Here is a 288,358-nt window from a genome sequence, read left to right as displayed (position 1 = left end):
TTTTTTGGTCCTCCAATAATCGGTATCGGCGTTGAAAAATCATAAATGGTCGACCTCTAATTGGTGCAAGCATGGCTGGACAATGCACTCTTCTGGAGAAGAGTTTAGAGCAGGGGTGGTCAACAGGCAGTGATTTATTGTTTTGCCCTCCTAGTTTAGAAATGTTTTTTTGGCGTTTTGTGCAAAAAATGTTTTTAATTTAGGAAATCTGTATCCAAGTATTCCCACAAAAAAGATATGATTGTGTCTCAATGTTATTGTTTTTTAAATACAATCTATTTGGGGGCTTAGTTGTGGTCAATTCACAGTGTAAAAATGATTTTCTGACCCCCCCGAACCATCTCCGACTTAGAGCCAGCCATGGTATCATATACCCAGTGGGAAAAATGGAACAGTGAGACATGACGTTACTTTATGGTTGGGAACTATTTTTCTGGTTGAGAAAATGTCATGATTACATCCAACTGGTTTCTTGTGCAGTGTAGAGGTGTGTGACCCAATGCCTGATTTCTGTTGTCTCCTTCCCTCCCACAGGACGAGTACAAGGCTGAGAAAGCCCTCTCAGAGGAGGACCTAAAGAATGCCATCAGCATCCACCACGCCTTGTCCATCAAAGCCGTGGACTACGAGAAGAAGCCCAACGTGCTCAAGCTCAAGACAGCTGACTGGAGGGTCTTCCTCTTCCAGGCCCAGTAAGTTGGCTCCGGAGTGAAGTTTACTCTAGGGTGATCTAGGATCAGCGTTCCCTCCAATTCTAACCTGAACCATTAGTGGGAGAAATGCAAAACTGACCCCCAGTTCAGCGTCTAGGGGCAACTTCACCTTTTATCCTTAAATTGCACCACCGGCGACCGCCGCCTCTGCCATCAGGTGGCACAATTTACTGAAGCAAAACAACCCAACGTTATTTCCAGTAGAGCAAGAGAGACGAGGGAGAGAAGGACCACTTCTGGAAGCAAAATGTCATTTCACGCTTGGCTTCAAGCGCAGTGAAAATCCATTTGTCTCGGCCATTACTCTGTCCAAAGTCTATTGTTGTTGGTTTCCTTTGTTCCCTCATCATGGAATATTCCAGGTGCCTAATAGAGGTGCTTATCAATGAAGAAGATAGGACCTCCTCCTGGGAGGTGCTTCCATGATGCATAATTGAACAGTGGCACAGTTGGGTTGTATTTCTTTATAGTTCACCTTACTCTATCAACTTTGAACGATTCTTTTCCCCATCACAACCTAACACTTTCCTATTCCAGGGGAAATTGTTTGCGGCTTTAGCCTGAATTTGGTTGAATACCAAAGCTGTGTTTTATTCAAAATGTTCCCATATAAAGTCTCAAAAGCAAATGGCTGCTTTTGTAAGTTGTTTATTTGTTTTTGTTTCCCAACAGGAGCCCAGAGGAAATGGACTCTTGGATCAGAGTAGTCAACTCTGTGGCGGCCATGTTCTCTGCCCCCTCGTTCCCCGCCGCCATTGGCTCTCAGAAGAAATTCAGCCGTCCACTGCTACCGGCCACCACCACGAGGATGTCACAGGTACGGTAGAGCCTCCAGAACCACCACCTCTGGAATATCACCGTTACCTACAGTACCAGTCCAATGTTTGGACACACCTACTCATTCAATGTTTTTTCTTTATTTGTACTATTTTCTACATTGTAGAATAATAGGGAAGACATCAGAACTATGAAATAACACAAATGAAATCATGTAGTAACCCAAAAAGTCTTAGAATATTATTCAAAGGAGCCGCCCTTTGCCTTGATAACATCTTTGCACGATCTTGGCATTCTCTCAACCAGCTTCACCTGTAATGGTTTTCCAACAGTCTTGAAGGAGTTCCCACATATGCTGAGCACTTGTTGACTGCTTTTCCTTCACTCTGCGGTCCAACTCATCCCAAACCATCTCAATTGGGTTAAGGTCGGGTGATTGTGGAGGCCAGGTCATCTGTTGCAGCACTCCATCACTCTCCTTCTTGGTCAAATAGCCCTTACACAGCCTGGAGGTGTGTTGGGTCATTGTCTTGTTGAAAAACAAATGATAGTCCCACCAAGTCCAAACCAGATGGGATGGCGTATCGCTACAGAATGCTGTGGTAGCCATGCTGGTTGTGTGCCTTGAATTCTAAATAAATCACAGACAGTATCACCAGTAAAGCACCATCACACCACCTCCTCCATGCTTCACAGTGGGAACCACACAAGCGGAGATCCGTTCACCAACTCTGCGTCTTCAAGACACAGCGATTGGAACCAAAAATCTCACATTTGGACTCATCAGACCAAAGGACAGATTTCCACTGGTCTAATGTCCATTGCTCGTTGTTCTTGGCCCAAGCAAGTCTGTTCTTCTTATTGGTGTCCTTTAGTAGTGGTTTCTTTGCAGCAATTTGACCACGAAGGCCTGATTGGGGCGGCAGGTAGCCTAGTGGTTAGAGCGTTGGACTAGTGTTCCCATTTTGAACCATTTAATGTGTCTGAAGGTAGAGCTCTGCCTACCCGGCAGGCCCAGAGAGAAAATGAAGTGCACCTGTCTTACAGCTGGCAGCTCAGGTCGCCGTGTTTGCACAGTTTCTTCGAGCCATAGACTGTAAAAAAGAAGCCTGGAATGCACAGCAAAGTTGAAACTGTGACATTTAAAAACGTTTAAAACATAATTAGAGAGAATACAGCAAAGAGCTGCTGATTTTGTGTGAGTTCATGTTTAAGTTTTTCAGCTGTCACTTTTTATTGCTTATGAAAAGGGGTTGGAACATTCTCCCTACTGCCGCTCATGCTACAACCAGCAGTGCAGTTGCAATGAATGGGTATAGAAAAGTGTTCCGATAAGCTTGCGTTGGTGTCATTAGTGGCTTGTCTCTTTTTAATATCGTGGAATATTTTCCTTTCTCTGATCATAGGAGTTACAACATGAATGGGTGCATGAGGCAGAAATAATGAAATAGAAATAGAGGCAGAAATAATGCAGTGTGACTTGAGTTTCACCACTAGCTTTAAAGACTGGCCCCTTTTCTCAATGCAGGGAAGGAGAGATGGTGAGTCGGGTGAGATGTAGCCTCACCGCTGCTCTCTCCCTCCGCTCAGACTGTCAGATGCAGGCCATCGGTCCAATATGCAGTGATATTGTATTGGGCCTATAACTTACTGCACAAACCTCTTTGCTACAGAACTGTTTTTAATTGGTTCATGTTGCGTTGGCTTGCTTTATTTTGTTATTCTTAATCTGAGCAGTAGATCTCGGCTTGCATTTTGACTTAGAAAGTGATATTGACGCAGGAAAGGTTGGTGACCACTGTTCTAGACCAGCCTACCATTTAAATACATTGTTGGCCCAAAATATTTTTTTTGAGATGACAGTCTGGTGTTTTAAGAACCTGGTATTACATCTATTAAGTGCTATCTGGCTATCTACAGGAGGAACAACTGAAGTCTCACGAGGCGAAGCTGAAGCATGTCTCCACAGAGTTGGCAGAGCACAGATCCTACCCTCCTGACAGGAAGGTCAAAGCCAAGGAGATTGACGAGTACCGACTCAAAGAGCACTACCTGGAGTTTGAGGTAAGACATCACCATTCACCACAGATGTGCACTGGCAGAGGGTTGCTGCCAGTCAGAGTCCAACGCTCTGGTTCACGTGGTCTTTTCTTTTATGCCGCAGCACTCTTGTTTCGTTCTGCATCTAGCCCTTCCCAACACTGATCCGTGCGGACACAGAGACTTCACACCCACAGTTTCTGACATGCCTCCAGGCAGACCGCTGGGGAAGTCTGACAACCTTAATGGAGCTTTGCTTTTCTTATCCGCCAAGCTCAGGAGTGCGTCTCTCAGCCCTGCTCTGTATTCTGAACACGGGCGTGTCCTTAGGTCAAGATTCCAAGGATATCACCAAAAATGGGATAGAAACATTTGAGTAGTCTTAACTTTATTGATTTGCATTCGTTTTTTTTAAACACACAAGGTCACAAACTGCCAAGTAGCTGCTTGAACGGTCATTCTGGGCGTTTGTTTCCCGGATTTAAAGTAGAGTGGGTATGGTCGACGTACAGTATGCATCTATCACTGTTTAGGGGGTGGCTGTACTGTCATGGCGTTACAATATAGAGCTCAGACAAACGTCCATTAAAATGTCATTTCAATTTCATCCCTTGAACTCATTTATGCTGGTGAACACAAGAAAATCTATTTATTTACATGAGTCTTACACATTGATTATAGATAGAGAATATTTTTTTATTCTGAAAAAGCATTAGTTGATGAACAATCTACATGTTAGAGAATTTGACATGCTTCTCGTCAGTGTCAGCAATTATTCATCACAGCTTTCCTCTGGCCTTCCTCAATTTCCATGTCATAGGTTTCTAATGAACCCCACCAAAGCCCTGTATTAATTGAGCTGTGACTCTAGCACTGTTTTCCAATCAAACTGCCACAGGAGAAGACACAACCTCATCAATGACCTTCTTCAACGAGCAAATTGTTTTTTTGTGTGTTTTTTTTCCTCACAAAGAAACAGCGCTTTCTTGAAGTACCAGATAATCAGTTGGTCTTAATTTGCCTAAGTACATGAATTGTAATTAAATTGTGCGCTCCCTTTGTGCAAAACATCTTAGGAATAATGATATTCTCCTGGCTTTACCACTCTGCCTGTGGAGCTTTACCACTCCTCTATATAGTGCACTACCCTTTGGGCCCTGGTCAAAAGTAGTGCACTATAAACGGAATAGGGTGTCATTTGGGACACAGCCCCTGTTTACACAGGGATCAATGTGGTCAGATCTCTTGGAGTAAGGTTCAGACATACAGGTCAGGCCCCTCAGATCCTGAACCCTAACCCTCAGCTCCCTAACCCTCAGCTCCCTAACCCTCAGCTCCCTAACCCTCAGCTCCCTAACCCTCAGCTCCCTAACCCTCAGCTCCCTAACCCTCAGCTCCCTAACCCTCAGCTCCATAACCCTCAGAACTTTTTCTTAAATCTGTTAATGGTTGATTGCAGTCTTTTTACTGTGTCCAGCCCACAATCGCCAAAACAAAAGCTAGAGAGAGAGGGCATAGACAATTACGGGCATACCTCTGTGAATGACATTCTTCAAGCACAGCACTTACACAAGTCATTCACTAAACCCTAACCTTCAGCTAAATCTTGTAATGAATAATGTGGAAATTTAGCAAGTTTAGGAGACTAAACTGCTTGGAGGACCCAGGATTGTAAACTGTCATGTTCATAACATATTGATTAACAGTAGCTAGGCTGGGGAGAAGTCTGTTCATAATAAAGCGCTGCGTTGCATTCTTAACAGAACTATCTACAATGCAGGTCCTAGTTTTGTTGCACCTGGTTTACTGTTCAGCTGTGTGGTCAGGTGCCACAAAGAGGGACTTTGCAATTGGCTCAGAACAGGACAGCACGGCTGGCCCTTGGATTTACACAGACAGCTGATATTAGGAGTATGCATGTCAATCTCTCCTGGCTCAAAGTGAGGGAGGGATTGACTTCATCACTACTTGTGTTTGTGAGGTATTGACATGTTGAATTCACCGAGCTGTCTGTCTGAACTACTGGCACACAGCTCAGACCCTCATTTATACCCCAGACATGCCACCAGAGGTCTCTTCACAGTCCCCACGTTGACTATGGGAGCCAAACAGTACTACATAGACCCATGACTGTATGAAGATGGCGCCGGAGGGGATGGCTGCCGTCTTATCGGCTCTTACCAACCATACTATTTTTGTTATTTTTTTCCGTTATTCGTAACTTGTTTTGTACATAATGTTGCTGCTACCGTCTTGTGACCGAAAAGAGCTTCTGGACATCAGAACTGCAATTACTCGCCTCAGATTAGACAGTTTTTCTTCAAGGAGTCTGACAGGAGGGTGATACTAGACACCCGACCAGGCTCTCATCCCCGTCATTCGCTGAAGGAAACAGATATTTTGCGGGAAAAGATTAAGGTGGCTTACGAGGATCAGGCGACGAGTGGCTAATCTGCCTTTGCCTTCCATCCTGCTAGCTAACATTCTATCGCTGGAAAATAAATGGGACAAACTGAAAGCACGTATATCCTACCAACGGGACGTTAACTGTAATACAGTATGTTTCACTTAGTCATGGCTGAACGACGACATTAAGAACATAGAGCGGGCGGGTTATACACTATCGACAGGATAGAACAGCAACCTCTGGTAAGACACGGGGCGGGGGCCTATGCATTTATGTAAAGAGCTGGTGCATGATATCTAAGGCAAGTCTCGAGGTTTTTCTCACCTGACGTATAATATCTCATAAGCTGTAGACCACATCTGCCTAGAGTTCATCTGTATTTTTCATAGCTGTCTACATAACACCACAGACCGAGGCTGGAACTAAAACTGCACTCAATGAGCTGTATACCGCCATATGCAAACAGGAAAACGCTCATTGAGGCGGCGCTCCTAGTGGCCGGGGACTTTAATGTAGGGAAACTTAAATTAGTTTTTTTCTCATTTTTATCAGCATGTTAAATGTGCAGCCAGAGATAAAACAATTCTAGACCACCTTTACTCTACACACAGAGAAGCATACAAAGCTCTCCCTCCCTCTCCATTTTACAAATCTGACCATAACTCTATGCTCCTGATTCCTGCTTACAAGCAAAAATTAAAGCAGGAAGCACCAATAACACCAGCGACATTTTTTTTTAATGATAATACATTTAAAAAATGTGTCAGATGAAGCAGATACTAAACTACAGAATTGTTTTGCTAGTACAGACTGGAATATGTTCTGGGATTCTTCCAATGGCAATAAGGAGTACACGTCAGTCACTGGCTTTATCAATAAGTGCATCGAGGACGCATACCCCAACCAGAAGCCATGGATTACAGGCAATATTCGCACTGAGCTAAGGGTAGACCTGCCGCTTTCAAGGAGCGGTACTCTAACCCGGAAGCTTGTAAAAAATCCTGCTATGTCCTTTGACGAGCCATCAAACAGGCAAAGCAGCAATACAGGACTAAGATCGAATCGTACGACACCGGCTCCGACGCTCATCGGATGTGGCAGGGCTTGCAAACTATTACAGACTATAAAGGGAAGTACAGCCGAGAGCTGCACAGTGACATGAGCCTACCAGAAGAGCTAAATAACTTCTATGCTCGCTTCGAGGTAAGTAACACTGAAACATGCATGAGCACATCAGCTGTTCTGGATGACTGTGTGATCACGCTCTCCGCAGCCGATGTGAGTAAGACCTTTAACCTCACTAGGGTATGTGGGACGGTAGCGTCCCACCTCGTCAACAGCCAGTGAAACAGCAGGGCGCCAAATTTAAAACAGAAATCCCATAATTTAATTTAAATTCCTCAAACATACAAGTATTTTACACCATTTTAAAGATACACTTGTTGTAAATCCAGCCACAGTGTCCGATTTCAAAAAGGTTTTACGACGAAAGCACACCAAACGATTGTTAGATTAGAGCCAAGTCACAGAAAAACACAGCCATTTTTCCAGCCAAAGAGAGGAGTAACAAAAAGCAGAAATAGAGAAAATGAATCACTAACCTTTGATCTTCATCAGATGACACTCATAGGACTTCATGTTACACAATACATGTATGTTTTGTTCGGTGAAGTTCATATTTATATCCAAAAATCTGAGTTTAGGCGGGAAGCTACTGTCTCACTTGGCAAAAAGCCAGAGAAAATGCAGAGCGCCAAATTCAAATTAATTACTATAAAAATTATTATAAAAATCTAACTTTCATTAAATCACACATGAAAGATACCAAATTAAAGCTACACTGGTTGTGAATCCAGCCGACATGTCAGAATTCAAATAGGCTTTTCAGCGAAAGCAAACGATGCTATTGTCTGAGGATAGCACCATTGTAAACAAAGAGAGAAGCATATTTCAACCCTGCAGGCGCGACACAAAACGCAGAAATAAAAATATTGACGAGCTTCTGTTGGCACTCCAATATGTCCCATAAACATCACAAATGGTCCTTTTGTTCGATTAATTCCGTCGATATATATCCAAAATGTCCATTTATTTGGCGCGTTTGATCCAGAAAAACACCGGTTCCAAATTGTGAAACGTGACTACAAAATATCTCAAAAGTTACCTGTAAACTTTGCCAAAAAATGTCAAACTACTTTTGTAATACAACTTTAAAAAACAACTAACGTAAATAATCGATAAAACTGAAGACGGGATGATCTGTGTTCAATACAGGATTAAAACCAAATGTTGCTAGCTTTCTGGTCACACGCTTCTAACAAACAGGACACTTCGAGTGACCTTCCTTCAAGATGGCCGTATTTCTTCATTACACAAAGGAATAACCTCAACCAATTTGTAAAGACTGACATCCAGTGGAAGCGGTAGGAACTGCAAGAGGGTCCCTTAGAAATCTGGTTTCCCAATGAAAAATCTGAATGGTTTGTCCTCCGGGTTTTGCCTGCTAAATAAGTTCTGTTATACTCACAAACATGATTCGGAGTGTTTTCTATCCAAATCTACTAATAATATGTGTATCTTATCTTCTGGGGATGAGTAGCTGGCAGTTTAATTTGGGCATGCTTTTCATCCAAAATTCCGAATGCTGCACCCTACCCAAGAGAAGTTAAACAGGTCAACATTCACAAGGCCGCTGGGCCAGACGGATTACCAGGACGTTTTCAATCTCTCCCTGTCTGAGTCTGTAATACCAACATGTTTCAAACAGACCACCATAGTCCCTGTGCCCCAAAACACTAAGGTAACCTGCCTAAATGACTACCGACCCCTGGCACTCATGCCTAGTTTTAGTTTTGCTGGACCCCAGGAAGACTAGCTGCATCCATAATAAATACAAAATTCAAGCACTGCCTTTTGAGCTAGCTCTACCTCTGTGAAACACTACGTAATCAATGAGCTAGCTCTACCTCTGTGAAACACTACCATAATCAATGAGCTAGCTCTACCTCTGTGAAACACTACCGTAATCAATGAGCTAGCTCTACTTCTGTGAAACACTACCGTAATCAATGAGCTAGCTCTACCTCTGTGAAACACTACCGTAATCAATGAGCTAGCTCTACCTCTGTGAAACACTACCGTAATCAATGAGCTAGCTCTACCTCTGTGCCGAAGGAAACGTATTTTTCCACCTACAGTATCCAAAAAGTCTGCATGAGATGGCATTACTCACACTTTCTATTGTATGTCCTGTTGGAGTATGACTGTATGAACGGATCATTTGAGATGTTTGTTGGTTTTTTTTTACCTATGGGCCCTGGGCGATAAGATCAACGGCCCAACGCCTTGTTCTCCAGTTGAAGGATTGAAGACTGTGTTGTGGCAGGAGAGTCCTGTTCGACACACCGGCTACATTAACCTCCCAACTGCTCCTTCACTTCTGATCCGCACTATGTCAGGGCAGACCCCGCCCCAACCACAGGGAAACTAATGCGCTAATTGGTCAAGGAATGATCTGGATGCAAAGCCAAGGAGCTCTCTTTTTAGATCTACGGTAGATCTAGTTATATGTACTTTAGTTTTCTAATGTATTTCTTTTATATATTGGTATTCCATTAGTACAAGCTTGGCATGCAGGTGGGGGTGACGGTCAGCGACGCTATTGAATTAGTAATCAGCAGGGTTGAGGATTTAGTGCTGGGCCAGGAAGATCTGAGAACCAAGTCCACCTCTCTGCCACACGTCTTATCAATGCTTGTGCTATTCCAGTTTAGTTCATTATTACTCAATTTTAGCAGAGTTATTCTACCACAGGGAGTTATGATAGAGAACAATTAAACATTCATGACCAACTCATTATTTCTGTTGTCGATCTCCAATGAATCCTTCCCTGAATTAATAGAATGATCTTCAGTCAGAGAGAGAGAGAGAGAGAACAGAAACGTTCTCCCCTGGCCCCTCTCCAATGTAAGGCACTTAACATTTCAGAAATACTTTGAACTGTTTCATACTACAGAGGAACATGTCTCTGGGGTTGTTGCTATGTGTGTGTTAGTCTGTCTCCCTGGAATTGTTATGTGTCACATAGAACCTTTAAAAAATGATGAGAAAACGCTGCAGTCACTCAATTTGCAGATATCTGTTTCTCTGGTTAAACAAGGGAAACATCCTGAAATGTGGAGGCTTACAGCACTGGGACACAACCTTGACTGGATGCCCTTTCTTGTACACACCATTTGTTGTAATGAATTGCCTTATCGACCCGGGATTTCACCTCTTAATCCTGTGCTAAGTAGGGGTCCAAGCACTGCAAAATGGTTGCCATGAAACAATGAGCTTGAATAAGGGCGTTACCTTAACATAGATGCTGACATTTAACACCATAGTGCCCTCCAAACTCGTCACTAAGCTCGAGAACCTGCCCTGTGCAACTGGGTCCTGGACTTCCTGACGGGCTGCCACCAGGTGGTGATGGTAGGAAACATCTCCACCCCGCTGATCCTCAACACTGGGGCCCCACAAGGGTGCGTTCTCAGCACTCTCCTGTACTCCCTGTTCACCCATGACTGTGTGGCCATGCACGCCTCAAACTCAATCATCAAGTTTGCAGACGACACTACAGTGGTAGGCTTGATTACCAACAACGACGAGGCGGCCTACAGGGAGGAGGTGAGGGCCCTCGGAGTGTGGTGAAAAATAACCTCACACTCAACGTCAACAAAACAAAGGAGATGATCGTGGACTTCAGGAAACACACTAGAAGGAAAAGCCCCCTATCCACATCGACGGGACAGTAGTGGAGAAGATGAAAAGTTCCTCGGCGTACACATCACAGACAAACTGAAACGGTCAACCCACACAGACAGCGTGGTGAAGAAGGCGCAACAATACTCTTTACATAGTTGAATGTGCTGACAACAAAGTCACACACAAATGATCAATGTAAATCAAATTTATCAACCCATGGAGGTCTGGATTTGGAGTCACACTCAAAATTAAAGTGGAAAACCACACTACAGGCTGATCCAACTTTGATGTAATGTCCTTAAAACAAGTCAAAATTAGGCTCAGTAGTGTGTGTGGCCTCCACGTGCCTGTATGACCTCCCTACAATGCCTGGGCATGCTCCTGATGAGGTGGCGGATGGTCTCCTGAGGGATCTCCTTTCAGACCTGGACTAAAGCATCCGCCAACTCCTGGACAGTCTGTGGTGCAACGTGGCGTTGGTGGATGGAGCGAGACGTGATGTCCCAGATGTGCTCAATTGGATTCAGGTCTGGGGAACAGGCGGGCCAGTCCATAGCATCAATGCCTTCCTCTTGCAGAAACTGCTGACACACTCCAGCCACATGAGGTCTAGCATTGTCTTGCAATAGGAGGAACCCAGGGCCAACCGCACCAGCATATGGTCTCACAAGGGGTCTGAGGATCTCATCTCGGTACCTAATGGCAGTCAGGCTACCTCTGGCGAGCACATGGAGGGCTGTGCGGCCCCCCCAAAGAAATGCCACCTCACACCATGACTGAGCCACCGCCAAACCGGTCATGCTGGAGGATGTTGCAGGCAGCAGAACGTTCTCCACGGCGTCTCCAGACTCTGTCACGTCTGTCACATGTGCTCAGTGTGAACCTGCTTTCATCTGTGAAGAGCACAGGGCGCCAGTGGCGAATTTGCCAATCTTGGTGTTCTCTGGCAAATGCCAAACGTCCTGCACGGTGTTGGGCTGTAAGCACAACCCCCACCTGTGGACGTCGGGCCCTCATACCACCCTCATGGAGTCTGTTTCTGACCATTTGAGCAGACACATGCACATTTGTGGCCTGCTGGAGGTCATTTTGCAGGGCTCTGGCAGTGCTCCACCTGCTCCTCCTTGCACAAAGGCGGAGGTAGCGGTCCTGCTGCTGGGTTGTTGCCCTCCTACGGCCTCCTCCACGTCTCCTGATGTACTGGCCTGTCTCCTGGTAGCGCCTCCATGCTCTGGACACTACGCTGACAGACACAGCAAACCTTCTTGCCACAGCTCGCATTGATGTGCCATCCTGGATGAACTGCACTACCTGAGCCACTTGTGTGGGTTGTAGACTCCGTCTCGTGCTACCACTAGAGTGAAAGCACCACCAGCATTAAAAAGTGACCAAAACATCAGCCAGGAAGCATAGGAACTGAGAAGTGGTCTGTGGTCACCACCTGCAGAACCACTCCTTTATTGGGGGTGTCTTGCTAATTGCCTATAATTTCCACCTTTTGTCTATTCCATTTGCACAACAGCATGTGAAATGTATTGTCAATCAGTGTTGCTTCCTAAGTGGACAGTTTGATTTCACAGAAGTGTGATTGACTTGGAGTTACATTGTGTTGTTTAAGTGTTCCCTTTATTTTTTTGAGCAGTGTATATACTGTAACTCTATACCATCTACTGCATCTTGCCTATGCCGTTCGGCCATCGCTCATCCATATATATTTTTATGTACATATTCTTATTCATTCCTTTACACTTGTGTGTTTAAGGTAGTTGTGAAATTGTTAGATATTACTGCATGGTCGGAACTAGAAGCATACCGCTACACTCGCATTAACATCTGCTAACCATGTGTATGTGACCAATACAATTTGATTTGACATTGTTAGTGCTATAATCAGCACATGATTATTTAACTTGTTTGGTTGTCACTATATTTGGCCGACTTGTAGAGAGGCATAAGAGGAGCTCATTCAATGGATACTTGATCAGGCCAGAGGTGGCGATATCATTCATTGCTGTTTTTACCTATTTCTTTATTAGAATTTCCGGTGATAAACCAAAGTAGTTGATGTAGTTTGTTTCCGTCATTTCTTGTTCGCCAGTGTATGTGTTACATGTGTTTGTATTCTACACCGTAACACCCCACTCTGTGTCGTCTCTCCGCTGTAGGAGAACCGCTATGAGATGTACGTCAAGCTCCTGAGGGAGGGCGTGAAGGAGCTGCTCATTGGCAAAGATGGAGACGCGGGCCTCAAGAAGTCCCAGTCCAGCCCCTCTCTCAACCAGGAGGGCCAGCCGGCCGCGGCCAAAGTCAAACGCAACACCTCGGAGAGGAGACCCGAGACGCCGTCAAAGGTCACATAGGAAGCTACCCCCCCTCGCGAGCCTGTGAAAGAGCCATGAATACGCAACAAAAGTGTGTGAATATATTTTATGTAATTTATTTATCTGGCCACTGTTGTAACAAAAACAGTTGTGTAAAATGTAAATGATGAATTCTCGTCCTTAAATTGACTGGCGTAGCATTTTTGTATGGAAACATTGCATTATATGTTTGTGGTCCTTTTATTTTGATGTTGATGTTGTCATTCTTGTATTGAACGTAATATTTTTTTGTTGTGACGCATTTTGACTCTTTATTGCTTTATTCAATATCGCTGTATTGTTCCTTCCTCTCATAAAAACAATTGATTTGCCTTTCAGTCAAGAGAAAAATGATTTTTCTTGTCTCCAATTTAGTGGAATTATCAACGCTAGCTCTTGGATATATAAATAGTAGCTAGATGTAGAATAGTCTTACTCAGAAGTTTTTATTTTGATATGTAGTTTAAGTAAACATTGGACATATTGAACCAGTTAAGTTGAGAGTATTTTACAGAAATATGGCTTCCATTGAGAATAGGCAGGTGATTTTGACATCCAATTTCCTCCCTGCTTTTCCTCAGACCTTTGTAAGTTTCCTTTCTCCTGGGAATGTTTATTTTTCATACAGAAGACGCACCAAGGTGTAAATCCTGGAAAGGGATTAATTGTGGATTTTAAAAATGTGGTTAGGATCTTCAATCTCTTGCCTCTCATTTACAACAGGAAAAACAACCCACGATAAAACCCAGTAATATCCTTAGTTGTGTGGAAGGCTGCACTATCATGTTAGAAAACGCAGTTCAAAAGAGTTCCAATCCCTAATTTTGCACATTAACAATTTGGGATGTTTAAACATATTCCCCAGATTGGGTCAGTCGCAGCTGCATCCGTATCCTTTCAGACTGCAGTATTTCACTGATGTTGGACTTAAGATCAGAGTTTATGCAGCTGAGCCATTTTATTTTTTTATCCTTTATGGCAAAAAAATATACTTCTGCTTTTTGAGTAGTGTAAAGACCAATGCCCCTTGTCTTTTATAATGGTATGTGTTTTTTAGATTCTAAGTTGAAAACTATTGTTGTAAAGATGAAATTTAGTATTTATAGTGCACTTTATAAATGAGTTCTTTTTGGATATTATAGAGAGCTTTATAAAGGTTAGACTGCTATGTTTCTTTGACATCACAGGTTTTTCAGGCAGAACTCAACTATTTTTGTTTTCTTGAAGGTACTTGAGCGCGACAGTTCAGTAGGTTTCCGTCAGCTCGACTCGTAATGTTGTCTTAGTTTGTTTTAAGTGGTTTGGTAGTTTTGCTGTCCTAGGTAGATTTGTTGAATGACAAAGTTTCCTTTTAGGGAACTATTTATAGATCTGTACTTTGCAATTGCCTTTTTCCAATGCTGGTGATATTACATTTAAATATAATTTACACATTTTCAGAAGAGATATTACTGACATTTGAACGACATAAGCATTTAGTTAGACATTGGATTGTATGTCTACACTTCCACAATGGACTTTTGCATACCAACATATGTTTCGTCCTTACCAAAAGTTTGCGTTTTTTCATGTATTGAACATTTTGGAACTAATTTAGCTTTTTAACATGTTATGAAGAAACATTTGTAATGTTGCAAAGCCAATTTTGAAAATTTACTTGTTTTTGGAAGAAATGAGGCTTGTACCGAGTCTTTACAGTTAAAAAAATATATATTGTTTACTTTAAATGTTTTATTATTTACACTTTATTTTATTACCTTTTATTTTCTCTTAAATTCACTACGAAGACACCAAATAGAATGTCTTAGTAGAGCTCGATGGTAATAGCCAACTAAATATACCTATATCCCTAATGCATGTTATTAGAAAAACGTTCTACAGTAGTTTGTGCTAGTGTGCAAACCTTTTCCTTGGAAATTTTCTCCTCACTTAGTGGCACTATTTTACCTGTACGATTATTGTGAAAGTTAGTGAGTGTTTTGACATTGAAGCACTTAATATAGACAATACATGTGGTACATTTATCAAAGGTTTCAAGTTAATATCACGAGACCTTAACAGCTGATTCTGTTATATAAATGTGAGGATAGTATTTTTATTTATATACAGATGTCCATATGAAGAGGTCTACCCTTGAATTCATTTTGAATATAATATTAAATGTTTATTATTCTTTTGATATTTTATCTTAAGACGATGGCTGACCCCTTGAAGACATCTATAGTTAAAATTCCTCTGTAGTTTAAACGTAATCCCAGTATTTTCTTATGCAGATACAGTAATCCTTTCTTCAGACACATTAAATGTAGGATTTAACATGATGTTGTTGTTTATCAGTTGGTACACTTATTACATTTGCCCATTTCAGAGGATTTTAAGTAAATACAGGCTTTTGTTGTAATGACACGTTAGCGTAATCTGTGCTTCTGAGTAGAGTGATAACTAATCTACGTCTATAGATGAATCTATGAACTCATTTTAAACACAACCGTGTAATACTATTTTACCAGTGGAGTGGATTGTGTTCATGTGGAACGACTCAACCAAAGCACTGTTTCAATTGACATGTCAAATGTCACCTGATTTAATATTAGATGGTCTGGAGAAGGAGTAGCGAAGACGGCAGTAAATGCGTCAATATGTGACAATTTTCCAATGTAAGACTAGCAGTGAGCCTTATCAGGCATCTTGTTACCTTTCCCTTAACATTTACAGCATTTCTCCATATCACTTCAATGGAGGGCTTATTTTTAGCACTTACCTCTAATGCTTCTCTCAACCATATCTGGCATAGCCTCTGTACACTGGCGTATCACTTGTGTTAGAATAGACTCAATCCTGCGCCTCTGTCTGTAGATGTGAGAAGACAGATTGTGTGCCCCTATAGATTCCCATGCCTCTTGATTGTTCTATACCGTAAAAAACAATGCAACTAAGTCTCCTACGAGGCTCTTTGTCTCTACACGTACGTACGCATCAAATATCTCTGAAAGCTGTGATCCTGTACAATCCTTTGAATCTGTAAATGTTGTTAAATATAACTGTTGCCCAGTTTTATTTTTGTTTTTTTGTTTTTCAAAGGCCCAGGATTGCGTTGTTTGGTTGTTCAAGTGATCTCTTCTTTGGCCCAGAGCGTGTCTTACGCCCTTAGGTCAGGATTGGTAACACTATGTTGGTGGTAATACAACTGTAGGTGGTTTCAATTAATAAAATACTGTACTTAAATTGAACGTTGCATTTTCTTGTGATTTATTCCCCAGTCTTGTGCTGTGTTAGTAGAAAAGATCTGCTTCTCAGAGAAAATCATCCCAATGGACAAAAAAAAGGTTAACTCAGGTGGCAAAGTTTATAACCTATTTACTAGTGCAACGTAATAATTGGGGTGGCAGGTAGAGTGTTGGCCCAGTAACCGAATGTTACTGGATCGAATCCCCGAGCTGACAAGGTAAAAATCTGTCGTTCTGCCCCTGAGCAAGGTAGTTCGGGCAACTGTTCCCCGTGCGCCGATGGTGTGGATGTCGACCTGAGGCGGTGGGTTAAATGCGGAAGACATATTTCAGTTGAATGCATTGTACAACTTCCCCTTTTTAATAGAGCAATAATCATCAAGGCAATGCAGTCAATTAATGGGCTTTACTTTAATACACATTATTGCATTTATCAATTGACAGGTTATTCAGTTTGTATAGTATAGTCTTAATGCATCTCCTAACAGAAGAAAGAACCCACCCCCCCAAAATCCCCAAAATCTGATTTGGTCCAATCAGGCAGTCATGCAGAAATCAGCAAGGTAGTACTTGTTAAATGTCCTGATTTTCTATGGCACAACATGCACCTCAGTCAATGGGCAACTGAGACACATGTTTCTCTGTGGCAGTTGGAAACTGTTATTACACAAATTCATGTAAACCTCATAAGGAAAACATATCCCTGTCTGGTTCTTAGTTTTCTGCCTTCGAGCAGCATGCAATAACATCCTCTGTACCAGAGTAGGTTCAAGAAAAATAAAGATTTTATTAATGACAACTTAATCTAATCAAATATTTAAGTTTACCTTCTGACGTTTAAATTGCTTTCAAAACAGAACGGTGTAGAAAGCTGTGTCTTAATGTACACACTACCCAAGTATAGAAGTTGCCTTGAGTACATACTAATCTCAGTTTGGTCTGTTATTTGGGTGACTTCTTTCAACTTAATTCCAGCAGAAAATTGTGTTCTCTATGAAATCACATTAGAGAGAATTACAATATGATGGGCCAGAAAAGCCCGGTAGAAGAATAGACTAATGGGTAAGCAGAGATTGTAGAATGTTACCATCAGGAAGGTGAATACGGGGGCGTGGAGAAAGTGTTGCGATCTAGTGTTCCTGTGGGGGAGATTTTAGAGGCATATAAACTGTCATTACAGGAGGAGCTTCATGATGGGGACAAAGCATGTGGCAGGTCCAATGAGAGAGAGAGAGGAACTGTAAAGTAGCTTATCAATCAGAAAGTTAAAACTCAGAGAGCAAAGAGGGTGAGATCCAGGGATTGATACGTCTCCCTCCGTCTACGGCCGCCTCTTATTGATACGTCTCCCTCAGTCTCGCTTCTTATTGATACGTCTCCCTCAAGCTCGCCTCTTATTGATACGTCTCCCTCAGGCTCGCCTCTTATTGATACGTCTCCCTCAGGCTCGCCTCTTATTGATACGTCTCCCTCAGGCTCGCCTCTTATTGATACGTCTCCCTCAGGCTCGCCTCTTATTGATACGTCTCCCTCAGGCTCGCCTCTTATTGATACGTCTCCCTCAGGCTCGCCTCTTATTGATACGTCTCCCTCAGGCTCGCCTCTTATTGATACGTCTCCCTCAAGCTCGCCTCTTATTGATACGTCTCCCTCAGTCTCGCCTCTTATTGATACGTCTCCCTCAAGCTCGCCTCTTATTGATACGTCTCCCTCAGGCTCGCCTCTTATTGATACGTCTCCCTCAGTCTCGCCTCTTATTGATACGTCTCCCTCAGGCTCGCCTCTTATTGATACGTCTCCCTCAGTCTCGCCTCTTATTGATACGTCTCCCTCAGGCTCGCCTCTTATTGATACGTCTCCCTCAGGCTCGCCTCTTATTGATACGTCTCCCTCAGGCTCGCCTCTTATTGATACGTCTCCCTCAGGCTCGCCTCTTATTGATACGTCTCCCTCAAGCTCGCCTCTTATTGATACGTCTCCCTCAGTCTCGCCTCTTATTGATACGTCTCCCTCAAGCTCGCCTCTTATTGATACGTCTCCCTCAAGCTCGCCTCTTATTGATACGTCTCCCTCAGGCTCGCCTCTTATTGATACGTCTCCCTCAGTCTCGCCTCTTATTGATATGTCTCCCTCAGTCTCGCCTCTTATTGATACGTCTCCCTCAGTCTCGCCTCTTATTGATACGTCTCCCTCAGTCTCGCCTCTTATTGATACGTCTCCCTCAGTCTCGCCTCTTATTGATACGTCTCCCTCAGGCTCGCCTCTTATTGATACGTCTCCCTCAGGCTCGCCTCTTATTGATACGTCTCCCTCAGTTTGTCTAGACACATTACTTTATGGTGTCTGTTTAGAAACTAGATAGAGCAGCTGTTCCATTGCAAGGTATTTCTTCCTGAAAATCTCTCAGTCCATCTCTCAGAGCATCTCTCAGTCCATCTCTCAGAGCATCTCTCAGTCCATCTCTCAGAGCATCTCTCAGAGCATCTCTCAGTCCATCTCTCAGAGCATCTCTCAGAGCATCTCTCAGTCCATGTCTCAGTCCATGTCTCAGTCCATCTCTCAGTCCATCTCTCAGTCCATCTCTCAGTCCATCTCTCAGTCCATCTCTCAGAGCATCTCTCAGAGCATCTCTCAGAGCATCTCTCAGTCCATCTCTCAGAGCATCTCTCAGTCCATCTCTCAGAGCATCTCTCAGAGCATCTCTCAGTCCATCTCTCAGTCCATCTCTCAGTCCATCTCTCAGTCCATCTCTCAGTCCATGTCTCAGTCCATCGCTCAGTCCATCTCTCAGTCCATCTCTCAGTCCATCTCTCAGTCCATGTCTCAGAGCATCTCTCAGTCCATCTCTCAGAGCATCTCTCAAAGCATCTCTCAAAGCATCTCTCAGAGCATCTCTCAGAGCATCTCTCAGTCCATCTCTCAGTCCATCTCTCAGTCCATCTCTCAGTCCATCTCTCAGTCCATGTCTCAGAGCATCTCTCAGTCCATCTCTCAGTCCATCTCTCAGTCCATCTCTCAGAGCATCTCTCAGAGCATCTCTCAGTCCATCTCTCAGTCCATCTCTCAGTCCATCTCTCAGTCCATCTCTCAGAGCATCTCTCAGTCCATCTCTCAGTCCATCTCTCAGTCCATCTCTCAGTCCATGTCTCAGTCCATCTCTCAGTCCATCTCTCAGTCCGTCTCTCAGAGCAGATGCCATACAATTGAAAGGACAAAGGAGTGGAGGCTAATTCGTGGTCTGGTGGTATCCATGGTGCCTAATCAATGTGAACACTGAAAATAAATGACTGGGTAGGAGGGAGAGGCAGCCTGCTCCTCTCATTATCACAGTCAAACAATCCTTCAGCATAGAAGCCAGGCAACCAAGACATACTCGATGTGATGAAGACCAAGAATGAAGAAAGGAACAAGGAGGTGAAGGGCAGTAAAGGGTCTGGCTGACGTCATTCTCAACTTCAGCACCTCTGCATGAATATGTGTTTATGCCTACTGCTTTAATGTACGTATTGCCTAGATATACCATATGCCTCTCACCCACTGGAAGCCTTCATTACCATTTTAACAAGTATGTACCAAGTGCCAATCTTACCTCAAGCTGTGACCGAAGGCCCTGAAGAGCCATTTGAGATGTTTTGAACCCGTTATATATACGTCAATGTATCAATATATACTTTTACTCTGGTAGAGAAAGTACCCAATTGTGATACTTGAGTAAAAGTATAGATACCTTAATGGAAAGTTACTCAAGTAAAAGTGAAAGTCACCCAGTAAAATACTACTTGAGTAGAAGCCTAAAAGTAGTTGGTTCTAAATATACTATATAGTATCAAAGGAAAAGGTAATTGCTAAAATATACTTAAGTATCCATATTTTAAGTATAAATCACTTCAAAGTCCTTATATTAAGCAAACCAGAAGTAACCATTCTGTTTTTAAAATGTACGGATAGCCAGGGGCACATTCCAACATAATTTTAAAATGATCCTTTTGTGTTTAGTGAGTCTGCCAGATCAGAGGCAGTAGGGATGACCACATGTTCTCTTGATAAGTGTGTGAATTGGACCATTTTCCTGTCCTGCTAGCCATTCAAAATGTTACAAGTACTTTTGGGTGTTAGGGGAAATGTATGGAGTAAAAAGTAGATTATTTTCTTTAGGAATGTAGTGAAGTATGAGTTGTCAAAAAAATAAATGGTGAAGTACAGATGCCCCAAAAAACTACTTAAGTAGTACTTTAAAGTATTTTTTCTTAAGTGCTTTACACCACTTATTTTACTGTTAATCAATGTATGACAGCTCAGGTTTAGCTTTCAACTGCACCTACCAAACCGCTTCAAAAGTAATACTACAATACCCCACTAATGCATCTGAGATGCTAGGATCATCTATGAGATGTGGTCCTTGTAGCTCAGTTGGTGGAGCATAGCGCTTGCAATGCCAGGGGTTGTGGGTTTGATTCCCAACTGGTCCACCCATACGTAAAATGTATGCACGGATGACTTAAGTCGCTTCGGATAAAAGTGTCTGCTATAAGGTATATACTGTATGATTTATATTATATTATCACCACTCATATTTGTTCTGAAAGAGCTGGAAAGTCTGGACCCCTACAAATCAGCTGGGCTAGACAATCTGGACCCTCTCTTTCTAAAATTATCCAAAGCAATTGTTGCAATTGTTGCCTATTACTAGCCTGTTCAACCTCTCTTTCGTATCATCTGAGATCCCTAAAGATTGGATAGCTGCCGCAGTCATCCCCCTCTTCAAAGGGGGTGATACTCTAGACCCAAACTGTTACAGACCTATATCTATCCTACCCTGCCTTTCTAAAGCCAAGTTAACAAACAGATCACCGACCATTTTGAATCCCACCACACCTTCTCCGCTATGCAATCTGGTTTCCGAGCTGGTCATGGGTGCACCTCAGCCACGCTCAAGGTCCTAAACGATATCATAACCACCATCGATAAAAGACAATACTGTGCAGCCGTATTCATCGACCTGGCCAAGGCTTTCGACTGTCAATCACGGCATTCTTATCGGCAGACTCAGCAGCCTTGGTTTCTCAAATGACTGCCTCGCCTGGTTCACCAACTACTTATCAGATAGAGTTCAGTGTGTCAAATCAGAGGGCCTGTTGTCCGGACTTCTGGCAGTCTCTATGGGGGTGCCACAAGATTCAATTCTCGGCCGACTCTTTTCTCTGTATACATCAATGATGTCGCTCTTGCTGCCAGTGATTCTCTGATCTACCTCTATGCAGATGACACCTTTCTGTATACTTCTGGCCCTTCGTTGGACACTGTTAACTAACCTCCAGACGAGCTTCAATGCCATACAACTCTTCATACGTGGCCTCCAACTGCTCTTAAATCCAAGCAAAACTAAATGCATGCTCATCAACCGATCGCTGCCCGCACTCGCCCGCCCGTCTAGCATCACTACTCTGGACGGTTCTGACTTAGAATATGTGGACAACTACAAATACCTAGGTGTCTGGTTAGACTGTAAACTCTCCTTTCAGACTCACATCAAACATCTCCAATCCAAAATGAAATCTAGAATTGGCTTCCTATTTCGCAACAAAGCATCCTTCACTCATGCTGCCAAACATACCCTTGTAAAACTGACTATCCTACCAATCCTTGACTTTGGCGATGTCATTTACAAAATAGCCTCCAACACTCTACTCAGCAAATTGGATGTAGTCTATCACAGTGCCATCCGTTTTGTCACCAAAGCCCCATATACTACCAACCACTGCTACCTGTATGCTCTCGTTGGCTGGCCCTCACTTCATATTCGTAGCCAAACCCCTGGCTCCAGGTCATCTATAAGTCTTTGCTAGGTAAAGCCCCGCCTTATCTCAGCTCACTGGTTACCACAGCAGCACCCACCCGTAGCACGTGCTCCAGCAGGTATATTTCACTGGTCACCCCCAAAGCCAACTCCTCATTTGGCCGCCTTTCCTTCCAGTTCTCTGCTGCCAATAACTGGAACGATTGCAAAAATCACTGAAGCTGGAGTCTTATATCTCCCTCACTAACTTTAAGCATCAACTGTCAGAACAGCTTACCGATCATTGCACCTGCACATAGCCCATCTGTAAATAGCCCACCCAACTACCTCATCCCCATACTGTTATTTATTTTTTTGCTCCTTTGCACCTCAGTTTCTCTACTTGCACTTTCATCTTCTGCACATCTATCACTTCAGTGTTTAATTGCTTAATTGCAATTATTTCGCCACTATTGGCCTATTTATTGCCTTACCTCCCTAATCTTACTACATTTGCACACACTGTATATAGACTTTTCTATTGTGTTATTGACTGTACGTTTGTTTATCCCATGTGTAACTGTGTTGTTTGTGTCGCACTGCTTTGCTTTCTCATGGCCAGGTCGCAGTTGTAAATGAGAACTTGTTCTCAACTGGCCTACCTGGTTAAATAAAGGTGAAATAAAAACATTTAAATGATGCCCACTGCTTTGATGTACTAACTATATATCTTTCTCTCACCTGTGATTCTCCATCAAATCACCAACATTACCATTTCAACTAGTATGCGTATGCTGTATAAACCTTGGGAAGCTGTGACAAAAGACCTTGGAGCCCCCATCTCAGGATAGGTTGATGAAAGGTAAACAAGCGGTGTTGGTGAAAACCCTGGCAGTAGGAAGTGCAGTCATACATTAGGAACTGAAATAGTCAGGCCGGGTTGTGCACAAGGTCCAACTTCAAGTGGCTTACTTTTTCAAGTCAGAAAGAAAGTGAATGCAAGTGAAAATCAACAGCGAATCCATACATTTAAAACAGTGTGGTGTAAATTGGGTTGAAAAAAATGGTGTACTGACTTCAAGTTAATGAAAAAGTATATTCTGACTGTTGCCAAATAGTTAACCACCTCATGAAAGGTAATTTCCACCGTCTAATGTGTTGGTGCTAATCACAATCATTTGTCTGTGACATGTGGAGAAGCAACCAATTATTATGCTAACTGATTTGAAATGCAATGGACCATAAGCCACAGTAAATTAATCTTGTAGACGCCTTTGTACAGGAGCATTTTAAATCTTATGTGTACAATACATGACGTGTGTACCGTAATAGCAACTGAGTTTGGGTCTAAACTTGGCTTTTAAGGAATGGGGTAACACCTAACCATAACAATTACCACCAACATGTGGCATCTACTGAAACATCATCTTTGGAATAAACATACAGATGCTCTCTTTCATTCCAGTACTGAAACAATTGTAAATAATACATTTTCTTGGACAGAAAGGTGACACACTGAAGTAATTTTGACCTCTTCTCTCCTCCCCCCTCTGTTCTGTCACTGCCTTGGTAACACACAACCAGACAAAAGAGAGGAGAGATTTGAAGTGAGAAGAGTGGACACCCCTGACTGGTCCCAGTCACCAGGATCCCACTGTTAACCCTGGGTTTGATGGATTGTCTCTATTGTTGTGATTCCACCTGACAGGACATTCTCAGGGTGACAGCCTTGTTGGCCCTTTGATCTACACTGTTCTGAGGAGAGGAGAGGTCTGTCTGCTTCCAGCTTCAGGTAAGGTCTTTTTTGTTTATTTTATTTAACTAGGAAAGTCAGTCAAGATGAGGATCACTTGACTAACCGGTGACTCTGTATCGGTACCCCCTGTATATAGCATCGCTATTGTTATTTTAGTGCTGCTCTTTAATTATTTGTTGCTTTTATTTCAAACTTTGTGTGTTTTTTCTTAAAACTGCATTGTTTGTTAAGGGCTTGTAAGTAAGCATTTCACTGTTGTATTCGGCGCATGTGACAAATAAGATTTGATTTGTCAGTGAGACGTGTATTTCACTACCTTTTAGCCACGACATCAAAGAGCTCAAAGATATGTCAAACAGCTGTACAATATTATCGACCAGGCTTGTGTTCGGTAGGCTCGAAACAAGAAAACCCTATGATGGTACTATCACTCGGTTTACATAAAATAATCTGTTTTTTTTGGCTGGTTTTAACTATTGTCTTTTTAATCAGTGACGGTTTTCACTCATTTTTTTTCAATCAGTGTTATTATGGATCAATAAAGTGTAAGGCATGTGGCTGGTGAATCAGAATTAGTTGGGTAACATAGATAAATAAGATGTTTGATTTACATAATATGCTTATGTGAGATACTTGTCATTAGAATGAATCCTTTTGGACTATAGTGTTGGCAGTTGCACTTTTTTCTTAGCTGGGGCTCAGTCATTTGGGGCCCAGAGAGGGGAGAGGTCAGGCTTGTCTTTTACATGTCCCTGTTGCTATGCAGAATATCAGAAAGGGAAGAGGACAGGATGGAACATTGTCTTCATATGTGAATGTATCTGTTAAACCATGTGAAGGGATGGCGTGATTAAGGGGGAACCAATTACTTGGCTCCACAATGTCTGTGCGCAAGTCACTCCCCTCAGTGAGCTTGTCCAGGAGTGGGGCCAAGAGGGGGTTTATTTGAGATGGGTGTATCTAGAGTTGACAATTGAGTTATGCCTTGGATGAGGTAATGTTTTGGTACTATGAAGTACCAGGAACGAGATTAGAACCTCGTTTTAGAGACCAAACTGAGCGATAATTTATAGCGAATGCAATCTGGCTAAGGGATACTCCTTTCTCAAGTAAAAGGCCCTTTGTGAAGAGTTCCTAAGATCTGTGGTTCGTCATGTACGTTGAGAGGGGTGTATCTTGGCTATAAAAGATCTTGGTATTCTTCTGTAGGGACTCTCAGAATTCATTATAGACACTGACTTGATCTGAGAGTCAAAGGGCTATTGTAAAGCTCATATTATTAAAGATGAAGTTTAAGTATAACTCTGACTGGTGTGTAGTTTGTAACTCTCCTCATTTGATAATACAGGAAATTGCCACGACAGGCAGGAACCAAAAACCAACACGTCTGCATCCTTGAAGATCTTGGATCTGGGGGTCGAGGATCTACTCTCCACCTTCATTCGGGACAGTGGATTCCATAAATGTGTTTCGAGACCACACTCTCTGGATACTAATATAAGGATACTATTTATGTTTTTTTTTTTTTTAAATAACAATGAACAGTGCAGGCCCCTGTACTTGCAATAAAATAACTAAATGATGAACAACTGGCTTAATCACTGCAGTAAAGAACATGTTTCAAAGAACAGGGCTCAAGTTTCCCTACATTTTTAGATGAGAAAGTAATCAGACCTTTTAGTGTACCTTCTACTCTCTTGGCGTTTTCTACATTCCTCACTGGGACGATGGCGACATGGGCCATCAACTTCAAATGCTCCATTTTGTAGGATAGGAAGGTTTAGTTCTCTCTGTCTGCCATTGCCATAGATTATGTATTTTTGATGAAATTCAAATACCATTGACTTGTACTTGACCTCATTCAGAACTTTTTCTTATCTGACATAAAATTTGACTGATTTATAAAAGCAATATTACAACCCAGACACAGTAAATTAGCTATCATTCCTATCTAGACGTGTGGCCACCTACACACGTTGCCTCTAGCAACGAGATACAAGATGTCTCTCAAGTTGTCATTAGCGATGGCGATTTTGTTGTAAACATATTTTCTGTAATAATTCACTTTTTTCTAATATTTTTTTCATATTCAGATCCACTTTTATATTCAGATCCACTTTCATATTCAAAAGCCATTGAGTTTGCTTTGGAATTGTATGACTTAAATATACATAATTTCTCAGCCATATTCTTGAAAAGTACAGTTAATAAGTGTATTCAGATGGAGAATAGACTTTGACATTAGTATTCTAAATTGAAAAATAGAGTAAAAATGTGTCAATAAATATGTATTTACCTGGTCTATGATGGTATATTGTCTCTTTATTTAATGAATCCGGCTTATTTGATACCTCCTCTTCTTAGTTTTCATGCCATGTGTCAGTAACATGGGGCAGGACAGTGTCCCTCTAAACCTATATGTCCATACAAGCACGAAACATGTTGAAGATACAGTTCCACTTCCTCTGTAGAGGCCCCTGTAGAGACGAAAGGTATCGTATCTTTTCTTCCAGGAATAGGTTATAATCTTGGGAATGAAGGACACTTCAACTTGATTAGAAAATGAAAACTCAAAAAATTACTGTGTGACTTAGTGTCTGTCACATGGTACAGAGGTGCTTCTCTAGGACATGCCAATCAATCGGTCTCCAGCTCCAAGGAGAAGAGGAGGAAACGAGCTCTGCAGCGCACCAACCACATAATGCCAACTCACAGTCTTTATAATGGAGGACTTCTCTCTGCAGTTTTCCAGAGTGGAGTGAAGTTGTCCTACAGTTTAGCATTTTCCCCACTAATGGGTAAGGTTAGGATTGGGGGAGGGGTAACTGATCCTAGATACATTTACATTTAAGATCTGTACCAAGAGGAAATTTCACCCTGGAAGATAGTGTTTTTCCCGCAGCAGATAGTGTAAGCCTAACGCCTTGATCACACCAACAGTGGCGTTGCGCAAAATGGTAAGCAGCATCTGGGTATGTGTGCAACAAAAGTTCAACATTCACCTTCTGCTACCATTTGCTCCCGAGTGGCGCGGCGGTCTAAGGCACTGCATCTCAGTGCTAGAGGCGTCACTACAGGCACCCTGGTTCGAATCCAGGCTGTATCACAACCAGCCGTGATTGGGAGTTCCATAGGGCGGCGCACAATTGGCCCAGCGTTGTCCGGGTCTGGGCCGGTGTAGGCCGTCATTGTACATACGAATTTGTTCCTAACTGACTTGCCTAGTTAAATAAAAAAAATTATGCCAAGTCATCTACGCATACAGTTTGACGCAAACGCAGCGTTCTATTGAATGTACTTCTGATGTACCGAAATGCAACGACGCTGTCGTGTGATCGAGGCGTAAGGGAGACATCTTTACAGAGTATTACAATGAGCATCGCACTGCATTGTGAAAGGAGGCCCAATTGTGGTTTCTAGGTTTTGTGATGTTGTTTTGTTCTGTATTTTTGACAACTGGATTCATCAAAATGATGTCTGCAGGTGGTTATAGGGCCTCATGTTCTACTACACTACAATGTCATTCATGTTCAAGAACAACCCTTCCCTGAGGGCTAGGCTTATGTCCTCCTAGGTTTGTACTTGTTACAATCCACCTTTCACTCTTTAGGATTACTCACTGGTGATGTAACTTATATGTTCCAAATCTCAGTATTATATGTTGGGGATAATATAGGTGTAATGACCAGGGTTTATATATCTCAGTACTATATGATGGGATAATATAGGTGTAATGACCAGGGTTTATATATCTCAGTACTATATGATGGGATACTATAGGTGTAATGACCAGGGTTTATATATCAGTACTATGTGTTGGGATAATACAGGTGTAGAGACCAGGGTTTATATATCTCAGTACTATATGTTGTGGATAATACAGGTGTAGAGACCAGGGTTTATATATCAGTACTATATGTTGGGGATAATATAGGTGTAATGACCAGGGTTTATATATCAGTACTATATGTTGTGGATAATACAGGTGTAGAGACCAGGGTTTATATATCAGTACTATATGATGGGATAATACAGGTGTAGAGACCAGGGTCTACATATCTCAGTACTATATGATGGGATAATATAGGTGTAGAGACCAGGGTTTATATATGAGTACTATATGTTGTGGATAATACAGGTGTAGAGACCAGGGTTTATATATCAGTACTATATGTTGTGTATAATACAGGTGTAGAGACCAGGGTTTATATATATCAGTACTATATGATGGGATAATACAGGTGTAGAGACCAGGGTTTATATATCAGTACTATATGTTGTGGATAATATAGGTGTAGAGACCAGGGTTTATATATCAGTACTATATGTTGTGGATAATATAGGTGTAGAGACCAGGGTTTATATATCTCAGTACTATATGATGTGGATAATACAGGTGTAGAGACCAGGGTTTATATATCAGTATTATATGTTGTGGATAATATAGGTGTAGAGACCAGGGTTTATATATCAGTACTATATGTTGTGGATAATATAGGTGTAGAGACCAGGGTCTACATATCTCAGTACTATATGATGGGATAATATAGGTGTAGAGACCAGGGTTTATATATGAGTACTATATGTTGTGGATAATATAGGTGTAGAGACCAGGGTTTATATATCAGTACTATATGTTGTGGATAATATAGGTGTAGAGACCAGGGTTTATATATCAGTACTATATGTTGTGGATAATATAGGTGTAGAGACCAGGGTTTATATATCAGTACTATATGTTGTGGATAATATAGGTGTAGAGACCAGGGTTTATATATCAGTACTATATGTTGTGGATAATATAGGTGTAGAGACCAGGGTTTATATATCAGTACTATATGTTGTGGATAATATAGGTGTAGAGACCAGGGTCTATATATCAGTACTATATGTTGTGGATAATACAGGTGTAGAGACCAGGGTTTATATATCAGTACTATATGTTGTGGATAATATAGGTGTAGAGACCAGGGTTTATATATCAGTACTATATGATGGGATAATACAGGTGTAGAGACCAGGGTTTATATATCAGTACTATATGTTGTGGATAATATAGGTGTAGAGACCAGGGTTTATATATCAGTACTATATGTTGTGGATAATATAGGTGTAGAGACCAGGGTTTATATATCAGTACTATATGTTGTGGATAATACAGGTGTAGAGACCAGGGTTTATATATGAGTACTATATGTTGTGGATAATATAGGTGTAGAGACCAGGGTTTATATATCAGTACTATATGTTGTGGATAATATAGGTGTAGAGACCAGGGTTTATATATCAGTACTATATGTTGTGGATAATATAGGTGTAGAGACCAGGGTTTATATATCAGTACTATATGTTGTGGATAATACAGGTGTAGAGACCAGGGTTTATATATCAGTACTATATGTTGTGGATAATACAGGTGTAGAGACCAGGGTTTATATATCAGTACTATATGTTGTGGATAATATAGGTGTAGAGACCAGGGTTTATATATCAGTACTATATGTTGTGGATAATACAGGTGTAGAGACCAGGGTTTATATATCAGTACTATATGTTGTGGATAATTTGGTGTAGAGACCAGGGTTTATATATCAGTACTATATGTTGTGGATAATACAGGTGTAGAGACCAGGGTTTATATATGAGTACTATATGTTGTGGATAATATAGGTGTAGAGACCAGGGTTTATATATCAGTACTATATGTTGTGGATAATATAGGTGTAGAGACCAGGGTTTATATATCAGTACTATATGTTGTGGATAATATAGGTGTAGAGACCAGGGTTTATATATCAGTACTATATGTTGTGGATAATACAGGTGTAGAGACCAGGGTTTATATATCAGTACTATATGATGGGATAATACAGGTGTAGAGACCAGGGTTTATATATCAGTACTATATGTTGTGGATAATACAGGTGTAGAGACCAGGGTTTATATATCAGTACTATATGTTGTGGATAATATAGGTGTAGAGACCAGGGTTTATATATCAGTACTATATGTTGTGGATAATATAGGTGTAGAGACCAGGGTTTATATATCAGTACTATATGTTGTGGATAATATAGGTGTAGAGACCAGGGTTTATATATCAGTACTATATGTTGTGGATAATATAGGTGTAGAGACCAGGGTTTATATATCAGTACTATATGTTGTGGATAATATAGGTGTAGAGACCAGGGTTTATATATCAGTACTATATGTTGTGGATAATACAGGTGTAGAGACCAGGGTTTATATATCAGTACTATATGATGGGATAATATAGGTGTAGAGACCAGGGTTTATATATCAGTACTATATGTTGTGGATAATACAGGTGTAGAGACCAGGGTTTATATATCAGTACTATATGTTGTGGATAATATAGGTGTAGAGACCAGGGTTTATATATCAGTACTATATGTTGTGGATAATATAGGTGTAGAGACCAGGGTTTATATATCAGTACTATATGTTGTGGATAATATAGGTGTAGAGACCAGGGTTTATATATCAGTACTATATGTTGTGGATAATATAGGTGTAGAGACCAGGGTTTATATATCAGTCCTATATGATGGGATAATACAGGTGTAGAGACCAGGGTTTATATATCAGTACTATATGTTGTGGATAATATAGGTGTAGAGACCAGGGTTTATATATCAGTACTATATGTTGTGGATAATATAGGTGTAGAGACCAGGGTTTATATATCAGTACTATATGTTGTGGATAATACAGGTGTAGAGACCAGGGTTTATATATCAGTACTATATGATGGGATAATACAGGTGTAGAGACCAGAGTTTATATATCAGTACTATATGTTGTGGATAATATAGGTGTAGAGACCAGGGTTTATATATCAGTACTATATGTTGTGGATAATATAGGTGTAGAGACCAGGGTTTATATATCAGTACTATATGTTGTGGATAATACAGGTGTAGAGACCAGGGTTTATACCACATTGAAAAAGGTATGTCATGCGATGCATTTGCTATGAATATTTTTTTGTGGCCGCATTCCAAGAGTTGTTTTCGGTCTACACATTCAATATCAATGCAAATAGAGTTTTGGTTTTGGCTGTGCTGAATGCTGTTTAAATGGATGAGAAATGACTACCAGAAATGCAAGAGGCTCAAGGACAAATGTATTAATTTGTCTACCTGCAGAGGTTGTTTTAAAGCTACAGGAGTCTGAAGTTAGGCAGTCATATGGTCACAGAAGAACGTTTATCAATTTCTTTCATTATTGGTGTTTAGTTTTAATGCCCCTATTTCACACACGGTACATAATGAATTCCAGTTAATGACATTCAGAAGAAGTAAGAGAGAGAAAGTCTCTAGATCTCAGCTTTGGTCCTGAGGTGTGAATGCAGCAGTTTGTCATTTTGCTTGACATTTCCTCTGCTAACATATGCATTGAATCATATTCTTTTTATTCACCTCGGTAAATAAATGATTGCTCATTGAAAGCCCAGAAAAATAGATGTACTCAGGGGCCAATCAATGTATTTTGCAGTTGCTATGGAGGTATACAGGTATGACTCATTGTTTTCCCTTGTGAAGAGCTCGCCATGGAGTGGGAGGGAGACACACACGCATACGGGTGTGCACGGACACACACACACACACACACACACACACACACACACACACACACACACACACACACACACACACACACACACACACACACACACACACACACACACACACACACACACACACACACACACACACACACACACACACACACACACACACTCTGCTTCATGTTTTATGTCAGCAATCAGGTTGAAAATATCTATAAAATGATGGCAGGATATATTCATCTTTCTATTAATTAATATTTCCAAGTGTATATGCAACAGATACTTTCATCTTCCCTGTGCTTGGTGTTAACTGATGCTCTGGAATCTTAAGTTCAAATAGTTCTCATCTTTATGCTGTGTAGCAGATTTGTAATTATCCTCCTCCATGGAATAACCTACCAATGTCAACATTAGATAGTACTGTAATATACTCTATTGTATAATACACAGTAGCTGAAGGGCCGTTTTCTCCTGTCAGTAAGAACGTTTGAAACCATTTGTCAGGGTAGGAGTTGTTATTGAGTCAGCGACTTCAGCTGTTTCAAGACCTTTTTGTTAAATAGAAAGTACTGAACATGTGTGAGTACATTTTTAACTAAGTTCTCAGGTTAAAGTTGCAATAGACCAATTTAAATCAGTAGATGTTGTATGTGTAAGAGTTTAATGTTGCACTGTTAAACATAACATTCAAAAATGAAAAGCCCATGAGAGAGAACTCATGGTTACCAAAACTATTGAGCTGTAATATGAAAATACCTCAACTGGAATATTCAGCTCACCTCACCGCTCTCCTTCTGTCTTGCTTCAGCAGGTTGATTCAGCATCAGCAAAATCTGATGAAAGCTTCAAAGTTGCAAAGAAAATGGGGGGGGGGCATGAATACATTATGTTGAATGACTCCTATGCTGTGTAATGACATGAATGATTGATTGAGATATATTGAAGTAAGTCACGTTAAGACAGATAAAACAAGATATGCTCTCACCGCTGGATGGTGTGTAGATTATATAAGGCAAAATAATGCAATTGATTTAGGCTAAACATTTTCTGATCAACAACGGATGAGCTAACTAATAAATAAGATAGCACCTCCACTTATTTGCCCAGCCAGAGATCAATTAACCAAATAGACATGTCACGTGTGCTCCCTCTCCGGCCTCTAGGTCACCAGGCTGCTTGTTATGGCGCACACCTGTCACCATCGTTACACGCACCTGCGCATCATCACTCACCTGCACTCCATCACGTCCTTGATTACCTGCCCTATATATGTCACTCCTGTTGGGTACTTCCCCAGGTGTCATTGTTTCTGTCTCCTGTCTGTGCGGTGTTCATGTGTCTTGTTCTGTGTTATGTTTCATTTATTTATTAAAACACTCACCCTGAACTTGCTTCCCGACTCTCAGCGCACGTCGTTACAAGACAGACGGACATTCAGTGAAACAAATTCACATTGATTGATTATCAGACAAGTCACAAGCTTTAGGTCGGTAGAAGAACAGGCTACTATGCAAGTGAAAAGCAAAAGCCACTTGTTAAGCTATACCAGTGGCAATTTTTGCATGTAAATCTTGGTGGTGCCAGCAAAGCCACAACACAACACTAAACAATACATTAATTGCACTATAACGGTGACAAACGGTTGCCCCACGAACTGTTAGGACCTACATAAAGCTGTCCCAACAACTTACCACTGCTACACCTGGCTATCAGTGGAGCCTTGTCTGGATGCAAAACAGTTCATTCGGCCTCATTTACTGCCTTTTTAAAAAAACATAGCTGATATGGCTGACCTGCTTAAACAAAATGTGGTTTTTACTGACAATTGAGATGTATACACTATGGCATAAGCGAACGATGAGCGGATAAGAGGCAATCCATATTCAACTTTTTCTGGCCCATGGCATGTGAATGTTTATCCTTTTAAGCTTGGAAAAGAGACCCTTAAACCCAGACTGGGACTACACATCCCCTCCACTGAATAGCAGGCTAGTGATTACTTTGCAACACTTTCAGTTAGCCACTGATTCCTTCAAAACTACTCATTGTTGAATTTGTGATTTCCAACTTGTTGTGTAATGTTTATGTCCAATGGCCAATGTGCACCGATACATTTTATCTATCATTTCTCTTCATATGATTGAAAAGGATTTGCCAGTAGATTGACGACCTGTTTCATGATGATGACTGCTTGTCTAGCATGCTAGCTAAGATTTTGAATGTATGATGTTGACATTATCAGTACAATCAAAGCTACGGTAGATATAGCGTGATTTGACGTCATTTTGTCTGTGACTAAATATCTTGAGCCTTCTTGGATGGACACGTCCAATGTAACTCTATGGCAGCACCCAAGGGGCTTGAATTTTCGAGCTCTCCCTATAGAATTTGGGGTGATGTAGTGTCCCCATGAGTGACAGAATGCTGAGCCAATCACTGCGCAACTAGAAAGCATTACCAACCCCTACACTCCGTATTTTCCACTGGCTGCCCCACCCCCACAGAAAGCACTGAGCTAGGCTGAAACACATGCATTTTGGGCTGCCATACCGAGAAAGAAAAAACGAGACCAAGTTTGTATGCAGATTTATTAACTCAAAGATTTTTGGGGGGGGAACATTTTTGCTAACTAGTATGTGACAAGTATTAATGCCAAAATAACATGCAAAACATGCAATTCATTTTTATTTTTTATTTTTTGCTAAACACGCGGGGCAGAGCCCTGAGTGACAGAATGCTAGCAAAATGTTTATGATCATTAATATATGACCAAACTAGAATAAAGATCATGAGCTCTCACTTCCACTTAGCCTACAATTAGCCTACGTGCTTCTACACCTGCATTGCTTGCTGTTTGGGGTTTTAGGCTGGGTTTCTGTACAGCACTTTGATATATCAGCTGATGTAAGAAGGGCTATATAAATACATTTGATTTGATTTGGAAAATGTTAGCTGACTAAACATCCATGCGGAGATTCAGTGATAAAAAATCTGACATTTGTTGATTTATCAAGAGAAACCCCACACTTGATTGATAAAAACTGTGCTATAATTAGCATCTAGTTGACCACACATGGTTATTAAGGATCGTACCCTTTTCTTACATTTTTTCCTAAAATGAAAAATATTGTATCCAAATCTAACTGCCTGTAGCTCAGGACCTGAAGCAAGGATATGCATATTTTTGATACCATTTGAAAGGAAATGCTTGGAAGTTTGTGGAAATGTGAAATTAATGTAAGAGAATATAACACATTAGATCTGATAAAAGATCATTTAAAAAAAGGGGTTTCTTTGAAATGCAAGAGAAAGGCCATAGTATAATATTGCAGTTAGGGCGCAATTTAGATTTAGTTTCAGATTGATCCAGTGAAGCATTGCAATACTGCACAACATTTTTTATCAAGTTTGCCCAAATGTGCCGAATTGGTCAATTGATACAAGTACATAAATATAGAGAACAAAAATGAAATGGTCAAATCTTATTTTATTTGTCACATGCGCCGAATACAACAGTGAAAATAGACCTTACAGTGAAATGCATACTTACAAGCGCTTAACCAACAATGCAGTTTTAAAACTAAACCTAAAAAAATTGTAAGAGATAAGAATAACAAATAATTCAAGAGCAACAGTAAATAACAATAGCGGGGCTATATACAGGGGGTAGCGGTACAAAGTCAATGTGTCAATGTGTGGGGGCACCAGTGTCGAGGTAATTGAGGTAATTAGGTACATGTAGGTAGTGTTATTAAAGTGGCCATGCATAGATAATAACAGGGAGTAGCAGCAGTGTAGGGGGGGGGGGGGAAATGCAAATAGTCTGGGTAGCCATTTGATTAGATGTTCAGTAGTCTTATGGTTTGGGGGTAGAAGCTGTTTAGAAGCCTCTTGGACCTAGACTTGGAGCACCGGTACCGCTTGCCGTGCGGTAGCAAGGAGAACCGTCTATGACTAGGGTGGCTGGAGTCTTTGACAATTTGTAGGGCCTTCTTCTGACACCGCCTGGTATAGAGGTCCTAGATGGAAGGAAGTTAGGCCCCGGTGATGTACTGGGCCGTATGCACTACCCTCTGTAGTTCCTTGTGGTTGGAGGCCGAGCAGATGCCATACCAGGCAGTAATGCAATCATTCAGGATGCTCTCGATGGTGCAGCTGTAAAACATTTTGAGGATCTGATGACCCATGCCAAATTTTTTCAGTCTCCTGCGTGGGAATAGGTTGTGTCGTGTCCTCTTCACGACTGTCTTTGTGTGCCTGGACCATGTTAGTTTGTTGGTGATGTGGACGCCAAGGAACTTGAAGCTCTTCACCTGCTCCACTACAGCACCATCGATGAGAATGGGGGTGTGCTTGGTCCTCCTTTTCTTGTAGTCCACAATCATCTCCTTTGTCTTGATCACGTTGAGGGAGAGGTTGTTGTCCTTGCACCACACTGTCAGGTCTCTGACCTCCTCCCTATAGGCTGTCTCATTGTTGTCGGTGATCAGTTGTGTCATCAGCAAACGTAATGATGGTGTTGGAGTCATGCTTGGCCGTGCAGTCACGAGTGAACAGGGAGTACAGGAGGGGAATGAGCACGCACCCCTGAGGGGCCCCCGTGTTGAGGATCAGCATGGCGGATGTGTTGCTACCTACCCTTACCACCTGGGGGCGGCCTGTCAGGAAGTCCAGGATCCAGTTGCAGAGGGAGGTGTTTAGTCCCAGGGTCCTTAGCTTAGCGATGAGCTTTTAGGGCACTATGGTGTTGAACGCTGAGCTGTAGTCAAGGAATAGCATTCTCACATAGGTGTTCCTTTTGTCCAGGTGGGAAAGGTTAGCGTGGAGTGCAATAGAGATGGCATAATCTGTGGATCTGTTGGTGCGGTATGCAAAAGGGTTTCTGGGATAACGGTGTTGATGTGAGCCATGACCAGCCTTTCAAAGCATGTAATGGCTACAAACGTGAGTGCTATGGGTCGGTAGTCATATAGGCAGGTTACCTTAGTGTTTTGGGGCGCAGGGACTACTTGAAACATGTTGGTATGCTTGAAACATGTTGGTATTACAAACTCAGACAGGGAGAGGTTGAACATGTCAGTGAAGACAGTTGCCTGTTGTTCAGTGCATGCTCGGAGTACACGTCCTGGTAATCCGTCTGGCCCAGCGGCCTTGTGAATGTTGCCCTGTTTAAAGGTCTTACTTACATCGGCTGCGGCTGATCACACAGTCCTCCAGAACAGCTGATGCTCTCATGCATACTTCAGTGTTATCTGCCTCGAAGCGAGCATAGAAGTTATTTAGCTTGTCTGGTAGGCTCGTGTCACTGGGCAGTTCTCGGCTTTGCTTGTCTGGGGTTCCATAGCCGCAGGGAGAACAGTTGAAACTGTAGCAGCAGCATGACCAGATGGACTGGGGGCAGCAAGGAGTCATCAGGCCAGGTAGTCAGTCCTGAGGCATGGTCCTGGGGCTCAGTCCTCCGAGTGAAGAGAGAGAGAAAGACAGAGAGAAAGAGAGAGCGAAAGAGAGAAAAAGAGAAAGAGAACTAGAGGGAGCATACTTAAATTCACACAGGACACCGGATGAGACAGGAGAAATAATCCAGATATAACAGACTGACCCTAGACCCCTGACACATACACTTTTGCAGCATAAATACTGGAGGCTGAGACAGGAGGGGTTGGGAGACACTGTGGCCTTGTCTGACGATACCTCCGGACAGGGCCAAACAGACAGGATATTACCCCACCCACTTTGCCAAAGCACAGCCCCCACACCACACACTTTCTAGTAGGCTTAGATTGAAGATCTGTCAAATAGGAGTAGCAATATCGTCTTCTATTATCCTCAGTAATTGTCAGACCCCAGTGGATTGTCATTGTTGATAGACAACAATAATTTTTTCACCTCTTCCACACTGACTTTACGGAATTCAAAAGTACAATTATTTTCTTTCATAATTTGGTCCGATATACTTGGATGTGTAGTGTCAGCGTTTGTTGCTGGCATCCCTTAGTTTGCTTATCTTGAAAAAAGTAATTAAAGTAGTTGGCAATATCAGTGGGCTTTGTGATGAATGAGCTTCTGATTCAATGAATGACGGAGGCGAGTTGGCTTTTTTCCCCAAAATGTAATTGAAGGTGCCCCAAAGCTTTTTACTATTATTCTTTATATCATTTATCTTTGTTTCATAGTATAGTTTATTTTTATTTAGTTTAGTCGCATGATTTCTAAATTTGCAGTACGTTTGCCAATCAGTTTACCTCATCACTCTCAACCATACAATTTTTAAATTCCTGTCACGTTCCTGACCTATTTATGTTAGTTGTTATGTGTGTTAGTTGGTCAGGACGTGAGGTTGGGTGGGCATTCTATGTTTTCTGTTTCTGTGTTGGTTTTGGGTTACCTGGTATGGCTCTTAATTAGAGGCAGGTGTTTGGCGTTCCTCTAATTAAGAGTCATATTTAGGTAGGCGTTGTCACAGTGTTCGTGGTGGGTGATTGTCTCCTGTGTCAGTATGTATGTTCGTACCACACTGGACTGTAGCGTTTGTTTGTTTCGTTTCGTTTCGATGTCGTCTGTTTCCTGTACGTAAGTTTATGTTTAGTTATGTAAGTTTATGTTCAGGTTTCGTCAACGTCGTTTTCTTGTTTTGTAGTTTGAAAGTGTTTTGTTTCGTTTCGTGTGGCCATCGTGTTTATAATAAAGATGGCTTATTTCCCACAAGCTGCGTTTTGGTCTGAAGATCCTTCTCTCCTCACCTCATCCGAGGAAGAGGAGAGCACCAGCCGTTACAGAATCACCCACCACGCTAAGACCAAGCGGCAAGGGAAAAATAAACGGAGTAAGGGACAGGAGAAAAACAAGGATTTCTGGACATGGGAACAGATAATGAATGGAGAAGGTCCCTGGGCTAAGGCAGGAGAAAATCGCCGTTCTCAGGAAGAGAGGGAGACAGCTAAAGCCCAGGAGCGGTGGTTTAAGGAGGCAGCAAGGAGACGTGGCTGGAAGCCCGAAAAGCCATGGGAGCAGCTGGAGGCACTGGGGAGTGCAGAGGCTACCGGAGAGAGGAACCGGAGCTATGAGGGAACGCGTCTGGCACGGAAGCCCGAAAAGCCCGTAAGTAATTCCCAAAAATTTCTTGGGGGGGGGCTAGGAGGTAGTGGGCCAAGGGCAGGTAGGAGACCTGCGCCCACTTCCCAGGCTTACCGTGGAGAGCGGGAGTACGGGCAGGCGCCGTGTTACGCAGTAGAGCGCACGGTGTCTCCTGTACGAGTGCATAGCCCAGTGCGGGTTATTCCACCTCCCCGCACTGGTAGGGCTAGATTGAGTATTGAGCCAGGTGTCATGAGGCCGGCTCAACGCGTCTGGTCTCCAGTGCGTCTCCTCGGGCCGGCATACATGGCACCGGCCTTACGCATGGTTTCCCCGGTTCGCCTACATAGGCCGGTGCGGGTTATTCCACCTCCCCGCACTGGTCGGGCGACCGGGAGCATTCAACCAGGTAAGGTTGGGCGGGTTCAATGCTCAAGAGTGCCAGTACGCCTCCACGGTCCGGTATTTCCGGCACCACCTCCCCGCCCCAGCCTAGTACCTACAGTGTCTACACTACGCACTAGGCTACCAGTGCGTATCCTGAGCCCTGTTCCTCCTCCACGCACTCTCCCTGTAGTGCGTGTATCTAGCCCGGTGCCTCCAGTTCCGGCCCCACGCACTAAGCTACCAGTGCGTCTCCAGAGCCCTGTACAAACTGTATCTTCTCCCCCTACTAATCCTGATGTGCTTGTCCTCAGTCCGTCTCCCCAGCGCCATCTGAGCCCAGTGCCGGTACCTCGCATCAGGGATAGAGTAGGCTTTGAGAGTACAGTGTGCCCTGTCCCTGCTCCCCGCACTAGTAGGAAGGTGCTTATCCTTAGCCCGGTGCCTCCAGTTCCGGCACCACGCACCAGGTCTACAGTGCACCGTATCCGGCCAGAGCCATCCGTCTCCCCAGCGCCATCTGAGCCATCCGTCTCCCCAGCGCCATCTGAGCCATCCGTCTCCCCAGCGCCATCTGAGCCATCCGTCTCCCCAGCGCCATCTGAGCCATCCGTCTCCCCAGCGCCGTCTGAGCCATCCGTCTGCCATGAGCCTGCAAAGCCGCCCGTCTGCCATGAGCCTGCAAAGCCGCCCGTCTGCCATGAGCCTACAGAGCCGTCAGCCAGACAGGAGCCGCTAGAGCCGTCAGCCAGACAGGAGCCGCTAGAGCCGTCAGCCAGACAGGATCTGCCAGAGCCGCCAACCAGACAGGATCTGCCAGAGCCGCCAACCAGACAGGATCTGCCAGAGCCGCCAACCAGACAGGATATGCCAGAGCCGCCAGCGAGCCATGAGCAGCCAGAGCCGTCAGAGCGCCATGAGCAGCCAGAGCCGTCAGAGCGCCATGAGCAGCCAGAGCCGTCAGAGCGCCATGAGCGTCGAGAGCCGTCAGCCTGCCATGAGCGTCGAGAGCCGTCAGCCTGCCATGAGCGTCGAGAGCCGTCAGCCTGCCATGAGCGTCGAGAGCCGTCAGCCTGCCATGAGCGTCGAGAGCCGTCAGCCTGCCATGAGCGTCGAGAGCCGTCAGCCTGCCATGAGCGTCGAGAGCCGTCAGCCTGCCATGAGCGTCGAGAGCCGTCAGCCTGCCATGAGCGTCGAGAGCCGTCAGCCAGCCATGAGCGTCGAGATTCGTCAGTCAGCCATGAGCTGCCCTTCAGCCTAAAAAGGCTAGATACCCAGAACTGCCCATCAGTCCAGAGCTGTCTCTCTGTCCGGAGCTGCCTTTCAGTCCGGAGTTGCCCCTCTATCCTGATCTCCCTCTCTATCTTCATCTACCTCTATATTCTTATCTATCCCTCTGTCTTGATTTATCTCTCTGTCCCGGTGCGTTCCTTATTAGTGATGTTATTAGGAGGATTTTGTGGGAGTAAAAAGAGGGTGGACATACTTGGAGGGAGGAAGCTAGGATGGATTATGGTGGGGTGGGAACCGCGCCCGGAGCCTGAGCCACCACCGTGGTTAGATGCCCACCCAGACCCTCCCCTAGTCCTTGTGCTGGTGCGTCCGGAGTTCGCACCTTGTGGGGGGGGTACTGTCACGTTCCTGACCTATTTATGTTAGTTGTTATGTGTGTTAGTTGGTCAGGACGTGAGGTTGGGTGGGCATTCTATGTTTTCTGTTTCTGTGTTGGTTTTGGGTTACCTGGTATGGCTCTTAATTAGAGGCAGGTGTTTGGCGTTCCTCTAATTAAGAGTCATATTTAGGTAGGCGTTGTCACAGTGTTCGTGGTGGGTGATTGTCTCCTGTGTCAGTATGTATGTTCGTACCACACTGGACTGTAGCGTTTGTTTGTTTCGTTTCGTTTCGATGTCGTCTGTTTCCTGTACGTAAGTTTATGTTTAGTTATGTAAGTTTATGTTCAGGTTTCGTCAACGTCGTTTTCTTGTTTTGTAGTTTGAAAGTGTTTTGTTTCGTTTCGTGTGGCCATCGTGTTTATAATAAAGATGGCTTATTTCCCACAAGCTGCGTTTTGGTCTGAAGATCCTTCTCTCCTCACCTCATCCGAGGAAGAGGAGAGCACCAGCCGTTACAATTCCTCATCAATCCAAGGGGATTTAACAGTTTTTACAGTCATTTTCTTAATGGGTGCGTGCTTATTAGTAACTGGAATAAGTAGTTTCATAAATGTGTCAAGTGCAGCTTCTGGTTGCTGCTCATTACACACCACAGACCAGCAAATATTCTTTACATCATCAACATATGAATCAGTACAAAACGTATTGTATGACCTCTTATACACTATATTAGGCCCAGCCTTTGGAACTTTGGTTTTCCTAGATATGGCTATTATATTGTGATCACTACATCCTATGAATTTGGATACTGCTTTAAAGCAAATTTCTGCAGCATTAGTAAAGATGTGATTAGTACATGTTGATTAATTAATTCCTGTGCTGTTTGTAAATACCCTGGTAGGTTGACTGACAACCTGAATCAGGTTGCAGGCACTGGTTACAGTTTGAAGTTTTTTCTTGAGTGGGCAGCTTGATGATAGCCGGACGATATTTAATTCACTAAGAAAATATACTTCTCTGTTGATATCACATACATTATCAAGCGTTTCACATATATTATCCAGATACTGACTGTTAGCACTTGGTGGTCTATAGCAGCCAATAATGGCCTTTTGGTGAGGCAGATGAACCTGTAGCCATATTACTTCAGTATTTGACATTAGATCGTCTCTAAGCTTTACAGGAATGTGGTTCTGAATATGGACCGCAACACCACCCCCGTTGGCATTTCTGTCTTTTCGGTAGATGTTTTAACCATGTACAGCCTGGTTCCTCTCTAGGTGTCTTCCTAGGTTCTGGCCTTTCTAGGGAGTTTTTCCTAGCCACCGTGCTTCTACACCTGCATTGCTTGTTGTTTGGGGTTTTAGGCTGGGTTTCTGTACAGCACTTTGTGACATCGGCTGATGTTAAAAGGGCTTTATAAATACATGTGATTGATTGATAGTAGCTAAAAATGGTGAGAAGTCTGTTCATAATAAAGCCACATAATAACCACAAGGCAGGTCCTACAGGCCCTAGTTTTGTCGCACCTTAACTACTGTTCAGCCGTGTGGTCAGGTGCCACCGAAAAAGGACTTAGGAAAATTGCAATTGGCTCAGAACAGGGCAGCACGGCTGGCCCTTGGATGTACACAGAGAACTAATGTTAATAATATGCATGTCAATCTCTCCTGGCTCAAAGTGGAGGAGAGATTAACTTCATCACTACTTGTGTTTGTGAGAGGTATTGACATGTTGAATGCACCCAGCTGTCTGTCTAAACTACTGGCGCACAGCTCGCACACCCATGTATACCCCACAAAACATTAAACAAGAAGTCTCTTCACAGTCCCCAAGTCCAGAACAGACTATGGGAGGCACACAGTACTGCATAGAGCCATGACTACATGGAACTCTATTCCACATCAACTAACTGATGCAAGTAGTAAAATTTGATTTAAAAAACAGATAAAAAACATCTTATGGAACAGCGGGGACTGTGAAGCAACACAAACATAGGCACAGACATATGCATACACACACACACGATAACATACGCAGTATACACACACAAACACATGGATTTAGTACTGTAGATATGTGGTTGTGGTGGAATAGGGGCCTCAGGGCACACAGTGTGTTGTGAAATCTGTGAATGTATTGTAATGTTTTAAAATTGTATAAACTGCCTTAATTTGCTGGACCCCAGGAAGAGTAGCTGCTGCCTTGGCAATGGAGATCCATAATACATACAAATACAAATATGACTTTCAGTAGTTCTATAAGCAACAATTTTATACATTGCCTTCAATTGCATTGGCCTACTTTATTCCAATATTTGGTGAGTTTTCCTATCTCCTCGCTTTTCTGAGACAAGGGCTGTCTCCTCGTCTCCTCACATTTCACTAACGTCCGCCTCTGCTGCATTTTTCTCAGCATCTATTTAAATCAATGATTTTTCTAGAAATCTGGCTTTTTTTCAGGTTTGAGCTTACATTTCAGTGATGTTGGACCGGGCCTGGGCTTGGGCTTCATTTCACCGAGCATGGGTAAGACCAGGCTCGAATTTTCAAGCCCGATGAGAACTCTAACACACACAAACACATCCAGCACTCTAAGCAGGTCTTAAGAGGGGACCAGCCAATAAAGATCATATTTATTAATATTATTAATCATATCCAATAAATATCAAAGAGTAATAGTCTGTCTCCTCTTATCAGTTTCCTGCCTCGTTGTCTTCTATGTTGATGACCTTAACTAGTGAATTTCCTGCCTCGTCTTCTATGTTGATGACCTTTATTAGTGAATTTCCTGCCTCGTCTTCTATGTTGATGACCTTTATTAGTGAATTTCCTGCCTCGCTGTCTTATGTGTTGATGACCTTTACTAGTGAATTTCTTGCCTCGTTGTCTTCTGTGTTGATGACCTTTACTCGTGAATTTTTCTGCCTCGTTGTCTTCTGTGTTGCTGACCTTTACTAGTGAAGGACATTTCAAGTCTTTTCTCTCAGCCTTTTCATGCTTATCGGATTCATTCATCGAAAAGAACCGGCTCCGAGCAGCACTTCATTCCGTTCACAAATGCTACTGTCAGCCAACAGCAAGACATGTTCACAACTTAAAATGCAATATGCCAAAAGTTCCCTTTTACAAGTTTTACTAAAGTTATCGGAGTGAGCTCTGTGTCACGCCCTGACCATAGTTTGCTTTGTATGTTTCTATGTTTTGTTTGGTCAGGGTGTGATCCGAGTGGGCATTCTATGTTGTATGTCTAGTTTGTCTATTTCTATGTGTTTGTCCTGATATGGTTCTCAATCAGAGGCAGGTGTTAGTCGTTGTATCTGATTGGGAACCATATTTAGGTAGCCTGTTTTGTATTGTGGGTTGTGTGTGATTGTAGGCCCATTCAAATGTACTTTATTCTCATAGCAGCGTCAGGCCTCCATAACTCTTAACTATGCTTTTAAAAATTGGCAGGATAGGTGAGCTGTCTCACACTTTTGCCTCGAGCTCGTAACCATTTGTCCTCAGTCTAACTTATCAGGGTGATGCAGTTTATTTCCCTCTGAAAAGACTGAAGGTTTTCAAAAATGCGCCCAACTCTGTCCTTCAACCTGGTCTCAGAGCATTTTGTATTATTCTGTATGTGAATCCGAGAACACTCCATTTAGTATGAGATGTTACATTTGTATGATATGTATTAATTTGGGCATATCCATCACCCATTTTGTATGATATGTTACAAATTACAATTCGTATTATATGTTACGAATTTCCAAAATGTACAATATGCTGCACATTTTCTAAATCACTATATGTTACAGATTTGCTAAATGTCTGACATGTTACGAATTCTAGCTAGGTGACTAATGTTAGCTAGCTGGCTAACGTTAGCTAGGCTAGGGATTAGGGTTAAGATTAAGTTTAGGAGTTAGGTTAAACAATTAAGGTTAGGGTTAGGGGAATGGTTAGCTAACATGCTAAGTAGTTGCAAAGTAGCTAAAAAGTAGTAAGTACTTGAAAAGTTAATAAGTAGCTAAAATGCTAAAGTTGTCCGTGTTGAGATTTGAACTCGCGTCATATGTTCGCGTCATATGCCTACCCCTCCACCCCGATCAACCACCCTACTTTCATTTTTGCCTGAAGTAACCATCTGTCTTATGTAACCATACCAAACATAACGTATCACACTCATTTGTCCAAGATTTACTTTTACTATGTTACGTCTAGTCTATGAGACCAGGCTGTTTCAAGTCGAATAAGAAAAAATGTATGAGATAGCATATTTTATTCAATTCAACTACAGCAGCAATACCAAAATGGTCATATTCAGAATACAAGAGTGAAGTGAAAGATAACTATCTTATTGCTGGATGATTGTCATGTAATATAATTTACACGTGGTAGACTATATACTGTACTAATCTATATAATAATGGCTTGTTTGCTCTGACTGTAAATCCAGGGTCATGGCTTTCTTACGTATATAGATCCAGATATAAAGTTATTTGTATGGATGGTCTCATCCCCATTGTCTGGTACTGTGCAGTTCTAAAAAAAATAGTTGGAGAGCTCAGTAAGGACACTGGGCAGATATTTAAAAAAAGATGTGCAGTGGCCAGTAAAGACACTGGACAGATATTTTTTTTAAAAGAGGTGGAGAGGTCAATTAGGACACTGGGCAGGCCTTTATGGTAGAGCCCGCTTAGAGTTTGGCACCTAAAGACTCTCAAACCAAGAACAAGATTCTCTGGTCTGATGAAACCAAGGTTGAAATCTTTGGCCTGAATGCCAAGCATCACATCTGGAGGAAACCAGGCACCATCCCTACGGTGAAGTATGGTGGCGGCAGCATCATGCTGTGGGGATGTTATTCAGCGGCAGGGACTGGGAGACTAGTCAGGATCGAGGGAAAGATGAACGGAGCAAAGTCTAGAGAGATCCTTGATTAAAACCTACTCTAGAGCACTCAGGACTTCAGACTGGGGCGAAGGTTCACCTTCCAACAGGACAACGACCCGAAGCACACAGCCAAGACAACGCAGGAGTGGCTAGGGGACAAGTCTCTGAATGTCCTTGAGTGGCCCAGCCAGAAACTGGACTTGAACCCCATTGAACATCTCTGGAGAGACCCGAAAATAGCAGTGCAGCGATGCTCCCCATCTAACCTGACAGAGCTTGAGAGTGGGAGAAACGAATGGGAGAAACTCCCCAAAAACAGGTGTGCCAAGCTTGTAGTGTCATACCCAAGAAGACTAGGCTGTAATCGCTGCAAAAGGTGCTTCAACAAAGTACTGAGTAAAGGGTCTGAATACTTATGTAAATGTAATTTCAGATTTTTACATATATATATATCTATATACATACAGTGGGGAGAAGAAGTATTTAATACACTGCCAATTTTGCAGCTTTTCCTACTTACAAAGCATGTAGAGGTCTGTAATTTTTATCATAGGTACACTTCAACTGTGAAAGACGGAATCTAAAAAATTTGGACAAAATTCTGACATGAGTGAATGTACATTTTGTGCATCTTTTCAGATCAGATAGTTTCTGCATTTCAGATGAATAAATGCACAAAAGTATGTGGACACCCCTTCAAATGAGTTAATTCAGCTTTTTCACCCACACCAGTTGTTGACAGCACACAGCCATGCAATCTCCATAAACAAATATTGGCAGTAGAATGTCCTTACTAAAGAGCTCAGTGACTTTCAACGTGGCACTGTCATAGGATGCCACCTTTCCAACAAGTCAGTTTGTCAAATTTCTGGCCTGCTAGAGTTGCCCCGGTCAGCTGTAAGTGCAGTTATTTTGAAGTGGAAACATCTAGGAGCAACAACGGCTCAGCCGTGAAGTGGTAGGTCACACAAGCTCACAGAACGGGACCGCAGATTGCTGAAGCGCATAGCATGCAACAATTGTCTGTCCTTGGTTGCAACACTCACTACCGAGTTCCAAACTGCCTCTGGAAGCAACGTCAGTGCAAGAACTGTTCATCAGGAGCTTCATGAAATTGTCTTCCATGGTACAGCAGCTGCACACAAGCCTAAGATCACCATGCACGACGCCAAGCGTTGTCTGGAGTGGTGTAAAACTTGCCGGAGTGATGAATCATGCTTCACCATCTGGTAGTTCGACAAACGAATCTGGGTTTGGCGGATGCCAAGAGAACGCTACCTGCCCTAATAAATAGTGCCAACTGTAAAGTTTGGTGGAGGAGGAATATTGGTCTGGGGCTGTTTTTCATGTTTGGGCTAGGCCCCTTAGATCCAATGAAGGGAAATCTTAACGCTACAGCATACAATGACATTCTCGACGATTCTGTGCTTCCAACTTTGTGGCAACAGTTTGGGGAAGGCCCTTTCCTGTTTCAGCATGACAATGCACCCGTGCATAAAGCAAGGTCCATACAGAAATGGTTTGTTGAGATCAATGTGGAAGAACTTGACTGGCCAGAGCCCTGACCTCAACCCCATTGAACACCTTAGGGATGAATTTGATCTCCGACTGCGAGCCAGGCCTAATCGCCCAACATCAGTGCCTGACCTCACTAATGCTCCTGTGGCTGAATGGAAGCAAGTCCACACAGCAATGTTTCAACATCCAATGGAAAGCCTTCCCAGATAAGTGGAGGCTGTTATAGCAGCTAAAGGGGGGACCAACTCCATATTAATGCCCATGATTATGGAATGAGATTATCCACGAACAGGTGTCCACATACTTTTGGTCATGTAGTTTAAATTAACAGGTGAAGAGGTCAGCTAGGACACTGGACAGATATAAATTAACAGGTGAAGAGGTCAGTTAGGACACTGGGCAGATGTAAATAAAGAGGTGAAGGGGTCAATTAGGACACTGGACAGATATAAATAAAGAGGTGAATAGGTCATTTAGGACACTGGACAGATATAAATAAAGAAGTGAAGAGGTCATTTAGGACACTGGACAGATATAAATCAACAGGTGAAGAGGTCATTTAGGACACTGGGCAGATGTAAATAAAGAGGTGAAGAGGTCAGTTAGGATACTGGGAAGATGTAAATATTTAGGTGAAAAGTTCAGTTAGGACACAGAAAAGAAGGATGTCAATTACCCCTCCCATTCTGTTACTGTTAAGTGGAAGACATTACATCATACATATTTCAGAGTTCAATCAGATTTCATGCCATGAGTAAAATTAGAGTGTAAATCCCTGTAGACTAATTTGAGATAACTATTTGCTGAAAATTGTTGATTGTGTAAAATGGTTTGTGCTGTACCCAGCATTTGTTTTGTTGATTCACTTTATTTACATCTGTGGTCTCACGCCTCTCATTTTCTTATAGTCTCTTCTTAAAGGCAAACATTTGACAGAATACACATGAACAAATACCTGTACTGTATAAAGAAAGACTAGATCTCTGGACAATATTTTTCTCATCATCCGTTTCAGGTGGACCTGTTTTGTATTATCAAGGTTTTATTAAAAAAATAATTTGGGATTTAGAGTTCAATAGAGGAAAGAAGAGAAAGGGCTCTATTCAATCCGCAAAGCTGAAGATCCGCTTTATCGTGCCATTGACAATTAAAGGCAATGTTCCCGTGGTCGTGGAGACTGTGTTCAAGGTCAACGATGCATATGTTGGCTCAATCGGAAATGACTTGTTATGTTAACGCTATTAAAACGTTAAAATGTTAACGCTCCTCTTCAACGATACTTTGGCTCTAAGAGGGAGAACTCTGGAACAGACAAAGAATACTATTTCACATGTACAAAAGGCCTACATGAAGTGAAAAAAAATGTGAAAGAGAAGGTGAAGGTCTTGTAAAGAACAAACCCACACATGGACTGATTCAATCTAAAGTGGACACTAGGTAGGTCTCCGAATAGATTGGTGTAGCAGATGGGATCTGTGAAAATCACTCATCGGCATGAAGTGTCGCCCCTTGCTCCATTCAAGAAGGCCATTTCCATAGTGAGATGGGTTGGGACGCTTCAGGAGGTCCTGATTTCGAGTCGTGGATGAGCTGAATCAGGGGGAAGCGGTACTCGCTAAGCAAGCATTGTGGCATCCTTAAACATTTTTATTTATTTATTTTTTATTTTACCGTTATTTTACCAGGTAAGTTGACTGAGAACACGTTCTCATTTGCAGCAACGACCTGGGGAATAGTTACAGGGGAGAGGAGGGGGATGAATGAGCCAATTGTAAACTTGTAAACTGGGGATTATTAGGTGACCATGATGGTTTGAGGGCCAGGTTGGGAATTTAGCCAGGACACCGGGGTTAACACCCCTACTCTTACGATAAGTGCCATGGGATCTTTAATGACCTCAGAGAGTCAGGACACCCGTTTAACGTCCCATCCGAAAGACGGCACCCTACATGGGCACAGGAGCAAATGTTTAGGCTGAGAAACAACAGCTTGCACCCGGAAAGTAGTGCAATACAACTACTGTAATACAACTGAACGTAATTTTTCAGGATTTTTACCAACATTTCATAGTAGGCCCTATCATACATCCATCCGAGTCATGTATTTGTCCCCACCCGCAAAAAGCATAGATCAATCAATCATGTAAAATTACTTATAATTATAAGCCTCATTTAATGTATTTGTACTATTTCATGCAATTTTATCTTCATGTATGTTTGTTGATGCGTTCATTTAGCTTATCGCACAAGCCTATCAGACTCCTAGGATGTCTCTGATTGACGGAAGGGTACAATAACCAATGAGATTTGGGACCTCCCCTGACGTTTCTGAAGCTGCCGAGGGAGCTCTATGAACCTGAGCCGCGGTGCACCGGTATATGGCCCGTGATGTGAACGGCGAAAATCGGTGAGGGAGGAGCGCCCATCTCAACTGGAACAGTAATCTGCACCGTTCGGTTAGGTTGTCAACAAGGCAGCATGGTACATCTTTCAGAAACATACAATATATATTTTCTGTGAAATATATGGTAGAATGTTCAAACTAGTTTTCATTGGGAAGGCAGATAAAGCGTTTTTTTTAAAGCAATCATTTTTTAATGTGAAAACACAGATTCCTACTCATTACTCAACATGCTTAATCTAGCCTAGGCTACATCACTTTTGTTTTGAGACGATTTCTCGAGTGGACTTTGAACTGGGCACCTGGCTCACACCCAGGAGGCAGCCCGGTTCCAAAACGAATGCTATCACTTTTCAACCGTTGATAACCCAGGCCAGATAATCGAATCCCCTCATTGCCAACACAAATATGGAAAATGGCCGCGCGCATCTCCGCTACTTCAAAACAAGCTATTCGCTATTAATACAATTAAACAATTAGAAATAATTTTTAGAAACGCCACTGAACAGGGAACATTTGAATATGAGTTTTAGCAAGTAGTTTTTCCCTCCGTGCTGCTCACAATAGTCGAAAGATGGCAAGACTTTCAATAGTTTCTTTGAGGAAACTTTTTGTTTTCTTCCTCTGCCTATCAGCTGTACTTTTCCTTCTGATTACTCTGCAGGTATTTATCGTTACAGTGACATGAACGAAAAGTATCGAGGTCGAACAGAAACACTGTCAGTTGTACACGACAGTAGTGACCTTTTCTCGCCAATGGTTTCCACCGTTGTGAAATGTATCCGCTCTAGGAGTGCTTACATTGTGTCTTCAAGAACGTGGCACTATATATAATAACAAACGCTTTGCACGCACGCATTTGCATATAGAGAGTTGTGTTGATTCCTATCTTTTGTTTGCAGGTAGAAAATGCTGAAACGCAATAGATTCCATCCCCAATCTCTGTTCCTAGGTCTGCCTGGTCTATCTGACTAATACTGGGATGAAAACTAGAATCTCTTTCACCTCTGGTATTTCCTTATCTTTTCCCACCTGGTTAACCATCTCAATCCCATATCAGTAACTGGTATATTCCAGAATGCATGGAATTAGATGTCTGTTGGTATTTTAAACTCATTAATTTAGCTATACATGCATTATTGCATGTATTATCATACTTTTGTGGGGTTTTACTGTCAGACTGCATGCGTGTGTTTATGCTGAGGTGCATGTTATTGCATGCATTGCACATCTTCATGAAAATGACCATAACCTGAATCGTTCAAAATCCATATACTTCCCAAACAGTGTAGTGTCAAAAAGATGGTCTACATTTCCCAAAAGATACTATATAGATTTTCTGTCTTTGCATAGGTGGTGGTGGAGCTTGGTCAGTTTGAAAGGACAGTACACATCCTCCCTCCAAGGGACCTACATGAGTCAGGTTGGAGACACCGTTTACATGGCAGCGGACTGTTGGCCGGTGAGAGAACCTCCCCTGGAGGTCCAGAGGGCCAGTACCCTTACATTGTATGGTGGTCCCCACTAACAGGAGAGATTGGCCGACTAGGAGAGTGTGGGACAAACAAGTGCTTCTTCACCATCAACAGGACCCTCTACTCTCACCCATCTACACAGGCCTTCCTTTTCTATGGTGAGACTTTTTACTTTTTATTAATTTGTTGAAACTATAGGAACATCTGAAAATTACAAAATGTACAATGTATGGGTCTGTATAGTTCCTGAAGTTAAGTGTACATCATTATTTTAACTTGGTATGGTGTTTGATATAGATTAATTGTTTGTTTTCCTGATACTTAGCCTAGTTGACAAGAGGCTTGAAGGAGGACAAGATGTAGTACATTTTTACAGTCAAGTGAAAACTGATTAGGCCATCTTTGTTGTGGTGTAATCATCTACATGGATGGTTTGTTATAACATTAGCATCCTCTGATTTGATTTGAGTAAACATAATCAAATGTACACTAGAGGGAGCCATTGTTGTGTAGGTCCAAGCTGAAGAGAAGGCCCTGGTATTGCAGCTGTAAGTAACTCTATTGGTTCAACTGTTTCCAAGTACATAGTTGACCCTAGAACACCTTATTGTGAAACAGTCATTGATGATAGATAATATTTGCATATCCTGTAGGCCTGCCTAATGTGTATAGCTTTAAAAACTCTTGATGGAATTGCAATACAGTTTAATGTATGTTCAGAATCACATTTGGTTCTTACCTCATACCTTGGTTCTAACCATGATTTTCTCAGAGTGAACTATACAGTTATATGTATCCATTTGAATTGTGTACATCCATATGCTTATTATTGCAGTAAATATTAACCTTCTCATTGAGGATTTCCTATAGACAGTACCAGTCAAAAGTTTGAACACACCTACTCATTCAAGGGTTTTACTTTTTTGTACTATTTTCTACAGTGGTGAATAATAGTGAAGACATCAAAGCTATGAAATAACACATATAGAATCATGTAGTAACCAAAAAAGTGTTAAACAAATCAAAATATATTTTATATTTGAGATTCTTCAAAGTAGCCACCCTTTGACTTGATGACACCTTTGCACACTCTTAGCATTCTCTCAACCAGCTTCACGACGAATGCTTTTCCAACAGTCTTGAGAGACTTGTTGGCTGCTTTTCCTTCACTCTGCGGTCCAACTCATCCCAAACCATCTCAATTGGGTTTGAGGTCGGGTGATTGTGGAGGCCAGGTCGTCTGATGCTGTACTCATCACTCTCCTTCTTGGCCAAATAACCTTTACACAGCCTGGAGGTGTGGTTTGGGTCATTGTCTTGTTGAAAAACAAATTATTGTGCGCAAACCAGATGGGATCGAGTTCGCTACATAATTCTGTGGTAGCCATGCTGGTTAAGTGTGCCTTGAATTCTAAATAAATCACAGACAGTGTCACCAGCAAGGCACCCCCACACCATCACACCACCTCCTCCATGCTTCATGGTGGGAACCACACATGCAGAAATAATCTGTTCATCTACTCTGCGTCTCACAAAGACATGGCGGTTGGAACCAAAAATCTCCAATTTGGACTCATCAGAGCAAAGGACAGATTTCCACAGGTATAATGTCCATTGCTTGTCTTTCTTGGCCCAAGCAAGTATCTTCTTATTGTTGTCCTTTAGTAGTGGTTTCTTTGCAGCAAATCGACCATGGCCAGTCTCCTATAAACAGTTCATGTTGAGATGTGTCTGTTACTTATTTGGGTTGCAATTTCTGAGGTGCAGTTAACTCCAATGAATTTATGAAATAAAATGTTATTTGTCACATGATTCGAATACAACAGGTGTAGACCTTACTGTGAAATGCTTACTTATAAGCCCTTAACCAACAATGCAGTTCAAGAAATAGACTTAATAAAATATTTACAAAATAAACTAAAGTAAAACAAATCTCATCAATCAAAAAGTAACACAATACATTTACATAACAATAACGAGGCTCTATACAGGCGGTACCGGTACTGAGTCAATATGCAGGGTTACAAGTTGGTCGAGGTCATTTGTAATGTGACTATGCATAGATAATAAACAGCGAGTAGCGACAGTGTAAAAACAAAGGGGGGTCAATGTAAATAGTCTGGTGGCCATTTGATGAATTGTTCAGCAGTCTTATGGCTTGGGGGTAGAAGCTGTTAAGGAGCCTTTTGGTCCAAGACTTGGCACTCTGGTACCGCTTGCCATGCGGTAGCAGAGAGAACAGTCTATGACTTGGGTGACTGGAGTTTTGGACAATTTTTTGGGCCTTCCTCTGACACCGCCTAGTATATAGGTCCTGGATGTCAGGAAGCTTGGCCTCAGTGATGTACTGGGCCGTACGCACTTCCCTCTGTAGCGCCTTATGGTCAGATGCCGAGCAGTTGCCATACCTGGCGGTGATGCCACCGGTCAGGATCCTCTCGATGGTGCAACTTTTTGAGGATCTGGGGACCCACCCCAAATCTTTTCAGCCTCCTGAGGGGGAAAAGGTGTTGTTGTGCCCTCTTCACAACTGTCTTGGTGTGTTTTGACCATGATAGTTTTTTGGTGATTTGGACACCAAGGAATTTGAGACTCTCGACCCGCTCCACTTCAGTCCCGTCGATGTTCGGTCCTCCTTTTCCAATAGTCCACGATCAGCTCCTTTGTCTTGCTCACATTGAGAGGTTGTTGTCCTGGCACCACACTGTCAGGTCTCTGATCTCTTCCCTATAGGCGGTCTCATCGTTGTCGGTGATCAGGCCTACCACTTTTGTGTCATCAGCGAACTGGTGTTGGAGTCGTGCTTGGCCACGCAGTCGTGGGTGAACAGGGAGTACAGGAAGGGACTAAGCACGCACTCCTTAGGTGCCCCAGTGTTGAGGATCAGCATGGCAGATGTGTTGTTGCCTACCCTGACCACCTAGGGGCGGCCCATCAGGAAGTCCAGGATCCAGTTGCAGAGGGAGGTGTTCAGTCCTTAGCTTAGTGATGAGCTTGGTGGGCACAATGGTGTTGAAAGCTGAGCTGTAGTCAATGAACAGCATTCTCACATAGGTGTTCCTTTTGTCCAGGTGGGAAAGGGCATTGTGGAGTGCAATTGAGATTGGGTCATCTGTGGATCTGTTGGGGCGGTATGCGAATTGGAGTGGGTCTAGGGTTTCTGGCATGATGGATGTGAGCCATGACCAGCCTTTCAAAGGACTTCATGGCTACCGACGTAATCATTTAGGCAGGTTACCTTCGCTTTTTGGGGCACAAGAACTATGGTGGTCTGTTTGAAACAAGGAGAGGTTGAAAATGTCAGTTGCCAGTTGGTCCGCGCATGCTCGGAGTACACGTCCTGGTAACCCGTCTGGCACCGCAGCTTTGTGAATGTTGACCTGTTTAAAGGTCTTGCTCACATCAGCTATGGAGAGCGTGATCATACATAAAAGGCATTTTTTGTCTGGTAGGTTCGCATCACTGGGCAGCTCGCGACTGAGTTTCCCTTTGCAGTCCGTAATAGTTTGCAAGCCCTGACACATCCGACGAGCATCAGAGTTGGTGTAGTAGGGTTCAATCTTAGTCCTGTTTTGACCTTTTGCCTGTTTGATGGTTCGTCTGAGGGCATAGTGGGATTTCTTATAAGCGTCAGGATTAGTGTCCCATTCCTTGAAAGCTCAACTCTAGCCTTTAGCCTGGTGCGGATGTTGCCTGTAATCCCATAGCTTCTGGTTGGGAAATGTCGTCGATGCACTTATTGATAAAGCCGGTGACTGAGGTGGTATACTCCTCAATGCCATTGGATGAATCCCTGAACATATTCCTGTCTGTGCTAGCCAAACAGTCCTGTAGTGTATCATCCGCTTCATCTGACCACTTCCTTATTGAGTGAGTCACTGGTACTTCCTTCTTTAGTGTTTACTCACTCGCCAACAAATTCTCACAAGGCACCCAGACCTCCGTCCTCTGTATTTCAATCTTTTCTTCACGCAAATGATGGAGATTTGGGCTTGGTCTCTGGGGAATTTGATTTAAAAACTAAAATATTTAACCTTTATTTAACAAGGCAAGTCAGTTAAAGAACAAATTCTTATTTACAATGACGGCCTACCAAAAGTCGAAAGGCCTTTTTATCCCAGGGGCTGGGATATATATATATATATAGGACAAAAATAGTACCCGCAAAACACTAGTCTCAACGTCAACAGTGAAGAGGCAACTCCGGGATGCTGGTGGCCTGCTGGAGGTCATTTTGCAGGGCGCTGGCAGTGCACCTCCTTGCACAAAGTCGGAGGTAGCGGTCCTGCTGCTGGGTTGTTGCCCTCCTACGGCCTCCTCCACGTCTCCTGATGTACTGGCCTGTCTCCTGGTAGCGCCTGCATGCTCTGGACACTACGCTGACAGACACAGCAAACCTTTTTGCCACAGTTCTCATTGATGTGCCATCCTGGATGAACTGCACTACCTGAGCCACTTGTGTGGGTTGTAGACTCCGTCTCATGCTACCACTAGAGTGAGAGCACCGCCAGCATTCAAAAGTGACCAAAACATCAGCCAGGAAGCATAGGAACTGAGAAGTGGTCTGTGGTCACCACCAGCAGAATCACTCCTGTTTTGGGGGGTGTCTTGCTAATTGCCTATAATTTCCACCTTTTGTCTATTCCATTTGCACAACAGCATGTGAAATTTATTGTCAATCAGTGTTGCTTCCTAAGTGGACAGTTTGATTTCACAGAAGTGTGATTGACTTGGAGTTACATTGTGTTGTTTAAGTGTTCCCTTTATTTTTTTGAGCAGTGTATATATAAACTCCAGTCGTACTTTATCAAAAGCCTTTTCAAAATCAGCTATGAAAACCAGGCCTGGTGTCCCCGATATTTCATAGTGTTCTATTGTTTCCAGTACTTGCCTTATATTATCTCCAATGTATCGTCCATGTAAAAAACCTGTCTGGTTAGGATGAATAATATCTGACAAAACTTTTTTTATTCTATGCGCCAAGCATTTTGCTAGGATTTTTGCATCACAACACTGAAGTGTAAGAGGTCTCCAATTTTTTAAATGGACTGGATCTTTATATATACCACTTGGGTCCTGTTTCAGTAATAATGATATCACACCTTCTTGTTGCGTGTCTGATAATCTATCATTTATATAGGAGTGGTTAAAACAAGCTAATAATGGTCCTTTGAGTATATCAAAAAAAAATTTGTATACTTCCACTGGTATGCCATCCAGTCCTGGAGTTTTCCCATCCTTAAAGGCCACAATTGCATCAAGTAGTTCCTCCTCTGTAATTAGGCCTTCACATGAGTCTTTCTGTACAGATGTTAATTTTACATTATTATTAGGGAAAAAATCCATACAATTAGTTTCAGTTAGTGGAGATGGAGGAGCCTGAAACGAAAATATATTCTTAAAGTACTTTACTTCCTCTTTCAAAATATCATTTGGTGAATCATGCGTGACTCCATCATTTGTAACAAGTTTTAATACGTTTTTTTTGGTAGCATTTCTATATTGAAGATTGAAAAAGAATTTGGTGCATTTTTCCCCATATTCCATCCAGTTCGCTTTATTTTTGTAATATATTACACTGGATCTTTCTTGAATAAGTTCCTCCATTTCTTTTTGTTTTTCCTCTAACTTATTCTGTGCCTCTATGGTACCGTTTTTATTGTTATCTAACTGTACTGTTAGTCCTTCAATTTCCTTTGTTAATATGGACTCTTTTGATCGAAATTGCTTTTGTTTTATAGATGAGTACTGAATTGCATGGCCTCTAAAGGCACACTTAAAAGTGTCCCATACAATATGGGGATCTGCTGTACCTATGTTATGTCTAAAAAAGTCAGTTATAAATTCTTCTGTCCTAGTTCTAAACAATTTATCATCTAGTAGGCTTTGATTAAATTTCCAATATCCTCGCCCACGTGGAAATTCTGTAAGAGTAATATATATGCCAATTATGTGATGGTCCGACCGCATTCTGTCCCCTATCAAACACTTTTTAACTTTTGGTGCCAGAGAGAATGATATAAGAAAGTAGTCAAGGCGACTAGCTTGATTAAGCCTCCGCCATGTATATCTCACTAGGTCAGGGTATTTAAGTCTCCATATATCCACTAATTCCAATATATCCATGACATTCCTGATTTCCTTAAGTGCCTGAGGGTGATAGTTTGTAGTGTGATTTCCTTTCCGGTCCATAGAGGTATTTAAGACCGTATTAAAATCTCCCACTATAATAATAGAGTCTAGTGTTGCTTGTAGAGTTGACACATTCTTATATATATTGTCAAAGAAGCTTGGATCATCATTATTCGGACCGTATAGGTTAATAAGACATATATGTTTATTGTCCAATAACATATTTAAAATAATCCATCTACCTTGAGGATCTGTTTGGACAAGTTGCACATTTGGATCAAAGTTATTATTAATTAAAACCATCACCCCTTTTGAATTTCTTTGCCCAAGGGAGAAATATATTTCGCCCCCCCCTCTTTTGCCCATCTTAATCTTTTCTTTTTATTGACCAGTCTGAGATATGGCTTTTTCTTTGCAACTCTGCTTAGAAGGCCAGCATCCCAGAGTCGCTTATTCACTGTTGACGTTGAGACTGGTGTTTTGCGGGCACTATTTAATGAAACTGCCAGTTGAGGGCTTGGGAGGCATCTGTTTCTCAAACTAGACACTCTAATGTACTTGTCCTCTTACTCAGTTTGACACTGGGGCCTCCAACTCCTCTTTCTATTCTGGTTAGAGCTAGTTTGCGCTGTTCTGTGAAGGGAGTGGTACACAGCGTTGTACCAGATCTTCAGTTTCTTGGCAATTTCTCGCATAGAATAGCCTTCATTTCTCTGAACAAGAATAGACTGACGGGTTTCAGAAGAAAGTTATTTGTTTCTGGCCATTTTGAGCCTGTAATCGAACCCACAAATGCTGATGCTCTAGATACTCAACTAGTCTAAAGAAGGCCAGTTTTATTGCTTCTTTAATCAGCATGACAGTTTTCAGCTGTGCTAACATAACTGCAAAATTCTAAATTTGGATTAGCTAACACAGCGTGCCATTGGAACACAGGAGTGATGGTTGCTGATAATGGGCTTATGTAGATATTCCATAAAAATATCAGTCGTTTCCAGCTGCAATCGTCATTTACAACATTAACAATGTCTACACTGTATTTTTGATCAATTTGATGTTATTTTAATGGACTAAAAAGTTGCTTTTCTTTCAAAAACAATAATATTTCTAAGTTACCTCAAACGTTTGAACGGTAGTGTATATCTTAGTATTACTGTAATATTAACCTTCTCATTGAGGATTTCCTATATATATCTTATTAGAATAATATTAACCTTCTCATTGAGGATTTCCTATAAATATCTTATTAGAAAAATATTAACCTTCTCATTGAGGATTTCCTATACATATCTTATTATTACTGTAATATTAACCTTCTCATTGAGGATTTCCTTTATATATCTTATTATTACTGTAATATTAACCTTCTCATTGAGGATTTCCTATATATATCTTATTAGAGTATATTAACAGCTGCTCCTTAACAGCTTCTACCCCCAAGCAGTTAGACTGCTGAACAATTCATCAAATGGACACCCAGACTATTTACATTGACCCCCCCCCCCCCCCCCACCTACATTCATAGTCACTTTACCCCTACCCCCTGTATATAGCCTTATTTATTTTTTTACCTTAGTTTATTTCGTAAATATTTTCTTAACTCTATTTCGTGAACTGTATTATTGGTTAAGGGGTTGTAAGTAAGGATTTCACGGTAAGGTCTGTGACGAATAGAATTTGATTTGATAATAACCTTCTCATTGAGGATTTCCTATATATATTGACAGCCTAGAAAAGGACAGAAGTGCACCCGATTTAAGAGGATATATCCGAGACACATTGATTTGAACATTTCTGATGATAACAAAATACCTGGCATCCTATTATAAACACTGCAAGGCAGAAAGACATACAACTGTTACTTCATCAGTCTTCAGATCCCAGAGTAATATGTCTGTCATCTCAGACAAGATGAGTAAAAGGAAGAATAAAAAAACACATTTTATGGTAATCTACTCTACGTATTACTTATGTAATAAGCAAAATGGTCAGCATTGCATTCAATGTGCTGACCCTTCACATTCAAGACACATAAACTCTATACTAATGTCTCCCCTTTCCAACCCTCTTGAATCAAACCAGGCACCGATTTCAACATCGAGAGTCTTCCTCTGCCGAGGAGAGCGCACCACCAGTGGGCCTTGTTTCACGAAGAGTCGCCCAAAAACAACTACAAGCTCTTCCACGAGCCCGTCATCACCCTCTTTAACCACACGGCCACCTTCAGCCAGCACTCCCAGCTGCCCCTCACCTCCCAGTACCTGGAGAACCTGGAGGTTCTGACCTCTCTGACCTACCTGGTGCCCCTCAACCAAAAGAATAAGCTGAGGAAAACACTTGCCCCAGTGGTGTACGTCCAGTCAGACTGCGACCCTCCGTCGGATCGGGATGCCTATGTGAGAGAGTTAATGAAGCACATCAGGGTTGATTCCTATGGACAATGCCTCCATAACAAGGACCTGCCTTCCCATCTGAGGGACTCGATTGCCATGGAGGAGCAGGCCTTCTACCAGATCCTGGCCCAGTACAAATTCATTCTGGCCTTTGAGAACGCCATCTGCGACGACTACATCACCGAGAAACTATGGAGGCCTCTCAAACTTGGGGTGGTCCCTGTGTATTACGGGGCTCCCAATGTTCGGCAATGGCTGCCGAGCAACAGTAGTGCAGTTGTAGTCGTCCCAGACGAGCCTCCTGAACAACTGGCTCTGTATCTAAAGAGACTAGATGAGGACGATGGGGAGTATGCCACTTATCTGGAGTGGAAGTTGAAGCGTGAAGTCTCCAACCTGGAGTTGGTAAAGGAGCTGAAGGAACGCCCATGGGGAGTCCAGGATCTGACACAGGAGAACTACATAGATGTGTTTGAGTGCATGGTGTGCAGCAGGGTGTGGGAGAACATCGACAGACAGAAAAAGGTAACATGAACTGAACTGTTTTATTTGTGACATCTAATGATAAGGTTGCTCATTCCTTAGAGTACTATTTACTTGGTGTGTAAACGGTTTGACAGTAAATAGTTGATTATACAGATTCTTAATTTGGATCCCCATTAGCTGACTCCATGATGACAGCTAGTTATCCCATGGTCCATACACACAATACAAAATACATTTGGCTTTAAATTATAACATTACAAGACTGGAACACAATATTGTGTTAATAATAATAATATTCAAGCTAGTCAGAAATAGACATGCACCAGTATTGTGTTTTTCTAGTGTGCCTATATAGTAATATTTCTGCTTCCCAAACAGGGCCTTGTTCCTAAAACCTGGAAAGCAGAGGGAAACCACCTAAAGTGTCCACTTCCGAGGGTATTTGACTTTGCTTCAGGCCCTAGAAACCGGACATCTTTGCGAGGAAGAGGAATTTGGACTGCCAGTTACGAGCAGTCCAAGAAAGAGGCTAGGGCATTGCGTCACTTGGCTGAGAGGAACAAGAATTTCACTGTGGAGCAGTACTGGAGGGAAGTATTCACTGACTAAAACCCTACTAATACTAAAACTATAATTCACATAGAAAGGACCCTTGTTATATTACAGTGATACAGTATCATTTTTCTATGGCCACCCAGTGCTTTGGTGGTGTGTCAAAGTTCAGAAGCACTATGAAAATGAAAATGGTCCACATATGATGACTAATGGTTGAACATGACAATCACACAATAACTTTTGATCAATATGTTTCATATCTTTAATATTTCAAAAGATAGCTTGCTGTATAGCTATTGTTATCAACCATAGTTGCCGACCAAAAAATAAAAAAATGTGTGCGATTCTAAAAGTGAGAGAATGTCTCGTCTTTCTTAAGAAACCTTCCTTAATCTTCCTTAAACCAAATTCCTTCAGGAGTCGACACCTCTGTCACGTTCAGGAATAGGAATATGTCATCGCCTTACAAATGTTATTTTTACATTTAAAGCAACAGTGTCAATTTACCATACTGCTTTTATCTTGTTTTTATTTGGTTTTTACGTTAACTTTGTATTGCATTTTTTTTTTTTATCTATTAAAACGTTCATAAGAAAACATTTACTTTCCATGTTCTATACTGAACAAAAATACCTTAAAAAAAAGGTAGGGAAGTGGATCAGAAAACCAGTCAGTATCTGGTGTGACCACCATTTGCCTCGTGCAGCGTGACATATCTCCTTTGCATACAGTGTCTTCGGAAAGTATTCAGACCCCTTGACTTTTCCCACATTTTGTTACGTTAGAGTGTTGCTGATTGTGTTGCTGGTTATTGGCGGGAACTGGAACACGCTGTTGTACACAACGATCCAGAGTATCCTCAATGGGTGACATGTCTGAGTATGCAGGCCATGGAAGAACTGGGACATTTTCAGCTTCCAGGAATTGTGTGCAGATCCTTGCGACATTGGACCATGAATTATCATGCTGAAACATGAGGTGATGGAGGCAGATGAATGGCATGACAGTGGGCCTTAGGATCTCATCATGGTATCTCTGTGCATTCAAATTGCCATCGATAAAATGCAATTGTGTTTGTTGTCCGTAGCATTAGCAAGTTGGCGCCGACTGTCCTTTGGAAACTATGCAGTAGTTTTTTATATATTATTTTTTACATTGTTAGCCCAGAAAACGTTAATACATACAGCCAAGATATCAGAGTGAAGTCAACTTACCAACATTTCGACCAGGAATACGACCTTCCAGGACATTGGATCTAATCCCAGAGGCCGACCCAAAACAACGTCGCCGCAGAAGAGGTAGATGGAGCAGCCTCCTGGTCAGAGTTCATAGGCGTGCACACCACCCACCGCTTACGATTATATTACTTGCCAATGTCCAGTCTCTAGACAACAAGGTACACATAATTAGGACAAGGGTTGCTTCCCAGAGAGACATCAGAGATTGTAAAATTCTCTGTTTCACGGAAACAGTCGGAACAGCCACTGGGATTCTTCATGTGTCGTGCCCACAGAAATAAACATCTCTCTGGGAAGAATGGCAGGGGTGTATGCTTCATGATTAACAACTCATTGTGTAATCGTAACAACATACAGGAACTCAAGTCCGTTTGTTCACCTGACCTAGAATTCCTTACAATCAAATGCCGACGGTATTATCTCCCAAGATAATTCTCGTTGGTGATTGTCACAGCCGTGTATATCCCACCCTCAAGCCAATACCACGACGGCCCTCAAGGAACTTCACTGGACTCCATGCAAACTGGAAGCCATATATACCGAGGCTGCATTTATTGTAGCTGTGGATTTTAACAAAGCAAATTTGAGAACAAGGCTACCTAAATTCTACCAGCATATTGATTGTAGCGCTCGTGCGGGCAATACACTGGATCACTGCTACTCTTCCGCGATGCATACAAGGCCCTCCCCCGCCCTCTCTTCGGTAAATCCGACCCGACTCCATTTTGCTACTACCATCCTATAGGCAGAAACTCAAACAGGATGTGCCCGTGACAAGAATATTCAACTCTCGTTTGACTAATCGGAATCCACGCTTCAACATTGTTTTGAACACGCGGACTGGGAAATGTTCTGGGCAGCCTCAGAGAATAACATCGATTTATACACTGATTCGGTGAGTGAGTTTATAAGGAAAGCATTGGCGATAATATACCCACTGTGACTATTAACCTACCCTAACCAGAAACTGTGGATAGATGGCGGCATTTGCGCAAAACTGAAAGCGCGAAACACTGCATTTAACCATGGAAAGATGACTGGGAATTTGGCCGAATACAAACAGTAGTTATTCTCTCCATAAGGTAATCAAACAAGCGAAATGTCGGTATAGGGACAAAGTGGAGTCACAATACAACGGCTCAGATATGAGACGTACGTGGCAGGGTCTACAGACAATCACGGACTACAAAAAGAAAACCAGCCACGTCACGGACACCGATGTCTTGCTTCCGGACAAACTAAACACATTCTTTGCCCGCTTTGAGGATAATACAGTGCCACCGACGCGGCCCGCTACCAAGGACTGCAGGCCTCTCCTTCTCCGTGGCTGACGTAAGTAAGACACTTAAACGTGTTAACCTTCGCAAGGCTGCCGGCCCAGACGGCATCCCTAGCCGCGTCCTCAGAGCATGCGCAGACCAGCTGGCTGGTATGTTTACGGACATATTCAATCTCTCCCTATATCAGTCTGCTGTCCTCACATGCTTCAAGATGGCCACCATTGTCCATGTACCCAAGAAGGCAAAGATAACTGAACTAAATGACGATCGCCACGTAGCACTCTCTTCTGTCATTATAAAGTGCTTTGAGAGACTAGTCAAGGATCATATCACCTCCACCTTACCTGCCACCTTAGACCCAATTCAATTTGCATACCGTCCCAATAGGTCCACAGACGATACAATCGCCATCACACTGCACACTGCCCTATCCCATCTGGACATTAGGAATACCTATGTAAGAATGCTGTTCATTGACTACAGCTCAGCATTCAACACCATAGTACCCTCCAAGCTTATCATTAGGCTTGAGGCCCTGGGTCTCAACTCCGCCGTGTGCAATTGGGTCCTGGACTTTCTGACGGGCCGCCCCCAGGTGGTGAAGGTAGGAAACAACACCTCCACTTTGCTGATCCTCAACACTGGGGCCCCACAAGGATGCGTGCTCAGCCCCCTCCTGTACTCCCAGTTCACTCATGACTGCGTGGCCATGCACGCCTCCAACTCAATCATCAAGTTTGCAGACAACACAACAGCAGTGGACTTGATTACCAACAGTGACGAGACAGCCTACTGGGAGGAGGTGAGGGCACTCGGAGTGTGGTGTCAGGAAAACAACCTCTCATTCAATGTTAAAAAAACAAAGGAGATGATCGTGGACTTCAGGAAACAGCAGAGGGAGCATCACCCATCAACGGGACAGCAGTGGAGAAGGTAGAAAGTTTTATGTTCCCCGGTGTACACATCACTGACAAACTGAAAAGGTCCACCCACACAGACAGTGTGGTGAAGAAGGTGTAACAGCGCCTCTTCAACCTCAGGAGGCTGAAGAAATTTGCATTGTTACCTAGAACCCTCACAAACTTGTAAAGATCCACAATTGAGAGCATCCTGTCGGGCTGTATCCACGCCTGGTACGGCAACTGCACCAATCTCAACCGCAAGGCTCTCCAGAGGGTGGTATGGTCTGCACAATGCATCACCGGGGGCAAACTACCTGCCCGCCAGGACACCTACAGCACCCGATGTGACAGGAAGGCCTTAAAGATCATCAAGGACAACAACCACCCGAGCCACTGCCTGTTCACAGCACTACATCCAGAAGGCGAGGTCAGACTCGAAATCATTGGCCACTTTAATAAATGGATCACTAGTCACTTTAATAATGCCACTTTAATAAAGTTCACGTATCTTACATACTCATCTCATGTATATACTGTATTTTATACCATCTATTGGATATTGCCTAAGCCGCTCAGTCATCGCTCATGCATATATTCATATGTACATATTCTTATACCATCCCTTTAGATTTGTGTGTATTAGGTAGTTGTTGTTGACTTGTTCGATTACTTGTTAGATATTACTGCACTGTCGGAACTAGACGCACAAGCATTACACTACACTCGCACATCTCCTAACCATATGTATGTGACCAATACAATTTGATTTATGCCTGCCCATACCATACTCCCACGGGGCACTCTGTTCACAACGTTGACATCAGCAAACCGCTCGCCCACACGACACCATACATGTGGATTGCGGTTGTAAGGCCGGTTGGATGTACTGCCAAATTCTCTAAAATGACATTGGAGGCTGCTTATGATAGAGAAATCAACATAAAATGATCTGGCAACATCTCTGTTGGACTTTCCTGCAGTCAGCATACAATTTGCACACTCCCTCAAAACTTGAGACATCTGTGGCATTGCGTTGTGTGACAAAACTGCACATTTTAGAGTGGCCTTTTATTGTCCCAAGCACGAGGTGCACCTGTGTAATGATCATGCTGTTAAAGCAGCTTCTTGATATGCCACACCTGTCAGGTGGATGGATTATCTTGGCAAAGGAGAAATGTTCACTAACGGGGATGTAAACAAATTTGTGCACAAAATTTGAGCGAAATAAGCTTTTTGCGCATATGGACAATTTCTGGAATTTATTTTTATTTTTTCAGCTCATGAAACATTGGACCAACACTTTACATGTTGCGTTTATATTTTTGTAAAGTTTATTGAATTAGCAGAAAGTACACCTTATTTATGTACAGAATAATGGAAGCAAAATGAACAATAATATTTTACAATATTAATATTACAGTAATTTCAAATGACTGGATAACTAAAACATAAAGTAAGTTATCAAATGATATGCACATCATTGTGTGAATTGGTAACTGCGTGTGTGTTTGTGCATGCATGAGTCTGTTTGTGTGTGCCTTTCTCTCCCTAGTCTAATGCAGCGTACTATTTTACCAAAAAACATGAATCTTCAGACCATCACCATAGTGATTTTTCAACAGCAGTGCAGAGAGAGGACCTATTATCCTATTTCTCACAGATACCTTTATTTTTATTGTAACACTTCTCATCATTCCACAACCCTGAACGATTCCAAATCTCCCCACAGTCCTGGTCTGTTCCATTGTTGCTGTTGGGCTGCCCTTTCCCCCAATTCGCTGTGGTCAGTGGTGTACCATCCACCCATTTCCAGGTCCCTTCAGTAACTGAGTCAGTAAGACCAATCCAGACATTATTTTTTGTTTGGTGTAATCCATTAATAAATTCCTGTTCCTCTTTGCTGTTTATGATCACCAGATCTGCTCCAAACTCTTGGCATTTTTCACTGCTCTGAGTCCAGGTTTTATTCTCATTGGTGATGTAGTAACAGCTGAATTCAAACTCCCTCCAGCCTTCTGGACAGCGTCTCCCTTTGATCTTCTTGTTCAGGTTTTCTTTCTCCTTCTGTAGCTGGTCTCTCTCCTTCTGTAGCTGGTCTCTCGCTTTCGTCAAGTTGTTGTAACTGGTCGATTGGTTTCTCTGGTAGACAGACAGGATTATGATCCCAGCCAGTAGGAGAACACACAGCAGCCCCAGACACACTGCAGCAGCTCTGGAGGGTCTCTTCCACCACTGGAAATATCTTGTTCCTTCTCTTGGGCTGGCCCTGAAGGAACTTGCATTGGCATATGTATTTTCATCATTGTCCATCTTGACACACTTCTGCTCAAATACAGTTAACTTCAACTGTTACTTCAGCTCTTACTGAAAGTCTGGTTCTGAGTCAAGAGTCATCCTCAGTAATAGTGGACAGGAAACAGGAAATGTACAGTTCCTCTGTGCATGAAAACAGATAATTTCCTTAGAGATGCTGTTGGGTAACTATAACCACTCAAATTCAAAGACTGGGTCCATGAAGTCGGAATGCTTGTTTTAATGTATATTTAAACAAAGTTGTTTATTTACTTTTTCTCTTCCTCTTCAGTCATGATATGGTTTAAACAGTAATACTAAACTCTTCAGTCATGATATGGTTTAAACAGTTCTACTAAACTCTTCAGTCATGATAGGGTTTAAACATTTCTACTAAACTCTTCAGTCATGATAGGGTTTAAACAGTAATACTAAACTCTTCAGTCATGATAGGGTTAAACAGTAATACTAAACTCTTCAGTCATGATAGGGTTTAAACATTTCTACTAAACTCTTCAGTCATGATAGGGTTTAAACATTTCTACTAAACTCTTCAGTCATGATAGGGTTTAAACAGTAATGCTAAACTCTTCAGTCATGATAGGGTTTAAACATTTCTACTAAACTCTTCAGTCATGATAGGGTTTAAACATTTCTACTAAACTCTTCAGTCATGATAGGTTTGAACAGTTCTACTAAACTCTTCAGTCATGATAGGGTTTAAACAGTAATACTAAACTCTTCAGTCATGATGGGGTTTAAACATTTCTACTAAACTCTTCAGTCATGATAGGGTTTAAACATTTCTACTAAACTCTTCAGTCATGATAGGGTTTAAACAGTAATACTAAACTCTTCAGTCATGATAGGGTTTAAACATTTCTACTAAACTCAAAGGGCCATGTTAGTCTAATGATTGTTGAACAGCAGGACTTTTGTTTCTTAATATGATGTACCACTGTGTCCTTTAGAGGGAGCTATGGGGCTTTTAATGAGAGACAGATCACCATTATTTATCTTCAGATTCCAGATTGGAATTTAAGCATGGATCCACATCGCTAGACTGTATTGTTTTATTACAATATGTACCTATTATCTTCATCATTAAACACATTGATTATATTTGCTTACCTGACGGACACCTTCTCCTAGCCCCCCAGCCCCCCAGCCCCCAGGCCTAGTAGGCCAATGTGCTCTTATGAGTAGATTTATATTGCTTTGTTTTGTATACGAAATTGTGAGGACATATTGGGATGTCACGGTGGGGTATCCCAAAACCTTAGAAAGCCCCAAAGCATGTTGTTGAACCATTTTTTTTTTAGAGGTAAGCCTTTGAAATCTATGCAATCTCCATTGACAAACATTGGCAATAGAATGACCTTACTGAAGAGCTTAGTGACTTTCAACTATTGGCACCGTCATTATAGTGAAGTGGAAACGTCTAGGCGCAACAACGGCTCAGTTGCGAAGTGGTAGTCCACACAAGCTCACAGAACCGGACCGCCGTGTTCTGAAGCGCGTAAAAATCATCTGTTCTTGGTTGCAACACTAACTACGGAGTTCCAAACTGTCTCTGGAAACAGCGTCCGCACAAGAACTGTTTGTTGGGAGGTTTGTGAAATGGGTTTCCATGGCCGAGCAGCCGCACACAAGCATAAGATCACCATGCGCAATGACACGTGTTTGTTGGAGTGGTGTACAGCTCACCTTGCATTGGTTCGGGCTAGGCCCTTCAGTTCCAGTGAAGGGAAATCTGAACGCTACAGCATACAATGACATTCTAGATGATTCTGTGCTTCCAATGTTGTGGCAACAGTTTGGGGAACGGCCTTTCCTGTTACAGCATGACAATGCCTCTGTACAGAAATGGTTTGTCGATATCGGTGTGGAAGAACTTGACTGGCCTGCACAGAGCCCTGACCTCAACCCCATTGACCACCTTTGGGATGAATTGGAACGCTGACTGCGAGCCAGGCCTAATCACCCAACATCAGTGCCTGACCTCACTAATGCTCTTGCGGCTGAATGGAAGTAAGTCCCAGCAGCATGTTCCAACATCTAGTGGAAAGCCTTTCCAGAAGAGGGGAGGCTGTTATAGCAGCAAAGGGGGGACCAACTCCATATTGATGCCCATGATTTTTTGACAAGCAGGTTTCCACATTGTTTGGCCATGTAGTGTACATGTTCCACAATTAGCATTGTCTCCCATTTGGATGACTTGTGATAATATTGAATGACTTGTGATAATACTTTTGGTCATGTAGTGTACATTCAGAGGTGAATAGGTCCGTTAGGACACTAGGCAGATAAAAAGGAAGTCAATTCCCCCTTCCCATTCTGTTGCTGTTGTGCAGTTTAGCATGTAAATCTTGGTGGGGCAAAAAATAAACATGTGGCAGCAAAGCCACTACTCAACACAACACTAAACAATACAAGAATTGAACTTGAATGGTGACAAACGGTGCCCACAAACTGTTAGGACCTACATAAAGCTGTCCCAACACCTCACCACTGCTACACCTGGCTATCAGTAGAGCCTTGTCTGGATGCAAAACAGTTCATTGAGCCTAATTTACTGCCTTTAAAAAAAAGCATAGCTGATATGCTATGTTAACCAAAAGTGGTTTCTACTGACAATTGAGATGTACAAACTATGGCATAAGGGGACGACGAGTGGATAAAAGGCTATCTGTAATTTTAATTAAGACATTAATGAGCAAGCTAGGACAGTTAGTCAATGTAGTCAATGTAACTATTTTCAGCACTTTTGAAATGTACAGCAACAGAATTCAGAACATGGGCTATTCTTCCTGTACAATATTTGATGACGACATTTCTCTAAAACAGGCTATAGGCTACATGTGCTCCACCAAGTCAGAACAGTAGGCTAAATGATGAGGGGAAAGTGGACCAAATTATTAGAGTGAGGCACATGGGCTACTGACAGCTTACTTGGAATTCCGAGTTGGATGACCTACCAAAATGTATTTTTCCAGTCTGAGCTCTTTTTTTCCGAGTTCCCAGTTGTCTTGAACTCACTGAAGTCTGAGATTTCCCAGATCTGAGTTTCCAGTTGTTTTGAAAGGTGCAGAGGTCATGCTGGATTTACAGCATGGCCAATGTTGAATGTTTATCCTTTTAAGCTTGGAAAAGAACCCAGACTTAGACCACACATCCACTCCACTGAATAGCAGGCTAGTGACTGCTTTGCAATGCTTGCAGTTAGCCACTGATTCCTACCAAACCACTCGTTGTTGAATTTGCGATTTTGAAATTGTAATGTTTATCTCCAATGGCCGATGAGCACCCCTACGTTTTATCTGTAGTTTCTCTACATTTCTATTCATATGAAGAGAAATGGCGGCAGGTAGCCCAGGGGTTAAAGTGTTGGGTCAGTTGCTGGATCGAATCCCCTAGCTAACAAGGGAAAAATCTGTCGTTTTACTCCTGAACAAGGCAGTTAACCCACTGTTCCCCGGTAGGCCATCATTGTAAATAAGAATTTGTTCTTAACTGACTTGCCTAGTTTAGTAATTGTTGACTTGATTCATTATGATAAATGATTTTGAAAGTAAGCTTTTGAATGTAGGATGTTGACATGATCAGTCCAATCAAAGCTGCTTTAGATAGAACGTGATTTGATGTAATTTTTATCTGTGGCCAATGACCTTGAGCATTCTTGGATGGGCACTTCTTAAAAAAAATAAAAAATCTTACTTTGTTTATTGGATTTTCAAAACCAGCATTTACAAGATAATTGCACTTGTAAGTTATTTGGTAGTAACATAAAACACAGCAAAACAAAGAGTGAGAAATATAACCAAAAAAAACAAAGACAAAAACATATATATTTTGATAGTTGTTACATGTTACAACTAGCACAGATAATACAGTCCTCCTAAACACCCGAGATGCTGCGTATACACATATCAGGTCTCTTACATCACCGATCTATAAATATACATCACTCTGGGACTGCAGGGAAATGTAGTCATTTAATATAAGAAAAGAAGGGGAGCCCACATTACACAGACATTGTCTATAGACCCATTGAGTGTGTGTGTTAATTTCTTCCAACTTTATGCAATTCAAAACCTATTTAATCTAAACAGCATGAGACGGGGGTGCAGAGGATTTCCATCAGTAAAATTAATAATCTCGTTAACAAAGTGACGAAGGCAATTACATCCTTATTCATTTTGGTCAGTTGTAATGTGGGTAAGGAAACCCCAAATAATGCAATTAAAGGGTCTGGTTTGATCTATGTGCATCTTAATTCTTGGATGGGCGCTTCTAATATAGCTCAATGGTATCACCCAGGGGGCTTGAATTTTTTTGCTCTGCCTGTAGATTTTGCGGCGACGTAGTGTCCCCATGAGTGACAGAACGCTGAGCCAATCACAGCGCAACTAGACGACATTACGAACCCCTACACTCCGTATTTTCCGCTGGCTGCCCCACCACCACAGAAAGCAGTGAGCTACGATGAAACTCCTGCATTTTGGAGCTGCCTTACTCAAGAAAGAAAAAAAGAGACCATGTTTGTATGCGACTTTATTAATTCAAATATATATATTTTTTTTTTACATTGTTTGCAAACTGATATGTGACACGTATTAATGCCAAAATAAAATACACAACAGGCAACAACAAAAAAATGTATGTATTGTGAGAGTTCAGTGACCAGCCGGAGGAAGACAACAGCACCCTCCTCAGGGGATAGGTACTCAGTGTAAAACCAATTAGTACACACCTTGGCCCACTAATTGCTTTGTGTCTTCCTCTATATAGGTGTGCCAGGAGAGGAGCTGAGGGAGAATGGGGAATAAAGACAAGGACCTGGGAGGATGTCAGATTTTCCTATCTCAGAGAAAGCTTTGTTTACTGGGGCACCTTGGCTCTCTGTTGACCAAGGCAGGCTTTAGGTAGAGAGAAGTGTTTCTCCTGTAACTATTATGTGTAGACAATAGTCTAAAGACAGGAGTAGTTGTTTTTTGCTTTCCCTTTTTGGCCACGGCCTTTTGGTCAAAGGCTTAGTTTATGTTTATTTGTTTTGTTACATGGGTGTTTGAACGTTACCCCGTACTGGAGTTATTTTGTCGGGGGAAATAACCTGTTTAGTAAACTTTCACAAGAAAAGGAATCACAACCACTGCCTCTGGTCTGTTCATGTTGTGCCTCCCGCCTGTGTTAGGGGGTTTCGGACAACTAGTGAAGAATGCGAGCATCTTGAGGCAAGACCACAAGCTTTCCCCTTTCTGGTGGCTTTGATTTTTTATTTTTTTTATTTTATCTTTCGGAAGCCTGCTTCGCCCGCTGATAGCATGAGTGAAGAATTGCTACGTCAACGGCCTGCGCCATCGCCCAACAGGAGACCTCCTCAGGTCCGAAATAGCAGACCGCCCGTCTCCCAGGCAACGTAGGATGCCCAATGTCAACGCTCTGATTCCACGTCTGACGGAGGACGACGATGTGGAGGCCCATCTCCTGGCCTTCGAACGAACGGTGCAGAGAGAGAGATGGCCTCATGATGACTGGGCGGGCCTCCTGGCTCCCCTGCTCACAGGCAAAGCCCAGGCAGCATACTATGACATTGAGGAAGGGGCTGCCATGGATTACGCACGTCTGAAGGTGGAGATTCAGTCCCGCTATCAGCTGAACCCCAGAGACCGGGCCCAAAGATTTCATGACTGGAAGTATGCCGAAGAAGAGTCACCAAAGGGCCAGCTCTACCAACTTATCAGTCTGGTAAGGGAGTGGTTATGCCCCCAAAAAACACGGCTGACCCTGGTCATAGACAAGTGTTTGAGGGACTTACCCGTCACCATGCAGAGGATAGTCGGTCAGGCAAATCCAGTTACAGTTGACCACCTAGTTCAGTGCATCGAGTTATACTTGTCTACTAGAAGCCTTGTTGCCGTTAGCAGGGGCGAGACGACAACTGGTGGTACGTTCCATGGCTAGCAGCAGGGTCGACAAGTCCAGCACCTAGCCCCATAGTCAATACTTTTAGTAAGGCCACGCCTCAGGACCCTATACAGTGTTTACAGTGCGCATAAGAGGGGCGGTCTGGGAGGCCTTCCTAGATTCGGGAAGCAGTGTGTCTCTGGTATGGGAGGAGGTCCTGGCCAACCGCTGTAGCCTGCATCCACGGCCCCAATCGAGCACAGAGACGTGAACAACTCTAATCACCAGCCACTGGCGCACTCAGAGCCCACCCGGAGAATCAATTGACAACGCACATTGCAGGGGAAGGGACGAGATGAGACTAAGGAGGCGTTGCAGGGCTACCAGGATTACTCGTTAGATCAGGGGGCACTTGTTCCAGGAGACCACGAAGGAAGACACCTGGAGGGTGTTCGAGAGCGACAAGTCCACGAGCTCCAGAGGGAGCAGTTACGCCAGGTGTTTCATGAGTCATCGAGGGAGATCACCCTGAGGCTGTCTGGCACGGAGTCATCCAACCTGACCAGGAGCACCCCCTCCCTCACCCCAACACGCACAACTTCCCCCTGTCGGAAGAACTAATGGGCCAAGTCAGACCCGCCCAACACCAGGAACCCAACCTTCACCAGGCAATGCGGAAGGTGAAGAGGATAGACGGGAAGAATATTAGCTCGGAAGGTGAGTTAACTACTCCTTATTACGCCATCAAGCGGGGTCTCTTGTACTGGGTGGCCAAACATAGAGGGGTAGAACAGGAACTGCTAATGGTGCCCCGTTCATACAGAGATGTGGTGTTACACATGGCCCATACACTAGGGGGCCACCACGCCCAGGAGATGACCACGAACGGTTGCTGGGGGATTTCCATTGGCATGGGTTTACGCAAGATGTCGCTAAGTATTGCAAATCTTGTGACACCTGCCAACGCATTGCTCCCAAGCGAACATACCGTAACCCTCTTATCCCTCTCCCAATTATACAAACCCCATTTGAGTGCATAGCCATGGACCTGGTGGGACCCCTTCTGTATTCAGCGTGCAGACATGAGTACATCTTGGTGGTGGTGGACTATGCGATGAAGTTCCCAGAGGCTAATCCTCTGAGGTCGATGGAAACGAAAGCCATAGCAAAGGAACAGTATCTCATGTTGGACAGGCTGTGTGAACGGATGAATAAACCATCAAGAGCATGCTACGCCGGTTGATGGACCGGAACGGGAAGAATTGGGATATGTTGTTGCCCCATGCTCTGGGAGGTCCCCCAGACGTCCACTGGCTTCTTGCCTTTCGAGCTGCTCTATGGGCGGCCCTGTCGCGGCATCCTTGATTTGGCCAGGGAGGCCTGGGAAAACCAACCCTGCCAGTACCGTACCCTCATCGAACACATCAAATTCATGAAGGACAAAATGGCTGCGATATGGCCGGTGGTGAGGGAACACATGGCCAAAGTGCAGGAAACCCAAGCCTGGGCGTACAATAGAACGGCCCAGCCGTGACAGTTCCACCCAGGAGATAAGGTCCTCGTCCCCAAGCCGGAACACCGGATCCAGAATCGGTGGCATGGCCAATATGTGGTGACAGAGCAAGTCTCCCCGGTAAACTACAGGGTGAGTAGTTCAGGATGACAGCCCCCTCAGCAGATATACCACATCAGCCTGTTGAAAGCCTATGTTGACTGAGAGGTGCAGGTGCTGATGGAACTTAAGGCAGACGGAGAGGAACGACCGACAGAAAAGGTTTTGGCCCCACTGTTACGGCTCAGCAGACGCGAGACCTTGGAAGGGTTGTCCACCAGGACCAACGGGTCTTCTCCCCCTTTCGGGGCAGACCTTGCTCTGCCACCGCATAGCCACAGAGCCAGGGAAGAAGGTTAATCTCCAACCCTAAAGAGTACCAGAAGCACGCCGGGAGCTGGTACGGAAAGAAGGGAGGAAGACGTTGAAGATGAGGTCACCAATCCGTCCACCAGAGAATGGTCCAGCCCTATCGTGCTGGTGCCGAAACCCAATGGGTCCTTTCACTTCTGCAACAATTTCCGAGCCCTTAACGCCATCTTCAGGTTCGACCCCTACCCCATTCCGAGGATCGATGAGCTGATCGAGCTGCTTGGGAAAGCCTGCTATATATCGACCCTCGACCTCACAAAGGGGTACTGGCACATGCCTCTGGTCCCCAAAGACCGCCACAAAACCTCCTTTGCCACACCATATGGGCTATTTCAGTACGTTCACCTCCCCTTCGGCTTGAACAGAGCGGCCGCCAACTTCCAGAGGCTTATTAGACACACAGTTACATCCTCACCAGGCCTTCGCTGCTGATGACATTGTAATAAACAGTGAGGACTGGGAGGACCACCTCCGCCAGCTGCGCTCTGTGCTGGCCAACCTGGAGGTGGCCGGCCTGACAGCTAACCCAAAGAAGTGCCACCTGGGACTGAACCAGGCTGAATACCTTGGTTACACCATTGGCAGCTGTCTGATCAAACCACAAGTGGAGAGGACCCGGGCCATCCGGGAGTGGCCGCGGCCCTGGGACAAGAAGGGAGTCCGCTCCTTCCTGGGCCTAACGGGTTACTACAGGCGGTTCATCCCAAACTACGATACCATTGCCACCCCACTGACCAACATGACAAAGAGAAACCCGGTGAGTTTGGTATGGACATCTGAAGCCGATGGGGCGTTCCTCCACCTCAAAGACACTCTGCTCGGAACCGGTGTTGAGAGCCCCAGATTTCCAGCAGCCCTTCACTGTCCAAACCGACGTCTCCAACACCGGCTTGGGGGCTGTACTGTCCCAAGGGGACGGGGTGGAGGAACGTCCCGTCCTATACGTAAGCCGCAAGCTGTCCGACCGGAAGTACGTGACGATAGAGAGGGAGGCACTGGTAATTAAGTCGGCCCTAGAATACTTGAGGTAGTATCTCCTTGGGAGGCGATTCTGTCTGGTCACGGATCATGCGCCCCTCCAGTGGTTGGCGGGTAAGCGAGACACGAACAGCCGAATAACAAGATGTTTCCTATCGCTCCAACCATTTTAATTTCCAGGTGGTTCACCGATTGGGGAGAGAACACAGCAATGCAGACGCACTATCCCGTCAAGACCCGGAGGTCCCGTCTGGCGCACGCCCCTCTGGGTTGATCTTGGGAGGGAAGGCATGTGAGAGTTCAGTGACCAGCCGGAGGAAGAAGACACGACAGCACCCTCCACAGGGGATAGATACTCGGTGTAAAGCAAATTAGTACACACCTGGGCCCACTAATTGCTTTGTGTCTTCCTCTATATAGGTTTGCCAGGAGAGGAGCTGAGAGAGAATAGAGATGGGGACCTGGGAGAACGTCAGATTTTCCTATCTCATAGAAATCTTTGTTTACTGGGGCACCTTGGCTCTCTGTTAACCAAGGCAGGCTTTAGGTAGAGCGACGCATTCCTCCTGTAACTATTATGTGTAGTCGATAGTTGATATTGAGATGTGTCTTTTAATTGAACTCTGTGAAGCATTTATTTGGGCTGCAATTTCTGAGGCTGGTAACTTCAATGAACTTATCTTCTGCAACAGAGGTAACTCTGGGTCTTCCTTTCCTGTAGCAGTCCTCGTGAGAGCCAGTTTCATAATAGAGCTTAATGGTTTTTGCGGCTGCACTTGAAGTTCAGTCAATATTCCATATTGACTGACCTTCATGTCTTAAAGTAATGATGGACTCTCGATTCTCTTTGCTTATTTGAGCTGTTCTTGCCATAATATGGACTTGGTATTTTAACAAATAGGGCTATCTTCTGTATACCAACCCTACCTTGTCACAACACAACTGATTGTCTCAAATTAAAAAGGAAAGAAATTCCACAAATGAACTTTTATCAAGGCGCACTTGTTAATTGAAATGCATTCCAGTTGACTACCTCATGAAGCTGGTTGAGAGAATACCAAGAGTGTGCTAAGCTGTCATCAAGGCAAAGGGTGGCTACTTTGAAGAATATTATTTTATTTGTTTAACACTTTTTTTGGTTACTACATGATTACATATGTGTTATTTCATAGTTTTGATGTATTCACTGTTATTCTACAATGTAGAAAATAGTGAAAGTTAAGAAGAACTGGCTTCAACATTGAGTGTCTTCCTCTGCCGAGGAGAGCGCACCACCAGTGGGCCTTGTTTCACGAGGAGTCGCCCAAAACAACTAGAAGTTCTTCCACGAGACCTTCATCACCCTCTTTAACCACATGGCCACCTTCAGCCAGCACTCCCAGCTGCCCCTCACCTCCCAGTACCTGGAGGTCCTGACCTCTCAGACCTACCTGGTGCCCCTCAACCAGAAGAATGAGCTGAGGGAAACACTAGCCCCGGTGGTGTACGCCCAGCCAGACTGCGACCCTCCGTCGGACCAGGATGCCTATGTTAGTGAGTTAATGAGGCACATCAGGGTTGATTCCTATGGACAATGCCTCCACAACAAGGACCTGCCTTCCCATCTGAGGGACTCGATTGCCATGGAGGAGCAGGCCTTCTACCAGATCCTGGCCCAGTACAAATTCATTCTGGCCTTTGAGAACGCCATCTGCGACGACTACATCACCGAGAACCTATGGAGGCCTCTCAAACTTGGGGTGGTTCCTGTGTATTACGGGGCTCCCAATGTTCGGCAATGGCTGCCGAGCAACAGTAGTGCAGTTGTAGTCGTTCCAGACGAGCCTCCTGAACAACTGGCTCTGTATCTAAAGAGACTAGATGAGGACGATGGGGAGAATGCCACTTATCTGGAGTGGAAGTTGAAGCGTGAAGTCTCCAACCTGGAGTTGGTAAAGGAGCTGAAGGAACGCCCATGGGGAGTCCAGGATCTGACACAGGAGAACTACATAGATGTGTTTGAGTGCATGGTGTGCAGCAGGGTGTGGGAGAACATCGACAGACAAAAAAAGGTAACATGAACTGAACTGTTTTATTTGTGACATCTAATGATAAGGTTGCTCATTCCTTAGAGTACTATTTACTTGGTGTGTAAACGGTTTGACAGTAAATAGTTGATTATACAGATTCTTAATTTGGATCCCCATTAGCTGACTCCATGATGACAGCTAGTTACCCCATGGTCCATACACACAATAAAAAATACATTTGGCTTTAAATTATAACATTACAAGACTGGAACACAATATTGTGTTAATAATAATAATATTCAAGCTAGTCAGAAATAGACATGCACCAGTATTGTGTTTTTCTAGTGTGCCTATATAGTAATATTTCTGCTTCCCAAACAGGGCCTTGTTCCTAAAACCTGGAAAGCAGAGGGAAACCACCTAAAGTGTCCACTTCCGAGGGTATTTGACTTTGCTTCAGGCCCTAGAAACCGGACATCTTTGCGAGGAAGAGGAATTTGGACTGCCAGTTACGAGCAGTCCAAGAAAGAGGCTAGGGCATTGCGTCACTTGGCTGAGAGGAACAAGAATTTCACTGTGGAGCAGTACTGGAGGGAAGTATTCACTGACTAAAACCCTACTAATACTAAAACTATAATTCACATAGAAAGGACCCTTGTTATATTACAGTGATACAGTATCATTTTTCTATGGCCACCCAGTGCTTTGGTGGTGTGTCAAAGTTCAGAAGCACTATGAAAATGAAAATGGTCCACATATGATGACTAATGGTTGAACATGACAATCACACAATAACTTTTGATCAATATATTTCATATCTTTAATATTTCAAAAGATAGCTTGCTGTATAGCTATTGTTATCAACCATAGTTGCCGACCAAAAAATAAAAAAATGTGTGCGATTCTAAAAGTGAGAGAATGTCTCGTCTTTCTTAAGAAACCTTCCTTAATCTTCCTTAAACCAAATTCCTTCAGGAGTCGACACCTCTGTCACGTTCAGGAATAGGAATATGTCATCGCCTTACAAATGTTATGTTTACATTTAAAGCAACAGTGTCAATTTACCATACTGCTTTTATCTTGTTTTTATTTGGTTTTTACGTTAACTTTGTATTGCATTTTTTTTTTTTTATCTATTAAAACGTTCATAAGAAAACATTTACTTTCCATGTTCTATACTGAACAAAAATACCTTAAAAAAAAGGTAGGAGTGGATCAGAAAACCAGTCAGTATCTGGTGTGACCACCATTTGCCTCGTGCAGCGTGACATATCTCCTTTGCATACAGTGTCTTCGGAAAGTATTCAGACCCCTTGACTTTTCCCACATTTTGTTACGTTAGAGTGTTGCTGATTGTGTTGCTGGTTATTGGCGGGAACTGGAACACGCTGTTGTACACAACGATCCAGAGTATCCTCAATGGGTGACATGTCTGAGTATGCAGGCCATGGAAGAACTGGGACATTTTCAGCTTCCAGGAATTGTGTGCAGATCCTTGCGACATTGGACCATGAATTATCATGCTGAAACATGAGGTGATGGAGGCAGATGAATGGCATGACAATGGGCCTCAGGATCTCATCATGGTATCTCTGTGCATTCAAATTACCATCGATAAAATGCAATTGTGTTTGTTGTCCGTAGCATTAGCAAGATGGTGCCGACTGTCCTTTGGAAACTATGCAGTAGTTTTTTTATATTATTTCTTACATTGTTAGCCCAGAAAACGTTAATACATACAGCCAAGATATCAGAGTGAAGTCAACTTACCAACATTTCGACCAGGAATACGACCTTCCAGGACATTGGATCTAATCCCAGAGGCCGACCCAAAACAACGTCGCCGCAGAAGAGGTAGATGGAGCAGCCTCCTGGTCAGAGTTCATAGGCGTGCACACCACCCACCGCTTACGATTATATTACTTGCCAATGTCCAGTCTCTAGACAACAAGGTACACATAATTAGGACAAGGGTTGCTTCCCAGAGAGACATCAGAGATTGTAAAATTCTCTGTTTCACGGAAACAGTCGGAACAGCCACTGGGATTCTTCATGTGTCGTGCCCACAGAAATAAACATCTCTCTGGGAAGAATGGCAGGGGTGTATGCTTCATGATTAACAACTCATTGTGTAATCGTAACAACATACAGGAACTCAAGTCCGTTTGTTCACCTGACCTAGAATTCCTTACAATCAAATGCCGACGGTATTATCTCCCAAGATAATTCTCGTTGGTGATTGTCACAGCCGTGTATATCCCACCCTCAAGCCAATACCACGACGGCCCTCAAGGAACTTCACTGGACTCCATGCAAACTGGAAGCCATATATACCGAGGCTGCATTTATTGTAGCTGTGGATTTTAACAAAGCAAATTTGAGAACAAGGCTACCTAAATTCTACCAGCATATTGATTGTAGCGCTCGTGCGGGCAATACACTGGATCACTGCTACTCTTCCGCGATGCATACAAGGCCCTCCCCCGCCCTCTCTTCGGTAAATCCGACCCGACTCCATTTTGCTACTACCATCCTATAGGCAGAAACTCAAACAGGATGTGCCCGTGACAAGAATATTCAACTCTCGTTTGACTAATCGGAATCCACGCTTCAACATTGTTTTGAACACGCGGACTGGGAAATGTTCTGGGCAGCCTCAGAGAATAACATCGATTTATACACTGATTCGGTGAGTGAGTTTATAAGGAAAGCATTGGCGATAATATACCCACTGTGACTATTAACCTACCCTAACCAGAAACTGTGGATAGATGGCGGCATTTGCGCAAAACTGAAAGCGCGAAACACTGCATTTAACCATGGAAAGATGACTGGGAATTTGGCCGAATACAAACAGTAGTTATTCCCTCCATAAGGTAATCAAACAAGCGAAATGTCGGTATAGGGACAAAGTGGAGTCACAATACAACGGCTCAGATATGAGACGTACGTGGCAGGGTCTACAGACAATCACGGACTACAAAAAGAAAACCAGCCACGTCACGGACACCGATGTCTTGCTTCCGGACAAACTAAACACATTCTTTGCCCGCTTTGAGGATAATACAGTGCCACCGACGCGGCCCGCTACCAAGGACTGCAGGCCTCTCCTTCTCCGTGGCTGACGTAAGTAAGACACTTAAACGTGTTAACCTTCGCAAGGCTGCCGGCCCAGACGGCATCCCTAGCCGCGTCCTCAGAGCATGCACAGACCAGCTGGCTGGTATGTTTACGGACATATTCAATCTCTCCCTATATCAGTCTGCTGTCCTCACATGCTTCAAGATGGCCACCATTGTCCATGTACCCAAGAAGGCAAAGATAACTGAACTAAATGACGATCGCCACGTGTCATCATAAAGTGCTTTGAGAGACTAGTCAAGGATCATATCACCTCCACCTTACCTGCCACCTTAGACCCAATTCAATTTGCATACCGTCCCAATAGGTCCACAGACGATACAATCGCCATCACACTGCACACTGCCCTATCCCATCTGGACATTAGGAATACCTATGTAAGAATGCTGTTCATTGACTACAGCTCAGCATTCAACACCATAGTACCCTCCAAGCTTATCATTAGGCTTGAGGCCCTGGGTCTCAACTCCGCCGTGTGCAATTGGGTCCTGGACTTTCTGACGGGCCGCCCCCAGGTGGTGAAGGTAGGAAACAACATCTCCACTTTGCTGATCCTCAACACTGGGGCCCCACAAGGGTGCGTGCTCAGCCCCCTCCTGTACTCCCAGTTCACTCATGACTGTGTGGCCATGCACGCCTCCAACTCAATCATCAAGTTTGCAGACAACACAACAGTAGTGGACTTGATTACCAACAGTGACGAGACAGCCTACTGGGAGGAGGTGAGGGCACTCGGAGTGTGGTGTCAGGAAAACAACCTCTCATTCAATGTTAAAAAAACAAAGGAGATGATCGTGGACTTCAGGAAACAGCAGAGGGAGCATCACCCATCAACGGGACAGCAGTGGAGAAGTTAGAAAGTTTTATGTTCCCCGGTGTACACATCACTGACAAACTGAAAAGGTCCACCCACACAGACAGTGTGGTGAAGAAGGTGTAACAGCGCCTCTTCAACCTCAGGAGGCTGAAGAAATTTGCATTGTTACCTAGAACCCTCACAAACTTGTAAAGATCCACAATTGAGAGCATCCTGTCGGGCTGTATCCACGCCTGGTACGGCAACTGCACCAATCTCAACCGCAAGGCTCTCCAGAGGGTGGTATGGTCTGCACAATGCATCACCGGGGGCAAACTACCTGCCCGCCAGGACACCTACAGCACCCGATGTGACAGGAAGGCCTTAAAGATCATCAAGGACAACAACCACCCGAGCCACTGCCTGTTCACACTACTACATCCAGAAGGCGACGTCAGACTCGAAATCATTGGCCACTTTAATAAATGGATCACTAGTCACTTTAATAATGCCACTTTAATAAAGTTCACGTATCCATACCATACTCCCACGGGGCACTCTGTTCACAACGTTGACATCAGCAAACCGCTCGCCCACACGACACCATACATGTGGATTGCGGTTGTAAGGCCGGTTGGATGTACTGCCAAATTCTCTAAAAGGACATTGGAGGCTGCTTATGATAGAGAAATCAACAAAAAATTACCTGGCAACATCTCTGTTGGACATTCCTGCAGTCAGCATACAATTTGCACACTCCCTCAAAACTTGAGACATCTGTGGCATTGCGTTGTGTGACAAAACTGCACATTTTAGAGTGGCCTTTTATTGTCCCAAGCACGAGGTGCACCTGTGTAATGATCATGCTGTTAAAGCAGCTTCTTGATATGCCACACCTGTCAGGTGGATGGATTATCTTGGCAAAGGAGAAATGTTCACTAACGGGGATGTAAACAAATTTGTGCACAAAATTTGAGCGAAATAAGCTTTTTGTGCATATGGACAATTTCTGGAATTTATTTTTATTTTTTCAGCTCATGAAACATGGGACCAACACTTTACATGTTGCGTTTATATTTTTGTAAAGTTTATTGAATTAGCAGAAAGTACACCTTATTTATGTACAGAATAATGGAAGCAAAATGAACAATAATATTTTACAATATTAATATTACAGTCATTTCAAATGAATGGATAATTAAAACGTAAAGTAAGTTATCAAATGATATGCACATCATTGTGTGAATTGGTAACTGCGTGTGTGTTTGTGTGCGTGCGTGAGTCTGTTTGTGTGTGCCTTTCTCTCCCTAGTCTAATGCAGCGTACTATTTTACCAAAAAACATGAATCTTCAGACCATCACCATAGTTATTTTTCAACAGCAGTGCAGAGAGAGGACCTATTATCCTATTTCTCACAGATCCCTTTATTTTTATTGTAACACTTCTCATCATTCCACAACCCTGAACGATTCCAAATCTCCCCACAGTCCTGGTCTGTTCCATTGTTGCTGTTGGGCTGCCCTTTCCCCCAATTCGCTGTGGTCAGTGGTGTACCATCCACCCATTTCCAGGTCCCTTCAGTAACTGAGTCAGTAAGACCAATCCAGACATTATTTTTTGTTTGGAGTAATCCATTGATAAATTCCTGTTCCTCTTTGCTGTTTATGATCACCAGATCTGCTCCAAACTCTTGGCATTTTTCACTGCTCTGAGTCCAGGTTTTATTCTCATTGGTGATGTAGTAACAGCTGAATTCAAACTCCCTCCAGCCTTCTGGACAGCGTCTCCCTTTGATCTTCTTGTTCAGGTTTTCTTTCTCCTTCTGTAGCTGGCCTCTCTCCTTCTGTAGCTGGTCTCTCGCTTTCGTCAAGTTGTTGTAACTGGTCGATTGGTTTCTCTGGTAGACAGACAGGATTATGATCCCAGCCAGTAGGAGAACACACAGCAGCCCCAGACACACTGCAGCAGCTCTGGAGGGTCTCTTCCACCACTGGAAATATCTTGTTCCTTCTCTTGGGCTGGCCCTGAAGGAACTTGCATTGGCATATGTATTTTCATCATTGTCCATCTTGACACACTTCTGCTCAAATACAGTTAACTTTAACTGTTACTTCAGCTCTTACTGAAAGTCTGGTTCTGAGTCAAGAGTCATCCTCAGTAATAGTGGACAGGAAACAGGAAATGTACAGTTCCTCAGTGCATGAAAACAGATAATTTTCTTAGAGATGCTGTTGGGTAACTATAACCACTCAAATTCAAAGACTGAGTCCATGAAGTCGGCATGCTTGTTTTAATGTATATTTAAACAAAGTTGTTTATTTACTTTTTATCTTCCTCTTCAGTCATGATATGGTTTAAACATTTCTACTAAACTCTTCAGTCATGATAGGGTTTAAACATTTCTACTAAACTCTTCAGTCATGATAGGGTTTAAACAGTAATACTAAACTCTTCAGTCATGATATGGTTTAAACATTTCTACTAAACTCTTCAGTCATGATATGGTTTAAACATTTCTACTAAACTCTTCAGTCATGATAGGGTTTCAACATTTCTACTAAACTCTTCAGTCATGATAGGGTTTAAACATTTCTACTAAACTCTTCAGTCATGATAGGGTTTAAACATTTCTACTAAACTCTTCAGTCATGATAGGGTTTAAACATTTATACTAAACTCTTCAGTCATGATAGGGTTTAAACATTTCTACTAAACTCTTCAGTCATGATAGGGTTTAAACATTTCTACTAAACTCTTCAGTCATGATAGGGTTTAAACATTTCTACTGAACTCTTCAGTCATGATAGGGTTTAAACATTTCTACTAAACTCTTCAGTCATGATAGGGTTTAAACATTTCTACTAAACTCTTCAGTCATGATAGGGTTTAAACATTTCTACTAAACTCTTCAGTCATGATAGGGTTTAAACATTTCTACTAAACTCTTCAGTCATGATAGGGTTTAAACAGTAATACTAAACTCTTCAGTCATGATAGGGTTAAACATTTCTACTAAACTCTTCAGTCATGATAGGGTTTAAACATTTCTACTAAACTCAAAGGGCCATGTTAGTCTAATGATTGTTGAACAGCAGGACTTTTGTTTCTTAATATGATGTACCACTGTGTCCTTTAGAGGGAGCTATGGGGCTTTTAATGAGAGACAGATCACCATTATTTATCTTCAGATTCCAGATTGGAATTTAAGCATGGATCCACATCGCTAGACTGTATTGTTTTATTACAATATGTACCTATTATCTTCATCATTAAACACATTGAATATATGGTTATTACAACCAGTGGTGGAGAAAGTACCCAATTGTGATACTTGATTAAAAGTATAGATGCCTTAATAGAAACTCAATGATACTTTACGATAGACTGTCACGCCCTGATCTGTTTCACCTGTCCTTGTGCTTGTCTCATCCCCTTCCTGGTGTCGCTTATTTTCCGCAGTGTATTTATACCTGTGTTTCCTGTCTCTTTGTTCCAGTTCGTCTTGTCTGTTTCAAGTCAACCAGCATCTTTTTCCTGTGCTCCTGCTTTTACTATTCTCTCTTTCTCTCCACTCTGTACCTCCTGAATCTGGTTTTGCCCTTTTGCCTGTCCACGACCATTCTCTTGCCTACCCCTTTTGAAACTAATATATATCAAACACTCAAACCATTTGCCTCACCGTGTCTGGGTCTGGCACTGTGCCCTTATAGTACGAACTGGCCATGACAGACCCAGCAGACCTGGACCAGCTCTGCCACTTTGTCTCCCTGCAGGAAGCCACCATTGGAAGGTATGAGGATCTACTTCAGGACCTTCTGGAAGGGCTTCATTCACTGACGGAATGCCACGACCAGGGGTTTAAGGCTATTATGGAGAAAATCAGGGAGTTAGCTCATAGGCAACCTACCACCTCTGAGAACCCCCAACCACCCAGAAACTTTTTCCCTATGAGTGGTGAGTTTGTACAGCCTACCCCGGCTCCCCGGGAACCCTGCTTACCTCCTCTGGAGCGTTACTCTGGGGGATCCTGGTACCTGCCGGGGTTGTCTTTCTCAATGCTCCCTTATTTTTGAGCTACAGCCATCTTCGTTCCCTTCGGACCGACCTAAGTTAGCATATATTATTACGCCAATGTCGGGAAGGGCGCTCTCCTGGGCGACAGCTGTTTGGGAGCAACAATCCGTCATTTGTCGTCATCTGGAGTATTTCATGGCAGAGGTGAGGAAGGTGTTCGATTCTCCGGTATCCGGGAGAGAGGCGGCCCGTAAACTTCTTGAATTATGTTAAGATTCCCGTAGTGTGGCAGACTACGCTGTTGATTTTCGCACGTTGGCGCGTGAGAGTGCCTAGAATCCGGAGTCCCTTTTCGATACCTTCCTTCACGGACTATCTGAGGTGATAAAGGATGATCTAGCTCCAGGGGTATTGCCGGTGGACCTCGATTCCCTCCTCGCCCTCTCCAGTAGCATTTATGGGCGGCTAAGGGAACGCAGGAGTGAGAGGAGGTCTGGCCTGGGTCACACTCGTTCATCCGCAGTGGCTCGCTCATCTTCGAAGGAATCCGGAAGTCCCCGAAGGCTATTCTTCCGAGAGGGTCCGAAGCCACCCGAGCCTCCTCGAGAATGATCGATGACAGGTGAGTCTGACACACCAGAACCTATGCAACTGGGAAGGGATAGGTTATCGCCTAATGAACGTTCCCGCAGGCTAAGCTCCAATTGCTGTCTGTATTGTGGAGCTGTAGGGCATTATATAGCCACCTGCCCAGTTAAGAGATCGGACACTTTAGTAGCTACAAGCACTGGTGAGTCTGACTGGGAATCCTCTAAGTCCCATTACCCGTACACCTTTTTATGTGATCTTGCTGTAGGGAGACCAGTCTAAGTCTCTAGGTGCTTATTGACTCTGGGGCAGATGATCGTTTTATGGACGCTACCCTGGTATCAGAACTGGGTATCACTACTCAACTCCTCTCTGTTCCCATGGATGCCAGGGCACTGGACGGTCGTTCCATTGGAGTCATGCACAGCACAATTCCCCTAAATATGCAGGTATCTGGAAACCACAGTGAGTCAATTGTTTTGGGTTTTTCTTGGCTCCAAAAAAACAATTCAGATATTGACTGGACTACGGGTTCCATTCTGGATTGGAGCACATTTTGCCATTCACACAAAGCCATCTCCGAAACGTCTGTCTCCAGGAATAAGTCTACCTCAACGACATCCAGGTTTTCTCTCATTCTACCCAGGAACACATTCTCCATGTTCGACAGGTTCTTCAGCGCCTCTTGGAGAATCGGTTGTTTTGTAAAGGCTGAGAGGTGTGAGTTCCACCTCTCCACTATCTCCTTTCTAGGATACATTATTGCTGAGTGGAATGTACAGATGGATCCGGAGAAGGTGAGAGCGGTGGTGGATTGACCCCAGCCCACATACAGGGTGAGGCTCCAACGGTTTCTGGGTTTTGCCAATTTGTACCGCCGTTTCATTCTGGGCCACATTAACCTGGCGGCTCCCCTCTCTGCACTCACTTCTCCCAAGGTAACATTCACATGGTCTCCAGCAGCGGACAAGACTTTAAGGGATCTTAAGCAGCGATTCACTACTGCTCCTATCCTCTATCCTCATCTATCCGGACCCAACTCGTCAGTTTGTGGTGGAGGTTGATGCTTCCGACATGGGAGTAGGGGTCGTTCTTTCCCAGCGATCCGTCCAAGACCAAAAGCTTCATCCCTGTGCCTTCATGTCCCATCGTCTCATCTCTGTGGAAAGGAATTATGATGTTGGGAACTGGGAACTCCTAGCTGTAAAGATGGCTCTGGAGGAGTGGAGACGGAAGGGGCGGAACATCCATTCCTGGTATGGACGGATCATAAAAATGTACTGCCAAGCGCCTCAACCCAAGGCAAGCTCGTTGGGCTCTGTTATTTACCAGGTTCACTTTCAACATCTCCTACCAACCAGGGTCAAAGAACGTGAAGCCGGACACTCTATCCCATCTGTACAGTTCCACTGCCACTGCCTCTGAATCTGAGACCATCCTCCCTGCCTCTTGTTTGGCTGCTTCTGTTTGGGGAATTGGGGCTCTGGTTCATAAGGCACAGCGTTCCCAGTTGGACCCTGGGGGGGGCCCGGCTAACCGGCTGTTTGTTCTGGATTCTGTCCGGTCTCAGGTCCTGGAATGGGCTCACTCCTCCAGGCTTACCTGTCATCCTGGTATTCGTCGTATTTGAACACTGTTTTTCCTCCGTCAATGCTTCTGGTGGCCCACCATGGTTCCTGATGTCTCGGGCCTTCGGTGCCGCATGCATGGTGTGCGCACAAAGCAAGACTCCGCGGCAAGCTCCGTCTGGCCTCCTACAGCCACTTACTGTCCCTCATCGCCCTTGTCCCATATTTCTCTGGATTTCGTCACTGGGCTCCCTCTGTCAGACGGCAACACCACCATCCTGACGGTGGTTGACAGATTCTCCAAGGCCGCCCATTTCATCCCTCTTCCGAAGTTACCTTCAGCCAGGGCGACGGCCCAACTTATGGTGCAGCACGTCTTCCGAATCCATGGACTCCCGGTTGACATTGTCTCGAACCGCGCTCCTCAGTTCTCGTCCTAATTCTGGAAGGCGTTCTGCATTTTTATTGGGTCGTCAGCCAGCCTGCCCCCTGGGTTTCATACTCAATCTAACGGCCAGTCGGAGCGAGCCAACCAAGATATGGAGACGGCACTCCGGTGTCTTGTTGCCAGTAAACCCACAACCTGGAGTCAGCAACTGGTCTGGGTGGAATATGCCAGGAACACTCTCCCCTGCTTGGCTACTGGACTATCCCCCTTCGAATACTCCATGGGGTATCAGCCCCCGCTCTTTCCCGAGCAAGAAGTGGAGGTCAACATACCTTCAGCCCAGATGTACGTCCGCCTCTGTCAGCGTACCTGGAGAAGGGCTTGGGCGGTTCTTCTCAAGACCACCTCCAGGTATCGTCGACAAGCGGACCGCCACCGGACTCTGGCTCCTCGCTATTGGGTCGGGCAGAGGGTATGGTTGTCCACTCCGGACCTACCCCTCTGGGTAGAATCGTGTAAAATTTCCCCCCGTTTCATTGGTCCTTTCCCCATTTCTAGAGTCCTTAGTCCCACTGCTGTCCGTCTGTTGTTGCCCCGTACCCTCCGTGTTCACCCCACTTTTCATGTGTCCAGGATTAAGCCCTTGTCTCACAGTCCTCTGTCTTCTGTTTCTAGGCCCATCCCTCCCCCCCGGGTCATCGATGGCCAGCCAGCATATATGGTGAGATGCCTCCTGAGTTTTTGACCATGGGGCAGGGGTTCCCAGTACCTGGTTTACTGGGAGAGTTATGGCCCGGAGGAGAGGTGCTGGGTTCCTGCTAAAGACATCCTGGACCCGGCCCTCATCGCCGATTTTCTGTTTCACCTGTCCTTGTGATTGTCTCCAACCCCTCCAGGTGTCACTTATTTTCCCCAGTGTATTTATCCCTGTGTTTCCTGTCTCTCTGTGCCAGTTCATCTTGTATGTTTCAAGTCAACCAGCGTGTTTATCCCATGCTCCTGCTTTTGCTATTCTCTCTTTTGCTAGTCCTTCCTTCTGGATCTGGTTTTGACCTTTTTCCTGTCCACGACAATTCTCTTGCCTTCACCTTTTGGAACTAATGAATATCAAACACCGAAACCATCTGCCTCCCGTGTCTGCATCTGGGTCTGGCCCTGAGCCCTTATATAGACAGTGTGGAATACTCAATAAATACAGCTACCAAAAATATGTACGTTGCTTCATGGTGTGCAGAAGTGGGGGTGGTGGTGTCACTGCTTTGGTTGGACCTATTTCCTTTCAGTTCATTGAAATGTCATTTGAACGGATATTTCCTCTTTGAAAATAATTCACTTTTTCAATTCATCACCTGGGATATATTGACAAACTGTCAACCATGACCATTCTCTTTCAAGATAGTATCCTGCAGTTAGTTTAACCTGGTAGAATTCATATTTATTCAGGAATCTGTTGCCAATTGTGGTCTAACTAACAGGCTGGAACCGTAGGAAGGCCATTGTTTTGGGAATCGGGTGCAGACAAGGGGGAGTGATTTTGACCTTCCTACATTTTAATTAGCTGTAACAGAGTTGAGTTGGTTGCAATACCTCCACCTCCACTAGCTTTTTGGTGGCGCAGCTGGTTAATGGTGTTTCAAGAGGGCGGGCATATGAGTCAGCTGACCGATGAGTCAACTCTTTTCCAACTTCCCGTTCTTCATTGCACCTGATGTGCATCTCTCACCCTTCTGTAGATGGCTGTTGCTGGCGGAGAGTGAGTCATTATTACGCTTGGAAGATACTCGTGCTGTTGGTATATCGAAGTTGGAACTAACCTCTGGAAACCCTTCCTACTAGCATGGCTCTGGGGGTTTCCTAACTGGATTTGGATACAGACACAGGAGTCAGGTAGCCCTAAGGGGCCAATTTGCAGTTCTTTAAAGAACGCAATATGTTCAACATCAAATCAAGTTTATTTTATATAGCCCTTCATACATCAGCTAATATCTCGAAGTGCTGTACAGAAACCCAGCCTAAAACCCCAAACAGCAAGCAATGCAGGTGTAGAAGCACGGTGGCTAGGAAAAACTCCCTAGAAAGGCCAAAACCTAGGAAGAAACCTAGAGAGGAACCAGGCTATGAGGGGTGGCCAGTCCTCTTCTGGCTGTGCCGGGTGGAGATTATAACAGAACATGGCCAAGATGTTCAAAATGTTCATAAGTCACAAGCATGGTCAAATAATAATCAGGAATAAATGTCAGTTGGCTTTTCATAGCCGATCATTAAGAGTTGAAAGCAGCAGGTCTGGGACAGGTAGGGGTTCCATAACCGCAGGCAGAACAGTTGAAACTGGAACAGCAGCAAGGCCAGGTGGACTGGGGACAGCAAGGAGTCATCATGCCCGGTAGTCCTGACGTATGGTCCTAGGGCTCAGGTTCTCCGAGAGAGAGAAAGAAAGAGAGGAGAGAATTAGAGAGAGCATACTTAAATTCACACAGGACACTGGATAAGACAGGAGAAGTACTCCAGATATAACCAACTGACCCTAGCCCCCCGACACATACACTACTGCAGCATAAATACTGGAGGCTGAGACAGGAGGGGTCAGGAGACACTGTGGCCCCATCCGATGATACCCCCGGACAGGGCCAAACAGGAAGGATATAACCCCACCCACTTTGCCAAAGCACAGTCCCCGCACCACTAGAGGGATAGCTTCAACCACCAACTTACCATCCTGAGACAAGGCCGAGTATAGCCAACAAAGATCTCCACCACAGCACAAACCAAGGGGGGGCGCCAACCCAGACAGGAAGATCACGTCAGTAACTCAACCCACTCAAGTGACGCACCCCTCCTAGGGACGGCATGAAATAGCACCAGTAAGCCAGTGACTCAGCCCCTGTAATAGGGTTAGAGGCAGAGAATCCCAGTGGAGAGAGGGGAACCGGCCAGGCAGAGACAGCAAGGGCGGTTCGTTGCTCCAGAGCCTTTCCGTTCACCTTCACACTCCTGGGCCAGACTACACTCAATCATATGACCTACTGAAGAGATAAGTCTTCAGTAAAGGCTTAAAGGTTGAGACCGAGTCTGCGTCTCTCACATGGGTAGGCAGACCGTTCCATAAAAATGGAGATCTATAGGAGAAAGCCCTGCCTCCAGCTGTTTGCTTAGAAATTCTAGGGACAATTAGGAGGCCTGCGTCTTGTGACCGTAGCGTACGTGTAGGTATGTACGGCAGGACAAACTCGGAAAGATAGGTAGGAGCAAGCCCATGTAACGCTTTATAGGTTAACAGTAAAACCTTGAAATCAGCCCTTGCCTTAAAAGGAAGCCAGTGTAGGGAAGCTAGCACTGGAGTAATATGATCAAATTTCTTGGTTCTAGTCAGGATTCTAGCAGCCGTATTTGGCACTAACTGAAATTTATTTAGTGCTTTATCCGGGTAGCCGGAAAGTAGAGCATTGCAGTAGTCTAACCTAGAAGTAACAAATGCATGGATTAATTTTTCTGCATAATTTTTGGACAGAAAATTTCTGATTTTTGCAATGTTACGTAGATGGAAAAAAGCTGTCCTTGAAACAGTCTTGATATGTTCGTCAAAAGAGAGATCAGGGTCAAGAGTAACGCCGAGGTCCTTCACAGTTTTATTTGAGACGACTTTACAACCATTAAGATTAATTGTCAGATTTAACAGAAGATCTCTTTGTTTCTTGGGACCTAGAACAAGCATCTCTGTTTTGTCCGAGTTTAAAAGTAGAAAGTTTTCAGCCATCCACTTCCTTATGTCTGAAACACAGGCTTCTAGCGAGGGCAATTTTGGGGCTTCACCATGTTTCATTGAAATGTACAGCTGTGTGTCATCCGCATAGCAGTGAAAGTTAACATTATGTTTTCGAATAACATCTCTAAGAGGTAAAATATATAGTGAAAACAATAGTGGTCCTAAAACGGAACCTTGAGGAACACCGAAATGTACAGTTGATTTGTCAGAGGACAAATCATTCACAGAGACAAACTGATATCTTTCCGACAGATAAGATCTAAACCAGGCCAGAACTTGTCCGTGTAGGCCAATTTGGGTTTCCAGTCTCTCCAAAAGAATGTGGTGATCGATGGTGTCAAAGGCAGCACTAAGGTCTAGTAGCACGAGGACAGATGCAGAGCCTCGGTCTGACGCCATTAAAAGGTCATTTACCACCTTCACAAGTGCAGTCTCAGTGCTATGATGGGGTCTAAAACCAGACCGAAGCATTTCGTATACATTGTTTGTCTTCAGGAAGGTAGTGAGTTGCTGCGCAACAGCTTTTTCTAAAATTTTTGAGAGGAATGGAAGATTCGATGTAGGCCGATAGTTTTTTATATTTTCCGGGTCAAGGTTTGGCTTTTTCAAGAGAGGCTTTATTACTGCCACTTTTAGTGAGTTTGGTACACATCCGGTGGATAGAGAGCCGTTTATTATGTTCAACATAGGAGGGCCAAGCACATGAAGCAGCTCTTTCAGTAGTTTAGTTGGATTAGGATCCAGTATGCAGCTTGAAGGTTTAAAGGCCATGATTATTTTCATCATTGTGTCAAGAGATATAGTACTAAAACACTTAACCTGTCTAGGATCAGCGTGGCGCTAGCGGCACACCCCCCCCCCCCCCCACTGAAAAACCAGTGCCGCGAAATTCAAAAAAAATATTTTTTTAAAATATTTAACTTTCACACATTAAAGTCCAATACAGCTAATGAAAGACACAGATCTTGTGAATCCAGTCAACATTTCCGATTTTTAAAATGTTTTACAGGGAAGACACAATATGTAAAGATGTACATCTATTACCTAAAAACACATTAGCATAATCCACCATCTTTTATTTGTCCACCAACACCAGTAGCCATCACCAATTCGGCTAAACTAAGATATTTATAGCCCCTAACCAACAAAAAAACTCATTAGATGACAGTCTGATAACATATTTATGGTATGGGATAGGTTTTGTTAGAAAAAAGTGCATATTTCAGGTAGATGGCATAGTTTACAATTGCACCCACCATCACAAATGGACTAGAATAATTACAATGAGCAACGTGTTTACCTAACTACTAATCATCAAACATTTCGTAAAAATACACAGCATACACGAATCGAAAGACACAGATCCTGTGAATACAGACAATATTTCAGATTTTCTAAGTGTCTTACAGCGAAAACACAATAAATCGTTATATTAGCTTAGCACATAGCAATTAGCAGCCCAGCATTGATTCTAGCCAAAGTGAGCGATAAAAGTCAACATCGCCAAAAGATATTAATTTTTTCACTAACCTTCTCAGAATTCTTCCGATGACACTCCTGTAACATCACATTACAACATGCATATACAGTTTGATCGAAAATGTTTATATTTAGCCACCAAAATCATGGTTAGACAATGTGAAATGTAGACAAGCTGGTAAAGAAAAAGTCCTTGCGCCACCTAGACAGTGATCTACTCTTATACATAAATACTCATAAACGTGACTAAAAAATATAGGGTGGACAGGGATTGATAGACAATTTAATTCTTAATACAATTGCGTTATTACATTTTTTAATTTATCCTTACTTTTCAATACAGTTTGCGCCAAGCGAAGCTACGTCAAAAAACATGGCGTCCTAAGCCACTAAAATGTTTCGACAGAAACACGATTTATCATAATAAAAATGTCCTACCTTGAGCTGTTCTTCCATCAGTATCTTGGGCAAAGGATCCTTTCTTGGGAGAAATCGTCTTTTGGTGGAAAGCTGTCCTCTTGCCATGTGGAAATGTCAACTGCGTTCGGGATGAACTGAAAAGCGTGCCCAACTTTTCACATTGTTGCAAAAATAAATGTCCCAAAATCGCACTAAACGGATATAAATTGCTATAAAACGCTTTAAATTAACTACTTTATGATGTTTGTAACTCCTATAACGAGTGAAAAGATGACCGGAGAAATATAACAGGCTAAACTAACGCTTGGAACAGGAGAGGGTCGGTGTCTTCCACGCGCGTTACGCAGCAAGAAAAGACTTGCTAGCTAAAGGTTTTTTTCATTTGTAGTGCCTGTGAACGCGCAATCGACCCCATTGGAATCGTCATCACGTAAAGGCATCCAGGGGAAGACGTAAGAAGTGTCCGTATAGTCATAGCAACGACAGTGCCCTTTTAACTGACTTCAGAAAAGTGGCCAACATTTCTCAAATCTGACTCCATGTCAGGGAAATTGCTGTAGAATGGGCTCTGTTCCACTTAGAGACAAAATTTCAACTCCTATAGAAACTATAGACTGTTTTCTATCCAATAATAATAATAATATGCATATTGTACGATCAAGGATTTTGTGGGAAGCCGTTTAAAAAATTAGCCAAATTAGCATAAATAGTCTAAACAGCGCCCCCATCCCCAACAGGTTAAGTGTCGCTCCCGATCCCAGGCCCTGGCAGAGCTGTGCAGATCCAGGACAGCTAAGCCCTGGAGGAATACGCAGATTTAAAGAGGAGTCCGTAATTTGCTTTCTACTGATCATGATCTTTTCCTCAAAGAAGTTCATTAATTTATTACTGCTGAAGTGGAAGCCATCCTCTCTTGGGGAATGCTGCTTTTTAGTTAGCTTTGCAACAGTATCAAAAATACATTTTGGATTGTTCTTATTTTCCTCAATTAAGTTGGAAAAGTAGGATGATCGAGCAGCAGTGAGGGCTCTTCGATACTGCACGCCATTTCCATTCCAATTTTCTGGAAGCTTGCTTCAGAGCTCGGGTATTTTCTGTATACCAGGGAGCTAGTTTCTTATGACAAAGGTTTTTCGTTTTTAGGGGTGCAACTGCATCTAGGGTATTGCGCAAGGTTAAATTGAGTTCCTCAGTTAGGTGGTTAACTGATTTTTGTACTCTGACGTCCTTGGGTAGGCAGAAGGAGTCTGGAAGGGCATCAAGGAATTTTTGTGTTGTCTGAGAATTTATAGCACGACTTTTGATGCTCCTTGGTTGGGGTCTGAGCAGATTATTTGTTGCGATTGCAAACGTAATAAAATGGTGGTCCGATAGTCCAGCATTATGAGGAAAAACATTAAGATCTACAACATTTATTCCATGGGACAAAACTAGGTCCAGAGTATGACTGTGGCAGTGAGTAGGTCCAGAGACTTGGACAAAACCCACTGAGTCGATGATGGCTGCGAAAGCCTTTTGGAGTGGGTCTGTGGACTTCTCCATATGAATATTAAAATCACCAAAAATTTGAATATGATCTGCTATGACTACAAGGTCCGATAGGAAATCAGGGAACTCAGAGAGGAACGCTGTATATGGCCCAGGAGGCCTGTAAACAGTAGCTATAAAAAGTGATTTAGTAGGCTGCATAGATTTCATGACTAGAAGCTCAAAAGACGAAAACGTCATTTTTTTTTTGTAAATTGAAATTTGCTATCGGAAATGTTAGCAACACCTCCGCCTTTGCGGGATGCACGGGGGATATGGTCACTAGTGTAACCAGGAGGAGAGGCCTCATTTAACACAGTAAATTCATCAGGCTTAAGCCATGTTTCAGTCAGGCCAATCACATCAAGATTATGATCAGTGATTAGTTCATTGACTATAACTGCCTTTGAAGTGAGGGATCTAACATTAAGTAACCCTATTTTGAGATGTGAGGTATCACGATCTCTTTCAATAATGGCAGGAATGGAGGAGGTCTTTATCCTAATGAGATTGCTAAGGCGAACATCATTTGGTTTTCTCGTCACCTATTGTTTTGTTTTTCAGGTTATACAACTTTTGATTAAATTCAATAGCAAGATTTTAAATTCAAACCAGATTTTGTGAATCAATGGTCGAATTGACCAATGATCACATAGCTTTCCCCTAATAATTTGTGATGAGGCCTATACAGCCTTGTTAGCAGCCTTATTCTTACTGCATGTAGTAACAACATCAGCCGGCTAGTACAACCTGCATGGCCAGTAAATGTGATGATGTCCTCATTAGCTGCACTAGGTTCCTCTTCATAGAGGGCTGCCAGTTTGTGGACATGTCGCTGGTTGCATCCCATATGGCACTCTAATTCCCAATATAGTGCACTACTTTTGACCAGGGCCCATAGAGGAAGTGCACTATGTAGGAAATAGGGTGCCATTTGGGATGCATACACTTTCTTTGCCTCACACGAAACCCTCATTATTGTTATTATCATAAACTAATTAGTAACTTTCCCTTTCACTGTCTGAAGCAGAATAAAACGTATTGGGTGTCTTGGGGGATCGGGGAGAGTTCAAAGAGCAGTTCTCAGTTCAAGGAAACGTCTGACTGATAAGCTAGGCTCTCTGTAGAGCAGCTCAAATGTAAAGCCTTCACAAGCTGTACAAGAGTAATTACTTTAAATGGGGTTACCCTGCTTATAATTATCATATTAACTTTGACCATTAGATGGGTTTACCCAGTTTATACAGTGCATTCGGAAAGTATTCAGACCCCTTTTTGTACATTTTGTTACGTTATTTTTTTAAATATTTTTTTTGCATATTTATAGAAAACAAATACAAAAACGAAAATGTCACCTTTTATATAACTATTCAGACCCTTTACTCAGTACTTTTGTTGAAGCACTTTTGGCAGCGACCACAGCCTTGAGTCCTCTTGGGTATGACACTTCAAAATTGGCACCACTGTATTTGTGGAGTTTCTCCCATTCTTCTCTGCAGATTCTCTCAAGCTCTGTCAGGTTGGATGGGGAGCGTTGCTGCACAGGTCTTTCCAGAGATGTTCGATTGGGTTCAAGTCCAGGCTCTGGCTGGGCCACTCAAGGACATTCAGAGACTTGTCCCGAAGCCACTCCTGAGTTTTCTTGGCTGTGTGCTTAGGGTCGTTGTCCTGTTGGAAGGTGAACCTTCACCCCAGTCTGAGGTCCCGAACACTCTAGAGCAGGTTTTCATCAAAGATCTCTCTGTACTTTGCGTCGTTCATCTTTTCCTCGATCCTGACTAGTCTCCCAGTCCCTGCAGCTGAAGAATATATATGATGATGTTGCCACCACCATGCTTCACCGTAGGGATGGTGCCAGGTTTCCTCCAAACGTGATGCTTGGCATTCAAGCCAAAGACTTCAATCTTCATCAGACCAGAGAATCTTGTTCCTCGTGGTCTGAGAGTCCTTTTGGCAAACTCCAAGTGGGCTGTCATGTGCCTTTTACTGTGGAATGGCTTCCGTTTGGCCACTCTACCATAAAGGCCTGATTGATAGAGTGCTGCAGAGACAGTTGCCCTTCTGGAAGGTTCTCCCATCGCCACAGAGGAAGTATGGAGTGACCATCGGGTTCTTGGTCACCTCCCTGACTAAGGCGCTTCTCCTCCGATTGCTCAGTTTGGCTGGGCGGCCAGCTCTATGAAGAGTCTTGGTGGTTCAAAACTTCTTCCATTTTAAGAATGATGGAGGCCGCTGTGTTCTTGGGGACCTTCAATGCTGCAGACATGTTTTGGTACCCTTCCCCAGATCTGTGCCTCGACACAATCCTGTCTCTGAGGTCTATGGACAATTTTTTCGACCTCATGGCTTGGTTTTACTCTGACATGCACTGTCAACTGTGGGATCTTATATAGACAGGTGTGTGCCTTTTCTAAATCATGTCCAATCAATTGAATTTACCACAGGTGGAATCCAATGAAGTTGTAGAAACATCTCAAGGATGATACATGGAAACAGGATGCACCTGAGCTCAATTATCGAGTCTCATAGCAAAGGGTCTGAATACGGTATTTCAGTAGTTTTTTTTTATACATTTGCATACATTTCTAAGAACCTGTTTTCGCTTTTTCGTTATGGGGTATTGTGTGTGTATATTGATGAGGAAAATGTTTGCTATAATCAGTTTTAGAATAAGGCTGTAACGTAACAAAATGTGGAAAACGGCACGGGGTCTGAATACTATCTGAATGCACTGTATATAGTTCATAATTATAATTCATTTCACATCGATTCTCTGATCATTAGATTGGTTTACCCTGCTTATAATTGTCATTTTAACTCTGACCATTAACGGAGCAAGATTGATTTAATTTGTATTTGCAGCATAAATGCATGCCCGCACCCACGTAAGCACACACACACACTGACGACTAAACTCTATTTCTTTATATCAAAAACAGAGTAGAATAGTTTGAGACCGGAGGTCATAAACAGTAGTGAAGCAATCTGTGGTTTCTCACTCTGTCAGCCAAATTTCAAAAGGACATCCAGTAATGAACGCTAGACTTTTCTGAACATTCCAACAGCTGTGGTCAAGGCTGTATTCACTTTGTTTGTCACTGAAAGAGTCAAGGCTTTGATGGGATAACATGCTGCTGGTTCTTTCAGGCATTTCAGTCTAATATGTTTCAATTCCAACAAGATCAGCTGAAAAGAACAAGCACTTTGATACAAATCTCTTCGGAAGACATTTGATTGCTTGAGGGAATATTTAGAATATTCTAAAGCCCTTTTATAATAGTTTGCAAATATATATTGCACCTTGATCTTTGAAGGGACTGGATTTCAAATGACTGCATCCCAATTCTAGAATGATGTTTTAAATTGTTTTATTCTTTAAAGTAGACACACATTTCATATTACTATATTAACTGATGGAAAAGGCCTCCGGTGTAACCATTAATTGGATGCTAAGCATAAGAAGTTGAACTCACTTTAACTGTGCATTTGGCCACCCACAGACATCTACATCAATAGGTACACCATTCAGATGTGCAAGGCTCCAACTATTTACCTATTTCCAGTAGAGCAGCATCTCCGTGCGAGTCAGTACTTATTAGTAATACAACTTTTTTACTTCTTCTTGATAATACTATCCATGTCAAGTTATTGAAGTGGTTTACATTTACATACAGTACCAGTCAAAAGTTTGGACACAACTGCTCATTCAAAGGGTTTTCTTTATTTTTACTATTTTCTACATTGTATAGTAATAGTGAAAACATCGAAACTATGAAATAACACATATGGAATCATGTAGTAACCAAAACAGTGTTAGACAAATCCAAATATATTTGAGATTCTTCAAAGTAGCCACCCTTTGACTTGCTTACAGCTTTGCACACTCTTGGCATTCTCTCAACAAGCTTCATGAGGTAGTCACCTGAAATGCATTTCAATTAACAGGTGTGCCTCGTTAAAAGTTAATTTGTGGAATTTCTTTCTTGATGCATTTGAGCCAATCACTTGTGTTGTGACAAGGTAGGGGTGGGTATACAGAAGATGGCCCTATTTGGTAAAATACGAAGTACATATTATGACAAGAACAGCTCAAATAAGCAAAGAGAAACGACAGTCCATCATTACTTTAAAAAATGAAGGTCAGTCAATCCGGAAAATTTCAAGAACATTGAACATTGAACATTGATTTCGTCAAGTGCAGTCACAAAAACCATTTTACATTTACATTTAAGTCATTTAGCAGACAAGCGCTATGAGGAAACTGGCTCTCATGAGAACCGCCACAGGAAAGGAAAACCCAGAGTTACCTCTGCTGCAGAGGATAAGTTCATTGGAGTTAACTGCACCTCAGATTGCCGCACAAATAAATGCTTCACAGAGTTCAAGTAACAAACACATCTCAAAATCAACTGTTCAGAGGAGATTGTGTGAATCAGGCCTTCATGGTCGAATTGCTGCAAGGAAACCACTACTAAATGACACCAATAATAAGAAGAGACTTGCTTGGGCCAAGAAACACAAGCAAAGGACATGTCGGTGAAAATATGTCCTTTGATCTGATGAGTCCAAATTTGAGATTTTTGGGTCCATCCGCCGTGTCTTTGTGAGACGCAGAGTAGGTGAACGGATATTCTCCGCATGTGTGGTTCCCACCGTGAAGCATAGAGGAGGAGGTGTGATGGTGTGGGGGTGCTTTGCTAGTGACACTGTGATTTATTTAGAATTCAAGGCACCCTTAACCAGCATGGCTACCACAGCATTCTGCAGCGATACGCCATCCCACCTGGTTTGCGCTTAGTGGGACTATCATGTTTTCAACAGGACAATGACCCAAAACACACCTCCAGGCTGTGTAAGGGTTATTCTACCAAGAAGGAGAGTGATGGAGTGCTGCATCAGATGACCTGACCTGGCCTGGGATGAATTCGACTGCAGAGTGAATGAAAAGCAGACAACAAGTGCTCAGCATATGTGGGAACTCCTTCAAGACTGTTGGAAAAGCATTCCAGGTGAAGCTGGTTGAGAGAATGCCAAGAGTGTGCAAAGGCAAAGGGTGACTACTTTGAAGAATCTCAAATATATTTTGATTTGTTTAACACTTTTGATTGGTCACTACATGTCTTCACTTTTATTCTACAACGTAGAAAATAGTAAAAATAACAAAAAACCCTTGAATGAGTAGGTGTGTCCAAACTTTTGACTGGTACTGTATATATTTACATGTATTAGCAATGCTTTGTTTTCGCTGCTGTTAGTTGTCTAAATCCTCTCAGCTTTTGTCTCCCTGATCTTCCACTGAACTTTGAACATCTCTGACCATCTCTGCTGACTGTTCCTACGGAGTTACCCTAGTAACTATGCAACAGCTGTAGAAATAACAGTGATAAACACTTTCATTGGACTCCTGGGGGTTATCCTCTCACCCATCAGGAGAATGGTATTTGGTATTTTATTAGGATCACCAGTAGCTGTTGCGAAAGCAGCAGCTACTCTTCCTGGGGTCCAAACAGGAAACAACATAATACAGAACATCAATAGAGAAGAACAACTCAAGAACAGAACTACATTAATTTGAAACATCACACGTACAGTGCCTTTAAAGTATTCATACCCCTTGACTTATTCCACATTTTGTTGCGTTACAGCCTGAATTAAAAATTGATTAAAGCAAATTATTTTTATCACCCATCTATACACAATTCCCAATAATGACAAAGTGAAAACAAATTTGTAGAATTTTTTTGCAAATTTATTGAAAATGAAATACAGAAATATCTAATTTACACAATTATTCACACACCTGAGTCAATACTTTGTCGATGAACCTTTAGCAGCGATTCCAGTTGTCAGTCTTTTTGGGTAAATCTCTGAGACCTTTCCAGACCTGGATTGTATGACATTTGTCAATTTATTCTTTAAAAAATTATTCAAGCTCTGTCAAATCTGTTGCTGATCATTGCTAGACAAACCTTTCAGGTCTTGCCATAGATTTTTAAATGGATTTAAGTCAAAACTGTAACTCGGCCACTCAGGAACATTCACTGTCTTCTTGGTAAGCAACTCCCGTGTAGATTTGGCCTTGTGTTTTAGATTTTGTCCTGCAGAAAGGTGAATTCAGCTCTTAGTGTTAGGTGGAAAGCAAACCAGGTTTTCCTCTAGGATTTTGCAAGTGCTTAGCTCCCTTCCATTTCTTTTTTATCCTGAAAAACTCACCAGTCCTTAACAATTACAAGCATACCCATAACATGATGCAGCCATCACTATTCTTGAAATATGGAGAGTAGTACTCAGTAATGTGTTGTATTAGATTTGCCCCAAACATAACACTTTGTATTCAGGACAAAAAGTGAATCGCTTTGCCAAATGTTTTGCAGTGTTACTATAGTGACTTGTTGCATGTTTTGGAATATTTGTATTCTGTACATGCTTCCTACTTTTCACGCTGTCAATTAGGTTAGTATTGTAGAGCAGTGGTTCCCAAACATTTTATAGTCCCGTACCCCTTTAAACATTTAACCTCCAGCTGCGTACCCCCTCTAGCACCAGGGTCAGCGCACTCTCAAATATTACTTTTTGCCATCATTGTAAGCCTGCCACACACACACGCTATACGATACATTTATTAAACCTTAGAATGAGTGTGAGTTTTTGTCACAACCTGGCTCGTGGGAAGTGACAAAAAACTCTTATAGGACCAGGGCACAAATAATAATATAACAATAAAAATGTTGCTCTTTATTTAGCCATCTTATATATCAAATTTTACGAAGCCACTTCTTCGTTGCCCGGGCGGTGTGTTTGGGATCATTGTCATGCTGAAAGACCCAGCCACGTTTCATCTTCAATGCCCTTGCTGATGGAAGGAGGTTTCACTCAAAATCTCACGATACATGGCCCCATTCATTCTGTCCTTTACACGGATCAGTCGTCCTGGTCCCTTTGCAGAAAAACAGCCCCAAAGCATGATGTTTCCACCCCCATGCTTCACAGTAGGTATGGTGTTCTTTGGATGCAACTCAGCATTCTTTGTCCTCCAAACACGACGAGTTGAGTTTTTACCAAAAATTTATATTTTGGTTTCATCTGACCATAGGACATTCTCCCAATCTTCTTCTGGATCATCCAAATGCTCTCTAGCAAACTTCAGACGGGCCTGGACATGTACTGGCTTAAGCAGGGGGACACGTCTGGCACTGCAGGATTTGAGTCCCTGGCGGCGTAGTGTGTTACTGATGGTAGGCTTTGTTACTTTGGTCCCAACTCTCTGCAGGTCATTCACTAGGTCCCCCCATGTGGTTCTGGGATTCTGCTCACAGTTCTTGTGATCATTTTGACCCCACGGGGTGAGGTCTTGCGTGGAGCCCCAGATCGAGGGAGATTATCAGTGGTCTTGTATGTCTTCCATTTCCTAATAATTGCTCCCACAGTTGATTTCTTAAAACCAAGCTGCTTACCTACTGCAGATTCAGTCTTCCCAGCCTGGTGCAGGTCTACAATTTCGTTTCTGGTGTCCTTTGACAGCTCTTTGGTCTTGGCCATAGTGGAGTTTGGGGTGTGACTGTTTGAGGTTGTGGACAGGTGTCTTTTATACTGATAACAAGTTCAAACAGGTGCCATTAATACAGGTAACGAGTGGAGGACAGAGGAGCCTCTTAAAGAAGGAGTTACAGGTCTAAGAGAGCCAGAAATCTTGCTTGTAATGTAGGTGACCAAATACTTATTTTCCACGATAATTTGCAAATAAATTCATAAAAAATCCTACAATGTGATTTTCTGGAATTTATTTTCTAATTTTGTCTGTCATAGTTGAAGTGTACCTATGATGAAAATTACAGGCTTCTCTCATCTTTTTAAGTGGGAGAACTTGCAAAATTGGTGGCTGACTAAATACTTTTTTGCCCCACTGTATATCCACAGTAAAACGAGTCCTATATCGACATAACCTGAAAGGCCGCTCAGCAAGGAAGAAGCCACTGCTCCAAAACCGCCATAAAAATGACTACGGTTTGCAACTGCACATGGGGACAAAGATCATACTTTTTGGAGAAATGTCCTCTGGTCTGATGAAACAAAAATAGAACTGTTTGGCCATAATGACCATTGTTATGTTTGGAGGAAAAAGGGGGAGGCTTGCAAGCCGAATAACTGTATGTGTAGGGTACAAAGATGAGGTAGTCGTTAAAAAATAATGTTAAACACTATTATTGCACACAGAGTGAGTGCATGCAACTTATTCTGTGACTTGTTTTGCAACTTTTTACTCCTGAACTTATTTAAGCTTGCCATAGCAGAGGGGTTGAATACATATTGACTCAAGACATTTCAGCTTTTTATTTTTTATTAATTTGTTATGTCTAAAAACGTAATTCCACTTTGACATTTATGGCGTATTGTGTGTAGGCCAGTGACAAAAAAATCTAAATTTTATCATTTTTAAATTCAGGCTGTAACACAACAAAATGTGGAAAAGTCCAGGCGCTGTAGGCTACATATCAGTACACACACAGAATATTTAAGGCCAAATGGGGGAGAGACATTTTGCTGTGAGCTGTTGCTTTATCAGATTTTTTTAAACCGGGTTTGCTGTTCAATTGAGCAATCTGAGATGGGAGTTCCACGCAACCATGGCTCTATATAATAGTGTACATTTTCTTTAATGGAGCATGTCTGGTGGGTAAGTGTGTGTGTCAGAGCTGTGTAAGTTGACAATGAAAACAATTTGGAATTTTCAACACATTCATGTTTCTTGAGAAAAGAAGTGATGCAGTCAGTCTCTTTACTTTTAGCAAAGCGAGACTGGCATGCATAGAACTGATACTATCCCTCTGATAACAATGAAGAGCAAGATGTGCCACTGTTCAGGGCCAGATGCAGCTTAACTAGGTCCTCCTTTGCAGCACCTGACCATCTGACTGGACAATAATCAAGATAAGATAAAACTAGAGCCAGCAGGACTTGCTTTGTGGAGTGTGGTGTCAAAAAAGCAGAGCATCTCTTTGTAACGGAAAGACCTATTCCTGTCTTTACAACCATTGAATCAATATGTTTTGACCATGACAGTTTACTATCCAAGGTAACACCAAGTCATTTAGTCTGCCCAACTTTCTCAACAGCCACATTATTCATTATCAGATTCAGCTGAGGGAATGATTTGTACCAAATGCAATGCTCTTAGTTTTAGAGATGTTCAGGAATGGAGCATCTAAGCACAGCCCTGACACTCAGCCAGAGATGGGCTTTTCACAGGGCTATGTTGAAGAAGAGATTTAGGAATATTGGGTGAAGATTCATTCTTTCCACAGTGCATAAGCTTGTTCCTCTCCCACAGAAAATCATGAAAAAGAGCTCTTGTATCATAATCTAGGATGATAAAAAGGGTAAAATATGTGTCATATTTCACAATTAAAGCTGTTAATCTTTGGTTATTGGTTTAGCCGTTACCAAGAAGTTGCGCTGTAAAAATGGTATACTCCCATGTTTTGTTTCATCTTCCAATATCAACAACAATGTGCTTTAACTAACAGCATTGTGAATTAAAATGGCATAGTATTGTGACTGTGTTCCAAAAAGTATTAAACGGCAAAGAGAGAGAGGTTTTGTTGGCCAGAACTAGTTGTTTTCTGTCAACACATTTATAGTCATACCTTAGCTGTGTATCTGATAAAAAATGTATCTGTAATTCCCCAGGGGGTGCACATTCTCCTCCTTTCTTGTTTTGTTTGGGCTTCACACACTTGAACTCAGAAACTCTGTGCACTCAAGTGATTTAGATAAACTGGAATCTAGGCAGAGCAGTCAAGGGCTCTGAGGAAATACTACTACTGCACCCTTCCTTGTCAGGCTTTTCAAACATCCCAGATGAATGCATTCTTTATGGCATGCACCTCTTCCTTGTGACTTCCTATCAGATGATAGAACTGTCATTGCACACAGTATGTTAAATTACCTTAAATAATAATAATAATCTTGAACTGACTGCATGTGTCAATGCTTAGATGTCAGACTGTTCTACCCACTGGGTATACCTTTACCTGTACCTTTTATCCATTTCACAGTCATATTTTATATTTGATCCATTTCCCAGTTTGAAATGTGAAGACCTAAGCGTTCTATCAAATCCATTTCAAAATATGTATCCCAATGGGCAAAATGTTTCACATCGAGACCTTGGGACTATAAGGTTCTAGCTGACATTTTTGTCAAAAATGAGTTAGTCACATATAGTTGATCTTTATATGGTTATTCATATGTCTGTGAAGTTAAATGATTTAAGTGAAAAACTAGAAAGTTCTATCTGCATAAATCCATTTGAATGTGATCTGGGATGTAAAAATGTTGATGCTCAATATCTCAGAACGATGCTTTGCGCAGATAGAACCTTATAGTCCCAAGGTCAAGACATGCCGTCTTGATGATGTCATTGTTGTGGTTGTTTTCTTGGTTGAGAATATTTTGTATAACCAGATTACCAACTGGTCAATGTTACCACCAGAGTAAAGACATATTTTTCATGTAAACATCAAGATGCAATGGAAAATAAGTAATATGCTGGTTATCTGTGAACGTTTCTGGTCTGTTTGTCAACGTCGCTGGTTGCTAAAGAGATGTTAACAAAAGTTTTACATTACCTTATTCAACTAGTATACAATCTGACCATGATGTCATAAAAACATCATAATCAAATCAAAATCAAATCAAATCTTCTTACATCAGCTGATATCTCAAAGTGCTGTACAGATACCCAGCCTTAAACCCCAAACAGCAAGCAATGCAGGTGTAGAAGCACGGTGGCGAGGAAAAACTCCTTAGAAAGGCCAATAATGATGTCATTGTAACCCCATTTTTCCCACTGGGATAGGTATTCTGTCAGTTGATTTGAAGTAGGGTTGAATGGCGGTTACCTCCCAAAACCACAGGTAACTCCAAGTAATTTAATCTCCCCAACTTGCTCAACAGCCACATTATTCATTATGAGATTCAGGTGAGGTATAGAACTCAGGGAGAAACCGGGAAATTATAATAAATTACATCAACAGCATGACGTGAAATGGAATTGTTATGCAATGTCTAAATCTGGATTCTCTACGGTCTTCTCTCTGCTCTCTGCATGATCAATCATCAATGCTCATGGTGGGGATAGACAGCCCATACCTGTATGGAGTGCAGTTCCTATCCACTACATGACCAAAAGTATGTGGACACCTGCTTGTCGAACATATCATTCCAAAATCATGGGCATTAATATGGAGTTGGTCCCCCCTTTGCTGCTATAACAGCCTCCACTCTTCTTGGAAGGCTTTCCATTAGATGTTGGAACATTGCTGCAGGGACTTGCTTCCATTCAGCCACAAGAGCATTAGTGAAGTTTGGCTCTGATGTTGGGCGATTAGGCATGGCTTGCAGTCGGCATTCCAAAACATCCCAAAGGTGTTCGATGGGGTTGAGGTCAGGGTCCTGTGCAGGCCAGTCAAGTTCTTCCACACCGATCTCGAACAAGCTATTTCTGTATGGACCTCGCTTTGTGCACGGGAGCATTGTCATGCGGGAGTTCGTCTAGAAAGTAATTGCATGCTATAACATTAAGATTTCCCTTCACTGGAACTGAAGAGCCTGAATCATGAAAAACAGCCCCAGACCGTTATTCCTCCTCCACCAACCTTTACAGTTGGCACTATGCATTCGAGGGAGTAGCATTCTCCCGGCATCCGCCAAACCCAGATTCGCCTGTTGGACTACCAGATGGTGAAGCTTGATTCATCACTCCAGAGAATGTGTTTCCACTGCTCCAAAATCCAATGGCGGAAAACTTTACACCACTCGAGTTGATCCTTGGCATTGCGCTTGGTAATCTTAGGCTTGTGTGCGGCTGCTCGGTCATTGAAACCCATTTCATGAAGCTCCCGACGAATAGTTATTGTGCTGACGTTGCTTCCAGAGGCAGTTTGGAACTCGGTAGTGAGTGTTGCAGCCGAGGACAGATTATTTTTTTATGTGCTTCAGCCCTCAGCGGTCCCGTTCTGTTAGCTCGTGTGGCCTACCACTTCGCAGCTGAGCCGTTGTTGCTCCTAGATGTTTCCACTTCATAATAATAGCACTTACAGTTGACCGGGGCAGCTCTAAAAGGACAAATTTGACGAACTGACTTGTTGGAAAGGTGGCATCCTATGATGGTACCACGCTGAAAGTCACTGAGCTCTTTAGTAAGGCCAATCTACTGCCACTGTTGGTGTATGGGGATTGCATGGCTGTGTGCTCGATTTTATACACCATTCAGCAACGGGTGTGGCTGAAATAGCTGAATGCACTCATTTGAAGGGGTGTCCACATACTTTTGTATATTTAGTGTATCACCTCATCATGGCAACTTTTTTATTGTGATAGGTAGGCTTACATTTACTGCAGCATAGCCTATGCTACAGCAATAAAATGACCGAATGCACATCTAATTTACACATCTCCATCTGGCTTTCGGGGTCACCATACTTGTAAAGATAGTTTTTTAATTACAGCTGCAGCGTTTTAAAAGAGCCTATCACTCAAATATCGTTGCGTTAAATCAGAGCATGCGCGAGCAGTCTCTCGCTCTCCATCAATTCCATTCAAAGATATCAAGATATCCTAGCCTACATAGCCATGGAAAATGGGGGTGCTGAGGGTGCTGCAGCACTCCCTGAAAAATCTGAGTAATACAGTGCCTTCAGAAAGCATTCAGACCCCTTGACTTTTTCCACATTTTGTTACGCTACAGCCTTATTCTAAAATGTATTAAATTATTTTTTCCCCTCATCAATCTACACACAATACCCCATAATGATCAAGCAAAAACAGGTTTTTAGAAAATGAAAATATAACATTTACATAAGTATTCAGACCCTTTACTGAGTCTTCTTGGGTATGACGCTACAAGCTTGGCACACCTGTATTTGAGGAGTTTCTCCCATTCTTCCATTCTTCTCCTCTCAAGCTCTGTCAGATTGGATGGGGAGCATCGCTGCACTGCTATTTTCAGGTCTCTCCAGAAATGTTAGATATGATTCAAGTCCGGGCTCTGGCGGGCCACTCAAGGACATTCAGAACTCCTGCGTTGTCTTGGCTGTGTGCTTAGGGTTGCTGCCCTGTTGGAAGGTGAACCTTCACCCCAGTCTGAGGTCCTGAGGGCTCTAAGAGCTCTGGAGCAGGTTTTCATCAAGGATCTCTCTGTGCTTTGCTCCGTTCATCTTTGCCTCGATACTGACTAGTCTCCCAGTCCCTGCCTCTGAAAAACATCCTCACAGCATGATGCTGCCACCACCATGCTTCACCGTAGGGATGGTGCCAGGTTTCTGACGCTTGGCATTCAAGCCTTGCTTTCATCAGACCAGAGAATCTTGTCTCTCATGGTCTGAGAGTCTTTAAGTGCTTTTTTGACAAACTCCAATCGGGCTGTCATGTGCCTTTACTGAGGAGTGGCTTCCGTCTGGCCAGTCTACCATAAAGACCTAATTGGTGGAGTGCTGCAGAGATGGTTGTCCTTCTGGAAGGTTCTCCCATCTCCACTGAGGAACTCTATAGAGCGCTGTCAGAGTGACCATCGGGTTCTTGGTCACATCCCTAACCAAGGCCCTTCTCCCCCTGATTGCTCAGTTTGGCCGGGCGGCCAGCTCTAGGAAGAGTCTTGGTAGTTCCAAACTTCTTCCATTTAAGAACGATGGAGGCCACTGTGTTCTTTGGGACCGTCAATGCTGCAGACATTTTTTGGTACCCTTCCCAGATCTGTGCCTTCGACACAATCCTGTCTCGGAGCTCTACGGACAATTCCTTCGACCTCATGGCTTGGTTTTTAGTCTGACATGCACTGTCAACTGTGGGACCTTATATAGACAGGTGTGTGCCTTTCCAAATCATGTCCAATCAATTGAATTGACCACTTTTTCATAATTGGGTATTCTTTGTAAATTGATGAGAAAAATAAATAATTTAATCCATTTTAGAATAAGGCTGAAACGTAACAGAATGTAGAAAAAGTCAAGGGGTCTGAATACTTTCCAAATGCACTGTAGATATTTTTTTCCACAAAAGTAGTGCACTGGGCCTTTACTAGTATTAGCGGACTGATATAGATGTCTGTAGCTGGTTTTTGGTCACTTTCTCATTATATAAACAGCAATGGTGAGATTAAAAACGTGAGATGAATTATTCATGGCTTTATTATGCGTGCCTGCATCGGCCACAGGCTAAAAAAAAATCGGCACGCATTCATCCAATAGTCTATTTAGTCAGGGGGGGGGGGTTCTATATTAGGCCCTATATGTACAATTATATAAATTAAATTATACAATTGTATAACATTGAGGTCCATGAAAGTACAATTAGGTGCTTGAAAATGTCCCTGAAAGTCCTTGAATTTGACTTTCCAACATCTGTATGAACCCTGCTTAAAGGATGTATAGTCCTTGGCCTATGTTGTTGTATAGGTTAGGGGCAACTTTTATTCAAATGTGGAACTGCATGAAAATAATTGTAATTTTTGTTTCAAACAATTTTGAAATGTTGATCCCAATGTCCCATATTGGCCCCATTTATTTATAGAAAGACCCACATGCACATCATAAATAATGTATGCGATGTACATGATCAAATATGCAAGATGTAAAAGTAATAGTTCTGTTAAATGCCTCCTTCTGCTCCTCTGTGCGAAGTTGACAGCTGGGAAACTGTTGGAGTAGAAGGTAAATGCCCCATTTGTCTAATGCCCAGGGTCCAAGATCACGTTTGATACTGCCTTTCCTTCATCTTCCTCCTGTCACTTACTATATCCCTTTACTTTCACTGAATCCTCTGAATTGTGTGGCACTTCACCTCATTGATGGAGCTGTTCGTTTGTGAACATGTGTGGCACGTATCACTAGAAGTGGTTTTAATTACAATGCGGACATTAGTCATACATGTTAATAGTAGTTACTGTATATAGAGTATAATATATACAAGGGTTCCCCAGCTGTCGGTTATTATATTTGGCCCCCCAAGTTTTTTATTTTTGGACATAAAAAACGATAAAAACACCAGCAAATCAGCTCCAAGTGGATTTAATTTTGGAAATCTGTTCCAAAGTATTCTCACACATAATAGATACAGTTGAAGTCAGAAGTTTACATACACCTTAGCCAAATACATTTAAACACAATTCCTGACATTTAACCCTAGTAAAAATTCCCTGTCTTAGGTCAGTTAGGATCAGCACTTTATTTTAAGAATGTGAAATGTCAGAATAGTAGTAGAGAGAATGATTTATTTCAGCTTTTATTTCTTTCATCACATTCCCAGTGGGTCAGAAGTTTACATACACTCAATTATTATTTGGTAGCATTGCCTTTACATTGTTTAACTTGGGTCAAACGTTTTGGGTAGCCTTCCACAAGCTTCCCACAATAAGTTGGGTGAATTTTGGCCCATTCCTCCTGACAGAGATGGTGTAACTGAGTCAGGTTTGTAGGCCTTGCTCGCACACGCTTTTTCTGTTCTGTCCACAAATTTTCTATGGGATTGAGGTCAGGGCTTTGTGATGGTCACTCCAATACGTTGACTTTGTTGTCCTTAAGCCATTTTGCCACAACTTTAGAAGTATGCTTGGGGTCATTGTCCATTTGAAAGACCCATTTGCGACCAAGCTTTAACTTCCTGACTGATGTCTTGAGATTTTGCTTCAATATATCCACATAATTGTCCTCCCTCATGATGCCATTTATTTTGTGAAGTGCACCAGTCCCTCCTGCAACAAAGCACCCCCACAACATGATGCTGCCACTCCCGTGCTTCACAGTTGGGAGGGTGTTCTTCGGCTTGCAAGCCTACCCTTTTTTCCTCCAAACATAACAATGGTCATTATGGCCAAACAGTTCTATTTTTGTTTCATCAGACCAGAGGACATTTCTCCAAAAAGTACGATCTTTGTCCCCTTGTGCAGTTGCAAACTGTAGTCTGCCTTTTTTATGGCGGTTTTGGAGCAGTGGCTTCTTCCTTACTGAGCGGCCTTTCAGGTTATGTCGATATAGGACTCGTTTTACTGTGGATATAGATACTTTTGTACCTGTTTCCTCCAACATCTTCACAAGGTCCTTTGCTGTTGTTCTGGGATTGATTTGCACTTTTTGCACCAAAGTACGTTCATCTCTAGGAGACAGAACGGGTCTCCTTCCTGAGCGGTATGAAGGCTGCGTGGTCCCATGGTGTTGCGTACTATTGTTTGTACAGATGAACGTGGTACCTTCAGGCGTTTGGAAATTGCTCCCAAGGATAAACCAGACTTGTGGAGGTCTACAATTTTCTTTCTGAGGTCTAGGCGGATTTTTGGGGATTTTCTCATGATGTCAAGCAAAGAGGCACTGAGTTGAAAGGCAGGCCTTGAAATACATCCACAGGTACACCTCCAATTGTCTCATATGATGTCAATTAGCCTATCAGAAGCTTCTAAAGCCATGACATAATTTTCTGGAATTTTCAAGCTGTTTAAAGGCACAGTCAACTTAGTGTATGTAAACTTCTGACCCACTGGAATTGTGATACAGTGAATTATAAGTGAAATAGTCTGTCTGTAAACAATTGCTGGAAAAACTACTTGTGTCATGCACAAAGTAGATGTCCTAACCGACTTGCCAAAACTATAGTTTGTTAACAAGAAATTTGTGGAGTGGTTGAAAAACGTGTTGTAATGACTCCAACCTAAGTGTATGTAAACTGTATATACTCCCAGTTTATTAGGTACACCACCCTGTTCACGAAAATGGACCGCTCCTACAGACAGTGAGTCACGTGGCCGTGGCTTGTTATATAAAGCAGGCATCAAGGCCTTCAGTTTCTGTTCGATTCAACGTTAGAATGGGCAAAACAAGTGATCTAAGCGACTTTGAGTGTGGTATGATCGCCGGTGCCAGGTACGCCGAATCCAGTATCTCCTGGGCTTTTCACACACACAACAGTGTCTGGGGTTTACCGAGAATGGTGCGACAAACAAAAAACATCCAGTCAGCGGCAGTCCTGTTGGTGAAAACAGCTTGTTGATGAGAGAGTTTGAATGAGAATGGAAGAATCGTACAGGCTAACAGGCGTGCCACAAACAGACAAATAACGGTGCAGTACAACAGTGGTGACCAGAACGGCATCTCAGAATGCACAACTCATCGATCCTTGTCACAAACTAGCTATTGCAGCAGACTCCCAATCACGGACGGTTGTGATATAGCCTGGAATCAAACCAGGGTCTGTAGTGATGCCTCTAGTACTCAGATGCAGTGCCTTAGACCGCTGCGCCACTCGGGAGCCCTATTTGGTAGGGGTGGTATACAGAAGATAGCCCTATTTGGGAAAAGACCAAGTCCCTATTATGGCAAGAACAGCTCAAATAATCAAAGAGAAACGACAGTCCATCATTACTTTAAGACATGAAGGTCAGTCAATCCGGAAAATGTCAAGAACTTTGAAAGTTTCTTCAAGTGCAGTCACAAAAACCATCAAGCTCTATGATGAAACTGGCTCTCATGAGGAAAGGAAGACCCAGAGTTACCTCTGCAGAAGAGGATAAGCTCATTGGAGTTAACTGCACCTCAGATTGCAGCTTAAAAAACAGACACATCTCAACATCAACTGTTCAGAGGAGACTGCATGAATCAAGGCCTTCATGGTCGAATTGCTGCAAAGAAACCACTACTAAAGGACACAGATAAGAAGAAGAGACTTGCTTGGACCAAGAAACACGAGCAATGGACATTATACCGGTGGAAATCTGTCCTTTGGTCTGATGAGTCCAACTTTGAGATTTTCGGTTTCAACTGCTGTGTCTTTGAGAGACACAGAGTAGGTGAAGGGATGATCTCCACATGTGTGGTTCCAATCGTGAAGCATGGAGGAGGAGGTGTGATGGTGTGGAGTTGTTTTGCTGGTGAAACTGTCAGTGATTTATTTAGAATTCAAGGCACACTTAACCAGCATGGCTACTACAGCATTCTGCAGCGATAAGCCTTCCCATCTGGTTTGCTCTAGGGGGACTATCATTTGTTTTTCAACAGAACAATGACCCAGAACACACCTCCAGGCTGGGTAAGGGCTATTTGACCAAAAAGGAGAGTGAAGGTGGTGGAATCACCCGACCTCAACCCAATTGAGATGGTTTTGGATAAGATGGACCGCAAAGTGAAGGAAAAGCAGCCAACAAGTGCTCAGCTTATGTGAGAGCTCCATCAAGACTGTTTGAAAAGCATTCCTCATGAAGCTGGTTGAGAGAATGCCGAGAGCATGCAAAGCTGTCATCAAGGTAAAGGGTGGCTACTTTGAGGAATCTCAACTATAAAATATATTTTGATTTGTTTAACACTTTTTTGATTACTACATGATTCTATATGTGTTATTTTATCGTTTTGATGTCTTCACTATTATTCTACAATGTAGAAAATAGTATAAATAAAGAAACCCCCTTGAATGAGTAGGTGTGTCCAAACATTTGACTGGTACTGTATATGTAAAAATTGATACAAAAATAACAAATGTTTCCTGATCTTTCTTATATCTCTCAGATATAGGACAGACACTTCAGAACAAACTTCCTTTAGATTTTTTGGGAGGGACTATCTGTTATCTGTTGAAGGCCAGCATCCCGGAGTCGCCTCTTCACTGTTGACGTTGAGACTGGTGTTTTGCGGGTACTATTTAATGAAGCTGCCAGTTGAGGACTTGTGAGGCGTCTGTTTGTCAAACTAGACACTCTAATGTACTTGTCAGCTTGCTCAGTTGTGCACCGGGGCCCCCCACTCCTCTTTCTATTCTGGTTAGAGACAGTTTGTGCTGTTCTGTGAAGGGAGTAGTACACAGCGTTGTATGAGATCTTCAGTTTCTTGGCAATTTCTCGCATGGAATAGCCTTCATTTCTCAGAACAAGAATAGACTGACGAGTTTCAGAAGAAAGTGCTTTGTTTCTGGCCATTTTGAGCCTGTAATCGAACCCAGATACTCAACTAGTCTTAAGAAGGCCAGTTTTATTGCTTATTTTATCAACACAACAGTTTTCAGTTGTGCTAACATAATTGCAAAAGGGTTTTCTAATGATCAATTAGCCTTTCAAAATGATAAACTTGGATTAGCTAATACAACGTGCCATTGGAACACAGGAGTGATGGTTGCTGATAATGGGCCTCTGTACACCTATGTAGATATTCCATTAAAAATCAGCCGTTTCCAGCTACAATAGTCATTTACAACATTAACAATGTCTATGCTGTATTTCTGATTAATTTGATGTTATCTTAATGGACAAAAATGAGCTTTTCTTTTCCAAACAAGGACATTTCTAAGTGACCCCAAACTTTTGAACGGTAGTGTATATATTTTTTTATACTTCAAGGGGTCTTAAAATTCAAAAACAAATAGCTAAATGATCCTTGGTATGACCTTCTTAAAATAATTTCCTGTTACTGCATGATTCTTTTCCTGCTGTAGCAAACTGGTAAATGCTGCGGATGTCAGCTCAAGCATCTCAGCCAAGAGGGGCTAAGTTCCTCATGTATTCAGAAGGCTGTTGATTGACTTCACTGGCGTTAACCTCATTATCTGTCAAGTGGGGATTCACCCTTGTCCCTAAAGTGCAATCCTCTTCAGTGAGTCAGCTACACCAGAGATAATGATAAAATGTGTAAGTAAGGTATAGATGCGGTAAAGAGGTCAATTGAACTCGACAGGGAGGAAAGATGGAGATCCCGAATCTCCCCCCATCAAAATTATCCTACATTTAGGCTATTGTTTATTTGTGTATTACACACTACGTTGAGGTAGAAATCGGATAATAATGTTTGTATGGATGTCAACACCAACACAACGTCATCAGTACCAATCAGCTGCATTTCATTTAAAAACAACTTTGACTACCACTGATTTTTGTATGTTAGCTACGTTAACCAGTTTACACAATAAGTCAGATTAATAAAATAATTTGATTAAAACGTTTACATGCTTTGCAAGAAGAACGATTTCTCTAATAATCCTATTTACATGGATACATTTGAAATCATGCAAATTATCGTTCTACCACAGCAACCATGCATATTTGATTCTGAGTACGGACATAGAAGTAGTTCTCGCAAACTTTATAAAATGCATACATTCAGTTGTTTCGGGAACTGACTTCACTCGTGCTAAAGCAATAGTGTGCAACTGCAGCCTGCAATTCGGGGCGTTCCTGCATGTGGGCGTTCCTGCAGATCCATTGGTTCCTGTTTGAGCACGACATCTTCATGCTTATGTGACACTTTTGAATGTGGGTCAAAAGGGAAATGAAAGTATTATCTGAGTAGCCCATGTACTTCGCTCCTGCCTGCGGAACACCGGCCCTCACTGCGGGAAAACAGTGCCTGACAGGCGGGGCGAAGGACACTGTCTACCTGTCGCAAGTACAGCAGGTGGAAGATTGCTAGTTAGCGATACTGTGTGCTAGCACACGGTGTCACGCCCGCTTCCCGCCTGCTGTGTACCGGAGAAAACCGTGCCCCACAGGCGGGGGCAAAGGACACTGTCTCCCGATGTTGCCCCCTGCCGACCGCTAGCTATTTTGGTACACAGCAGGGGGGGAGGCGGGGGTGACACTGTGCCAGTTAGCTAGCTAGCACATGGTGTCGCTCCTGCCTGCTGTGTACCGGAGTCCTCCTTAGGACAAACTGGCTAAGCTAACACACAGTGTCCTTTGCTCCTGCCTGCCGTTAACAGAACAGTACCTGACAGGCGGGGGCTAAGGACACTACCGGCGTGTACTAGCTATAGCTAGTTGTCGCCTCGCCTCTTCTGTGGGGTTTATCGGCAGTTGGCATCCAATGTTTATAAGTCCAAAAAATGGATGTAGCAACTGCTGACTTCCCTTTTAAGGTGTGTACATGTCCTAATAATTGGACAGAATGCTCAGAAAACCATATTTTTTACATCGCCGAATGCTTACTTTGGCCAATTTAAGTAAAGTGTTTACATGACTATTGCATAATCTGCCTACTGCCATAATCAGTTTAATATTGAAGTATTACTGTGCATGCAATTGACCCGTTTACCGCATCTATTTGCTGACTATGTCAAGAGGAATGTATGACAGGAATGTGGAATGTGGACAGTGCACGTATCCAGGGGACATGCCCGGGCATGTCGATGAAACTGACAAAACGCTGAGGACACGGGGAACAATATCATGGAGTTGTGAACTATAGGGCATTATGGCCAATTGCAGGAAGAGAAACACTGTGTTTTAGAACCAACTGCATGTCCTCAGTTAATTCTATTAAATATTCAGACCCCAAAAACATAAAAGATAACACAGGCCTTATAACAATTTTAAAAGTTATATTTTTGAATTCAAAACAGACAGAAGGCAGATCCACGTCCATTCTCGTTGTAGCTTGTCACTGAAAGTTAAACAATGGGGGGAAATGTATCTCTGAGGAGTCTCTGTTAGTCAGCAGTAGGAACATATCCCATGAATCACACTCAGCCCAATGAGCCCCCAGTAAACTACCAGCTTAGAATCCTTCATCATTTATGTTTGTAGGTGTACCAGAACAAAAACACTATTGATATCAGTATCAACCACCAGGGCCAAGTAAAACATTACTTTTGCTCTCCGCCCAGAATCTCCAGTTTGGTGCAACCAACGCCAACTTTTCTTTTCATTTCCCAATAGTCTATTTTCTGTATTTTATTTGGGATTATAGGACAGCATTTGACAAGCAATACATGTATTATTAATCCTTATTGCGTACTAATTTTGTATCTCCATTGAACATATGTGCCGTGTTGCACAGAAATGATCGATAGCAGGGATTTAGGGCCCAATTCAATAAGATCTCCTTTAGCTGACATCCGCATAGCTAATGTATTGATGGTGTTGGAACTGTGTTAGAGCTGTTAAATCCACAAGTGGTTCCTGGCATTATACCTAAAGCGGACATTACCATTGGCTGCAGTCGTATTAAAATAAATCCCATGCAGTCTTGTTTACAAGTTCGAACACTGGAATGTAAGATATAATATACATCTCGATTAGGCTGATAGAAATCCTTATTTAATGATTTTTCAATTAGACCGTAATTATTTCTATATAGCATACACTTTCTCATTCTGAACTTCTAACTTGAGTACGGCGGGTGTGGCTTTGTGACAATGATCGCAAGAGTAGCTGCTCACCAATTTGAAGGCTCCAAGCAGTGTCTCCAAGCAGTTCCACCTCCTACACCGCCAAAACATCCGCTATGCAGGTGTCTGCTATCGCTGGTTAATGCTTTTTCTGATTGAATCTAGGCCTTAGGTTTTACTCCAGACTACATACTATTTGCCACACCATTGAAGTTGGCAAAGAACAGTTTAATGAGAAGCCCCTGATATACCTGGCAGTAACATGTATCGTGTGTCCTGATCTTGTCTACATTCTAAACTCTCGACAAGATAGTAAAATGTCTCTTATCCGTCCACTGTGAAATATTGTCACCAGATTTCCCGGTCCCTCCATGTATGGAAATAATTTCAGATTCTTACAAAATAAAATGTATCTATTTATTTTGACACATATTGATCCCCTAAATCGTCACCTGTCAATACTTTTAGAGAACACACAGTGTACGAATAAGAGACCCATTTAATACCATGTGTAGATGCAACAGCTACAATGTGGGCATCAAAATGTGGATAAGTTCAGGAGAAAGTACCCATGTTATGTTAACACCCGGTATAAACAAGGCTTTTAAGAACTGACTGTGATTCGAACAACCTGACCACCTCCGGAGGTTGTCGGGTGAGTTGATTGGATGGAAGCTCAGTGGGCAAGGCTTATAGTGACAGGTCAGTGGGTGGAGTTCACAGGTGAGAGTCAAATTGTAAGAGGCCTTGCAGGAGGTAGGTTGGAGGTGGATGGAGGGTGTTACGTGTGGGTTGTGACCCACGGGTTGTGACCCACAAGGTTTCCAGTTCAAATCCCATTTGCGACATTTGTTTTCCAGCCTTACTCAAAATTCTTACCTAAATTACATTTCTAATCTACCAACTTTTACAGTTTCTAACTTTCGGGCTGAACACCTTTAAACATGTGGGAAAATGTAACTGGTCCCCGTGGAGTACCAGGAAACCTGCCTACCCTGCCTTTCTAAGGTCTTTGAAAGCCAAGTTAACAAAACAGATCGCCGACCATTTTGAATCCCACCGTACCTTCTCCGCTATGCAATCTGGTTTCCGAGCTGGTCATGGGTGCACCTCAGCCACGCTCAAGGTCCTAAACGATATCATAACCTCCATCGATAAGAGACAATACTGTGCAGCTGTATTCATAGACCTGGCCAAGGCTTTCCACTCTGTCAATCACCACATTCTTATAAGCAGACTCAACAGCCTTGGTTTCTCAAATGACTGCCTCGCCTGGTTCACCAACTATGGGGGTGCCACAGGGTTCAATTCTCAAGCTGACTCTTTTCTCTGTATACATCAATGATGTCGCTCTTGCTGCTAGTGATTCTCTGATCCACCTCTACGCAGACGATACCATTCTGTATACTTCTGGCCCTTCTTTGGACACTGTTAACTAACCTCCAGACAAGCTTCAATGCTATGCAACTCTCCTTCCGTGGCCTCCAACTGCTCTTAAATGCAAGTTAAACTAAATGCATGCTCTTCAAGCGATCACTACCAGCACATGCCCGCCTGTCCAGCATCACTACTCTGGACGGTTCTGACATAGAATATGTGGACATCTACAAATACCTAGGTGTCTGGTTAGACTGTAAACTCTCCTTACAGACTCAAATTAAGCATCTCCAATCCAAAATTAAATCTAGAATTTGCTTCCTATTTCGCAACAAAGCCTCCACATGCTGTCAAACATACCCTTGTAAAACTGACTGTCCTACCAATCCTTGACTTCAGCGATGTCATTTACAAAATAGCCTCCAACACTCTACTCAGCAAATTGGATGCAGTCTATCACAGTGCCATCCGTTTTGTCACCAAAGCCCCATATACTACCCACCACTGCTATCTGTATGCTCTCGTTGGCTGACCCTCACTTCATATTCGTCGCCAAACCCACAGGCTCCAGGCCATCTAAAAGTCTTTGCTAGGTAAAGCCCCGCCTTATCTCAGCTCACTGGTCACCCTAGAAGCACCCACCCGTAGCACGTGCTCCAGCAGGTATATTTCACTGGTCACCCCCAAAGCCAATTCCTCTTTGGCCGCCTTTCCTTCCAGTTCTCTGCTGCCAATGACTGTAACGAATTGCAAAAATCACTGAAGCTTGAGACTCATATCTCCCTCACTAACTTTACGCATCAGCTATCAGAGCAGCTTACAGATCACTGCACCTGTACATAGCCCATCTGTATATAGCCCATCCAACTACCTCATCCCCATACTGTAATTTCTTTTTTTGCTCCTTTGCACCCCAGTATCTCTACTTGCACATTCATCTTCTGCACATCTATCACTTCAGTGTTTAATTACTAAATTGTAATTATTTCACCACTATGGCCTATTTATTGCCTTACCTCCCTTATCTTACCTCATTTGCACACACTGTATATAGACTTTGTTTTCCTACTGTGTTATTGACTGTATGTTTGTTTATTCCATGTTGTTGTTTGTGTCGCACTGCTTTGCTTTATCTTGGCCAGGTCACAGTTGTAAACAAGAACTTGTTCTCAACTGGCCTACCTGGTTAAATAAAGGTGAAATAATAAATAAATACAAGGCGCTAGGTACTGGAAGGTCACAGGTTCTAGTCTTGTGAATCCCTTTCTCAAAAAAGGCATATTTATAGTCCTTGCATTAAGATGTGCTTTTCATGATCTGATCAAGACAACCCAATCATTATTTGTTCTATTGAAATGCATTCCTGCATTTGATCTTGTCATGCATGTTCCACAGTAACTTTCACACCTGTGCTTAGCTGCTTTCATTCTCTCTTTGTGCTGATAATGGCTTGACATGACAGAATATCAGTTTTGGCCTTTATTTTAACAACCAAGTTAGTGTGCTGCTCTTACATACGCGTACAACTGCAGTCATGTTTATGAAACAATTGGTATGGAGACAATCACTACAAAAAAAAGTTGAGCATAATATGTATGGTTATGGAAAATATTTAGGACAGACAAATGCTTTGAGGTGGTGGCCCTCAAACAAACACAAAACATTGGTTTAATATTTTAATAAAAAAAAAAAAAGTACTCAAGGTTTTCATGGTGTATTTACATAAAATCGAAAGACACACCTTGGTTTGGAAGCAATGCATCATGGGGTATGTAAAGCCGAGATTGACGGGAGATTTAGTTCTGGTTTCTAGCCACACAGCTAATCAGTGTACACTCAAAATACTTGTGCCTTTTTAGATTTTAATATTTTTTACATGTTGAATAACAGAGCGGTTATCAATGCTAAGAGGCAAAGAGAGATTTGACCCCATAATGAAGTCAAAATATATAAAAGGCAAACACAATGCTTATAAAAGATAAAAGTTCAGATCTTTTCAAATATATACCAACCAAACATATAAAACAATGATTAAAATATAGAATCTGTAATTAAAAGATAACATAAGGCCCACAAAATAAATAAACAATAAATAAATAAATAATATAAATACAAAAAAAAGTTGATCAATTTCAGATTGGGACATCATTAGAAACGGTATAATTTAGGGCCAAAAAAAGCCTTTATACCAGTGTCATGCCAATGCTGGCAACAGTCAGATTGGCGTTAGACTAGATTGTTTTGATGATATTACCTTTCGGAAACACTGGATCTTAACGGTTTGGTTATGAAGCCCAAAAAGTGATAATGTAGTAAAGAAAACGTGTCTAGTTACCTATTCATTCTAGTGATAAGTTATTGGGTGACAGTCTTCGACAGGGTACGACTTCTCATGGAACCATATTTCATGTGGTTCATGTCTAGCATGACTCCTGAACGTATCCTTGGGATATAACTTACTATATAATAAAATAGGCGATAATGTTGATAATATTACACAGATAACTTTACGTACTAACACAAAGTCAGACAGATGAAAACAAATATGCACAGAAACAGAACACTTTGGATGATGTAACATTTTACATGAATGTTTGGAAGGACAAAAAAAAGCTGAAGTTGACTAATGTACTAAAACACAGTTGAAACAAATGAAAAGGCTCTCGTTATCTACCTTATTTCAAAATGGTGCTTCAGCTTTGATCCCCACAATGCATTACTTAGGAACCCACGGGTGTGTTGTTGAAAGACTGAACACGTGAGCCATATATTCAATCATTCATTCAGTACATATCTCCACAAATCATTCATTCGGTACATATCTCCACAATCATTCATTTGGTACATATCTCCACAATTTGGACTTGCAAATCATGATATTGAGAGCAAGAATCTTAGAGTATTGCTTAACCAGAGATGACTAAATACATAAATTACTTCTCATCTGACCATCTGGCTTTAGAAGAAAATGTGTTCCATTATATAGAACGCAATATATAGAGAGGATAGATATAGAGAGCATTCATTCAATAATGGGATGTATCACATGTCCCGAGACTAAATCTAACAGTTACCCAATTATCTGAAAATAATATCCAAATCAACTTTGACTTCATTCATGCTTCTAGTATCAACGTATTGATACAAGTTAATCAGATTACACATTCAACATTCTTCCTAGCTGATTGCCTTGGTAACCAATATATTATTATGATAGCTAATGGTCCAAGAAAAGCATAACATAAAAAAATAAAAAAAATAAATTCAAATGTTATTTTACCATTTAAAATCAACCAAAAGTTGAGTGGGAAAATCTTGAAAACCTGTATAATAATATTTGGGTGTTGTGTTAGCTAGATAAACACTAAATACTTTGTTGTATGCACCTCTGTTAGTAGGTTAGGACTGCATTACTGTAAATGAGGTGAAAACTACATGCCCATGAACACATAAGCAATGCCACAGCTGCAGTAGTATGCCACTGTATGGACATTATAGTAAATGCATATTATAGTGCTGGTGGATATTTTTGTTTTCAGAGGAGTAGAAATGTCAACAGGGAGATGAAAGTCGTGAATATATGGGCCAGAGGCATGCAGTTCCCATAAGCACACCAAACGGAAATGAAAGGCACCGTTGATATTTTTCTCTATTGAAATACTGCGAACCATTGCTACATACTAGTTTATTCCACTTTCTTCCATGACATGAACACGTACACATTTTTTTTTATTTATAAAAGACTTTATTCACTACTTCGCTAAAATACGTTTATTTATTTATATATATATTTTTATTATTTTCCCCGCAAATACTTTAATTTATAGAAAATAAAGGTTTAATAGTGACATTTCTTTGAATCCGACTGAAGTAATTTTCTAAGCTATCTTTTTCATTTTATACAGCAATTGGATCTTGGTTGGAGATGACGCTGGATAACCTGGCTTGCAGGTTGTCCTGTGGGGAGAGTCGGAGTGCTAGGTTAGTCCTGCTGCCATCTGCGAGAGGTTCCACACTTATAGCCATGGGGTTCTGTAAGCTCAGGAAGGGCGTGTCCTCTCCCACGCGCTCCTCCTCCATCTCGCTCTCCGTACTGCTACCTAGGTCGATGGACTCCATGTTGTGGCCTGCTGCATGGCCATTGGGCTTTGTTCTATTGGCCCGGCGGCTGTTGCTGTTCTTGGCAAGTTTCTTAGGAAGGCTCTGCGGGGGAATGGGCGTTACTGTGACGGCGGAGCCGACCACCTCATACTCCTGCGTGGTCTCATAGTCGTCGTCCTCAACAATCCTCAGCGGGCTGGGCGGGGGGCTGTGGGCCTCATGGCCGTGGTTGTAGTGGGCAGACTTCCTCTTAGACTGGCTGATGTGGTGGTCGGGGCGCGGCTGGGTGGTGAACAGCAGGGGGCGCTCCTCCTCGCCAGAGGGGCTGACGGACACAGAGGGGACCGAGGTGGCCAGGCTGGACAAGGGCGCCGACATCTCAGAGGGAGGGGAGCCCGGGGTCACGGGAGAGACCAGCTCCACAGGAGACAGGCGGGTTGGGGTGGTCATCGCTGACACATACCTGACAGGCAGAACCAAGAGAGAATCCTCGATCAATTAGGAACAGAAAACACAAGTGTATTCACTAATACACCACCAGAATCAGTAATAAGAACCCATTTTGTTAAAGTGGCTTTAGCTCCACTACATTCACAGTACAGTCTGAGCTATAGCTCATCACATGTATGGCTTTAGCTCCACTACATTCACGGTACAGTCTGAGCTATAACTCATCACATGTATGGCTTTAGCTCCACTACATTCACGGTACAGTCTGAGCTATAACTCATCACATGTATGGCTTTAGCTCCACTACATTCCTGGTACAGTCTGAGCTATAACTCATCACATGTATGGCTTTAGCTCCACTACATTCACGGTACAGTCTGAGCTATAGCTCATCACATGTATGGCTTTAGCTCCACTACATTCACGGTACAGTCTGAGCTATAACTCATCACATGTATGGCTTTAGCTCCACTACATTCACGGTACAGTCTGAGCTATAACTCATCACATGTATGGCTTTAGCTCCACTACATTCACGGTACAGTCTGAGCTATAACTCATCACATGTATGGCTTTAGCTCCACTACATTCACGGTACAGTCTGAGCTATAACTCATCACATGTATGGCTTTAGCTCCACTACATTCCTGGTACAGTCTGAGCTATAGCTCATCACATGCTTTAGCTAAGTGAAATAAATCCATAACAATGGATTTTGTGTCCTATAGGTACGTACAGTCAAATTGTCAAGGGCACATCCGATGAGCGTAGGCTCCTTTAGAGTGAAACTCACCGGTCTCAACTAGTATTTTATTTCTCACCGGATATCTACATGGTCTGGATCAGGATACACATACATTCATAATCTATTTCAGAAATCAGCTGTAGGACTGTATAGGCCTTTCTCCTGGTATGTGTGTGGAGGACAGAGACACTGAACTGAAGAGCACTGGACAGTCATTAGGGTCGTCTGCCCTGGACAGTCATTAGGGTCGTCTGCCCTGGACAGTCATTAGGGTCGTCTGCCCTGGACAGTCATTAGGGTCGTCTGCCCTGGACAGTCATTAGGGTCGTCTGCCCTAGACAGTCATTAGGGTCGTCTGCCCTGGACAGTCATTAGGGTCGTCTGCCCTGGCATGTCAGAGTGATGTGCACAGATGGGTTCTCTCAGACTCAGTCGACCTGTGACCTCAGAGACAGGTGTGCTACCTGCTGTGCTGTCTGCAGCTTGACTGACAACACAGGTACACCTGCGCTCATCAGCAACACATTGATTTACTAATGGGGACTTATGAAGTCGTCATTGTCCATTAGCTTTGATCTAGGAGGACCTGTGAAGTCTAAATATAGGACAGCTCATAGGAGACCTCTGCTAATAAAAACACTTTAATTCAGAAGACCAAGATAACATGGCAATACCACAAATCTTGGTTTACTGTATATTCATAAATAAGTGCCATAATTTATAAAATGCATGTTATTCTCTAAAAATGATCACCAAGTATAATCCTTAAAATATAACTGATTATTCAGTGGATATCTCTGTACAACTCAGATAACTAGAAGTAGGGGACACCATCATTAATTACAAACGCTCCATTAGCTGTATGGGCTGAAGGGCGGTTGTAGTGCATAGCATAGCAACATGAGCTCCAGATGTCTTTCTCCTACCTCTCACTGTACGGAGAGTCCCTGTAGGAGTCTGGCGTGTCTCCAGAGTTCTTTAGGTAGGCACTCAGGTCTCTGGCGCCACCTGTGGCGTTCAGACGACCCCGGTGGCTGGGCGTGGCGTGCCGGCTGTTCTCTCCCGATGACTTCACCAAGACAGAGCGGCTGTCGGAGAGGGCACTCTCGCTGTGGCCGTTACTCCAGCTGAAGAGAGAGAGAGAGTGAGACAGAGGAGAATGAAGAGGGGAAACAGAAGAGAGAGCGAGAGAACGGGTGAGAGGAGAATGGAGAGGGGAGACAGAAGAGAATGAATTGCTTCTCTTAAAATGAGGTCAAAACAATGGCCGCTTCCGACAATGACGTAAGCTGTAAACGCTGTAAATCATGTCTATTACAGACCTGGGTTCAAATACTATTTGAAATAATTTTAAATACTTCAGCTGGGCTCGTTTGAGCTTGCCTGGCTTAATGGACCAATGCTTACCCCACCCATCTGGCACTTCAGGCAGGCTAGAGCGAAGCACAAAGTATTTTAAGGATTTAAAATAGTATGTGAACCCAGGTCTGCTCTATTCTAACGTATAGTTAGAGACACTGGCCTATAAAACCCACTTCTTCATAATGGATCTAGAATCCACAAGACACTTTGACCTGTACATTGCTCTACAAGTTCTCTGGAAACCTCATCAATTCTCCCTGAGCCTTGGTTTGTCCCATACTAGCTAATGATGCACCACCATACATTGTCCCCTGCGGTTTTGCTTGTGCAATCTGAGATCACAGAACTGCAGGTCCTGGATTCATAAAGTGTCTCAGAGTTCTGATCTAGGATCAGTTATTTATTTTAAATCATCATGAATAAGGGGTAGGAGCCGTGGGACCTGATCCTAGATCAGCACTCCTACTCTGAAATGCTTTGTGAATACGGGCTATGGTCTTTGTTGAATCCAGTAAATATCACTGAGTGAGCGAGGTGATTTGCAGGCAATTGTGCAACAGGATGGGTAATCATCGTATCAACCGCCGACTGATACCAACGTGAATGAATTGCTTTTCAAAACCCCCCCGACAAACAGAGGGAAAGAGGAAAAGCGGAAGTGGCTGGGGGGGAAACGAGACGGACTCCGACGAAGATGGCTCAGAGGGCCTAACGGTAATATGACACATTGAAGGAGATAAATAGGACTTTATCTAAGACACATTATTACCGTATCTTCTTAGAGCCAGTGCGCTATAGCTCGTCACTTTGTAAAAGTGGATGACTTTTACAGACGGAAGGAGAGGCGGCAAGAAATCTGTTGTGTAGGTTCGTATAGGGGTACCTTTGACTGGAGGTGTGGGTGACCGTTGTGGACTGATGTGCTGATGATGTGTACAGGCTCGTTGAGAAGGACGTTTCCGTTTCCTTCTCCATTACATGCTGCGCAGGCAATGCATTGTTAGACACAAATTGCTATAAAGGGAAAACAAAATCAAGCGTCACTAATATGAAATCACATCATGCTTATATGAAACGTGCAGATACTGTAGCTAACATGCCAACAAATGTACAGTGCATTCGGAAAGTATTCAGACCCCTTGACTTTCTCAACGTTTTTTTGCTGTTACAGCCTTTTTCTAAAAATTTATTAAATAATTTGTTTTCCTCATCAATCTACACACAACACCCCATAATGACAAATCAAAAACAGTTTATTCGAAATTTTTGCAACATTTATAATTTTTTTTCTTCCATTAATCATTCTTGAGCGGTTTCTACAACTTCATCGGAGTCCACCTGTGGTTTGGAAACGCACAGACCTGTCTATATAAGGTCCCAAGCCATGAGGTTGAAGGAATTGTCAGTAGAGCTCTGAGACAGGATTGTGTCGTGGCACAGATCTGGGGAAGGGTACCAAAGAAAGTCTGCAGCATTGAAGGTCCTCAAGAACACAGTGGCCTCCATCATTCTTAAATGGAAGAGGTTTGGAATCACCAAGACTCTTCCTACAGCTGGCCCGCACGGCCAAAAACTGAGCAATCGGGGGAGAAGGCCCTTGGTCAGGGAGGTGACCAAGAACGCGATAGTCACTCTGACCTAGCTCCATAGTTCCTCTGTGGAGATGGGAGAATCTTCCAGAAGGACAACTATATCTAGCACCACCAATCAGGCCTTCATGGTAGATTGGCCAGATGGAAGCCACTCCTCAGTAAAAGGCACATGACAGCCTGCTTGGAGTTTGCCAAAAGGCACCTAAAGGACTCTGATCATGAGAAACAAGATTCTCTGGTCTGATGAAAGCAAAATGTTACCATTTGGCCTGAATGCCAAGTGTCACGTCTGGAGGAAACCTGGCACCATCCCTACGGTGAAGCATGGTGGTGGCAGCATCATGCTGTGGTGATGTTTTTCAGCGGCAGGGACTGAGAGACTAGTCAGGATCGAGGGAAAGCAAAGTACAGAGAGACTCTTGATGAAAACCTGCTCCAGAGCATGCAGGACCTCAGACTGGGGTGAAAGTTCACCCTCCAACAGGACAACAACCCTAAACACACAGCCAAGACAACGCAGGAGTTCTGAATGTTCTTGAGTCGTCCAGCCAGAGCCCGGACTTGAACCGATATAACATCTGGAGAGACCTGAAAATAGCTGGGTAGTGACGCTCCCCATCCAACCTGACAGAGCTTGACCAGGATCTGCAGAAAAGAATGGCAGAAACTCCCCAAATACAGGTGTGCCAAGCTTGTAGCGTCATACCCAAGAAGACTCAAGGCTGTAATAGCTGCCAAAGATGCTTCAACAAAGTACTGAGTAAAGGGTCTGAATACTTATGTAAATGTGATATTTCCGTTTTTATTTTTATTTTACACATTTGCACAAAAAAAATGCTTTGTCATTATGGGGTATTGTGTGTAGATTGGTGAGGAAAAACAAACAATTTAATCCATTTTAGAATAAAATGTGGAAAAAGTTAAGGGGTCTGAATACTTTCAGAATGAACTGTATGTATTGGAAAGTAAGCGTGAGAGTTACTCTAGCGTAGTTCTCCTTGTTAGACGTAATAGCTATGTGAGTGACTTACATTGACAAGCTGGACATTTTCAAGGGGAGGGTTAGAAATCTGAGGGCCATTAGCCATAATGGTGTTTCTCTCATTTCGTAGGCTCTGCCTCAGACGATCATGAAGCTTTTTCCTCTGCTTTCTGTGCACGGAAAGACAAAACTGCATCGTGAGACGGACCAATCATAGAGCCAATAACAAAAACAGACGGATGACAGATTTTTGTCTAAGGTTGACAGAGGTTGTGATTGACAATAAAATGATTCAAATCTCTAGGCTATTATCTCATGGAAGCTTCAAAATACGTAATAAGGACAAGGATACCTAATAGTAAATACTGATTGAGTTTAGCATAAAAATGTTACGTGAATTACTTTGTTTTGCAGTAGGCAACCACACACATGATTCCAACCACTAGGAGTGCAATGCAGATTCCTGTTATTGTTAATACACGTTTCTGATACAGCTCCTCTGCTTCTGAAAAAGAGGACAATGCATTCTTAAAACTCCACAACATGCAGACCTATAGTGTCACATACAAACCAAACCCAATGGAGACAAACAAACGTGTTTTAGGTTATATATTAAAAGGTTATACATTCACAGAAACAAACAAACCCGGGGCGCGTTCAGCAGTACGCAACGTTTTGGAACGTTCAGATAGAAATAAGTTTTGTAGAACCAACTACAATGCCTCTGACATGTAGAATAAAGAATCACGTTGGCTCTACTCATGGCATTTCTATCTGCAACGTTCACCAACGTTTGGGTTCTGAACATGCCCCCAGATTTAACATTGTATTAGTGGGCGTTGGTTGAAAACCGAGACGGTGGAAATGTAATGCATTGATCGGAGGAGGCAGTTCTGCTGAGTCGGAGTCCGGTTGGAATGCCAGGAAGTGTTAGTTCAAGGTCGGGCTCAGTAATCATGACCAGGCAAACCACAGAATATGCATTCTCTGCAATGTATTCTAACCAGCCCATGTGTTACTAATACAACAGATGCATATATAAATATAAAAGATAGTCATTCATCAAACAGTTAAAATCACTCCGATGTAAAATGTTAATATTCTAATATTGCAAACGGTGCAGCATTGTTTGTTCACAGGACCCAAATGCTTGGAATTACGGAATATTTGCATTTCAATCTTTTCACAGGTATGAGGTTACAGGTTTACCAGGTTAAGGTGATAAAGTGAAATTTACACTAAACAAAAATATAAACGCAACATGTAAAGTGCTGGTCCCATGTTTCATGAGCTGAAATGAAAGATTCCAGAAATGTTCAAAATGCATTAAAAGCTTATTTCTCAAAAAATGTTGTGCACAAATTTGTTTACATCCCTGTTAGTGAACATTTCTCCTTTGTCAAGATAATCCATCCACCTGACAGGTGTGGAATATCCAGAAGCTGATTTACCAGCAGAATCATGGGGCCTCTCGAGTGGCGCAGCGGTCTAAGGCACTGCATCATAGTGGTTGAGGCGTCACTACAGACCCGGGTTCGATCCCAGGCAGTGACCGGGAGTCCCATAGGGCGGTGCACAATTGTCCCAGCATCGCCCGGGTTAGGGGAGGGTTTGGCCAGGGGCGCTTTACTTGTGCTCATTGTGCTCTAGCGACTCCTTGTGGCGGACCGGGAGCCTGCAGGCTGACTTCAGTTGAACAGTGCTTTCTCCGACACATTAGTGAGGCTGACTTCCAGGTTAAGCTGCGGTTGTTAAGCGGCGGTTGTTAAGGTGCACAGTTTGGTGGGTCATGTTTCGGAGGATGCATGACTGGACCTTTCCCTCTCCCGAGCACTTTGGGGAGTTGCAGCGATGAGCTGCTCTGGTGGACATTCCTGCAGTCAGCATGGCAATTGTATTGTGTGACAAAACTGCACATTTTAGTGGCTGTGTAATTGAAATTGGGAGAAAAAGGGGGTAAAATACACTAAAATGTGCAGTTTTGTCACACAACAGAATGCCACAGATGCACTTGGCATGCTGACTGCAGGAATGTCCACCAAAGCTGTTGCCAGAGAATTTAATGTTAATTTCTCTGTCGTTTTAGAAAGTTTGACAGTACGTCCAACTGGCCTCACAATCACAGACCACGTGTATGGTGTCGTGTGGGTGAGCAGTTTGCTGATGTCAACGTTGTGAACAGAGTGCCCCATGGTGGCGGTGGGGTTACGGTATGGGCAGGCATAAGCTACGGACAACTAACACAATTGCATTTTATCGATGGCAATTTGAATGCACAACAAAAACCGTAACGAGATCCTGAGGCCCATTTTTTGGGGGTATCTGTGATCAACAGATGCATATCTGTATTCCCAGTCATGTGAAAGCCATAGATTAGGGCCTAATGCATTTATTTAAATTGATGATTTCTGCCATATGAACTGTAACTCAATAAAATAGATGAAATTGTTGCATGTTGCCGTTCTATTTTTGTTCAGTGTATAATTATACGAACTGTTCCGTTTTCGCACCTAGTTCATACTTTAGTCCTACTATTTTTTTTTAATGGTTGGTTCGCTGAGGTATTAGGTGTCCTGTGAACAAATTATGCTACAAACAGTCAGTCTTTTAAATGAAAAACAATCAATTGTCAATTGTTCAGAGTTAGCATCAACATCATTTAAAAAAGACACAGCAAAAACTGCCATCACTGATGAGACAAGGGTAGGAACCATGAGATGACAGGAGAACAGAAAGGGACACAGTTGGGGTGACGGACACATACATACATCCACATGGTACAGTAGGAAATAGGAAGACCGGAAGGAAAGAGATGAAATGAAAGGGGTAGCAAGGGAGGATGCCGTCAGTGTATTTGGCATGACATGCTAAACACTGGGTGGAACAGAGGAGGGTTCAGGGTAACGGCAAAAGCAAGAGTTGAAGGGAATCTGATCATACAGTATAACCACACTGCAGCCTCTCTGGCCACCTAGCTTATATAAATGTGTCTTACACAGTCACAGATAGTGTACTGTGGTTCAGATGCTTGTATGAGTCTAATGTGAGTTTATGGTGGTCATTGTAGGACTTAATTTATGTGTTGGTCATTTTAGGACCTACTCTTAGTTTGTATGTGTGCGGGTTAATTCGACTATATGCTATCACATTGAGGTTTCCCAAAAAGTATAATTGAAGGTGTCATTAGTATATTTGAGCTACATATTGCAATGTGTATGTGTGTTTATCATTCTATAACAAATATGGTATGTTATGCCTGTATGATCCCTTCATTGGCACAAGGAAACTGGCTGGAGTTGGGGTGGGGGGGCAGGCTCAAGCTTCTAATCCTACATTTGCAAACTAAAGAGGAAGGAACGATCCATACCCATAAATTCAATCCCAAGATGTTCTGCCAATGCAGAAAGGTGACAAAAAGAAAAGAGAAGAGGTATTTTTCAGACGAGGTGTTATTCAGAACTATATTGCTCATCAAATGGCTAATCAGTGTTTCTACAGAGAATGGAATATGGAGATCAAAGTGGTGCATAATACCCAACTCTTTCATCACGTAGAATCATTCTAGAATCATCTTAGAGGAAACCTACAGTATGATCAGAATTGATGTAAATGGCATGTTATGTAGAAGTGTCCAGACACTTTTTGGGGGGCAATTTCCACTTGGTAATTTTTCACTTCAACTTTGTTAAATGTTTTTAATCGCTTCCCTGACACTCCAGAACGAGCCTGAGGAAGTCAAATGGCTGGTGGGGTAAGTTGGTCAAAACCAAGTGAAAATCGCCCCCCAAAAAGTGTCTGGACACTTCTATAACATATTATTTACATTAAAAAAATAGATTGTAAAAACAAAAGTGAACTTTTCCTTTAAGGAGAAAAGGCTTAAGTGTACTGTACTTCTATTTAAAGTATCTTACGTGATTATCCATTCTATTAGACACTTACAAGTGTTAAGATTTTACCACAACTACGAAAAGTGATCAAAAACCTAAACCCATTGAATACCGAGTTCATCAAAAATGCATTCAAAATGTATCCATCTGCTAAGGTAAGTCCAGTGGCATGCGCATGCAAACATCACTTTGCTTGCATTATCAATAGTAATGTCTCTACACGTCAATTAGGCAAGTTAAGGGGCACTAGTTAGGGCACTTGTCGTTCACCGGTAAACACTACCTCATGCTATGTGAGGACCATGCACTGTTTCCATTCCCTACAAAGTCAATATTAGTCATACCAAATTCTCATTTGTCATTACTCGGATCAACAGCCATGCCTGTTAAATATGTTTCCAGGAATAAACAAATAAGAAAAAAAGAATTTTAAACGTAATACTGCATAACATATCCTAGTAACCAACATCAAATACAACACTTTGGTATAGAAAAAGAGCAGAGCTTTCAACTGTTTAACTGAACAATGGCTCAACAGGAGTAAAAGCCATGGTTAAAATGTTTGTGCCTTTAGATAGCTTTATCCATTGACTTGAACATCCTTGATGTAAAGGACGACGATCTATTATTAATTGTTAGGGTTTACAAACTTACTGTGATGTACTTCCGATTCTTTCTTTGACAGTAGGCTACAATTATCTTATCATGCTGTTATTTAGTTAATAGCGGTGTTATCGAAGGAGGTACAATGTCATTATAAAAAAACTTAGTATAGGAAGAGAATGCATATTTATTCTTGAGTAATTCTGACATATTCAAATGTCTTGTTTGTCTTTAAAAAAAACAGATGCAAAACATAAACAACGTGATGACTGGTCTGTATGTGAGCAGCGCCCTTTGTCATGTTGGCTCCATTGATTGCGTTTGACTTGTGAACCCCCAGCTTAGAAGCTCCAAGGCACCTTTTATATGACTGGCCCAGTAACACTGCTCTGAAAAATGTATTGAAATTCTGCCAATACTTTACCTTATCCTGGGTTATAAATGGGATTAGATTTAGTTGCATTATGCTCATGTGACAAAACATTGTCATATTAGACCAAATATTGTCATAATAATCAGGCAGTAGTTTAGAAGCATGTTCCGTGGTAACCTACGCATGTTCCGTGGTAACCTACGCATGTTCCGTGGTAACCTACGCATGTTCCGTGGTAACCTACGCATGTTCCGTGGTAACCTACGCATGTTCCGTGGTAACCTACGCATGTTCCGTGGTAACCTACGCATGTTCCGTGGTAACCTACGCATGTTCCGTGGTAACCTACGCATGTTCCGTGGTAACCTACGCATGTTCCGTGGTAACCTACGCATGTTCCGTGGTAACCTACGCATGTTCCGTGGTAACCTACGCATGTTCCGTGGTAACCTACGCATGTTCCGTGGTAACCTACGCATGTTCCGTGGTAACCTACGCATGTTCCGTGGTAACCTACGCATGTTCCGTGGTAACCTACGCATGTTCTTTACTTAAACATGGTGTGCGACAACAATAACAACCACTATGTTTTCAATTCAATGACTCATCTCGTTGTTAACCAATATCAAAGTCCTGCTTTCACTATAGTATGACCGCTGACCGAGTTGCATAGGGTCTGTAACTTTCACTACATGGTCATAGGTAACCGTCACCCCTCAGGAGAGTAGAGTACTATCAATACCAACAACACCCTCAACTACTCTCGCTGGGTCAATCAAGGACAAGTCAAATACGAGGCAAAAGACTCGTCCCTAAAGACTACTCTAAACAGACTCTAAGTGGGCGCCACAAATGCCTCCATTTTGAGTAGCATGCCAGCGTCCCACAGCAGACCTTGTCAGGAGGCGAAGTGTAAATAAAGGTTTCAGCTCGTATGAACTGCTGACGAGTCCGTCTTCACATCTGTCCTCTCCAACCTCGGCTGCGTTCACACAGCGAACTTTAAAAAAACTGACTGTTTTGGCAACAGCCATACGGAGACATTAAAGTATTAATGTTGAATATTATATTAAAGCCCCCGCCCACCCATTTGGAGAATACTTCCTGATCGTCAAGGATAGAGCTTCCTTTCTGGTGTTATACAACACCCCCAGCATCCCTCCTCCTCCTCTGCAGCAGTAAGGGTCTCCTGTTGCATGCTTGGCAGCGTGCCACCACTGTAGCTCCAGACAGGGCGTTTGTCCCTGGCTAGATAAAAGCTACCGACTGGGAGGAGAAGGAGTGGGCTACGACGATAAAACGAACAGATAGCGACAGCAGCATTCCTTTAATTAGTTCATCACTAGCTGACATCTCAGGGAGACCCAAAATATAACTCTCTGTTCCTCCACGCTCCGAGTTACATTTATATCTCAATGGGAAGATTTCTTTCCTTCCGCCTCAGAGATGAAAGCATGGTTGTTTGCTGTTTTGCCAGGTAACCTCCGGAAATTGAGGCCACTGGGCTGTAAGGTGAGTGGGTTAGTCAGAGTGATAAAGTGCACTGGGGCCCAGTGCCTGGGCAACTGCCATCCATATCCCGATTGGCCTCTCCATGACATCAAAAAGGTCTCTTTGACAGGGTCTGTTCAGTTCTTTACAGTGCCTCCATAATCCACAATGACCCCCACACACCTACCATAAGTGTTATTGCTCTTCAGGGAAGAAAACATATTGCCTTGTTAAAGATCAACTCAAACTTGATATCTTATTTAGATTGGTCCCAGTCATAGGCAATGAGTATCAACACAGAGCTTTTTTTTTTAATATTCCAAACTACACTACTGTCCCCTGCCTCATATTTGAAGGTCCCAGTTTGGAAAGCTGAATATACAGTTTGAGTTTCACTTTCCTTCTTCTATAATTTTGAGTGACATAACGAACACAACATCAGTTAACTAGAACGCTTCAAACGGTTTCAAATGACATCCAAGTCAACAAAACAAGGCAAAAACCTCTTATCATGCAGGTATGGGATACATACAACATAATAAAAAACACAAAAACCTAAAAGTCTGTCTAAAGAACCTGAGAGGAAAACGAAGCAACAGGAAGTAGCGCTGATTGAGCATGCTCCAATCAAAAGCACAGACAGGAAGAGGAAATAGACGTACTGTAGAAACTGGCCATTACGTAGTTTTGGCAGCGATCACCAGTAAATTCATTTGGACACCTGAGAGGGAAACAAAAGAGTGACAGACAGAAGAGAGAAGAGAAGATGAGTTTACACCAGATCTACGGAAGACCCACGCGCATCGCTGGTGTTGTCAGGACGACCCATATGTCTCGCAAACATCGCCATCAGTCATGTTTGCGAAAAACATACGTATTTGAGAGAAAAGTCCCAATCAATGTCTTATTCAACAGGCCTCAAATTTCAACAAATGTTTAGCTCGTGCATTCTGATTCCAGGGAGATTGAATGAATTAGAATTAGCTGTGGACACAATGCCCAAATATTTGTCCCATAATCAACCTCTTTCGATCAATCTAGAAGGGCCTCAGAACAGAAGCGGATGAGAATTTGAGTCAGGATCAAAGTGTGTGTGTGTCTATTAGTAGGCCTCTCCACACACACACCTGTCCTAAACGAATCGTTAGGACGGATGGATTGGCCGTCTGGCTCTTGGAGGGACAGTGATTGGAACTTTGGAACAGGGATGAAACACCAGAGATGACACGTGTGGCTGGGTTCACTTGAATGCACATACGTTTTGGGTTTCTGACTCTCACAGGCACAGTGGCTTGACATCGATTCCCAGTGTATCCCGTTAAGCACCTAGGGGGGCAGAGAGGGAGTGAGACGCACAACACAGCACTGACACAGTACACAGATGTAACACACACAAAAACAAATGCACGGAAACACAAATGCATGGAATCCAGGTGATGTCAACAGTTCCAATCCAGCACTTCCATTGACTTACCTGTTCATATTTTGTCTATACCTTTAAAATGTTGTTCATTTAGCAGACACTCTTATCCAGAGCCAAACAGATTTTTCACTTATTCGGCTTGGAACCAGCGAACTGTCGGTTACTGGCCCAACGCTCTTAACCACTAGGCTACCTGTCGCCCCCCCCCAATATAGTGTACATCTGTGTAAAACAGAGTAGATATAGTGCTTCAGATGTACCCTTTGTAATTACCTCAATAGTGTTAGGTTGGATGACTAAGACACCAGTAAACCACTTCAGACAGAGGCATCAATAAGACATGGGTGGCACCACCCTGTGCCTGATGTAACGTCTACCAAGTGGCGGCACATGAACAAATTAATCCTTTCAATACAATCTAAATCACTAGAGACTTTGCTCATAAAAAAATTGCAACATCCTGTCCAATGCTGAGTTTTTAGAAGAAAAAAAAAACTGCCTTTTTCTAAACTTCTTCATTTGTAAGTTCAGTTTGTGTACTGAAGCATGCATTAAAGTGTGGTTTTGGGGGGCGAACACTGGTCGATTCTGAACGGAGACTTTTCAGCTGGCCATCTGGTGACTGATGACAGAGCAGGAGGCTGAGTAAAGCCCTGCTAAAGAAGAGATTGTGGCGTGAGATAGATAGAGAGACTCCAACAAGCCAGTCCAGCTGTGCCTCGGTTCTTACATGGTCTCAGCAGCTGGCTGCTGGGCAAGCCCTTTCTCTCAGAAACACAGAAAGAAAGAGGAGAGGAGAGAGGGATGAGAAATAGAAGGGAACTGAAAGTTGTAGCTGGTATGTATGCTGGTTTAACCATAACAGAGGTCAGTGACTGTTTTTAGGTAAAGTACTGTCAAATCTCTGAATATTGTGTGGCATGTATCCCAAATGCACTTGAATGGGAGTCCTGAATGAGCAGCAAGATAAATCAGTCTCCCCAGTGGAAATCTACACCGAACAAAAATATAAATGCAACATGTAGTGTTGGTCCCATGTTTCATGAGCAGAAATAAAATATCCCAGAAATGTTCCAACATGCACAAAACACTTATTTCTCTCAAATGTTGTGCACAAATCTGTTTACATCCCCGTTGGTGAGCATTTCTCAAGATAATCCCATCCACCTGACCGGTGTGGCATATCAAGAAGCTGATTAAACTACATGATCATTACACAGGTGCACCTTGTGCTGGGAACAATATCAGGCCACTCTAAAATGTGCAGTTTGTCCCACAACACAATGACACAGATGTCTCCAGTTTTGAGGGAGCGTGCCATTGGCATGCTGACTGCAGGAATGTCCATCAAAGCTGTTGCCAGACAATTAAACGTTCATTTCTCTACCATAAACTGCCTCAAATGTCGTTTTACAGAATTGGGCAGTACATCCAACCGGCCTCACAACCACAGACCACGTGTAACCACACCTTCCCAGGACCTCAACACCCGGTTTCTTCACCTGCGGGACCGTCTGAGTGCAGCCACATGGACAGCTGAAACTGAGTATTTCTGTCTGTAATAAAGCCCTTTTGTGGGGAAAAACTAATTCTGATTGGCTGTGTCTGGCTCCCCAGTGGGTGGGCCTATGCCCTCCCAGGCCCACCAAAGCTGTGCCCCTGCCCAGTCAGGTGAATTCCATAGATTAGGGCCTAATGAATTTATTTCAATTGACTGATTTTCTTATATGAACTGTAACTCAGTAAAATAGTTGAAATTGTTGCATGTTGCGTTTATATTTTTGTTCAGTATAGTTCAATAATTTTAAGGGAGATTTTGACAAGGTCAGCCCATGACAACAGCATCATGAGGACGTTATTAGAATTAAACGGCATTTAAAAAAAAGACCATGATCAAAGACACATTCATATTGGCTATATCTATTTAATTTGCTATCAATAATGGAGGAGGGGATTAGGATGTAGAGCGCTGCTTCCATGATGTTCTGACCCTCCCACGCTGTGTCCCTGCTAGAGAATCCCTGCTCCGACTGTTCAGGCTTCAGCGAAAATCGGGCTCCCCGGTGACCCTGGCAGACAGAAATAACTCTGAGGAAATAACCTAAGGATCCATAACGTCCGAAATGGGGAGGAAGACAGACAGGCTTTTTTTCTCCCCTCCCTCCAGTGACAGCGAGCAGCATTACTTAAAAGATACAAAAGCCGTTGGAGACAGAAGCATATTTGTGCTTAGTCACTGAAGTATTTAAGAGGAAACTCAATCTGGCGGTGGATGGTAAGAGTCTTATGTATTGGATGGCCCAGTGCCAAAGTGTATCCTTGGCAATGTCAAGCCTTGTGTCAGGCACTTAGAGGAGCTGCAGTAATATTTCCCTCCTCATGCATTTGCTGCTGTAAGGGAAGTGGTAAAACCATGAGGTGTAATGAGTAGGGCCACAGTTGAAAGACACTATGCAGCATCACCATCTCAGCACGTCTTTTGAAAACTACTGGATGGTCTAACCACAAATGTAAAAGACGTAAAATACAAATTGTGAGATGCTGTTTATAAAAATGATCATAGTGACTGGATAATTATGCATAGTGGGCCTCAATGCTTGTTACGGGGCCACCCACTTTGCTAGAAGTGACGTCAGACCAGTGTACTTTTATTTATTTAACCTTTATTTAACTAGGCAAGTCAGTTAAGAACAAATTCTTATTTACAACTAGGCCAATTGTGCGCCGCCCTATGGGACTACCAATCCCGTCCGGATGTGGTGCAGCCTGTGATGCAGCCTACACTACTACTTCAATGCCTTCCTGTTCAATTTGTCCGGATATATATATTTTTTTACCTCAGATTTCATATGAATGACGATGATGGAGAATGTGGACAGGACTGCAGAGTGGCGGTTCTCGGATGAATGCTGTTGCCTCTCATACAGAGTGTGTACAGTGCATGTCACAAGGCCAGTTTATGCTGCTCGGAATGATTCAAGGGCCTTGAGCTTAGCTCTGTTGAGGCCACCAAGCTCTCAGACTGACAGTCTGAGGCTGAAGGCACAAGGGGGTATAGTCTTCTAGCACTGAGAAAGCTCCCTCGGTCTCTCATAGGCTCTATTGCGCAGATCAGGGCTGAAATACACCCTTGAAAACAAGAGCGCTATGCTGGGGAATAAATCAATGTTAGGACACGGTTGACTGACAGAAGCACAATGTCAGCACAGGTAATGTTCAGTAAGGCATTCGACGGAAAACGTTTCAAAACATCTCGCAACAGAAAACTGAAATGAGCGTCTCTTATTGGGCAAGTACAAGTAGTCCCTCACGGTTTCAGTCAGTTTTGCTCCGTTTGATGCCCGATGAACATGGCCAAGGTCTACGCGCACTGGTTCCAATGAGGACAAGAAAATGGAGCAGAAGATGGAAAGATCTCATAAATAAATACAACATAGATTGTGGGTTCTGAACTGGAGCGTGGCGTTTGGGCGATGACAGGAGCCCACATTAATAATGTAGACATGCAGAGGAGGCTGTGGATAAGTCCCGGGACCTCCACCTGTTGTGCTCTCCCAGCTCTCCCCATCACTCAGCCCAGCTAGTGTCACGCAAAGCATGACATCCATCCAGGTATCCCTATAGCCGCCCAAAAAGCCCCATCAAAGCATGACATCCATCCAGGTATCCCTGTAGCCGCCCAAAAAGCCCCATCAAAGCATGACACCCATCCAGGTATCCCTATAGCTGCCCAAAAAGCCCCATCAAAGCATGACATCCATCCAGGTATCCCTGTAGCCGCCCAAAAAGCCCCATCAAAGCACAGAGGCCTTCAGTACACTCTGTTAATCTCTGCTCGGGTGTTTGTTTAATAATTGACACCAAAACTAGTGCTGAGCAATTAACCAAACATAAAAAATAAAATAAAAAACTAATTGACCGACATCGGTATAATTACTATAATTCCATTTTGTCCGTTATTTTGGGGAACTCAATGCGCCGTTTCTCTAGAGAGAAATCAAATCATTCATGAGAGAAATTAAGTCAAGAACTCTGTGGGACTAGGGCTCCCGAGTGGCGAAGCGGTCGCAGACCTGGGTTTGATCCCAGGCTGTGCCACAGCCTGCCGTGACCGGGAGACCCATGAGGCGGCGCAAATCGGCCCAGCGTCGTCAGGGTTAATGGAGGGTTTGGCCGGCCGGGATTTCCTTGTCCCATAGTGACTCCTTGTGGCGGGCCGGGCGCCTGAAAGCTGACTTCGGTCACCAGCTGGACGGTGTTTCCTCCGACACATCGGTGCAGCTGGCTTCCGGGTTAAGTGAGCAGTGTGTCAAGAAGCTGTGCATCTTGGCAGGGTCGCGTTTCGGAGGACACATGGTTTTCCACCTTCGCCTCTCGTGAGTCCATATGGGATATCCAAACTACCAATTGGATATAACAAAATTGGGGAGAAAAAGGGGTAAAACATTTTTTTACGAGAATAATGTAATGTAAAACATACAGTACAAATATATTTTTTTGACAAAACACAAATCACGCTGGGCTGATTTTGTAGTTTTCATTAGGCAAATATTCAACCTAGTTTAGCGCAGAAACCTGGTCATTAAATACAATGACCATAATCCATTGCAACTGTTCTTTCCACCTACGGACAGAGGGGCATATACACACAGACCATACTGTAGAAGACCGCATGAGAAAGGAATCAGCAACAACGACCAGACGGATAGACACAGTTGGTGAGGTAGCTACACAATTGATATTGAGAGGGATAGACACGGTTGATGAGGTAGTTACACGATTGATAGTTGTAGTAGTTGGTAATAAGCAGTCTTGAAAGTATCTTATCTACTTTGAAGAACTAGTAAAATGATTTAAAAATCAGCCAGCTAGCTACTACTAGCTTAGCTAAATAGGATGACTCGTTCAATGGGGAGCACAGAGAATGCTAGATGGTTGTCTGGCTAGCTGGCTGGCTAGCTGGCTGGCTGCTACTGCCTGAGCAGAGATGACATGATTACTTTAAGGAATTAAAAAGAATAAAGTCGTCAAATAAAACCTAGTAATATAGACAATTAAAAAAAATGTATTTAAGTAAAGTAAGTCATGTGAATACATAATGAACATTCACTACCATCATGGGGCTCTTATTAATGGTTTCAACCCACTGTCAGCGTCAGTAAAAAGACAGGCAATGGCTAAGGGAAGCTCTAAATTAATTTGAATGTCATTATTTCATAACGCATTTAATGTGGAAAAAATAAAATCGAAACTGAAAACAGTGATTTGTTTTGTTAGATTATAAAAAATAATAACTTAAAAAGCACTAAAAGCTCCCCCACCTCCCCCAAAATTCAGCCGACACCTCGGCTTTACTGCAAAAAGACCTGGCAACTTTCCTCCCATTACCCGATGAAGACGAGGCAGTGTTTGATGTTGCCTGGCTCCGTTTTCCCCACAGAGCTGGTGGTAGAGCTCGAAAATGAAACTTGGTGCCGCAAAGGCCTAAATGGCACCACCCCTCTGGTGTCTATCATATCAGGCATTAATGGGTCTTGACAACACAGCATTCTCACTTCAAAAATGATATTAAATGTTATGACCGCATCTACCGTACGCTACTTTTTGCCATATAACAGTATAGTAGCGTTCTGAAGTCAGCACTTGGCAAACTTCTAGAATGATCCAACATGTGGGAGCACAGTTAAATATGAAGAAATAGCAGCAATAAGCCATCAGGAATTGTATCAAACATCAAGTCAAACACAGACAGCATAGTATCTAGTGTGTGGTGTGGATGCTGTGTTTGACGCATTATGAGGAAGCACAGTCAGTCTGTTTAAATAAGAGGGGAAAACAGCTATACGCCATCAGGAATTCTATCAGCTAAAACTAAGTCAAACACAGACGGCATGGTATCCAGTGTGTGGTGTGGGTGCGAATGGTATGGTGTTTCATCATGCTCTACCTGCAGAGGAACTTGGTGCTGCCGGGGGTGACCTCCAGGGTGAAGCACTCCCCTCCGTTCACACAGTAGTTCTTCTCGTTGTCGCTGCAGGCCGTCACATGGCTGGAGGTCTTCACCGCAGGGGTGGTGCTGGTGACAGCTGCAGGACAATACCAGGGGGTGATTAGCGGGAGAGAAATGGACTTAGGCATCCTAGTGGACCCCTGGGGCGGGGTGATCAGCTGAACACTAGCTCTTAGCACAAAGCTACTATGTACCACGATTTATACCTGTGCCCTTCGTTACAGCAGAATAGAAAATGACTAGGAAGTTAAGAGCCATAGTAAATGAAACATTGGAAGCACACGCAGACAGGGTGTGCTCATTGACTACAGCTATCCTTGACAGTGAATAGATCTGCAAAAAGCTCTATCACAAATAACACGTTTATAACAAAGTTATACATATGAACACAAATCTTTACAACAAAAAACACCTCTTTCGGTAGAGTGATCACTTCAACAACTCAAATATAAATGTTCTATTCCTGAGCCCAATAGCGGGAGACAAGTCCCAAAGCAATGATGTAAGACATGAAAACCCATGAGCATAAACTTCCTATAAAGTTGAAAAATGCAACAATAAAAACAGCAGAGACAGTAAAAGCAGCGATATAACAAACAGGAATAAGAAATCTCTGAATAAATGTTATCAAGAGAAAAAGCCTACCCCAAGATTGCATTACTTCTTTCTATCAAATTACTTTATCCCTAATTACATTCACCTATAATTTCCAAAACTTCTACAATCATTTCAGAATGCTAATCTTATCTTCAATAAACAAGCATTGGAGTTCGAGCCCCTGAGCTCACCTGTGAGGTTTCTGAAAAGTCTCGAAATGTGGCGACTCATTTCCACTCTGGTGCCCATCGGAGCAGCTCTGACCAGTGCTGTCCCAGTAGATCAATAGGTTGGAGTTCTAAATACTGTCTGCTGGAGGTCTCTAAAGCCTCTCGCCACTACCGCTCCTCACCACGCTGCACTGCTTTAAAGCCCATAAGCATTTTAAAGATGTCAGAGCTCAATGACTGAGGGGTGGAATGAGTTCTCGCCTCTCGCAAAACAAATATGCAAAGCGTAATCCAGACACCTGCCAGAGCGAGATTGTGTTTGTGACAAACAGGCATTCTTCCTGGCATGGACGCACGCTCTCGTCAGCCTGACGGTGAGCAGGGTATGAAAAAATGATAAAATATATTTTTTTAAACGGCCCCGTCGCAGAGCCTCTCCAGCACCACAAGGGCAGAAGGAATGTGTCTTCACATACTAATTGTCTGCTTAACGACCACTGTTTCATACTGGTTAATTCCAGCCAGACGAGGTGAGCATTGCTGCACATATTTCCTCCTTTTAAAAACCCTCCCCGCCCTGATGTCTTTTACTCACGCGTTCCCCATCCAATGGTAAGCAGATCGTGACCCGGACGCCAATGTGAACCATTTAGGGCCCATTGGCTATTCCGGCGTAGTGCTGTTGCCTGTGTCTCCTTCCTGACAGACAATCGAGTTAACTCGTACAATATTATTGAGATGACGTCATGATTTCATAGGTCACAGACCCCATCAGGTAACATGTTATACCGAGAGACATTACAGTTAAATCTCTAGGGCCCATACTGCTGTCTCCCAGTAAACAAATACCACTGGTTGAATAATTGACAATGCAACATATTGCTTATCTTCCCCAGATCTACAGTCTACTGCATGCAGCAATAGCAGCAGAACATCAATCAAGAGTCTGAAACCTCCTGTTCATTGTAAAAGACAGGAACGCACGCTCCCCTCTGCATACAGATAGACTGTCGCTAATATATGACAAATCTCCTCACAGAGAGGATGCAATTACATTAGGGATGAAATAAGACAAAACATTTAAATAAATAAAAAAAATAGGACACAACATTCAAGTAGGCAAGTCTACTACAACAATGCCAATTGCATAAATGTTGATACAATTTGCCTTATTACCGTTCATTAATGCCAACCATTCCAACAATATGACCCTCCAACTTTCAGGGACCAAACTGTGGGGCAGTTTCTATTTGAAGGTGTGAAACATTCCCAGCACTGGAACTACAAGACAGGCAACTTGGCCTACCTAAGATTCCTCAGTTAGATATGAGTCATTTCCCAGTCAGAGAGGGGAAAAAATCTGATTCCCCATTACTGACCTTTTCAGCTTTTAATTGGGACCTTTCAAAATGTCACCCAGCTATCGATACAAACCCCATTACTGCCGGTAATTTAATCAGCAAAAAAAAGTCTACATTGTTATCCAAAATGCATCAGAACATATTGAATACATTAGAGCCAGCAACGGTAATATTCAGTACAAATCAGTCACCAGTAACCACATTCTTTACTTGCAGAGGCTTAATCCAGTGTGAAAACAGGGAGAAACAGGGTATGAAATATTGTGCATATTGCAGCAGAGGCTTAATGAGAGAAGAGGGCGGTTGAGGCTATTTTTAACAAGGGGTATTTAGTTACAATGCCTGAGAGCTGAACCTGCATGTTTTTTGCCCGTCGTGTCTGATGGAAGCAGGCAGTGGAGGAGATCGATTCAGTTCCATTTCATTTTATTTATTTTTGCTGGTGAATAAGAAACCAAAAACCGGGAAGCAGAGAGACATAATGGTGTAGAGCCAACGGCAGGCTAGTGGTGGATTTTTGCCGACCAAGCAGTCCACTGCGGCGGACATTGTCTGAGAAGGCAGTTTCCCCTAAGTGTGATCAAGGACAGACCATAATGCATTGCGCCAGTGGACCTCTGTCTCATCACCTCAGGGACGACACCAGAGGTTAGAACTCGGTCACCTCGGACACAGAGAACATAATAATGCCACACTACTCTTGCCTACTACACTGTGACACCACAGTATGTAAGACTGTGCTCTGATCATTGGAAAACACTGAACATGAGCTATAACATTACGCAACACTTAAAATAAGCTGTAACATACAGTATGTAACATATCATAATTTTACACATACACAAACTGGGCCCAAAACTAAGATTAATCGTGTAGGCTGTTTTGTCATGTTAATGAGAGCATCCCAACGGCCTCATGGATCATAGTTTGACAAGAGAGCTGGGCGATATGGACAAAAGTCCATATCCCGATATATTGACTAAATTATCACGATACGTTTACAACATTAATGTGCACCAGTTATTTTTTATATTACCCTTAAAACTACTACTACTGGTTTGATGCTTGTAGCTACCAAATTGTCCCATTAACAAATCACCCATATTAGCAAGCTTACTTTATTTCAAACGTCACATAACTCTACTGAAGGCTATTTATCGTAGTGAACGATATCTGCAAATGTCCACGATAAGTGGTCGGTATGGTCGGTGTCAATGATTTAGGGTTGATCGTCCCAGCTCTAGTGTTGAGTAAATAGAAGTACAGAGCAGAGTACAACTGGAAATAGATGTTTAACTACAATGATGCAGGAGCATGTAGTATATAGTTGAAATCAAGGCTGGGTTTTAGACATTAGAAAAAGTTTTCAATTAAAATGGTCAAAAATAAACAAAATTGGCTTCTTAACAAAGAGCAATTTCTCAAGCAAGAATTTCGCTAGGACTGTCTGGGAGTGGACTGAGTGTGGAGGGGGAAACTGAAAACTAGCTGTTATTGGCTGTTATTGATCTATTAACTAATTTACCGCATGGTGATGTCACCATGAAGACCAAAACTCCATCACACCAAAACAGGCAGACATTTCAGGTGGTCTTTTCAAACAGCTCTTACATTAAAAGGCATTATCATAATTTTCACATGACTATCACAACCTCAGTGTGGAAATATATTTAAAACACAGAGAATCACGTTTTTGACTGCACTGGGCCTTTAAGAAACCTTAAAAAACATTACGACCATTACTTTATGAAAATAACTTATTCTCTCATGGAAATGGATTTTCAGCTAGAAGGCTGAAAGAGCAAAATGTTAAAGCAACAATCTTGTATCCATATTAATGGCGTTACTAAATTGGTTGAAATCAATATTCTATAAATGTTTCTGCTGTCAAGGATGCTTCCTTTTGCATAGATCGATCATTATGTCTGTACCGAGTATGGCTGCAAAATTATTACCATCAACTGATATCTATGCTGATATTTACTACAACAACTACCCCCATTACCATCAACTGATCTCTATGCTGCTATTTAATACAACAACCACCCCCATTACCATCAACTGATATCTATGCTGCTATTTAATACAACAACCACCCCCATTACCATCAACTGATATCTATGCTGCTATTTACTACAACAACCACCCCCATTACCATCAACTGATCTCTATGCTGCTATTTAATACAACAACCACCCCCATTACCATCAACTGATCTCTATGCTGCTATTTAATACAACAACCACCCCCATTACCATCAACTGATCTCTATGCTGCTATTTAATACAACAACTACCCCCATTACCATCAACTGATGTCTATGCTGCTATTTAATACAACAACCACCCCCATTACCATCAACTGATATCTATGCTGCTATTTACTACAACAACTACCCCCATTACCATCAACTGATATCTATGCTGCTATTTACTACAACAACCACCCCCATTACCATCAACTGATATCTATGCTGCTATTTACTACAACAACTACCCCCATTACCATCAACTGATCTCTATGCTGCTATTTAATACAACAACCACCCCCATTACCATCAACTGATATCTATGCTGCTATTTACTACAACAACCACCCCCATTACCATCAACTGATATCTAGGCTGCTATTTCTTATCAAAAGAATGGTGGATTATCAAGACTCTTAATGACCTGAATGAATGAGTCATATCTTCTCTGCAAATTTTAGTACAGATTTATTAAAACATAGTGCTAGACTCCCTCCCAACGCCAGACAGACGTTTCAACAAATGGTGAGCAGAGGGTTTCCAGCAGCTTTTGGCTAACGACTGGGATCATTAATCAAACAAAGTAAGGGGTGCTGACAAAGGCTGAGTCCCAAAAGGCCCCCTATTCCCTACATAGTTCAATACTTTTGACCAGGGATCTGTATAGGGAATAGGGTGAAATTTGGGACGCAGATAATAAAATGTGACATATATAACAACGTGTGACTGGCCATTATGGAACGGACAGAGCTACGGCATCAAACTTTTAATGAGGATGTTTTCACAACGCTTTGTTGAGTGTCCTGTCAAAAAAATAAGAATAATCTGGAAAGACACGGCCTGACTCGTCGGCGCTTACGACAACGTTCGCGTGGTAATCATCACTGGTCCATTAGGGTTTGTTTTAAGGGAATGCTTTGGGAGGGAACACACACACTGTCACTGTTTGTGCAGCAAAACCACCCTCTCCTCTGATGGGCCAGTCCCCTGTGTGTGTGTTTGGCAGTGTGTGCATCTGGTGAGGACAGATGACCAGCAGGCTAGGTGTGCCTCTGTGTGTGTGCGTGTATCAGATGATTAATATCACCACAGCTAGGCCCATGTCTACAAGGGAGGGAAACCGACGTTGGCTGGCGTGGGACTACACAACGATGACGGATGGTACTATAACAAATTAAACATCATGGTGATGTGGACCCGTGTTGTTCAACTGGTAGAGCATGGCATTTTCAAAATGTCAGGATCGCAGGTTTGATTCCTGCTGGGGCCACCCATACAAAAATGTATGCACTCCCTACTGTGCCTTTGGATGAAAGAATGTCCTAAATGGCATATAAAATGGGGGGGGGGGGGGTATGGAGCCTTGAGGCAAATATCTTCCAGTTCAATAAATTGCTTCTAAGCGTGGAGTTTAAAACGCTGGGCTGGCTTGAATTGTTAATGCAGCCTGTAGCTGTAAATCGCAGTCACTTTAAATTCCAGTCAGAAAAAAAACGCACCCAGAAGCAGGATTCTGATTAAGCTAAAAAATACTGTTTTCTGAGTTAATTTACACCCAGTCTTTCAATTTCACACCATAACTAATGATGGTGAAAAGAAAAGATATTGGATAGCCATTTCAATGGCTGTTAACAGACTGCTACAGACCCCTCAATGTCTGTTTAGCTTATACAGTATTTGTCCTGTTACACACTTGTACAAGTGTGGAATTTAAATTAGGTTTTTTTTGCATATCCCCGCCCCTGGAGCAATTGGTGTTAAGTGCCTTGGTCACAGCAACAGATTTTTCACCTCGTCAGCTCCGGGATTCAAACCACTGACCTTTTAAATTACTGGACCAACACTCCCACCTCAAGGCTACGTGCCATTCTTTAGTGGCAGATATAATTAATTACACAAGTGCATGTGAAGACATAACATTATATATAGTCCATGTACACTGTGTAAGTGATGAATATTCATCATAATCCTTGGCAATGTCCAACTAAACATTCTAGAAACAAACACCATGTTACCTATAGATTTTAAAATGGCTCCTTAAAGTGAAATTAGCAGGCTCAAGGAGAGTATTATGGTAAACATTTCATCTCGAGCCAACCTTACATCGCTAGCTACAACATACAGAAAACTTGTGACATGCTTGTAGATAGAGTATCCTATCCACAAACCACATCCCTTGGGTATCTGAGCACCAAATTACCTGCTTATCTGCTCTGTTAGAGAGGAAGCCCATTGTCTCAGACCACGTCCTGTGCGTGTGTGAGGCTACTCCTGGCTATTAGGGTCTCAGTGCTTGGGGCTACTCCTGGCTATAGATTAGCAGTGCTATCATCTGTTTTAATTAGCAGTGTCACCTGATTGGCTAATTACTCTCATGCGGTCTTCTGTTTATTTCCTGTCAGGGTTTTGTGTACAAAGATGAGGAGCCTCATCATATATTACAGCTGTTGACAAGGAATTGGTTTGTGTTCTCCCACACCTGAGAGACTTTGTACAGGCAACTACGAATGTATGTTCTGATGAGAACAAACACCGACAGCCACTCCATAGACATCACTTGGAATACAACAGACTTTCCACAGAGTCCTATTTTTGTCAATGCTCTAGCTCCTCCGACAACAACCTCATCTCAGGTCTATGAACCCTGCACGTGCTGCGGATGGATGCTTGGCAACAGCGCAGCAGTCCTCAGTGTGTGGAGGCCTCCGGGGCTGCTCTTCTACCGGCAAGCTGTTGAGTCATTAGGGAGACCGGCCAACCTGATTGCTCTCTTTATTCTGGCCCCGGGGCCTCCACACAGCGCTGCTTCCTGTTTAAACATACTGAGGCCTCCCTGACTTGACAGATTTGAACAAAAGGACGGCTCTGAAAAACCAACGGGAGTCTACAGAGTCAGCTGGGGACGAGCCCAGAGGAAGGCATTGGGAAGAGGAGCAGTTTGATGGTTACTCAGCTTGGGGCTTTTCTATGCCCTGTATCATCTAGACTCAGCAATGGATATAAAATGGAAGAAAGGTGGTGAAGGATGACAATCGACATTCCTGAAAATCTCCATTTTACAACTAGATTTCAGGTTTTTCAGAAATCCCGGTTGGATGATTCCCAGAATAATTAAGGAATAAGCAGGATGGGCATCATCCAACTGGGAAAATTTCCAGAATTGTTCAATCGTAGATGGGAGTGACCGAACCTGAAACTGTCAAAGACTAAGTGGATAGCTTTGCTCTACCGTGTATCCTTAAATCCCCCCCATGACTATGCCCTTTGTAAAACTACGCATTTGGTCACTTCCAAAGCCCTGAGAGAGAGCGAGAGACACTTTGAAGATACTTGTATGATAATTAGGGACTACAGTAGCTGAGCCAAGAGGGAAAGTATTGCAAGGGTATTGATTTGCCTTAAAATATTCCTGTCAATGATTAAGTAGCCACCTTTGCAGTAGTAATTAATTAACCCTGGCTCCAAAGTAAAAACTGATCATTACAGGAAGATCTTTAATGGTCTTTAAATGCTAATCCATATTGTCATTGAGCAAACTTGTCTCATGGCTGAAGGGAAATCTTAAAATATGGCTGGCCACTTACATCCTTCATATATAATCAATTCAATTTAAGGGCTTTATTGGCATGGGAAACATATGTTTACATTGCCAAAGCTAGTGAAATAGATAATAAACAAATTAAATTGTAAATATTACACATACAAAAGTTCCAAAAGAATAAAGACATTTCAAATGTCATATTATGTATATATACAGTGTTGTAATCTCTGCTTGTAGGCAGAAACTTAGGATTCATTTAGTTTCAGTCTAACATCCTGGGTTCAAAGGACATGCTAACCTTGATCTTGGGTTTGATGTGGGACTGTTTGAATGCATCACCGTGAGTCATGCATGGGCTAGAGAGGTTGTCCAGGTCCACCATTGTTGCATGATGATGATGTCAGGCCTCTAGCCTCTCCCGCTCCCAAAACGTGCATTAACATGTCCATCACCAAAAATGTTAAGAACATTTTGAGAACCAATCCCATCACTCTTTGCCATCTCTGGAATAGGTTGAAATCCCGCTTGATCTACAGGCCTGACTTAACTGGATGAGTTCTCTTCCAGTAGCCTCTGGTCCACTGTCCGTCCCTGTCCTCCATCCTCCTCTGGTCCACGGTCTGACTGACACCCACTGTCCGTCCCTGTCCTCCATCCTTCTCTGGTCCGCGGTCTGACTGACACCCACAGTCCGTCCCCGTCCTTCTCTGGTCCACGGTCTGACTGACACCCACTGTCCGTCCCCATCCTTCTCTGGTCCACGGTCTGACTGACACCCACTGTCCGTCCCCGTCCTCCATCCTCCTCTGGTCCACGGTCTGACTGACACCCACTGTCCGTCCCCGTCCTCCATCCTCCTCTGGTCCACGGTCTGACCGACACCCACTGTCCGTCCCCGTCCTTCTCTGGTCCACGGTCTGACTGACACCCACTGTCCGTCCCTGTCCTCCATCCTTCTCTGGTCCACGGTCTGACTGACACCCACTGTCCGTCCCCGTCCCCATCCTCCTCTGGTCCACGTCCACGGTCTGACTGACACCCATTGTCCGTCCCCGTCCCCATCCTCCTCTGGTCCACGTCCACGGTCTGACTGACACCCACTGTCCGTCCCCGTCCTTCTCTGGTCCACGGTCTGACTGACACCCACTGTCCGTCCCTGTCCCCATCCTCCTCTGGTCCACGGTCTGACTGACACCCACTGTCCGTCCCCGTCCCCATCCTCCTCTGGTCCACGTCCACGGTCTGACTGACACCCACTGTCCGTCCCCGTCCCCATCCTCCTCTGGTCCACGGTCTGACTGACACCCACTGTCCGTCCCCGTCCTTCTCTGGTCCACGGTCTGACTGACACTCACTGTCCGTCCCTGTCCTCCATCCTCCTCTGGTCCACGGTCTGACCGACACCCACTGTCCGTCCCCGTCCTTCTCTGGTCCACGGTCTGACTGACACCCACTGTCCGTCCCTGTCCTCCATCCTTCTCTGGTCCACGGTCTGACTGACACCCACTGTCCGTCCCCGTCCCCATCCTCCTCTGGTCCACGGTCTGACTGACACCCACTGTCCGTCCCTGTCCTCCGTCCTTCTCTGGTCCACGGTCTGACTGACACCCACTGTCCGTCCCTGTCCTCCATCCTTCTCTGGTCCACGGTCTGACTGACACCCACTGTCCGTCCCCGTCCCCATCCTCCTCTGGTCCACGGTCTGACTGACACCCACTGTCCGTCCCTGTCCTCCATCCTTCTCTGGTCCACGGTCTGACTGACACCCACTGTCCGTCCCCGTCCCCATCCTCCTCTGGTCCACGGTCTGACTGACACCCACTGTCCGTCCCCGTCCTTCTCTGGTCCACGGTCTGACTGACACCCACTGTCCGTCCCTGTCCTCCATCCTCCTCTGGTCCACGGTCTGACCGACACCCACTGTCCGTCCCCTTCCTTCTCTGGTCCACGGTCTGACTGACACCCACTGTCCGTCCCTGTCCTCCATCCTTCTCTGGTCCACGGTCTGACTGACACCCACTGTCCGTCCCCGTCCCCATCCTCCTCTGGTCCACGTCCACGGTCTGACTGACACCCACTGTCCGTCCCCGTCCCCATCCTCCTCTGGTCCACGGTCTGACTGACACCCACTGTCCGTCCCTGTCCTCCATCCTTCTCTGGTCCACGGTCTGACTGACACCCACTGTCCGTCCCCGTCCCCATCCTCCTCTGGTCCACGTCCACGGTCTGACTGACACCCACTGTCCGTCCCCGTCCCCATCCTCCTCTGGTCCACGGTCTGACTGACACCCACTGTCCGTCCCCGTCCTCCATCCTCCTCTGGTCCACGGTCTGACTGACACCCACTGTCCGTTCCTGTCCTCCATCCTCCTCTGGTCCACGGTCTGACTGACACCCACTGTCTGCCCCCGTCCTTCTCTGGTCCACGGTCTGACTGACACCCACTGTCCGTCCCTGTCCTCCATCCTCCTCTGGTCCACGGTCTGACTGACACCCACTGTCCGTCCCTGTCCTCCATCCTTCTCTGGTCCACGGTCTGACTGACACCCACTGTCCGTCCCTGTCCTCCATCCTTCTCTGGTCCACGGTCTGACTGACACCCACTGTCCGTCCCCGTCCTCCATCCTCCTCTGGTCCACGGTCTGACTGACACCCACTGTCCGTCCCTGTCCTCCATCCTCCTCTGGTCCACGGTCTGACTGACACCCACTGTCCGTCCCTGTCCTCCATCCTTCTCTGGTCCACGGTCTGACTGACACCCACTGTCCATCCCCGTCCTTCTCTGGTCCACGGTCTGACCGACACCCACTGTCCGTCCCCGTCCTTCTCTGGTCCACGGTCTGACTGACACCCACTGTCCGTCCCTGTCCCCATCCTCCTCTGGTCCACGGTCTGACTGACACCCACTGTCCGTCCCTGTCCTTCTCTGGTCCACGGTCTGACTGACACCCACTGTCCGTCCCCGTCCTCCATCCTCCTCTGGTCCACGGTCTGACTGACACCCACTGTCCGTCCCCGTCCTTCTCTGGTCCGCGGTCTGACTGACACCCACTGTCCGTCCCCGTCCTCCAACCCTAGCCCTGAGATGGATTAGACTAGGGTCATGTGGCAACACTGAAACCGGAGTAAGAGGATTTCACGGAAATGAATGGTCTATGGTCACAGACCTAGCTTATCATGATGATGATGATTCTTTATTCTTATTGACCCAATTAAGTTGATTGAGAGCACATTCTCATTTACAGCAAATTGGGAAGAGTTGCATTGGGGACATTAGGTGCTGAATGAGCTGATCTGAAGCCAAGAATTGTTGCAAATAAAGTTGTACTTTTTTTTTTTTTTTTTTTTTAATAATTAAAGTTTGTTTCATGGAGCTTTGATTTTAATGATGAACTTTTCCAGCACTTACTTTCAGTTGAAAAACAACAGGGTAATGGAGGAAGAACCATGAGGGGATTGTGGAAATGGAGTGACAGGGGACTTCATTTAAGAGGCTGTGTTTGATGAAAGAAATTCAGACAATCAAAATGTACTTCGTTGTGCGTGGGCCCCTGAACACATACAGATTTAAAATCAAGTGAGTGATGCACATGGGGGAAGAAAACATGAGTAATAATATATATCTCTGTACCTATTGATTGAGGACTGCTGGGCGTGCAGCAATGAAACTAGGAACGGCATCTGTTCACGAATCTTCCACTTAAAGATGCACTACACAGAAATCGCTCCGCCATTTCCAGGCTACTAAAATGCTAATATTTTGCCTAATTTCAGTTTGTGTGACAAAACAAGCAAGTATCGTGTAGAGAATCATTGTACAATCTAAACCGCTGTGAAATATTTTTCCATAACCAAAAATATTGTATTTTTCAGCTGTTTGAAGCTAGTGTACAACGGGAAGCATAGAAATAGCGCATAAAGAATATATCTACCGCTTCTTAAGACTTGCTTTCGATGAGAACGACAGATCTATAACACACATTTCTATGTGGATTTTGGTCAGGTCGCCAAGAAAGTAAAATATTGCAGCTTTAAAATCTAAAACATTAAGACCTGAGGGTACATCTGCCTTCTTATCACAAAACTGAAAAGAAACATTAAATCATAATTCTCCTTGAAAAATTCAAAGCCATATCCATACTGGTCAAGTCAACGGTTACTCGTTGGCTTTGCACATCTTCCTTGCACATTCGTAACAGCAACAGAATGAAGCATATGGATAAAATGTTAAAACAGAACCTTACTAATTTATTGAAAAATAGCGAAGTCCACTATGGAGGATGATGGAGTGCTTTTATCAACAAGTGCCCTTGTTACCTCCTCATGATTCTTTTTTATTTAACTCTTTATTTTACCAGATAAGTTGACTGAGAACACATTCGCATTTACAGCAACGACCTGGGGAATAGTTACATGGGAGAGGGGGGAATCATGTAGAATAATACCATACAGGCCTTGGAGAATTCCGATTGCCTCAGTTTCTAACTACACATTATCCTTTACATTAGGCAGTGTACCAAAAATAACAGGATTACCATTTTAAGGGCATAAATCCACAAAATGCCCTCTCCCGCTTTAATGTATAAACACGTAGTGTAAAAAATGACTAGGGACACACAAATAATTGTACTGCCCATGTTCGGTGTCAACCCCACAAGAAAGCCAAGCCAGGAGATGTTCATAGCTGTGTGGCTGAGTCTAATGTCATCATGTCAATCAATGGGCTACTGTGGACATCCAGAGAAAGGCAATAAAACGGACCCATGACCATGGACAAATGCTAATGCCAAACGTGGCTCAACATCAGATGGAGCTTTATGCCAGACAATAAACCTGAGTGACCGTTATCGTTACCACACCAGGGCTATGCCACCATTAAGCCCAACTCCACATATCTACCACGCATAAGGAGAGTGTTCGGAACAGTTTTGCCACTGACATGTGAAAGGTCAAAGCTTCACGGCGGTCACGTTTCAGGAAGGACAACAAAGCAAAGACAAGCGAGTGTAAAATCCCTGATGGTCAAATGTAAATTCTGAAGTACTTTAATAACTTCCATGAGATTCTGTAGAAGATCACTGTGGCGGCGTATATAACTATAAGGTTTGAAACATACCAAGGTTTAAAACAAGGCATCATTCACCAAAAGCTCATCAAGCTTTACAGACACAGCCTTTGTCCATGACGCATGAAAAGGTTTTTCCTCGACTGACGTCAAGTCTGTGTCATCCCTGACTTCACACTGCTTGTGGTTGGTTACCTGGGCATTGTTTATTCACGTTGGTCTCACTGGGGCTGTTCATCTATTCCAAAACACCTATTGTACAACCTCACACATACTGTATAGACTTGGGCGATATACCGTATATTCTGGACGGTATGATTTTCAATACTGTTTAGGGGGGGGGGGGGGGGGGGGGTGCTACGCCACTGCTTATTGCTATAGCGTTAAGTACAACTATATAAGAAGTCTAATTATATCCAGCTCAGCACTCCAGCTACGCTAACTTGCTAGCTAAGTGGCTAGATGTCAAGATCAAGCTTCTTGGTTACAGCAGAGACATGGATTGTGTGATATTTAGAGAGTGAATGGGCAAGACAAAAGTGCCTTTGAACGGGGTATGGTAGTAGGCGCCAGGCTCGGTTTGCGTAAAGAACTACAACGCTGCTGGATTTTTAAAACGCTCAACAGTTTCCCGTGTTTATCAACAATGGTCCACCACCCAAAGGACATCCAGCCAACCAGACAACTGTGGGAAGCATTAGTGTCAACATGGGTCAGCATCCCTGTGGAACGCTTTCAACACCTTGTAGAGTTCATGGCCCAACGAATTGAGGCTGTTCCGAGGGAAAAAGAGGGGGGTGCAACTCAATATTAGGAAGGTGTTCCTAATTTTTTGTACACTCAGTGTATGTCTAAACTAATAAGAATCTATTTTCCATTAGCACCCCGGTTTAGCCCTCTTGAATCAGTGTTGTCTGCCGAAGGAAGGAATAGCATTTTTATTTTTTAGCCTAATAATAGATTGCGTGTGCATCATGTCTGCATCCAACAATGCAATGAATCAAAATTAAAAACTGACTCGCTCTCATCCGTCTCTAAACATAGAATCCATAGAGTCTTCACTTTATTCACTTTAATTGACAGAAACTGATTAAACATGGAGGCAAATCAGATTTGTCAGGCAGAAATGACGACAAAAGTAATTGGCATGAAATTATACGAGTCCGGCTTGCATTATACGAGTATGCCTGCATCATTCAACTGAGTGACACTTAATTTGATGCTTAAAACTCCGGTCCGTACACCACATCGTGTCTTCAAGGATTTCCTTGAGGCCTTTTTGTGTTCACAGGCAACTTCTGACTCATTACATGTGCTATATACTGAATCCACACTTCAAAATAAGAAGGTTAAGGAGTTAACAGATAAAAAGAAAATGCACAACTGTAAAGGAAAGAGAATAACGAGCCCGTGCTCCAGAGGAGTCGTCAGACGGTCAACAACGGCACCGGAGAGACTTAATATCCGTGTCTTCTCCACAGGTGTTGTGGCCACTGAGGCAACTCGTATGGGGAATTAGCGCAAAGCTCATCAACAAGGTGGGAAGGAGCCCAACAGAGCACAGTAGGAGTGGGAAGACTAGGGATCACACACGGCACAGTACTAACCTTGGACAGTTTGTCCTCTGTCTGCACAGCTATCCTGCCCCCACAAATAAGGACACGCCAACTGTTACGGTGAGCAGTGGGCTATTACACAGAAAGGGCTTGTCATTAAACTCCACTCACCGGTGTGTCAGAATTCGGCGTTGTAACATCACGTCGTCTCAACAGGTTCCGCCAAGCATAGCTAATGATAGTTTCCATTTTACGCCTTGAATCTGCGTGTGAGTCTTTCAGACAAACAGACTGAGTGATTCATCCACTCAGCTTCTCTGACAAGGGTATAGATGAGAGAGAGACTGATGGAGTTTAGCTCTGTAATAAACTACCCTAGTGGTTTTACCGTCTCACTATAATCACCGATAATGTTACTCATGGTATTTATTGGCATTTTAATGTCTTATTTTTTATGGTGGCTCTGCAACGGATGCAAACTCGGCGATATTTTGTCATCTTCTTGTCAGAGTGCATTTCATACAGGCCCCAGTGAGACACATTGTTACAGTAGCATAGTCTAAATCGTTAGCTGGGCTTTTTATGATTGCCAAAACACTTCAGTAGTGTGTGGAGTTAACAGCACTGCAGTCATGTGAAAACTGTATCAATGTACGGGGATGTGCAAGGAGACTATGGTGGGAAAGGACATGTTCACTTTGTCATAAGAGGCAATAATGAAACTGACATGATACACTGGGCTGTTGGCCAGAGTCCAATACGACAAAATGGCTTGAGAATGAAACTGGGCTAAACAACGTGTGGCCATCGGTCTTAGTGACAGGGCCACACCCAGTGGAGCCACTACGGTCAGATCCCAGAGGACAGTCTGGCACGAGGAGGGATCCAAACCAGATTGCTTACGGTTGCATTCCACACCTGAGCCATTTGTCTCTTACTGGCAACACTGAAGGTGGAAATACAAGTACTATAGTCTGAAACCAAGTTTATGACAAAGGTACAGTGATGGAGGTTTTCCATGGTCTTTTTGCTGACATATCACAGTAGCTGATAGATCCTATTTCTTATTGTCAAGGATTTGGTGACAATCAGAAGTCCTTCAGATGCTATGTTATTGAGTATATTTGAAGACCATTGACTCTAGATGCCCATCCAAGCCCTTGTCTTACCATTGGTTCATGTAGTGCTAAATAGGTGAGATAAATCATAAGGTCTGGGTACAGACCTGAAATGTGTTTCCATTTAATTAGCTTGAACAGAGGGTGGGGGGGAAAGGCCTTGGGGGAAAGCCCAGAATCTAATATTTACAGTTGCATGACAGCTGAACCCCAAAAAATATCCAGTCGTGAGAACTTTTCACAGATTTGTCCTAAATACAATACGTCTTCCTGCCAGACACAGTTGGTTTCTATGTAGACAGTTGGTTTTAAACCCTCTTGTAGCTGACCTATGTATTAATCATTTAGGGTAGACACCGCATGAGATTTTCACAACACCTCTGAGCAATATCCAGAGAGCCTTTTCTATCCGTCAGCTAAAAAGGCACTCAGGATTGAGGATGGGGATTTCTGGTATTACCTCAGGTTCAGCGTAGAGGCCAACCAGATGGGACATCATTAGGTAATGGACCTTGTTTGATAAACAGCACAACGGATGCACTTTCATCAGCAATTAAGTATTAAATCACGGAAAGGAACCAACGTTGTAAGTTCTAGAACCTCAAAAAATGAATTTACACTTTTTCGGAAGTAGAATTTCCGTGATTCAGAAGTGGGAGTAGCTTATTTGATTTGTAGCAACGTCATCCAAACCGGAGGGTTCCTAAATGGACAGACACAGGAGAGGCATTTCAATGAGGAGGACTTGGAAGAGAGGCTGTTTTAGTATTTGCTGAGTCACTTAATGGGGCGAAGGAACGCACAGAGAGAGCCATTACAGTCATCCATTTTGAATGGAAAATGGCAGCGGTACCTTCATCGATGGCAAAACTGCCCAGCTGTCACTTCATTTTAGCCTAACTAAATTAGATGCTGTCGCCTCAGATGACCTTTCGCCATTATAATAATTCATTCATTAACCCCTGAACCCCATTCAAATGCTCCCTCACGATACCTGGTTGTATACTGGACCATTAAACACAATGCTCAACACCCTTGTAAAAAGACAGAGGGCCATATGTGTACGTTTTTGACTGTTTATAAAAGATCAAATAAAATACAAAAGAGAGGGCTATTAAATGGATAAAAGCAAACTGATTAAGACACTGTTGGTTTACATTGACTCAATCTGCTGGTTGGCTATTATACCAAATTTCATAGTCATAAAGGAATCACTGCATTTTCTCGGCATGCCAATTTGCATTGGTCGAAAGCACACTGCTGTCTGCACAGCGGCAGGAGAATTTATTCACACTTAAGACATGGTAGAATATGTCACACCTTCAGCTTGTGATGTCATGGAGGCTTCCGGCTGAAGGGACAGAGGGATTGTGTCAGTGGCAACATGCATCTCTTTCTAATGCATTCCCATGGCATCCCACAAGACAATATACATCCTGGCCATGACATCTAATTAGCTCTGCAGATGGGGCTTGGTGGCGGTGAGAATGGCTGCTGCAAGACCACACATACAAAGCAGGCCTTTATAGGCCAGTGAGAGAGAGAGCTGCTGGCCCCTGAGGAGAGGGGGATGAGCTATTGTCAGGCCACTGCAAGATCTTTTAAAAGATGATCTACACCCAAACCTTGTCCCTGCATGCCATACGAGCCAGTGGTCTTCCTCTAGGAAATAATATCAGCCTTTTGCATGTCATTTAAAATCAGTCACCACAGTGCAGAGCCACTGATTAGCATGTTAACAAACATGTCCCATTGTTGAGGAATAAATGAAGAGGCTTTCGTGGAGATTCACCAATAGACTGCAAGAGGATTTCCGCTAAATGAGTCAGTGTAATATTCTTGATGAGTGTCCTACTTAATTATAAATCTCTGGGGAGTGGAAAAATGAGACAACTTTACATATTGTATTTATATAATTTAATGAAAACAGAAGAAATAAATCGTATATTTCTGGCATATGGTATATACCTTTACAGTAATTTGAGAACCCCTGCAGATAGTCAGCCTCAGAGTCAACTATAAAAAATTATGATAAAAGTTTCCTTTGGTTGATTATTCCAATTACGTTAAACACAATGCACTGTTTATTTTTATTTATTTAACTAGGCAAGTCAGTTAAGAACAAATTCTTATTTATAATGACGGCCTACCGGGGGCCATGGGTTAACTGCCTTGTTCAGGGGCAGAATGACAGATTTTTACCTTGCCAGCTCAGGGATTCGATCCAGCAAACTTTCGGTTACTGGCCCAACGCTCTAACCACTAGGGTACCTGCCGCCCAACTGTGGATATGTCTTTAGATGAGTATCCAAGCTGATAAAGAGGGACTTTAATTTGCAAAAACATTGACATTACGTCCATGTGAGCCACCTAACGATAAGAGCACAGTAAAGCAGAGAGTGGAGAGCAACGTGGAGAGGGCCGGCTGAAGGAAACATTGATGGAACTTATCTAAGATCATTTATTCATCAAAACATCAGAGAAGAGATAAAACGTGAGAAATATAAGATGTTATTTATTCTGTTTTCAGTAACTTTTATGAATACAATAAGTTGTCTCATTTTCCCACTCCTCCTCAGCACTTTATAATTTAAGTAGGACACTCATCCAGAATATTACAGTATAACGTGTCAGAGACACAATAGGAACTGTGACGTTTCCATTCTAAAATGGTGGGAAGAGCCCATTGATATCTCAGATGGAGACATCTGGATTGCCAACAGAATGAAAGCCGTTTACTGTTTATTCAGTATGAGCTGACAACTCACTAATTGCTATGTTTGGGATATAATGATAATGGTGTGACAGCGGCTGGTAGCCTAGCGGTTAACGGCGATAAACCAGTAACTGAAAGGTTGCCGGTTTGAATCTCCGAGCCGACTAGGTGAGACATCTGTCAATGTGCCCTTGAGCAAAGCGCTTAACCCCAATTGCTCTGGATAAGAATGTCTGCTAAATGACAAATGTAAGAGGTAGATCTGGATAACTGTTGTTTTTGCAAGCTGCCAGTACCACTGGTAATCTCTAATACTAGAGAACAAAGATGTGATGGATGGTCCTGTGAGGTGTAGCTTCACCACAGTACCACTGGTTTATCATCGTACTAAAACTTATACTACGTTTTGCTATTGACATCCAATTTTAAGTCAAGGAGAATCAAATCAAATCACCGCCTAGGTTAGGGAAGACTAACATCACCAATTTCAGCCAAGCATCATATCTTAAGGTCATTGTAGAGAACACAAAGACTGAAGAGCAATGTCGGGGAGGCAGCACCCAACACTATTTCTGTTTGAAATCGAGAAAAACTGCAAAACTCCACTCAGGTTAAAGTGCCCATGTAGTCAAAAGAATTGTAACTTTGAATATAAAAGACTTTGAATATAAAAAGGCTGAATTGTGGCTATTCAGCAGATCAGTAAAGTAATGAAGCTTGTTGATATGGAGCTGAGCTTAGGCCAACTTATAAACTAGCTCAGTGGAAACTAACTAATACCCTGGTGCCATTGAATTATGAAAAGTAATCCCCATCTCACAGTGGTCATATGACAAGCAACTACTTTTTATTAGACCCACTTCTTCCTCTCCACACTCCCTCTTCCAGTTCTTCCACTTCATGTCATTAACATTCATTATATTACGTAATGTAACCATGCCTATTTGTGCTATACGGCCAATATACAATGGCTAAGGGCTGTTCTTACGCACGACGCAATGCGAAGTGCCTGGATACAGGCCTTAGCCGTGGTATATTGGCAATATACCACAAACCCCCGAGGTGCCTTATTGCTATTTTAAACTGGTTACAAAACGTAATTAGAGCAGTAAAAATAAATGTTGTCATACCCATGGTATACGGTCTGACATACCACGGCTTTCAGCCAATCAGCATCCAGGTCTCAAACCACCTAGTTTCTAATTAACATTAAATCTCAGTGGGATACATTGAGAACAGTATGTATCGAACAGTGAACACTACAGGAGCCTGTTAGGCTCAGCATTCTGATCACGGAGGGGGACGTCGTGGTATATCAGCTCTTCTCTATGAGCCACAATGATTCATGTGGAAATGGGAACAGAAAATACATACTGCAAAAGTCTGTATTTGGCTCTCTCAAAACAAGATGGCGTCCTATACCTACTGAGTTCTGGCCTCTATGGGGAATAACTCATTAGCTTGGCTTGAGATTCATTTTCTGCTGTGTTACGGTAAATACACTGTTTCCTGATTAGACTGTGTTGAGAAGATAGCTGAAGGGGCTTTCTATAACAGAACAGGAAGGACCACTGGGTGCGTATGGGTGTTATCTGTCAAAGCGAGGCCGAGACCCTTCTGTTCCGTGAATGCACTCCGAAGCCGAGTTCCACTGAGAAAAGTCATATTTAATAGAAATAACTAAATTATACAGAACTCGAGTGAAGAAGTAACTTTAACTTTAAGAAGGCTAAACCAAATTAGCAAGGGAATTGTGACAATGGGATGAAGACAAAAACGAGTAGTTCCAAACATTTCAGCCCAAACCCAAACGGATTGCTATTAGGAAACATCCACTGGGGAAAGGAAGTGCATTTGAACATTAGATAAGAGGAAGCATCGATTGTATTGTAACGGTAGAGTCAACCAGCGGAGCATGCCATGTACATCAAACATTGAGTCATTAATACTTTCTTTTCAGTGAAAGGTTTTGCAGAACAATTACAGGTGTGTTGTAGGTGGTCTCATACACACATGCAGTCATTTAGGAATGTCTGGCAGACAACTTTGATACACCTCCACAGACTGACATGGCATCCGTATTAGCATATTCGTTCGCTTCCTTCACGTTTTCTAATTTGCTCAATGTGTCGAAGGCAAATACGAATCACTATCACTTTTCTCATGCTTCCTGGTAGGACAGCTGACCTGCTTTCTTGGTATTGATTAGGTCTGAGATTACCAAAGCAGGCGATCACATTTCCAATTTAAAGCCCGAACAATTGATCATGCAGCTTAAAAAGGGGAGTGTGTCTTGCCTCAGAGCAGCCCTTGATTTTACTAATGTGTGCATATGAAGCAGACACGCTACATTGGTCTTTCAATTTCTAAAATGTGCCATCGCTGTGGTGGAACAAGCATTTTTACATTTTTTATTTAACCTTTATTTAACTTGGCAAGTCAGTTAAGAACAAATTCTTATTTACAATGCTAATGAGTTATCTATTGTCATCAAGGCATAAGCCCCCCCCCCCCCCCCTCCCCCAAAAAATACATTTGAGTTACGTGCATATTTCTCAAGTTAGGATTTGGCCAGCTGTGTATGGCAACCATCACTAGTTCTAGATCTCAAGGCACATCAGTGAACAATCGTCAAGTGTGAATTAATTACTCTGGAGACTAATTTGCATGAGGAAATGCACCTAGGGAAGGAAGCCACAAAGAACTACAAACATCTCCCCCAACCCCCCCAGACCCCCCCGTAGACTCAGACCCCCCCCCCCCCCCTCCCCGTAGACTCAGACCCACACCACCCCGTAGACTCAGACCCACACCACCCCGTAGACTCAGACCCACACCACCCCGTAGACTCAGACCCACACCACCCCGTAGACTCAGACCCACACCACCCCGTAGACTCAGACCCACACCACCAAAGCTCAAATATAAATACCATCAACCTGACTGAAATGAGGACAGCCTCAATGAAAATCTCACGGGGAACAGGGAATAAAGCTGCATGAGGACAAAAGTACCGGTAGAGTCTGGCAGCAATCCACTAGTTATAACTCGGAGGCTTGCAAAGTCATGGTAGAGAGCAGCTTAGCAGTCAGATAGCATTACTGGGATTGTCTTTCTCTGTGGCTCAGAGATAGAGGGGGAATCAATTAGTCTCCAGCAGGCTCTGACCTTGAAATGGAGCTCCGGCCTGGCAGGAGGAAGTCCCACTGCACCGCAGCGTTTAGTTATAGGAAGTCGTGCATCATCAGCTATTGATTTTTCATATTTTCTGGAAATCATGAGGCGGGTAGCATTGGGGCCCCTTTGTCTGCTCACTTCCTGGTCAACATGGGCTAATTTCAAATATGCAGACGAGAACGTATGCATTCTGTTTGGTGAGATGCTATGGGAAATAAGAACCAGCATGGTATCACGATGGTATACTGCATCGGATGTGGTGTTTGGGACAGCTATGGTAAGGGACATCTATGGTAAGGGACATGTTTATGCAGTAGCAACTAATGTTTTATCTTATTAGCACTAACTGCCTGGAGTGGTTTTGAAAAGGAAGTTCCTGTTACTTACACACACAGGCTGGTAATTCTTCGGAAGCTTAGTCACGGCTACTAGCGCTACACTTCACAGCATGTCTGCTTTCAGACAGAGGGCTAAGCAACAGACACTATTATTCTCAGCATAGAGTTGCACAATAGGAAAAGCATCACGTTTTAAATGCTTTAAAAACATGTAGAGGTAATGACCTTTTTGGGTTGTGTATTGCCGTAGGGTACACTGTACTATTTCACTGAATAGTATCACATGGATATTTCCTTTCTGCCTGCCGGTACTCAATATGCTGTTGGAATTCAACACCGACAGTTGACGTGCACCATCGGACTACATTATGTGTGTCCCTTAATAAAAGACAGGTGCTTACTGTAGTTAAAAGGTGTGCGTTTGTCTTAATCCGACACCAAAGTTCAGAATCCTTTCTAGAGTAAACGTACAAAGGCTAATGTAACTGTCTAAATCTTCTGCTCTTACATGTGTCAGTGACACAGTTCAATACAACACAGACCAAACGTAATGTATTTACTCAAGACAAGAGTCAACTGTGAGCAAACTAAAATAAATAGGAATTACAAAGTGTGGCGTACTTACAGAACTTTGGGACAATAATGTCATTAGATTCCACAGTAGTTTGGGAGTAGGCGGTTGGTTTTCCCTTGCTCACTGGTTTTGGGGTGGTAGGGGGCCCAGGTTGCGTGGCCGGGCCCGCACGGTACCTCAATGCAGAGGTAGGGGTGTATTGAGTCACTCCGGTGGGTTTTCCCTCTACTATGACCTCAGGCTGTCCTGTGGTGGTGTTTGTCGGCGTAGGAACGGGGGAGGGGTGGGGAAATGACAATGGCAGATCCCTTGTGGGGTCAGCATAGATGGGGTCTTGTCCTCTGCGATCTGGGCTCAGGTGGGTGGGCGGCTCGTACTCAAAGATTTTGTCCACAAAGACCCACTTGAGGCCGGCGGTGCAGAGGGCCAGACTGAGCAGGCAGGCCAGGATGGGGAGGATGCAGATCTTCTCTGAGCGCAGGCAACCACGCACCTGTTCCATCTCTACGCACACACAGCAGGTCCCTGCCAAGCCCAAGAATCCCAGGGGCCTTGCTGGTTCTCCATCGACACCCTCCTCCCCACCCTCACCACCTGCTGCAGACTCCGCCTCCTCTGGGGCTTGTCCTGGATCGGCGCAGGAAAGGGTGGGGGATGCTGATTTGGGAAGGACGACCAGCCCGGCGGAGGAGTCCACCGCCTCCACTCCTTCAGTCATCCTCCCTCGTGCTCGCTCTCTCTCTCTCTCTCACACCGAAGGATCTCTGGACGCCTGTACTCAACTCAAAGAGCACGGCAGCTGGCTGGTATCGTAAAGTGTGTTGTCCATTATCAGATCACAGTGGTGGGGGTTGGGTGGGAGATGGAGGATGCTTTCACGGCAGTGTGGGCTAACCTTGTTAACGTCTGGGAAGTAAACCGACAAGACTTCCGTACCGGGGGGGAAAAGTGTTTTTCTTCACAGGTTTGCTCCCACGGCGTTCTCACAGGAAACGTGTACACACGAAAACAAGTCCAGAAATAGAAACATCAAATTCTGAGCTACAACAAAAGTAGAAGACCGAAGAGGCTTCTTCCCTTAGATCTCTTGCGTGGTTCAGTTTCCTGGGCAGGACCAGTAGTGCGCTCACTCACCTGAGGACTTGAAGAGTGGAGCCGGCTGCTGTGTAAACGCTATTGGCAGGATGCGGCTACAGATGGGACAGTGCAGACCGGCACTGCAGTGGCAGGAGCAACATGCCGTCTGTCTGTCGGTCGGTCTGTTTGTCTGCTCAAGCAGCAGCCTAGAGGGGCTGAATCATCAGGGAGCAGCAGGTGCCCTTCCTCTCAGCAGCGCCGGAGAAACAGATAATTAGTGGAGAGAGAAACACGCTCGTACATCGCGGAAGGAGAGACAATTCAGGACACTCCCCCTTTCCTCCTCACCACTACACTCCTCGCTCTCTCTCTCTCTACCTCTCTACAAGGGCTCTTCCTACTCTGAGTTATTGTCCACGCACTCTTCTCAGGCTGCTACCAGTCTGAACACAAAGCACACAGCTAAGCAAGTTCGTACTTGATCCAATTAGGGGGAATGGCAACGAATCACAGGCAAACAGACGGCTCTGGCCTCTCTCTCCCTCCCTCCCTCCCTCCAGCGCTCTCTCCCTGGACCATTGATTATGTTAATACAAAAGGGTGTTTTTTTTGTCAAGGGGTGGTAGCCAGTGAAACAGACATTTGATCCGTCCCAAGGGAACGGAGCTATTGTTTTATGGCTCCTCTCAGAATCTTCCTTCATTGGAGTGAATGAAAGGAAAAAAATTACTGAAGTAATATTTCAATCATTGTCAAAGAAAATAATACCAATCACCTGATTTACCAAACTTTGTTTATTTTTCAATAAATCACATTTACTGCTACGACGCTTTGTAGCCTGACTCAGGGGGATAAAGGACAACGTTAAGACAACGTTGAGGCACCATCGAGGAACTGACTCCTTTGAGGTGTATCAAGAGTGCGAGAAAATCTAAATTTTATTCAAACATACATAGTCACACCAATCATAATCCAAATGAGTGTGTAATGAACAGACTATTATTACATGTTTCCAAAAGCATTACCAGTGTAATTAAAAGTCTTAAGTATATATAATAATTAAAAATCAGAGTTAAAGCCAGAAGAAAGACACATTCCATTAAAATAACCCAGTAGGGAGTCGTGGGTCCATCACCATCTAGTTACACTCTTTATGAATACAGTTTTGTCATAGCTGAACGTACTTCATTGTTCAGACTAGAGGCCAATTTCACAGCCTGGAATGCTGTGATCTTTTATCTAAATTCAATATAACACATCTTAATGTTGTTTTCAGCTTTGGAGCGTGTCTGTGTGGGGAAAAAAGGCTAGACCTCTGACCTTTGGACAATCCAGTCAAAACAAAAAAGGGATTGGGATGTAACCCCACTAAATCTGGAGTCCTAAACCCAAAGTCATTAGCGCTAAAAGAGCCCCTTCCCACAGGGACTCCTTACAGTACCTTCAGACGGATAAAACTGTGATACCCATCCACGAAGTCAGACCACTCATTACCATAACACTAATCTTTAGTGGACTAGTTTACTTCATACATGTATTACCACACCAAGATATACATAGACAATCTCTTCATATGCTTTACTTTGAGTTATATACACACACACACACACACCTTACTTTAAGTTAAACAGTTTGGGACAGGCTGAATAGTAAATCGCAAGCACAATATCTTGCTAATCCATGGGACAGAGAAGCAGTTCAACAGATCAGCTTCTTACCATTCGGGAGCACAGCTCAGAAAGGCACAATACATTCTACATTTACTACACCTATGGCTAGTTTGTCACACGGCCCAGGCGTATTGGCTTTGGCCCTCGAATCCCGTCTGCCACAATGCACGAGGAGCTGGGATTACTGTTCACAAAATCCACACTTTGCATGTCTGGCTTTAAGCACAATCTTCCAACAGTCCTGAGCAGCGACAGATAGATGTGGAGAAATCCCCCAGTGAGCTGTTAAGCCCCCCCCCCCCCCCCGGTGCTAATAGGCTGGGAGGACAATCCGAAGACTAACGGTCTGAGAGAGAGCAAATGGAAGAGGGGGAAGTTTAACCAGGAAGAGGACCACGGTCAGGTCAATGACACACTTCCTATTGACACACAAATGACCCTCTTCAATCTTCAAAAGGAATTAATACCAGTAATGGCATCTATAGGACAGTACAGTGGCTTCCTGTCAAATGGATATTCTCATCATGTGATTCTATACAGTACATTTATGCTATTTAAGAAGAGATGCTTGATAATAAATAAACAACAGGCGTTGTAAGCACTATGCTCTATCAACTGAGCTACAGTGGACCACACATTTCATCATTAGAGGTATCTTTTATTCAATAGCACCTCGTACCTAGGACCAAACGCATGCCATAAAGGCATAGTGATTTGAATGATGCATGGTGAGTCACTGACAGGACAGAACAGAGAAACAGTCGGCGTGGAGACAGAACAGAGAAACAGTCGGCGTGGAGACAGAACAGAGAAACAGTCGGCGTGGAGACAGAACAGAGAAACAGTCGGCGAGGAGACAGAACAGAGAAACAGTCGGCGAGGAGACAGAACAGAGAAACAGTCGGCGTGGAGACAGAACAGAGAAACAGTCGGCGAGGAGACAGAACAGAGAAACAGTCGGCGTGGAGACAGAACAGAGAAACAGTCGGCGTGGAGACAGAACAGAGAAACAGTCGGCGTGGAGACAGAACAGAGAAACGGTCGGCGTGGAGACAGCTCTGCAAACCAACCGATGTCTATGGAATCATATCACAGGTGCCGTTATGAAATAAACTCCATTTGGAGGGGATAGTTTACCATCTAATACCACAAAAATTGTCAATGGTGTCAAATTGCGTTCAAGATGATACAAACCATATGACAGAGGGAAGGGGGGGAGGCTACAGAACATGCATCAAATGAGCGGGATGAAAGACACCAGAGGAAAGATTTCAAATGTGACATAAAGCAAGTATAATTTCAAGGGTAGCAGTGAACTGCAGTCGTACACATTTTGGAGTCAGATTATAGTAAACCTAGTCAAGGTCAAAGGTTAAGCCAAAAGGTGTTGCCAACTATTCTTGGATTGCCAGATATCATCCTAAGGTAGACCACAACAATGTCCATGTGTTCTTTAGGTCAGTGTATCCAAAATAGTTGAAGAGACTGAATGTTTAATCCACTGTTGGCTAGAAGGTAGTCCACTTTAAAATGTGGTTTCTGAATTTGATCAAAAGACCAAAGGGTATATTTGTAACATTCTGTGGAATCTTTCATCCTCCAACTCCTTACGGAATGGTCATTGGTGTATCAAACACTTGAAAGCAAAATTCTCATCCAAGAAGTAACCGCTAAGAGATGTTTATTCTTCGAATAAGTGCAGAAAATCAGTAATGTGCCTCTAATCTAAAATGAAAACGGACACCCTCGCCTGTGGTAATTATTCTGCCGGCTAAATGGGAATAAATTAATTTTTCCTTTTACATGCAGTCGTTTGCAGGAAGTTCAATCCATTATTTATGTCAGAGAAGAGGAGACAGAGGGACCTGACCTAGTAAAATCCCAGCGTACACTTCAAAGCCAGCCAGAGTAACTGCCTATTGGCAGGCAGAAGGTTACCAGTGCATTAGGAGATGAGAATGTGCTTTTTCTTGCCAAAAACAGCCAAGCACAACTTTATTAACAAATACAGGTAGAGGTCTAAGAGGAGGCAGGCTAGAATTCAATAATGCTTCCATCTCTGCTGACGCTCCAACAATGAGGGGCTTTTAAATAGAGGGCAATTTTCATCCTGTCAGAGCTCTGTATCACTGGCAGGGACGAGACAACACAGAGATTATGCTGTAGCTAAACTCTCCTCAATGTCTGTCAAGTCATTCAGGGTGGAATATATGGAAGGCTTCGAAAAGTAGAAAATGGCCACCGGATAGTACCAGCCCTGGCTCCTATGTGATATTTAAAAAAAGGAGCACTTGAGTCATTTACAGGGGGTAGAATAAAGGAGAAGCTGGTTGTGCATTAGTGCCCTGGCTCGCTCTCCTCGCCTCCCCCTGTACGCCAGCCTGGTGCCCGCGGTAGAGGCTCATTCGTCTCCTGGTTAAAATACCTCTGTGCCCCATCCAAATTGTGCCTATAATGGAACTATGAGCAGGAAGTCAGTCATTCAATGGAGGAGAGGGAGCTCCAGTATCGTTAGTGCTGCATGCACAGTCTCATTGTTTACTGTGGTCTTTAAGGACGGGGAGAGAAGGAGGCGGAGGAGAGGTTCAGCACTGCTCTTTGGGACAGCTCCTCTGTGACACTCTCAAAGTGGCAGGCTACAGCAGACTAGTGATTATCTATTGAGCTCTGCCTGAGAGAGGAGAGGAAAGGGACGGGTGGCAATGGCACTGTTTTTCTTGGGCTGGCTGATTGGGCTGTGAAGATGACGCTGCAAAATTTCCTTTGTATGTTGTAGAAATGTTATTGAATGATAATTCAATACCTAGATAATTAAACATTTTACTTCTGGCCAGGGGTTCTCTAGGGAAGGAGTGAAAGTAGTTCCATTAGTCATTGAATATGCTTCTTTTAGAAGCTGAACAGTACGTGAAGAGGATAAATACATGTGCTCTACAGAGTAGGTTTGTGCGAGTGTTCCCATGTGGTGTGTGCAGCCCACTGTTGTAAAATTGGAGGCACATAAAGTAAAAGGATTGTGCAACTTCCTCTGTAAGTACATTGTTTGCCTCAGTTGTTGCTCTCAAAGAGATTTTAACTTGAAAGCCACAGTGGGTTTTTTTCCTCTGTTATTTACACGCTTTCTTGACTGATCTATAAGATAATAGCTACATTTTCTGTTTTTCCCCTTTTCGATCATCAAACATCAGAATATAAATTAACTACAGTGGTGATAGAAGAGACATAACACCAAAAGACAACCTTGAGAGCCAACGCGTCAAAATTTAAAAAAGGGCATTCTTTATCAAATAAAATGCAAATAACGAGAAAAACGAGCTGGGAAACACTTTTCATTTTACAGTTAGAGAGGAAACAATACCGGGTGTGGCATGAATAAGTGACTACAGAGAATTTGGGAGTGAGCTGCCGTTTCTTGGAAAGTTAAAAGCAATATTGATACTTGTGCCTCCATGTCATATATAATGATTTATGGACTTCATCTAGTTGTCAGAAAGTTGCATAAGGGCTTGTGTATCTTGCCGTTATCTAATCTGGGGTGCAATTTCTCATTAGCGTCTCATTGTCTGATCAAAGACTGTTACTGTCAGTGGAAAGATAAGGAGATGGTGGTCTCCATGGCCTGCTTTCATGTGGAGGGGGAAAAGCACAGTAACACACACTGGCCTTGTGAAATACATCAAATACCAACCATTCCTTTTAAGAGCAGCCCCAATTCTCTACGGACACTAATTGGCTTTAGTGAATGCGAGACGAGCCAAATGTCCTCCTTCAGACTGGCAGACTGATTGAAATGAACTCGTTTGCTTTCAGTATAATATATCAACTTTGAGCAAACGCCAAGAGGAAATGCACATTTAGCTGAAAACGTTTGCCGTTCTCACACGTTTCTTCTTCTCCCTGCGACGTGATACAAGGAGAGAAGAGACGTGTGCAGGTAAGAAGTGGACAAGGAGAGTTTCAGCAGCAGTATGCCTCTAACAGGATCCTAATTCATTATGCAGTGTAGGGAGGTACAGTAAAGTACTTCTTCTCCAGTTCAGAGCCCTTTTCCCAAATTGAACAGAGTGGGAGGCATTTGGCATGACAGACTGCAGCACGCTGTTCTCCACTAGTATATTACAGTACTGGTCCAGGCAGCACGCTGTTCTCCACTAGTATATTACAGTACTGGTCCAGGCAGCACGCTGTTCTCCACTAGTATATTACAGTACTGGTCCAGGCAGCACGCTGTTCTCCACTAGTATATTACAGTACTGGTCCAGGCAGCACGCTGTTCTCCACTAGTATATTACAGTACTGGTCCAGGCAGCACGCTGTTCTCCACTAGTATATTACAGTACTGGTCCAGGCAGCACGCTGTTCTCCACTAGTATATTACAGTACTGGTCCAGGCAGCACGCTATTCTCCACTAGTATATTACAGTACTGGTCCAGGCAGCACACTGTTCTCCACTAGTATATTACAGTACTGGTCCAGGCAGCACACTGTTCTCCACTAGTATATTACAGTACTGGTCCAGGCAGCACGCTATTCTCCACTAGTATATTACAGTACTGGTCCAGGCAGCACACTGTTCTCCACTAGTACATTACAGTACTGGTCCAGGCAGCATGCTGTTCTCCACTAGTATATTACAGTACTGGTCCAGGCAGCACGCTGTTCTCCACTAGTATATTACAGTACTGGTCCAGGCAGCACGCTGTTCTCCACTAGTATATTACAGTACTGGTCCAGGCAGCACACTGTTCTCCACTAGTACATTACAGTACTGGTCCAGGCAGCATGCTGTTCTCCACTAGTACATTACAGTACTGGTCCAGGCAGCACGCTGTTCTCCACTAGTATATTACAGTACTGGTCCAGGCAGCACGCTATTCTCCACTAGTATATTACAGTACTGGTCCAGGCAGCATGCTGTTCTCCACTAGTATATTACAGTACTGGTCCAGGCAGCACGCTGTTCTCCACTAGTATATTACAGTACTGGTCCAGGCAGCATGCTGTTCTCCACTAGTACATTACAGTCTGGTCCAGGCAGCACGCTGTTCTCCACTAGTATATTACAGTACTGGTCCAGGCAGCACGCTGTTCTCCACTAGTATATTACAGTACTGGTCCAGGCAGCACACTGTTCTCCACTAGTACATTACAGTACTGGTCCAGGCAGCACGCTGTTCTCCACTAGTATATTACAGTACTGGTCCAGGCAGCACGCTGTTCTCCACTAGTATATTACAGTACTGGTCCAGGCAGCACGCTGTTCTCCACTAGTATATTACAGTACTGGTCCAGGCAGCACGCTATTCTCCACTAGTATATTACAGTACTGGTCCAGGCAGCACGCTGTTCTCCACTAGTACATTACAGTACTGGTCCAGGCAGCACGCTATTCTCCACTAGTATATTACAGTACTGGTCCAGGCAGCACGCTGTTCTCCACTAGTACATTACAGTACTGGTCCAGGCAGCACGCTATTCTCCACTAGTATATTACAGTACTGGTCCAGGCAGCACGCTGTTCTCCACTAGTACATTACAGTACTGGTCCAGGCAGCACGCTATTCTCCACTAGTATATTACAGTACTGGTCCAGGCAGCACGCTGTTCTCCACTAGTATATTACAGTACTGGTCCAGGCAGCACGCTGTTCTCCACTAGTACATTACAGTACTGGTCCAGGCAGCACGCTGTTCTCCACTAGTACATTACAGTACTGGTCCAGGCAGCACGCTGTTCTCCACTAGTACATTACAGTACTGGTCCAGGCAGCACACTGTTCTCCACTAGTACATTACAGTACTGGTCCAGGCAGCACGCTGTTCTCCACTAGTATATTACAGTACTGGTCCAGGCAGCACACTGTTCTCCACTAGTACATTACAGTACTGGTCCAGGCAGCACGCTGTTCTCCACTAGTACATTACAGTACTGGTCCAGGCAGCACGCTGTTCTCCACTAGTACATTACAGTACTGGTCCAGGCAGCACGCTGTTCTCCACTAGTATATTACAGTACTGGTCCAGGCAGCACACTGTTCTCCACTAGTACATTACAGTACTGGTCCAGGCAGCACGCTATTCTCCACTAGTATATTACAGTACTGGTCCAGGCAGCACGCTATTCTCCACTAGTATATTACAGTACTGGTCCAGGCAGCACGCTATTCTCCACTAGTATATTACAGTACTGGTCCAGGCAGCACGCTGTTCTCCACTAGTATATTACAGTACTGGTCCAGGCAGCACGCTGTTCTCCACTAGTATATTACAGTACTGGTCCAGGCAGCACGCTGTTCTCCACTAGTATATTACAGTACTGGTCCAGGCAGCATGCTGTTCTCCACTAGTATATTACAGTACTGGTCCAGGCAGCACGCTGTTCTCCACTAGTATATTACAGTACTGGTCCAGGCAGCATGCTGTTCTCCACTAGTACATTACAGTACTGGTCCAGGCAGCACGCTGTTCTCCACTAGTATATTACAGTACTGGTCCAGGCAGCATGCTGTTCTCCACTAGTATATTACAGTACTGGTCCAGGCAGCACGCTGTTCTCCACTAGTATATTACAGTACTGGTCCAGGCAGCATGCTGTGTGATTACGCAGCCTGCTCTTAAACCACGGTTGGGGACAGCAGTGCTGGTACTGTTAATCCCTGTGGTTTTATCATTTTGTCACATATTCTGAAAATTCAGTTGTGTTCAGTCATCTTAGGTCTGTCTAAGGGGGTATTTCAAAAGCCAAAGAGAGGAAGTCCCATAGGCGGCGCACAATTGGCCCAGCATCGTCAGGGTTTGGCCGTCATTGTAAATAAGAATTTGTTCTTAACTGACTTGCCTCGTTAAATAAAGGTTCAATAAGAATAAATGTATTTTTTTTTTAAATGTGTCTACTCATTCAGTGAGAAATGCAGAGAAAGTCAAATCCACCCGCTTTGACTACGCAATTGTGTGTGAATGGGGAAAAAAGTGCCCGTTGTCACATTAAGAGTGAGAAAGAGAAACGAGGAGAGAGGACAGAGGAAAAAGACAGGAAAAAGAGGACAGACGGAAAAGAGAAAGACAAGCCAGAAGACATAATAAACTGCTGGATATAAGTCATCATGGTAACACATTAACAGAGGATGAGATGTGGGGAGAAATGCCCGAGGGGATTGTAAAAGCTTCAAAGCCATCCTACAGGCACAGATGGAGAAAATAGATAAAAACAAGAAAGCTAAACACATTCTAGTCAGCACCTTTGTTCCATCTAGATCTGTGCTATTAAAAGGAGATGTCTCCCTCTTCACCTTCCCTGCTACACAACAGACACACACACCATTCCCCGAGACACACACACACACCATTCCCCGAGACACACACACCATTCCCCAAGACACACACACACACACCATTCCCCGAGACACACACACACACACACACACACACACCATTCCCTGAGAGACACACACACACACGCCATTCCCTGAGAGACACACACACACGCCATTCCCTGAGAGACACACACACACGCCATTCCCTGAGAGACACACACGCCATTCCCTGAGAAAGACACACACACGCCATTCAATTCAAATGTATTTATATAGCCCTTCTTACATCAGCGGATATCTCAAAGTGCTGTACAGAAACCCAGCCTAAAACCCCAAACAGCAAGCAATGCAGGTGTAGAAGCACGGTGGCTAGGAAAAACTCCCGAGAAAGGCCAAAACCTAGGAAGAAACCTAGAGAGGAACCAGGCTATGAGGGGTGGCCAGTCCTCTTCTGGCTGTGCCGGGTGAAGATTATAACAGAACATGGGCCAAGATGTTCAAATGTTCATAAATGACCAGCATGGTCAAATAATAATAATCACAGTAGTTGTCGAGGGTACAGCAAGTCAGCACCTCAGGAGTAAAAGTCAGTTGGCGTTCATAGCCGATCATTATGAGTATCTCTACCGCTCCTGTCTCTAGAGAGTTGAAAATAGCAGGTCTGGGACAGGTAGCACGTCCGGTGAACAGGTCAGGCTTCCATAGCCATTCCCTGAGAGAGACACACACACACAATTCCCAGAGAGAGAGAGAGCCAAGAGTACAAGACCAACAGTGTGCCTATGTAGAGATCCTAGAGCCTCATATCCCTGACCAAGTCAAACTCTACTCATTTAGGCCTATTCAAACCAATTACCAAATGGAAGCCTCTTCTACTCAGAAAAATAATCATAGTACTAGCAGTTTGTTTTTCCTGTTAAAGTGTAATCGAAAGGATTACAAATTAAATTGAAGAGAATAACCTCATATCTCCTGTGAAACGTAACACATCGAAAACAATTTACAATGATCCTAGCAAGGCGGAATTACAGGAAAGGAATCCTGTCATCGAGAAGTTTCCCTGACCACAACCGGACGGTCACTCCAATGGGATGAGCGTTACATCCACCAGACAGTCATAGATGTCTAGACGTTTTTAATTCATGCACTGTATTTGAAACGAGAGCCATGTAGATACTGGGCTTATGAAAACAACATGACATGTGTTTGGTATTTTTGTTAATGGCGTCATGACCAAATACCATTGACATGACATTGTCTGTTTTCTTGGCAGAAAGGCCTTATCCTTGGATGACTGACGTGGGTTTATTTGACATACTATCCCTCCACACAGCCAACATCTGCTTATTGCCCGGCCATGTGCTCCAGACCGGTCTTATAGCATGTAACGCCGCTAACCTGACCACAGATGTTCCTGTTGTTGAAAACAACAATCCCTCACCATATTGACACGTTGTATGAGTAAACTGCTGCTTGGAAGGAGAGGAGTGACAAGGCTTTAGAAACATCCTATCCAGCACAATGAGAATATAGCAGGCCTGGATAACACATTGTGTGACATGACACACACATATTGTTTCACAGAAATGTCAAGTGAAAGGCATGAGCTGGCATACATCCAAAAACAGATAGTAGAGGTGCTGACTAATGAAGAGTAAACTGTAGGCTATAAAATAAGAGTCACACTCTATACACAAGCTCCCCAGTCATTTAAATGGGTTTATCGGCATCACATTGCCTTCTACGAACATAAGAAAATGTCTCCATGAGTATTTCGAGTTGTTTTATTTTCAAATTGGGCATGAATGCACATGGCCGGGCAATAACTATAGGAAAAAGAGGACCAAGGACACCCCCATTCTCATCGACGGGGCTGTAGTGGAGCAGGTTGAGAGCTTCAAGTTCCTTGGTGTCCACATCATCAAAAAACTATCATGGTCCAAACACACCAAGACAGTCATGAAGATGGCACGACAAAACATATTCCCCAATCAGACAAAAGATTTGGCATGGGTCCTCATCCTCAAATGGTTCTACAGCTGCACCATCGAGAGTATCCTGACTGGTTGCATCACTGCCTGGTATGGCAACTGCTCGGCTTCCGACCGCAAGGCACCACAGAGGATAGTGCATATGGCCCAGTACATCACTGGGGCAAAGCTGCCTGCCATCCGGGACCTCTATACAAGGCGGTGTCAGAGGAAGGCCCTAAAAATTGTCGAAGACTCCAGCCACCCTATTCATAGACTGTTCTCTCTGCTACCGCACGGCAAGCAGTACCGGAGTGCCAAGTCTAGGTCCAAGAGGCTTCTAAACAGCTTCTACCCCAAAGCCATAAGACTCCTGAACATCTAATCCAATGGCTACCCATTGGATTTTACACCGCTGCCATTCTCTGTTGTCATCTATGCATAGTCACTTTAATAACTCTACCTACATGTATATATTACCTCAAATACCTCGACTAACCGGTGCCTCCACACATTGACTCTGTCCCGCTACCCCCCTGTATATAGTCTCGCTATTGTTATTTTACTGCTACTCTTTAATTACTTGTTACTTTATTTCTTATCCATATTTTTTATTTTAAATTGCATTGTTGGTTAGGAGCTCGTAAGTAAGCATTTCAGTGTAAGGTCTACACCTGTTGTATTCGGCGCATGTGACTAATTCAATTTGATTTGAATTATGCATCTGCCGATACAGGGGAACACTTCATGGGGATCGGTTGAAGCTGTCAGCAGAATCTGTTTATAGAATATACATCCAGAGAAGAAAAATAGCATCTGATGACAGATTTATACCTGGGCCCTAAATATTAAAATGGCCAAGGCTAATGATGTCTGTAACAGTTTAACTTCGTATGGCTTGGGGGCACTATTTTCATGTCCGGATGAAAAGTGTGCCCAAAGTAAACTGCCTGTTACTCAGGCCCAGAAGCTAAGATATGCATAGTAGTAGTAGATTTGGATGGAAAACACTGAAGTTTCTAGAACTGTTTGAATGATGTCTGTGAGTATAACAGAACTCATATGGCAGGCAAAAACCTAAGAAAAATCCAACCAGGAAGTGGGAAATCTGAGGTTTGTAGTTTTTCAAGTGATTGCCTAGCCAATATAGTGTAAATTTGGTCCGATTGCACTTCCTACGGCTTCCACTAGATGTCAACAGTCTTTAGAACATTGTTTCAGTCTTCTACTGTGAAAGGGGAGCAAATAAGAGCTGTTTGAATCAGGGGTCTGGCTGAAAGCCTCGAGTTTAGTCGTGCGCGTGAGCACGAGCGCTGTTCCTTTTCATTTCTAAAGACAAAGGAATTGTCCGGTTGACACATTATTGAAGATTTATGATAAAAACATCCCAAAGATTGATTCTATACATCGTTTGACATGTTTCCACGAACTGTAATAGAACTTTTTTGACTTTGTCTGGACTTAGTACTCACGCCTTGTGCATTTGGATTACTGGACTAAAACGCGGAAACAAAAAGGAGGTATTTGGACAAATTATGGACGTTATCGAACAAAACAAACATTTATTGTGGAACTGGGATTCCTGGGAGTGCATTCCGATGAAGATCAAAGGTAAGTGAATATGTATAATGTTATTTCTGACTTTTGTTAACTCCACAACATGGCGGGTATCTGTTTGGTGGCTGAGCGCTGTACTCAGATTATCGCATGGTGTGCTTTTGCCGTAAAGCTTTTTTGAAATCTGACACAGCGGTTGCATTAAGGAGAAGTATATCTTTAATTCTATGCATAACACTTGTATCTTTCATCAACGTTTATGATGAGTATTCCTGTAAATTGATGTGGCTCTCTGCAAAATCACCGGATGTTTTGGAGGCAAAACATTACTGAACATAATGCGCCAATGTAAACTGAGATTTTTAGATATAAATATTAACTTTATCGAACAAAACATACATGTATTGTGTAACATGAAGTCCTATGAGTGCCATCTGATGAAGATCATCAAAGGTTAGTGATTCATTTTCTCTCGTATTTTTCTGCTTTTTGTGACTCCTCTCTTTGGCTGGAAAATGGCTGTGTTTTTTTGTGACTAGGTGCTGACCTAATATAAATCGCGGTATGCTTTCGTCGTAAAGCCTTTTTGAAATCGGACACTATGTTGGGATTAACAACAAGTTTATCTTTAAAATGGTGTATAATACTTGTATGTTTGAGGAATTTTAATTATGAGAGTTCTGTTGTTTGAATTTGGCACCCTGCACTTTCGCTGGCTGTTGTCAAATCGATCCCGTTAACGGGATTTCAGCCGTAAGAAGTTAATTCTGCCAGCCGAATCCAAGCCATTCTCCGCCAACTGCAATGTCAGCTCACTCACCACTTTATAACACTGAGCCCATTTTCCCCCTACCCTCGTTCCAACCATCTGTCCAGATTAAAAAGCTGTGTTCATTTAAATCAATATCCATACATTTCGTGGATGTTCAAAACAGCCTTTTTAAGGGCAGTATATTTTTTAAGGGCAATTTTGTTTTGAACCCATTCCAACTTTTGATGAGTCAGATGGCACAGTATGGGACCATCACTCCTACCTGAAGTGTGGAAAAAGTCTGAAAAAGAGAGAATATCTCGACAAAATGTCAAAACCTAATGTTATGAAGATTTTTGGTGAAGAGGACAAATTTTATTAAAATATTCAAACTATCTGAGGAGACCAACATGCTTTTCACATTGTGTGACCTTCCAATGCTACGCCGTCTCTGATCAAGCCTCGTCAATTTCCCGCTACAATTGGCTAATGAGGGTCATTATGTCCCTGGAAACACTGAGAAATGACTTCCTTTAGAAAGGTAAACAAATGAAAAGCCCCTGCTAACGCAGAGGAGGGTGACCGGGGATGGGCTAGTGATGGCCTGAGCTTTCAAGTTGTAAGAAAAGGGCTAGTTAAATGGTGAAACTTGAGGGGAAACTATGCAGACATAAGCACCCAAATCAATAGCGTGTCGAACCAAGGCCTGTATAATCATTATGAACTAATGGGGAGAATATATGCCAATGTTTATTCATTGAAGGGACATGACACAATGGACAAAATGGCAGCTCTGGCTGAGATCCAATCCAGGGATTCTAGTCGACTGGCTTTTTAATCTTGTTTAAGACATCCTCTGACATTTGTTCTTGCTGTTATTGTGTACCCTTGTAATAAAGGAAACAGTCTGGGAATACCACGGGCACACACAGGGTGCATCTGTCTGTGCATGTCAAGGTTATCCACAGTCACGATTGTTACCCTTGGGAATCTGGCCACTGTACACCCTCTCAGTAGGCAATTCCATTACCACACTGCACAGTATGGAGATCATCACTCATGGTGCCAAAAATGCCCTCGCAAAACAGTAGGACTCCTTGAAACCAGAGAGAACTGGCTCCAAAATGGAAGTGTTGAGGTAACAATACAGTCAAGGTGAGTTAATAATAGTCCAGGCAAAACAAATGTAATGAATAAACACACTGTACAAAGAGACATTCCTGATGCAACATGAAGTCTTTCCCTTTACCTTGCTTATTTACATACTGTATACAGTTCCTGCCTGCATCTTGTTCCTACTGTACATTGTAGTAGCCACACAGAGCACACTGTACACTGGTATGATAATGAGTTGCAAACCATGTAACTATGACAATCAAAATGTATCTCATGATAGGTTTAAGGTAAGAGCCTAATATTTAGCTAGGTAGAGAAGCCAGAGACCAAGTCACACAACCTTGTAGAGCTTAGAGGAACATCGAGAGGATTTCAGAGGATTTTTATTACAGTAGAGGTCAATCACACATTTTGCCCAGAGAATAGAATAACACTGCAAATACACGTTAGTAATATCAAACTGCTCGACCGCAAACGTTAGCCCCCAAAACCTAATTAGCATCAAAATGAGCTAGCTGAAAGCAACCATCTAATCACTGTAAATAGATGCCGAATTAGTGGACGGAGTAGCAGGGACATGCTGGTTTAGGAAAGGGCCTTGCTAGTGCCGCAACAAAACATGTACTGCGAGAATTTTTTGTACATCCATTCATTTTTCATAGGAAGTCTGTAAAGGAGTTTCAATCCGCATTCCATTAGATCAGGGTTCCTCAGGCCACCACTACCAACCCCTGCCGAATACCTAGTGGGCAAAAGTGGTTGAAAATGTCATCACAACCACTTATTCCCACTGGGTAGGTGGGTACAAACATCTTCATCAGACTTGAAGGTGATTAGGTTAAAATCCTTCACATTACACTGAAAAACTGAGTAATACCCAGCAAAAACTGAAGTATACTAATTATTTCTCTGTTGTACCCTAGCCTGAGAGACTTTATGTGAGAAAGACTGGACAGACCGTTATTTCAAGTCGCCATTGTGCGACTCTAATAAATAGGAAGCAGCAAATGGAGACATTACATGAATAAAAATCACCCCAGGAATTCATCTGCATACAGAGTTAACCCAATTCACCAGAGTACAGCTAAAGCAGAAACTGTGGCACAGACAAGAACTTGGTTATGTACAACAAGGAGGCCACAGACAGGAAGCATGTCAAAGCTGATAACCCAGTATGTTGTCATATCAGATGTGCTCATGTGTTGCTAACCTTAGCCACCCAATCAGATCTGTCTGTGTGTGTGTCAGTAGGCCCAATGTGATTAGAGAATGAGACAAGATACTGCAGACCAGGGTTATATCATATCATCTGCCAATGCCAGCAACAGAATACAAAAGACACAATGAGTGACTGATTCATTCTCCGAGCCATCCACATTGAACAGGGCTAACTAGCTGTGATTAGCATAGATGGCTTCCAGGGGCTCCCACCGCTTGTCTCTGCTGGGCTAACTCCTCAGTCACGAGGTGGCTGACATGGCTCTTTTCTCTCCATTGGCAGCCGTTCAGAGAAGTACTACTGGCTAATTGAAAGAAGTGATTAAGTGGCCGCTTTAAACTGCCCGCATACTGATCACTCTTGCAATGTCGCAAAATGGTGTGTGAGTGGAGAGGATCAGACTTGGAGGCATCGAGCATTTACCTGTCTGCGATATTAATGGCCCCGGGATTTTTTCCTCTATCAGTCAGAAGTTGATTAACGTCAGTGTTTTTTGGCAAGACTGGCAAACCGGCAGGCGAGAAAAAGGCGGAGCACATAAGGAGTAGTTGCTCTAGCGCAGAACAGACTGTACGCACTTTGGGCAAGTTACACCGTCACCGTTTATACCTGTATTTCCACATCTTGTGACGACTTCAACATTTATAACATGCTGCAATATGTATACCACAACTTGTAAAACGTGTTTTAAAATCAAACTCTTAAAATGTTCAAACTTACCTGTGGTGTTGAAAATTGTGAACAGCTTACAATAAAGGCCCTTTTAGCTTGGATTGGTAAGGGTTGTGTCATGGAAAATGGTCTGTTGTACCACTAAGCTGAAACGGCAGGTTAGAAATGCCAGCTGCCCCCTATTGACTAAAATGCCAGTGAGGAGCATGGACGACCACAAGGTGAAGAGCTCGCTCTCCCTCAGAGAAACCCAGTGTCAGGTCAGAACCCTCTGATGTGTGGCTCTATGATGAGAGGGCCCATAGCCCCCCCCCCCACCTAGAGGGCCCCTAGCCCCCCGACCTAAAGGACCCCTAGCCCCCCCCCCCCCCCCCACCTAAAGGACCCCTAGCCCCCCCCCCCCCACCTAAAGGACCCCTAGCCCCCCACCCCCCACCTAAAGGACCCCTAGCCCCCCCCCCACCTAAAGGACCCCTAGCCCCCCCCACCACGTAAAGGACCCCTAGCCCCCCCCACCACGTAAAGGACCCCTAGCCCCCCCCACCTAAAGGACCCCTAGCCCCCCCCACCTAAAGGACCCCTAGCGCCCCCCACCTAAAGGACCCCTAGCGCCCCCCCCACCTAAAGGACCCCTAGCGCCCCCCCCACCTAAAGGACCCCTAGCGCCCCCCCCACCTAAAGGACCCCTAGCGCCCCCCCACCTAAAGGACCCCTAGCGCCCCCCCACCTAAAGGACCCCTAGCGCCCCCCAACCTAAAGGACCCCTAGCGCCCCCCCACCTAAAGGACCCCTAGCGCCCCCCCCCCACCTAAAGAACCCCTAGCGCCCCCCCCCCCCCCCACCTAAAGAACCCCTAGCCCCCCCACGTAAAGGACCCCTAGCCCCCCCACGTAAAGGACTCCTAGCCCCCCCACGTAAAGGACTCCTAGCCCCCCCACGTAAAGGACCCCTAGCCCCCCCACGTAAAGGACCCCTAGCCCCCCCACGTAAAGGACCCCTAGCCCCCCCACGTAAAGGACCCCTAGCCCCCCCACGTAAAGGACCCCTAGCCCCCCCACCTAAAGGACCCCTAGCTCCCCCCCACCAAAAGGACCCCTAGCTCCCACACCTAGAGGACCCCTAGCCCCCCCACCTAAAGGACCCCTAGCGCCCCCCCCCCACCTAAAGAACCCCTAGCGCCCCCCCCCCCCCCCCCCACCTAAAGAACCCCTAGCCCCCCCACGTAAAGGACCCCTAGCTCCCCACGTAAAGGACTCCTAGCCCCCCCACGTAAAGGACCCCTAGCCCCCCCACGTAAAGGACCCCTAGCCCCCCCACGTAAAGGACCCCTAGCCCCCCCACCTAAAGGACCCCTAGCTCCCCCCCACCAAAAGGACCCCTAGCTCCCACACCTAGAGGACCCCTAGCCCCCCCACCTAGAGGACCCTAACCTCCACATCATCTCCAGTCTGGCCCTGAGGGACATCTCAATGCTACTAATTCAGTCACAAATCCCCCATGAACACAACACGCACATTTTCGCATACTACCTCTGCAATTAGCCGTCATGAAGCAATCATGTCAACTTAAGGTTAAACATTGTTTATGAATGGTCTTACCGCGGAGGAGCGTCACGTTACCAACGGTGCTGGTTTTTCCCAGGTTGTTGATGGCTTCGCATGTGTAGGAGCCAGCGTGTGCATCAGTGGTTTTCTTGAAGTGGAGCTCGGAGACTTTCCCTCTGTAGGAGAGAGACACATTTGGGATGAAACATGTTGTTTCAATGAGCATGACCAGAGTACTCCATCTACTGTATACTTCAGTAAATAGAGGCCTGAGCACGACACTTAAAAACAGATGATTCGAAACCATTCCTGGGTTTAATGTGTTGATACTTGGGAACTATGGAGTTATTCTCCATTTAGTATTAACGCTGGGTCTTGTTAATTCCAAATGAAAAATGACACTATTTAGGATTCAATGGACTTGACCAGGGTCTGTATTCTTAAAAGCCTCTCAGAGTAGAAGTGATGATCTAGGATCAGTTAAGCATTTTAGATCATAATGAATATGATTATGAGGACAGATGGAACCTGATCCTAGATGAGCACTCCTACTCTGATAGGCTTTATGAATATGGGCCCTTTTGTGATGGAATTATATGAGCCTCTCATCTTCTAAACAAGCATATGACACAACAGTGGTAGGCCTGATCACAGACAACGACGAGACAGCCTATAGTGGGGAGGTCAGAGACCTGGCCGTGTGGTGCCAGAACAACAACCTCTCCATCAACATGATCAAGACAGAGGAGATGCTTGTGGACTACAGGAAAAAGAGGACCGAGCACGCCCCCATTCTCATCAACGGGGCTGCAGTGGAGGGAGAGCTTCAAGTTCCTTGGTGTCCACATCATTAACAAACTAACATGGTCCAAGCACACCAAGACAGTCGTGAATATGGCACGACAAAACATATTCCTGCTCAGGAGACTGAAAAGATTTGGCATGGGTCCTCAGATACTCAAAAAGTTATACAGCTGCACCATCGAGAGCATCCTGATTGGTTGCATCATTGCCTGGTATGGCAACTGCTTGGCCTCCACCCGCAAGGCACTACAGATGGTAGTGCATACGGCCCAGTACATCACTGGGGTCAAGCTTCCCGCCATTCAGGACCTCTATACCAGGCGGTGTCAGAGGAAGGCCTTAAAAATTGTCAAAGACTCCAGCCACCCTAGTCATAGACTGTTCTCTCTGCCACCGCACGGCAAGCGGTACCGGAGCACCAAGTCTAGGTCCAAGAGACTTCTAAATAGCTTCTACCCCCAAGCCATAAGACTCCTGAACACCTAATCAAATAGTTAACCAGACTATTTGCATTGCCCCCCCCCCCCTTCATTTATACCGCTGCTAATCTCTGTTATCATCTATGCATCTATCACTTTAATAACTCTACCTACATGTAGATATTACCTCAACTAACCGGTGCCCCCGCACATTGACTCTGTACCGGTACCCCCCTGTATATAGTCTTGCTATTGTCATTTTACTGCTGCTCTTTAATTACTTGTTACTTTTATTTATTATTCTTATCCGTTTTTTTTTAACTGCATTGTCGGTTAGGGGCTCGTAAGTAAGAATTTCACTGTAAGGTGTATTGTATTCGGCGCGTGTGACTAATCCAATTTGATATGGCAGAGAGGTGACGGGGCAGGTGTCGAGCGCCCGTCAGATACCACCAGAGGCTAGACAGAGGAGACTAGAGGTGGCTGTGGGGGTGGGTGTAAATAACACTCACTCCACCTCAGCGAGAACCAAAAGCTACCAAGTCACGAATCATTCCTCGCTGCATCTGTCAGCCAGATTCTGCATGTCACAAATAAACAGCTTCTAATCAGATACATTTACAATTTTGAAGGACAGGGTATAAGTATTATAAACTTATTAAGAACTCAAAACTTATAACGAATTGACGAGGAGGTACTTACTCTTTCTTTCTTTTTAACTTGGTGCCTTTGAGCTTGTTCTTGATGGTGGCTAAATCGACCCCCTCCTTGTACCACTTGAATTTGGGGGATGGGTTCCCCGCTCCGAGCTCGCACTTCAAGAATGTCTTCACCCCCTCCACGACCTCCACACTCTTCATCTCCTTCAGCTTGGGCTCAGCTGCAACACAGAACCAGGTCAACAATCATACAACAGCAGTTAGTACAGCAGGTCGAAACAGGTTCACTTCCTGTCTGAGTGAGGCAGAATGGGTTGCACCGTTCTCCTTAAAAAAAAAAAAAAAAAACATTACAAAAAACAGGTTCACTTCACTAACGACACCGTAGTAGCAGTGGAAAAATGTAAGAAACATTTTCAAAATAGCAAAAATATACACATTGATGGGCAGCCTACCACTGGATTTCACTTGTTATTGTCATTGGAGGGGTGTAGTAACCTCCCTGGGTAGACGGGGGGGCCTTTAAGGACCCATTTAAGCTCAAGAGCACCCCCAGAGGCAAACATTCTGTACAACCACTTTAATCCTCAAACAAAAATGTGATTACTGTACAAATGGTGATTACTGAAAATTAGGTCTAGTCCATGTGCAGTACAAGACACACTTAGTAGGATATTTAGAAATCAATGTTTGGGCCTGTCAAGGAAGGAAGGCATTAGTGGATTGTCACAATCCCAAGGTATTCAACAACAGGAGCAGAAGACCACCACTCCATCATGAGGAAGGGTATTCATCTTGAATAACCTGCCAACCCACTGTTCCGTTTACCGCCATTCACCAACAGAAATTCATTCATTAATGAAGCAGCAGAAAAATCCCAACAATGCTTATTCAAAGAAAACTATGTGAAATGGGACACCAGAACTTGTATCTGAGTAATGGTTCCTCAGTGCAGCTGTCGAAGAAAGTAATTACTAAGGAATTAGGCTAATGCAAGGAAAGATGACTCGCCACCCAATGACTGGCAGTTAGTGCCTCAACTGACTCAAAACTTCTACTCATCTAGGAATTCATAATTCCTTTCTATTATTATTTCATGCAGCATTGTTGAGAATGAACTTGCAAATAAGCATTTCATTGCACCGTGTGCTAGAGCTCTGCTACATGACCCTAGCCTATCATTATACATCGGGGTAGGACCAGGTAGGGCCTGTTGTTTCAGCAATAACTACAGTTGAAGTCGGAAGTTTACATACACTTAAGTTGGAGTCATTAAAACTCATTTTTCAACCACTCCACAAATTTCTTGTTAACAAACTATAGTTTTGGCAAGTCGGTTAGAACATCCTCTTCGTGCATGACACAAGTAATTTTTCCAACAACTGTTTGTTTACAGACAGATTATTTAACTTATAATTCACTGTATCACAATTCCAGTGGGTCAGAAGTTTACATACACTATGTTGACTGTGCCTTTAAACAGCTTGGAATATTCCAGAAAATTATGTCATGGCTTTAGAAGCTTCTGATAGTCTAATTGACATCATTTGAGTCAATTGGAGGTGTACCTGTGGATGTATTTCAAGGCCTACCTTCAAACTCAGTGCCTCTTTGCTTGACATCATGGGAAAATCAAAAGAAATCAGCCAAGACCTCAGAAAAAATATTGTAGACCTCCACAAGTCTGGTTCATCCTTGGGAGCAATTTCCAAACGCCTGAATGTACCACGTTCATCTGTACAAACAATAGTACGCAAGTATAAACACCATGGGATCCAGCAGCCGTCATACCGCTCAGGAAGGAGATGAATGTGCTTTGGTGCAAAAAGTGCAAATCAATTCCAGAACAACAGCAAAGGACCTTGTGAAGATGCAGGTACAAAAGTATCTATATCCACAGTAAAACGAGTCATATATTGACATCACCTGAAAGGCCGCTCAGCAAGGAAGAAGCCACTGCTCCAAAACCGGCATAGAAAAGGCAGACTACGGTTTGCAACTGCACATGGGGACAAAGATTGTACTTTTTGGAGAAATGTCCTCTGGTCTGATGAAACAAAAATAGAACTATTTGGGCATAATGATCACCGTTATGTTTGGAGGAAAAAGGGGGATGTTGCATGCCGAAGAACACCATCCCAACTGTGAAGCACGGGGTTGGCAGCATCATGTTGTGGGGGTGCTTTGCTGCAGGAGGGACTGTTGCACTTCACAAAATATATGGCATCATGAGGTAGGAAAACTATGTGGATATATTGAAGCAACATCTCAAGACATGGCTTAAGGACAACAAAGTCAAGGTATTGGAGTGGCCATCACAAAGCCCTGACCTCAATCCTATAGAAAATCTGTAGGCAGAACTGAAAAAGCGTGTGCGAGCAAGGAGGCCTACAAACCTGACTCAGTTAAATCAGCCCTGTCAGGAGGAATGGGCCAAAATTCACCCAACTTATTGTGGGAAGGCTACCCAAAACATTTGACCCAAGTTAAACAATTTAAAAGGCAATGCTACCAAATAATAAGTGAGTGTATGTAAACTTCTGACCCACTGGGAATGCGATAAAATAAATAAAAGCTGAACTAAATCATTCTCTCTACTATTATTCTGACATTTCACATTCTTAAAATAAAGTGGTGATCTGAGTTTAAAAAACTGAGTTTAAATGTATTTGGCTAAGGTGTATGTAAACTTCCGACTTCAACTGTAGGTCAGGGTTTGGGTATCACTAAATTGAACACTAACATTTTGAAGATGAGCCATTTGTTCGTGCTCTGCTGCGCAGTACAGTTATATCTGACTAAGATCATAACATGGTGTCAGAAGTGAGTCAACCTCGTCAAATATAAAAACAGGACAGATTTTACCGGGTGAAAACAATCCGGTTTTATCAACCAATCTCTTTTAACCATTTTGAACAAGTCAACGTGTAAAATAAAAAAGTTCCTCTTGCATAGTTGAGGATGCTACTTTACTGTTCAAGACACTTAACTTGCAAGAAGTTGACATTTTACAAAAATATGTGCATCAATGAAAATTCATATTAGAGAGCTAAAGGCTCAATCCAAATGCTTGACTGAATCTTATCTCCATGGTTACAAACTCCAGGTGTTCTTTGAAGGAACAGATAATTGACACAGGTACGTTACGAGAGCTCTCTGGAGACGCTGGACCCAGACACGCTGCAATCTCTCTGGGCTGGGTTAAACTTAAACCCCATTCATTTTTGGGCAGGTCTGTCATTATTACACAACTGTTGCTCAACCTCAACAGAGCTCACAGCACCTGAACCGGGCAAAGCTTAAAGGGAATCACACAAGGGTTTCCCACCTAAATCAGTGGGGCACAAAAGGGCATGTGTGTGTTCATTCATGCCCTTCTGTTTGCAAAGGGAAACTCCCTTTGTCAGAGCAGCTATACTTTCACTTGCCTAATGATCATTTTCTGAGAGCAGGAGCCCAACCCAAACCGGAACTTTTCCTTTAAAAGAAAATATTTAATCTGATAAGAAAATACACGGAATTCATTGAGTAATGGAGAAAAAGTAATTCTAGCCTTCGTGCAAAACAAGAAACATGAGCCCTTTCGTGTCAAAGTGTTGACACTAACTTTCTCAACATTCCCAATTGTTGAAATGCTTAGATAAAAGCTCTGTTCTCACAGATTTTTTTTATTTTTATGAAAGTGGACTTTAACATTCTCATGATGTTACGCCTGTGAAAATAGACAGGCATCGAAGGAGATACTGACGAGGAAGAGGCTGACAAAAATACCTGGAATACAGCACATTACTGAAAGAAAATATCACCTCAGACAAAACAATACACGTAGTCGCATATTTGAGTGCTTCTCGTTTCAGCCAAATCCTCTTAGTGGTGCTTCCTGTGACCAATAGAGGCACTGCTATGAGTCATGACTAGACTAGGGAGAGGGGTCAGTAGGCTAACACTTTAGCCTACATTTCTATAACTGTTAGCACACTGTTACACTCATTTCAGGAGAGTCGATTAACAAGCAACAGTCATACAACTAATAAAATTAGCCATAAGACCTCCCGAGTGGCGCAGCGGTCTAAGGCACTGCATCTTAGTGCAAGAGGTGTATCACAATCGGCAGTAATCGGGCGGTGCACAATTGGCCCAGCGTCGTCCGGGTTAGAGGAGGGTTTGGCCGGGGTAGGCCGTCATTGTAAATAAGAATTTGTTCTTAACTGACTTGCCTAGTTAGATAAAAAGGTATAATTTATACCTGGTGCTAACATGCACCCTTTGTCCTGATCTTGTCCACACTGTGCAAACATGTTTAGACAGGTGTAGACGATTTAAAAGAAAGTGACACATTGTGATCTGATTGTGAGGTAGTTAGAACTAGACAATCATTTGTGTAAGGTGTGATATTCCTTGTAAACAGTTCCCATCCAACCAGTGAGGCCAGCAGGCTGGTCTTCTTTCATCGGTATATACTGTCTGTAATTTATTAACTTTGTATTGTCAATTTGTTTTTAGTGTATTTAATGACACTGCAACTAAATTTCCCCATGGGGACAATAAAGTCAGTAAAGTAAAGCCAGGCACACATTTTGTCTGGATATGAATCAAGTGTAAACAGACCTGCATGGTCAAATCATTTCAATTATCATTATACCAGCCTCAAATCATTGATAGTTAGCATCATTGACTTATGGCATCATTAATTGTTACCCCAAAAATAAATAAATAATATTTTGAAAGAATCTGTCAAACAATTTGCATATATGGCGAGGCACCGAAAGCATTCTGATTGGTTGCATCACTGCCTGGTACGGCAATTGCTTGGCCTCCAACCGCAAGGCACTATAGAGAGGGTAGTGCGTACGGCCCAGTACATCACTGGGGCTAAGCTGCCTGCCATCCAGGACCTCTACACCAGGCGGTGTCAGAGGAAGGCCCTAAAAACTGTCAAAGACCCCAGCCACCGCAGTCATAGACTAATCTCTCTACTACCGCATGGCAAGCGGTACCGGAGTGCCAAGTCTAGGACAAAAAGGCTTCTCAACAGTTTTTACCCCCAAGGCGTAAGACTCCTAAACAGGTAGTCAAATGGCTACCTGGACTATTTGCATTGTGTGCCCTCCCCCCAACCAACCACTCTTTTACACTGCTGCTACACTCTGTTCATCATATATGCATAGTTACTTAAACTATACATTATTCTACATACTACCTCAATCAGCCTGATTAACCGGTGTCTGTTTGTAGCCTCCCTACTTTTATAGCCTCGCTACTGTTATTTTACTGTTGTTTTATTTCTTTACTTACCTATTGTTCACCTAATACCTTTTTGCACTATTGGTTAGAGCCTGTAAGTAAACATTTCACTGTAAGGTTTACACCTGTTGTATTCGGGGCACGTGACAAATACACTTTGATTTGACCAGCTAAACTGGTCACAATGCAGACAGTGGACAAATAAGATATTTTACATGTTGGATACAAAAAGGCATGAGAGGCCTGATTTAAACAGAACATTTGTAAGTAAAATGTCCAAATGTTGTTGTTTTTTTAAATGTAAAAACGAAATACACAAGGTGGGAGTTTTTGTGTGTCTGTAAAATGTATTATACGAGAAATGTTATGTGGTCCTCCCACTACGACTCGTTGTCTGGAAAACAAGCAGTTTATTGGGCTACAGATTAAATAAGTTGTGAACTTCACAGGGTGGTGAAAGGGGATACCTAGACAGTTGCACAAATGAAATGTGTCTTCCGCATTTAACCCAACCCCTCTGAATCAGAGAGGTGCGGGGTGCTGCCTTAAAATCGACGTCCACATCATTGGCACCCGGTGAGCAGTTGTTGTTGGGGGTTAACTACCTTGCTCAAGGGCAGAATGACAGATTTTCCTACCTTGGCGGCTCACGGATTCAAAACAGCGACCTTTCGGTTGCTGGCCCAACGCTCTTAACCGCCAGGCGACCTGCATCTCCAAGGTGATCAGCATGATGCCTCTTTCTAATAAATATCGACTTCTTATTCTGGTGACATGATACTTGGCTGCCGTTTTGTCCATAATAATGTCATCATGTAGGCTATACCCACACTATCTGCCAGCTGTTGGCTAGAGCACATGTGTCCAAGACCAGAGTGGGAACACTGGCAACATAACGCACTATTTTGTTGTGAGAAAACCATCAGTAGAGTTGAAAATGCGATGGAAACCCATTTAACTTTCTTATATATATATATATATATATATATATATTGTATTTTTGTATATATTTTTTATATTTCGGTAGATTGGAATTTAATGCAAAATGTATTTTTATGTGCACTGTCATCATGCACAGTTATCAATTTGATGGAAACATCTCTGGTGAGGAATATTGATGTTATGCAGATTTTTGAATATTCGTATGAAAGTCTGTTGCCAATTTCATGGAAACCTAGCTAGAATGAAAGATTTTTTTGTAGGAGAAAGATGCGATCATCTGTCCTGTAAAATAAATGTCACGAGAACATCTATGTTCATATTGTTGTCAATGACACATTACAGCACTAAAATATCAGACACCAGCACCAAAATATCAGACACCAGCACCAAAATATCAGAAGCCAGCACCAAAATATCAGACACCAGCACCAAAATATCAGACACCAGCACCAAGCCAAACAACATGAACAGAGTTCATTAAGCAGCCATTTTCCATTCATATTTTGTCTGGAAATTAACCTTGTGGCTATAAAAGTGCATAGAGGGAGCACAACTGCAAGGGGGATAACTTAATTTATGCCCAGCTCTTTGTTTGCTCAGGGTTGGGACACCGCTAAGTCCGGGCCAGCCTTTTCAGCTGTTTCCCCATGTCATGGAGGAGCTCCCTTTGGGGGAACTCCTCCGCGTTTTTCAAACCGCAAATTTACACGGATCAGTCAACATTCCAAGCCATGGTACCCCAGCAAGGGAGGAATTCCATGATCTAATACTGTGTTCCAGACAAGAGTTGAGCGGTCCAGACATCACTAGGCTTCTTGACCAGCAGACCCAAGACTATTGTGACTGGCTTGGTTACGTCAGAGTTTTCACCCTCATTTGGTCTAATTCTCTATCATCTCATAAAAAGATATGGCAGATGTTATGGTGTTCAAAGTAATTCTGTTAGAGAGGAGAGAGACCATAGAGTAAGATGGTCCCAAACCCCACTGTCATTGTCAATAATTTCAAAGTATTTTTTGTGTGCAAATTTATTTAAAAAAAAAAATCTGACAATGCAGCATATTTACACCCTTTTCAAACAGAAGAGTTTAGCTAGGGATGTGTTTGATGAACCGCTGTCAGTAATGATGATGCGTCGCTGTTCAGTACAGGAATGAGGTGGCCATTGGACTGATGAAGGAATTCCTGTATTTTACTGCAGTGATGAACACATTGGCCAGAATTATCTCTATGCTGTAATTTGGCCAGGAAAAATTCAAAAGGTGTATTGAATTTAAATGAAATTAAACAATGCATTGTCAAAGGCCTCAAGCAAACAATGCTTTGCACTATGCCTCTCTATACCTGTACGTTCAGACTGCTGTGCATGTTTATCACAGGACAATACTTTACTATACAGTTAGAACATGATTGATACACAGCATTTCTCATGAAGCCGGTTGAGAGAATGCCAAGACTGTGCAAAGCTGTCAAGGTAAAGGGTGACTACTTTGAAGAATCTCAAATATAAAACATTTTGATTTGTTTAACACTTTTTTGGTTAATACATGATTCCATGTGTGTTATTTCATAGTTTTGATGTCTTCACTATTATTCTACAATGTAGAAAATAGTACAAATAAAGAAAAACCCTTGAATGAGTTGGTGTGTCCAAACATTTGACTGGTACTGTATATCACAGTGGAATCTGCTTTGACAATGTGCAATATTCACTCGCAAAAAAAAAAACACAGTTAGGCCATCTATCAATATGGGCACAGATTTTAGTCTGGCGTTTCAAATCTAATGCACACCATTTAGCATCATGTTGACAAAAGATCTATGAATCTGTACAAATAAAACTATCAATAGAAGCAGCATAGGTTTGGCTATAACTGAACCCAACACCTGTCAAATAGGAAGTTCCCCCAAGACCCCCAAATTACTTCACATCAGCCAACAAATGGACACTGCCACAAGCAGGAAACAAAACAATATGGATCAAAGCTGCGTAAGATTATGTATCAAAGCCAAGATATTTCCACTCGTTTTTGTTAACCATGAAAGTTCCCCGTATTAAACAATGATCTGATCTAGATATTGCAATTATGAGAAATTGAACTCCCACGGCTGACAGTTAAAGAAAGCCATGGATAGAAGCCCCTTCTTTGCATCAATGATATGCATTTTGACTTGGAACTACAGTTTATCAGGTATATCAGGAATTTAAAATGGGTTGCACCTGTCAAATCACAGGTCTGTGATATAAACGAGTCTTACTGGGCGCCTACTTTCCTATTCAAGTTTTCAATACGTACATTGCAATGCCCCCAAAAAATCTTTAACTTGATTAAAATCAATGCAATTAAATAATTAACTGAGAAGTTTTGCTAAAGTTTCACTAAATTGCGTCTCACGTGCGCCAACAAGACAATGTTTTCGGCTTAAACTGGTTATGAAAGGAACAACAATTGTATCCAACCAAACTTACTCTAGTTACATTTAGTCAAGGAAAATCATTTATATATTCGAATAATGTACAAATTTGTTTCCATTAGACGTAATAGAATAGTTCAAATGGGAGTCATGAACTGAAAGTAGGCTCGTGGCCTTGAGTTACCGTCACTCACTCAAACACCTGTACCACTCACCTCGACTTTCGACTTCAGAAATACCGGCTTGGAATAGATAACGTTGCATAATAGCCACAACTTCCCGTTGGTCTACTTTTGCTTTTAAATTATTTCGTATTAAGAAATGAAAGTAATGACAATTTACCTGGGGGAGAGTTGTCCGTTGGTTTCTCCTTTTTATCTTTTTTATTACCTGTACCCTTTTTATTTCCACCTCTCTCCCTTTCTTTCCCTTGTTTCTGGTCAGACATGTCTTATTCTGTGTAGTAAATCAATTCCTTGTATAAAACTAACGCCGAAGTATTTTCCAAAGTGTCGTCTGCCTGCAGTTCTCCGGTGAGTGTTACTCCAGTCAACTCTGGAATAGTTCGTATGCAAGAAAGTTTACATCTGCATCTTGGTAACTTAGATGGGAGGAGCGTAATACAGCCTACACGCTAAGTAACGCCTTATGATTTAGAATGCGCTAGTAAAAATAATTTCGGGAAGGAATTCATCTATTTTCCACTCCTACAATTGGTTACATAGTCTGAAGTACACCTGCCATGTTCCAGATGTAAAGCATAACTTGTCATGTTGTTTTCTTTTCAAACATTTGCTTTGTAAGTAGGTCTACCTCTGACAATTAAAACATGTTGGTCATCTGTACATGTTAGCAGAAGGCTATAATATTCAACATGGATGATTCTGTAATATTGTTCAATTATTTGACCAATAGCCTAACCTAAGAGCAAACTACAATTTTCCATTTCATTGGATATATGACAACCACTGACACTGTCGCATTATGGCTTATCACACCTGACACAGTGTACATTATACAGACCACACTAGACACTAAACCTTCTAATCACATGATAGATAGTGATTATGCCCTACATTTCACCTCCCTTTGACCCACTACAGCCCTAGCAGCTGATAGACGTGAAGTAACCACTTCAAGTTGACAGACCAGACATTGAACTCTGATTGTCTACTCTACACAACTTAAAACCACTGAGCTGAAGCTACCAAATCATTAGGTCCCAGATAAAGTTAGGCTACTCATTATACCAGCGTACTGTAGTTCTATATATTGTTAAAAGTGTTTATCCCAGCATCAGTAAGTAGAAAGGCCAGACAGCTAGACAATGTCATGCCGGTTGCCATAACTTCAGTTTCCTGATCTTAAACCACAGGTTAAGGAATATATATAGTTGGATATCATTATGTGGGTTTTGGGTGGTCTACAGTGCTATCACCTTGGTCGCATATGCTCCTAAATATTTTGCTGTGCTACCTGGAATTTTAATTTGGAAGCACCAGTGCCCCTAGAAAAAAATCACCTAGATGATAACATTTAGTGGAACAGAAGGAAAGGGAGAGATTCTTCAGCGAATGAGTTTCAAAAGTAACTAGGATTCATCCTACTTTTTTCAACTTAGGAGCACATGTGCTCCATGTAAAAATCATTATGTATTTTCCCACATTTGCGTCACATTTCCTATAGGGTCATAGGATGACGGTGACTTTCCTATAGGGTCATAGGGTGACGGTGGCTTTCCTATAGGGTCATAGGATGACGGTGACTTTCCTATAGGGTCATAGGATGACGGTGACTTTCCTATAGGGTCATAGGATGACGGTGGCTTTCCTATAGGGTCATAGGATGACGGTGACTTTCCTATAGGGTCATAGGATGACGGTGGCTTTGACACCACATACTACCAATTCAGAAATGTTCCACCAGTTTTAGTCAGTACCGTCCTCCTGCTTGTGTGACAGAGGGTTTCCTTAGGGGTTGCTGGAGCATACTCAACCACATGTCTGTACAGAGAAAAACCCTACACATCACACTTACATTATGATTGTAGTACTATCCTTAATACACTGCCATAGCTTGTGTCAGTCCATATTCAATACAAATTGCTATCTTGAGATGGAACTGGGTGAATATTGGCCATATACAGTGCCTTCAGAAAGTATTCATACCCCTTGACTTATTCCACATTTTGTTATCTTACAGTTTGAATTCAAAATGTTTTTATGTCTCACCCATCTACACACAATACCCCATACTGACAAAGTAAAAACATGTTTTTAGAAATGTTTGCACATTTATTGAAAATTAAATACAGAAATATCTTATTTACATAAGTATTAACACCCCTGAGTCAATACATGTTAGAGTCACCTTTGGCAGCGATTACAGCAGTGAGTCTTTCTGGGTAAGTCTCTAAGAGCTTTACACACCTGGATTGTACAATATTTGCACATTATTATTTTAGAAATTATTCAAGCTCTGTCAAGTTGGTTGCTGATCATTGCTAGACAGCCATTTTCAAGTCTTGCCATAGATTTTCAAGCCGATTTAAGTCAAAACTGTAATTAGGCCACTCAGAAACATTCAACGTCGTTTTGGTAAGCAACTCCAATGTATATTTGGAATTGTGTTTTGGGTTATTGTCCTGCTGAAAGGTGAATTTGTCTCCCAGTATCTGTTGGAAGGCAGACAGAATCAGGTTTTCCTCTAGGATTTTGCCTGTCCTTAGCTTTATTCCGTTTCTTTTTATCTTAAAAATCGCTTTAGTCCTTGCCGATGACAAGCATACCCATAACATGATGCAGCCACCACCATGCTTCAAAATATGTAGAGTGGTACTCAGTGATGTGTTGTGTTGGATTTGCCCAAAATATAACGCTTTGCATTCATGACACAAAGTTCATTGTTCATTTTCATTTTACTTTAGTGCCTTATTGCAAACAGGATGCATGTTTTGGAATATTTTTCACTCTGTCATTTAGGTTAGTATTCTGGAGTAACTACAATGTTGTTGATCCATCCTCAGTTTTCTCCTATCACAGCTATTAAACTCTGTAATTGTTTTAGTCACCATTGGCCTCATTGTGAAATCCCTGAGCGGTTTCCTTCCTCTCCAGAAACTGAGTTAGGAAGGACACCTGTATCTTTGTAGTGACTGGGTGTATTGATAAACCATCCAAAGTATAATTAATAACTTCACCATGCTCAAAGGGATATTCAATGTCTGCTTTTTTATTTTTTACCCATCTACCAATTGGTGGCCTTCTTTGCGAGGCATGGGAAAACCTCCCTGGTCTTTGTGGTTGAATCTGCGTTTGAAATTCACTGCTCAACCTTACAGATAATTGTATGTGTGGGGTACACAGATGAGGTAGTCATTCAAAAATCATGTTAAACACTATTAATGCACACAGAGTGAGTTCATGAAACTTATTATGTGACTTTTTTTTACTCCTGAACTTATTTAAGATTGCCATAACAAAGGTGTTGAATACTTATTGACACAAGATATTTCAGCTTTTTATTTTTAATTAATTGGTAACAAATTAATTCCACTTTGACATTATGGGGTATTGTGTGTAGGCTGTAACACATCAAAAAATGGACAAAGTCAAGGGGTGTGAATACTTCCACTGTAGCAGAGTGTCATTCGGGAATGGGATTATTTAAGTACATTCCAAAATGTTCAAATGAACTGTGTTGTGCAAGTTGTTGAGTCATAATCCTACTGTATTTTGGCAGGAAGCATTGCAAGTACAGCAAGACAAGGCCTGTTGGAACAATAGTATAAAGATTTATGACTCGTACTTTAGAAAATGTCTTTTCTACAAAAATAACGTTTGGGAACAGTAATTCCTTACTTCTACTTTACCTGACATAAAGTCTCCAGACTAACCTTCTGTCATAACTGGTCAGGAATATCCAAACAAGCTAGCACTGAAATCCAAACAACTGTAACACTGAATTACCACTTTAAGCATCTAGAATCTCAGTTACATCCTATTTGGAAGGAACACAATCAAGGGCAACTGGTCATTCTATAGACTCCCCTTACATGCTTTTGGTGCCGACAAGCAGGAGCATGTTGCTGAATATGCTGCACAGGTCTTCTTTGATCGCTGCTCAGTTTGGCTCAGTGTGGGTGTTGGATGAATGGGTCTGTTTCAATAATAAATGTAGCACTCCCAGGTATGGCTTGGTCGTGTCAATATGGGAGATTATGCAGGAGAAGTTTAAGGGGATGATTCCTTTTTGAATCTAAACGTTCCTCTTCAGTGAGTCAGAGGCAGTGAGTCAGAGGCACGAAGGGGTACCTGGGTCGTGTTCAGCAGTGAGTCAGAGACAGGAAGGGGAAGGGGTACCTGGGTCGTGTTCAGCAGTGAGAAAACTGAAAGGAGGATGAGCTACCTGAACATGTCCAATAAGAACACAGATTTTCATTTTTTTGTTGCAAATTGTTTTGCTACAGTGTGCCCTACTGAACATTACCCGGAGTCTAAGGAGTCACTTGGTTGTATGGGACTAGTGGACCACAGTGGAGGCCTTGTGGACAGCGACAAGGGCCCCACTGCATGTGTCAACACTGAGCCGTGAGAGAACGAACTGCAAGCACCTCAGAGAGGAAGCGAGAGAGAGAGAGAGAGAGAGAGAGAGGGAGGTGGTGAAGGGGAGAGGTGTAAGGGAGAGGTGAACAGAGAGTGGGGGAAATTCTATGTGACACAACCTGCTGTAATTCAATTGATAACAAAAACACAAATCCAGGAGAGATTGTGTTGAACGTGACGTTTGAGATGGAAAACACTGGGTATGGGTAAATCAACGTATCAGTATTATTAGTAATAGTGTACTGTTGAGATCATCGACTTGGAAGATAAATGAAACCATAAATTTTATCAGCAGTTCTAAAAATGTTTTAATAAGCCTGTGGTCTTACTCCCTGTCATTGTTAGCACGGTTTTACTATAGCTGTAACATTGACATCTAGTGAAGTTTACCATGTCCATAAAAAAATGACATCTGAAAAAAGCAAGTATTTGTCAGGCATATTGTGGTGATGTGGTCCTACGTTTGAACAATTAGACAGCTGTTTGTAGCTGACATTCAATTGTATACGTGTATGAAATAACGTAAATGCTAGTTGACGTACACTATATATACAAGAGTACGTGGACACCAGTGGAGGCTGCTGAGGGGAGGACGGCTCATAATAATGGCTGGAACGGAGTGAATGGAATGGCATCAAACACATGGTTCCATTGACTCCATTCCAGCCATTATTATGAGCCGTCCTCCCCTCAGCAGCCTCCACTGGTGGACACCCCTTCAAATGAGTGGATTCGGCTATTTCAGCCACACCCGTTGCTGGCAGTTGTATAAAATCGAGCACACAGCCATGTAATCTCCATAGACAAACATTGGCAGTAGAATAGCCTTACTGAAGTGCTCAGTGCCACCGTCATAGGATGCCACCTTTCCAACAAGTCAGTTGGTGAGATTTCTGCCCTGCTAGAGCGGCCCCGGTCAACTGTTATTGTGACTGCTGAAGCATGTAGAACGTAAAAATTGTCTGTCCTCGGTTGCAACACTCTAATGTAAATGCTAGTTGACATGTATGACTTTTAAAGCAGGGGGCAAAAGGTTGCTCAAAATCTGGCAAACTGAGCAGACAAAATACAGTGTGGTGTAGTTAACATATGTTAATAATTGCCTTTGAATAAACAGTCGCTTATGAACTCATAGTGAGCTTATTATCTATGCATGTCAAAGGTTAAATCAAATCAAATCAAAGTTTATTTGTCACGTGCCCCAAATACAACAGGTGTAGACCTTACAGTGAAATTCTTACCTACAGGCTCTAACCAATAGTGCAAAAAAAGGTATTAAGTGAACAATAAGTAGGTAAAGAAATAAAAACAACAGTAAAAAGACAGTGAAAAATAACAGTAGCGAGGCTATAAAAGTAGGGAGGCTACATACAGACACCGTTAGTCGGGCTGATTGAGGTAGTATGTACATGTAGATATGGTTAAAGTGACTATGCATATATGATGAACAGAGAGTAGCAGTAGCGTAAAAGAGGGGTTGGCGGGTGATGGGTGGCGGGACACAATGCAGATAGCCCGGTTAGCCAATGTGCGGGAGCACTGGTTGGTCGGGCCAATTGAGGTAGTATGTACATGAATGTAGAGATAAAGTGACTATGCATATATGATAAACAGGGAGCAGCAGCAGCGTAAAAGAGGGGTTGGGGGGGCACACAATGCAAATATTCTGGGTAGCCATTTGACTATCTGTTCAGGTTGAGAAGCCTTTTTTTGTCCTAAATGGTTAAATCATCATTCTTTTTATGTGGCATCAAATTCTGGAGGGAGTCCAGGCATTGAGTCGTGAAGGACTGAGTGAGCTGTTCTTTTCTGTCATCTCCAAAACACGTTGATTGAACGAGCTGCGTACATGGTGGGTCTTCCTCACCTACGACGGCTGTTTTGTCCAAACAGTTTATAGTGCTGAGGTCAAGGCACTTAAGTGGACCTCAAATTTCCAAAGTGCCCTTTCTCAGAAATGTTGCCTTTCCGTGTGTGTCGTCAGAGTAAACATGACGCCTACACGCAGAAAGCCAATCAAAACAAACGCTACAAATAAGTGTGCCTCAGATTTGATTGATTCATTCATTCATTGAGCACAGCATGTGTTGTGTCTTACTTCAGGACAGTGAATTAATGCAAACATGTTCCTAGACAGGAATGGCAATTCTGAACTTATTCTTGAAAAGTCTTCTAACTTCAACCTACAGTACGCTGTATAATGAAAAGCTCTGTTGCCATAACCACAGTAAATCTCTTGATTAGCTATTCTTACCTGAAAGGGTTAATCATACTGCATTTTTGTCTGCTCCTTTTTTCTTAGTTGCTAGGAGTGGCTTCTCTCTATTCACTTCTTGTAGCTTGTTTGAACATGAGCAGACAGGTTTCCATCAAAGTATTTCTCTTGATTTCTAGCCTGGTTTCTTATGGATGCGGTCGGTGTCGCTCCTCTGGGAAGTCATACACAGTCTTATGCCACCACACCACATATCTCCACATATCTCCACATATCTCCACATATCTCCACATATCTCCACATATCTCCACGTGTTCAGTTCACGTGTCTCATTTGAATGTCCACACACTGCACACGCATCTCTGGTGTGAGGACATTCAGAGTTCAGAAGAGGTTAATAATGACATAAATAAATAGCCTGACTGGGGTTGCTTGGGCTTTGTTGATATGAGACTGTATACGGTCTATGCTCTTTATAGTGACGATAATGAGGGATGATCATTGTAATGGATTGCATTATCACGGTTGAATCAGAAACCCATGTGGAGTGGACATACATTAGATAAACACATTTGGAGGATGCACTTTAGGTTGCAACTTGGTTGCGACCATAGAAAGACCAATGTTTTCAGTGTAACTTGGACTTGGATTCGGTAATTCGTCAGTGCTCTTTCGAACAACGCGTGGGAGTTGAAAATCAATAGACTGACTTCACAGGTGTTGTAGTCTAAGTTTTTTACCGCCATAAAAGGCTCTGCCGGCCAAAAAGAACAGCACAAAGACTACTATTAAAGTATCTCATTGTAAATATTATGAGTGTGACGAGGCTAACATTAAACACGGCACTAATGCTTCAGTGTGTTATAACGTTTAGTTAAATGAAAAAGAGCGCACAGCTGAATCATCAAAGACTCCTACTCTTTTTTGCCGGGATGATCCAGATGTCTCGCGATGATGTGTGTACTTCTTGTCATGAAGTGTTTTCCCGATGCCTGTTCCAGAGGGAAGTTTGTTAGGGTTTATTTAGTAAACACGGTATATCTCGAACAACAAAATATTCCACCACATAAAAGCCCTCGCTGCATATATCCAGCCTAGCATTTTTAATGCACAGTCACAATGCATATATGTACATACGTGCATGTCCCTAGGCGTCCCGGCAGTAAATATGCCTCACGATTGCACAGATAACCCAAAGACAGTCAAATATAGGTTTTCTGGGGTCCACTTGCAGCTCAGTAGACACACTTGTTTCAATTCTGCATAATACGCATTACTGCATTCTCTTTCTCTCTAAAATCTCTTACATACAGCATAGAGCCTACTCACTGTACTATACGATTCATATCTCATTCATAGCACAATTACATCTAAGTTACAATCTTGCTTGCTGGAGGATCACCAAATAGTGATGACCAATTTCATTTTTGCTAAATTGACGTCAATTTCTTGACGTCGGTTTGTTTTTGCTTAGTTGGAGTGCGTCTGTGTCAAGGGTTCCCATATTTCACAGATAAAGAGGTAAACAGGGAAACAACAGTCATGGCAGAGTCAGCAACCTCCATCGCTATTGATGTGAATCATCTTGTTTATTAGTATTTTATTACGTCTTCTCAGCTAATGTTAGGAATGTTACTTCATCGTTGCAGCATATCAAACACATTTAAATTCTCTGGCTGTTTAATTCTCAAGCCATATACTGAAACTAGCCAGCATGTTTTGGAAGCTCTCTGCAAGGATCCAAACCACGTTCACTATACGTGTTTCTCAGCCGTTTTATACCAGGGGAAAGCTATTGTCTCAGTATAGTTCTAGAGCACAGTTCTGTGGAAAACACTGGAAAACCGTGACAATATCGCTGAGTGGACTATCCTGGCTTAATAAAGATATATCCTGGCTAAATAAAGATATGGTGTGTGGAATATATTCTGCATATCATTTCTCAGAGTGGGTGTGAGAGTCTTAAAAAGAGAAGGATCGTCTCTGTGGGAACAGAATGCCCTCATACCTTAATTATTCAAATGCAGCTCTTCACCTACTGTACAGTATGTGATCTTGTCCCTAAAAAACGTAAAAGCACCGCTAGTTCATACTCTTCATCACCTTCAGTACTGTAATCTGTGCTAGCCTAGACATCAGTACTGTAATCTGTGCTAGCCTAGACAGCAGTACTGTAATCTGTGCTAGCCTAGACAGCAGTACTGTAATCTGTGCTAGCCTAGACAGCAGTACTGTAATCTGTGCTACACTCTTAGAAAAGAGTTCTTCGGGTGTCCCCATAGGAGAAACCTTTTTGGTTCCAGGTAGAACCCTTTTAGGTTCCAGGCAGAACTATTTTGGGTTCCATGTAGAACCCTCTGTCAAAAGGGTTCTACCTGGAACAAAAAAAGGGTTCTTCAAAGGGTTCTCTTATGGGGACAGCCGAAGAACCCTTTCAGTTTCTAGATAGTACCTTTTCCCCTAAAAGAGTAGGCTAGATGGCAGTACTGTAATCTGTGCTAGCCTAGACAGGAGTACTGTAATCTGTGCTAGCCTAGACAGCAGTACTGTAATCTGTGCTAGCCTAGACAGGAGTACTGTAATATGTGCTAGCCTAGACAGCAGTACTGTAATCTGTGCTAGCCTAGACAGGAGTACTGTAATATGTGCTAGCCTAGACAGGAGTACTGTAATCTGTGCTAGCCTAGACAGCAGTACTGTAATATGTGCTAGCCTAGACAGCAGTACTGTAATCTGTGCTAGCCTAGACAGCAGTACTGTAATATGTGCTAGCCTAGACAGCAGTACTGTAATCTGTGCTAGCCTAGACAGCAGTACTGTAATCTGTGCTAGCCTAGACAGCAGTACTGTAATCTGTGCTAGCCTAGACAGCAGTACTGTAATATGTGCTAGCCTAGACAGGAGTACTGTAATCTGTGCTAGCCTAGACAGCAGTACTGTAATCTGTGCTAGGCTAGACGGCAGTACTGTAATCGGTTATAGCCGGCAGTTGTAAAAACATCTAGAACATGCACAACCTGATCAACAAATTCTAACAAATTTGTGGGATAATATTGTTTGAATTGAAATGTTTTCTTTTCATCTGCTAATAAGGCTCATCATCCATAGCCTGGTCCCAAATCTGTTTGTGCTGTCTTGTCAAGTCCTAGGGTCATTGTCACGGCTAAAAACAAAACAGCACAAACAGATCTCGGTCCAGGGTACATCATTCCACAGTACTGGCTGTTTTGAGACTTAGCAAGCATGCTGCTTTGTCAGGGTGTAATCTACCTGCAGAGCTACAATCCCCCCTGACCACCATCTATTATGCTGTGGAACCGGCTCATTAAAACCTGCTAACTCTGACTGGGCCATCCTGAAGGAGAGATATATATCTACACACCATCAGTTCACTTTAAAATTACTCTTATAATGTTCACATATATTATAAAAAATCTATTCTAAAAATGTTTTGTGATATATTTTTTTTACACAACCAATGGTTGAACTATAGAAATAGTTCAAGTGGATTAAACTAAAGTTCAATATATTAATCACTCTTAAACTCTACTTTAAATAATGAATGTGGAATTTCAATAAGAAGCCCTGATGGGCTTCACCAACAGAACAAGTCTCTGCTTTAGTGCAGACTTGTCAGAATGCATCCTGATGTATCCTGATGCAATTTGACAACTGCATATGCAAGTACTGCAGTCCTTCACTTCATCTGAGAGTGCAACAGAGGCGGCCCCAGATACCCTCTCTACGGATCTGAAATATGTTAATTAAGCTTGGGTGGTTTTCAGACTGTCATACCTTCCTATCGACATTGTGCCATCCAGGGATATTTGGTAATACCGGCACTGAACACAATGGGAGCTATTTTCAAACCCCACTGAGCCTCTCTCAAACAAATCAAATCAAAGTTTATTTGTCACGTTCCCCGAATACAGTGAAATGCTTACTTACAGGCCCTAACCGACAGTGCAATTTTTAAGTAAAAAATAGGTATTAGGTGAACAATAGATAAGTAAAGAAATGAAAACAACAGTAAATAGACAGTGAAAATGCAAATGCCAATAGTACGGGTAGCCATTTGATTACTTGTTCAGGAGTCTTATGGCTTTGGGGTAAAAGCTGTTGAGAAGCCTTTTGGTCCTAGACGTGGCGCTCCGGTACCCCTTGGCATGCGGTAGCAGAGAGAACAATCTATGACTGGGGTGGCTGGGGTCTTTGACAATTTTTAGGGCCTTCCTCTGACACCGCCTGGTGTAGAGGTCCTGGATGGCAGGCAGTTTGGCCCTGGTGATGTACAGGGCCGTACGCACTACCCTCTATAGTGCCTTGCGGTCAGAGGACGAGCAGTTGCCGTACCAGGCAGTAATGCAACCAGTCAGGATGCTCTTGATGTTGCAGCTGTAGAACGTTTTGAGAATCTCAGGACCCATGCCAAATCTTTTTATTTTCCTGAGGGGGAATAGGCTTTGTTGTGCCATCTTCCCGACTGTCTTGGTGTGTTTGGACCATTCTAGTTTGTTGTTGATGTGGACACCAAGGAATTTGAAGCTCTCAACTTGCTCCACTGCAGCCCCGTCAATGAGAATGGGGGCGTGTTTGGTCCTCCTTTTCCTGTAGTCCACAATCATCTCCTTTGTCTTGATTACGTTGAGGGATAGGTTGTTATTCTGGCACCACCCGGCCAGGTCTCTGACCTCCTCCCTATAGGCTGTCTCGTCGTTGTCGGTGATCAGGCCTACTACTGTTGTGTCGTCTGCAAACTTAATGATGGTGTTGGAGTCGTGCCTGGCCAGGCAGTCATGGGTGAACAGGGAGTACAGGAGGGGACTGAGCACAAACCCCTGAGGGGCTCCCATGTTGAGGATCAGCATGGCGGATGTGTTGTTACCTACCCTTACCACCTGGGGGCGGCCCGTCAGGAAGTCCAGGATCCAGTCTAAGAGGGAGGTGTTTAGTCCCAGGATCCTTTGATTAGTGATGAGCTTTGAGGGCACTATGGTGTTGAAAGCTGAGCTGTAGTCAATGAATAGCATTCTCACATAGGTGTTCCTTTTGTCCAGGTGGGAAAGGGCCGTGTGGAGTGCAATAGAGATTACACCATCTGTGTATCTGTCTGGGCGGTATGCAAATTGGAGTGGGTCTAAGGTTTCTGGGATAATGGTGTTAATGTGAGCCATTACCAGCCTTTAAAAGCACTTCATGGCTATGGACGTGAGTGCTACTTTCTAAGACGAAAGTTAGCAATGCTAACAAGTATATGTAAAATCCCATAGCGAATGCTAGCTAAATGCTAATGAGCGCTTGTAAACATTGTATACAGTCTCTGACATAAACTATTTGCAGAACATTCCAGCTCATAAAGGGATTTTTACAAAGCCCACGTTTCAGTAAAAAATAAAAAACGATATAGTGTCCAGTTTAATTTCCATTCCCCTCAGAATAATCCTTTACGAATTATAAAACTAATCTGCATTTTATCCCATCATGATAGAGCCAGTCAATGGCAACCCTCTCTCACAAGTGCTTACCAAGGTCCCATTTTCTAAACATTAAGGAAATAAATTTGGCAACTCTCAAGACAAAGTCCTCAAGATAAAAAAATGTCCACCCTACAATACATTATGTGGGTACATTTGTAAGAATTCCAGCTGTTTTGACAAAGCCTCTTAGCTGAATCTCTGCAGTGCCATCATCCTTCAGACCTCAGGCAGTAAGATGCAATGGGTACACGTGAGCAGACATGTTACCACAGCAGCCCTTTGCTGCTTTGTTCATTTGATGAGCTTAACTATAAACTTGGAGTTGCCTGTCCATTCCTTCGTTTTTATGTGGTACTTGTGTTTCATTTTGTTATGTTGCATAACACACGGAGGGGTATTTGTATTTTTGTATTTAATAAGGATCCCCATTAGCAGTTATATACAATTACAAATATTATATTTCATAACACTTTTCACAACACATTAAGTGTGTGCCCTCAGGCCACTACTCTACTATCACACATCTACAATACAAAATCCATGAGTACATGTGTGTAGAGTACATGTGCGTATGTTATCATGTGTATGCGTGTGTCTGTGCCTGTGTGTGTGTCTCTTCACAGTCCCCGTTGTTCCATAAGGTGTATTTTTATCTGTTTTTTAAATCCAATTCTACTGCTTGCGTCAGTTACTTGATGTGGAATAGAGTTCCATGCAGTCATGACTCTATGTAGTACTGTGCGCCTCCCATAGTCTGTTCTGGACTTGGGGATTGTGAAGAGAACACTGGTGGCATGTTTTGTTGGGTATGTATGGGTGTCTGAGTTGTGTGCTAGTTGTTTAAACAGACAGCTCAATGCTTTCAACATGTCAATACTTCTTACAAATACAAGTAGTGAGCTTTGAGCCATGAGAGATTTACATGCATATTATTAATGTTAGCTCTCTGAGTACATTGATCGTGTTGTTATCAAATCAAATTGTATTTGTCACATACACATATTTAGCAGATGTTATTGCGGGTGTAGCAAAATGCTTGTGTTCCTAGCTCCAACAGTGCAGTAATATCTAACAATTCACAACAATACACACAGATCTAAAAGTAAAACAATGGAATTAGGAAATATATAAATATTAGGACGAGCAATGTCGGAGTGGCATAGACTAAAATACAGAAGAATAGAATACAGTATATACACTTATGAGTTGAAGACAGACTAGCACTTTATTATGGACAGACATCTCCCCATCTTACCTACTGTTGCATCAACATGATGAGTGACAATCTGTCCAAGTCTTACTGAAATACCCCCCCCCCCCCCCCCCCAAAAAAAGTAAAAAAAAATAAGTCTTACTGAAATTAGTCTTACAGACAAGTCTAACTGAAATTGGTCTGAAATTAGTTTTACTGAAATTAGTCTCTGAGATGAGTGTTACTGAAATTAGTCTCTGAGATGAGTGTTACTGAAAATAGTCTTACTGAAATAAGTCTTACTGAAATTAGTCTTACTGAAATAAGTCTTACTGAAATTAGTCTTACTGAAATAAGTCTTACTGAAATTAGTCTTACTGAAATAAGTCTCTGAAGTTAGACTTATAGTAGTTGAGTTGATCCTTGACATTGCAATAACCAAGATAGTAGCCATGACGACCATTGGTTTGCTATGTGATACAAAATCTATTGAGTAGTCCACTACAGTCACTGAGGTCAGTATGAAATGCTCTGTTTTTGTTTTTGAGATAGAGGGGACCATCTAAAATATTTATTCACTTTTCTTGCTCCACTAGTTTATGGTTCACTGAATCTGAACTGAGCTTGACAGCTGCAGCATCACCTACTGGTATAATAATACTCCAGGATAGTATTTGATTTATAGAGTATCCTGGTCCAAATAATAAGAGAGAGTTTTGTAAATGTAAAGACTATAGCAAACAAATAGCTAGTAAAATGTCATGAATCCTGACGCTGATCATTTGTGTCTTCGCTGGTTAAATCAAGCCTCAATTACATACTCAATTACCTAAACTGGCCACAATTAACACAGGCAGCAACCCCCCCCCCCCCCCCCCCCCCCCCCCCTCCCCACATAAAATGGCATGTCTGGTACTCTGGCAAGAACCTACTGTCTATTTACATTTAGACTGTAGTAATTTAGCAGATGCTCTTATCCAGAGCGACAGACAATAAGTGAGTTCAAACGAGGAGTATTAAACAACCACATAGGAGCGTCGTAAGTAAACAACAGTAAATTAAATGTCAGTAGTGACTTTTTTTTAAATAGTGCTGTAGTGGACTAACAAGTAAGTTTTGGTAACGCTTTAACAAGTTTCCCTTTTACATATGTAACTAAACAACAGTAACGTATTAACATGTAATTACATAGTAACTGTCCTGGAATGTTTCTTCAGTGTGTGTGTAAGCGGACAACCACAAATAAAGGTATTTCAGATGGAGCTGATAACGGTACAAGTGATCCCAAACCCCCTCCCACCTGTATCACACACAGCCCCCTGAGGAACGAGAGACTTCTGAAACACTACATCTTCTAACGTAAATATTAGAGCTGATTGAACAGATTGCAGTCCACCACCTGCATATTCTCAGTGGGCTGGCGAACTGTGTGTCACTGAGCCGAGTGGAGGCGGACTAGTGACTTACAACAGGATACGTCCTCCAAATAAACCCACTCCCCCTGTAGTCCATTTGTTGCTAAACATTACTGACTCAGTGGATTAAGGGGAAACATGCCGGGTTGACAAATATGTTCATTCAATATCTAGAGCTTTTAGTTTTCTGTATTTGTTGCCGTTGATTAGTCAACGGTTTTGTTTGAATAAATAAACATACCGGTAGATAACTCTGATATTTTAAGGGGCCTTCTGAGTGGCGCAGCAGTCTAAGGCACTGCGTCACTACATGCCCAGGTTCAATCCTAGGCTGTGTTGCAGCCGGCCACAACTGGGAGACCAATGAGGCAGCGCACAATTGGCCCAGCACCATCCGGGTTAGGGGAGCTTTTTAAATTTATTTTATCTTTGTTTAACTAGGCAAGTCAGTTAAGAACAAATTATTTTCAATGACAGCCTAGGTTAACTGCCTTGTTCGGGAGAAGAACAACAGATTTTTACCTTGTCAGCTTGGGGATTCGATCTTGCAACCTTTGGTTACTAGTCCAACACTCTAACCACTGCCATGCCGCCCCTAGTGTTTGGCCGGCCGGGTTGTCCTTGTCCCATCGCGCTCTAGCAACTCCTGTGGCAGGTTCGTGTTTCGGAGGTCATATGGCTCTCGACCTTCGCCTCTCCTGAGTCCATATGGGAGTTTCAGCGATGGGACAAGACTGTAACTACCAATTGAATATCACGAAATTGGGGAGAAAAAGGGTAAAAAAAAAAAGAACAGATATTTTTTTAATCTGACATTCTATTACAAACATGAACAAATGGGTTTCAGAACATGTTCTTACAGACTATAGCGATACTACAAGCAATTGTGACAAAGTGCACGTGTACAGATACTTTTTTCTCCAAACAATATTATCACTGCTTAGGGAATTCTTAACAGGGGTGTGGTATTGTACAGCATACAACTATTTGTGGATTTGCCTGAAAACATGACTCCATTATCCGTGGTGACAGGTTTAAAGAATGTCATTGGATAGGCGGCCCCAGTTAGTGGGTGAGACGAAAGATTAGAGATATTCAGAGGCTACAGTATATCTCTTTCCAAAGTTTTCTTTGGATTTAAAATAGTTCTTCACAATATAATCTTCGCTTAAATGTCACACACTTCAATGACCTAGTTTTCATAGTTTAGTGACATCATACGAGGGGAAATTAGTAAACTTTTATATACTTTCTTGAAATGGAAGCGGTATTGTTCATCGGTTAATATAGTTTGAGATATCCAAACATGAGGTCTAACTCCTGTGATCAACATATTTAACCCTGTCCACAGTCTGTACAAGATCTGTAAGTAAACTGAAAAGCAACAAAAGGCATCACTGCCATCTTGGACTGTGGACTTGCAGAATTTGTGAACGTTCCAAATATTTCAAGTTTGAATCATTTATAAGCCTAGATATTAGACAGGGCCTTAACAAATGAGGCCATTGGTAGAATATGCAATATCCACGGACAGTATATTACAATATTTTAATATCTTCCAACTATAAATCTCTCGGACGATGGTAAAACATTTTGGATGTGTATTTTGGGTCAAGGTGTTCAGAGACCACGCTGGGTCAGAGATGAGGAGGAGAGAAGGATAGAGAGAGGAGAAGAGTAGAGGAGGAGGAGAAGCGGAGAAGGAGGAGAAGAGGAGAGAAGGATAAATCACTCCCTGTCCAATCCATTTGCCAAAATAGTTCACCGCACCACCATTAATTATTGAGTAATCAAATGCAACCATCAGATCAGTTCACTTAAACCACTGACCCTCGCCTTCTCTGTAACACAGCTGGAGCATTAAGTCATTTAGTCTGCCTCCAAAATGGCACCCATATCCCCTACATTATAAAGTGCACTACTTTTGATCATGGCTCTGGTCAAAAGTAGTGCACTATATAGAGAATAGGGTGCCATTTTGTAGTCTCTTTCTCATCAGACCGCCTCCAGATGGAGTCCTCAGCACACAGCACCCTCTACTGTGAGACAGACGCCACCAGGGGATGAAGCTATTTCTATGGGAATTAATCTGTTTGTAAGAGTAACAGAACTACACCATGTTATCAGTCAAGCGCCATTTTAAAAAGTTACCCATATGTGTTAAATTCTGTTCCTATTATAACAGCTAGCTCTTACTTTAATAATAGTGTGTTATACACTGTATACAAAACATTAAGAACACCTGCTCTTTCCATGATGGGCAAATGGCGGCCGGCCTATGGACCCAATCCCTGAGAGATTTATTTTCAAAATATGAGGTTTAACATGTTTTATGCTGTCTACATAAAATTCTATCCCTAGCCACTACCGCCCCAATGGGGACCAATATTACCTATCCCTAAACTCTTTAGAAATAAGGGTTCCCTGGGGTACAAAAATATCAAAATACACATAGTATACCTTCAGAGTTACACATAAGGATCTCACCTGTTACTGTTCAGTACCTTTAAGGGTATACAGTATGTGCAGATAAAGAGTATAATGGTAAATGTTTGTACCCCAAAAACACATCACACTCTAACAAACACACAATGTGAAGGGTAGATTTCTGTTTCCCAGGGTACAAACGTATTTAGTATACCCTCAATATCCTTAATACCTACCATAAGGTACAATTATGCCACCTAAAAGGAACTAATGGCTTTGCCACTGAGGTGGTACCCTAAAAAGGCACATTTGTACCATAATTATTATCATCATCATATTTCCCAGCATGCTCTACTCCAGTTAGATTTTTGTTAAAACATTTTAGTTTTTTCCATGTACATTGATTGATTAATCTTATGCTACACAAAGTTATCTGTAGATTAAATAGATTTTTCTAAACTAATCCAATCAGTTAGTTAAAAAATGTTGCACCCAGTCCTGAAATGGTTGTTCCAGCTTAAATGCTTAAGGTAGTCTCATCACAATGTTCCAAATCATGACAGTCATTATAAATGCAGGTTGCAGGTGAATAAAAATTCCATCTGTTGGATATCCTAACTCTGGCTGGATTCTAATTGGAATTACAAATCACTTTGTAAACCAGCATAATGTGATTAGCAGAAGTCTGGTTACTTTCTCAAATTTCCCAGGTTTTCAAAAATCTGAGTTGCAATATCCCTGGATCCAGGAGGGAATAAGTAGGAAAATATTCAACCAGGATTTTGGAAGTTCTGGGAATTTTGGGGAAATTACTGAATATTTGCAAGCCTACTTGCAGACCCGATGTGGCCTCTAAACCACGAGTTTCAGGCCACTGTGTTAGGGTAAAACTAGGCTTCAAAATGAGGTCTTATGAGATATGTAATGAATTGTCATAAAGAGCTTAAAATGAATGTGCCACGCCCTGACCGTAGAGATCCTTTTTATGTCTCTATTTTGGTTGGTCAGGGCGTGAGTTTGGGTGGGCATTCTATGTCTGGTGTTCTATGTTGTCCTTGTTTTGTATTTCTATGTGTGTGGCCTGGTATGGTTCCCAAACAGAGGCAGCTGACTATCGTTGTCTCTGATTGAGAACCATACTTAGGTAACCTGTTCCCACCTGTGTTTGTGGTTAGTTGTTTTCTGTTTTGTGTGTCGTCACCGTACAGAACTGTTCGTTTGTCGTTTTTTTGTTTTGTCAAGTGTTTCGTATTTTATTAAAGTAATATGAACACTTATCACGCTACAGCTTGGTCCTCTTCTCCTTCTCCCGACGACGTTTGTTACAGAATGATAATATACGCCTAGGAATTCACTTGACGAAGGCCCCAGGACAACAATCATCTGTCACTCTCTGTCACTAATAAATAGTTGTTAACTCTACAATTCACTTACTTCACTTACACAAAACAAATGGCTTTTGATTGTACTATATAAAGGTGAAAATCATGCTTTTGTACCTTTGGAGAACTGTTCTAAAGGTGTGAACTGTGGTATATACAGAGGAAGTTGGAAATGGACATATACCTTAGCCAAATACATTTAAACTCAGTTTTTCACAATTCCTGACATTTAATCTTAGTAACAATTCCCGGTCTTAGGTCAGTTAGGATCACCACTTTATTTTAAGAATGTGAAATGTCAGAAAAATAGTAGAGAGAAGGATTTATATCAGCTATTATTTCTTTCATCACATTCCCAGTGGGTCAGAAGTTTACATACACTCAATTAGTATTTGGTAGCATTGCATTTAAATTGTTTAACTTGGGTCAAACGTTTCGGGGAGCCTTCCACAAGCTTCCCACAATAAGTTGGGTGAATTTTGGCCCATTCCTCCTGACAAAGCTGGTGTAACTGAATCAGGTTTGTAGGCCTCCTTGCTCGCACGCGCTTTTTCAGTTCTGCCCACAAATTTTCTATAGGATTGAGGTCAGGGCTTTGTGATGGCCACTCCAATACCTTGACTTTGTTGTCCTTTGGAAGTACGCTTGGGGTCATTGTCCATTTGGAAGACCCATTTGCGACCAAGCTTTAACTTCCTGACTGATGTCTTGAGATGTTTCTTCAATATATCCACATCATTTTCCTACCTCATGATGGAATCTATTTTGTGAAGTGCACCAGTCCCTGATGCCTGCGTGGTCCCATGTTGTTTATACTTGCGTACTATTGTTTGTACAGATGAACGTGGTACCTTCAGGTGTTTGGAAATTGCTCCCAAGGATGAACCAGACTTGTGTAGGTCTACAATATTTTTTCTGAGGTCTTGGCTGATTTCTTTTGATTTTCCCATGATGCCAAGCAAATAGGCACTGAGTTTGAAGGTAGGCCTTGAAATACATCCACAGGTACACCTCCAATTGACTCAAATGATGTCAGTTAGCCTATCAGAAGCTTCTAAAGCCATGACATAATTTTCTGGAATTTTCCAAGCTGTTTAAAGGCACAGTCATCTTAGTGTATGTAAACTTCTGACCCACTGGAATTATAGATACAGTGAATTATAAGTGAAATAATCTGTCTGTAAACAATTGTTGTAAAAATTACTTGTGTCATGCACAATGTAGATGCCCTAACCATCTTGCCAAAACTATAGTTTGTTAACAAGAAATTTGTGGAGTGGTTGAAAAAATAGTTTTGATGACTCCAACCTAATTGTATGTAAACGTCCGACTTCAACTGTATGTACCTATAACTGTATGTACCTATAACTGTATGTACATATAACTGTATGTACCTATAACTGTATGTACATATACATGTATGTACCTATAACTGTATGTACCTATAACTGTATGTATCTATAACTGTATGTACATATAACTGTATGTACCTATAGCTGTATGTATCTATAACTGTATGTACCTATAACTGTATGTACCTATAACTGTATGTACATATAACTGTATGTATCTATAACTGTATGTACATATAACTGTATGTATCTATAACTGTATGTACATATACATGTATGTACCTATAACTGTATGTACCTATAACTGTATGTACATATACATGTATGTACCTATAACTGTATGTACCTATAACTGTATGTACATATACATGTATGTACCTATAACTGTATGTATCTATAACTGTATGTACCTATAACTGTATGTACATATAACTGTATGTATCTATAACTGTATGTACATATACATGTATGTACCTATAACTGTATGTACCTATAACTGTATGTACATATACATGTATGTACATATACATGTATGTACCTATAACTGTATGTACCTATAACTGTATGTGTCTATAACTGTATGTACCTATAACTGTATGTATCTATAACTGTATGTATCTATAACTGTATGTATCTATAACTGTATGTACATATAACTGTATGTATCTATAACTGTATGTACATATAACTGTATGTATCTATAACTGTATGTATCTATAACTGTATGTATCTATAACTGTATGTATCTATAACTGTATGTACATATAACTAACTGTATGTACCTATAACTGTATGTACATGTATCTATAACTGTATGTATCTATAACTGTATGTACCTATAACTGTATGTACCTATAACTGTATGTACCTATAACTGTATGTACATATAACTGTATGTATCTATAACTGTATGTACCTATAACTGTATGTACCTATAACTGTATGTACCTATAACTGTATGTACCTATAACTGTATGTACCTATAACTGTATGTACATATACCTGTATGTACATATAACTGTATGTACCTATAACTGTATGTATCTATAACTGTATGTACCTATAACTGTATGTACCTATAACTGTATGTACCTATAACTGTATGTACATATAACTGTATGTACCTATAACTGTATGTACCTATAACTGTATGTACCTATAACTGTATGTACATATAACTGTATGTACCTATAACTGTATGTATCTATAACTGTATGTATCTATAACTGTATGTACATATAACTAACTGTATGTACCTATAACTGTATGTATCTATAACTGTATGTACATATAACTGTATGTATCTATAACTGTATGTACCTATAACTGTATGTACCTATAACTGTATGTACATATAACTATATGTACATATAACTAACTGTATGTATCTATAACTGTATGTACATATAACTGTATGTACCTATAACTGTATGTACATATAACTGTATGTACCTATAACTGTATGTATCTATAACTGTATGTACCTATAACTGTATGTACATATAACTAACTGTATGTATCTATAACTGTATGTACATATAACTGTATGTACCTATAACTGTATGTACATATAACTGTATGTACCTATAACTGTATGTACCTATAACTGTATGTACCTATAACTGTATGTACATATAACTATATGTACATATAACTAACTGTATGTATCTATAACTGTATGTACATATAACTGTATGTACCTATAACTGTATGTACATATAACTGTATGTACCTATAACTGTATGTATCTATAACTGTATGTACCTATAACTGTATGTACATATAACTAACTGTATGTATCTATAACTGTATGTACATATAACTGTATGTACCTATAACTGTATGTACATATAACTGTATGTACCTATAACTGTATGTATCTATAACTGTATGTACCTATAACTGTATGTACATATAACTAAAAGTAGAAAGGAGGACCTTACAGGACAGCTGTTGTTGTTTGTTTCATTTTCATTGTTAGACATAAAAGAGTGTAAAAACACCAGGGAATCAGCTCCAAGTGATTTCCAATGTTTTAATCTGTTCCCCAGCATAATAGAGAGGCACGTGATCGTATACAAACATAAGCAAGGTTTGAAATGATTCTGTTTTAGTCAAATATTATATCTGTTTGGGCTTCTTGTGGTCATTTTGCAGTCTACAAATGATTTGTAATTATGTTCCGGCACCCCGACCAGTCGCCCAACAACAAATCCGCATGCGGCTGGATCTAGTTGATGATGCCTGACTTACAGGGTGCCACCTCAGTGACAAGTGGTTGTACCCTTTTAGGAACAAATCTAAACCTTTATTTCTGAGATTTTAGCTACTAATGCCCTAGTGTGGACTAATATTATGAAGAGCTCCAAATTGCTGCTTCACTGGTCTCAACGATCAAATGCTTCATCCAATGCAGTCAGTTCGTCACGGTTTTATTTAGTCAATCTACTTCCAAGAAAAAACTAATGGGTTCAATTCTCGGGCCGACTCTTCTCTATATACATCAGTGATGTCGCTCTTGCTGCTGGTGATTCTCTGATCCACCTCTACGCAGATGACACCATTCTGTACACTTCTGACCCTTCTTTGGACACTGTGTTAACTAACCTCCAGACGAGCTTCAATGCCATACAACTCTCCTTCCGTGGCCTCCAACTGCTCCTAAATGCAAGTAAAACTAAATGCATGCTCTTCAACCAATCGCTGCCTGCACCTGCCCGCCTGTCCAGCATCACTACTCTGGACGGTTCTGACTTAGAATATGTGGACAACTACAAATACCTCGGTGTCTAGTTAGACTGTAAACTCTTCCTCCAGACTCACATTAAACATCTCCAATACAAAATTAAATCTAGAATCAGCTTCCTATTTTGCAACAAAGTATCCTTCACTCATGCTGCCAAACATACCCTCGTAAAACTGACCATCCTACCGATCCTCGATTTCAGCGATGTCATTTACAAAATAGCCTCCAACACTCTACTCAACAAACTGGATGCAGTCTATCACAGTGCCATCCGCTCTCGTTGGCTGGCCCTCGCTTCATACTCGTTGCCAAACCCACTGGCTCCAGGTCATCTACAAGTCTCTGCTAGGTAAAGCCACGCCTTATCTCAGCTCACTGGTCACCATAGCAGCACCCACCCGTAGCACACGCTCCAGCATGTATACTTCACTGGTCACCCCCATAGCCAATTCCTACTTTGGCCGCCTTTCCTTCCAGTTCTCTGCTGCCAATGACTGGAACGAACTGCAAAAATCACTGAAGCTGGAGACTCATATCTCCCTCACTAACTTTAAGCACCAGCTGTCAGAGCAGCTCACAGATCACTGCACCTGTACATAGCCCATCTGTAAATAGCCCATCCAACTACCTCATCCTCATCCCCATACTGTATTTATTTATTTATCTTGCTTCTTTGCACCCCAGTATCTCTACTTGCACATTCATCTTCTGCACATCTATCACTCCAGTGTTTAATTGCTATATTGTAATTACTTCGCCACAATGGCCTATTTATTGCCTTACCTCCCTTATCTTACCTCATCTGCACACACTGCATATAAACTTTTCTACTGTATTATTGACTGTATGTTTGTTTATTCCATGTGTAACTCTGTGTTGTTGTACGTGTCGAACTGCTTTGCTTTATCTTGGCCAGGTCACAGTTGTAAATGAGAACTTGTTCTCAGCTAGCCTACCTGGTTAAATAAAGGTGAAAAAAATGGCTGAATGGAGGCATGGCTAAGTGGGGGCGTGGCTTTCAGATAGTTATTTTTGGCCACCCATGAGTGGGTCTGTTGTACCAGTAGAGGAACGTTGTATATGGTAGAGGTACATTTTTGCCACTTACATGAAACAAATGGTGGTTAGTCAATCTACTTCCAAGAAAAGGTTAATGGCTGAATGGTCACACCCACTGGGGGAAAACACTACACTGCTATGCAATATTGCATCAAACATTACGACGCAAACACATTGACATAATCAAGTGTTTTAGTGAGGTGAGGAGTACTTTCCCTCCCATAGAAATACTTCATGTGCTTTAAGTCACAGTGTCATGTTGCCTAGTTTTAGTTTTCCTCAAGACTGAAGGCTACTCCGGAGAGGTAAGCTCCTCCAGTCCAGTGGTTCATCCATAGACTATTTGTCAGTGGTGTGCGAGTCAGCAACGTATACAAACAGCTGCAGGAGCTTTGGTTTAATGAGCACTGTGTGTACAAAACCCCCACAACTGCTTCTTCGCCGAGGACTGGAGTGTTGTCTCTCTCCTACGCAGCGCAACCTTTCCACAGCTGCTCTACACAGAACGGGAAACTTTTGTTGATAAAAGCCCTTTTTTCCACTTCAGGGGTAGACATGCCAATTTAACCCCTTTTAGACTGAATTCGGAGCCGGGGAGAAGTCATCCATTAGAGGGTTTTCTTTAGCTTATCATGGCAGCAGTGCTGCACCCACCGCCCCCAACTCTTAGCTACATCTACCACACACACTGACTGAAGGGGCCAGCCGGGGCCAGCCGGGGCCAGCCGGGGCCAGCCCATTGAAGTGATGGAACATTTCCAGAGAACACAGGAACATCTGAGGGTCTCCAGAAGCAATAGGTTTAAACAAGTCACTCAACTGCTGTAAATAGGGTACATGTGCGGATAAAGACAGCCAGATAAAGTAAGCGGTTCGTTAAATACAGAGGTTGCTGTTTTTCTTTGCACTTTTAGCAACAACAAAAAACTTTCAATAGAAAGTATACCCTTTGACTTATAACACATTTTGTTGTGTTACAGACTGAAATCAAAATGGATGAAATAGATTTTACACTCTCACTCATCTAAACACAATACTCCTAATGACAACGTGAAAACATGTTTTTAGACATTTTTGCTAATTAATAAAAAATGAAATACATATATCTAATTTAAATAAGTATTCAAAACCTTGAGTCAATACTTTGTAGAAGCAACTTTGCCAGCGGTTACAGCTGTGAGTCTTTCTGGGTAAATCTCTAAGAACGTTCCAGACCTGGATTATGCAACATTTGCCTATTATTCTTTGTAAATTGGTTGTTGATCATTGCTAGACAACCATTTTCAGGTCTTGCCATAGATTTTTAAGTAGATTTAATTTAAAACTGTAACTCGGCCACTCACTATCTTCTTGGTAAGCAACTCCAGTATAGATTTGGCCTTGTGTTTTAGGTTATTGTCCTGCTGAAAGGTGAATTCATCTCCCAGTGTCTGGTGGAAAGCAGACTAAACCAGGTTTTCCTCAAGGATTTTGCCTGTGCTTAGCTTCCGTTTTGTTTTGTTTTATCCTGAAAAACTCCCCAGTCCTTAACAAATACAAGCATACCCATAACATGATGCAGCCATTACTATGCTTGAAAATATGGAGAGTGGTACTCAGTAATGTGTCGTATTGGATTTGCCCCAAACATAACACTTTGTATTCAGGACAAAAAGTGAATTGCTTTACCACATTTTTTGCAGTATTGCTTTAGTGCCTTATTGCAAACAGGATGCATGTTTTGGAATATTTGTATTCTGTACAGGTTTCCTTCTTTTCACTCTGTCAATTAGGTTAGTATTGTGGAGTAACTACAATGTTGTTGATCCATCCTCAGTTTTCTCCTATCACAGCTATTAAACTATAAAACTGTTTTATAGTCACTACTGGCCTCATGGTGAAATCCCTGAGAGGTTCCCTTCCTCTCCAGCCACTGAGTTAGGAAGGACACCTGTATCTTTGTAGTGACTGGGTGTATTGATAAACCATCCAATGTGTAATTAATAACTTCACCATGCTCAAAGGGATATTCAATGTCTGCTTTTTCATTTTTACCCATCTACCAATAGGTGACCTCCCATGTCGACTGAGGGACCGGACCTTACAGATAATTGTCTATGTGGGGTACAGCGATGAGGTAGTCATAAAAAAATCATAATCATATGGCAATATAATTGCCATAACAAAGGGGTTGAATACTTTTTGACTCAAGACATTTCAGCTTTTAATTCTTATAATTTTACCCATTTTCTCCCCAATTGGTAGTTACAGTCTTGTCCCATCGCTGCAACTCCCGTACGGACTCGGGAGAGGCGAAGGTCGAGAGGAGGCCTAGCTTTTTTCAACAACATTTGGAAAACGTCAAGTGGTGTGAAAACATTCTGAAGGCACTGTTTCTGGATCTGCAATATTTCTACAGTGGTGCTGTGTTTGAAGACAACTTTAGCCCAAACTCTAAATCCTTGACACTATATATCTATCATTGGTGACACCAGCTAACATTATACAATAATGTAATGTAATGTTTCAATGGGAGAACTCAATGTTAAACAACTTGGAAGGGAATAGTGGAACAGCTTTATGACCCAGTTTTGGTGCTCAGCAGATGAGCCCAGTATGTGGGAATCAGGAATGTTATCAGTTAGGTTGGCTTACCTGGCTGTGGGCAAGATGGAGGCAAGATGGTGCCTCTGATGATTATCTAGGCTACATCATTTTTATTATCCTATGAGACTCAGTGTGGAAAACCAATGTCCTTTCTTTACAAATCAAAGAAAGTTGTGTACATAGGATGACAAATTCAAATAACTACTAAGGGAAAGCTTAAAGTTTTACCAAGTATTTTCCTACATGTTACATGTTAGTTGTTTAGAAGACACTCTTATCCAGAGCGACTTACAGTTATGAGTGCATACATCATGATTACGTAAAAATATTTACCATCTTGCTTTTATATTAAGTGTCCATTTTGGTTACACAAGGTATATTCATTGACTCTACTGTAGCCCCGTAAACACAAGGCAGATTCTAAACATTAGGTGACAAATTGTGTAGTAAAAATAAAAGTAAAAAAATCTAAACATCAAAATCATATTCAAACAACATTTAATATTGTTATACAAACTAAATCATATCGAAACAACATTTAATATTCATATTCAAACTAAATTATATTGAAACAACATTTAATATTCATATGCAAACTAAATCATATTGAAATAAAATGCAATATTCATATTCAAACTAAATTGCATATTCATATTCAAACTAAATCATATTCAAACAAAATTGAATATTCATATTCAAATAAAATCATATTCAAGCCACTTAAGACCATATAAAAAACTAGCTCAAAAATAAGTAATGAGTCATTTAAAAATGGGTTCACACTGAGCTCCACCAACTCCTCTTGCTCTACCACCAGGAAGTGGCTTATCTAGGTGTGCATGCCTGTTGGAAACAGAACAGGCAGAATATGGATATAATGACATCACTCTGTTTGCTCTGGGCAGAGCTGGCTTGTTGGATATTTCCTGTTCTTGTCAACCGTTGGGACCGTCCCAAATGTCCTTATTCCCTATTTAGTGCACTATTTTTGACCAGAGCCCTATAGGTAGTACACTGTAAAGTGAATAGGGTGCCATTTGGGATGTAGATTTGGTGATTGTGACTATATTGTTCCATGGAGAGTCTATGGTGGGCATTGAACCACCCTGGTTGTGGGTCAAAATAACCTTTAGGAATCTAAATGTAGAATGGACCAGAATAAACATGAATAAATACTAGATCATTGGGCTGGGCCCTAGATCATGGCTGGGCCCTAGATCATGGCTGGGCCCTAGATCATGGCTGGGCCCTAGATCATGGCTGCAAGAAAATGTCCTTCCTTGACTTCAGGGTGAACTAATGGCAAATCAGTGATTTACAAGTTCACTTTTTGTATATATTTTTTTGAAAATTACGCACCCACACACTCTGCTCTATTGTACTGTACTCTACTGTACTATGCTGTACTATGCTCTATGGTACTGTATTCTACTGTACGGTACTCTATTGTACTGTGCTCTATTGTACTGTACTGTACTGTACTCTATTGTACTGTACTGTTCTGTACTGTACTGTGTTCTATTGTACTGTACTCTATTGTACTGTACTCTACTGTACTATGCTGTACTGTGCTCTATGGTACTGTATTCTACTGTACGGTACTCTATTGTACTGTGCTCTATTGTACTGTACTGTACTGTACTCTATTGTACTGTACTGTTCTGTACTGTACTGTGTTCTATTGTACTGTACTGTTCTGTACTGTACTGTGTTCTATTGTACTGTACTCTATTGTACTGTACTGTACTGTACTGTTCTGTATTGTACTGTGCTCTATTGTACTGTACTGTACTGTACTGTTCTGTATTGTACTGTGCTCTATTGTACTGTACTGTACTGTACTGTTCTGTATTGTACTGTGCTCTATTGTACTGTACTGTACTGTACTGTTCTGTATTGTACTGTGCTCTATTGTACTGTACTGTACTGTTCTGTACTGTACTGTACTGTGTTCTATTGTACTGTACTCTATTGTACTGTACTGTACTGTATTGTACTGTACTCTATTGTACTGTACTGTACTGTGTTCTATTGTACTGTAATGTACTGTACTGTGCTATACCCTACTGTACTATGCTGTCCAAACTTGTGAAACACACATCTATGATTGGTTCAGATTTTGACTGACCAAATTCCAACTTCTTTTCAATGTCCATTGACGTCCAGTATCGGTCGGTGATCAGTGTGTAAGAGGGCTGGTTACAGTAAATGGAAAGAGAGGCTCATGGGTAGGTGTCATAAAGAGCTGGGAAAAGTGACATTAAGTGGAGAGAGAGAGAAGAGACACAGGGAGAGAGAGAGAAGAGACACAGGGAGGGAGAGAGAAGAAACACAGGGGGAGAGAGAGAAGAGAGACAGGAAGAGAGAGAGAAGAGAGACAGGGAGAGAGAGAGAAGAGAGACAGGGAGAGAGAGAGAAGAGACAGGGAGAGAGAGAGAAGAGACACATGGAGAGAGAGAAGAGAGACAGGAAGAGAGAGAGAAGAGACACAGGGAGAGAGAAAGAAGAGAGACAGGGAGAGAGAGAGAAGAGAGAGAGACAGGGAGAGAGAGAGAAGAGAGAGAGAGAGAGAGAAGAGAGACAGGGAGAGAGAGAGAAGAGAGAGAGAGAGAGAGAGAGAGAGAGAGAGAGAGAGAGAGAGAGAGAGAGAGAAGAGAGACAGGGAGAGAGAGAAGAGACACAGGGAGGGAGAGAGAAGAAACACAGGGAGAGAGAGAGAAGAGACACATGGAGAGAGAGAAGAGAGACAGGAAGAGAGAGAGAAGAGACACAGGGAGAGAGAGAGACGAGAGACAGGGAGAGAGAGAGAAGAGAGACAGGGAGAGAGAGAGAAGAGAGACAGGGAGAGAGAGAGAAGAGACAGGGAGAGAGAGAGAAGAGACACATGGAGAGAGAGAAGAGAGACAGGAAGAGAGAGAGAAGAGACACAGGGAGAGAGAAAGAAGAGAGACAGGGAGAGAGAGAGAAGAGAGAGAGACAGGGAGAGAGAGAGAAGAGAGAGAGAGAGAGAAGAGAGACAGGGAGAGAGAGAGAGAGAAGAGAGACAGGGAGAGAGAGAGAAGAGAGAGAGGGAGAGAGAGAGAAGAGAGAGAGAAGAGAGAGAGAGAGAGAGAGAGAGAGAGAGAGAGAGAGAGAGAGAGAGAGAGAGAGAGAGAGAGAGAAGAGACGAGACACAGGGAGGGAGAGAGAAGAAACACAGGGAGGGAGAGAGAAGAAACACAGGGGGAGAGAGAGAAGAGAGACAGGAAGAGAGAGAGGGAGAGAGAGAGAAGAGAGACAGGAAGAGAGAGAGAAGAGACAGGGAGAGAGAGAGAAGAGACACATGGAGAGAGAGAAGAGAGACAGGAAGAGAGAGAGAAGAGACACAGGGAGAGAGAGAGAAGAGAGACAGGGGAGAGAGAGAAGAGAGAGAGAGAGACAGGGAGGAGAGAGTGAGAGAGAGAGAGAGAGAGATAGAGGAGAGAGAGAGAGAGAGAGGAGAGAGAGAGAGAGAGAGAGAGAGAGAGAGAGAGAGAGAGAGAGAGAGAGAGAGAGAGAGAGAGAGAGAGAGAGAGAGAGAGAGAGAGAGAGAGAGAGAGAGAGAGAGAGAGAGAGAGAGAGAGAAGAGACGAGACACAGGGAGGGAGAGAGAAGAAACACAGGAGGGAGAGAGAAGAAACACAGGGGGAGAGAGAGAAGAGAGACAGGAAGAGAGAGAGGGAGAGAGAGAGAAGAGAGACAGGAAGAGAGAGAGAAGAGACAGGGAGAGAGAGAGAGAAGAGACACATGGAGAGAGAGAAGAGAGACAGGAAGAGAGAGAGAAGAGACACAGGGAGAGAGAGAGAAGAGAGACAGGGAGAGAGAGAAGAGAGAGAGAGAGACAGGGAGAGAGAGTGAAGAGAGAGAGAGAGAGAGAAGAGAGACAGGGAGAGAGAGAGAAGAGAGACGGGGAGAGAGAGAGAAGAGAGACGGGGAGAGAGAGAGAAGAGAGACAGGGAGAGATAGAGAAGAGAGACAGGGAGAGAGAGAGAAGAGAGAGAGAAGAGAGACAGGAAGAGAGAGAGAAGAGACACAGGGAGAGAGAAAGAAGAGAGACAGGGAGAGAGAGAGAAGAGAGAGAGACAGGGAGAGAGAGAGAAGAGAGAGAGAGAGAGAGAAGAGAGACAGGGAGAGAGAGAGAAGAGAGAGAGAGAGAGAGAGAGAGAGAGAGAAGAGAGACAGGGAGAGAGAGAAGAGACACAGGGAGGGAGAGAGAAGAAACACAGGGAGGGAGAGAGAAGAAACACAGGGGGAGAGAGAGAAGAGAGACAGGAAGAGAGAGAGAAGAGAGACAGGGAGAGAGAGAGAAGAGAGACGGGGAGAGAGAGAGAAGAGAGACAGGGAGAGATAGAGAAGAGAGACAGGGAGAGAGAGAGAAGAGAGAGAGAAGAGAGACAGGGAGAGAGAGAAGAGAGACAGGGAGAGAGAGAGAGAGAAGAGAGAGAGAGAGAGAGAAGAGAGACGGGGAGAGAGAGAGAAGAGAGACAGGGAGAGATAGAGAAGAGAGACAGGGAGAGAGAGAGAAGAGAGAGAGAAGAGAGACAGGGAGAGAGAGAAGAGAGACAGGGAGAGAGAGAGAGAGAAGAGAGAGAGAGAGAGAGAAGAGAGACAGGGAGAGAGAGAGAAGAGAGACGGGGAGAGAGAGAGAAGAGAGACAGGGAGAGATAGAGAAGAGAGACAGGGAGAGAGAGAGAAGAGAGAGAGAAGAGAGACAGGGAGAGAGAGAAGAGAGACAGGGAGAGAGAGAGAGAGACGAGAGACAGGGAGAGAGAGAAGAGAGACAGGGAGAGAGAGAGAAGAGAGGCAGGGAGAGAGAGAGAAGAGAGACAGGAAGAGAGAGAGAAGAGAGACAGGGAGAGAGAGACAGGGAGAGAGAGAGAAGAGAGACAGGGAGAGAGAAGAGAGAGAGAGAGAAGAGAAAGGGAGAGAGAGAGAAGAGACACAGGGAGAGAGAGAGAAGAAACACAGGGAGGGAGAGAGAAGAAACACAGGGGGAGAGAGAGAAGAGAGACAGGAAGAGAGAGAGGGAGAGAGAGAGAAGAGAGACAGGAAGAGAGAGAGAAGAGACAGGGAGAGAGAGAGAAGAGACACATGGAGAGAGAGAAGAGAGACAGGAAGAGAGAGAGAAGAGAGACAGGGAGAGAGAGAGAAGAGAGACAGGGAGAGAGAGAAGAGAGAGAGAGAGACAGGGAGAGAGAGTGAAGAGAGAGAGAGAGAGAGAAGAGAGACAGGGAGAGAGAGAGAAGAGAGACGGGGAGAGAGAGAGAAGAGAGACAGGGAGAGATAGAGAAGAGAGACAGGGAGAGAGAGAGAAGAGAGAGAGAAGAGAGACAGGGAGAGAGAGAAGAGAGACAGGGAGAGAGAGAGAGAGAAGAGAGACAGGGAGAGAGAGAAGAGAGACAGGGAGAGAGAGAGAAGAGAGGCAGGGAGAGAGAGAGAAGAGAGACAGGAAGAGAGAGAGAAGAGAGACAGGGAGAGAGAGACAGGGAGAGAGAGAGAAGAGAGACAGGGAGAGAGAAGAGAGAGAGAGAGAAGAGAAAGGGAGAGAGAGAGAAGAGACACAGGGAGAGAGAGAGAGAGAGAGAGAAGAGAGACAGGGAGAGAGAGAGACAGTGAGACAGGGAGAGAGAGAGAAGAGAGACAGGGAGAGAGAGAGACAGGGAGAGAGAAGCGAGACAGAGAGAGACAGTGAGAGAGAGAGAGAAGAGAAACCGTGAGAGAGAGAAGAGAAACAGTGAGAGAGAGAGAAGAGACACAGGGAGAGAGAGAGAGAAGAGAGACAGGGAGAGAGAGAGAAGAGAGACAGGGAGAGAGAGAGAAGAGAGACAGGAAGAGAGAGAGAAGAGACAGGGAGAGAGAGAGAAGAGACACATGGAGAGAGAGAAGAGAGACAGGAAGAGAGAGAGAAGAGACACAGGGAGAGAGAGAGAAGAGACAGGGAGAGAGAGAGAAGAGAGAGAGAGAAGAGAGAGAGAGAGAGAGAGAAGAGACAGGGAGAGAGAGAGAAGAGAGAGAGAAGAGAGACAGGGAGAGAGAGAGAAGAGAGACAGGGAGAGATAGAGAAGAGAGACAGGGAGAGAGAGAGAAGAGAGAGAGAGAGAGAGAGAGAGAGAGAGAGAAGAGAGACAGGGAGAGAGAGAAGAGAGACAGGGAGAGAGAGAGAAAAGACACAGGGAGGGAGAGAGAAGAAACACAGGGGGAGAGAGAGAAGAGAGACAGGAAGAGAGAGAGAAGAGAGACAGGGAGAGAGAGAGAAGAGAGACAGGAAGAGAGAGAGAAGAGACAGGGAGAGAGAGAGAAGAGACACATGGAGAGAGAGAAGAGAGACAGGAAGAGAGAGAGAAGAGACACAGGGAGAGAGAGAGAAGAGAGACAGGGAGAGAGAGAGAAGAGAGAGAGAGAGACAGGGAGAGAGAGAGAGAAGAGAGAGAGAGAGAGAGAGAGAAGAGAGAGAGAAGAGAGAGAGAGAAGAGAGAGAGAAGAGAGACAGGGAGAGAGAGAGAAGAGAGACAGGGAGAGATAGAGAAGAGAGACAGGGAGAGATAGAGAAGAGAGACAGGGAGAGAGAGAGAAGAGAGACAGGGAGAGAGAGAGAAGAGAGACAGGGAGAGAGAGAAGAGAGACAGGGAGAGAGAGAGAAGAGAGAGAGAGAGAAGAGAGACAGGGAGAGAGAGAGAAGAGAGACAGGGAGAGAGAGAGAAGAGAGGCAGGGAGAGAGAGAGAAGAGAGACAGGAAGAGAGAGAGAGAAGAGAGACAGGGAGAGAGAGACAGGGAGAGAGAGAGAAGAGAGACAGGGAGAGAGAAGAGAGAGAGAGAGAAGAGAAACAGGGAGAGAGAGAGAAGAGACACAGGGAGAGAGAGAGAGAGAGAGAGAAGAGAGACAGGGAGAGAGAGAGACAGTGAGACAGGGAGAGAGAGAGAAGAGAGACAGGGAGAGAGAGAGACAGGGAGAGAGAGAGAAGCGAGACAGGGAGAGAGAGAGACAGGGAGAGAGAGAGAAGAGAGACAGGGAGAGAGAGAAGAGAGACAGGGAGAGAGAGAGAAGAGAGAGAGAGAGAGAAGAGAGACAGGGAGAGAGAGAGAAGAGAGACAGGGAGAGAGAGAGAAGAGGGGCAGAGGGAGAGAGAGAGAAGAGAGACAGGAAGAGAGAGAGAGAAGAGAGACAGGGAGAGAGAGACAGGGAGAGAGAGAGAAGAGAGACAGGGAGAGAGAAGAGAGAGAGAGAGAAGAGAAACAGTGAGAGAGAGAGAAGAGACACAGGGAGAGAGAGAGAGAAGAGAGACAGGGAGAGAGAGAGAAGAGACAGGGAGAGAGAGAGAAGAGACACAGGGAGAGAGAGAGAAGAGACACAGGGAGAGAGAGAGAAGAGACACAGGGAGAGAGAGAGAAGAGATACAGGGAGAGAGAGAGAAGAGAGACAGGGAGAGAGAGAGACAGGAAGAGAGAGAAGAGACACAGGGAGAGAGAGAGAAGAGAGACAGGGAGAGAGAGAGAAGAGAGACAGGAAGAGGGAGAGAGAGAGAAGAGAGAGAGAGAGAAGAGACACAGGGAGAGAGAGAGAGAAGAGACAGGGAGAGAGAGAGAAAAGACACAGGGAGAGAGAGAGAAGAGACACATGGAGAGAGAGGTAGGGGTTGTCCAGACAGTTTTAACACTCTCACTTTGACCACCAGACGACAGAAAGAGAAAGAAATCCGTTGTGAGCTGAACACTACATAATGGAAGAGAGGACAGTAGCAGGAGACCAAGTGTGCTTTGTGACTATTATGAATTCCCATTGTAGCCAATTCAGTTGCAGTCATTCTGTTACGGATTTATTGGTCATTCTGTTACCTATATGGTAACAGAATGACAAGAAATATAATATTTCTTAAATAAAACAGTCATGCTAAACTAAATGTAAATGTTGGTATTAGTTGGCAGGGGTCTTATTGTGTTTTGATGTGTATCTGCCCCTTTTCCATCTGTTTGACTAGAAATCAAAGCCTTTGCTTATTCCTCATTTTTAGGATGGAAAATGGTGGAACATTTTATATATGCCTTAATTTCTCTTAGCTTTCATTTGACACCACATTTGATGTGCTCCTATGACCGGGACATGTTAGTGCTCACAGAGCTTTCTACATGGAAATGCCTGTACACTGCACTTACACGATCGCTCACTGATGTTCATCTATTCATAATACTGCACAGATGAAACATAGTATACAGCTGGCAAGTCCAACACTATAAATATTGTAATATTAATTAGCCTAGTAAAGTCATTATGCTATATCAGCCATTTTACAGATAGTCTAGACCACCTCCACACAAACTCACTGACTTAACTCAAATGGGTTTTAACTGGAAGGTGGAATTATACATTTGTTCATAATATGACCCAAATTCTTGGGCATTTCTTTGATTACTTAAATTCTGGCACGTGCACACTGCGTGTCATGACAAATTTGGGCCGTCCTCTGACCGCTTGCAGTGGGTGTTCAGAGTTGTTATTTCATGCCCATCGGAAGTTTCCAGAACAAAAGCCAATGGACAAATATGGGCATGTTTGGTGAAAGATGAGGACATTGGTTGAATCATATGGGACTTGTCTTACATTCTTGTTATCCGTATCTCTGCTGAAAATCCACAATCCACAAGCTTTCTGCATGACATCAACTTTGTGCACTAAATAGGAGTGCAGACTTTTCCCACTCAGGTGAAAGAAAAACAGTGACCTGTTTGACGGTATCAGTTACTGATAGGGATCTGTCAAGGATAATCCAAGCAGGCACTCTGCCCACAACTAACATACAGGTCATGTGTCATGATGTTCTCTGGACTACTACTACCGGGACATCCCACTGGGTACAGACGTCAATTCAACGTCTATTCCATGTTGGTTCAAAGTCATTTCATTGAAATGATGTGGAAACAACTCTGATTCAACCAGTGTGTACCCAGTGGGATGCTTCAGTGTCCTACACTGACAAGCTAATCCTGATTGTAGATTCTCTCTTTGTCTGTCTCTGGAGAATCTCTTTTTGTCTGCCTCAGGAGAATCTCTTTTTGTCTGCCTCAGGAGAATCTCTTTTTGTCTGCCTCGGGAGATTCTCTCTTTGTCTGCCTCAGGAGAATCTCTTTTTGTCTGTCTGGAAATCTCTTTTTGTCAGCCTCAGGAGAATCTCTCTTTGTCTGTCTGGAAATCTCTTTTTGTCAGCCTCAGGAGAATCTCTCTTTGTCTGCCTCAGGAGAATCTCTCTTTGTCTGCCTCAGGAGAATCTCTTTTTGTCTGCCTCAGGAGAATCTCTTTTTGTCTGCCTCTGGATATTCTCTCTCTCTCTTGTTCTCTCTAGCTCTCTCTCTTGTTCTCTCTCTTGTTCTCTCTCTTTCTCTTGTTCTCTATCTCTCTCTCTCTCTACTGGTCTCTCGCTCTCTCTCTCTAATGATCTTTCTCTCTCGTGGTCTCACTCTCTCTCCTGGTCTCTCTCTCTCTCTCCTCTCTCACTCTCTCTCTCCTCTCTCACTCTCTCTCTCCTCTCTCACTCTCTCTCTCCTCTCTCCTCTCTCCTCTCTCTCTCCCTCCGTGCCTCCTCTAGTCTGTAGCCTGCCATGCGGGTGACAGGGAGCTCGCAGCGAGACACAGATGGCCACCCCCTCCTCTTCTCCACTGCTGATTACCACATATACAGCCTGGACGTCCAGTAGGTCTGTATGGCCAGTAGATTAACCCCACCACATATACAGCCTGGACGTCCAGTAGGTCTGTATGGCCAGTAGATTACCCCCACCACATATACAGCCTGGACGTCCAGTAGGTCTGTACAGCCAGTAGATTACCCCCCCCCCCCCCCACACATATACAGCCTGGACGTCCAGTAGGTCTGTACAGCCAGTAGATTACCCCCAGCACATATACAGCCTGGACGTCCAGTAGGTCTGTACAGCCAGTAGATTACCCCCACCACATATACAGCCTGGACGTCCAGTAGGTCTGTATGGCCAGTAGATTACCCCCACCACATATACAGCCTGGACGTCCAGTAGGTCTGTATGGCCAGTAGATTACCCCCAGCACATATACAGCCTGGACGTCCAGTAGGTCTGTACAGCCAGTAGATTACCCCCACCACATATACAGCCTGGACGTCCAGTAGGTCTGTACAGCCAGTAGATTACCCCCCCCCCCCCCCCCCCCCCACACATATACAGCCTGGACGTCCAGTAGGTCTGTACAGCCAGTAGATTACCCCCAGCACATATACAGCCTGGACGTCCAGTAGGTCTGTACAGCCAGTAGATTACCCCCACCACATATACAGCCTGGACGTCCAGTAGGTCTGTATGGCCAGTAGATTACCCCCACCACATATACAGCCTGGACGTCCAGTAGGTCTGTATGGCCAGTAGATTACCCCCCCCCCCCACACATATACAGCCTGGACGTCCAGTAGGTCTGTATGGCCAGTAGATTACCCCCCCCCCCCACACATATACAGCCTGGACGTCCAGTAGGTCTGTATGGCCAGTAGATTACCCCCACCACATATACAGCCTGGACGTCCAGTAGGTCTGTATGGCCAGTAGATTACCCCCCCCCCCCACACATATACAGCCTGGACGTCCAGTAGGTCTGTACAGCCAGTAGATTACCCCCCCCCCCCCCCCCCACACATATACAGCCTGGACGTCCAGTAGGTCTGTACAGCCAGTAGATTACCCCCAGCACATATACAGCCTGGACGTCCAGTAGGTCTGTACAGCCAGTAGATTACCCCCACCACATATACAGCCTGGACGTCCAGTAGGTCTGTATGGCCAGTAGATTACCCCCACCACATATACAGCCTGGACGTCCAGTAGGTCTGTACAGCCAGTAGATTACCCCCACCACATATACAGCCTGGACGTCCAGTAGGTCTGTATGGCCAGTAGATTAACCCCCCCCCCCCCACACATATACAGCCTGGACGTCCAGTAGGTCTGTACGGCCAGTAGATTACCCCCAGCACATATACAGCCTGGACGTCCAGTAGGTCTGTACGGCCAGTAGATTACCCCCACCACATATACAGCCTGGACGTCCAGTAGGTCTGTACGGCCAGTAGATTACCCCCCCCACATATACAGCCTGGACGTCCAGTAGGTCTGTAAGGCCAGTAGATTACCCCCCCCACATATACAGCCTGGACGTCCAGTAGGTCTGTACAGCCAGTAGATTACCCCCACCACATATACAGCCTGGACGTCCAGTAGGTCTGTAAGGCCAGTAGATTACCCCCACCACATATACAGCCTGGACGTCCAGTAGGTCTGTACGGCCAGTAGATTACCCCCACCACATATACAGCCTGGACGTCCAGTAGGTCTGTACAGCCAGTAGATTACCCCCAGCACATATACAGCCTGGACGTCCAGTAGGTCTGTACAGCCAGTAGATTACCCCCCCCCCCCCACACATATACAGCCTGGACGTCCAGTAGGTCTGTACAGCCAGTAGATTACCCCCACCACATATACAGCCTGGACGTCCAGTAGGTCTGTACAGCCAGTAGATTACCCCCACCACATATACAGCCTGGACGTCCAGTAGGTCTGTATGGCCAGTAGATTACCCCCACCACATATACAGCCTGGACGTCCAGTAGGTCTGTACGGCCAGTAGATTACCCCCCCCCCCCCCCCCCCCACACATATACAGCCTGGACGTCCAGTAGGTCTGTACGGCCAGTAGATTACCCCCACCACATATACAGCCTGGACGTCCAGTAGGTCTGTATGGCCAGTAGATTACCCCCACCACATATACAGCCTGGACGTCCAGTAGGTCTGTACAGCCAGTAGATTACCCCCACCACATATACAGCCTGGACGTCCAGTAGGTCTGTACAGCCAGTAGATTACCCCCACCACATATACAGCCTGGACGTCCAGTAGGTCTGTACAGCCAGTAGATTACCCCCCCCCCCCACACATATACAGCCTGGACGTCCAGTAGGTCTGTACGGCCAGTAGATTACCCCCACCACATATACAGCCTGGACGTCCAGTAGGTCTGTACGGCCAGTAGATTACCCCCACCACATATACAGCCTGGACGTCCAGTAGGTCTGTACGGCCAGTAGATTACCCCCACCACATATACAGCCTGGACGTCCAGTAGGTCTGTACAGCCAGTAGATTACCCCCACCACATATACAGCCTGGACGTCCAGTAGGTCTGTACAGCCAGTAGATTACCCCCCCCCCCCCCACACATATACAGCCTGGACGTCCAGTAGGTCTGTACAGCCAGTAGATTACCCCCACCACATATACAGCCTGGACGTCCAGTAGGTCTGTACAACCAGTAGATTACCCCCACCACATATACAGCCCGGACGTCCAGTAGGTCTGTATGGCCAGTAGATTAACCCCACCACATATACAGCCTGGACGTCCAGTAGGTCTGTACAGCCAGTAGATTACCCCCACCACATATACAGCCTGGACGTCCAGTAGGTCTGTACGGCCAGTAGATTACCCCCCCCCCCCCCCCCCACACATATACAGCCTGGACGTCCAGTAGGTCTGTACAGCCAGTAGATTACCCCCACCACATATACAGCCTGGACGTCCAGTAGGTCTGTACGGCCAGTAGATTACCCCCACCACATATACAGCCTGGACGTCCAGTAGGTCTGTACAGCCAGTAGATTACCCCCACCACATATACAGCCTGGACGTCCAGTAGGTCTGTACGGCCAGTAGATTACCCCCACCACACCTCCTCCGCAATAGATAGGAGTATCAGTCCTATTTTGGTTGTTCGAGGACACAGAGGGCCTATTTGACACCCACGACGCCAGGCTGCCATCTGTCCAGAGGTTATACACCCACGACGCCGGGCTGCCATCTGTCCAGAGGTTATACACCCACGACGCCGGGCTGCCATCTGTCCAGAGGTTATACACCCACGACGCCGGGCTGCCATCTGTCCAGAGGTTATACACCCACGACGCCGGGCTGCCATCTGTCCAGAGGTTATACACCCACGACGCCGGGCTGCCATCTGTCCAGAGGTTATACACCCACGACGCCGGGCTGCCATCTGTCCAGAGGTTATACACCCACGACGCCGGGCTGCCATCTGTCCAGAGGTTATACACCCACGACGCCGGGCTGCCATCTGTCCAGAGGTTATACACCCACGACGCCGGGCTGCCATCTGTCCAGAGGTTATACACCCACGACGCCGGGCTGCCATCTGTCCAGAGGTTATACACCCACGACGCCAGGCTGCCATCTGTCCAGAGGTTATACACCCACGACGCCGGGCTGCCATCTGTCCAGAGGTTATACACCCACGACGCCGGGCTGCCATCTGTCCAGAGGTTATACACCCACGACGCCGGGCTGCCATCTGTCCAGAGGTTATACACCCACGACGCCGGGCTGCCATCTGTCCAGAGGTTATACACCCACGACGCCGGGCTGCCATCTGTCCAGAGGTTATACACCCACGACGCCGGGCTGCCATCTGTCCAGAGGTTATACACCCACGACGCCAGGCTGCCATCTGTCCAGAGGTTATACACCCACGACGCCGGGCTGCCATCTGTCCAGAGGTTGTAAGGGTTGACTGGGTTCATTTGGAAAAGAAGATGGAAGACAATGTATACAGTGTTTGTGTTTGATATCTATAGTAATTGTTGTGGTACCCAGAAGGCTTATATATAGCCCCAAAAAAACCAGCCTCTATATACACAGAGGAAACCATGGTTTTGTTCACTTACCTTGGTTGTCGCTCATAGATGGGCAACACTGCCATCTAGAGTGCAACTACAGTTTACACAAGAGCTGAGAGCCTGTCTCATCAACGTGCCATGACCCGATCTTACAGACAGTGCAGAGCAGTGGAAAAGCACACCAACAATATATCATGACCTCTGAAACCCCTCATCATTGTACTGTACTGCAGCAGTAATATTGGTTGTCTGGGTCAGACAGGGCAGCACATCCGCTTGAGAGAGGGAGTGTGTGTGCGTGTATGTTTGGTTTTGGTTTTACTATCCATGTGCGGATCAGAAGTCCTCACAAAGATAGTTAAACAAGGAACATCATTCGCACAAGTGGGTATATTTTGCCGGTCCCCACAAAGGAAAGGCTATTTTAGGCTTAGGGGTTAGGTTTATGGTCAGGGTTAGAATTAGGGTTAGAATTAGGGTTAGCGGTTAGGTTTAGGGGTTAGGGTTAGGTTAGGGATTAGGGAAAATAGGATTTTGAATGGGAATCAATTGTTTGGTTCCCACAAGGACAGTAAAACAAACGTGTGTGTGTGTGTGTGTGACAATGTTTGTGTGTCCGAGCTTCTCTCAGACACCAATAGACCAAAGTATAAGTAAAGCTGATTGTCTGTTCACCATCGACATACAGGGCTTTATCAGACAGTACAGGGCCTTATCAGACAGGACATGGCCTTATCAGACAGGACAGGGCTTTATCAGAAAGGACAGGGCCTTATCAGACAGGACAGGGCTTTATCAGACAGGACAGGGCTTTATCAGACAGGACAGGGCTTTATCAGACAGGACAGGGCCTTATCAGAAAGGACAGGGCTTTATCAGACAGGACAGGACTTTATCAGACAGGACAGGGCCTTATCAGACAGGACAGGGCCTTATCAGACAGGACAGGGCCTTATCAGACAGGACAGGGCCTTATCAGACAGGACAGGGCCTTATCAGACAGGACAGGGCCTTATCAGAAAGGACAGGGCCTTATCAGACAGGACAGGGCCTTATCAGAAAGGACAGGGCTTTATCAGCCAGGACGGGGCTTTATCAGACAGGACAGGACTTTATCAGACAGGACAGGGCTTTATCAGACAGGACATGGCCTTATCAGACAGGACAGGACTTTATCAGACAGGACAGGGCCTTATCAGACAGGACAGTGCCTTATCAGACAGGACAAGGCTTTATCAGACAGGACAGGGCCTTATCAGACAGGACAGTGCCTTATCAGACAGGACAGGGCTTTATCAGACAGGACAGGGCCTTATCAGACAGGACAGGGCTTTATCAGACAGGACAGGGCTTTATCAGAAAGGACAGGGCTTTATCAGACAGGACATGGCCTTATCAGAAAGGACAGGGCCTTATCAGACAGGACATGGCCTTATCAGACAGGACAGGGCTTTATCAGACAGGAACTTATCAGAACAGACCAGTAAAGAAAAGGGGATGATACCAGCCCACCAGCCCCTCTCCCATGCAGTCAGTGTGTGTGTGTGTGTGTGTGTGTGTGTGTGTGTGTGTGTGTGTGTGTGTGTGTGTGTGTGTGTGTGTGTGTGTGTGTGTGTGTGTGTGTGTGTGTGTGTGTGTGTGTGTGTGTGTGTGTGTCAGCCATGAGTGGACTTAAAGTGGGGAATGCCCTGGCAAGGAAAGGCCCCTGTGGACAATAGCCGCCTCTGTACGGAGGAAATGGAGAGGGCTTCACCAGCTGCCACTATCAATTTAACTCAGGCAGCCTCGATCCCCTCTCCGCTCAGGTCTCTCTTTCCTCTTCCTTCTCTCTCTATCTCCCTCCAGTTTTGGTAGAAGGCCCCAAAACCCCCTTTTATGTGCCCTATGGCTTAATCTACTGTACAATACCAAGATAGAGAATCTGACTACAGTCTCAGTCTCTAGAGCGGTCAGATGCAAGCAGTGTCATTTAACATCCATTCATGCTATTGGACGCTATTGGACAACCTTTTTGCATTTGTGACCTTACAAAAACTGCTTCAGCAGTGCTGCACTGTGACTGACCCTGGCTTCCAGCTCCTGTATGTGTGTGTGTGTGTGTGTGTGTGTGTGTGTGTGTGTGTGTGTGTGTGTGTGTGTGTGTGTGTGTGTGTGTGTGTGTGTGTGTGTGTGTGTGTGTGTGTGTGTGTGTGTGTGTGTGTGTGTGTGTGTGTGTGTGTGTGTGTGTGTGTGTGTGTGTGTGTGTGTGTGTGCTTGAATGCATGTGTGTTTATTGGGGGGTTGAGTTAAAAGCATAATATAGTTTCATTATCTGAAAAGAAAATGGACAATAAACTATTCTTCTTCTTTGAAAAGGCATTTCAAATTTTCTTGTGACCCACCAAATACACAAAATCTTTCACCACAATCCAGGCTTTAGCCACGACCCAAGATGACCCAACAGGTAGTCCACAGCCCAAGATGACCCAACAGGTAGTCCACAGCCCAAGATGACCCAACAGGTAGTCCACAGCCCAAGATGACCCAACAGGTAGTCCACAGCCCAAGATGACCCAACAGGTAGTCCACAGCCCAAGATGACCCAACAGGTAGTCCACAGCCCAAGATGATCCAACAGTTAGTCCTGAGACCCAAGAGGACTAAACAGGTAGTCCTGAGACCCAAGAGGACTAAACAGGTAGTCCTGAGACCCAGAAGGACCCAACAGGTTGTCCCGAGACTATTTATGGGTCCATTGAAGACCAAGGCCAGCTGTTGTTCCATTACAATGATTTTCACAGTTCAAACTTTTCCAGTGTCTGTATGAACACCTGATTATTTCACAATTTAATCCAGAAGGAAGTTAGTCAGTCCGTCCCACCCAGAGGGAAGTTAGTCAGTCTGTCCCACCCAGATGGAAGTTAGTCAGTCTGTCTCACCCAGAGGGAAGTTAGTCACTCCGTCCCACCCAGAGCAGAGGGAAGTTAGTCAGCTTGTCCCATCCAGAAGGAAGTTAGTCAGTCCGTCCCACCCAGATGGAAGATAGTCAGTCTGTCCCACCCAGATGGAAGATAGTCAGCTCGTCCTAACCAGAGCAGAGGGAAGTTAGTCAGGCCGACCCACCCAGAAGGAAGTTAGTAAGTCTGTCCCACCCAGAGCAGAGGGAAGCTAGTCAGTCTGTCCCATCCAGATGGAAGTTAGTCAGCTCGTCCCACCCAAAGCAGAGGGAAGTTAGTCAGACCGTCCCACCCAGAAGGAAGCTAGTCAGTCTGTCCCACCCAGAGTAGAGGGCAGCTAGTCAGTCTGTCCCACCCAGAGCAGAGGAAGGCTAATCAGTCTGTCCCATCCAGAGGGAAGTTAGTCAGCCCGTCCCACCCAGAGCAGAGGGAAACTAGTCAGTCTGTCCCACCCATAGGGAAGTTAGTCAGCTCGTCCCACCCAGAAGGAAGTTAGTCAGCTTGTCCCACCCAGAGCAGAGGGAAGCTAGTCAGTCTGTCCCACCCATAGGGAAGTTAGTCAGTCTGTCCCACCCAGAGGGAAGTTAGTCAGCTTGTCCCATCCAGAAGGAAGTTAGTCAGTCTGTCCCACTCAGAGCAGATGGAAGTTGGTCAACTTGTCCCATCCAGAAGGAAGTTAGTCAGCCCGTCCCACCCAGAGCAGATGGAAGTTAGTCAGTCCGTCCCACCCAGAGCAGAGGGAAGTTAGTCAGTCTGTCCCACCCAGAGGGAAGTTAGTCAGTCTGTCCCACCCAGAGGGAAGTTAGTCAGTCTGTCCCACCCAGAGCAGAGGGAAGTTAGTCAGTCCGTCCCACCCAGAGCAGAGGGAAGTTAGTCAGTCTGTCCCACCCAGAGCAGATGGAAGTTAGTCAGTCCGTCCCACCCAGAGGGAAGTTAGTCAGTCTGTCCCACCCAGAGCAGAGGGAAGTTAGTCAGTCTGTCCCACCCAGAGCAGAGGGAAGTTAGTCAGTCTGTCCCACCCAGAGCAGATGGAAGTTAGTCAGCCCGTCCCACCCAGAGCAGAGGGAAGTTAGTCAGCTTGTCCCACCCAGAGGGAAGTTAGTCAGTCCGTCCCACCCAGAGGGAAGTTAGTCAGTCCGTCCCATCCAGAGCAGAGGGAAGTTAGTCGGTCTGTCCCACCCAGAGCAGAGGGAAGTTAGTCAGTCCGTCCCACCCAGAAGGAAGTTAGTCAGTCCGTCCCACCCAGAGAAGAGGGAAGTTAGTCAGTCCGTCCCACCCAGAAGGAAGTTAGTCAGTCCGTCCCACCCAGAGAAGAGGGAAGTTAGTCAGTCTGTCCCACCCAGAGGGAAGTTAGTCAGTCCGTCCCACCCAGAGCAGAGGGAAGTTAGTCAGTCTGTCCCACCCAGAGGGAAGTTAGTCAGTCTGTCCCACCCAGAGCAGAGGGAAGTTAGTCAGTCCGACCCACCCAGAGGGAAGTTAGTCAGTCCGTCCCACCCAGAGGGAAGTTAGTCAGTCCTTCCCACCCAGAGCAGAGGGAAGTTAGTCAGTCTGTCCCACCCAGAGGGAAGTTAGTCAGTCCGTCCCACCCAGAGCAGAGGGAAGTTAGTCAGTCTGTCCCACCCAGAGGGAAGTTAGTCAGTCCGTCCCACCCAGAGCAGAGGGAAGTTAGTCAGTCTGTCCCACCCAGAGGGAAGTTAGTCAGTCCGTCCTCATAAGATTGAGCCTGTCCATACGCTGCATCACTGATGCTCACATGTGTGTGCATGCAGTTAGGGATTAGTGCCAACAATGGCTCCAGTTCTAACCACAGAGCGCTGAACACACACACACACACACACACACACACACACACACACACACACACACACACACACACACACACACACACACACACACACACACACACACACTGTACACACACACCCCTCTGTCTCCTGGGACATTGATACTGATCCAGTGATAGAATATGAGACACACCTTCCATTCAGAAAAGAGGATGTGTAGCATTACTGTATGATTGATTGGGCCAGTTAGGTCCTTCATGCTGGAGGTTTGGATTTCACTGTGTACTGTCCATTTGACTCAAACTTTGAGTAATGCTAACTTAAACCCAGTGTTGGATTTAACATTGTGCTCTATGGGCCAGGTTTTCCTCCCAGACAGGGATAAAGTCCTCCAATAAAAAGCACACTCCAGGAATAGTCCTAATCTGTGTCACAGAAACAGGGTTTATATGTTCCCCCAATAATCCCTGCATTTTGCCTACACTGTTAATGTTTCAGCAGTTCATATCTGTCAGCTACACTGTTATTGTTTCTGCAGTTCATCTCTGTCAGCTACACTGTTATTGTTTCAGCAGTTCATCTCTGTCAGCTACACTGTTATTGTTTCTGCAGTTCATCTCTGTCAGCTACACTGTTATTGTTTCAGCAGTTCATCTCTGTCAGCTACACTGTTATTGTTTCAGCAGTTCATCTCTGTCAGCTACACTGTTATTGTTTCAGCAGTTCATCTCTGTCAGCTACACTGTTATTGTTTCTGCAGTTCATCTCTGTCAGCTACACTGTTATTGTTTCAGCAGTTCATCTCTGTCAGCTACATTGTTATTGTTTCAGCAATTCAAATCTGTCAGCTACACTGTTATTGTTTCAGCAATTCAAATCTGTCAGCTACACTGTTATTGTTTCAGCTACAAGAGGAAATACATATAAAAGTGCACAGCCTACCTCGGCCAAAAGACCATGCAGTTTGAAGAGATACATGTTATTCAAAGTGCTCTGTGACAAAATAGTGGTAATTTGCCTCAAACCGTCGTTAAACTATAATGGGAACGATATCTTCCCACACACCTTGGTGTTGATTTATTCAACAGACAGGCTAGCAGAATCAATACAACACATTTAATGAGGAAAACATACCAGACATGAGGCCTAACTTCTATATAATACATAGAAGCATTCTGACTGTGGGGCATCCCTCTAAAAGAACAAATGCTTAACACTGACAAAGTTGTCCACAGACAGAAATATAAATTATCAAAACATTTGTCAACATTCTCTGTTTACAACTACAACCAGGTCACACCAATAGCCTGTCTGTCAGTGAAGGACATTTCATCAACCAGGTCACACCAATAGCCTGTCTGTCAGTGAAGAACATTTCATCAACCAGGTCACACCAATAGCCTGTCTGTCAGTGAAGGACATTTCATCAACCAGGTCACACCAATAGCCTGTCTGTCAGTGAAGGACATTTCATCAACCAGGTCACACCAATAGCCTGTCTGTCAGTGAAGAACATTTCATCAACCAGGTCACACCAATAGCCTGTCTGTCAGTGAAGGACATTTCATCAACCAGGTCACACCAATAGCCTGTCTGTCAGTGAAGGACATTTCATCAACCAGGTCACACCAATAGCCTGTCTGTCAGTGAAGAACATTTCATCACTTTAACAGGTTCACTTGAGGTATGTGTGCTTCTAATGGAGTGCTAAAATCGATAGGGGTAGCAAATAATGATGTGATTTGATGTGCAGTGTTTGTGACTGGATTAATACAGCTGGAAGCAGCTCTACAGGCCTGCTTTGCAGGGCAGGTTTCTCCTGACACTGGGATCACTCTATGAAGAGAGCTTCTCGATACCGGACTTTACTCCCTCTCCTGTAAACTGCATGGCTGTCTGTACCAGGGGAGAACTCCTGCCCCCTCTCATTGAAGCCAAGGACGTTCAAGGCTGAACACTGTACTGCAGGCATTGTTAGCAGAAAACAGGATACCCCATTATGGTGAATGAAAAAATGGTCAATGTTTGTGTAAATAAAGAGATATGACAGCAGCCAGTCGAAGTGCAGGGCGCCAAATTCAAAAAACAAAAATCTCATAATTAAAATTCCTCAGACATTCATGTGTTTTATATAATTTTAACGGTAATCTTGTTGTTAATCCCACCAAAGTGTCCGATTTCAAATAGGCTTTTCAGCGAAAGCACTACAAACGATTATGTTAGGTCACCACAAAACCACAATAATCACAGCCATTTTTTCCAGCTAAAGATAGCTTCACAAAAACCAGAATAGAGATCAAATTAATTACTAACCTTCGATTATTTTCATCAGATGACACTCATAGGACTTCATGTTACACAATACATGCATGTTTTGTTTGATTCAATTCATATTTATATAAAGAAATCTGAGTTTACATTGAGGCGACTAGATTCACTAGTGGCAAAAACATCAAGTGACTTTGCATAGCCACATCGTTTCAACAGAAATACTCATAAATATAGATGATAATACAAGTTATACACATGGAATTATAGATATACCTCTCCTTAATGCAACCGCTGTGTCAGATTACAAAAACACTTTACGGAAAAAGAAACCCACGCTATAATCTGAGACGGCGCTCAAAAGTAAATCACCACAGCCGCAAAGATGGCGTCAACATAAACAAGAAAATATATGATAAATATTCCCTTACCTTTGATGATCTACATCAGAAAGCACACCAGGAATCCCAGGTCCACAATAAATGTTTGTTTTGTTCGAAAAAATCCGTTATTTATGTCCAAATACCTTCTTTTGTTAGCGCGTCTGGTTTACATATCCAAACGCTAATTCTGGTCAGCGTTATATCGGACAAAAACTTCAAAAAGTGATATTACCGGTCGAAGAAACATTTCAAACTAAGTACAGAATCAATCATTAGGATGTTTTTGACATATAGCTTCAATAAAGTTCCAACCGGAGTATTCTTTCTTGTCTTCGTGAGAAATGGAACGCAAGTGAGTACCATGAGGAAAAAGCATGATTAGAAAATGGCTGCTTGATGGACACCTGACTGATTCTGCTATCATTCTCTCCCACAACATCATAGAAGTCTCATTATAATTTCTATTGATGGTTGACATCTAGTGGAACCCCTAGGCAGTGCACAATCATTCATATCTCAATGGGATTTCGTTAGGGACTCTGGTGAATACATACAAGCTCAGTTTTCTGACTTCCTGTTTTGATTTCAACTCAGGATTTTGCCTGACAATATGAGTTCTGTTAATCTCACAGACATAATTAAAACCGTTTTAGAAACTTTAGAGTGTTTTCTATCCAATACTAGTAATAATATGCAAATATTAGCAACTACGACTGAGGAGCAGGCCGTTTGATATGGGCACCTTTCATCCAAGCTACTCAATACTGCCCCTTCAGCCATAAGAAGTTAAACCGATTATTTAAAAATCACACACAGAACAAGTTTAATAAGGATAACTGAGTGCTGACCAAAAGCGAAAATGGTTTGATTCCCCAAAACATTATCACCATTTTCGATTTTGGTTTTGATAACTTTTTTCAACATTAAATGCACTATGCATGTTCATATGATAATAACATATGCCATTTAGCAGACGCTTATATTCTAAGCAACTTACAGTCATGCGCGTATTCATTTTACGTATGGGTGGTCTCGGGAAACGAGCCCACTACACTGGCGTTACAAGCACCATGCTCTACCAATTGAGCTACAAATGCTGTAACAACACAGAATAAAACAATGAATAAAGTCCCATGATGGTAGTGACTGTCCATTACTGCTTATCATTAACAGGGGTTAGAACTGTTTCGTTCTGAACAGAACCATTTTCTTTTTGTTCCATTCCACGGTTCCAACCAGAAAAGTTCTGAACTGGTTTGAACCAAAAAAAGTTATGGTTTATATCGTTCCTTTCTGCTCCTTTTTAAACCTCTGAAATATATATTTTTTTAAACATTTAGCTCAACATTAAATTACTTCACCAATCAATGCGGATAGAGCAGCAGTTGTTGACATGCATTGGACAGACAAGTGTAGGGCACGAGATGCGACTGAAATTTTACAGGTGAGGATAGAGCGAGAGAGGGTGGAGAAAGCTTGGCTTGAAGCACTGAGCATCTTGTTATGACATGCATTATCTCAATTAGGCCCACAGAGGAGCGGCTTCTATGAAGGAACTTTGAATGTCTTTGAACTTTCGAGAGTTGGCTTAACGTTGGACCAGCTAGCTAAGAAGTTTGTGTGTGCAGAGCGGCACAAGAATTTCAATAAGAATGTGTACCTTTTTGTAGTTAATAAATCCAATGTGAAACATGATAACTATAGTAACCTTAAAGGAGAATTTTTCTTTTTTTCAACCAAATCAACAAAAAAAAATATGGAAATTAGATGTTATAGAAGGCTTTTATGTGATTTCACAAGTTTTAGAGAAACGTACAAATCACTTCCTCGTCCTTGTTGTGTAGGATGGGGGCCCTGAAAAAACATGAGCAAAGGTGCCAAAAACACCCAAATACATCCGTTTAGAAACGGCAAAGCTCTCAGTATAGTGATACAGGTGATGATAGTGATGATGTTGTACACATAAAATTGTGTTTATCAGCAACATTATATTCCATTTTGTTGCACCATTGTCTCCATTAGCTCTATCAGGTCCACATTGGGTAGGCATCAATAGAAAAATAGGAAATTACTATGAAATAAAATATATAAGGTGTGTATATTTACTTCGTTTTTATTTTATCACTTAATTATTTTTAATTCCTTAAAGTCATCATCTCATCTCTGCTCAGACGGTAGCAGCCAGCCAGACAGACAAGGTTATCTCTGTGCACTGTACTGTCTGTAGTCATCCTATTTTGCAAGGCTAGCCTGCCTAAGCATGTTGCAGAGCTGTCTGACTAAATCATTTGACTAGTTCTTCAAAGTAGATTAGGCATACTTTCATGAACGGTCTCTATCCCCCTCTATCGTCATTGTGTTGTGTACATTCCTTTCTCATGCAGTCTGTGTGTATCTAACATAAAGTAGCAGGCGTAAAAGTGTATCCATATCTGTCGGAAAGAACAGCAGGAAAGAACAGGCGCAATAGATTATGGTCATTGTAGTTAATTACCACGTTTCTGGTCTGAACTAGGTTGAATATTTGCTTTTTGAAAACTACAACTCCCTCCAGCACAGTGTCCCACGTAGTTCTTGACTTGATTTATCCCGTGAATGAATTGAATTTATCTCTAGAAAACCAAACCTGAACTAAATGGAATTCAAGTAATTGAACCGACGTCGGTCAATTCGTTGTTTAATAACCCCCGCAAAAAATAAAATGTTGGTTTACCACTCAGCACTACTGTCTATAGATTCCTGTAAACAGCATGGCTGTCTACCCAGCTAGCACATTTGGTTCCTTGGAAGTTGTAGGAACATATGTTTTTGGTTTCACATTGGTTGTGCGAACGAAGCCATGCGTTTCCTGACTGGTAAAAACGTTTTTTAAATGTTCTGGGAACCAAAAAATTTCACCTGTTCTCGGGAACATTTTACTCTGGTTCCTTGAAAGTATTCCTGGGATGTTTTTTTAACAGTCTGAGAACGGAACTTATAGGTTATTTGGAGGGTTTTGAATAACTTCCTTAAAACTTTCACTGAATGTTTCAATAAGACTTTTAATAACAGCATGCCATGTTTTTTTACGCCTACAAAGCTGTTCATTTTAGTCTATTCAAACAGACACCATTTCAAAGGAAACAAGCACTCATTAAGATCAGGTGTGGCCAATTAGTGGGCGAGGCCAACACACTTAACAAGATAGAGGATAGAGAGAGTTTTGTTGATGCTGAGAACGGAATGTATGTTTTTAAATAATATTCTTAGAATGTTACTAAAGTTTTGTTGTAGTTTTTATGGAACCTTTTCTTCACGTTTTCGGAACAATTTGAGAACATGACTTTAAATAGAACCATGAGGAAACCTGTAGGAAACGTTACGCTGAAGTAGTGAAATTCCCACAGAAGAACCTTGTTTCTTAACATTCTCTGAACTATTTGAGAACAATTCCAATGTCAAACCAGTTGGAGAACATTTCTAGAACATTACCAAATGTTTAATCAAATGTAACCATTAGTGCTGAGCGATTAACCAACATTGTCGTTATTTTTCTTTTTTTAAGCAACTAATTGGCAGAGGTCAATTCAATTATTTGAATTCCATTTCGTTAAGTTTATTTCTGAGCTCAATGCACGTGGTAATTAACTACAATGACCATAATCCATTGCGCGTCTAGTTGTCCGGTCACTGTGGGCACGGAGATGGAGAGAAGAACGCGTGTTGGAGAGGGATAGAGATCAGTTGCTTTGTGAGGTATCTCTACCTGAAAATACATGATCTAAGTGATTGATAGTTGGTATTCAGCAGTCATAAAAGTATGCCTTGTTTACTGTAAAGAACTACTGTACTAAAATAGTGATTGTGTCAGACAGCATAGGCAGCAGCTCTAAAGAGATGAGATGACTTGGAATGAAAAAATAAATTCATCAAATAATACAAATTGAATATACACAACATCTGAGATATTTTATTAAAGTAAAGTCATGTGAATAAATTATGGTTAATAAGTGATAAGCAGTAATGGGCAGTCACAACCATTATGGAACTTTTATTCATTGTTTTATTCTGTGTTGTTACAGCATTCAACCCACATAATGCATAGTGCATTTCATGTAAAAAATAATAATACTGAAACTGTAATTTAAAAAATACTGGATTATTTTTTTAGTTATCGAACCGTCCTCAAAAAGCACTAATCCCTCAGCACTAGTAACCATGTTTAAACTTTTAGGAAACGTTCTTTTAAATTCATGAACGTTCCTTTAATGTGCTGAGAATGTTCTAAAGCCAAGCAACTATCCTGTACTATTCCCCAAACGTTTTGGGAAAGTTGTATGCAAAATAACTATAAGACAACAACGCTCTCACCAAGCTCTAGGAAACATATGGGTCTCAGAACGTTATGTTCTAGCTGGGTATAGACAGATGTAAACAGTATGGCTGTCTATAGACTTGCAGGCAAAATGAGGCGGGCCCCACAGTCGCCCCTGGGGTACACCCCGCTCTACATGCCAGTGCGCTCAGGCGCCCTGGAGATGGTTTCCCCGCCTCATTGAGCGGCCGTTGGCACTCAGCCAAGCTATACAAGCAGAAGAGGACTCCCTCCTGGCACCCCCATTCGTTCCCTAAGTCGTGGTTGCTGTTCATTGTGTTTGCATGGGCCACACAGCATGATAGCAGCATAGATGTAATCATTAGAGAACCTTACTGTATGTGTAGAAACTTACAAGGCTCATGGGGCAGTTTACACTAATGGGGCAGTTCTCACCAAATACACTACACAGGATAACACTTTTACTGTAAGACACTGACAGCGTGACCAGAGGGATGTGGAGCTCTGAAAACTGAGTAGGGGCCTAATGACAGGAAGAGACCAACTGAAGTGGTGGCAGTTTTTATCTGTGAACAAACAATCATTTAATTTACTGTTATTCATCTAACCCTGCATTTTAGGAATGCAAATTTAAGTTGTTCTTGCTGCAGATACTGTACAGTGTGCACAGATTGATTCTGTGCATGCAAAGGTCTAGTTAAAATATGACTTTAAGTTCGTACGAGAGTCTGGTACGTTTGACGCAATTGTTACATAGCCAACCAGTCCAATCGGTATCCATTACAAAGATGCAGCTTTGAGTGCAGTACGTTTGCATTTTGTGCATTTTATTTTTATTTTTAATGCTTAATACCAGTTGCAATGCATTACAAATTCCTACCTCAAACATCTCCAGTTAACAAAAAAAAAGTAATTTGATGATTCTTTTACAACATACTAAGTATACTGCCAGGAATTTACAAAAGAAATGACTAAATGGCTCACAAATCTGTGTGTGTAGTATGACTTAGAAAACAATCCTGTAACTCCTAGAAAAAGGCCAGGAAATAGTGCCAAAATAAACTGCCGGTGAATCAAAAGTATTAGCCAAAACGATTGCGACACGGCACATCATGCCGCGGCTTGCCCAATTTCTCAATGAACATATAATGACCGTCATTTATAACAATTTTGTTCAGTGTGGTCATTGGCAGGTATTAAAGTGAAATATCCTCTCTCTCTTTTTAAACTAATCAATGACAAGCATTCTAGGATTATGTGAAAGTAGTTTGAAGAATGTTTAGACAGCTGGATCCTGGTGAAATTCCCACCCGGGATCGGACAAGGCAAAGTTCAGCTCCACAACAAATCCCACTGCTGCTAAACAAATAAGTGGCGAGATTGAGCCATTTAAAGTCAATTGTGACCGACCACCTTGATTAGGTCTTATGTAGGAACATTTTAAATTGTGTTTTTTACATTGGATAAAAGCAGAGACACAAAGCTACAAAATGGTATATCATACATTGCATTTGAGGAACAATGGGAAAGTAATACTGCTTTGAAAGTAGATCAGCTTGTAACCTCACTTTTGAGAAAATGGCCTTTGAATATTTTGGAACCTACTGGAGAGCTCTTCTTTGTCTACACCCATTCAGCATCGTTCACACCCTCTTAAAATTTAGCCCCACCCATCTCTTTAAGGGTTGATCCGAGCATTCTATCCTAATAACAGCAGTAAAGCACCCAAGCTAACTAGCTAAAATGGTCAGAGAGAACAGCTCACTAACCATTTTACTCACCCTAGCAGAGTTGGTAAGGCTGTTTTTATGTTATCCAGAGCATTGATGATTGCAATTGTGTTGCTGGCAACAATACACTTCTTTCCCAACGTTTACTGACACCGGCCAGCTTTCGTAAATTTGTCACTTATTCTGCGCTCTGGCACACTCAGATAAGAGTGCTCTGAAATCGGAGTAGATAGCCAGAGCGAATTTACCAGCTACGTCTATCAACATTTGTCGCAGTGACATTCTATTGAAATTGATACTTGGATAGTGGAGTCATTTGTTAAGACATGTAGCTAGCTAGCTAGGTAAACAATGAACCATAATCCCAACTCATGACGTTATTATAATAAGCATTACTAGCTGTTTGGGGTTTTAGGCTGGGTTTCTGTACAGCACTTCGAGATATTAGCTGATGTACGAAGGGCTATATAAAATAAACTTGATTGATTGATTGATTGATTGAATAAGATCATAAACCTAATGTTAGCTAGCGAGCCAGCCAGCTAACATTAGTTAGCTAGCTAACAGTAAACTTTAACTTGAAATGAAAACTACTTTCTGTCAAAATTAGAAATGTGTAATATCTGAAAATGTATCTAGCTAGACTTTCTTACCCGTGCTCTGATATCGGAGTAGATAGCCAGAGCAAATTTACCAGCTACTTCTATCAACAGTTGTCGCAGTGACATTCTATTGAAATGGATACTTGCATAGTGGAGTCTTTTGTTAAGACATGTAGCTATCTAGCTAAACAAAATCTGCAGGTAGCTAACCAACCTGGTTCAATATTAGCTAGCTAACTTTAGGCTATAACTAGTAAAGCAAATGGCTCTGGGATACGAATAATAAGATCATACATGTAACGTTAGCTAGCGAGCCAGTCAGCTAATGTTAGTTAGCTAGCTAACAGTACACTTTAACTTGAAATGAAAATGACTTTCTGTCAAAATTAGAAATGTGTAATATCTGAAAATGTAGCTAGCTAGACTATCTTACCTGTATACAACATGAATGGATGCTTCTCCCTGTCACAGATGCCATGGTTGTCCTTAGTTTGAAGATGTAATCAGAAAGTGGAGAGCAACACTTATGCAGTTCTACTTCGCAATATATATATATTTTTAAAGCCGCGTTAGACAGGATTACCTACACATATTGACCAGCTCAAACAGACAGAAGCGCGCTACATGGCAGACTAATCTGAAGTCATCTCTCGGTATGTCCAGCCCACTCATTATCTCATCCAATCATGACTAGCGTGAAGGTTGCTGACTTTTTCTGTGGATAAACCAATTACAGTAGGCTCGTAATTTAACAATGTTATATGCATTTACAGATGGCATACAAGTTTCTTATTAAGGCACATAACATTTCACATGTTGCAGAAGGCATTTCTGCCCCAAAAAAAGCATTTTGATTAAAAAAAAGTTAAAACGGCTCTCCTGTGAAGTAGTGACCCGCCTAAACATACGCCTAGTTTCCTGAAACAAGTCACAATTAGCCTCTTTCAGACCAGGCTCATGTGATCTAGAAAATGGCGATTAATCTGTTTTACATCATCATATAGAAAAGATAAGAAAACAAACCAAACTTGAGTAACTGCATTTGGGCATAAAACTAATGTTATTAAGTTGCACCCGGTGAATCGGTCACTAGGCTTCCACTGGAGGGTGACTGTGACATACAGTGCATTCCTTTGCCTTGATGACAGCTTTGCACACGCTTGGTATTCTCTTAACCAGCTTCATGAGGTAGTCACCTGGAATGCATTTCAATTAACAGGTGTGCATTTTTAAAAGTAATTTGTAGAATTTCTTTACTTCTTTATACGTTTGAGCCAATCAGTTGTGCTGTGTCAATGTAGGGGTGGTATACAGAAGATAGCCATATTTGGTAAAATGCCAAGTCCATATTATGACAAGATCAGCTCAAATAAGCAAAGAGAAACGACAATCCATCATTACATTAAGGCATGAAGGTATGTCAATTCAGCAAATTTCAAGAACTTCAAGTTTCAAATCTGTCCTTTGGTTTGATGAGCCAAAATTTGAGATTTTTGGTTCCAACCGCTGTGTCTTTGTGAGATGCAGAGTAGGTGAACGGATGATCTCCGCATGTGTGGTTCCCACCGTGATGTGTGGATTAGGAAGTGTGATGGTGTGGGGGTGCTTTGCTGGTGACACTGTCAGTGATTTATTTAGAATTCAAGACACACTTAACCAGCATGGCTACCACAGTATTCTGCAGCGATACACCATCCCATTTGCGCTTAGTGAGACTATCATTTGATTTTCAACAGAACAATGACCCAAAACACATCTCCAGGCTGTGTAAGGGATATTTGACCAAAGAGAGTGATGGAGTGCAGCATCAGATAACCTGGCCTCCACAATCACCCGACCTTAACCCAATTGAGATGGTTTGGGATGAGTTGGACCGCAGAGTGAAGAAAAAGCAGCCAACAAGTGCTCAGCATATGTGGGAACTCCTTCAAAAGTGTTGGAAAAGCATTCCTCATGAAGCTGGTTGAGAGAATGCCAAGAGTGTGTAAAGCGAAAGCTGTCATCAAGGCAAAGGGTGGCTACTTTGAAGAATATAAAATCTAAAATATATTTTGATTTGTTTAACACTTTTTTGGTTACTACATGATTCCATATGTGTTATTTCATAGTGTTGATGTCTTCACCATTATTCTACAATGTAGAAAATAGTCAAAAATAAAGAAAAACCCTTGAATGAGTAGGTGTGTCCAAACTTTTGACTGGTACTGTATATTCATGAAAAACTGCTCATTTAATATAAAATGTAACATTAAAGACACCCAGGAGTCAGGTAAATGATTGATGCTCTGCAGCTACAGTACTTTCCAATGAGAGACAGTCATTGAACAAGCCACATACACTAACATGCTTACTACAGTACACTGGCCACACGCGTGCGTCCTCGTGCGCATGTTGATTTTGTCCATCCACACAAGATGCGATCAGGACACGCAGGTTGAAATATCAGAACCAACTGTGAACCAACCATATTCATTTGGGGGCATGTCAAACACACATGAAACATTCATGGACATGTAGCTAGCTTGCTATTGCTAGCTAATTTGTCCTTGGAGATGAACATCGAGTTGTTATTCTACCTGAAATGCATATGATCCTTTATTTTGCTGGATCTTTGTAGAATTTTGACCAGGAGTCATACAAAATTGTGTTTCTCTACTCTGACTATTATCAGTAGAAAAGCTTGACATCTAGCAATCCCGTTCTGAGCCAATGCATTCTAACGGTATAATAAATACCGTTCATATCTGCTATTACTAAAAATGATCACTTGGTTGTGTTTATGAAGGTAGGCCTACCATTAGAATAAGTTTGATTCATTTGTGTTACTGTAGGCTATATGTAAAAACACAAATCAAATTAAAAACACCACAGTTCAAGTGTTAAACACCATCACAAATAATACAAAATTATTTTGTTTAGGCAGGCCTTTAGAAACATTAAAAAACGAATAAATTGTATTTCAAAAGAACAGAATATCCTATATTCTGTTTTATTATGTTACTAGTCTGTGTTTAGTAGCCTACCCTTCAACTTCCAAACCCACGTGGGGTTGTATGCTCCTGAAAACCAATGACTAGATTGGAGGTGGGACTTGCAGTGCGCCAGTAATGTCAAATAGAACCAAATACTATTTTAGGGCTTTGTTATGCAAACGCCAGCGATATGGGTGAAATGATTTAATAACATCTGTGTAAACGAAAATGTTTTGCAATGATCTCACACGCACCGTGTCCGGTTAGGTTTGCATGTAAGATGAACGCGTTGTAGTGAGTCAGTTGGTAAAGACTCATTTAGGAATCAAATGGATTATTAAAAACACTACCAGGTACATCAAATAAAGACAGCATACAACATAATGAATAAGAATAATCATATTTGTGATCCAATTAACAATAGAGCAACCAGCCAGCTTTGGCAGAGGGAGTTCAGATCCCTCTCGGCTGCCGGAGTACTAGCTATATCCTTCCCTCTAATGGAAAGGGTAGATTAATGATGTGAGGAGCGGAGGGCAGGCAGGGAGAATGAGGATAGGAGGGGGGTGACGCTAGATGACACTAGAGGCAGGCTGATGTATAAAAGGCCATGATTCTGCAGCTTAGTGATCGTGACCAGGGAATTGATCATGACACTGCACTTCCCTCGGACAAGAGAGTCCACAACTCTTGGATCTTGTCCAACCCACTGCATTACTGGGGCACTTTTCAAGCCAAATGGCATTAGTTTTCACTAGAAAATCATTTGGAAGTCTAATACACTGTTCACGTGCCGGATATTTGTTTCCGCATTCTGCATGGCAAGAGGAGTCATCGCATTCTTCTCATGGTATTATTGTGTATTCATGTATTATAACATGACGTGTATTCATTCATGTACCATTTGATGAGTATTCAGACATGTTTTGTGGTCCAACTTTAAACTGGGTCACAAGTACACAAACCCAAGTAAGTTCTTCACCTGACAGACATCTACAAATACACGTAACTCAAGCCATGTCTGGAAATGTCTAACAGTGAATATGGCTGTTCCTCATGGGAGTTAGGCCATGTCTGGAAATGTCTAACAGTGAATATGGACGTTCCTCATGGGATTTAGTATTTATTTCAGGTCCCATGTGCCTCCTGAAGCGGGAGGGAATGCACACTTGGTTGCCTCCAGATTACGCCCATTGACCTGGAAATGTGCACCACAGCTTGAAAAGCCTCCCATACCCCCATTTTGAAGGAAAAGACCTTGACTTAAATGCTAAATGAACTGTGGAATCCACATTTAGTTCAAATTATGGGCAAATGGGCAATACATCAATTTTGGATGTACATTTGCACAGATTTGTCTCACAACAAAAACAACTGGCCATCATCTTCTATGCCATTAACCTTGTTGGTAACTGTTGCTTGACGGTTTGATTCTTCCTGTTGATCACCAAACATTATCCACAAGGTAAGGCCTGGAACCACTTGGCAAGTTTTTTCTTTAAGTTCACTTGACCAATCCATCATCATAAAAACGATGAATTTATTCTAAATAGAGCGCCTGCATGTTCTATTATCGTTCAATCCTTTGATTTGCAGAAAACTGTCAAAATGTCAAACAAAACCTCAGTTATTACCACTTCAACCCAGCAACGTTGAATTCTATTTTGGGTCCCCTTTATTAAAATACTATTTTAATCGCTCTTTTAAAATATTACGAGTTAGGGTCAGGATTATAACGTCTGAGCGATAAAAGAACATATCAAATCTCTGATCTTCTGATGAGCACGACAGCCCATCGGGATGTGGGGACAGAGTGGGAGGAGAGAGAGAGGGGGAGTTGTTCATAATAAAACACCATAGAAAGCGAGGAGATATCCTGAGGAGATCAAATCTGAAATCAAGTCTGCCCAGTCAGAATAGACTTATTATCAGTCGGTTGAAACTCCGATTGTTGAACCTCTTTCCTTTCACTCCTCTAACAAACATGATTGAAGATGACTTGTCATGTTTTGTAGAGGTGTCATGACACGTAGTAGGTTCAGTGATCTGCCTTTGTTAAGCAGGAAGCCATGAGCCTTCTCTGAGTTATACAGACGGCTGCACCATCTCTATATGTGGATGATTTCCAAATATGCGCTTCCGAGGCAACCTGTCTACATGGACCTTAACTGGCATACAGAGAGAAAATACTGCACTCAGGCACGCACACAAATGTACACTCCCAATGAAATGCGGTGATGGTAATGTAGGTGCAGTGCGCTTTGCAGAAGAGCAAAAAACTAGTGGGGCCCTCATTACTGATGCACGCTGAGTGTGTAGTAGGAGGATTTACCTCTGCTATCTGTGAGCCTCCTGGAGCAGGACGATTCCCCTCTGCCCCAGGCTGCAGCCTCCTGGCAGCACTCAGCACAAATGTGCATTTCACATTTCCATATCATAAAACTCATGTAATACAGTGTCAATGTTTATGATCACAATTTTTTGATGTACAGTGACCAGATGACATGGTGTTATACCCTGGGTTGTCCTGAACAGAAGGAGCCTATGTTTGATGTACAGTGACCAGATGACATGGCATTATACCCTGGGTTGTCCTGAACTGAAGGAACCTATGTTTGATGTAAGAACATGTGCTGCGGACCAGGCATCTGAATGCTCTCATGACTCCATTCTATGCACACCAAAATTACAATCTGCTTCCCTGAATTGCCTTGCGAAAGCTTAACAATGTAAGATTGTATTTTATAATTTAGCTTTCAAATGATGCCCACCTGACCCAGATTGCGTAAACAACAACAGTAATTGTGTAAAGTCGGGGATGCAGGGCTGTGTTCCAAACGAAACAACTACAAGTGTGCTTCCTCTAGTTCCGCAGTGGCACAGCTAGAAGAGGTCCAAAAATATGTTATAGTTGAAGACTCTTCTTTGAGTCATAAAAATAATTGAAATTACTAAGGAACTGTACACACTTCAAAGACCTGCACCTACCCCAAATGTTCCAATAATATTCTTTGCATGTTACTGAATGTATCCAGAGTATTTTCAGATTTTGTTATCAACAAATGCAGTGAAAAGTACATTACAATATAAAATCAACAGTGTAATGTTTGGATTCAGTCTTGTCAGGTGAACAGTTGTGTCTCATAATTTTCCCATAATCACCAAACTGTTCCCTTTTCATTTCTACCATGGTTATACATATGCTTTCCATATTTATTCTGTAAGGAACATTTACATTTAGCCCTATCCCATATAGGCCAATTCCCACCAGTGTAAGGGGTTAATGGTCAAGCGCCTACTCTCCAACTCCATCGAACGATATTACTAGGAGGGAAACATCTGCAGTATGTTTGGCATGGTTTTGCTTTCTCAGCCAGCTGCTGTGCGTGTGTCTGCCAGCTTGGGTCATGTTTTATGTCGAGTGCTTTGAAAACAAAAGGCGAGCCGTTCTTTCCTCTACATGTGGTGCAGCTGCTGGGAGGTGTACTGGAGATAATAATTCCACCCAAGGTCTACCTCCCAGATTATCTGTGTGGGCACCCCTGCTCTGAGAATTGGTGATGGGAGAAGCACACTGTACACAACACCTCTCCTGGTTTCCCTCCGCGATAAGTTTGGCCGCTTCGCAATGGCCAAGGTGACATGAGGGAGCAGGTCAAAGGTTAGAAGCCAGAGAGTTCCTCACCAAGTGTTTTTTTTGTACAAATTGGCTTCTATGAGTGAATCTGAACGTGCATCCCGTCTTAAATGCAGAGAAAATGTCCCTGACCATCCGTCTCTCTCAGACTACCCATCTCTTATTCGTGTTGGCAGAGAGAGCTGAAGGAACACCAAACTGGGCACAGCTGAAGGAGTGTTCAGGCAGTCTGTTGTGGGACAGGTGTCTACATGGTGTCTAAATGGTGTTTAGCTCTGTTTCTTGTGTTCAGCTTCTTAGAAGTACAAACGGTCCTTTCTGTCCTCTGCTCTGAGGTCCTGTGTTGATCGTGACAGCCCCAGAGTTCCTGAAGATCTGTCGGAGCTCCCAATAGGTCTGTGTGCTCTGCTTGACAAGTCCAGTCAGCAGTGATGTCCAGAGGAGATTATAGACTAAGTATAGACTCAGACTAGTGTAGAATCAGACGAATGTAGTCAGACTAGTATAGACTCAGACTAGTGTAGACTCAGACTAGTATAGACTCGGACTAGTATAGACTCAGACTAGTGTAGAATCAGACTAGTGTAGACTCAGACTAGTATAGACTCAGACTAGTATAGAATCAGACTAGTGTAGACTCAGACTAGTATAGAATCAGACTAGTATAGACTCAGACTAGTGTAGAATCAGACTAGTGTAGAATCAGACTAGTGTAGACTCAGACTAGTATAGAATCAGACGAATGTAGTCAGACTAGTATAGACTCAGACTAGTGTAGACTCAGACTTGTGTAGAATCAGACTAGTGTAGACTCAGACTTGTGTAGAATCAGACTTGTGTAGAATCAGACTAGTGTAGAATCAGACTTGTGTAGAATCAGACTTGTGTAGAATCAGACTTGTGTAGACTCAGACTTGTGTAGACTCAGACTTGTGTAGACTCAGACTTGTGTAGAATCAGACTAGTGTAGAATCAGACTAGTGTAGACTCAGACTAGTGTAGAATCAGACTAGTGTAGAATCAGACTACTAAAGTCAGACTAGTATAGACTCAGACTACTATAGATTCAGATTAGTGTAGAGTCAGACTAGTGTAGACTCAGACTAGTGTAGTGCAGATTGTGTAGTGTAGATAGTGTAGTGTAGATAATGCTGTGTAGATACTGTAGTGTATATAGTGTAGAGTAGACAGTGTAGTGTAGATAGTGTAGAGTATATCGAGTAAATAGTGTAGAGTAGACGGTGTAGTGTAGATAGTGTGGTGTAGATAGTGTAGTGTGGGTAGTGTAGATAGTGTAGATAGTGTAGTGTGGGTAGTGTAGATAGTGTAGATAGTGTAGTGTAGATAGTGTAGTGTAGATAATGTAGTGCCAGATAGTGTAGTTTCAGATAGTGTAGAGTAGATAGTGTAGAGTAGATAGTGTAGTGTCAGATAGTGTAGATTGTGTAGTGTAGATAGTATAGAGTCAGATATGTAGTACCACTGCAATGGCTGAAAACAGAGCGTGGATCAGAATATTGCAAATGAGTAACCGTTGGGAAACTGACCAGTATAATAGTCATCCGAAGGTCTGAACATCATACACTTATCACTACATTTCCCAGTATCTGACCTGAAGCACTCTGAAGTCTGCCACTGTAGGGAGTGGAGTCAGGAGAAACGTGTGTCCTTATTAGAACACTTCAGCCCCAATTTAACACCCTGACAGGTGCACTTTGTGGGAGGAATGAGAATCTACGGTTCGCACAAGGAGGCTTGTGTAGAACGGAAATGTGACCTTGGTTGTGTAATGATCTCTCATTCATCACCTGCAGGAGCTTTCCGGCTTAGTCTACCCAGTGTAGAACGTCGGTCACATCTGCTCTTTCTATTTGTTGAACCGCCATGCTTGGTTTTACTGTGGAACGGTTAGGCCAAAAGATGAACGTCCTTCATTACTTTACAGGGTATGAGCTGTGGCTTTTATCGTTCTCTTGTAGATGTGACTCGTGGCAAAGATTATGACATCATTGCATGTGTTTTTAGCTCAGCTCGAGAGTGCCAACGTGCTACTGGTAATTCAGCAACACCTGGAAGAACGGTGGTGTGCCACTGGGCTCAGAGGATCATCAAGATAGTGCTAAGACAGAATGATTAAGAGTGGTAGGCATGCAGGATCATCACTCAGGATTCACTATCTGCCAAACAAAAACACAATGTGCTATTATCAACAGGCCCCTTTAAGCTTGCTGCTTAATGCAACATATGGCTGATAGCTCAAGATGCCAGAGACAATTATTCCAACTGGTAAACATTCTTAGACTGTAATCCAATTAGCAAAATCACCTTGTTGCCACTCATCTGGTCACTAACATAATCTAGGTAATGTTCTGATTTGGCCTTGTTTGAGTTTCAATCAAAATGTCAAGTTACTGTATGAAGATGAATGACTTGTGTCATTGATATTATACTTTACTATTCCTAGGGCCAACTTCAAAAGGTAAGGAGATTTGACCCATATGGGTAGATTTTTATCAGCTACTTTCTGCTGCTGACCAAGCAGAACTGTCTTTATTCAGATCGTTATCGACTCTGCAGCAGGCACATTGACTCTGCCTACACTACAGCATCCCTTATCAAGAGCTTTGGCCGACCAAAAATGCAGCGACATAGACCACAAATGAATCCAGCACTAAAGTATTCCAACTAATATAATGTCTAAAGTTAAGTTCTTAAATAGGACAGCCAAATTGAAATGATAGGCTACATATTATATAGAAAGGGCAGCATCTAGCCTAGCGGTAGTGCTGAGCGATTTGTGCTTTCTGAGGTCGGTTCGGTTTCGGTTCGATTATGAAAAAATTATTACAGTTTTCTATTTCGGTTTTGATTAATTGGGTTGAATGCTGTAACAACACAGAATAAAAAATAAATAAAAAGTCCCATGATATTCCTCGGTGTACACAACACTGACAAACTCAAATGGTCAATGTAAAGGCAGTCAATGTAGTTCTCCCCCTTTAACGAGGAGGAGCATGGATAGGACCAAGATGCGGATTGAGGGAAATAAGCCATCTTTTAATGAACAAACAGCAAACAAGACACTACAAACTACAAAACAACAAACGTGACTAACCTTCAACTGTCCTGTGAGGACACAGGAACAAACACCCACAAAACACCAGTGAAACCCTGGCTGCCTTTGTATGACTCTCAATTAGAGACAAACAATACACACCTGTCTCTAATTGAGAATCATACCAGGCCGAACACAAAACCCCACATAGAAATACAAACATAGACAAACCCACCCAACTCACGCCCTGACCAACTAAAATGAATACAAAACAAAGGAAAACAGGTCAGGAACGTGACAGAACCCCCCCCTTAAGGTGCGAACTCCGGGCGCACCAGCACAAAGTCTAGGGGAGGGTCTGGGTGGGCGTCTGTCCACGGTGGCGGCTCTGGCGGTGGACGAGGTCCCCACCCCACCATAATCAATCCCCGCTTCTTTATCCCCCTCCCAATGACCACCCTCCCACTAACCCCACCTAAATGAAGGGGCAGCACCGGGATAAGGGGCAGCACCGGGATAAGGGGCAGCACCGGGACAAGGGGCAGCACCGGGACAAGGGGCAGCACCGGGACAAGGGGCAGCACCGGGACAAGGGGCAGCACCGGGACAAGGGGCAGCACCGGGACAAGGGGCGGCAGGTCCTGGCTGAGGGACTCCGGCAGGTCCTGGCTGAGGGACTCCGGCAGGTCCTGGCTGAGGGACTCCGGCAGGTCCGGGCTGAGGGACTCCGGCAGGTCCGGGCTGAGGGACTCCGGCAGGTCCGGGCTGAGGGACTCCGGCAGGTCCGGGCTGAGGGACTCCGGCAGGTCCGGGCTGAGGGACTCCGGCAGGTCCGGGCTGAGGGACTCCGGCAGGTCCGGGCTGAGGGACTCCGGCAGGTCCGGGCTGTAGGGCAGCTCCGGACTGTAGGGCAGCTCCGGACTGTAGGGCAGCTCCGGACTGTAGGGCAGCTCCGGACTGTAGGGCAGCTCCTGACTGGCGGGCAGCTCCTGACTGGCGGGCGTCTCTGGCAGCTCCTGACTGGCGGGCGTCTCTGGCAGCTCCTGACTGGCGGGCGTCTCTGGCAGCTCCTGACTGGCGGGCGTCTCTGGCAGCTCCTGACTGGCGGGCGTCTCTGGCAGCTCCTGACTGGCGGGCGTCTCTGGCAGCTCCTGACTGGCGGGCGTCTCTGGCAGCTCCTGACTGACGGACGGCTCTAGCGGCTCCTGACTGACGGACGGCTCTACTGGCTCGGGACAGACGGGCGGCTCTAATGGCTCGTGGCAGACGGCTGACTCAGATGGCGCTGGGCAGACAGATGGCTCAGACGGCGCTGGGCAGACAGATGGCTCAGACGGCGCTGGGCAGACAGATGGCTCAGACGGCGCTGGGCAGACAGATGGCTCAGACGGCGCTGGGCAGACAGATGGCTCAGACGGCGCTGGGCAGACAGATGGCTCAGACGGAGCTGGGCAGACGGGCCGTTCAGGCACCGCTGGGCAGACGGCAGACTCTGGCCGGCTGAGACGCACTCTAGGCCTGGTGCGTGGTACCGGAACTGGAGGTACCGGGCTGAGGGCACGCACCTCAGGGCGAGTGCGGGGAACAGGAACAGGGCACACTGGACTCTCGTGGCGCACTCTAGGCCTGGTGCGTGGTACCGGAACTGGAGGTACCGGGCTGAGGGCACGCACCTCAGGGCGAGTGCGGGGAGAAGGAACAGTGCGTCCAGGGCTCTGGAGACGCACAGGAGGCTTGGTGCGTGGTGCCGGAACTGGAGGCACCGGGCTGGAGACACGCACCATAGGGAGAGTACGTGGAAGAGGAACAGGGCTCTGGAGATGCACTGGAAGCCTGGTGCGTGGTGTAGGCACTGGTGGTACTGAGCTGGGGTGGGAAGGTGGCGCCGGATATACCGGACCGTGAAGGAGGACACGTGCTCTTGAGCACCGAGCCTCCCCAACCTTACCAGGTTGAATGGACCCCGTAGCCCTGCCAGTGCGGCGAGGTGGAATAGCCCGCACTGGGCTATGCAGGCGAACCGGGGACACCACCTGTAAGGCTGGTGCCATGTACGCCGGCCCGAGGAGACGTACTGGAGGCCAGATACGTTGGGCCGGCTTCATGGCATCCGGCTCGATGCCCAACCTAGCCCTCCCAGTGCGGCAAGGTGGAATAGCCCGCACTGGGCTAAGCACGCGTACTGGGGACACCGTGCGCTTCACCGCATAACACGGTGTCTGACCAGTACGACGCCCTCTTACTCCACGGCAAGCCCGGGGAGTTGGCTCAGGTATCCAACCCGGCTTCGCCACACTCCCCTTTAGCCCCCCCCCAAGAAATTTTTGGGTGAGCCTCTCGGGCTTCCGTGCTAGCCGCGTACCCTCATACCTGCGCTCCTGGGCTGTGGCTGCCTTCTTCTCCTCCCGAGAGCGGCGATTCTCTCCCACCTTAGCCCAGGGTCCTTCTCCATTGAAAATTTGCTCCCAACTCCATTCCTCTTCTCTCCATTGCTTTAGTTCTTGTTCTCTCTCCTCAATCCGCTTGGTCCTGTTGTGGTGGGTGTTTCTGTAAAGGCAGTCAATGTAGTTCTCCCCCTTTAACGAGGAGGAGCATGGATAGGACCAAGATGCGGATTGAGGGAAATAAGCCATCTTTTAATGAACAAACAGCAAACAAGACACTACAAACTACAAAACAACAAACGTGACTAACCTTCAACTGTCCTGTGAGGACACAGGAACAAACACCCACAAAACACCAGTGAAACCCTGGCTGCCTTTGTATGACTCTCAATTAGAGACAAACAATACACACCTGTCTCTAATTGAGAATCATACCAGGCCGAACACAAAACCCCACATAGAAATACAAACATAGACAAACCCACCCAACTCACGCCCTGACCAACTAAAATGAATACAAAACAAAGGAAAACAGGTCAGGAACGTGACAGTCAACCCACACAGACTGTGTGCCGCAACAGCGCCTCTTCAACCTCAGGAGGCTGAAGAAATTTGGCTTGGCACCTAAATCCCTCACAAACTTTTACAGATGCACAATTGAGAACATCCTGTCAGGCTCTCCAGAGGCTGGTGCGGTCTGCCCAACGCATCACCACGGGCAAACTATCTGCCCTCCAGGTCACATACAGCACCAGATGTCACAGGCAGGCCAAAAAGAGCATCAAGGACAACAACCACCCGAGCAACTGCCTGTTTACCCTGCTATCATCCAGAAGGCGAGGTCAGTACAGGTGCATCAAAGCTGGGAGCGGGAGACTAAAAAACAGCTTCTATCTCAAGGCTATGCGACTGTTAAATAGCAATCACTAGCACATTAGAGACTGCTGCCCTATATACAGTTGAAGTCGGAAGTTTACATACATTTAGGTTGGAGTCATTAAAACTTGTTTTTTAACCACTCCACACATTTCTTGTTAACAAACTATAGTTTTGGCAAGTCGGTTAAAACATCTACATTGTGCATGACAGAAGTAATTTTTCCAACAATTGTTTACAGACAGATTATTTCAATCATTGCAAGCCGAAGAACACCATCCCAACCATGAAGCACGGTGGTGGCAGCATCATGTTGTGGGGGTGCTTTGCTGCCTGAGGGACTTGTGCACTTCACAAAATTGATGGCATCATGAGGTAGGAGAATTATGTCGATGTATTGAAGCAACATCTCAAGACATTGGTCAGGAAGTTAAAGCTTGGTCGCAAATGGTTCTTCCAAATGGACAATGAGCCCAAGCATACTTACAAAGTTGTGGCAAAATGGCTTAAGGACAACAAAGTCAAGGTATTGCGGTGGCCATCACAAGGCCCTGACCTCAATCCTATAGAAAATGTGTAGGTAGAACTGAAAAAGCGTGTGTGAGCAAGGAGGCCTACAAACCTGACTCAGTTACACCAGCTCTTTCAGGAGGAATGGGCAAAAATTCACCCAACTTATTATGGGAGGCTTGTGGAAGGCTAACCCAAAACGTTTGACCCAAGTTAAACAATTTAAAGGCAATGTTACCAAATACTAATTGAGTGCATGTAAACGTCTGACCCACTGGGAATGTGATGGAAGAAATAAAAGCTGAAATAAATCATTCTCTCTACTATTATTCTGACATTTCACATTCTTAAAATAAAGTGGTGATCCTAACTGACCCAAGACAGGGAATTTTTACTAGGATTAAATGTCAGGAATTGTGAAAAACTGAGTTTAATTGTATTTGTCTAAGGTGTATGTAAACTTCTGACTTCAACTGTACATTTGAAATCACTAGTCACTTTAATAATGTTGACATATTTTGCATTACTCATCTCATATGTATATACTGTATTCTATTGTACTGTATCGCAGTCTATGCCATGCTGACATTACTCGTCCAAATATTTCTATATTCTTAATTCCGTTCCTTTACTTAGATTTGTGTGTATTGAGTGTATTGTCGTGAAATTGTCAGATATTACTTGTTAGATATTACTGCACTGTCGGAGCTAGAAACACAAGCATTTCGCTACACCTGCAATAACATCTGCTAAACACGTGTATTTGACCAATAAAATGTGATTATATTGGATGGTAGTGACTGCCCATTACTGCTTATCACTTATTAACCCTCATTTATTCACATTACTTAAATTAAATATTTCAGATGTTGTGTATATTACATTAGTTTTATTTGATGACTTTATTATTTAATTCCAATCCATCATCTCATCTCTATAGAGCCGCTGTCTATGCTGTCTGACAACCTCACTATTTTAGTAGTTGTTCAAAGTTGTTCAAAGTAAGACATACTTTTATGACTGCTGAATACCAACCATTAATCACTGAGATGATGTATTTTCAGGTAGAGATACCTCACAAAGCAACAGCTGCTCTCTATATCCCCTCACGATTGTGCTTTATTGTCTCTTCTGTAGCAGGCATAAAAGAAACACAGACCGGACAAGGAGATGGATGGATTATTCATCCAAAGGATTATAGTCATTGTACTTATTTACACGTTTTGTGCGCTAAACTATGTAGAATATTGGCCTGTTGGAAACTACAACTCCCTACTACATCGCACAGTTCAGGCTGGATCTGATTTATGTCTAGAGAAATGGTGCAATGTCCGCATTGAGATCACAGAATCATTTTTTTTAAATGGATTTGAACCGATGTCAGTCAATTAGTTATTTAAAAAACAAGAAAATAAATTGCTCAGCAAAGGAGGGCTCCCTGGCGGTTAGAGTGTTGGGGCAGTAACCAGAGGCGTCATGCCCACAGGGGCACTTGCCCACTCAGAATTGTCCTGTTTAAATAAATAAAAAAGTTGTTTTTATACTACTAGCAGGGCTGTGACGTTTAAAATCACAGTGCAGTTATCACAAAACTACCAGTAAAAGGTTCTGATCACCATCATAAAAGGAAACAAATACCTCAACCAGCAGATATGTTAGCAGGACGAGATATGATAGTAGGAGGAGATATGTTAGTAGCAGAAGATGTGTTAGTAGCAGGAGATATGTTAGCAGGACGAGATATGCTAGTAGCAGGACGAGATATGTTAGTAGGAGGAGATATGTTAGTAGCAGGAAATATGTTAGTAGCAGGAGATATGTTAGTAGGACGAGATATGTTAGTAGGAGGAGATATGTTAGTAGGAGGAGATATGTTAGTAGCAGGAGATATGTTAGTAGCGGGAGATATGTTAGTAGCAGGAGATATGTTAGTAGGAGGAGATATGTTAGTAGGAGGAGATATGTTAGTAGCAGGAGATATGTTAGTAGCAGGAGATATGTTAGTAGCAGGAGATATGTTAGTAGCAAGAGATATGTTAGCAGGACGAGATATGTTAGTAGCGGGAGATATATTAGTAGGAGGAGATATGTTAGTAGGAGGAGATATGTTAGTAGCAGGAGATATGTTAGCAGGACGAGATATGTTAGTAGCGGGAGATATATTAGTAGGGGGAGATATATTAGTAGCGGGAGATATGTTAGTAGGACGAGATATGTTAGTAGCGGGAGATATGTTAGTAGCAGGAGATATGTTAGTAGGAGGAGATATGCTAGTAGCAGGAGATATGTTAGCAGGAGGAGATATGTTAGTAGGAGGAGATATGTTAGTAGGACGAGATATGTTAGTAGCAGGAGATATGTTAGTAGCAGGAGATATGTTAGCAGCAGGAGATATGTTATTAGGAGGAGATATGTTAGTAGGAGGAGATATGTTAGCAGCAGGAGATATGTTAGTAGCAGGAGATATGTTAGTAGGAGGAGATATGTTAGTAGGACGAGATATGTTAATAGCAGGAGATATGTTAGTAGGAGGAGATATGTTAGTAGGACGAGATATGTTAGTAGGAGGAGATATGTTAGTAGGAGGAGATATGTTAGTAGGAGGAGATATGTTAGTAGCAGGAGATATGTTAGCAGGACGAGATATGTTAGTAGCAGGAGATATGTTAGTAGGACGAGATATGTTAGTAGGAGGAGATATGTTAGTAGCAGGAGATATATTAGTAGCAGGAGATATGTTAGTAGGAGGAGATATGTTAGTAGCAGGAGATATGTTAGTAGCAGGAGATATGTTAGTAGCAGGAGATATGTTAGTAGCAGGAGATATGTTAGTAGGAGGAGATATGTTAGCAGGAGGAGATATGTTAGTAGCAGGAGATATGTTAGTAGCGGGAGATATGTTAGTAGGACGAGATATGTTAGTAGCGGGAGATATGTTAGTAGCAGGAGATATGTTAGTAGGAGGAGATATGTTAGTAGGAGGAGATATGTTAGTAGGAGGAGATATGTTAGCAGGACGAGATATGTTAGTAGGAGGAGATATGTTAGTAGCAGGAGATATGTTAGTAGGAGGAGATATGTTAGTAGCAGGAGATAGTTAGTAGGAGGAGATATGTTAGTAGCAGGAGATATGTTAGTAGGACGAGATATGTTAGTAGCAGGAGATATGTTAGTAGGAGGAGATATGTTAGTAGGAGGAGATATGTTAGTAGCAGGAGATATGTTAGCAGTAGGAGATATGTTAGTAGGACAAGATATGCATCTTTACAATTATTTTCCACGGATATAAAGCGCTCCGCACCCTATCCTCGTTAACAGTTGAAAGAAATGGCACGTGGTGAGACAGGGAAGCAACCTGTATGGTAATACTTTGAGAAGTTAAATGAGAAGGTTGTGAAATGCAAACTTTGTGAGGTGGAATTGATCCATAGTGGCAGTACAGGTTAGAGGTTGACCGATTATGATTTTTCAGCGCCGATACCGATACCGATTATTTGAGGACAAAAAAAGCCGCTACCGATTAATCGGCCGATTTATAAAAATAAATGTATATATATATATATATATATATATATATATATATATATATATATACATTTATTTTTATAAATCTTATAAAAAAGCCGCTACCGATTAATCGGCCGATTTATAAAATTAAATGTATATATATATATATATATATATATATATATATATATATATATATATATACATTTATTTTTATAAATCGGCCGATTAATCGGTAGCGGCTTTTTTTGTCCTCAAATAATCGGTATCGGTATCGGCGCTGAAAAATCATAATCACACACATTTTTGTAATATTGACAATTGCAACAATACTGAATGAATGAACTTTTATTTTAACTTAATATAATACATAAATACACACACACACACACACAGCTCTGAAGTGACAATGATACTGAAGAGTCTGCTTAGGAGACAAATACTCTCAACTGTTTGAATAAAAATTGAGTTTAAGTTACCTGTGATGAATGTTGAAAACAAAAACTGTCATTTCTATATGCAGGAAATCCTATTTTAACAATGGGCATGGTAAGAATTGACGACCAAAGTGCGAGTCATAATTCCCATGACACCTTCTAGCAAAATCTGAAAAGCGGTTCCTTCATTTATTCCATAGGATATTTTTAGATTCACTTAAAATAAGGTCTGTGTTTCGTGTAGGCTTACACCACCTTGCCAATTTTATAACTGTGTAGATATCCATAGGACAAGGTAACTCTGATCAATATTGGCTAAATATAAGCGAAGATCATTTTTTTTTGTAGAGTGGATTTATGAAAATATGTTGACAAACGTTACCTTATCCTAGTGAGATTTACACGGGTATCAAAACGTCGAGGCGGTTTAAGCCTGCACGAAACACAGACCTTATTTGAAGTAGATCAAGACATTCTCTATGGAAGACATGAATGGTAAAATAACGAAGGAACCCCTTTCAAGTTCAGCCGCAAGTTATTACAGGAATTATAACGCGTCGACTATTTCTCTCTAAACCATATACCTTTGACTAATCCGGAAACTATCACCTCGAAAACAAAACGTTTATTCCGTTCCGTATTTTATCTAACGGGTGGCATCCATGAGTCTAAATATTCCTGTTACATTGCACAACCTTCAATGTTATGTCATAATTACGTACAATTCTGGCAAATTAGTTCGCAAAGTGCCAGGCGGCCCAAACTGTTGCATATATCCTGACTCTGCGTGCAATGAACGCAAGAGAAATGACACAATTTCACCTGGTTAATATTGCCTGCTAACCTGGATTTATTTTAGCTAAATATGCAGGTTTAAAAATATATATATTTGTGTATTGATTTTAACCTGTCTAAGACTGGGTGCCGCTAGCGGCACCCCCCCCCCCCCCACCCCCACTGAAAAGGCAGAGCCGCGAAATTCTAAAAAAAAATTGTTTTTAAATATTTAACTTTCACACATTAAAGTCCAATACAGCTAATGAAAGACACAGATCTTGTGAATCCAGCCAACATGTCCGATTTTTAAAATGTTTTACAGGGAAGACACAATATGTAAAGATGTAAATCTATTAGCTAAACACATTAGCATAATCCACCATCTTTTCTTTGTCCACCAACACCAGTAGCTATCACCAATTCGGCTAAACTAAGATATTGATAGCCACTAACCAAGAAAAAAGCTCATCAGATGACAGTCTGATAACATATTTATGGTATAGGATAGGTTTTGTTAGAAAAATGTGCATATTTCAGGTAGATGTCATAGTTTACAATTGCACCCACCGTCACAAATGGACTAGAATAAATACAATGAGCAACGTGTTTACCTAACTACTAATCATCAAACATTTCGTAAAAATACACAGCATACACTAATCGAAAGACACAGATCCTGTGAATACAGACAATATTTCAGATTTTCTAAGTGTCTTACAGCGAAAACACAATAAATCGTTATATTAGCATAGCACATGTGCAAACATTACACCAGCATTGATTCTAGCCAAAGAGAGCGATAACGTAAACATCGCCAAAATATATTAATTTTTTCACTAACCTTCTCAGAATTCTTCAGATGACACTCCTGTAACATCACATTACAACATACATATACAGTTTGTTCGAAAATGTGCATATTTAGCCACCAAAATCATGGTTAGACAATGAGAAAAGTAGCCCAGCTGGTCAGAAAATATCCTGCGCCATATTAGACAGTGATCTAGTCGTATACATAAATACTCATAAACGTGACTAAAAAATATAGGGTGGACAGCGATTGATAGACAATTTAATTCTTAATACAATCGCGGAATTACATTTTTTAAATTATCCTTACTTTTCAATACAGTTTGCGCCAAGCGAAGCTACGTCAAACAAGATAGCGTCCTAAGCCATTAACATTTTTCGACAGAAACACGATTTATCATAATAAATTGTTCCTACTTTGAGCTGTTCTTCCATCAGAATCTTGGTCAAAGAATCCTTTCTTGGGTCTAATCGTCTTTTGGTCGAAAGCTGTCCTCTTGCCATGTAGAATGCCCATTGCGTTCGGCATGAACTGGAAGCGTGCCCAGAGATTCACAGTGTCTCAGAAATAAATGTCCCAAAATCGCACTAAACGGGTATAAATTGCTATAAAACGGTTTAAATTAACTACCTTATGATGTTTTTAACTCCTATAACGAGTAGAAACATGACCTGAGAAATATTACTGGCTCCACTAATGCTTGGAAAAAGAACGGGTCGGTGCCCACCGTGCGTCCGACGCAGCAGGAAAGGAGTGCCTACCTACACGTGTTTTTCATTTATAGTGGCTGTGATTGCGCAATCCACACCATTCAAATCGTCATCACGTAAAGGCATCCAGGGGAAGACGTAAGCAGTGTCCGTATACTCATAGCAATAACAGTGGCCTTTAAACTGACTCCAGAACAGGGGCCAAAATGTGTGAAATCTGACTCCATGTCAGGGAAATTGCTGTAGAATGAGTTCTGTTCCACTCAGAGACAAAATTTCAACGGCTATAGAAACTATAGACTGTTTTCTATCCAATAATAATAATAATATGCATATTGTACGATCAAGAATTTTGTAGGAAGCCGTTTCAAAAATTACACGATTTCCATAAATAGTGACAACAGCACCCCCTAGCCTCAACAGGTTTTAAGAAAGGCATTGATGTTTATGGTTAAGTACACATTGGAGCAATGACATTCATTGATTGATTGTTTTTTATAAGATAAGTTTAATGCTAGCTAGCAATTTACCTTAGCTTACTGCATTCGCGGCACAGGCAGGCTCCTCGTGGAGTGCAGTGTAATCAGTGTTAGAGAATTGGACTAGTTAACTGTAAGGTTGCAAGATTGGATCCCCCGAGCTGACACGGTAAAAAATCTGTCATTCTGCCCCGTTCCTAGGCCGTCATTGAAAATAAGAATGTGTTCTTAACTGACTTGCCTAGTTAAATAAAGATGTTAAAAAAATAAAAAATAATTCAGCAAATTGGCGCCCAAAAATACCGATTTCCGATTGTTATGAAAACTTGAAAACGTCCCTGATGAATCGGAATGGCTGATTAATCGGTTGACCTCTAGTACAGGTGCAATGCTGAAAGAGAGGCACCATGAAACCCAACCCGTTGCTGGCAGCAGTGAGATAAAGGACAGAGTGAAAATCACAGCGCTGATTACAGAAATGATTGCAGTTGATGTGTAGCCATTGTCAATGGTAGAGGACTTAAGGCTTCAATGCTGCCCTAATGGCATGACTAGAACCAGACTACAAGATAGCATGTTGAAAAAACATGACGGATGGAGAAATTGATTGTTCTGCAAGTAGGCCTACAAAGCGCCAGCTCTCAAACACCATACGTGACGCAACAGGTTGTTGGACGTCTATGAATACGCTGTCATGCGTCACTGCAACGACCCATCACATTGATGAGAAATGGGACATGAAGTCCCATGTACTACTGACAACTGAAAAAATGGAGGAAATGCACACAGCAGATAAACTAAAACGTCATTAACTACCATCGTTGCTGAGTGGGTAAGGTAAGCACCGTCTGGTAGAGTTTCCACTAGTTACCACAGACATAAAGACAAAATTGTCTATATTGTAAAAATGACTGAAAACAAAAATGTGCTTTTAAGGTCTTCATTTAATTTAGGGTTAGGCATTGTGGTTATGTTTAAAATAGAATTTTAAAAAGATAAATTGTAGAAATAGACTGGGTTTATGACTTTGTGGCTGTGGTAACTGGTGACAACCATTCAGCGGTCATACGCAGACCATATATGAATTGTGAATTCACGTCATTTTATGATTTTTTCTTATCATTTCAACGATAAACAAAAAATGCATTTTAAATGTTAAGAAAATGTTCACATTTGTCACATCCCTAACTACTAGCCACATAGTAATTGTATGAAGTTGGCTTTAGCTAGCCCAGATAGGTTCTCAATCTGCCAACCTCATAACTAGCTACCAAGAAGAATCGCTCAAATTAGAGTAGCTAGCTTGTCTAACTATCTTAGCTGGTATGCTTGCTGGCAAGGTTGGTAGACTTTAGAAAAGGAAGCGATAACTAAATGTACTGAATAAGACTCACATTCCTTTCAATCTTTTACCCAGATTTTAGCAGAGATGCATAGTAAGAAACTCCAGTCAGGAGGATACCTACAGCTCAAGCGATATGCTTAGATTTGCAGACAAATAAACATGTTTTTAAAAATATATATAATTCATTATAATGATTATGCCTCCAGATTGCAGGAAAAAGCTGTTTCAAGCATGTGAAAAATTCAAAATTCTCCAATTTACAGACAGGGGACCTAGCCCTCCACCCCGTAGCCATCAACACATACTTTGTTCCCCCTCAGATGTTTGGGTGCATGACGTCCCTGCCAGTAACTGAAAGGTTGCTACTTTGAATCCCGGAGCCGACAAGGTAAAAAATCGGTTGATGTGCCCTTGAGAAAGGCACTTAACCCTAATTGCTACAGGGTCGCCGTTAATAATGGCTGACCCTGATCGTGACCCCAGTTTCCGAGGCTGTCTCAGGGGGAGTTGGGATATGCAACAACAACAACAAAAAATATTGTATAATACCACACTTGTACATGTGTGAAATAGGACAAATATAAGCACCCACCAAATGATTAGAATATATATCTTTACACAGCATTTCACAAAACAAATATTAAACAATATACGATAAATGTGAAAATATAATACTTATGCCTGGTATGAATTGGTACGTTGTGGAAAAGTATTATGAAAACATTTGGGGGAAAAAAACGGATAAAGGCACATTCAGAAAGGGCCCATCTGAAACAATGGAGAATGGGATTAAATATTCTTCATCCCAAAGTGCATTTGTTAATGTGATTTCAGCATGATAAAAGACTGCATGTTTGTCTTTGTAAGCCCCAGACATGTAAACATTACATAACGGGGCAAAGAGAATCTCATCAAGGGATAAAAATAGTTTTGTGCCTGTTATATAATACCAACTATCAACCCAGAATGTGTTATGAGCCCATGGTTTCCATTTACTGTATGGTGTATTGTTGAAACTAATGACCATAGACACAGTTCAATTTGGTCTTAATTGGCAAATGATAAACCTTGTTTATTGGCACTACTGAAACCTTATATTGCCATCTTGGGCTGTCTGCCGCGGAAAGATGACAGTACAGTACCTTATCCAAGTCAAAGTAAAAGCTTCAGGATTGTACTAACAAAGGAGCAGCCTCTCGGCGTTGTTCTGGATCAATGCTCTTGTTGTAATGAAAACCAGCAACAACGAGACAAACATTTGTGTATTCTGAGGGGTCGTGAGATCCCTGTAAATTGAGCATGCCAGCTAATGAAGACGTAGATTACCACCTCGTTGACCTTTCACGGTGAGTGAAAGAGAGACTAATACACGTTTTTCTGGCTTAACCTTCATGAGGCAAAGTAGTGGCCTGTCATACACTAAATATGAGGCTTCCACATCAGGGAACATCTGGATCCCTGTTAGCAGTCAATGTTCAATGTGATGACAACTACTTCCTGGGGTCATATTCAATTGTGTCTCTCTCTCTCTATATATATAAATATATATGGCTCTTTAACTACCTTGCAATGCATCGTGTGCAATGTGTCATAAAGAATACTAAAGCAGTTAGTTGCATGTTATGAAAAATGTAAAAAAAAAACATATTGGCAATGGTTTATGCTGGAGACTGATTCATACCAACAGAAAACAAAGTCAGATGTATTGTCAACTAATCTCATTATGAAAGCATTCTCTAAATAGGCACCAACATTTTCTCAGAATCAGCAGAAATCCACAGTTCACCGTGTACTGGGCATTATCCTCAAATTGGATTTGATTAATTAATTCTCGATCTACTGCGATGTCTGAAATTGAGCATTTGATTAGAAAAACAGTATTTTGTGGCTCACAAAATAGAGTCGATAATCCCACATTATTCAGAGTGCTTTCTCTCATGCACATATTTCTTTTAAAATCCTATTCTCACATTCCCATTGGCATCAAGGACAACTAACTACAGTACAGTAGCTGTAACCTATTCCTAGAAAGTCCATAAGCGCTTAGTCATTTATCAATTGACAACACTTTTGTAGGATGTAACTATTACTGCAAGATTTCATTGGGATTCAACAGTCAAATGTGGGACAAATTGTGAGCCATTCTGTGTAAATGTGGAATTATGGGATAATCTGTCCCAGAACATGGGGGGATTATAACTATATCTCAGTCTAACCTGTCAATGATATAGGACCTCTCAGTCCAACTGCTTACTTCCCTAACCTCAAAATAGGCCAGAGTGATTTATGATGATCTCTGGGTTGGATCTTAGAGACTTCTTTTTGATTCTGTCAGCTCATATTTGGGAGTTCATGTGACAAAACATGAGCAATCAGTCATAGATGTGCAGGGCATGACTCTCTATGTTAGGCTTTGAGAATAAGACATTCCTTTTGTCTTAAGTTTCTACTCAAGTTTTGTCTTAATAATAATTCTGTAACCTACCAGTGTGTCAATAAAATAACATAATAAGAAAATCCCTATACGAATGTGTCAGTTGAAGCTAGAGATATCTGCACGGGCTGTGTTTAAATCCACAGCATCCTCCGATGTCGGTCTTCCGCATCTGCGCTGGAAGGTGGCCGAGCTACGGTGATGTTTGTCTGACCATTAAACAACCCAGAAAATATGTCTTCTCACAAAAACGAACCGTTTGGGCTACAAACTAATACCCCACTATGGAAAGTGGAGATTCTCACAACACGATGGCGTTCTGTTTTGCTCTATGACCCCCACCAGTGTCACGGGACTCGTCTGAAGGTAACCGGTGCCGGTTTATAAAAATGAATGGAAGTATGGAGGTAGTTTTGTGCCTACCCCAAAAAAGGGGTTAAATATGTGTCCTAAAAACAAAAATAATTCTTTAGCTTTCTTATTTCTCCTAGATATAGGAAAGACACTTCAAAACCTTATTCCTTATGATTTATTTTTTGACTATGTGTTTTGCCATTTATGAATATGTTATTCAATGCCTTTCTATGGGCTATAGGAGTAAAGGCCAAATTTGATATTTGATCAAATACATTTTTTATATATTTTTTCATACCTACAGGGGCCCTAAAATTCTAACTCAAATAGCTATGTGATCCATGGTATGGCCATCTTTAAACAATTCTATATGATAGTTTAGTAACAAGGCTTAGACTTTTAGAGGTTTTTAAGGGTGTTTTCACACTTGGTCCCTTTCAGCCAATTTTTGGGAACTCAGTTCAGTTCGCTTATTTTTTTGTGCAGTGTGAACAATCCAAAGGGAACTCATACCCCTCAAAAAAGCCCCTGAAGCGATCCGAACTGAGACCATCTCGAGAGGTTGTCTGAGTTCGGTTTGCTTGAATTCTGCGGTTCCCTTTTTTAGGGCAATGTGAAAACAAAGCTCCCCAGGTTCACTAGTCATTATTCCCACACACTCTAGATTACTGCAACACTGTTTCCCCTGTAATAACCCCTCACTCTAGATTACTGCAACACTGTTTCCCCTGCCATAACCCCTCACTCTAGATTACTGCAACACTGTTTCCCCTGCCATAACCCCTCACTCTAGATTACTGCAACACTGTTTCCCCTGCCATAACCCCTCACTCTAGATTACTGCAACACTGTTTCCCCTGCCATAACCCCTCACTCTAGATTACTGCAACACTGTTTCCCCTGTAATAACCCCTCACTCTAGATTACTGCAACACGGTTTCCCCTGCCATAACCCCTCACTCTAGATTACTGCAACACTGTTTCCCCTGCCATAACCCCTCACTCTAGATTACTGCAACACTGTTTCCCCTGTAATAACCCCTCACTCTAGATTACTGCAACACGGTTTCCCCTGCCATAACCCCTCACTCTAGATTACTGCAACACTGTTTCCCCTGTAATAACCCCTCACTCTAGATTACTGCAACACTGTTTCCCCTGCCATAACCCCTCACTCTAGATTACTGCAACACGGTTTCCCCTGCCATAACCCCTCACTCTAGATTACTGCAACACTGTTTCCCCTGCCATAACCCCTCACTCTAGATTACTGCAACACTGTTTCCCCTGCCATAACCCCTCACTCTAGATTACTGCAACACTGTTTCCCCTGCCATAACCCCTCACTCTAGATTACTGCAACACTGTTTCCCCTGCCATAACCCCTCACTCTAGATTACTGCAACACTGTTTCCCCTGCCATAACCCCTCACTCTAGATTACTGCAACACTGTTTCCCCTGCCATAACCCCTCACTCTAGATTACTGCAACACGGTTTCCCCTGCCATAACCCCTCACTCTAGATTACTGCAACACTGTTTCCCCTGCCATAACCCCTCACTCTAGATTACTGCAACACTGTTTCCCCTGCCATAACCCCTCACTCTAGATTACTGCAATACTGTTTCCCCTGCCATAACCCCTCACTCTAGATTACTGCAACACTGTTTCCCCTGTAATAACCCCTCACTCTAGATTACTGCAACACTGTTTCCCCTGCCATAACCCCTCACTCTAGATTACTGCAATACTGTTTCCCCTGCCATAACCCCTCACTCTAGATTACTGCAACACGGTTTCCCCTGCCATAACCCCTCACTCTAGATTACTGCAATACTGTTTCCCCTGCCATAACCCCTCACTCTAGATTACTGCAACACTGTTTCCCCTGCCATAACCCCTCACTCTAGATTACTGCAACACTGTTTCCCCTGTAATAACCCCTCACTCTAGATTACTGCAACACTGTTTCCCCTGCCATAACCCCTCACTCTAGATTACTGCAACACTGTTTCCCCTGTAATAACCCCTCACTCTAGATTACTGCAACACGGTTTCCCCTGCCATAACCCCTCACTCTAGATTACTGCAACACTGTTTCCCCTGTAATAACCCCTCACTCTAGATTACTGCAACACGGTTTCCCCTGCCATAACCCCTCACTCTAGATTACTGCAACACTGTTTCCCCTGTAATAACCCCTCACTCTAGATTACTGCAACACGGTTTCCCCTGCCATAACCCCTCACTCTAGATTACTGCAACACTGTTTCCCCTGTAATAACCCCTCACTCTAGATTACTGCAACACGGTTTCCCCTGCCATAACCCCTCACTCTAGATTACTGCAACACTGTTTCCCCTGCCATAACCCCTCACTCTAGATTACTGCAACACTGTTTCCCCTGTAATAACCCCTCACTCTAGATTACTGCAACACTGTTTCCCCTGTAATAACCCCTCACTCTAGATTACTGCAACACTGTTTCCCCTGTAATAACCCCTCACTCACATTGGTGGCATGAAATAGATAAGATGATATGTAGGGGCATTTGATTTCTCTTGTAAAAAGTTTCTTAAAAGGAAGCAGACGGAACAAAACGGGAAGGACCCTACCTGATTTTGTCCAATAGAAACTCTTGTTTTAGTTGACTGTTTGACTAATGATTACACCTCAGGTTCGTGGACAAAATGTGTGCAGTTTTCTTTATACTGATTAGAGATTGTCAAGAACGCACAGAAAGAAAAAATATATTTGTGGAGTTTTTAGTTCCGATTATTTGTTTGCAATATGTGATCTATAGGCTAAGAGAGCTACGAGAGAGGGTTTGAATAGTGTGAGAAGACAACAGCATATTAGGTGATAATCACAACACAGGGTACAGCATATGTTCTAGCTCTTAAAGGGCCAGTAGCCTACATTTGATGTACAATTTTCAATTACAGCATTATTTAATCTGCAATTATTCTTCTGCTATTTATTATGTTACTAATAATAATGTTAATAGTATCTTCTGATTACAATTATTATGCCTCATATTTTAACTAAATGCAATATATTAGCTATTAAAATGTAAGAGGACTGAGATTTTGCTTTAAAAAGAGGACTGAGATCAGTTATTTTAAAGAGGACTCTATGAGAAAACCCCCTGAGTTGTACTCACAGTTCTGCGTGTTGTTGCCACTAGTACAGTGTTCGGTTAAAAAAACACAACAACTAAGTTATCTTTCTCCCTCTCTCTCTCTTGTAAAGCCTTGCTACAGTTTCCCTAAACAGAATGTCTAGTATGTTGTTTTATTTTATTTCCTGATTATGTGACAACTAGCCTAGATTCTTAGGGGAATCAAACTTGCAGAAGCCTTTAATTATACACTTCAATAGTCCACAATGTATTTTCTGTATAAACACTGGATTTACAATTACTTTGTGGGTCAGTAATATTATTTACCAAAACAGAACAATACAATAATTGTTTCAGCATTGCTTCGACTATCTAATAATCCCCCCAAAATCAACCGTTGTATCACAACACTAGCCTAGCTCTAGATGCCTGTAGTGTTTCATATAATGCAGCATTGATTGTGCACCTCGAACAATGTCCTCCACACTCTGGTAATGATTTTCTTCCATCTGTGAAGTAGTAAGTCACATGACTCAACAAAGTACATGTTCTATCACACAGGAGGATGGTGGCTCGTAATAATGGCTGGAGCGGAATAGGTGGAATGGTATCAAATACATCTAACACATGGTTTCCGTGTGTTTGATGCCATTCCATTTGCTTCGTTCCGTCCGTTATTATGAACCGTCCTCCCCTCAGCAGCCTCCTGTGTTCTAGCGTCCTTTCAGAAGACTCTTATTTCGTTCAGGCACCACAGATAAATTGCAAATCATTGTCCCCATTATCAAGCAAATGAGCTGGAACTGTCCGCTGTCGGAAAGATCCAAATTTGTCATTCCCGAGGGAGGCGTGGCTTTCTGCAATCAATCAGTCCTGGAAACATTGTTTTAAGAGTAGAAACATCACATGATTGGGTCTAAATAGTCAATTTACGAGAATTTACCAAGAGCCTGCAAAGCGTAAACTGTTCCCTCCCTGAAAGGGGACTCATACAACTGCCTTTACAATAACGTTAGTGCAGTGTGGTTGCACAGTCTGAAAGCATTGTTCTTCGCACTGAGCCAGTTACTGTCTCTTGAGATGGGTAAACAGAGTTATCACAACAGGAATGCAGGTATTGTTTATTTCGACTCCGACGCCCTTTTTCCCCCCAACTAAACACAATCCCCACTAAAACAGAGGCAGCAACAGACAATGAACACAGTGAGGTTATCCTCTAGGCCTGTGAGCTGAAGCTAAACACATTACATTCAGTCTCTGTCACATAGCCGGTTTTGAATCAGGAAACCAATACTTGATCCTGTTCCATCATCTACATCCAGAATGACATTTAGTAATATGTGCTTCCGTGTAAACTGCCTTCATTATCCCAGCAACCTCTGCTTAGCAATCACTTCAGTAGCTACATTGTATTAATGTACTGTGATCTGACTATGCATTTGAATGGTACATATATGTTTATTTGAACCTTTATTTAACTACGCAAGTCAGTTAAGAACAAATTCTTATTTATAATGAGACCTACACCGGCCAAACAGAGACAATGCAGGGCCAATTGTGCGCCGCCCTATGGGACTGCCAATCACAGCCGGTTGTGATACAGCCTGGATTTAAACCAGGGTGTCTGTAGTGACACCTCAAGCACTGAGATGCAGTGCTTAGACCGCTGCACCACTCGGCAGCATTTGCATATCACATGCATTCTCTGAAAATGTGGTCAAAAGCAATGAACAAAGTGTGGACGTCTATTGAGAAATGGAGTAGTACGTTTCACATACAGCACTTCAAGGTATTTTATAGAAACCTTCTCTACTTTGATCCTTGTTTTGCTTCAGGACTTGGAACACATGGTCTTTTCATGACAAACTGTGTTTCGCCACCTGAAACCCTTTTTACTACTGTGAGCCACTGCTGTCCCTTCTGTCCAGGGTGGATCCATCCTCACATCATCAGAGTAGCACCTGTCCTCGGGCTGGGGAGGAAATTGACATTTGTCCCTTTAGTTCTTCCACGGAACTCTGAGCGTGAACATAGCACCATGGACTATACAGGGCTATACAGAAACCACTCTATCACTCATTCACTGAATCTACTCTTAGCATAGCATAGGTGTTCTGAAGGGTTGTCATGTTTGTCATGTTTATCAATCACTAACAGACAAAGAATCTGTACTCATCATTCTGTACCAGTAGTTCCACGAAAGGGACGATCTAGGCTACAGTGCACTGTACTCACAGTACATTGTTGGGTCTCCATGGAGAACAAATGGAATCGGGACTTGGAAAGGAATGTATAAGACATATTTGAGCAATTGTACTAAGTCTAGTTGAGAGGAAAACAAAACCAAACATTGAGCTCATGAACAACCCAAAGCTCCTTACAAGAATTATGTATGTGCCCATAGTACATGAACCAATAGCCTACTTGGAAATTAAGGATTTGATGTGGCTGCAAAAACTGATGCCAAATCCAACAAGAGAATGGCAACCTTATCTAACATAGCCTATATGATATAACCGAGTCTATGTTATTTAATTCATTTTTTCCACTTCTAATCGATACTATTGAAATTGTGCACTATAATTGTCATTTCCCACCCACACACAGTCAAGCAGTGTGTAGACACCGCAGAATACAGACATGATATTCTCTCTCATTAGTGTTTTGTCACAGAGGAGTGCCACTGGGATGTGTACAAGGACCTCCCTCATTCCAAAATGACAAAAGCATTCCCCTTTATAGATCTTGGGCATTTTACGGCCACTGGGTGAATTTGCATCCCAAACGACTGTCACTGTTCATGAACAGTGAGTGCACTTTATGCCCTGGGGATTTGGGTAATGGTACTCATTGTGAACCTGATAACATTAGTGCACCCCCCCCCACCCCCCCCTGGGTAATTATGCTGTCAACCAAAATGGATTATAAAGTCTGTCGACTCCTGAATGTTTGTATTTCCTCTGTGGCATGTAAAATAAATGCACCAGTGTACAGACAATATGAGATGTACTAGGTGTGGTTGAATGTGATTAAAGAGTAAGAGATTATCTTCAACATATGCTTATAACACAGCTGTATCACCTTATCGGAAAAGAGAATTGATGTAAGAGAAAATGTTGTGAGAGCATGAACTCTTACCCCCTGAATACCAGTTAACTGGATGGGATAACTATCAAAAAAAAAATGTAGACAGAATTTGGCCAGACTAACATTTTCGAATGACATAAGCTAGATTTCCATCCTCAATAAACTTTTATCACAAAACAGATGTTTGCTGCTAAATGGCCCATGTAGCCGACCTTTCCCCTGGGCAAAACAATTAACAAAATGCAATGTGATGAAGTTGAATCAACATAGAACACTGATTGGATTTGCAAAAAGTCAAGAACATAAGAAGAAAAAATAATAATAATTCACCCAACTTTTAACCAAAATTCTATGACAGGCTGACATTTTTGGTTTATTTCACCTTGAAGTCACGTTAGTTTGTACCAAATGTAAATGAATGAAAACTAGACGTCAACTGAACCCCCCCCCCCCCCCCCCCCCCTTACCACCACCACGGTTTAGTAACGGAAGTTGGAATTCCCAGTCAATGAACATTCAGCACCACCGCGTGTAGAGAGCTCCCGAGGTATGGCGACATTGACACATCTGGGTGAGCCCGCCCGGTAACACCGCTCTCTCACCTTATGGCTTGTCATCTCATGACGCCCATTTAGCCTACATGCCTAATCATGCATGCCCTTAGTGACCAAAGACATTTTGGATATGACAATATGACATTGTTTGGCTACGTTCCAATATTTAACTTTATCCAGAGCTCACTTCAGCTGCCCCAAGTCGCCTTGAGTGAAATGTATGGACACAATTGGTCTGTCAATGTCATGCTTTAAAGTTGTAAAATTGACCTAAATTATAATTTATGGGGGTTTGGCCTTGCATCACAGGGTCACGCTCCCTCTCTGAACACACATTTTTAAATTACATTTTGTCAGATTATGGACCAGCAGAAAGTTACATGTTATTATCAGAGAGTGGGCTATCACCCTGCACTTACCACATTCTTGGCAGAGCACTTTGCTGACATCCTTTCGGACAGCTCGCCGCGTCTCGACAGGTGGGAAAACGGCGTGGAACACCGAGGTGTCATTCGTGGGTTCCATGAAGAACATGTATCTTGTGTCTTTAGTCAACGTCAAACAGTTATCACCCCGGTTCCAAACAATAGAAACAACAGAATCCTTCTCGAGGCCCCCCGCTTTTACTTCCCATACTTGATGGACCCTTATCCTAACCTGGTATGGTTCCGACTCTGACGTCCTGTTTGGCACCGACTCTGACGACAAATCAATTTCTCCTTTCATTCTCTGGACCGCGCTCTCATTCCGTATACCACCAGCTCTTTGATTGAGTAGCTTTTCCCGCTCTCGTCGGTTGATATCTCTCTTGCGCCCGTCTTCTTGAAGCTTTCCCTCAAACACAACTCTCGACCGGTGCACCAACTCCTGCAGCGGAGCCACGGGAGAGAGGTTATTACAAGTCAGCCCACAGAGCCCTCCATGCGGAGAGATGGAAAAGGACACAAAAATCCCACAAACAACCGAAATAGTGAATGAACTCTGTCCCGTCGCAAGGTATGTCCTCATTGCTGCGGAGGTAAGTGGGACTTAAAAGGCTGAATCAGGCGCGCAGGTAAGAAAGGAACATTTGACTAAGCTCTGATGGTGAAAGCAAGTGTGATCCGTCTGAAGCCCGCAGTTGCTGCTACAGTAAACTACAAGATGAGAGGGGCGGAGTTGGTAATGGGAAAGGCTCTCACTGTGCCATGTGTGTGAGAGGATTTCCTCTCTTGACACCAATTTCTGCTGTTTGTGCATTAGGCATGCAAGATTTGCACCAAATTAAATGTAGAAGATAAAAATCCTGAGGTTGTGACTGTTTGTCTTTATTGGAAGTTGATGTGCTTGATTTGATTTTGATTGATATTGCATTCTTAAATTAGATTGATTTTTGCAAGCTTATTTTTCTTAGTCTGCATTGTTATCATGAATCATGAACACAAAATGTGAGATAAATAGGCTACAATCAATTTAAAGCACTTCAGACTATGAGGAATAAACCTATTACATTCAAGCCTTTTTGTAACATAATCACAACTGAGAGTGACTTATGGGTTGTTTTACTGTGAAACAGCAAGATATGAATTCCCATTAGAGCAACAACACAATGGCTACATAAAAACAATTTATTTGGATGAAACCCAATAGTCTGATCCTGGATTACTTGGTGTGAACCCAGGACTGGTCAGTAGCTTATCCAAACTGAGAATCTTGTGGAGAACATTTGCCAACAACGGATTCAAAGTCATTAGCCCCCAATTTACTTACAGTTTCCCTGCTCATATAACAGTCGCACAGCAAGACAGATTTGTGTTCTAACCATGAGGCTTATTTCATTCAGTGATAACAATTGCAGGCAACAGATTTGCTACACAATATTGTGACTCTCACTGGCAAAGTTAATCACCACCTCCTAAAACCAGTTCTTGTCATTTGAGCTGTTTGTTTCCACCTCTGTGATGCCCCAGGTTTCCATTTGGTGACTGTTGTCCTATCAGTTGCCTCTAGAATATCATGTTCCCTATCCTGGCTAGCATCTCTAGTCTGTTGTGGTTCCCATCGTTGTGGAGGGGCCTGATGGGTAATGGCACAATCCATGAGCAACACCTGCAGGGGTCTGTCCACTGTGTCCAGGACACACGGCCTGTGGTTAGTCACCCACTTGGCTCATTCCTTGGCATGACAGCCCCAGCCCTATAACATATCCTTGCCACAGCCACAACAGGCCCTGCCTGGACAGCTGCACATGAGAGGGGCGCCTATGGCCTGGAGGCCAGCCTGCCAGGAGCCTGCCTTCCACCTGCTTGAGAGCCATTGCCCGGCTACTTAACCCACTCTGGCCTGCTGCATTGATCTGGCACGTCCCACTGTGGGCACATATGACACATCCAGCACAGCTGTCTCGCTCCTTCGCACAAGTCACTCCTTCTCTATCTCTCTCACACAAATACAAAGTCAGATCCTCTAAAACTTAAAGTAGAACGGCAGGGACCTGAACCTTCAAAGTACAGATGGAGAATAATATGTATCTTTGTATAGCCTTCATGAGGATTTCTGTCTACGTTGTACATTTATCCTGGTTAGTAGATCATTTCCAAGGCATCCAATTTTGATTTGATAGATGCCTATTTCATCAGGCTATGAATGAACCCTTGGCCCGGAAATTGAGAGCGAATGGCCAAAGCAGCAGGGCTGCCAAAATGGCACCCTATTCCCTTTCTAATGCCCTACTTTTGACCAGGGCCCCAGTCTAAAGAAATGGACTATATAGGGAATAGGGTGTTACTTCGGACAGTCACACAACCCAACTACAGTTGCAGGCCTCATCTCTCCTCACTGACAGGTTGTCAATGAAAAGGTGTGTCATAATTACCAGGATCTAAAAATGAATTTTCCCCCTAACATTATTTGCCACATTCGTCATGCCGGGCCTGCTTGAGGTACAGCATTAATCTAAATAGAAGTTCTAGAACTGTACAAAATATGTACAAAAGTTTATGTTGATGTGTTAGTTCAATGTTGCTGTTACAGTTTCATGTTGCTGTGTTAGTTAAATGTTGCTGTGCTAGTTAAATGTTGCTGTGTTAGTTAAATGTTGCTGTGCTAGTTAAATGTTGCTGTGCTAGTTAAATGTTGCTGTGTTAGTTAAATGTTGCTGTGTTAGTTAAATGTTGCTGTGCTAGTTAAATGTTGCTGTGCTAGTTAAATGTTGCTGTGTTAGTTAAATGTTGCAGTTACAGTTTCATGTTGCTGTGTTAGTTAAATGTTGCTGTGTTAGTTAAATGTTGCTGTTACAGTTTCATGTTGCTGTGTTAGTTAACTGCTGATGTGCTAGTTAAATGTTGCTGTGTTAGTTAAATGTTGCTGTGCTAGTTAAATGTTGCTGTGCTAGTTAAATGTTGCTGTGCTAGTTAAATGTTGCAGTTACAGTTTCATGTTGCTGTGTTAGTTAAATGTTGCTGTTACAGTTTCATGTTGCTGTGCTAGTTAAATGTTGCTGTGTTAGTTAAATGTTGCTGTGTTAGTTAAATGTTGCTGTTACAGTTTCATGTTGCTGTGTTAGTTAAATGTTGCTGTGTTAGTTAAATGTTGCTGTTACAGTTTCATGTTGCTGTGTTAGTTAAATGTTGCTGTTACAGTTTCATGTTGCTGTGTTAGTTAAATGTTGCTGTGTTAGTTAAATGTTGCTGTTACAGTTTCATGTTGCAGTGTTAGTTAAATGTTGCTGTGTTAGTTAAATGTTGCTGTTACAGTTTCATGTTGCTGTGTTAGTTAAATGTTGCTGTGCTAGTTAAATGTTGCTCTTACAGTTTCATGTTGCTGTGTTAGTTAAATGTTGCTGTTACAGTTTCATGTTGCTGTGTTAGTTAAATGTTGCTGTTACAGTTTCATGTTGCTGTGTTAGTTAAATGTTGCTGTGTTAGTTAAATGTTGCTGTTACAGTTTCATGTTGCTGTGTTAGTTAAATGTTGCTGTTACAGTTTCATGTTGTTGTGTTAGTTACACTTTGCTGTTACAGTTTCATTTTTTATTTAACCTTTATTTAACTAGGCAAGTCAGTTAAGAACAAATTATGTTTTACAATGACGACCTACCCCGGCCAAACCCTAACCCGGACGACGCTAGGCCAATTATGCGCCACCCTATGGGACTTCCAATCACGGCTGGTTGTGATACAGCCTGGAATCGAACCAGGGCCTGTAGTGACGCCTCTAGCACTGAAATGCAGTGCCTTAGACCGCTGCGCCACTCGGGAGTGGAACCCAGTGTGGTCATCTGCTGCAATAGCCAATCCGTGACAAGGATCGACAAGTTGTGCGTTCCAAGATGCCGTTCTGCACAAAACTGTTGTACTGCACCCTTATTCATCTGTTTCTGGCCAGCCTGTTGGCTTGCACGGTTCTTGCCATCCTCCTTTGACCTCTCTCATCAACAAGCTGTTTTCGCCCACAGGACTGCCGCTGACAGGATGTTTTTTGTTTGTCACACCGTTCTCTGTAAACCCCAGACACTGTCATGCGTAAAAAGCCTAGTAGGACAGCTGTTTCTGAGATACTGGATCCGGCGCGCCTGACACAGAAGATCATACCACACTCAAAGTCGCTTAGGTCCCTTGTTTTGCCCATTCTAACGTTTAATCGAACAGTAACTGAATGCCTCGATGCGTGTCTGCCTGCTTTATAAAGCAAGCCACGGCCACGTGACTCACTGTCTGTAGGAGTGAACCATTTTCATGAAAGGGGTGGTGCACCTAATAAAATGGCTGGGGAGTGTACAATTAATCTACACAAAATACCCCTTAATGACAAAGCAAAAACTCTTTTTTTTGGCAAATGTATTAAAAATAAAAAACAGAAATGTCTTATTTACATAAGTATTCAGACCCTTTGCTATGAGACTCAAAATTTTAGCTAAGGTGCATCCTCTTTCCATTGATCATACTTGAGATGTTTCTACAACATGATTGGAGTCCACCTGTTGTAAATTCAATTGATTGGACATGATTTGGAAAGGCACACACCTGTCTATATAAAGGTCCCACAGTTGACAGTGCATGTCAGAGCAAACACCAAGCCATGAGGTTGAAGGAATTGTCCGTAGGGATCTGAGACAGGATTATGTCAAGGCACAGATCTGGGGAAGGGTACCAACACATTTATGCAGCATTCAAGGTCCCCAAGAGCACAATGCCTCCATCATTCTTAAATGGAAGAAGATTGGAACCACCAAGACTCTTCCTAGAGCTGGCCGCCCAGCCTAACTGAGCAATCAGGGGAGAAGGGCCTTGGTCAGGGAGGTGACCAAGAACCCGATGGTCACTCTGACAGAGCTCCAGAGTTTCTCTGTGGAGATGGGAGAACCTTCCAGAAGGACAACCATCTCTGCAGCACTCCACTAATCAGGCCTTTATGGTAGAGTGGCCAGACGAAAGCCACTCCTCAGTAAAAGGCACATGACAGTCCACTTGGAGTTTGCCAACAGGCACCTAAAGGACTCTCAGATGATGAGAAACAAGATTCTCTAGTCTGATGAAAGCAAGATTGAACTCTTTGGCCTGAATGCAAAGCATCACGTCTGGAGGAAACCTGGCACTATCCCTATGGTGAAACATGGTGGTGGCAGCATCATATGGTGGGGATATTCTTTAGTGGCAGGGACTGGGAGACTAGTCAGGATCGAGGCAAAGATGAACCGAGCAAAGTACAGAGAGATCCTTGATGAAAACCTGCTCCAGAGCGCTCAGGACCTCAGACTGTGGTGAAGGTTCACCTTCCAACAGGACAATGACCGTAAGCACACAGCCAAGACAACGCAGGAGTGGATTTGGGACAAGTCTCTGAATGGCCTTGAGTGGTCCAGTCAGAGCCCGGACTTGAACTTGATCGAACTTCTCCGGAGAGACCTGAAAATAGCTGTGCAGCGACGCTCCCCATCCAACCTAACAGAGCTTGAGGATCTGCAGAGAAGAATGGGACAAACTCCCCAAATACAGGTGTGCCGCGCTTGCAGCGTCATACCCAAGAAGACTCAAGGCTGTAATCGCTGCCAAAGGTGCTTCAACAAAGTACTGAGTAAAGGGTCTGAATACTTATGTAAACGTGATATTTCATTTTTTTGTTTTTATATACATTTGCAAAATATTCAAAAAAAACTGTTTGCTTTGTCATTATGGGATATTGTGTGTAGATTGATGAGGAAAAAAAACAATTGAATCAATTTTAGAATAAGGCTGTAACCTAACAAAATGTGGAAAAAGTCAAGGGTTCTGAATACTTTCAGAATGCACTGTGTATTTGGCCTTGTGTTTTCGGTTATTGTTCTGCTGAAAGGTTTTGTCTCCCAGTGTCTGTTGGAAAGCAGACTGAACCAGGGTTTCCTCTGGTATTTTGCCTGTGCTTAGCTCTATTCCGTTTCTTTTTATCCTAAAAAAATTCCCTAGTCCTTGCCGATGACAAGAATACCCTTAACATGATGCAGCCACAACCATGCTTAAAAATATGAAGAGTGGTACTCAGTGATGTGTTGGATTTGCCACCAACATAACATGTTGTATTCAGGAGATGCAGTCAAAAAAAATCCCACATTTTCTGCAGTTTTAGTTTAGTGCCTTATTTCAAACAGGATGTACAGACATGCTCAAATTTGTCGGTAACCCTCCACAAAAAACAAAGAATACCCAATTTTCTCTGAAATAACTTGAAACTGACAAAAGTAATTGACATCCACCATTTTTAATTCCATATTTAATAGAAATCAGACTTTGCTTTAGATTTTTTATTCAACATAATATTGTAAATAATAAAACAAATGAAAATGGCATAAACAAAAATGATGGGACCCTTAACCTAATATTTTGTTGCACAACCTTTAGAGGCAATCGTTGCAATCAAACGTTTTCTGTAGCTCTCAATGAGACTTCTGCACCTGTTAACAGATATTTGGCCCACTCTTCCTGAGCAAACTGCTCCAGCTGTCTCAGGTTTGATGGGGGCCTTCTCCAGACTGCAAGTTTCAGCTCTTTCCATAGGTGTTCGATAGGATTTAGATCATGACTCATAGAAGGCCACTTCAGAATAGTCCAAATGTTTTGTTCTTATCCATTCTTGGGTTCTTTTAGCTGTGTGTTTGGGTCATTATTCTGTTGGAGGACCTATGACCTGCGACTGAGACAGAGCTTTCTGACACTGGGCAGTACGTTTCACGCCAGAATGCCTTGATTGTCTTGAGATTTCATTGTGCCCTGCACAGATTCAATGCACCCTGGGCCAGGTGCAGCAGAGCAGCCCCAAAACAGAACCGAGCCTCCTCCATGTTTCACTGTAGGTATGTTGTTCTTTTCTTTGAAAGCTTCATTTTTTCATCTGTGAACATAGAGCTGATGTGACTTGCCAAAAAGATCCAGTTTTCACTAATCTCTCCAAAGGACATTCTCCCAGAAGGATTGAGGCTTGTCAATATGAATTTTTTCATGTTTTTCTTTCAAAAGTGGAGTCCTCCTGGGTCTTCTTCCATGGAGCCCACTTTCACTCAAAAAGTGACGGATGGTGCGATCAGAAACGGACGTACCTTCACCTTGGAGTTCAGCTTGTATCTCTTTGGAAGTTGTCTTTGGTTCTTTTTCTACCATTCGCACTATCCTTCTGTTCAATCTGGGGTCGATGTTCCTCTTGCGGCCGCGCCCAGGGAGGTTGGCTACAGTTCCATGGACCTTAAACTTCTTAATAATATTTGCAACTGTTGTCACAGGAACATCAAGCTGCTTGGAGATGGTCTTGTAGCCTTTACCTTTGCCATGCTTGTCTATTATTTTCTTTCTGATCTCCTCAGACAAATCTCTCCTTTGCTTTCTCTGGTACATGTTCAGTGTGGTGCACATAATGATATCAAACAGCTCAGTGACTACTTTTCTCCATTTAAATAGGCTGAATGACTGATTACAAGATTGGAGACGTGTGATACTAATTAAATAAACAAATTAGTTTGAAATATCACTATAATCCAACTATTTATTATCTTTTCTAAGAGGTTCCAACAAATGTGTCCAGGCCATTCTAGAATATCTTTGTAGAATAAGAAATAATTCATATTTTTTCACAGCTTCTTTGCTTTATTCTATGACATACCAAAGGCATGCAAGTATACATGATAAAATAGCTTTTAATTTCATCACTTTTCTCTAGGAATTGAGCATTATTTCAATGAGCTGTAACGGTACCAACACATTTGAGCAAGTCTGTATGTTTTGGAACATTTTTATTCTTTTCACTCTGTTATTTAGGTTAGTATTGTGGCGTAACTACAATGTTGTTGATCCCACCTCAGTTTTCTCCTATCACAGCCACTGTTTTAGTCCCCATTGGCCTCAGGGTGAAATTCCTGAACGGTTTCCTTCCTCTCCGGCAACTGAGTTAGGAAGGACACCTACATCTTTCTAGTGACCGGGTGTTTAATTTATATTTATTTATTTTACCAGGTAAGTTGTCCGAGAACACATTCTCATTTACAGCAACGACCTGGGGAACATTTATAGGGGAGAGGACAAAAGAGACAATTGGAAGCTGGGGTTGATTAGGTGGCCATGATGGTATGAGGGCCATATTGGGAATTTAGCCAGAACACCGGGGTTAACAACCCTACTCTTACATTAAGTGCCATGTGATCTTTAGTGACCACAGAGAGTCAGGACAACCGTTTAATGTCCCATCCGAAAGACAGTACCCTACACAGGGCAGTGTCCCCAATCACTGCCCTGGGGAATTGGGATATTTATTTAGACCAGATGAAAGTGTCGCCTACTGGCCCTCCAACACCACTTCCAGCAGCATCTGGTCTCCCACCCAGGAACCGACCAGAACCAACTCTGCTTAGCTTCAGAGGCGAGCCAGCAGTTGCATGTAGGCTGGTATGCTGCTGGCCGGTATGTTACTGGCCGTTGATACATCATCCAAACTGTAATAAATAACTTCACCATGTGCAAAGGGATATTCAATGTCTGCTTCTTTTTTTTTTACCCATCTACCAATAGGTGCCCTTATTTGCGAGGCATTGGAAAACCTCCCTGGTTTTTGTGGTTGAATCTGTTTGAAATTCACTGCTCGACTGAGGGACCGTACAGATAATTGTATGTGTGGGGTACAGAGATGAGGTAGTCATTCAAAAATCACGTTAAACAGTATTATTGCACACAGAGTGAGTCCATTTAATTTATGTGAACTTATTTAGGGGTTGAATACTTATTGACTCAAGACATTGCAGTAAAAATGGTCAAAAAACATAATTTTACTTTGACATTTTGGGGTATTGTGTGTAGGGCATTGACACAAAATCTTAATTAAATCAATGTTTAATTCAGTCTGTAACACAACAAAATGTGGTACAAGTCAAGGGGTGTGAATACTTTCTGAAGGCAATGTATAAGTAGCAGTTTTGCTTAAAATTGTCATTTTAAGTTTACTACAAAATAGAATAGATAGCTAGAGTAGATAACATACAGGATGTTGGTTTAGTAAAAACTGCTGTACATACTGTACATTACTTGTTTGTTTAGGTTGGTGTGCCCTCAGGATTCGATTGTGAATAATAAAAAATAATAATAATTCTCAGTACTTTCCTTTAAACGATTACCAAATCAGGTTAAGGGCCCAGTGCAGTAAAAAACGTGATATTCCTGTGTTTTGTATACACTGAACAAAAATATAAATGCAACATGTAAAGTGTTGGTCCCATGTTTCATGAGCTGAAATAAAAGATCCCAGAAATTATCTATACGCACAAAAAGCTTATTTCTCCCAAATTTTGGCCACAAATTTGTTTACATTTCTGTTAGTGAGCATTTCTCCTTTGCCCAGATAGTCCATCCACCTGACAATTGTGGCATATCAAAAAGATGAGTAAACAGCATGATCATTACACAGGTGCACATTGGACAATAAAACGGCACTCTAAAATATGCAGTTGTGTCACACAATACCACAGATGTCTCCAGTTGAGAGAGCATGTAATTGCATTTTATCAATGGTAATTTGAATGCACAGAAATACTGTGACGAGATCCTGAGGCCCATTGTTGCACCATTCACCATCACCTCATGTTTCAGCATGATAATGCATAATGCATGATAATGATAATTCAGCATGATAATGCTCATGTCACAGGGATCTGTACACAATTCCTGGAAGCTGAAAATGTCCCAGTCTTCCGTGGCCTGCGTACTATGTCACCCATTGAGCATGTTTGGGATGCT

The 288,358-nt window shown here is 43.0% G+C and overlaps 5 protein-coding genes across 21 annotated transcripts in view; 2 read left to right on the top strand and 3 right to left on the bottom strand.

Annotated features, from left to right (window-relative positions):
• The window catches only part of psd3l (pleckstrin and Sec7 domain containing 3, like), a 165,499-nt gene extending 149,226 nt beyond the window's left edge, over positions 1-16,273 (top strand). For all 7 annotated transcript variants that reach the window (XM_055875451.1, XM_055875450.1, XM_055875452.1 and 4 more), the window contains 4 exons: positions 535-692; positions 1,386-1,530; positions 3,411-3,554; positions 12,849-16,273. In XM_055875451.1, coding sequence (XP_055731426.1) covers positions 535-692; positions 1,386-1,530; positions 3,411-3,554; positions 12,849-13,043 — 642 coding nt within the window. In that variant the 3' untranslated portion in view covers positions 13,044-16,273. The remainder of the gene's footprint in view (positions 1-534; positions 693-1,385; positions 1,531-3,410; positions 3,555-12,848) is intronic.
• Positions 16,274-49,669: 33,396 nt separating this feature from the next.
• fut10 (fucosyltransferase 10) lies at positions 49,670-60,658 on the top strand. Its single transcript, XM_055875449.1, has 4 exons — positions 49,670-49,929; positions 50,619-50,898; positions 58,955-59,790; positions 60,130-60,658. The coding sequence occupies exons 1-4, from the start codon at positions 49,840-49,842 to the stop codon at positions 60,358-60,360; spliced, it is 1,437 nt and encodes a 478-aa protein (XP_055731424.1). The 5' UTR covers positions 49,670-49,839; the 3' UTR covers positions 60,361-60,658.
• Positions 60,659-65,045: 4,387 nt separating this feature from the next.
• On the bottom strand, positions 65,046-66,113 carry LOC129819166 (CD209 antigen-like protein C). The gene has a single exon (XM_055875725.1). The coding sequence runs from the start codon at positions 66,034-66,036 to the stop codon at positions 65,374-65,376; it is 663 nt and encodes a 220-aa protein (XP_055731700.1). The 5' UTR covers positions 66,037-66,113; the 3' UTR covers positions 65,046-65,373.
• A 15,737-nt stretch (positions 66,114-81,850) lies between these two features.
• LOC129819165 (CD209 antigen-like protein C) lies at positions 81,851-82,886 on the bottom strand. The gene has a single exon (XM_055875724.1). The coding sequence runs from the start codon at positions 82,840-82,842 to the stop codon at positions 82,180-82,182; it is 663 nt and encodes a 220-aa protein (XP_055731699.1). The 5' UTR covers positions 82,843-82,886; the 3' UTR covers positions 81,851-82,179.
• Positions 82,887-119,495: 36,609 nt separating this feature from the next.
• nrg1 (neuregulin 1) lies at positions 119,496-279,245 on the bottom strand. 11 transcript variants are annotated; one of them, XM_055875437.1, is made up of 11 exons: positions 278,553-279,245; positions 184,327-184,504; positions 182,456-182,577; positions 140,989-141,127; positions 134,281-134,339; positions 130,629-130,652; positions 127,664-127,766; positions 127,311-127,431; positions 125,571-125,701; positions 124,252-124,452; positions 119,496-122,593 (listed from the first exon to the last, which is right to left on the bottom strand). In XM_055875437.1, the coding sequence occupies exons 1-11, from the start codon at positions 279,139-279,141 to the stop codon at positions 121,927-121,929; spliced, it is 2,334 nt and encodes a 777-aa protein (XP_055731412.1). In that variant the 5' UTR covers positions 279,142-279,245; the 3' UTR covers positions 119,496-121,926. The 11 variants fall into 11 exon arrangements, with proteins under 11 accessions (XP_055731412.1, XP_055731416.1, XP_055731413.1 ...); XM_055875441.1 differs by having other exon boundaries at positions 125,571-125,668; XM_055875438.1 differs by having other exon boundaries at positions 127,664-127,763.
• Between the last annotated feature and the right edge of the window lie 9,113 nt (positions 279,246-288,358).

Source organism: Salvelinus fontinalis, chromosome 21 (assembly GCF_029448725.1).
Source record: "Salvelinus fontinalis isolate EN_2023a chromosome 21, ASM2944872v1, whole genome shotgun sequence".
NCBI classification, from domain to species: Eukaryota; Metazoa; Chordata; class Actinopteri; order Salmoniformes; family Salmonidae; genus Salvelinus; species Salvelinus fontinalis.
The sequence above is the reverse complement of the archived record's forward strand: the minus strand, read 5'-3'. Positions and strand labels throughout refer to the sequence as shown.

Bases quoted from the DNA above. Each gene is read 5' to 3' on its own strand.
- LOC129819165 (XM_055875724.1), bottom strand. From the start codon at position 82,842: ATGGACAATGATGAAAATACATATGCCAATGCAAGTTCCTTCAGGGCC.
- fut10 (XM_055875449.1), top strand. From the start codon at position 49,840: ATGGCAAGACTTTCAATAGTTTCTTTGAGGAAACTTTTTGTTTTCTTC. The intron at 49,930-50,618 runs GTATTTATCGTT...GTCTTTGCATAG, and splicing joins TCCTTCTGATTACTCTGCAG to GTGGTGGTGGAGCTTGGTCA. The intron at 59,791-60,129 runs GTAACATGAACT...CTTCCCAAACAG, and splicing joins ACATCGACAGACAGAAAAAG to GGCCTTGTTCCTAAAACCTG.
- nrg1 (XM_055875437.1), bottom strand. From the start codon at position 279,141: ATGAGGACATACCTTGCGACGGGACAGAGTTCATTCACTATTTCGGTT. The intron at 134,340-140,988 runs GTAGAGCATGAT...TTTCCCTCTCAG, and splicing joins AGCACCAAGTTCCTCTGCAG to GTGTCCAAATGAATTTACTG. The intron at 122,594-124,251 runs GTAGGAGAAAGA...TCTGCCTGTCAG, and splicing joins GACTCTCCGTACAGTGAGAG to GTATGTGTCAGCGATGACCA.
- LOC129819166 (XM_055875725.1), bottom strand. From the start codon at position 66,036: ATGGACAATGATGAAAATACATATGCCAATGCAAGTTCCTTCAGGGCC.